Below are 250794 nucleotides of genomic sequence, written 5' to 3' on the forward strand. Positions count from 1 at the left end.
AACTCCACACCCATCCCCACCATAGGCCATTCACCATACCCTCCCCCTCCCTATGCCATTCACCATCTCTGAAAGAATCACCATACACCCCCCCAACACTTCCTCCTGTCCACCCCTCCCATTCTCATCCACTGTCTCTAAGAGTTTTGGCACTGATCCAGTGGCGTGGGATAGGGGATGCCAGACAGGCAGAGGTCTAGGGGTGGAAGATGTTCAACAGTTCAGAGACTGCTGCTTTTCTGGGTATAAAAGGTTTTCAACACAAGTCGTAAGTAACCCAATGGGAGCTCTGCACTCAATAAAAGGGCCTCCGATGAGCTCCATGTGCTCCAATGGGCTACGTTGGTCAAGGTTTGATATTGATGGTGTAAGCATCACGGAATTGACCACGGCACATCACTTACTTGAGATGCACAAGTCACACTTCACAGCCTAGGCTGTAACCCAGCTGTTACTCTTTGTAGATCTATGCAGGCCTAGGCTGTAGCCCAGCTGTTACTCTGTGTAGATCTTTGCAGGCCTAGACTGTAACCCAGCTGTTACTCTGTGTAGATCTATGCAGGCCTAGGCTGTAACCCAGCTGTTACTCTGTGTAGATCTATGCAGTTCTAGGCTGTAGCCCAGCTGTTACTCTGTGTAGATCTATGCAGGCATAGGCTGTAGCCCAGCTGTTACTCTGTGTAGATCTATGCAGGCCTAGGCTGTAGCCCAGCTGTTACTCTGTGTAGATCTATGCAGGCCTAGGCTGTAGCCCAGCTGTTACTCTGTGTAGCCCAGCTGTTACTCTGTGTAGATCTATGCAGGCCTAGGCTGTAACCCAGCTGTTACTCTGTGTAGATCTATGCAGTTCTAGGCTGTAGCCCAGCTGTTACTCTGTGTAGATCTATGCAGGCCTAGGCTGTAGCCCAGCTGTTACTCTGTGTAGATCTATGCAGTTCTAGGCTGTAGCCCAGCTGTTACTCTGTGTAGATCTATGCAGGCCTAGGCTGTAACCCAGCTGTTACTCTGTGTAGATCTATGCAGGCCTAGGCTGTAGCCCAGCTGTTACTCTGTGTAGATCTATGCAGGCCTAGGCTGTAGCCCAGCTGTTACTCTGTGTAGATCTATGCAGTTCTAGGCTGTAACCCAGCTGTTACTCTGTGTAGATCTATGCAGGCCTAGGCTGTAGCCCAGCTGTTACTCTGTGTAGATCTATGCAGGCCTAGGCTCCATATAATAGAGGGCCCAGCCCTGGTCTGTGTGAGGCCGGAGGGGAAGTAGAGAAACAAACCCACTTCAATGGCTCTTTGTGCGCCTGATAGGAAACACCCAGTGTCCCCCTGCTCACGTATAACATTACTAGGACAGAGAAGATCAATCAATCAAATGTATTTATAAAGCCCGTTTTTACATCAGCAGATGTCACACAGTGCTATACAGAAACCCAGCCTAAAACCCCAAACAGCAAGCAATGCAGATGTAGAAGCATGGTGGCTAGGAAAAACTCCCTAGAAAGGCAGGAACCTAGGAAGACACCCAGAGAGGAACCAGGCTCTGAGGGGTGGCCAGTCCTCTTCTGGCTGTGTGGAGTGGAGATTATAAGAGTACATGACCATTAAGGCCAGATTGTTCATCAAGATGTTCAAACGTTAGATGACCAGCAGGGTTGTAGAGGGTGCAACAGGTCAGTACCCCAGGAGTAAATGTCAACTGGCTTTTCATAGTCGAGGTAGAGAAGGAGAGGTAGAGAGAGAGAGGTAGAGAGAGAGAGGTAGAGAGAGAGAAGAGAGAGAAAGAGAGAGAGAACAGCAGGTCTGGGACAGGTAGCACGTCTGGTGAACAGGTCAGAGTTTCATAGCCGCAGGCAGAACAGTTGCAACTGGAGCAACAGCACGACCAGGTGGACTGGGGACAGCCAGGAGTCATCAGGCCAGGTAATCTTGAGGCATGTCCTAGGGCTCAGGTCCTCTGGGAGGGGAGGGAGAGATAATTAGAGGGAGCATACTTAAATTCACACAACAACAGATAAGACAGGAGAATTACACCAGATATAACAGACTGACCCAAGGCCCCCCAGCACATAGACTATTGCTGCATAGACGCTGTTTTCCCCCACACTTGGCTTCTCCATTGTCTCTGACACCCTGCGCTCTGTGATGACCTCACACCACAACCACTTCACCAGTCAGCAGCTGCACTGGCCTGAATGTGTTTCATAGGGGCTTATCATAGCTGTAAAAAATAGTATTTTCTTCCCTGCGGGTGCCTAAATGGAAGTGTGTAGTTCTCCCTTCTCATTCCTTGAATTCCCTTGCTTCCTTTTTCTACAAATGAGTCCCAAACAGAATTGCACAATTAGCCGAGCACAATGATGGTGTCTGTTTGTGGACATATGAAGACATCAACTCATAGAGATAGCGTGGGTTGTGTTTTGTGTGAGAGGAAGAAAATGAGAAAGTGTGTAATGATGTGAATCTCTTGGAAAATTGAAAAGGCACCAAAGTTCATTAGAATGGTAATAATGATAATACTAATATCACCTATATCTCAGTAAAACATGGATTGATATGATGATGGCTGTCTACCTGCAGAAGATACATTTTTCAATATCTAAGCAGCCACTTGACTCTACAGTGGGTAACATACAGAGGACCATCGATAGTAATAAAAAATTAAAAAATAAGAATAGGCATGGACTGCCATCTTACTGGACATGGACTGCCATCTACTGGACATGGACTGCCATCTACTGGACATGGACTGCCATCTACTGGACTGCCATCTACTGGAGTGCCATCTACTGGACATGGACAGCCATCTACTGGACCTGGACAGCCATCTACTGGACATGGACTGCCATCTACTGGACATGGACTGCCATCTACTGGACATGGACTGCCATCTACTGGACATGTACTGCCATCTACTGGACATGGACGGCCATCTACTGGACATGGACTGCCATCTACTGGACATGGACTGCCATCTACTGGACATGGACAGCCATCTACTGGACATGGACAGCCATCTACTGGACATGGACAGCCATCTACTGGACATGGACTGCCATCTACTGGACATGGACAGCCATCTACTGGACATGGACAGCCATCTACTGGACATGGGCCATCTACTGGACATGGACTGCCATCTACTGGACATGGACTGCCATCTACTGGACATGGACTGCCATCTACTGGACATGGACTGCCATCTACTGGACATGGACTGCCATCTACTGGACATGGACTGCCATCTACTGGACATGGACTGCCATCTACTGGACATGGACTGCCATCTACTGGACATGGACTGCCATCTACTGGACATGGACAGCCATCTACTGGACATGGACTGCCATCTACTGGACATGGACTGCCATCTACTGGACATGGACTGCCATCTACTGGACATGGACTGCCATCTACTGGACATGGACTGCCATCTACTGGACATGGACTGCCATCTACTGGACATGGACTGCCATCTACTGGACATGGACTGCCATCTACTGGACATGGACAGCCATCTACTGGACATGGACAGCCATCTACTGGACATGGACTGCCATCTACTGGACATGGACAGCCATCTACTGGACATGGACAGCCATCATGGACTGGACATGGACATGGACTGCCATCTACTGGACATGGACTGCCATCTACTGGACATGGACTGCCATCTACTGGACATGGACTGCCATCTACTGGACATGGACTGCCATCTACTGGACATGGACTGCCATCTACTGGACATGGACTGCCATCTACTGGACATGGACAGCCATCTACTGGACATGGACTGCCATCTACTGGACATGGACATGGCCATCTACTGGACATGGACTGCCATCTACTGGACATGGACTGCCATCTACTGGACATGGACTGCCATCTACTGGACATGGACTGCCATCTACTGGACATGGACTGCCATCTACTGGACATGGACTGCCATCTACTGGACATGGACAGCCATCTACTGGACATGGACAGCCATCTACTGGACATGGACTGCCATCTACTGGACATGGACTGCCATCTACTGGACATGGACTGCCATCTACTGGACATGGACAGCCATCTACTGGACATGGACTGCCATCTACTGGACATGGACTGCCATCTACTGGACATGGACTGCCATCTACTGGACATGGACAGCCATCTACTGGACATGGACAGCCATCTACTGGACATGGACAGCCATCTACTGGACATGGACTGCCATCTACTGGACATGGACTGCCATCTACTGGACATGGACAGCCATCTACTGAACATGGACTGCCATCTACTGGACTGCCATCTACTGGACATGGACTGCCATCTACTGGACATGGACTGCCATCTACTGGACATGGACTGCCATCTACTGGACATGGACTGCCATCTACTGGACATGGACAGCCATCTACTGGACATGGACTGCCATCTACTGGACATGGACAGCCATCTACTGGACATGGACTGCCATCTACTGGACATGGACTGCCATCTACTGGACATGGACTGCCATCTACTGGACATGGACTGCCATCTACTGGACATGGACTGCCATCTACTGGACATGGACTGCCATCTACTGGACATGGACTGCCATCTACTGGACATGGACTGCCATCTACTGGACATGGACAGCCATCTACTGGACATGGACAGCCATCTACTGGACATGGACTGCCATCTACTGGACATGGACTGCCATCTACTGGACATGGACTGCCATCTACTGGACATGGACTGCCATCTACTGGACATGGACTGCCATCTACTGGACATGGACTGCCATCTACTGGACATGGACAGCCATCTACTGGACATGGACAGCCATCTACTGGACATGGACAGCCATCTACTGGACATGGACTGCCATCTACTGGACATGGACAGCCATCTACTGGACATGGACTGCCATCTACTGGACTGCCATCTACTGGACATGGACTGCCATCTACTGGACATGGACTGCCATCTACTGGACATGGACAGCCATCTACTGGACATGGACAGCCATCTACTGGACATGGACAGCCATAGATTACTTCACCAAATGGGTATAGGAATGTGAGAAACATTCAAATTATAACATGAAAGCCTTTGTTGACATAGGCTTTTTAAAACAATCTAAACATCCACAACCTTCTGTGCAAATACAAATGTCTCACTTGTAAGTAGGGGACCTTTAACAACAGTGCAACAAGCAATGACGTGAATACGGTACCATGTGACTTACAGACAGTGGTGCAAAGTGAGGAAGCAACTTCAAACATGACTTAGAAGGTAGGCCTATTCAGGTTCAGAAAACGTATAATAAATTCAGAAAACATATCTATGATGTATAGAATGTATCATAGTCTGACACGAAATATACACCACAAAAAGAGACATTTAAGATCATGCCTAATCATTGCCTGACAAACAGACTGTGATAGCTCTGGTTCACCGTCTGAGATTAATGCTATACATTTATTTTGAAAAATTCCTCACAACCTCTAGAAGCCAAAATGTTTGATAAAATTACATTTGAACTTACTTTATTGTTTGTCCACGTGGTTAGTCCTTTTTCAGGTAGGAATGTGAGACAATATATCCACAGGAAAGTGTAATTACATAAACTTAGTGCTTTCAGATTTCTACCACTTGAAGCATGCACAGACAGCTACCTGGTGGATATTTGTACACCGCATGATTAGTCCTCTGTTGTTCTCAATCATGATCCATGATGTTTACTCTCAGGTACGGACGGATATTGGGAGGTTGTTATTTGCAGATGATGGGGTGTTAGGTTCTAATTATTAGAGTAAGAACTCGACGGACACTGTGAAAGCTTAAACCAAGTTTATTCTTCCCTAAGAGTTGAACAGCTGAATCGATAAAAACATATTCACATGAGCACTAGTATTTAACCCTTTCTCCTATGCTGAGTCTCCTACACATCTGAACAGCCAATGCATCTCTGTTGCTAGACAGAACCTTTAGTGATATCTGGACTGTGTCTCTTCTCCTCCCAGAGGATCCCTGATGGTTAACAATAACATATCCTGACATAATGTAAACGTTATACATTACCCTCTCTCCTTCAGTGACATGAATAAGTACCTTTCCTATTCTCAGAACCCAACAAGGGGAAGAAATGTGCCCTACATACATAGTCAGGAAGGTACAGGAAGCAACTGAGGTAGAGTGGTGGGGATTCAGCAGCCCGGACCTCATTGGAAAGGCTAGATGTCATACAGGGTCAAGGACTCAGAACATGTAATGGGGCTTTTCGGACCTCCCCAGTAGCTGCACTACAGGTGGAGATGGGGGATATGCCATTGCAGATTACGAGACAGCAGCTGGCAAATCATTATTGGATCAACCTACATGGACATGGGGTGTCTCATCCTGCGAAAGGGATTTTACAAGCATGCTGGGAACATGAGCAAGGACACAACACATGTTTTGGGCGGATGAGTAATACTCAGACGAGGGAGATGGGACTGTATGGAAGGGAGTGTAGTTCAACAGTAGCTATTCCTGTAAACCCACCATGGCTAGTCCTGCCTCCAATAGTTGATCTGGAAGTGTTGGAGAGACTACGGAAAGATAGGGAGGGTGTTGATCCATTTACACAGATGGCTCAATAGACCCACGGACAGGACGTACTGGGTCAGCATTTGTAGTGCAGGAATGTGGGGTGGCAGTCAGGAAACGTATTCCAAATAATCTGGCTGTATATACGGTGGAGCTGATTTCCACACTGTTGGCCTTCCAGTGGGCGGAGAAAGTCAAGCCAGACAGAGTACTTATTTGCTCTGATTCATGTGCAGTGTTGATGTGTCTGCAGTCCTTTAGCTCATGATGTACTACAAACCCATGGCAGGATTAGACAAATGGGTATACAGAGAAGAGTTACTTGGGTCCCAGCCCATGTGGGAGTGGAGGGGAACGAGGCAGTTGAAATACTGTACTGGCTAAACAAGCACTTAGTCATGCGGATGTTGTCGTTTCAATGAGCAAGGCAGAGGCAAAAGACCTGATATGGATAGTGATGACGCAGAGATGGCAGGAGCAGTGGAATAGAGATACTAAGCATTTATTACAAGTACAGAGGAAAGTCAGGGAGGGGAGGACGGCAGGAAGGGACAGAAGAGAGGAGGCTATTTTTGCCAGATTGAATAAGACTTTAAATGTGATAGGAAAGCATCCAACAGGAAAATGTGATTATTGCCAGGAAACAGAGATAGTGGGGCATGTATTGATACAGTGTGTGCAGCATCAGAAGGAAAGAGGCTGAGATCTAGTATGAAGGAGAAGGGGATACAGGACAGTAGTTTAAAGAGTATATTGAGTAGAACGTCGTTAGATACAGTCTCAAATATTTTTTGTTATCTTTTTTAAGAGAAACGGAGCGTGTATACTCCAGTCCAGTAGGTGGCGGTAATGCACCATAACATCGCATGCCAACCGCCAATAAACACCACCGAAGAAGAAGTTTGCTGAAGTGGTTCTCCCGACTTATGTAGAATTTGGGTATGTGAGATATGCGGTTAGACCGTATGTACAGAAGCCGCTGTAGTGTTACAATTGTAAAAACTTTGACACGTGGCAAGTGTTTGACGAAAGAATAAATATGTATTAGTTGAAGAGTCAGATGAAACAGACCGCTGCACTCCTCGGGCTCCCGAGTGGTGCAGCGGTCTATGGCACTGCATCTCAGTGCTAGAGGGGTCACTAGAGACACCATGGTTCAAATCCAGACTGTATCACAACTGTCCATAATTGGGAGTCCCATAGGGTGGCGCACAATTGTCCCAGCGTCGTCAGGGTTTGGCCGGTGTAGGCCAACAATGTAAATAAATAAACATCTCTTAACTGGCTTGCCTAGTTAAATAAAGGTTAAGAAAACTAACAAAAAACATGCTGCAGTAATTGTGATGGGAATCCCATTCCAAAGTTCCCGGAGTCCTGTAAGGGCTGCAGTAGCTAGGATCAGGTTTATCCAGCAGGTCACCTATGTGGAGGCAGTGAAAATATCTGAAGGTGTGATTAGAGATGAGATGGTAGTATATGTCCCACAGTCTGCAGTGAATGACATACACAAACAGTGAAGGTGGCATTCGTTGTGATCAATTGCGCTAATAAAACAATCAAAAGAAGCTAAATGTCATTGTGAAGGTGGCAAATATATTCCTGGATCTCCAGGACTTTACAGCCAAAATGTTACAGGGAGTACTGAATGAAGAGGTTCCTGAGCATGTGTAGGGACCTGAATAGACATTTAAATACAACTGAAGGAATACCGTTTTATTTATGGTAGTAGAGTGAATTTTGGTTAGTGTTTTTTGTTTTTGGCAGTTAGTATAAATTTGTTAATCCAAAACAGTTTTTGTTTTGGGGGATTTTTTTCCTACCTCGTATAGTAGCTGGTGGCAATACTCCTTATGACTGTCTGCCAATAAACCTCAAAGTAGTACACCGGATGCTGCACTGCAGCACTAAACAAATCAGTGGAAGCTGCAAAAATGGTGTATTCATCTAACCGTTAATCTTTTACAACTGTATGTGTTTGTATTTGTTTATTGTTTTATTCGAGTCGCTAATTGCCATACAAATCGTAGCATTCATCGCTGCGGTCTCCCAATGTCTTCACCTTTTGACAGAAATGCGAAATGATGCTAGCTAGTTACCATAGACAGCAATAACTATTATTAAATATTACGGTGTTTGAACGTTTTGGCCCTCTGTGTGCTGTAGAGTGGATAATTCAATTGAGCCTGGCAACATAGCTAGCTGTGTTTCTTGTGTGTGTTTGTCTCTCCATTTGATATTTGGGAGGTAACTATGTAATGCAAGTGAAACACAGCCTCTTTGTTCCTCAATGCAGGGCTTGAAATTAGCACCTGTCAAATGCTGGTTGGGAGGTGGGAGGGTTCATACACCAGTCAGTCAAACTGGCTGATGGACCAAGATGTTAGTTCCAGGCTTTGTAGTTTGGTTAAAACCATCACTAACACGTGTTCCCACTCTTTAAGTCAGGTTCTGGGCAACAGGACATAGTCTCCATGGCGATTGTCATTCCTCACTCATCTCTTCCGGAGTGCCGTGGAGTTCTTGGCTTGAAGTCAGCATTCAGAGGCCTCGGTGCATTCTGCTTTGGCATGGCACTAGCATTGCTTGTTGCTGCCAGGCTTATCATTAGAAAGTCAATTTTAAGCCTTGTATAGAAATCTACTCTTAATTTTTTTCAGGTTCCAAACACCGTTCCAGCCATCTGTAGTACAGATGAAGACTGCACTCTTTTGTTTTGCTGACATTGAGTGAGAGGTTATTTTCCTGACACCACACTCCGAGGGTCCTCACCTCCTCATTGTAGACCGTCTCGTTGTTGTTGTTAATCAAGCCTACCACTGTTGTGTTGTCTGCAAACTTGATGATTGAGTTGGAGGCGTGCATGGGTGAACAGGGAGCACAGGAGAGTCCTGAGAACAAAACCCTTGTGGTGTGTGGTGGTTAATTTCTTTACTGTCAAATGAGAGAAACTAATCACACAAATCATAGACTTACACTAAATCTTTATTCACTTTTTAATAAGGGAACAGGTCAATACAACACACACATATAAAGTGAATTGATCGAATGCTCTACAATAATGATGGCTGGTCGACAAATCACCCACAGATGATTCGTTGAGAGCCCCAAGACAAAAGTACAAAGGTATTTCATAGCCAAGATACATCCCCTTCAGTCTACATGACGAACAACAGATGTATGGAATGGATCACAAGGTTTAGATTTGTATGTAAGATACTGTCTGCTGTGAATTATAAGTATCTGCTGTGAAAACTGTTCTCTTCGTGTAGAGACCAAGGACTGGCCCTGGGGGTCATCTCTCCCTGGTAACTCATAGAACAGAAACATTAACTCATGCTCTGGAATGCCGTCTCTTTAGGTTTGATCACCCAAAAGACATTGTAAATCTCCTGTCAGTGTTATCTCCCAGAGGCCCACATTCAGTTCACACAATAGAGTTATAAGAACCCTATATTCTGTTGCATAAAACAACAATTTGATGCAATAAAAGTATTATAACATAATCTTGCAATTTTGCTCTCACAGGGGCCCCAGTATTGAGGACCAGCGGAGTGGAGATGTTGTTTTCCAAGACCCAGTTGCACAGGGCGGGTCGAGACCCAGGGTCTCAAGCTTAATGATGAGTTTGGAAGGTACTATGGTGTTGAATGCTGAGCTGTAGTCAATGAACAGCATTCATACATAGGTATTCCTCTTGTCCAGATGGGATAGCGCAGTGTGATGGCGATTACATCGTCTGTGGACCTATTGGGGCGGTAAGCAAATTGAAGTGGGTCTAGGGTGTCAGGTAGGGGGGAGGTGATATGATCCTTGACTAGTCTCTCAAAGCACTTCATGATGACAGAAGTGAGTGCCATGGGGTGATAGTCATTTAGTTCAGTTACCTTAGCTTTCTTTGGAACAGGAACAATGGTGGCCATCTTGAAGCATGTGGGGACAGCAGACTGGGATAGGGATTGATTGAAAATGTCCGGAAACACACCAGCCAGCTGGCCCGTGCATGCCCTGAGGACGCAGCTAGGTCCTAGGGTTAGGGTTAACTTGTTGAGTGTAGGGGGCTGTATTTTGATTTTTTTGGATGAAAAACGCACCCATTTGAAACTGCCCATTTCTCAGCCCCAGAAAACAGAATACGCATATAATTGTCAGATTAGGATAGAAAACACTCTAAAGTTCCCAAAAATGTCAAAATATTTTCTGTGAGTATAACAGAACTGATATTGCAGGCGAAAACCTGAGGAAAATCAAGCCAGGAAGTGGCTTCTATTTTGAAACCTTTGTGTTCCTATGCATCCCTATTGGCCATTGAAAGGGATATCAACCAGATTCCTTTTTTCTACGTATTCTCTAAGGTGCCTACAGCCTTTAGACGTAGTTTCACGCCTTTATGTTGAAAAATGAGCATAAACAACTACATTGCGTAAGTGGCCAGCTGAGGGCTCTCAGTGATTCTTGCGTAAAAGACAGAGGTAGTCATTTTTCCTCTCGCTCCTACTGAAAAGCCAATAGTCCCGGTTGATATATTATCGAATAGATATTTGAAAAACACCTTGAGGATGTTTCTGTCGATATTATGGATATAATTCAGATTTTTTTCCCGCCGTGGTCGTGACCGCTATTTTTCCAAAAATAAAAATAGTGCCCCCTAGTTTCAAGAGGTTAACTCGCTCACCGAGGCAGCGCATACGTCAATGTTATTATCTGAGGCTACCCGGAACATATCCCAGTCCACATGATCAAAGCGATCATGAAGCGTGGAATCCGATTGGTCAGACCCGTGTTGGACAGACCGAAGCACGGGCAGTTTTAGTTTCTGCCTATAGGACAGGAGCATCAAGATAGAGTCATTGTTATATTTGCCAAAGGGAGAGTGGGGCAGGGCCTTGAACGCATCGCAGAAGTTAGAGTAGCAATAGTCAAGCGTGTTACACCCCTTACACACCCCTTAGACAAATACATTTAACTCAGTTTTCACAATTCCTGACATTAAGTCCTAGTAAAAAAAACCTGTTTTAGGTAAGTTAGGATCACCACTTTATTTTAATAATGTGAAATGTCAGAATAAATAATAGTAGAGAATTATTTATTTCAGCTTTTATTTCTTTCATCACATCCCCAGTGGGTCAGAAGTTTACATGCACTCAATTAGTATTTGGTAGCATTGCCTTTAAAAAAAATTCAACTTGGGTCAAACGTTTTGGGTAGCCTTCCACAAGCTTCCCAACAATAAGTTGGGTGAATTTTGGCCCATTCCTCCTGACAGAGCTGGTGTAACTGAGTCAGCTTTGTAGGCCTCCTTGCTCACACACACTTTTTCAATTCTGCCCACAGATTTTCTATAGGATTGAGGTCAGGGCTTTGTGATGGCCACTCCAATACCTTGACTTTGTTGTCCTTAAGCCATTTTGCCACAACTTTGGAAGTATGCTTGGTGTCATTGTCCATTTGGAAGACCCATTTGCGACCAAGCTTTAACTTCCTGACTGATGTCTTGAGAGGTTGCTTCAATATATCCACATGATTTTCCTACCTCGTGATGCCATCTATTTTGTGAAGTGCACCAGTCCCTCCTGCAGCAAAGAACCTCCACAACATGATGCTGTCACCCCCGTGCATCATGGTTGGGATGGTGTTCAAGCCTCCCCCTTTTTCCTCCAAACATAATGATGATCATTATGGCCAAACAGTTACATTTTTGTTTCATCGGACCAGACGACATTTCTCCAAAAATAACAATATTTGTCCCCATGTGAAATTGCAAACCGTAGCCTGGCTCTTTTATGGCGGTTTTGGAGCAGTGGTTTCTTCCTTGCTGAGCGGCCTTTCAGGTTATGTTGATATAGGACTCGTTTTACTGTGGATATAGATACTTTGTACCTGTTTCCTCCAGCATCTTCACAAGGTCCTTTACTGTTGTTCTGGGATTGATTTGCACTTTTCGCACCAAAGGACGTTCATCTCTAGGAGACAGAACACATCTCCTTCCTGAGCGGTATGACGGCTGCGTGGTCCCATGGAGTTTACACTTGCGTACTATTGTTTGTACAGATGAACGTGGTACCTTCAGGAATTTGGAAATTGCTCCCAAGGATGAGCTGATTGGCTGATTTCTTTTGATATTCCCATGATGTCAAGCAAAGAGGCACTGAAGGTGCCTTGAAATACATCCACAGGTACACCTACAATTGACTCAAATTATGTCAATTAGCCTATCAGAAGCTTCTAAAGCCATAACATCATTTTATGGAATTTTCCAAGCTGTTTAAAGGCACAGTCAACTTAGTGTATGTAAACTTTTGACCCACTGGAATTGTGATACAGTGAATTATAAGTGAAATAATCTGTCTGTAAACAATTTTTGGAAATAATTGGCAACCAACTTGCCAAAAATACAGTTTGTTAACGAGAAATTTGTGGTTGAAAAACAAGTTTTAATGACTCCTACCCAAGTCTATGTAAACGTCCGACATCAACTGTATATGGTTTCCAGTTTGCGTAAAGTTCATTGATGGTTGTCTTGGTATCCACTTGCGTGGGGATATACACGGCTGTGACGATAACCGAGACGAGTTCTCTTGGGAGGTAATACGGTCGGCATTTGATTGTGAGGAAGGTGAACAAAAGGACTTGAATTCCTGTATGTTGTTACAATTACACCATGAGTCGTTAATCATGAAACATACACCCCCACCCTTCTTCATACAAGAGATGTTTATTCCTGTTGGCGCAATGCACTGAAAATCCCGTTGCCTGTATGGACTCCGACAGCATGTTCCCAGCTAGCCATGTTTCCTTGAGACATAGTATGTTACAATCCCGGATATCTCTTTGGAAAGCAACTCTTGCCCTGATCTCCGGCGGCGTTGTTTGGGTTGGACTCTGGAATCAGTTCAAATGCCCTGGGAGGTGCAGACAAAGGATCAGCTTTGGGAAAGTCGTAATCCTGGTCGTAGTGCTGGTTGTGCTGGTAAGTTGACGTCTCTCTGCTAGCCAATATTTCTTCCCGGTTGTATGTAATAACACTTAAGGTCTTAGGTAATTGTGAAGTAGAATAGGTACACGTTCATTTTTTTGTTTTGTTATTTTACCCCCTTTATCTCCCCGATTTCGTGGTATCCAATTGTTAGTAGTTACTGTCTTGTCTCATCGCTACAACTCCCGTACGGGCTCGGGAGAGACAAAGGTTGAAAGTTATGCGTCCTCCGATACACAACCCAACCAAGCCGCAATGCTTCTTAACACAGCGCGCATCCAACCCGGAAGCCAGCCGCACCAATGTGTCGGAGGAAACACCGTACACCTAGCGACCTGGTCAGCGTGCACTGCGCCTGGCCCGCCACAGGAGTCACTAGTGCGCGATGAGACAAGGATATCCCTACCGGCCAAACCCTCCCTAACCCGGACGACGCTAGGCCAAATGTGCGTCACCCCACGGACAGCCCGGAAGCAGCCGGCTGCGACAGAACCTGGGCTCGAACCCAGAGTCTCTGGTGGCACAGCTAGCACCCGGGAGGCCACGTTCATAATATGCCTCAAATCAAATTTCTTCCAACCTACATAAGGTCTATAAGAAATGTAAAACAGTAAGTCCTTCAAGAAATAAGTATGTTTTTAATCAAATTTAACATCCACAATGCCAGAAGAAACTGTGAACAAAACAGTTATTTAAACAATCTACCACACAGGCACCAGTTAAACTGTCAGAAAGACATGCAGTACACGTTACACTACACAATATAAGGTACTAAGAGAGAGATGTTTGAAGCCTACGAGGGACAGTGCCCAGGTTAAGTATTTGCCTTATATTGTGTGTCTGACAGTCTTTCTCTGTGAGTAGTACCTGTGCCAGTGTTTTACTGTCTAAATTAATGGGCTTCTCCCTCTGTGCTCCCTTGTTCCAGTGGGATGTAGTCTGGGGTGGTTCACCAGACAAACGCAGCCCTCTCCCTCAGCATGCGCACACCAAAGCGCTGCCACTCCCTCTGGTGGATCCACATCTCCTGGGTGGTGTCCAGGCAGGCCAGCACCGCTCCCCCCTTCCACGAGATCAGGCGAGGGTCCATGTCCTGGAAAACACAGCCATTAAAACACCTCTGCTTGGAGCGACACACAAACTCCTGCAAGATTGCATTTTATACCCACTGTGTTAGACTAGATATAAACACCTGGTCTTCTGCATGCCTCAAGACCATATTAGTCCACTGTAAAGCCAGTGTACGTAGAAGCCAGTGTACCTTGGGTCGTGTGATGACCTCCACGCTCTCCACCACCCTGCGGAAGGAGGGGGGCATCTTGTTGAGGATGCGGTGCTGCAGGAACTCCTGGGCCCTGTGAAACAGCAGGCCTCCCCCCACCACCAGGATGGAGCTGTACATCTTCCTCTTGGTCTCATCAGATGCTGGGCACAAACAAAATACACACAAAACCTAACATTCCCCTATCAAAACATCCAACATTGGAAACCACTGCTTAGAATTCACAATTTACCCTCACTTCATAACAGAATAATGAATATCATGTCCAATAATGTGTTATCTAGATCTTATGTTTATTATTTACTGTATGTTACCTCGTGTTTATGGTAGAATAAAACAAGATACTGTATTATAGGACAGAGTTTTGAAGCAGGGTATTTTGCTTACCACAGCAATCGATGCTGTGTAGGATGGCTTTGTCCAAGCCTAGCGCTTTGCCCTCAAACTGGGTCATGGCAGTCTTCCTGGAGAGGAGTGCTGAGGGAGGCTCCTCCATCTCTGCTCCTCCCATCAGGCAGTCGTTCTGGGAGTGTCCCAGCTCCACATCCTGGCCATGGGCACCACCTCCACGTTCTGAGGGGTCCCCACCCTGGCTGCTCAACTCCCCCTCGAACCCAGGCGGCTTGGGAAGGGATTTACGCTCCGCTGAGGCTTTAGAGGACTGAGCATAATAATGGGAGAGGGAGGATGAGATGGAGAGAGGAGGAAGGGAGAGGTGGAAACAGAGAGAGGAAGTATCAGCCAATCAGATAGTTCTAATAGGATCGAGTCAGGTGTTCCTAGACTACCTGGTCCTGCTTGCTCTGGGTTCCCAGTAGGTAGTGTTCATCATGTGGGTCCTCTGGGTCACCCTGAGATCTGTGCTGCAAGGAGGTCATCTTCTGGCCCACTATTCCAAACGTGGTGGGGTAGAACAGGGCCATAGGAGCCTGAGGTACACAAACGATACATTGTGACAGCATTTATTATGTCATATTTATTATAGTCATCTTCAATATCAAAATTGGGCTTCAAAACCACAATCATCCCCTTTACCACTGACAGCCCTTCCCTGACTGGGTGTGTATACATACCTGCAGTTTCTCATCCCCAAGTCGAACCTGGTAAAGAAGTGCAGGGGACTCTGGGAAACGGGTGCGGAACTCGTGGTCTTGAAGCCCAGAGATGTCCTGGAGAAAAAGGGGAAAGAGCTGAGCATGTAGAAAAGGGGTATCACCTTTTATTCCTACGCCCAGTTCTTCAGTAACGCACCTTATTTCAGCTACGGCCTTATAGCCCAGACGGAAGACCATGATTCATTAGTTGGCCATTTGAAACTGCCATGTTGTGATGTAATGAAATAAAAGCCATAACCATACAGTTCGCACTTCAAGACCAGGGTTGGAGAGTCCTTACATTGATAAGTGCACCAGGGACTTAGTTATTAGAGCACAACATAGAAGAAACTAAATCAAATTTGAATGTCACATGCACCGAATACAACAGGTGTAGACCTTACAGTGAAATGCTTAAGTACAAGCCCTTAACCAAAGATGCAGTTAAAAAAAATACCTAAAAAATAAGCGATAAGAAAAACAATTAAAGAGCAGCAGTAAATAACAATAACGTGGCTATATACAGGGTGCACTGGTACAGAGTCAATGTGTCATTGTGCAGGGGCACCGATGTCAAGGTAATTGAGATAATATGTACATGCAGGTAGGTTTGTTTAAATTTTAGAAAATAAACAGAGAGTAGTAGCAGGGGGGGCAAATAGTCCGGGTAGCCATTTGATTAGCTGTTCGGGAGTCTTATGGCTTGGGGGTAGAAGCTGTTTAGAAGCCTTTTGGACCTAAACTTGGCGCTCTGGAACCCCTTGCCGTGCGGTAGCAGAGAGAACAGTCTTTGACTAGGGTGGCTGGAGTCCGATGATATTTAGGGCCTTTCCTCTGACACCTCCTGGTATAGAGGTCCTGGATGGCAGGAAGCTTGGCCCCAGTGATGTACTGGGCCGTACGCACTACCCTTTGTAGTGCCTTGCGGTCGGAGGCCGAGCAGTTGCCATACCAGGCAGTGATGCAACCAGTCAGGATGCTCTCAATGGTGCAGCTGTAGAACCTTTTGGGGATCTGAGGACCCATGCCAAATATTTTCAGTCTAATGAGGGGGAATAGGTTTTGTTGTTCCCTCTTCACGACTGTCTTGGTGTGCTTGGATCATGTTAGTTTGTTCGTGATATGGACACCAAGGAACTTGAAACGCTCAACCTGCTCCACTACTAAGGGCCTCCCAGGTGGCGCAGTGGTTAAAAGGCGCTGTACTGCAGCGCCAGCTGCGCCACCAGAGACTCTGGGTTCACGCCCAGGCTCTGTCGTAACCGGCCGCAACCGGGTGGTCCGTGGGGCGACGCACAATTGGCTAACCGAGGTGTTTCCTCCGACACAATGGTGCGGTTGACTTCCGGGTTGGATGGCGCTGTGTTAAGAAGCCGTGCGGCTTGGTTGGGAGGAGGACGCATGACTTTCAACCTTCGTCTCTCCCGAGCCCGTACGGGAGTTGTAACGATGAGACAAGATAGTAGCTACTAAACAATTGGATACCACGAAATTGGGGAGAAAAACGGGTAAAATTCACACACAAAAAAATATTTAGAAAACCTGCTCCACTACAGCTCCGTCGATGAGAATGGGGGCGTGCTCGGTCGTCTTTTTCCTGTAGTCCACAATCAACTCCTTTGTCTTGCACCACATGATCAGGTCTCTGGCCTCCTGTAGGCGGTCTCATCGTTGTTGGTGATCAGGCCAACCACCGTTGTGTCATCAGCAAACTTAATGATGGTGTTGGAGTTGTGCCTGGCCGTGCAGTCATGAGTCAACAGGGAGTACTGCAGGGGAATGAGCACGCACCCCAGAGCACGCACCCCTGTGTTGAGGGTCAGCATGGCGGATGTGTTGTTATCTACCCTTACTACCTGGGGGGGGGGGGGTCAGGAAGTCTAGGATCCAGTTGCAGAGGGAGCTGTTTAGTCCCAGGGTCCTTAGCTTAGTGATGAGCTTTGAGGGCACTATGGTGTTGAACGCTGAGCTTTAGTCAATGAATAGCATTCTCACATAGGTGTTCCTTTTGTCCAGGTGGGAAAAGGCAGTGTGGAGTGCAATAGAGATTGCATCATCTGTGGATCTGTTGGTGCGGTATGCGGTATGCAAACTGGAGTGGGTCTAGGGTTTCTGGGATAATGGTGTTGATGTGAGCCATGACCAGCCTTTCAAAGCATTTCTTGGCTACAGACGTGAGTACTACGGGTCGGCAGTCATTTAGGCAGGTTACCTTACTGTTCTTGGACAATGGTGGTATGCTTGAAACATTTTGGTATTACAGACTCAGAAAGGGACAGGTTGAAAATGTCAGTGAAGATACTTGCCAGTTGGTCAGTGCTCGGAGTAGACGTCCTGGTAATCTGTTTAATCTGTTTAAGACCTGTTTAAAGGTCTTACTCACATCGGCTGCAGAGAGCGTGATCACACAGTTGTCCGGAACAGCTGATGGTCTCATGCATGTTTCAGTGCTACTTGCCTCAAAGCGAACTTAGAAGTTATTTAGCTTGTCTGGTAGGCTTGTGTCACTGGGCAGCTCTCGGCTGTGCTTCCCTTTGTAGTCTGTAATAGTTTGCAAGCACTGCCACATCCGACGAGCATCAGAGCCAGTGTAGTACGACTCGATCTTAGTCCTGTATTGACACTTTGCCTGTTTGATAGTTCGTCGGAGGGCATAAACTTAAACGCTTCCGGGTTAGAGTCCCACTCCTTGAAAGTGGCAGCTCAGTGCGAATGTTGCCTGTAATCCATGGCTTCTGGTTGGGGTATGTAAGTACAGTCACTGTGGGGACGATGTCCCCGATGCACTTATTGATAAAGCCAGGGACTGATATGGTGTATTCCTCAATGCCATTGGAAGAATCCCGGAACATGTTCCAGTCTGTGATAGCAAAACAGTCCTGTAGTTTAGCATCTGCTTCATCTGACCACTTTTTTATAGACAGGAGGATAGAGTTATGGTCAGATTTGCCAAATGGAGGGCGAGGGAGAGCTTTGTACACGTCTCTGTGTGTGGAGGTGGTATTTTTTTAACCTCTGGTTGCACATTTAACATGTTGATAGAAATTTGGTAAAAATAACCGTTTCTTAAAATGGACAAGTTAAAGAAGCTCCTCCCTATTTCAGGCTGTTTTCTTCCGATTGATGCCTTGTGAATTTGATGTTTAAGTACCTGGTCAAGGTGGCAGAAGGTCTCTTTGAGCTGCTGCAGCAGGATGCAGTCCACCCTGTTGGAGAGCTGACACTCCCTGTAGGGGAAGCCTGCCCTCTGCAGGAGCCAGAAGAAACAGCGGGTGACATCAGCGCCCCCGTATGCCAGACACAGCCTGCAGGAGGACAGACACATGTACAGTCGTGGCCAAAAGTTTTGAGAATGACACAAATATACATTTTCACAAAGTCTGCTGCCTCAGTGTCTTTAGATATTTTTGTCAGATGTTACTATGGAATACTGAAGTAATAATTACAAGCATTTCATAAGTGACAAAAGGCTTTATAGACAATAACATGAAGTTGATGCAAAGAGTCAATATTTGCAGTGTTGACCCCTTTTTCAAGACCTCTGCAATCCGCCCTGGCATGCTGTCAATTAACTTCTGGGCCACATCCTGACTGATGGCAGCCCATTCTTGAATAATCAATGCTTGGAGTTTGTCAGAATTTGTGGGGTTTTTGTCCGTCTCTTGAGGATTGACCACAAGTTCTCAATGGGATTAAGGTCTGGGGAGTTTCCTGGCCATGGACCCAAAATATCAATGTTTTGTTCCCAGAGCCACTTAGTTATCACTTTTGCCAAGGTGCTCCATCATGCTGGAAAAGGCATTGTTCGTCACCAAACTGTTCCTGGATGGATGGTTGGGAGAAGTTGCTCTCGGAGGATGTGTTGGTACCATTCTTTATTCATGGCTGTGTTCTTAGGCAAAATTGTGAGTGAGCCCACTCCCTTGGCTGAAAAGCAACCCCATACATGAATGGTCTCAGGATGCTTTTTCCTGTTGGCATGACACAGGACTGATGGTAGCGCTCACCTTGTCTTCTCCGGACAAGCTTTTTTCCAGATGCCTCAAACAATCAGAAAGGGGATTCATCAGAAAAAATGACTTTACCCCAGTCCTCAGCAGTCCAATCCCTGTACCTTTTGCAGAATATCAGTCTGTCCCTGATGTTTTGCCTGGAGAGAAGTGGCTTCTTTACTGCCCTTCTTGACACCAGGCCATCCTCCAAAAGTCTTTACCTCACTGTGTGTGCAGATGCACTCACACCTGCCTGCTGCCATTCCTGAGCAAGCTCTGTACTGGTGGTGCCCCGATCCCCGCAGCTGAATCAACTTTAGGAGACAGTCCTGGACCTTGCTGGACTTTCTTGGGTGCCCTGAAGCCTTCTTCACAACAATTTGAACCGCTCTCCTTGAAGTTCTTGATGATCCGATAAAATGGTTGATTTAGGTGCAATCTTACTGGCAGCAATATCCTTGCCTGTGAAGCCCTTTTTGTGCAAAGCAATGATGACGGCACGTGTTTCCTTGCAGGTAACCATGGTTGACAGAGGAAGAACAATGATTCCGAGCACCACCCTCCTTTTGAAGCTTCTAGTCTGTTATTCGAACTCAATCAGCATGACAGAGAGATCTCCAGCCTTGTCCTCCTCAACACTCACACCTGTGCTAATGAGAGAATCACTGACATGATGTCAGCTGGTCCTTTTGTGGCAGGGCTGAAATGCGGTGGAAATGTTTTTTGGGGGATTCAGTTCATTTGCATGGCAAAGAGGGACTTTGCAATTAATTCAATTTTATTGGTCACATACACGTGTTTAGCAGATGTTATTGCGGGTGTAGCGAAATGCTTGTGCTTCCAGCTCCGACAGTGCAGTAATATCTAACAGTTTCACAACATATAAGCAAAATACACGTAAATCAAAGTAAGGAATGTATTAAGAATATATATACATATGTGTCAGAGCGGCATTGGACTAAGATACAGTGGCATAGTATAGAATACAGTATATACATATGAGATGCATGATGCAATATACCCACCTGGAGTTGCGGTGAGACACCCCGTCCTCCACACAACACAGACTGGTCTTCTGGTCGCCCACGTCCACCACACAGGCACTGCTCAGGCCACTGCCGAAGGTAGCACACACAGACTCCTGGTGGACTACGATCGCTGCAGACCAAGGAGCGACAATCAAGTTTCAAAGTCACATACACAAGTACAGCTAAATGCATTTCTGGCCAGCTCTAAACCCAACAACGCAGTAATCAATAACAATGTTATACTTAACATAACAATGTAGAACACAAACACAAGAAATAACAATTACAAAAAAAGCAAGCAAACAAGCTATATATATACAGGATCAGTTCCAGTACCATATTTACTAGGGGTGTGCCGAGTAGCCAGACAAAACGAGTATCCTAACAGATATGGGCAAATTTCTGGATAAAATTACGGTCCAAGTATTTTTTGTAATGATACGTGATGGGGAAAAATATATATTTTCTGGTGACAGCACGCATCTTTCTCATGTCAGTCAGTAATGTGAGAGGTTCCACATGGTCTAAAGAACTCCACTGGCTGTCTTTAAAGAGAAGGGCGGCCTGTACTTTGATCCTGCTGCTCTGGTTGGATAAGAGTGAAGAGCTGTATTTCTCCATCCACCCGGTTCATCATTTCACCAGATCAATTTTCCTTGCATGTTTTTGGTCTGATCATTCAGATTGCTGCTGCCTGGCTACTACTATGATAAATCACATTGCAAGGACATTTGCTATAAAGCTATCAATATGCACAAAATATCTAACAAGCAGGCAAAGGTATGGAGAGAAAAAATGAAACACTGATGCGCATTCTGACTGAGTAACAGCAAACGTGGCTGTCTGTTGCAAGTTGGGTACAAAGACACACCTCTCTGCCCGCTGCTCCTAATCTACAGCTTCTTTTGCAGTGAGAACGTGCAGGGAGGTAATTGCCAACATCTACTTAACACTTCATTTTTTTCAGATCACGAGTATCATCCGATCCGACTATTAAATGTCAACTTACGGATATGAGTATGTGGGTAAAACAAAGTGCAAAAGTAAATATGTATAAGGGAAAGGTGACTAGGCATCAGGATATGATAAACAGCAGTGTATATGATGATTGTATGAGTGGGTGTGTGTAAAGTCAGTATAAATGTGCATATTATGTGTGTGAGCAAATGATGAAGTGAGTGTATGTGTGAAGGGCCCTGTAAGTGTGCATAGACAGTGCAACAACAAAAAACCATGAATAATACAAGGGTCAACTCGGGTAGTCCGTGTAGCCATTTAGTGTGTATTGTACCTGAAAAGCCCATGTTGAGCAGCAGCATGTTGACCAGTTCCTTGATGTGATGCCTGTTATAGATGTCAGGGACTAAAAGGATACATCTGTAATACTGCCAACCCAACAAACAAAAGATTAGATCAGAGTACAAAATAAAACTGACAACTGACCACAACATTGTCTCTGCTACATGTTATTATGTGTTAGGTTTAGTCAGGTAAAAAAATATATATATACAGTACCAGTCAAAATTTTGGACACACCTACTCATTCAAGGGTTTTTCTTAATTTTTACTATTTTCTACATTGTAGAATAATAGTGAAGACATCAAATCTATGAAATAACACATATGGAATCATGTAGTAACCAAATCAAAATATATTTATATTTGAGATTCTTCAAAGTAGCAACCCTTTGCCTTGATGACAGCTTTGCACACTATTGGCTTTCTCTCAACCAGCTTAATGAGGTAGTCACCTGGAATGATTTTAATTAACAGGTGTGCCTTGTTAAAAGTTCATTTGTGGAATTTCTTTCATTCTTAATGCATTTTAGCCAATCAGTTTTGTTGTGACAAGGTCGGGGTGGTATACAGAAGATAGACCTATTTATGGCAAGAACAGCTCAAATAAGCAAAGAGAAACAACATTCCATCATTACTTTAAGACATGAAGGTCAGTCAATCCAGAAAATGTCAATAACTTTGAAAGTTTCTTCCTGCGCAGCCGCAAAAACCATCAAGCGCTATGATGAAACTGGCTCTCATGATAAGGATATTTGTAGAAATGGTTACAATGTGTATCGCACCGATCAAGTTAAGAAAGGTGGGGGTGTGGCTATACGTGAAGACTAAAATCCTTGTAACTGTGGCAAAGTCTGAAAATGTGTAAACAGTTGGAATTTCTTGCTTTGAATCTTGAGGTTTCAAAGGGTCTCTCTATAACTGTGATTGGCTGTTATAGACCCCCCTCTGCTCTCTGTGATGCATTTTCTTCTCTGATGCACATTATGTCTAAACTTCTTTACAGTGAAATGATCTTGATTGGTGATCTCAACTGGTGTTGGTTAAAGCCGGTGTCTGATGATTTTAAAATGTATTGTAATTCTATAAATCTTACCCAGTTGATTAACTCACCCACCCACCCAAATCTTCAGAGAAATCTACCCTGATTGATTTGATATTGACAAATGTTCCACATAAATATTCTGTGGTTGGTGTTTTTTGTAATGATTTAAGTGACCATTTCGCTGTTGTTGCTTTTAGAAATACTAAAGTTCCTAAGACAACCCCACGCTTTATTTGTAAGAGACATTTATTTTAAGAGTTTAATAAGCAGGCTTTCTTTTATGATTTGTTTTATTTTGACTGGAGCAAGATTGAGCTTATTCCTGTGGAAACTGCCTGGAAATTCTTTCATCAAATCAAATCAAATTTATTTATATAGCCCTTCGTACATCAGCTGATATCTCAAAGTGCTGTACAGAAACCCAGCCTAAAACCCCAAACAGCAAGCAATGCAGGTGTAGAAGCACAATGTTTTTTGATGTTTTTTTCCAAATAGGAACCAAACAAGAAAATCATGTTCTGATGCTGATTGGCCTATTTTTAGGCAGCTATAAAACAAGTGTTATTTACTTCTCAGGAAGACCAAGTCTGAATATTTTATGTCTCTTACCACTGATAACCTGTATGACCCTAGAACGTTTTAGAAGGCTATTAAGTTTATGTCTGGTAACAGTAATGTTAATGAATTACCGTCATGTGTATTGAAGGACTCTGTTGCTGTATTTGACAAAACTGAAATGCTGAATTGTTTCAATGCGCACTTTGTATCATCTGGTAGGCTGTTTGATTCAGTATCCTCGGTCTTTGTACAACCCCGTGTGGATGAACCAGTGAGAGTTGGTAAAACTTTTAGCTTTTTGCCATTTTCAGTGCAGGTGGTACATAAAAGCCCTGAAATCCATAGATCAGAGAAAGCTTGCAGGTCCTGATCTTCTTGATCACTGATTTTTTTAAAACTGGCAGGTGATTTCATAGCTGAACCACTTACATATCTGTTCAATTTAACTCTGGAATGTAATGAAATTCCAAAGATCTAGAAATCAGCATTTGTCCTACCACTTTTAAAAGGAGAAGATCAACTCTTAAATAAGTATAGGTCAATCTCAAAGCGGTCACCCCTGGTGAAAATACATGAAACTCTTGTTAGTGAACAGCTAAAAGAGTTTTTATATACTAACTATTTCTTCAATGTACCAATCGGGCTTCAGGGAGAAGCATAACACAATTAAAGCAGCCATGAAGGTTTTAAATGATATCACTGAAGCCTTTGACAAAAAACAGCACTGTCTTTCACTTTTTATTGCTCTCTCTAAGGCTTTTGATACAGTTGATCATGCTATACTGAGGCAGAGATTGTCAGGCGTCGGTCTTTCGGCACATGCAGTTGCATGTTTTGCCATCTATCTGTATGATAGAACTCAGTGCACTCAATTTGATGGGCTCATGTCTGTTAAACTGTCTGTCTGTAATGGTGTGCCCCAGGGCTCTGTACTTGATCCCCTCTTATTCACTATTAATATAAATAATTTAGACAAAAATTTGCAAAATGCGCAACTTCTCCATTATGCTGATGATACTGTAATTTGTTGTGCTTTGTCTTTCACAAAAGATTTCCAGTAGTTGCAAACTGCTTTTTATACTGTTCAATTGAAGTTTATCCTCAATACTAACAAAACTAATGGAGTTTTCTAAAGCAAGAAATAGACCTCTGAACCTTTCACCTACTACTACCTGCTCATGCAATGAGATTAGAATTTTATCATCTTGGAATTTTAATTGATGAAGGCTTCTTTTAAATTGCATATTCAACAACTTACAAAAAAAATTAACTGAAGCTGGGATTTTATTTGAGGAATAAGGCATTTTTCTTTTGAAGCCAGAAGGAGGCTAGTATCAGCTACATTTATGCCTATACTAAACTATGGCCATATGTTATATATGAATGCTTCCGCTCAGAGTTTGAGATCAATTGACAGCCTTTACCATGGAGCGTTGAGATTTATTTTTAACGCACCACTGCACTACGCACCACTGCACTTTATATACCAGGGTTGGCTGGCATTCTCTAGTCAATCGTAGGCTCACTCTGGTACACTTTTATTTACAAAGCCATTTTGGGGTTACTACCATTATATTTGGACATTTTTATTGTTCAGAAATGTGGTGGGTACTCTCTTCATTCGCAGGACTTTATCCTGCTAACTGTTCCAAATGTCCGAACTGAATTTGGTAAAAGGGCTTTTATGTACTCCGCGCCAACGGCTTGGAATACCTTACAAAATACTGGCGCGTGTCTTTGTGAGACGCAGAGTAGGTGAACGGATGATCTCTGCATTTGTGGTTCCCAACGTGAAGCATGGAGGAGGTGTGATGGTGCTTTGCTGGTGACACTGTCAGTGATTTATTTAGAATTCATGGCACACTTAACCAGCATGGCTACCACAGCATTCTGCAGCGATACGCCATCCAATCTGGTTTGCGCTTCGTGGCACAATCATTTATTTTACAACAGGAAAATGACCCAACACACCTCCGGGCTGTGTAAGGGCTATTTGATCATGAAGGAGAGTGATGGGGTAAGCCAGATGACCTGGCCTCCACAATCACCCGACCTCAACCCAATTGAGATGGTTTGGGATGAGTTGGACCACAGAGTGAAGGAAAAGTAGCCAACAAGTGCTCAGCATATATGGGAACTCCTTTAAGACTGTTGGAATATCATTCCAGGTGAAGCTGGTTGAGAGAATGCCAAGAGTGTGCAATACTGTCATCAAGGCAAAGGGTGGCTACTTTGAAGAATCTCAAATATAAAACATATATTTTGATTTGTGTAACACGTTTATGGTGTTACTACATGATTCCATATGAGTTATTTCATAGTTTTGATGTCGTCACTATTATTCTACAATGCCCTTCAATGAGTAGGTGTGTCCAAACCTTTGACTGGTAATATTCAGGCACTGTAGTGTGAAGTGAGCCAATTGTCTGTCCTGTACCTTGAGGTCTTTTAGGGGGATTTCCAGTTGTTTCTGGATGACGTGGCTCCAGATGGCCTCCAGATCAGCCAGGACAGCAGTCAGAGAACCCCCTGCACCGCCGTGCACATTGAGCTGCCCCCTGCTGATGGGCCAGTGCACGTTGTAACAGTCAGTGGGGTTTACATACAATGCCTGCCATTAGGACAGAGGGGAGAGAAAACAAAGCGAGAGAGGAGGGAGAAATCAATGATTGACAAAAATCGACAAAGGACTTATATACTAAAAACAATTTCTGAAAGTAACCTGCTCTTTAACATGCATGTATTGTGTCCAGATGTGCTGTACTCCCTCACCTCCTCTCCCACCAGGTGCTCTGGATGGTGTGCTGTGGTGGTCCACTTCATCCTGGAGCTAGTGTCCAGACCTGCTGGTCGAATCAGTCTGTTATAAGACCTGGCCTGCAAGACAACACACCCAAACAGACTATCAAACCGTCGTTCACGAGCTGCGAGACAACAGGATGATTTTGGCAGGACAGTATAGCCTACATGAATACAAAATGTCATAAATACTCAGTTTGTACCGACATATGTTACTTATTGAATATCATTACAGAATATACATCCTCCAATTGCAATTTTTGCCCACACATATTGTCTCAAAAAAATGTTATATTTTTAATACCCAGTTAGGCATACATACTTTCAAAATAGGCCATCACTACAGTCAATCGTGAATGATGATAATTCTTCAGGTTTTACCTGTGAAACATTCAACCTGCATCTGCATGCCAAACATTTGATCTCAGTCAGTTTATTGGGAATATGCATTGAGCTTCTACCATTACTTTTTTTGTTGTAAATTAGAGCATATAGTGTTAAACTACTCCACCTTCCTGTATTTTCTTTCAATCCAAGCAATTTCAGCCTAGTGCCGCGCACTGTTGAGTTTTTGCCGCATAAGAAAAACAATGTGAATATTCTGCTAACCATCCTAAAAATAAATGACTACGGTGGTGTTTTGGTGTAACAATGTTACACTATGCTATTTTTTGGGGTTATGTAGAACACTAATTAATCTGTATGTGAAATTCCAAGGCAATTGATTTAGCTTTGGTCTAACTTTACTAAACGAGAACCATTGTGAAAAGTGTCGGAGCAACGTTCTGGAAGCACTACACCGAACAAGCTAATTGAAGCACACTTATCCTACTTTTTTGCCATGAGCCAAATTTGGTGACGGAGAAACAGCGCAGTGACTATAAGAGACAGGTTGTAATGTCAGACTAAAATACGGAACAAATCTACATATTTTTTGTAAATTAGTGGTGTTTGAATTTGTTGATAAAATGCAGGAAATGATTGTTTGTAGAACAAAATCTGGGACTGTCCCGCACAATCAGAGACATGTGGTCACCTGATTGTGCTGCAGAGCAGACATACACACCGGCTACATAGGTAAAGATACGTAGAGCCCTGCACATACAACTACACACACCTGTTCAGCAGACACTGGCGTCCTCCGCACGCCATTGGACATCTTCTTTGACCAGATCGCCTGGTCAACCATTTTGAGACCATTCTGCCTCTGTTCATTACTCTCTGGTTTCTTTGTTGAGAGAGAGTACACATTGGAGGATTATAAGGGTGACAGTGTGTATATGTGTGTGTTGGTAGGGGGGTCAATTTCACACCATATGTATTGAATTCAAAATCAAATAAATTGTGAACATGAAAAATAAAGTTGAGAATGTAAACATATTTTTGAGGACGGGTGAGATAATGATGTTGAAATCAAAAACCAAACATTTGAAAGCAAAATGTATAGAATTGTAAACAAAAAATAAGACATCAAAAGCAAAACCTTAAAACTTGTAAGCAAATCATTCTAAAGCGAGAGCAAAACTATGACAAATAGATTTTTTTTTAATATTTGAAAACGATTGTAAAAAATAGTTTTCGGTTCAACTTTCCCAGCAACCAATCCTATTGAATACATTTTGCCTACGCTCTTGCCTGCATGTACTACCTTTTCGTTACGCTACTTGTATCTTTGCTTTCGATGTCTGTTGCTTTGCTGTCACTGCCAGTCTTTTCGATTGCGAGTTTTGGCATTATTTTTCCGTGAAGGGTGGGGTATAGAGGGAGGAGTAGACAATGAGTTTCCATTGGTCCGCTAGATTTGGAGTGACGGTTTGTCTTAATCCAATCAATGAATATGATAAGTACGGTAGGCAATAGAAAAAAATATTTTAAAAATAATAATAATAATTTTATTAACAACAAATCAATACATAAAGCACATGAGGGAACACAAGCATACATAGATTACAAACAATAGACAATCGAGCTGGGGGGGGCTGGGGGCGGGGGGGGTACAATATCACATTACAATTACACAAGGACCTTAAGGGACATGCATATACTTACAATTCTAACAGCTTTTTTGTTAGTAGAGCATTTAACTGTCTTAAAATACAGTTCAATTTCTTTTTGTAGGGTACGGAAATGTGGTTTTCTGTTCGTAAATTTACATTTGTGTATATAAAATTTGTCCAAAAGAATAATGAAATTACATAAAAATGTTTCAGCTTATTTCTATTGTATATAAAGAATCCAAACAGTACATCTCTCCACATTAGTGTGAAATCTTCATAAATGTGTTCAATTATAAACCTACTGATGTCTTGCCACAGTTTTCTTACATGCATACAATGCCAAAAAAGATGCAACACTGTTTCTGGGTGGTCATTACAAAAAGAGCAATCTGAGTTGATGTTTTCCTTAAACTTCTTCATATAGTGGTTGGCAGGATAATATTTATGAATCATTTTAAAGGAAACTTCCTTAATTTTGTTAACAAGTAGGTATGTGTGTGGCAACATCCAAACTTTTTTCCAACAGATATTATCAATAAGTCCATTCAAATAAGGCATGACATAAGGTAGATACAACATCCTGCTGAAACAAGGATCGTATCGCTCTGTTGTTGAATGGACCAAAAGATAAACAAATCTTTCCTACTGATGAGTCAACAGGGTCAATAGAAGGTAGGCTCTGACGGTCAGGTCTTGACACGTTCCTGAATAACAGAGCAACACCTGAGGGAATGGCATCTAAAACAATTGCAAAATCTTTAGGTGTTACAGGGACCTTGTAAAGTGATAAGAATTCTTTATAACTGAGTAAAAGACCCTCTGCATTTACCAGTTGGCTCACCAATAGGATATTATTTCAGAACCAATATTCTAAAAACAGAGAGGTATTTTTATACAATATATCCCGATTATTCCATATATAATATCTGTGTGGAGAAAAATTGTGTTTATAAATTAAGAACCATGACAAGAAAACCTGCCGATGAAAAGCAAGAAAGTTTCACTGGAACTTCGTCAATATTATAATTGCAAAACAACATGAAGTTAAGGCCACCAAAAGTAGAGAAGACATGATGAGGAATACAATTCCAGATAGAAGTGGGTCTTCTTATGAATTATTTTATCCAATTGATCTTAAAAGTATTATTTAAAGTAGTAAAGTCCAGAAAATTCAGTCCACCATTCTCATAAGTGTTCATTACAACAGTTTTCCTAATGTAATGGGTACGGTTTCTCCAAAGAAAGTTGAAAAGCATCTGGTCTATCTTCTTGCTTATTTTACTGTCAAGATATAAAGATAGAGCACCATATGTTAGTCTATAGATACCTTCAGCCTTGGTTATTAGGACTCTACCTTTTAAAGATAAGTCCCTCTGTAGCCATTGATTTAGTTTCTTCTGGGTTTTTTTAATAAGAGGGTTAACATTTAGTAAGCCTCTAGACTTCTGGTCCTTTGTAATGGTTATGCCTAAATATGTAAGTTCTTCTTTTACTGGAATACCATAATATGAAGGTGTCACACAATCTTTGACAGCTATGAGTTCACATGTATTAATGTTAAGATATAGACCAGACGCTTTGGAAAAGGATTGTATCACATTGATCGATATGGGAATTTGGTTAGCGTCTTTCAGAAAAAGTGTAGTATCGTCTGCCAGCTGGCTTATAATAATTTCTTTACCAGCTATGGAAAAACCTTGTACAGGACTATTATTTAAAGAATTTGCAAGAAGTTGGGTGATTAATAAAAACAGGTACGGAGAGATAGAGAGGAATTAGGCAAGGTTGTCCTAATTCAAATCTAGGCGAGGTGCCATATTTCAATTTGATAGAGCTGTTACCATTTGCATATAGAGTCTTAATAGCCTTACAGAAAAAATCCCCAAAGCCAAGTCTCTCAAGGGAGTGGAAGAGAAACTGATGCTCTACTGTGTCAAATGCTTTATAAAAATCTAAAAATAATATGAAGCTATCCTCAGTTATTAGGTCTGAGTAGTCAAGTATGTCTAATACTAGTCTGACATTGTTAGAAATATGTCTGTTCCTCATGAAGCCAGACTGTGTTTCATCAATGATTGCATCCAGGACTTCTTTAATTATTTTTGCAAGTAGTAAGGCTAATATCTTATAGTCATTATTTAAGAAGACAAATTGGACGCCAGTTATCGATGAGCAGCACTTATTTTTTAGGCTTAGGTATCAGTGTTATTAACCCCTGACTCATTGTAGGAGGGAGAACATTGTTTTTAATACTCTCTAAAAAGATTTCAAAAAGGAAGGGAGCTACTTTAAATAATTTGTCAAATTCTGATGTAATTCCATCAACACCTGGTGATTTATTGTTCTTTAGATGTTTGATAGACTCGATAATCTCTTCAACTTTGATGGGTTCATCACACTGTTTAGATTCTATATCACTGATAGAATGAACATTATTCACTGAGTTAAAAAACATATCTGTGGATTCCTGACAGTACGTAGAGCTATGCAATATTCTGTAAAAATTGCTACAGTATTTTAGCGATTACTTTTTGGTCATCTGTAATAACACCATCAATGTTTAACTTATGGATAGTGTTATTTTTAGAGTGAAATTTCTCAAGTCTAAAGAAATAGGATGAATTCTGTTCTCCCTCCTCAATCCATTTTTTCCTAGATCTAATAAAGGCTCCTTCTGCTTTTAATTTATATACACTGCTCAAAAAAATAAAGGGAACACTTAAACAACGCAATGTAACTCCAAGTTAATCACACTTCTGTGAAATCAAACTGTCCACTTAGGAAGCAACACTGATTGACAATACATTTCACATGCTGTTGTGCAAATGGAATAGACAACAGGTGGAAATTATAGGCAATTAGCAAGACACCCCCAATACAGGAGTGGTTCTGCAGGTGGTGACCACAGACAACTTCTCAATTCCTATGCTTCCTGGCTGATGTTTTGGTCACTTTTGAATGCTGGTGGTGCTTTCACTCTAGTGGTAGCATGAGACGGAGTCTACAACCCACACAAGTGGCTCAGGTAGTGCAGCTCATCCAGGATGGAACATCAATGCGAGCTGTGGCAAGAAGGTTTGCTGTGTCTGTCAGCGTAGTGTCCAGAGCATGGAGGCGCTACCAGGAAACAGGCCAGTACATCAGAAGACGTGGAGGAGGCCGTAGAAGGGCAACAACCCAGCAGCAGGACCGCTACCTCCGCCTTTGTGCAAGGAGGAGCAGGAGGAGCACTGCCAGAGCCCTGCAAAATTACCTCCAGCAGGCCACAAATTTCTCAGAGAACACCAAGATTGGCAAATTCGCCACTGGAGCCCTGTGCTCTTCACAGATGAAAGCAGGTTCACACTGAGCACGTGACAGACGTGACAGAGTCTGGAGACGCCGTGGAGAACGTTCTGCTGCCTGCAACATCCTCCAGCATGACCGGTTTGGCGGTGGGTCAGTCATGGTGTGGGGTGGCATTTCTTTGGGGGGCCGCACAGTCCTCCATGTGCAATTGGGAAATTTAGATAACCAATTAAGTATATGTTTCTCTAAAGATTCAAGCAACTCATCATTCTCATGTTTGGTGTTGTACACGTAGAAGTTTACAGTAATGAGCGTAATATCATTGTAACTGATCACAAGACAAATAAAGTGACCAAAGGGGTCACATTCCGAGTGTAGAATATTACCACCAAAGGTATTTTTCGGCGGAGTGTTCAGATCCATGGGAAAGCCAAAATATCGTTGCCCCTTTGTGACCTCCAGAAGTTGGCATCAGCCAAAATTGAGTGAGACTCTTGAAAAAAGCAAAAATCTGTTCGAAATTGTTTAGCAAATAAAAATAAGGCCTTGCGCTTCACATTGTTTCGTAACCCCCTAGCATTAAGAGATACTATAGACAAAGACAAAACAACAAAGATTATATAAAAGTATAAACTGTAGTAGGATGAGTCAAAGACGTAGGAGCAGTGAACGTAAACGATAAGGAACCGAGATCTGCACCATTTAAGTTAAAAGTGAAAATAGCTTATTCGATAACCTTTGAGCTAGATGTTATCTGGCGTTGAATTTCAACGCCAGAAACTATGTTCAAGAACAAACCAAGGGTTCTTGTAGTAAGAGACTAAAAACCCTCTTTAGTGTAATCAGGAACTATTCTGAGAAAACAACAAATAATAATTTAAATAAAAGGGTACCTACTATTTTAAGTACATATGAAAACAGATCATAAAATAATTGAATAAAAAATGTTTGACATATAAATGTTCTTAAGACCTTTTTTTGGAAATAAGTATTAATAACTAAATAGAACAATAACCGTGTAAAGTCAGAGCAGACCTGTATGCCCTTTAAAACAGTATCTTAGTTACTGTATACATAAAAAATAAATACAACTTTCAATCTTCTTCGTAAGTTTGTAAACGAAATAAGTCTTCTGGTCATACAAGAACAAACTAATACATTGAAATACCTGAGTATTCCTGAAAAATAGTCACCTGATGCTTGTTAGGTAAACAACATAAGGAAAATGAGAATACCATGGCTGAAACCATCAACCTGTTCCTTCTGGTGAGATTTTAGGGAGGAATATGGATTTCTGAACCGTTGATGAAGCCTCGTCCTCCGACGAAGTAGGCAGCCTTCCCCTCATTACGTGCAATCTTGATCGTTGGCCACAACTTGTTCCTTCTTTCTATGTCTTCCGGGCTGAGATGCTTGACGAAACACATACCATGGCTCTGAAGGAAGGCGTTCTTCCTAGCAGCTTTCCAGACAGCATCCCTGTAGAATCTGGTAGTGAATAGGATGATGATACCCCTAGGTCTTGAATCGTTTTGCTGTTGCTTCTTGCCGAGGCGATGCACAACGTCGATGGTATCACCAACTTTGTTTTTCTCTGCAGGCAAAACTTCTTGGCAGATACGGATAGCCTCTCCTCGCACATCTTCATTCTCCACCTCTGGCAAGCCGTAGAGTCTCAGGTTCCATTTTCTTGTGTATTGTTCCAGATCAGTGAGACGTCTATGGTAGACATTGTTATTCTTTTCCACCCTTTCCACATTTTTTTCAACTTTTGCCACTCTCGTTTTCACATCCTTGATTTCACCACATGCAAACTCCACAGTCTTTGTCAAGCCTTCGATAACCATGGTGTTCGCGCCTACCATTTTCTCAATGGCGTCACACCTGGAGTTGATGAGTAAGGAGAGGGTAGACACGATGTCAGAGTTCATGTCGGGTTTTTTGGAGGGTGGAGGTTTGCACGGAGTTAGGCTGGGTTTCTGTACAGCACTTTGAGATATCAGCTGATGTACGAAGGGCTATATAAATAAATTTGATTTGATTTAAAGAGGGGAATTCGTCATCTTCAACAGCATGATATTTTCCTTGGGCCAAGCGTAGTTATGGCAGTTGTCTATAAGCACGTTTCTCTCTTGTTGATTAGCAATAGAACGGCTAACTTCTTCCTTTCTTTTTTTTGTCAGGACTTTGCATGGACATGCCGAAATAAATTATCCAATTATCATTCCAGTAACAGGAAAGGTCTTATATCTTGAACAAATAAAAATAGTAATGACTGTAAAGTTGTTGTTTTTTCACAATCTTTCTGAAGTTTGGTACGGAGCTCGGTAAAAAAAGCGTCTGTTCAAGCCGCCATCTTGGCACCTAAGATTGGCAATAGAAAGAAGAAAAAATAAATAATAATAAAAAAACCTGTTTAAAACCTCTTAAGCCTACCCCCTACTTTTTCGAACATTCTGTTAAAAATCGCGCAACATTTTGGCGTCCTGCTACTCATGCCAGGAATATAGTATATGCATATGATTAGTATGTGTGTATAGAAAACACTCTAACGTTTCTAAAACTGGTTAAATCACGGCTGTGACTAGTACAGAACTGGAAATGGAAAAAAATATCCATGCGCCACTTCAACCCATTGTTAAAGGTGAACCGTATTAAATGAGGCCGAGGTTGCAGTACCTACAGCTTCCACAGGATGTATAGAGTCTTCTCATTTGATTCGGATTTGATTCTTGGTAGAACCGACCAAAGGGAACCGATTCCCTCCGACCACCAACTTGATGTATTGGGCCGGTGTTTTTCCGGACATTTTTTCCAGACGACCAGCTATCGAATTTACATCGCCTCCTGATGATTTTTATCGCTTATTAACGTGTACTAATACCTAAAGTTGCATTAGAAAAGTATTTCTTAGTGTTTTGTGAAAGTTTATCGTCGACTTTTTAACTTTTAAAAAATGACGTTACGTTATGAAACGCTATTTTTTTCCGTTTATCACACAGTCTTCATAGATCGATATCTAGGCTATATATGGACCGATTTAATCGAAAAAAAAGACCCAGTATTGATTATGGGACATCAAGGAGTGCCAACAAAGAAGATGGTCAAAGGTAATGAATGTTTTACATTTTATTGTGCGGTTTGTGTAGCGCCGACTATGCTAATTCTTTTGTTTACATCCCCTACGGGTCTTTTGGGGTGTTACATGCTAGCAGATAATAGCTTCTCATGCTTTCGCCGAAAAGCATTTTAAAAATCTGACTTGGTGCCTGGATTCACAACGAGTGTAGCTTTAATTCAATACCAAGCATGTGTATTTTAATGAACGTTTGCGTTTTAACTAATACTATTAGCGTTTAGCGTAGCGCATTTGCATTTCCAGAGCTCTAGTTGGGACGTCTGCGTCTCAAGTAGGATCAAGAGGCTAAGTAGATGGTCTGACGTCAACACTACGCGCCAGATCTTCCCCCGTGCCCGCAGCATCTCTTTTTCCCAACGCTGTTAAGCCAAAAACACGCCCCGTTATTCAGAGGGGCGTTCTACTATGCTCCCATTGGATAGCTAGCGTTGTCTCACTCACAGGAGATCAGCGCAGAGATGGAAAGTGTAATTTAACAATTAGCTTCATACAGTAAAGCAGGCCTATTATTATCATCATGTTTGGTAACATTTGCCAATTCATATATTTTCAGAGTTACAATGACTTGTAAAAGTGTCTCAGAACTCTGCTGAATTACCTCAATTGAAGGTCAACTAAGTTTACCTAGGCGACTTAACGTTACTAGGTCGGTATATGAAGTTGTTATATTAACATTAGTAGTCTATTATCAGGTAAAAGCAGATGCTTATTATTCATCATTTCGCTATTTATTAGCTAATCATTCAGTCGAATACGCTATGCTACAGCCATTGAATTTGTCTTTGAGCTTTAGGGACATTATGTTATTATATTTTTCAATGTTGAAATACAAGGGCAAACGTTATTAATCAGTGACTGAAATTTCTGATATTCACTTCCGGACTTGGAGAGCGCTCAAAGCCTTGAAGAATGCCTCTCTGAATAACGGGTTGTGATTTTGGCTGAACTGCGTTGGGGAAAAGAAAGACGCGTGCCCGCATGTTCTGAACATGGCGAACCAGTTATCAACACCTGTGCTGAACGTTGTGCAACAGTTAATCCATACGTTTACCTAAGTAGTTAGAAGGGTCAGAGCCAGTGACACATCAAATTACTGATTGGGTTAAGATGAACCGTCACTCCAAATCTAGCGGACCAATTTAAACTCATTGTCTACTCCTCCCTCTATACCCCGCCCTTCACGGAAAAATAATGCCAAAACTCGCAATCGAAAAGACTGGCAGTGACAGCAAAGCAGCAGACATCAAAAGCAAAGATACGAGTAGCGTAACTAAAAGGTAGTACATGCAGGCAAGAGCGTAGGCAAAATGTATTCAATAGGATTGGTTGCTGGGAAAGTTGAACCGAAAACGATTTTTGCATTCGTTTTCAAATATTTTCCTTTAATAATTGTCAGTTTTCCTCTCGCTTTAAAATTATGAAGTTTTTAGGTTTTGATGTATTTTGTTTACAATTCTAATACATTTTGCTTTCGATTGTTTGATTTTGATTTCAACATCCATTTCACCTGTCCTTGAAAATATTGTAATGACCAGACTAGATCATAAAGGAACAATTGTCCAGACAGAGGATTGAGTTAACGAATTGACGGTTTATTGAAGGTTTATTGACCCAACTTTACACAGGCTACTGTTTGGCTGTAGCCCACGACAAATAAATGAAAGATGCCCTACAAACCAACCGTGACCTTCTCTTGTGAAGAACAGACGTAAGAGGAAGAACAATAGCTAAACCTGGTCTTAACTTCCAATGCTCCATCCCCCTGCCCGACCCCCCTCCACGTAACTCTGCCAACCACCAGGAAGCCCAGCATCAGAACATTCGAGGCATTCCCGTGATTGACAGATAGCAGGTTTATTGGCATGTCGGACCCTGAGAACACTGGGTACTGGTAAGTACAACACAACCAACTAATAGCCTAACACAAAACACACAGCTGTCTGTGCGGGTCGCTACAATATGTTAACATTCTCCACATTATTTTTCATATTCACTATTTATTCTATTTTAAATTCAATACATATGGCGTGAAATTGACCCCATATATGTTGGTCATTTTTGACTCACATTTAGGCCTTCTCTCACCAGCCATCCATCCTCATATCGGGGCTGGCACGTTTGTTTATGTCTGCGGGCTATGACGTGCGGGACAGTCGCAGGAAGCGTGTCGGTTGCTCTACCAATTCTCAATGTTTTCGATCCAGGGTGTAACACAACGATAAAGTTGCTCTGAATTTGCTGTGAAGGGAGATGTAAAGGTCACAATATGTATTCATAAACAAGGAAGCAAACAGTACGGGGACTACAAGACAGAGTAACCTTGACATTGTAGTGTGTAATTGTGGGCTTTGGGTTCTGAGTTCTGTTTTTTATTTTAAAAAATGTGACGTCGGAGTTCCAGTCCGCCAGCTAGTAGCGCCTTCGTAAATCGTTGAGTCGGCAAGCTGCTAGCTAGCTAACATTAGCCCATGTGTAGCTGCCATAGATAGCAGTCTTTGTGCAAACTAAACATTATTCCCATATAATTATTTAATATGTTCGTATTTGAATCTCGTATCAATCCTTGGCCCTTTTAACGCTGCTTTGCAACTTACTTCTTGAAGAGGCTCTGGGATAACCGGTGGTGCGATTGGTCTTTTGATACCACGCTGTTCCTTTTCTTTCTCTTTCTCCTTCTCTCGCTCCTTTTCCTTTTCTTTCTCTTTGCCGTTTTCTTGCTCTCTCTCCGCTTGTGTCATTGTGGAGTGTCGTGGGCAATAAAGCTAAAACCAAATCTGTATCACAGTTTCTACATTAGTAGCTACTAACGTAACATCAGTTTGCTGGACAACCATGACTATTCCCATGAATTTAATTGGGTGGCCGACCATAAAACGTAACAGGAAAAAGATCGTCCAATATCTACACTTAGCACACCAAAGGGAGCAATGTATTGTTTGTAATCTATGTATGCTTGTGTTCCCTCGTGTGCTTTATGTATTGATTTGATATTAATAAAAAAAAATTAAAAAAGAAAGAAGCAATGTAGTGTAATGACCCTGGGTTTATAAGCGCAGAGCCAATAGCAGGCTGGACTTCGGGCTAGAATGTCGAGGGTTCGAGACCTGCTCCCTGCCTGTTTCATTACACTGGTGTCAGAAGTGGGATTTTATATATATATACTGTATACTATATACTATATATATATATATATATAAAATTATAAATGGTTTACAAGTGTGGATATTTGCCTATTAGTTCCAGGCCGCCCGTGTCAGGTCTGGAGTATGAAGTCACGAGTTCTGCTAGTGCGCAGCAGCCTACCAGTGCCAAAAGCACTGCGGTCTGCCCTAGAAAGCTATGTAAATTAACACAATTAGTTTATTATGATCAAGTTCAATCCCCACAGTGAATTATTTTAAAGTTCGCTACAAATCGAAATATTTAGGGTGCGTTTGTCTATCTATTCTGATTTCAGAGCATTCTTCTCTGAGAGTGTCATAAAACTGATGAATTTACAAATGCACAACACCAGTTGAATATGACCGTGTCAGTAAACATCGGCAAAAAAATGTAATTAAATTGTTAAATAAATAGATAGAATTTTTAAAAATTTTGTAAGTAATTTTTTTTATATTTAGTAACTTCTTATAGCCCCTTTAATGTTACAAAATCTATTTTCATCTTGTGCTAATGATGAGTTCACACAGCAGCTCTTCCTTCTCAGTATTAAAGTCCAGACTATCAAACCTAGAATAAACTGTAAATAGTTCAGACTCTGCAAATACAATTCAATGCTTTTTCATTGAACATTGGGCTCAATGTCGTTGGTTGGTCGTCCAGAGAGGGATTTGTTCCCTACAATTTACGATCCTCTACATTCCCACTTTGGGTCCACTATTTTACAGTTATGCTCAGTTCTGACACTCTCCCTACACATTAATCACTATATTTGCCACAACTTTATAATTCATGTACTTTTTATATTATGTATATCCTAATATGCACTTTTATCTCCCTTCCAGGAAACACAAACCTTCCTACCTACCAAAGATATCCTACAGGACTTGAAACAACAACTTCTAAGCCTCCACTCCAACCCCTCCATTCAAACCCCTCATGTGCCTCTGTATTTCTGTTTTCTCTGTGTAATAAATATCTAATACTGGAACCCTTTTGATTTCATTGCATTCTCACTGATGCAGTACTACCCTGAACCAATTAAATGAAACTAAGTGTACTGAAGCTGTTGCTATACTGCTAAAACTGTTCAGTCATAATCACCAGTGCTACTTTGTTTGCAGCCACTAGTCAAAGGTGAATAATGTATTCTGTAAAAATAATTACAATACAGTAATGCACTTGCTCTTCAGTAAAGTTCTGGCAATCTTATGTTGGAAACCATATTCAAGGAAACCTAGAAACCTAATTATAACCTGTTTCTTAAACACCAGTAATATTGTAGGACAAGAATGAATGTGTAAGCTTTAGACAATGTCTCTGTCACAGGTTCCCAGGATACAATATCACATGTGATGGTTAAATGTTCAGAGTAATTGGTATGCCACAGTCATGAAACATCAATGAACCCATATGAAGTAAGGTGTATCTTTAAATGTATTGAGTCAAGCAAATATGGTGTACATAGTGTACCAGTACTGGAGGGGTAGAGCAAGCAAGTGGGCTTCATCCATCTCTGGAGATCACACAGTGGAGATATTCTGATTGGTGTAAAATGTGTGGACGAGATGATGACTAGTTGTAAGCAAGCAGCTTTTAGTGGACTAACTATACACTCAAGTCCTCTTAAAATTTGAAAAAGACAAAACTTGTTGATCAAGCTAAATTATACAGTAAAATTGGTTGCTAGCGGGTTCACCATACTAGCTACCATCATATTTCAAGCTTTCGATTAAGCACTGTGCTTGCCAGATCTGTCTCCCTTTTCCCAGGCACGAAGGTTACGTACACTACCAGACAAAAATTTGGACACATCTACTCATTCAAGGGATTTTATTAATTTTTTATATTTTCTACATTGTAGAATAATAGTGAAAACATCAAAACTATGAAATAACTAGGAATCAAAAAAGTATTAAACAAATAAAAAATATGTTAGATTCTTCAAAGTAGCCATCCTTTGCCTTGATGACAGCTCTGCAGATGCTTGGCATTCGCTCAACCAGCTTCACATGGAATGCTTTACCAACAGTCTTGAAGGAGTTCCCACATATGCTGAGCACGTGTGGAGGCCAGGTCATCTGATGCAGCACTCCATCACTCTCCTTCTTGGTGAAATAGCCCTTACACAGCCTGGAGGTGTGTTATGTCATTGAAAAACAAATGATAGCCCCACTAAGCGCAAACCAGATTTGATGGCGTATTGCTGCAGAATGCAGTGGTAGCCATGCTGATTAAGTGTGCCTTGAATTCTAAATAAGTCACGGACAGTGTCACCAGCAAAGCACCATCACACCTCCTCCATGCTTCACGATGGGAACAACACATGCAGAGATCATCCGTTTGTTCACCTTCTCTGTGTCTCACAAAGACAAGGCAGTTTGTACCAAAAATCTAAAATTTGAACTCATCAGACCAAATGACAGATTTCCACTGGTCAAAGGACTCGTGTTTCTTGGCCCAAGCAAGTCTCTTCTTCTGATTGGTGTCCTTTACTAGTGGTTTCTTTGCAGAAATTCGATCACGAAGGCCTGGTTCATGCAGTCTCCTCTGAACAGTTGCTGTTGTGATGTGAATGTTACCTGAACTCTGTGAAGCATTTATTTGGGCTGCAACTTCTGAGGCTGGTAACTCTAGTGAACTTATCCTCTGCAGCAGAGGTAACTCTGGGTCTTCCTTTTCTGTGGCCGTCCTCATAAGAGTCAGTTTCATCATAGCGCTTGATAGTTTTTGGGACTGCACTTGAAGAAACTTTCAAAGTTCTTGAGATTTTCCATATTGACTGACCTTCATGTCTTAAAGTAATGATGGACTGTCGTTTCTCTTTGCTTATTTGAGCTGTTCTTGGAATAATATGGACTTGGTCTTTACCAAATAGGACTATCTTCTGTATAACACCCCTTCCTTGTCACAACAGAATTGATTGTCTCAAACGCATTAAGAAGGAAAGAAATTCCTTTGTTAAAACACCTTTGGCAGCGATTACAGCATCTTGTCTTCTTGGGTATGACGCTACAAGCTCGGCATACCTGTATTTGGGGAGTTTCTCCCATTCTTCTCTGCAGATCTTCTCAAGCTCTGTCAGATTGGATGGAGAGCGTCGCTGCACAGCTATTTTCAGGCCTCTCCAGAAATGTTCAAGTCCGGGCTCTGGCTGGGCCACTCAAGGACATTCAGAGTCTTGTCTGGAAGCCACTCCTGCGTTGTCTTGGCTGCGTGCTTAGGGTCGTTGTCCTGTTGGAAGGTGAACCTTCACCCCTGTCTGAGGTCCTGAGTGCTCTGGAGCAGGTTTTCATCAAGGATCTCTCTGTATTTTGCTCGATCCTGACTTGTCTACCAGTCCCTGCCGCTGAAAAACATTCCCACAGCATGATACTGCCGCCACCGTGCCTCGCTGTAGGGAGGATGCCAGGTCCGGCCAACTGGCCAGATAGATAGGTCCGACTAGGTAGGTAGGTCAGTCCAGCCAGCTGGCCAGGTAGCTTGGTCCGGCCGGCGCACCAGATAGGTAGGTCCGGCAAACTGTCCAGATAGCTCGGTCCAACCAGGTAGGTAGATAGGTCTGATGAACCACTTTGGACCATTGAGATGCAGCCTTAGCTTGGTAACAACAGATGTATTCTGGAAACTGTAATCCTCTTATTTCACAAAAGCACAAATGTATTTTAATTTTCAATTATTTTGTTGTTGAAGACTGATTACACCAAATAAAAAAGACAGTGGTTCATCAGACTTTGGTGTAGGCTACAGTAAATTCTGACTCAGGTCCCCTTCCCAGTGGCTCATGTTTCTTTCTAGGCCATAATATGTTCCCTAAAACTGAAAAGAAAACATGTAGAAAACATATAGTGCAAATCAAATCAAATCAAATGTATTTCTCTAGCCCTTCTTACATCAGCTGATATCTCAAAGTGCTGTACAGAAACCCAGCCTAAAACCCCAAACAGCAAGCAATGCAGGTGTTGAAGCACAGTGACTAGGAAAAACTCCCTAGAAAGGCCAAAGCCTAGGAAGAAACCTAGAGAGGAACCAGGCTATGAGGGGTGGCCAGTCCTCTTCTGGCTGTACCGGGTGGAGATTATAACAGAACATGGCCAAGATGTTGAAATGTTCATAAATGACCAGCATAGTCAAATAATAATAAGGCAGAACAGTTGAAACTGGAGCAGCAGCAGGGTCAGATGGACTGGGGACAGCAAGGAGTCATCATGTCAGGTAGTCCTGGGGCATGGTCCTAGGGCTCAGGTCCTCCGAGAGAGAAAGAAAGAATTAGAGAGAGCATATGTGGGGTGGCCAGTCCTCTTCTGGCTGTGCCGGGTAGAGATTATAACAGAACATGGCCAAGATGTTCAAATGTTCATAAATGACCAGCATGGTTGAATAATAATAAGGCAGAACAGTTGAAACTGGAGCAGCAGCACGGCCAGGTGGACTGGGGACAGCAAGGAGTCATCATGTCAGGTAGTCCTGGGGCATGGTCCTAGGGCTCAGGTCCTCCGAGAGAGAGAAAGAAAGAGAGAAGGAGAGAATTGAGTGACTTGGGTGGGCAAATCTATGTTTCTATTTGTTGGCCTAGTATGGTTCCCAATCAGAGGCAGCTGTTTATTGTTGTCTCTGTTTGGGGAACATACTTAGGCAGCCCTTTTTCCCACCTTAGATTGTGGGGTCTTGTTTGTGTGTAGTTGCTTTCTGCACTGCATGTAGCTTTACGCTCGTTTTTGTATTTGGTTGTTTTTCCGGTGTCATTTAAATAAAAGAAAAATGTACGCCTACCACGCAGCACCTTGGTCCAATCAATCTCTAAACGATCTTGACAATATTTAATGAATAAACAGACAGGAAACATAACACGAACAGTCTGTACAAGGGACACATAACGACATTAATGCTGGCTTGGGAAAGAAACTGAGGCAGTGACGGATATAGGGGAGGTTATTAATAACGCAATGGAGTTCAGGTGAGTCCGATGAAGTGCTGTAGCGCGTAAGGATGGTGACAGGTGTGCGTAATAATCAGCAGCCTGGCGACCTCGAGTGCCAGAGAGGAGAAGCAGGAGCAGATGTGACAGTACCCCTCTCCCCCAGGGGCACCACCTGGCGTCCCACCTGGGAGAGCCTGACGAGCCGGCTGAGGCACGGGAGCATGACGAGCCGGCTGAGCCGCGGGAGCATGACGAGCCGGCTGAGCCTCGGGAGCATGATGAGCCGGCTGAGCCGCGGGAGCCTGACGAGCCGGCTGAGGCATGGCGTGGGAGCCTGCCGAGCCAACCCAGGCTTGTGAACCTCTCGAGCCAGCTGAGGCATGGGAGCCTCTTGAGCCAGCTGAGGCATGGGAGCCTCTCGAGCCAGCTGAGGCATCCCCGGTTGCTTCGGCAGCAGCATCCGGACCCGGCGTCACCAACAAAAACAAAAAAACTCCCTCATGCTTCAAATTGTGGAGTCAGCATTCTGTAAGGACAGACGCTGGGAGACAAGGGACACAAAACGACATTAATGCTGACTCTGGAAAGAAACTGAGGCAGTGACAGATATAGGGGAGGTAATTAATAACGTGATGGAGTCCAGGTGAGTCCGATGAAGCGCTGATGGGCGTAACAATGGTGACAGGTGTGATAAACAGCCTGGCGACCTCGAGAGCCAGAGAGGGGGAGCGGGAGCAGACGTGACAAAAACATTTATTTCAATTGACTGATTTCCTCATATGACCTGTAACTTAGTAAAATCTTTGAAATTGTTGCATGTTGCATTTATATTTTTGTTCAGTAGAAATCAGGGGAAAAGTAATTCCGTAGTAAACAATTATAGACAAAAATGTATAAGCATCTGAAATCCATATGTTGTTTTTGAGTAAGATTTTCCATTTCATTCAGTGTGTGAAAATGCACATCTTATACAAAATGTGGTTCTACAGAGCTTTATAAAGGAAAATACAGTGTAATATTGTATACTCATTGAAGTTAGTCAATAATTAGATTCAAGTATTTATTTACATAAACAAAACATTCAATAAGTATATAAAAATGTCAACACCATAGAATATTTGTTTCATTTCCAAAACAGAAACATTTGATGAAAAATAACATATTAAACTATTTAAAAAGCAATCTTAAAGCTAAGTGAGAAAAGTTAGCATGCCCTCATTTTTGCAGCTGTTCTACAAGTGGTCAAAAGAGAGTTTTTACTTAGATTATTTTCATATTACTATTTAAGCTCTGGATTTGTCATCACACCAGCATCATCAGGTTCTTACAGTCTAGCCATCAATTTGGTCAAAGGAGCTGCCTCCCCTGCACCTCCTGGCTGAGAGCATTGCCATGCCTCTAACTGCTGCACAGCCTCTTTCAGCTTCCCTGTCGCCTTCTCCCCATAGGCCAACCCTGATCTGAACATTAACCCTGGTCTTTTGGAGCCCTGCTGATGCAAGTGTCTACACAGTTTCTCCAAGTCCCTGTTCAGACTAAATTCCCTACAGGATGTCAATTCCACAGGTAGGCCGCTCCTCTCCGGGGCCTTGCCTAGGTGCACCAACCAGAACTTGGCCAGCTCATTGGGGCACTGAGCGTAGCTTGCCACCATGTTGAGCACCAGAGGAAACAGGTCATGAGCCGCGGCTGGTACTGTGTGTTCCCCTGGGCCAGTGTGGCAGTGGTTGGGCTGCGGGCTTACAACCATCACCCTGGCTACGGATTTGGCTTGATCTGCTAGCCAGCGCATCGGGCCCTGCTCTGCCAGCCTGCCACGCTGCCACATGTCGATAGCCACCTGGCAGTCACCATGCCACTGGAGGAACTCAGCAAAAGCTAGCACTGCTCTCTGGAAGACAGGGTTTTCTGCAGGGTACACCACCAGCACCGACACAGTGACCTCAGTTGCCTTCGGCAGTGAAGTGAAGTGGGAATTTGAGTGCCTTCCATACATTTGATCTGGAAAATAAATGAGAGAGGAGATAGTTACTTCAAAACAAAGAGTTTGTTCAATGTTGATTCCTGAATTTAAAGAGATCCTGTTTAGCTTACACAGAGTGAGAGAGCAAGCCACCAGTGCCACGAGCCCAGCTAAGCATCCAAGATAGACTATTAGAAGGCTTGCTGGTTTCCCCTCATCATCATTACGGGCGGTAACTGTAATGCAAAAAACTCCAGAAGATTACATTTTACCCCAGGAGACCCATTACGGGTGGTTACTGTAATAACACTGCATTTTACCCCAGGAGACTCATTACGGGTGGTTACTGTAATAAGACTACATTTTATCCCAGGAGACCCATTATGGGTGGTAACTGTAATAACCCTACATTTTACTCCAGGACACCCATTACGGGTGGTAACTGTAATAACCCTACATTTTACCCCAGGAGACTCATTACGGGTGGAAACTGTAATAAGACTACATTTTACCCCAGGAGACCCATTATGGGTGGTAACTGTAATAACCCCACATTTTACCCCAGGAGACCCATTACGGGTGGAAACTGTAATAAGACTAAATTTTACCCCAGGAGACCCATTGCGGGTGGTAACTGTAATAAGACTACATTTTACCCCAGGAGACCCATTACGGGTGGTAACTGTAATAAGACTACATTTTACCCCCGGAGACCCATTACGGGTGGTACCTGTAAATGACAAGCTTTATTCATGTCAGGGGAATTTAGCGAGAGCAAAGGATTTTCAGTGGGGCTCTATATGCCGTATGATATGTAGCTACTGTATGTTCACGTCAGGGGAGCTGAGCCTGGAGGGAGCTTCAATAACTCTACATGATTCATGAGACACTGCTATGTTCACGTCAGGGGAGCTGAGCCTGGAGGGAGCTTCAATAACTCTACATGATTCATGAGACACTGCTATGTTCACGTCAGGGGAGCTGAGCCAGGAGGGAGCTTCAATAACTCTACATGATTCATGAGACACTGCTATGTTCACGTCAGGGGAGCTGAGCCAGGAGGGAGCTTCAATAACTCTACATGATTCATGAGACACTGCCATGTTCACGTCAGGGAGCTGAGCCAGGAGGGAGCTTCAATAACTCTACATGATTCATGAGACACTGCTATGTTCACGTCAGGGGAGCTGAGCCAGGAGGGAGCTTCAATAACTCTACATGATTCATGAGACACTGCTATGTTCACATCAGAGAATTTTACATGTACTTTTTTCTGTCCTTGAGCTGTTCTTGACTATTAATGTTCTGTATTATGTCATGTTTTAAGTTTTGTGTGGACCCCAGAAAGAGTGGCTACTGCTTTAACAGCAGCTAATGTGTATCCTAATAAAACACAAAATGCTAATCAATCTCATGGACAGAATCTCCCTATTTATCTACTTGGAGAGGTATATTAAAAGGGAACACAGTTCATGTCAAAGACATTATGATAAATCATAGAAATTGTGTTTGTATAGACATAGCCATTTTGCTAATAACCTTTGTCACAAAGTGTTACAGAAACCTAACAAGGAAAAGCTTCCAAGGCAGGCCTGGGAGGAACCTGACTGTCTGGCAGGGAGGACATTCAGAATGACAATCTAAGCAAGGTAGTTGGTCCAGGGCACACATTCAAAGCTTGTCCAACCAAGAATATTGTTGCCATCACAGAGTGGTGGGAGGCACCAGCATGTCAAATAGATCACAGATGTTCAGACACTCAAAAGACTTAAAGATCTTACCAGATATGGGCATCACAGTGGGGTTTGAAGTAGGCCAAGCCAACTCAGCTTAAAAGAAAAATAAACAAATACCACCTATTAAATACATAGGAATCCCTGCACTTCAAATCATATGTGTCAAATGAATCAGATTGCTCACCTGTGTCGTCATTTGATGTTGCTGGCATAAAATAGAATGGAAATGGTTAAACAAAGCCCAGCCACTTTAATAAACAAATATAGAAATGATTGAACATGCGGTGCTAGCTATAAAGAAAAACATCTCAGCACCATGATCTCAGGTATACACTGTCGTGGCACACACAGCCGCAGCCCCTGCAATGGGGACACCCAACCTCCCCCCATTTTTTTTAGGGGGGGGGATGATTGGGGTTCCCCCTGAGGTTGACCTGTAGATCTCCACCCGGCACAGCCAGAAGAGGACTGGCCACCCCACATATGCTCTCTCTAATTCTTTCTTTCTTTCTCTCTCTCAGAGGACCTGAGCCCTAGGACTATGCCCCAGGACTACCTGACATGATGACTCCTTGCTGTCCCCAGTCCATCTGACCCTGCTGCTGCTCCAGTTTCAACTGTTCTGCCTTATTATTATACGACCATGCTGGTCATTTATGAACATTTGAACATCTTGGCCATGTTCTGTTATAATCTCCACCTGGCACAGCCAGAAGAGGACTGGCCACCCCACATAGCCTGGTTTCTCTCTAGGTTTCATCCTGTTTTCACAATCTACAGGAACTTAGATGTTCGGAAACAGGCAGGAAGGAACAGACAATGGTCAAAACCATAAACTGTCAACTTCACCAGCCTGATAAATTAAGATAGAATATGCTATATTAGATTTTAGAGTCATAAAGCAAATGAATAAAAACACAATTGCTACCATGTATACCACTTGAATGAAGAAGAAAAATGCCAATTTTGTCAACTCCGTTAAACATTAACTCCATCAGCTAACGTCAACTCCGTAAGAGTGCTGACAGATCTGATAGAATGTTATGTTTTTATTGGGGATTTTCAAATGAATAATTTTCCAAATATTTGTATTGAACTTTTATTTTTAGAGGCTAAAATATGTGTTTTGAGTATCTGTTGTCAACTCCGTCAGTGGTTTGTAATATCTGTCACTGATGTTAGCCGCCTTATGATCGATTTGTTTTGTCAATATTCTGAACAAATATTTGCATCACTGTTTTGCAAAATATGCTGAAACAATTGAAGTAGTTGCTGGACCTAAGGGGTAATGTTTGCTTTATAAATGTTATTTTATATGCTAAATATTGATAAAAACTAGCATTGAATAGGGCTATAAAACAAAACAAAAAAAGTTGTTCCTTTACATGGTAAAGTTGATACTTTGGTCTATCAAAAAATATATATTATTTTTTATATTAAGACAAATGTTTGTGAAAAATAAGTTACGACTGTTCTCTAAAACAGCAACATTTTCTCTCAGCCTAATGTCAAAATGTGTAAAATAGCATGAGTTTAGCTATACAACTCTCTCTGCCCCAAGGGTTGGGGGGCCTTGCTCTGACCTTGCGGGGCCCAACAAATCTGTGCTACGCCACTGTAGGTATAGTCTTATATACTAGAGTATAAATTTCAGTAAGATATGCTAATTATTAGTATTCTTCTTCTTTTTTATTTAACTAATATCCCTATAAAAACATATCAATTCGTTTAAAAAAACGTACTTACCATACGGTACATTACATGTCGTAAACTTGGAAAATTCGCCCTCTGCCGGAATCGGAAGATTGTAAGCAGTGATGATCATATGGATCCCTGGTTTTGCAGGTGCAAGGTAATAGAACCACAGCTGTATGAAAAAGACATTATCTCAATGAGCCTTACCTGAATAATACAAAAAGAGTTAGACATTAGCAAATATACCTTTTTTAACTATGGCAATTATCAGCAATATAGCCACTGATTGGGATTTGAAGTTTGTTGTAAAGGAATAGGCTACAGTAGGCCCACCTGTTCGAGACCCCTGAGGTCAACTTCTTCGAAAGGTGGTTCATACTGACAGCGGTATGTATCACCACCTATATCGATCCAAGTTCCTGTGAGATAGTAAATGCTTTCTGCAAAATATATGAAGTGTTGGTATTATATGCATCACTGTTATTTTTCCAAATCTATTTCTATTAACATGCAATTAATTCCGATAAGGCTTCCCCTACTGTCGATGTTGATGGCCCAACTTATGTTCAGCCGAATAGCCCCAAAGTCTTCAGGCAGAACAGCAACTTTGAGTGCGAGCAGAAGAGAAGGACAGGCCTGAGGAATCTCTATCCATTCCGGTGGTATCTCTTGGGGAAAAAATACCCCATCAATAAATGACAGCATCCCACTCCTGACACCAATGTAGCGAACAGCAGCATGTCTACAAAACACAGACTTGCTATCCACTGCTTTAATAGGAATAAGGTAACCCTCTTAAGGAAGATTGCAATGAGCATACCTTTGCACAGGTCATTAAAATATTATTTCCTCACCCTGAAAGCAGTCTATGGATTAGTAGACTGATTTGACAGCTTGTGGATTACAGTCTATCCTTGTCACCATAATTCAAGGTAAGAAAACAAATAAATAATATTGTAATCTGAGTGAACCATCCCTGGGCTAACTCACCATCTTCTGATTCCTCACATGTAACACTCTGTGGATAACATAATGAACAATTAAAAGGATTCATCTCCCAACTAAACAATTTTTATAGGATAAATAAAAACTTACAATTATGGGTGACGGCTGAGCAGTAAGTAATTTAGAGAATATAATCAACAGCAAGGTCCTCATGACTGAAAACAGTGATCACATATTCATCTGTAGTTGCAAAATGGCTAAATATCCCGTGAAAGGGTTATATAATAAACTATTGAGAACACCAAATCCGTCCGCCTACTGACGATCACTCTGTGAACCCCTTGGTTATATAGGTTGGATAGGCTACGTGCGCGTGGCACCCCGCGCGCTGGATTGTAGGGTGTCATGGTGGGACAGATCATTGTAGGACTCCTCCCACTCTGCTGCTCCCGGCGCGCACTGCAAACTAAATCCAGCGCCCGGTGGCACGCCATCCTCGTCTCTGCAGTGTGTGACAGAATTCAAAGATCGGTCAATCAAGAATAGCGATAAGCAAACCCGTTTTTTAAGATGTCATTTCTATTTAAAACCACATAATCGGATCGAAGTTGATTGTTTCGAAATTTGAACCACAGTTCGAAGACCTATGCCATTTTCTGCATTGCCTGCTGTGACCCCACTCCAGTTTTACATCGTGTTAATGCCTGCATTTTTAAAAATCATAACAGACACATTATCTGTGTTTTCATAGACAGGTGAATTTAAAAGTAAACAATTACATATCACAGAAAATATAGATGATGTCGCAAACATTTCTCGCTTTTAAAAAAAGTTGAAATTGTTTGATATGTTGAAACTGAAACTCGAGAATGAAAGCGTTGACGGTTGACTCTCCTTATAGCCGCCTCCCAGTATAGTCCATATAGGCTACATGATTCTCCTTGACTAGAAATGTATGATAGGCTACTATATTTATTTACCTTAATTTCAACAGAGAAGTCATATTGAGACTAGTCTCTTGCAAATGAGTCCTGCACAATACGAAAACAAACACATCAATAGACAAGTATAAACTTGCCTAGGTAAATAAAGGTTAAATAAACTAAATACAAAAATAAATATACACAACATATACACATGAAATACACATTAAGATACAAAACACTGTCAATTAAAACAAACACATTCTTCATTATAAAAATCCTATCCTCTGTCTGAATTGCCCTAGGGATACCAAAGCATCTTTTGGAGATTATTTCAAACATTGGGTGCAAGTAATTCTGGTTTCCAGAGTTAACCAACCCTCGTCATTTTAACAGTGGAGTTAACAAAATAGTGTAATGATGTGATCTACATGCTAATTAGAAAGAGGCAATCTGTTTTATGTAAAAAAAAGGCTGCTTTAAATCTTAGCTAATTAACAAGCTCATTTGTATGTTTTTTAAATGTTAAATCATTGTCAATCCAAATACCAAGGCATTTGTATGCAGGGATTCGTTCGATTATAGGACCATGCGATGAGTGAAGATGTAATCCACGTGAGACAATCTTACGAGAACTTGAAAATAACATGTATTTTGTTTTGCCCGTATTACGCACGAGTTATAAATCACTAAGAGCTTCCTGCACAGCTGCAAAATCGGACTGTAGCCTTGTCACATCCATATCAGCTGTCGGGGAAATTGTGTACATACTGTTAAAAATGTTAACAGATTAACCAATAACATTTATATGAATAGTGAAAAGAGCAGGTCCTAGTATCAACCCCTGCGGAACACCTTTATGTACTTCAAGAAATTCATACTTAACCCCTTCAATCACAATGGCCTGAGTTCTGTCACTAAAATAACCATGAAACCATGAGCTGGCGTCAGAACCTAGGTCAATTGAGGACAACTTGTTCAATAAAATAGCATGATCAACAGTATCAAACACTTTTGACAGATGCACAAACAAAGAAGCACAATTCATTTTAGCATCTAAATCATTGACAACATAATTAACAACTAATGTTGTTGCTGTGATAATGTTGTGCCCTGGCCTAAATCCAGATTGATTTATGTCAAAATACCATGCACAGATAAAAAAAGAGCAAAGTTGCTTATTACTGTCACACCCTGATCTGTTTTACCTGTCTTTGTGCTTGTCTCCACCCCCTCCAGGTGTTGCCCATATTCCCTATTATCCCCAGTGTATTTATACCTGTGTTCTCTGTTTGTTTATTACCAGTTCGTTTTGTTCGTCAAGACTACCAGCGTTTTTCCCCTTGCTCCTGTCTCTTTCTAGTTCCTGTTTACTAGTTTTCCCGGTTATAACCATTCTGTCTGCCCTGAGCCTGCCTGCCATTATGTACCTTATCACACCACCCTGGATTATTGACTTCTGCCTGCCCTGAACCGAGACTGCCTGCCGTTCTGTACCTTATGGGCTCCCGTGCTTCTACATCTGCATTGCTTGGTGTTTTAGGCTGGGTTTCTGTACAGCACTTTGTGACATCAGCGGATGTAAAAAGGGCTTTATAAATACATTTGATTAATTGATTGACTCTGATATGGATTTTCGGATCTCTGCCTGCCCTTGAACTGTCGTTTTGCCTGCCCTCTGTTCTAGTAATAAAAGTTTGTTACTTCGACCCTATCTGCATCTGTGTCTTCTCCTGACTGACCCAGCAGACTCGGACCAGTTCCGCAACGCCATCTCCTCCCAAGGAGCCACCATTGGAAGGCACAAGGTCTTCCTTCGTGGTCTTATGGAAGGGTTCCAGACCTTGGCCGAATGCCATGACAGAGCGTTGAACACATTGCTGGAGCAATTCCACAGGTTGTCTGTTTGGCAGCCTACCACGACGATAACTTCCCAGCCCCTCAGTAACCCGGCTGTTAGGAACGCCGCCTCCCTGGCCACCCCAATTTCCTGGGAACCCCGCTTACCTCCTGGCGGAGGTGAAGAAAGTTTGATGCTCCATTGTCCGGGAGAGAGGCTGCCCAGAAGTTACTCCAGCTTCGGCAAGACTCCCGCAGTGTGACAGATTATGCGGTGGATTTCTGCACGTTGGCAGCTAAGAGTTCCTGGAACCCGGAAGCGCTGTTCGACATGTTCCTGCACGGAGTATCGGGGGAAGAAAAGGATGAGCCAAATAACCAGATGTTTGTTCCTGACGCTATCCGCTCCTCGGTGCTGGAGTGGGCCCACTCCTCTAAGCTGGCCTGCCACCTGGGCTCCCGTCGGACCCAGGCCTTTGTGCAACAACGCTTTTGGTGGCCTACCATCGTTCCCGATGTCTCTGCGTTCGTCGCCGCATGCACGATATGTGCGCAGAACAAGACTCCCCAGCAAGCTCCGGCTAGTCTCCTTCAACCTCTGCCTGTTCCTCACTGTCCTTGGTCTCACATATCCCTGGACTTTGTCATGGGTCTCCCCCCGTCTGATGGCAACACCGCCATCCTGACAGAAGTGGACCGGTTTTCCAAAGCCACCCACTTCATTCCTCTCCTCATGCTACCCTCTGCCAAAGAGACAGCCCAGCTCATGGTGCAGCATGTCTTCTGGATCCATGGACTCCCAGTGGACATTGTCTCCAACCGGGGTCCTCAATTCTCGTCCCGATTGTGAAAGGTGTTCTGCACACATATTGGGTCGTCGGCCAGCCACCCCCAGTCCAATGGCCAGTCGGAGCAAGCCAACCAAGACCTGGACATGACTCTTCAATGCCTGGTCTCCGCCAACCCCACCACCTGGAGCCAGCAACTAGCGTGGGTCGAATATGCCCGCAACACCCTTCCTTGCTCTGCCACGGGTCTTCCCTGGGTTATCAGCCCCCGCTCTTCCCAGAGCAAGAGGAAGAGGTCAGCATACCCTCGGCCCAGATGTTTGTCCGTTGCTATCATTGTACCTGGAAGAGAGCCCGGACGGCTCTTCACAAGACCACCTCCAGGTATCGAAGACAAGCGTACCCGGTTACAATTGGTCAGCCCCTGTAGATATCTTGGTATCTATAGCAAGTAAGACATCAAGGACATATTTTTTGGTGAATTGCCGAAATGCAAAAACTTGACTAACATTTTCAGAGTCAATCTCCAAAATTCCAGAACCAGTGTTTAGCCCACTCTTAAAGATAGTAAGGTTATGCCTCATGTCTACCAGATGCATCAAACTCTTTGCGTTCCGGCAAAAGTCATTTATTGTCAATGGAGATGTCTGCAATGCTACGTTGGGGGTGCCACACTAGGCTGCAGTGTGTTCTGTCTACTGCATGTGTTCAATATTTCCAACTTGTGAGTTGCTTTAACATGCTGTGGTACAAAGGGAAGTACACACAGACTCCAATAGCTAGCTTTTAGCTAGTTGAAAAGCTAAGCACATGTGTGTCAAGTACAGAAAATGTGGACTAGACAACCGGCAAAACAAAACACATATGCATCTGGTGGACATCGGTCATTAGACGCTCTTTCAAAAAGATAACCCGCTGAAATAAAATTATGATTAAATACATCAATAGCTAGGTTTCCATCCAATTGGGGACAGATTTTCATGTGAATATTCAAAAATCTGCATAAAAAAATTCCCACAGTTGATAGTGGATGTCAGAGCAAAAACCAAGCCACGAGGTCGAAGGAATTGTCCCTAGAGCTCCGAGACAGGATTGTGTCGAGGCACAGATTTGGGGAAGGGTACCAAAACATTTCTGTAGCATTGAAGGTTGCCAAGAACACAGTGGCCTCCATCATTAATATATTGAAGAAGTTTGGAACCACCAAGGCTCTTCCTACAGCTGGCCACCCGTCCAAAATGATCAATCGGAGGAGAATGGCCTTGGTCAGGGAGGTGACCAAGAACCCAATGGTCACTCTGACAGAGCTCCAGAGTTCCTCTGTGGAGATGGGAGAAACTTCAAGAAGAACAATCATCTCTGCAGCACTCCACCAATCAGGCCTTTATGGTAGAGTGGCCAGATGGAAGCCACTCCTCAGTAAAAGGCACATAATAGTTTGCCAAAAGGCACCTAAAGGACTTTCAGACCATGAGAAACAAGATTCTCTGGTCTGATGAAACCAAACTTGAATTCTTTGGCCTGAATGCCAAGTGTCATGTCTGGAAGGAACCTGGGCTCCCAAGTGGCGCAGAGGTCTAAGGCACTGCATCTCAGTGCTAGATGCATCACTGCAGACCCTGGTTTGATTCCAGGCTGTATCACAACTGGCCATGATTGGGAGTCCCATAGGGTGGTGCACAATTGGCCCAGCGTGCTCCAAAACCTGCTCCAAAACCTGCTCCAGAGCACTCAGGACCTCAGACTGGGGCGAAGGTTCACCTTCCAACAAGACAACGACCAGTGGTGTAAAGTACTTAAGTAAAAAATACTTTCAAGTAGTTGTTTGGGAATTTTTTACTTTACTTTACTATTTATATTTTTTCGCTACATTCCTAAAGAAAATAAGGTACTTTTTACTCCATACATTTTCCCTGACACCCAAAAGTACTCGTTCAATTTTGAATACTGAGCAGGACTGGAAAATGGTCCAATTCACACAACAGAACATCCCTGGTCAACCCTACTCCCTCGGATCCATGAAACACACATGCTTTGTTTGTAAATGATGTCTGAGTGTTGGAGTGTGCCCCTGGCTATCCATAAATTTTAAAAAACCATGAAAATTATGCCACCTGGTTTGCTTAATATGAGCAATTTGAAATGATTTACACTTTTAATTTGACTTTTGATACTTAAGTATATTTTTGCAATTACATTTACTTTTGATACTTAAGTATATTTAAAACCAAATACTTTTATTAGACTTTTACTCAAGTAGTATTTTCCTGTGTGAAAAAAAGCAGCAAAAAAAAGCAAACTTGCACTTGAATGATGTGATGACATGCATAACCATGGTAACAATTGAAAGGGAACAGTTTGGAGATTATCAGGAAATTATTAGACCAAAGGTGAGGACACAACAGTTCACCTAACACAAGACTGAACCCAAACATTGATTTTATGTGCATTTGATATTTTCTGTACTTTTCACAGCATGTGTTGACAACGATATCTGAAAATACTCTGGATACATTCAGTGTCATAATAAGAATATTAATGGAACATTTGGTGTAGGTGCACAGACCAAACAATGACAAGTGTTTGACTGAGAGGTCTAACTGGTGTCTCCAAGTGACCACACACCTCTCCAAATTGTGCACAGTTCGTATGTCATTTTAATGCACTTTGAGGACTTAAGGAAAGAGCCTTCAACTATTAGGTGCTTGTTTGAGCTTGTAGCTGTGCTGCTGAGGAAATGAAGCACCCGCACTTGTAGTTGTTTTGCTTGGACACAGCCCTCCGCCCCCACCATCACACAATTACTGTTGCTGTTTACAAAACCCCCAAACGGTCCATTACAAATCGCAATCTGGGTCAGACAGGCATCATTTGAAAGCATATTCTATTGCCAACATGACTAGCTAAGTTTGAAATACAATCTTACAGTGTTAGAGTTTCACAAGGCACTTCAGAAAAACAGATTGTACTGCACTTTTGGAGCGCAGAGAACATAGTCATTAGTGCATTCAGGTGCATGTTCTGCAGCACATTTTCTTCACAATACGACAAACATGAGGCTTCCTTTGGCGGTTGGTCCTCACATTTAGAACTACTGTCAGTTGAATGCCATCCCATACAGCGCTGTAAAGAGGAGACCCTACGCTCTGATGTCATGTATAGCATTTTACTGTACAGCCACTGCGTTCAAATTTAGGTGCTTATCAGTGTCCAAATCTGCTATTCGCAACCGTATACGGGCTGGAGTGTAAAGGGCTACGGGTTTAACCCAAACACTAGTTTACTATTCAGTAGAAAAGTAATATAAAGGGCAAGCTATAAAAAAGCTCACAAATAAAACCTGCCGACAAAGGTGAGCCAGTGAAATACATTAAAGCAGCTGTAGCAAAGCTCAACGACACACAAAACTAATAATTGAATATAGTGTTCAAGTTGAGTTAAGAACACATTTTTATTTACAATGACGGCCTACACCGGCCAAAACCGGACGACGGTGGGCCAATTGTGCGCCACACTATGGGACTTCCAACGGCCGGTTGTGATACAGCCTGGATTTGAACCAGGGTGGCTGTAGTGATGCTTCAAGAGAGATTTTTTATTTCACCTTTATTTAACCAGGGAGGCTAGCTGAGAACAAGTTATCATTTACAACAGTGACCTGGCCAAGATAAAGCATAGCATTTCGACACATACAACAACACAGAGTTACACATGGAATAAACACAACATACAGTCAATAATACAGTAGAAAAAAAGAAAACAAAAAGTCTAGGCAATAAATAGGCCATGGTGGCGAAGTAAATTACAATATAGCAATTAAACATTGAAATGGTAGATGTGCAGAAGATGAATGTGCAAGTAGAGACTGGGGTGCAAAGGAGCAAGATAAATAAATACAGTATGGGGATGAGGTAGTTGGATAGGCTGTTTACAGATGGGCTATGTACAGGTGCAGTGATCTGTGAGCTGCTCAGACAGCTGGTGCTTAAAGCTAGTGAGGGAGATATGAGTCTCCAGCTTCAGTGATTTTTGCAGTTCGTTCCAGTCATTGGCAGGAAAGGAAAGGCGGCCAAAGGAGGAATTGGCTTTGGGGGTAACCAGTGAAATATACCTGCTGGAGCACGTGCTACGAGTGGGTGCTGCTATGGTGACCAGTGAGCTGAGATAAGGTGGGGCTTTACCTAGCAGAGACTTGTAGATGACCTGGAGCTAGTGGGTTTGGCGACGAGTATGAAGCGAGGGCCAGCCAACAAGAGCATACAGGTCACAGCGGTGGGTAGTATATGGGGCTTTGGTGACAAAACGGATGGCACTGTGATAGACTGCATCCAATTTGTTGAGTAGAGTGTTGGAGGCTATTTTATAAATGACATTGCAGAAGTCGAGGATCGGTAGGATGGTCAGTTTTACGAGGGTATGTTTGGCAGCATGAGGGAAGGATGCTTTGTTGCGAAATAGGAAGCCGACTCTAGATTTAATTTTGGATTGGAGATGCTTATGTGAGTCTGGAAGGAGAGTTTACAGTCTAACCAGACACCTAGGTATTTGTAGTTGTCCACGTATTCTAAGTCAGAACCGTCCAGAGTAGTGATGCTGGACAGGTGGGCAGGTGCGGGCAGTGATCGGTTGAAGAGCATGCATTTAGTTTCACTTGCATTTAAGAGCAGTTGGAGGCCACGGAAGGAGAGTTGTATGGCATAGAAACTCACCTGGAGGTTAGTTAACACGGTGTCCAAAGAAGGGTCAGAAGTATACAGAATGGTGTCGTCTGCATAGAGGTGGATCAGAGACTCACCAGCAGCAAGAGCGACATCCTTGGTGTATACAGAGAAGAGTCGGCCCGAGAATTGAACCCTGTGGCACCCCCATAGAGACTGCCAGAGGTCCGGACAACAGGCCCTCCGATTTAACACACTGAACTCTATCAGAGAAGTAGTTGGATAACCAGGCGAGGCAATCATTTGAGAAACCAAGGCCGTTGAGGCTGCCAATAAGAATGTGGTGATTGACAGAGTCAAAAGCCTTGGCCAGGTCGATGAATACGGCTGCACAGTAATGTCTCTTATCGATGGCGGTTATGATATCATTTAGGACCTTGAGAGTGGCTGAGGTGCATGACCAGCTCGGAAACCAGATTGCATATCGGAGAAGGTACGGTGGGATTGTAAATGGTCAGTAATCTGTTTGTTAACTTGGCTTTCGAAGACCTTAGAGAGGCAGGGTAGGATAGATAGGTCTGTAGCAGTTTGGGTCTAGAGTGTCTCCCCCTTGAAGAGGGGGATGATTGCGGCAGCTTTCCAATCTTTGGGAATCTCAGACAATACGAAACAAAGGTTGAACAGGTGAGTGATAGGGGTTGCAACAATTTCGGCAGATCATTTTAGAAAGAGAGGGTCTAGATTGTCTAGCCCGGCTGATTTGTAGGGGTCCACATTTTGCAGCTCTTTCAGAACATCAGCTATCTGGATTTGGGTGAAGGAGAAATGGGGGAGGGTTGGGCGAGTTGTTGTGGGGAGTGCAGGGCTGTTGACCGGGGTAGGGGTAGCTAGGTGGAAAGCATGGCCAGCCGCAGAAAAATGATTATTGAAATTCTCAATTATAGTGGATTTGTCGGTGGTGACAGTGTTTCCTATCCTCAGTGCAGTGAGCAGCTGGGAAGAGGTGTTCTTATTCTCCATGGAGTTTAGTGTCCTAGAACTTTTTTGAGTTAGTACTACAGGATGCAAATTTCTGTTTGAAAAAGCTAACCTTAGCTTTCCTTACTGCCTGTGCCTGTGTATATTGTTTCCTAACTTCCCTGAAAAGCTGCATATCATGGGGGCTATTCGATGCTAATGCAGAACGCCACAGGATGTTTTTGTGCTGGTCAAGGGCAGTTAGGTCTGGAGAGAACCAAGGGCTATATCTATTCCTGGTTCTACATTTTTTGAAAGGGGCATGCTTATTTAAGATGGTGTGGAAGGCACTTTTAAAGAAAGACCAGGCATCCTCTCCTGACGTGATGAGGTCAATATCCTTCCAGGATACCTGGGCCAGGTCGATTAGAAAGGCCTGCTCGCAGAAGTGTTTTAGGGTAAAAATAAAGAAAAACCCTTGAATGAGTAGGTGTGTCCAAACTTTTGACTGGTACTGCATATCACCAGCACTTACATTTTACTGAACCTTTTCTATCTGTCTTTGTTCCTAATCCAATCCATTGTTTTGAAATGGGGTAACACATTGTTTGCCTATCTCAATTCCTCGGGATATATAGCTCCTTGATTTCTATGGAAATGTTGGCACTTAATCAACAGCTGCCAGCTAGCCAACCGTCGCAATGGGCAATGTTCCAGTCACATTTATGACATTTCTAAAGAAATTCCCTGTAGCTGTACAGCTGAGCCTAGATAAGACATAATGATCCCACACAAACGTACCCTCTAGTTTCTACACGTTCACAGTCACGTGTACAGCATTATTAACCACCATGTTAGTGCTTCTGACTACGTTTTAAATTAAGAATATTACATCATCACTTTGCACCCTGCGTTTTACACACTCACCAACAGCTGTGATGGTAACTGTTTTAATCATATGTAGAGTCCATATGTTTTGTTTGGCAAATTCCTGCCGCCGAGTACATATAACACAGATACTGTCATCTGGAGCCATTGAGTGACTTGGAGAGAGTTTATTCAGTTGTGATCGTTACAAAATCATCAGCATTCCAGGCAAATGTTCAAAAGAATAAAGGAACTGTACAAAAAAAGGTGTTTCAACAGTATAAAATCTGAAGGTAAAACTAATCTGCTACAAAGTGGAATCATCTGTAACGTTAGCGGGTAGAAAGCAGGATTCTTCAAGTACAGTGAATCACTTTAACCTTCACATTCTGCACAGTTTCTTACACAACAGAAGCAGTACACACAATTAAGCTGTGAATTGCACAAGCTGCATATCAAACCTTTTGTTTCTCAAAGTAGTTTTTGTTTTTATCACTTGCAAACAGTATAAATAAAGATGATTCAATTAGTGGGAGTTACCTTCACATATCACTTGGCAGATCTCTGACTCAAAGGTCTCTGTAATCACATACAGTTGAAGTCGGAAGTTTACATACACCTTAGCCAAATATATTTAAACTCAGTTTTTCACAATTCCTGACATTTAATCAGAGTAAAATTTCGCTGTCTTAGGTCAGTTAGGATCGGCATTTTATTTTAAGAATGTGAAATGTCATTATAATAGTAGATAGATTGATTAATTTAAGTTTTTATTTCTTTCATCACATTCCCAGTGGGTCAGAAGTTTACATACACTCAATTAGTATTTGGTAGCATTGCCTTTAAATTGTTTAACTTGGTTCAAATGTTTTGGGTAGCCTTCTACAAGCTCCCCACAATAAATTGGGTGAATTTTGGCCCATTCCTCCTGACAGAGCTGGTGTAACTGAGTCAGGTTTGTAGACCTCCTTGCTCACACACACTTATTCAGTTCTGCCCACACGTTTTCAATAGGATTGAGGTCAGGGCTTTGTGATGGCCACTCCAATACCTTGACTTTGTTGTCCTTAAGCCATTTTGCCACAACTTTGGAAGTATGCTTGGTGTCATTGTCCATTTGCAAGACCCATTTGCGAACAAGCTTTAACTTCCTGACTGATGTCTTGAGATGTTGCTTCAATATATTCACATCATTTTACTTCTTCATCATTTGATCTATATTGTGAAGTGCACCAGTCCCTCCTGTAGCAAAGCACCCCCACAACATGATGCTGCCACCCCTGTGCTCCCCCTTTTCCCTCCAAACATAACGATGGTCATTATGGCCAAACAGTTCTATTTTTGTTTCATCAGACCAGAGGACATTTCTCAAACAATTACGATCTTTGTCCCCATGTGCAGTTGCAAACCGTAGTCTGGCTTTTTTATGGCGGTTTTGGAGCAGTGGCTTCTTCCTTGCTGAGCGTCCTTTCAGGTTATGTCGATATAGGCCTTGTTTTACTGTGGATAGAGGTACTTTTGTACCTGCATCTTCACAAAGTCCTTTGCTGTTGTTCTGGGATTGATTTGCACTTTTCGCACCAAAGTATGTTAATCTCTAGGAGACAGAACGTGTCTCCTTCCTGAGCGGTATGACAGCTGCTTGGTCCCATGGTGTTTATACTTGTGTACTATTGTTTGTACAGATGAACGTGGTACCTTCAGGCATTTGGAAATTGCTCCCAAGGATGAACCAGAATTGTGGAGGTCTACAATTATTTTTCTGAGGTCTTGGCTGATTTCTTTTGATTTTCCCACGATGTCAAGCAAAGAGGCACTGAGTTTGAAGGTAGGCCTTGAAATACATCCACAAGTACACCTCCAATTGACTCAAATGATGTCAATTAGCCTATCAGAAGCTTCTAAAGCCATGACATAATTTTCTGGAATTTTTCAAGCTGTTTAAAGGCACAGTCAACTTAGTGTATGTAAACTTCCGACCCACTGCAATTGTGATACAGTGAATTAAGTGAAATAATCTGTTTGTAAACAATTGTTGGAAAAATTACTTGTGTCATGCATAACCGACTTGCCAAAACTATAGTTTGTTAACAAGACATTTGTGGAGTGGTTGAAAAATGAGTTTTAATGACTCCAACCTAAGTGTATGTAAACTTCCGAGTTCAACTGTACATAGCCCCAGGAAAAGTATAGTCTCACCATCTCAAAGACAATTTGAGCCAGTGATATAACCTCTGGTGCAGTAGTTATCATTACCAGTCCTGGAAGGCATGCATGCATACCATTATGTCAGGATTTGAACCCCACTCTCGAAACACTCACTGAGTGGTCATTTCTAGATGGGATACAACTTTTTTTAAATTATTTTTAGCTAACCTTAACGCTTTTCCTAACCTTAACCTATTTCTCCTAACCTGCTATATGAAAAGTACATTTGGACCAAAGCTGTATTATCCCTTCTAGATAAAACCCCACTAAGTGGCCATCACTATGCCATCACTATGCCATCATTCATGTGTTGAACTGAGAGCATTGTTTGGTGTTGAGAGAAAGATGGTAGTTATGCTGAGGAAAACCTAGTAGTTGTAAACACTATATTCCATTGTTAAGGAATTTACATTTTGTGACGCCATTTCACAAAGATCCCTGACATGACATGCGTTTATATTGAACTTGACTTTACGCGTTTGGAAAATGCATATTAGTCATACAGCCTTATTGGCCACAGCTATGTGTCTTCAAAGCATAGATTTTCCCTTTTGTTTTTGTTTTTTTAAGGAGCCCTTTCATTGCACATATTGTAAAGGTTAACAGGAAATGAACCCATTTCTATGACAGTAACCAGTTGAAGAAGAAGCACAGTAACACAGTAAACAGTTAAACTGCTCCAGTGCTGTACAATACACAATTAAAAACAGTTGTCCTCAATGTAACCTGAAACTATTTATTTCTGTTGGCAGTGAGCTAAGCTGGTAAATGGTAAACCCTCCTTCTGTACAGCCATACTGTACGTACACTTCAGTGAAAGCAGCTCTTTTTGACATCATAGTCATTCTACATCAATATTATCCTCCTTAAACTGCTATGCTTAAACATAATGCATTCTAGCGGAAAAAAAGGCGACAAGATTATAAAATATAATTTCATATTAATTCACAAATAAAACATAGGCATGGGGACGATATTGCTATACCTGTAACGATTCATAATTAACCAAATATAAAGCATCTCTTTTCTACAGTTTATTTTTCTTACAGGGTTTAAAAAATATCTACAACTTAATAGCTTTTTCCTTTCACTAAAACAACAGGGCTTCTAGTGTCTGTACCTGTACATGTGTCTATCGATCGGAACCCTGTCATCCCTGAAGATTGATTGGTTGGGCAGGAATGAGTGTGTGATATTTGAGTACACTGTTTTCTTGTGTGTTGGTTGTTCACAGTTTCAAAAAGTGGTCTGTAAAATGGCCACCACTACACCTATGACTCACTATTCTCAGTATCTCTGTGCAGAGGGTAAGGCAAATGGGAGGCAGGGGGGATATGCCTGAGGATTGGAACGTGATGTCACTGATATGTGATTTCTGTATGAAGTCATTGAGGCGGTGACACTAATCCTACTCATCCTGAGTGGACTGCAAACCTAGCATTACTGCATCCCCTAAGGGACAACCCCTACCTATATCTCTCGGTTCACTGGGTGTTGCCAGACAGAGAGAAAGAAAGTTGGGTGAAACTCCTCTGTAGTTGGATTCTTAGCGTGTCCCTCCATCCCTCCACTCCACTGTAGTTGGAGCCTTAGCGTGTCCCTCCATCCCTACACTCCACTGTAGTTGGAACCTTAGCGTGTCCCTCCACTCCACTGTAGTTGGAGCCTTAGCGTGTCCCTCCACTCCACTGTAGTTGGAGCCTTAGCGTGTCCCTCCATCCCTCCACTCCTCTGTAGTTGGATCCTTAGCGTGTCCCTCCACTCCACTGTAGTTGGAGCCTTAGCATGTCCCTTCATCCCTCCACTCCACTGTAGTTGGAGCCTTAGCGTGTCCCTCCATCCCTCCACTCCACTGTAGTTGGATCCCTTAGCGTGTCTCTCCATCCCTCCACTCCTCTGTAGTTGGATCCTTAGCGTGTCCCTCCATCCCTCCACTCCACTGTAGTTGGAGCCTTAGCGTGTCCCTCCATCCCTCCACTCCTCTGTAGTTGGATCCTTAGCGTGTCCCTCCATCCCTCCACTCCACTGTAGTTGGAGCCTTAGCGTGTCCCTCCACTCCACTGTAGTTGGATCCTTAGCGTGTCCCTCCACTCCACTGTAGTTGGATCCTTAGCGTGTCCCTCCACTCCACTGTAGTTGGAGCCTTAGCGTGTCCCTCCATCCCTCCACTCCACTGTAGTTGGATCCTTAGCGTGTCCCTCCACTCCACTGTAGTTGGAGCCTTAGCGTGTCCCTCCACTCCACTGTAGTTGGTTCCTTAGCGTGTCCCTCCACTCCACTGTAGTTGGAGCCTTAGCGTGTCTCTCCATCCCTCCACTCCTCTGTAGTTGGATCCTTAGCATGTCCATCCATCCCTCCACTCCACTGTAGTTGGAGCCTTAGCGTGTCCCTCCATCCCTCCACTCCTCTGTAGTTGGATCCTTAGCGTGTCCCTCCATCCCTCCACTCCACTGTAGTTGGAGCCTTAGCATGTCCCTCCACTCCACTGTAGTTGGATCCTTAGCGTGTCCCTCCACTCCACTGTAGTTGGATCCTTAGCGTGTCCCTCCACTCCACTGTAGTTGGAGCCTTAGCGTGTCCCTCCATCCCTCCAGTTCTCTCCAGCTGGCAGTGTTTCCATCCACCTATTCATTCCACAGAAAGAAAGGCACTCCAAAAGGCACATCTCTCCCTATATAGTGCACTTCATATGGTATAGGGTGCCATGTCAGCCTATGTGACTGACTGCTATAGGGTGCCATGTCAGCCTATGTAACTGAAAGCTATAGGGTGCCATGTCAAATGCAGCCTATGTGACTGAATGCTATAGGGTGCCATGTCAGCCTATGTGACTGAATGCTATAGGGTGCCATGTCAGCCTATGTGACTGAATGCTATAGGGTGCCATGTCAGCCTATGTGACTGAATGCTATAGGGTGCCATGTCAGCCTATGTGACTGACTGCTATAGGGTGCTGATGCATATCATCTCATCAGTCAGATCTTCTTCACATTTCACACTCGTGTCCGGCTCCTCATCACTGTAGTCATGGAGATTACGGTCCCTGAGGTTCGTGGCCGTCACTTTGTCCGTGGCCCCAGTTGCCCCCGCTCCATTACCCATACTGCCATTCAGCAGGTTGCTGGCGGCACTCTCCATCTCATCGATGGTCATCTCGCAGGCGTCCGCGATCTCATGCTTCGTCGCCGCCACAAATTTGGGGTCCTTGGCGTATTTCCCCAGTCCTTCTGAAATCAACACCTGAAACAGGAAAAAGGGAGAAATCATTAAATCAATCAAAGTGTGTGTGTGTGTTGTGTGTGTGTGTGTCAGGGCTACTCACGGCCTCTACTAGGCTGTTGGCACTGCCTATCTTCTGGTGGTACTGCCTGCGGTACTCTGGGGGGATCTGGAGCTGTGAGGGGGAGTAGGTGAGGCTCAAAGGGGCTTCCGGGGCGTCAGTGTACCAGGAGCTTCTTCTCACAGAGCCAGGGGTGCTGCTCACACTGCCGGGACCACGCCAGTCCACCTGGATACACACAAACACACACACACAAAATGTATCAACACATTTACATTCAGAAATGCACACACACACACGTACCTGGATGAGGGGGGTGTAGTATGGGGAGTGATCCCTGCTAATGGGGGAGGTGGGGGGCGTGGCCCAGGAACGTAGAGAGCGTGATGGAGAGAGACGCTGGACTCTGCTGGAGTCCAGGCCAGCCACTGCCATCACCTAGGGAACAGGAGAAGAGGAGGGGTCATGGAGGTCAAACCACATAGACATACCTTTAATTCATTGCCTAAATTAAGACTCACACATGTTTGTGTGTATGTGCAGTGAGTTGTGTCAATATTTTGTAAGCTAATTGTGTGAGAGTAAGTCTTTCAGTGCATATGGGTAGCCATCAGTTTGGTTCAGTGGTACCCACCTGTTGCTGCATCAGATGCAGGGGTAGAGCTGTTCCATGGGGAACGGAAGGGGTCAAGGGGATGTCATCATCCTGACTGCTATGTCTCCGCAGACACTCAAAGTTGAAGGAGGGTCTGTGGGGTGCTGGAGGTTTAAACACAGGAGAGACAGTTGAAGGAGGGTCTGTGGGGTGCTGGAGGTTTAAACACAGGAGAGACAGTTGAAGGAGGGTCTGTGGGGTGCTGGAGGTTTAAACACAGGAGAGACAGTTGAAGGAGGGTCTGTGGGGTGCTGGAGGTTTAAACACAGGAGAGACAGTTGAAGGAGGGTCTGTGGGGTGCTGGAGGTTTAAACACAGGAGAGACACCTATCTTTTACATTTATGGATCTCATTACAATGTAAAGCCCTTTGAATGTTCCATCATCATCTTTATCAGCCAATCAGCGACACCCCTGATTGAATCACTATGGTAACCAAGGGACCTCACCCTGGGGTGTAGAGGGGAACAACCGTCGCTTTGGCGACCGCCCACCATCTTGGTAGATGGGTTGTTGGTCGTCGTCATAGAGACTATCCGGTTGATGGTAACCCCTCGATGCATTTGTGTCCAAGTCAGTTTGAAGGTCTTGAAACTCCCTATGGGGCATCCTGAGCAACAACCAGACAACAACATCAGTAAACAACCACCTTGTCAACAGCAACAAAATCTGGACAGGTACTGATAGAGTAGAGTACAATAGAGTAGAATAGAGAGGAGAGCACAGGATAATAGAGAGGAGAGCACAGGATAATAGAGGAGAGGAGAGTAGAGGAGAATAGAAGAGAAGAGAATAAAGGAGAGTTACAGTAGAAAAGAGGAGAGTACAGTAGAGGAGAATAGAGGAGAGCACAGTAGAGGAGAATAGAGGAGAGCACAGTAGAGGAGAATAGAGGAGAGCACAGTAGAGGAGAATAGAGGAGAGCACAGTAGAGGAGAATAGAGGAGAGCACAGTAGAGGAGAATAGAGGAGAGCACAGTAGAGGAGAATAGAGGAGAGCACAGTAGAGGAGAATAGAGGAGAGGAGAACAGAGGAGAGCACATTAGAGGAGAACAGAGGAGAGCACAGGAGAGGAGAATAGAGGAGAATATGGATAGTACAGTAGAGTAGAGGAGAGTACAAGATAGGAGAATAGAGGAGAGGAAAGGTGAATAGAGGAGAGTACAGTAGAAATGAGGAGAGAACAGGAGAGGAGAATAGAAGAGAGAAGAGAACAGTAGATGAGAGTACAGTAGAGTAGAGGAGAGAACAGGAGAGGAGAATAGAGGAGAGGCGAGAACAGTAGAATAGAGGAGAGAACAGGAGAGGACAGTAGAGGACAGTAGAGGAGAGGAGAGGACACTACAGTAGAGGACAGTAGAGTAGAGGACAGTAGAGGAGAGTAGAGTAGAGGTCAGTAGAGTAGAGGACATTGGAGTAGAGGAGAGCAGAATAGAGGACAGTGCAGTAGAGGAGAGTAGAGGAGAGGAGAGTAGAGTAGAGGAGAGTAGAGGAGAGCAGAGTAGAGGACAGTGCAGTAGAGTAGAGGAGAGTAGAGGAGAGCAGAGAACAGTGGAGTAGAGGAGAGGACAGTAGAGGAGAGGAGAAGAGAGTAGAGGGCAGTGCAGTAGAGGAGAGTAGAGGACAGTAGAATAGAGTAGAGGACAGTAGAGTAAAGGACAGTAGAGGAGAGTAGAGGAGAGTAGAGGACAGTAGAGGAGAGTAGAGTAGAGGAGAGTAGAGGACAGTGTAATAGAGTAGAGGACATTAGAGTAGAGGAGAGCAGAATAGAGGACAGTGCAGTAGAGTAGAGTAGAGTAGAGGAGAGTAGAGGAGAGGAGAGGAGAGGAGAGGAGAGGAGAGGAGAGGAGAGGAGAGGAGAGGAGAGGAGAGGAGAGGAGAGGAGAGGAGAGGAGAGGAGAGGAGAGGAGAGGAGAGGAGAGGAGAGTGCAGTGCAGTAGATGAGAGTAGAGGACAGTGGAGTAGAGGAGAGTAGAGGACAGTGTAGTAGAGGACAATAGAGGAGAGGAGATGAGAGTAGAGGACAGTGCAGTAGAATAGAGGAGAGGAGAGCAGAGTAGAGGAGAGTAGAGGACAGTAGAGTAGAGGACAGTATAGGAGAGTAGAGGAGAGTAGAGTAGAGGACAGTGTAGGAGAGGAGAGTAGAGTAGAGGACAGTAGAGTAGAGGACATTAGAGTAGAGGAGAGCAGAATAGAGGACAGTTCAGTAGAGGAGAGTAGAGTAGAGTAGAGTACAGGAGAGGAGAGGACGGTAGAGTAGAGTAGAGTAGAGTAGAGTAGAGTAGAGGAGAGGAGAGGAGAGGAGAGGAGAGGAGAGGAGAGGAGAGGAGAGGAGAGGAGAGGAGAGGAGAGCAGAGGAGAGGAGAGGAGAGCAGAGTAGAGGACAGTGCTGTGCAGTAGAGGAGAGTGGAGTAGAGTAGAGGACAGTGGAGTAGAGGACAGTAGAGGACACTACAGTAGAGGACAGTAGAGTAGAGGACAGTAGAGGACAGTGGAGGACAGTAGAGGACAGTAGAGTAGAGGACAGTAGAGGACAGTACAGTAGAGGACAGTAGAGTAGAGGACAGTAGAGGACAGTACAGTAGAGGACAGTACAGTAGAGGACAGTAGAGGACACTACAGTAGAGGACAGTAGAGTAGAGGACAGTAGAGGACAGTGGAGGACAGTAGAGTAGAGGACAGTAGAGGACAGTACAGTAGAGGACAGTAGAGGACAGTACAGTAGAGGACAGTACAGTAGAGGACAGTACAGTAGAGTAGAGGACACTACAGTAGAGGACAGTAGAGTAGAGGACAGTAGAGGACAGTGGAGGACTGTAGAGGACAGTAGAGTAGAGGACAGTAGAGGACAGTAGAGGACAGTACAGTAGAGGACAGTAGAGGACAGTGGAGGACAGTAGAGGACAGTAGAGTAGAGGACAGTAGAGGACAGTAGAGGACAGTACAGTAGAGGACAGTGGAGGACAGTAGAGTAGAGGACAATAGAGGACAGTAGAGGACAGTACAGTAGAGGACAGTAGAGGACAGTGTAGTAGAGGAGAGCAGAAGTGGTTTCCAGGTGATACCTGTCCTTGTGCAACATGAGGTCGTCCTCCTGGTACTCCTCTCCACTGAAGTATTCCCCTGAGCCCTTGTCATCATCACTGTCCGCTCCCCCTGGCTTCTCTCTACGGATGGTTGGGTACAGAACACCCCCTGATTCTGACCTGGGGTCAAAGGGTCAAAGTTCAACCAGACACCTTTTTAAGGGGTGATTGAGGTATAGTATCTCAGTAAAGCAGATCATATAAACCAATGCGAGATCGGGGTCATTAAAGGGTGAAACAGTAGTTTCACACACATACCTAATGTAGGTCTCATAGTAGAGCCTCCTGTCCAAGCAAGCACGTTGTGGCGAAGGAAATGTGTATTTGGGACAGGGGAGGGGAAGGGCATGCAATGACAAAGACAATGTGAGACAAACAGAAATAATAATCCTGGACATAAAATGAATGGGTCTGGAGTGTGTGTGTTACTGATAGATACACACAATTCCAGGATTTCAACATAAAGAGCTCTTAGTGGTGCAAGAATGAACGGTGCTGAAAAGATCCATTCTATGAAAGGCCAGGATATGTGAAAGACATAGCTGTGGTAAGGATGTGATGGGGGAAACAACTTCAAAACCCAAACGCCCTATTCAAATCCACATCTGTTGTCATGGGGTCACATTGAGCTCCACAGCTCCTAGACCTTACGCAAGCAAAAAACCACTGTTCTCATCACACATGAATTCAAACCTACAATAATCCCCTAGTTCATTAGCACAGTGTAAAAAAAAAAGATGTTGATTCAACGTACAATTGTAAGACAACCAGCTGCAATAGGATTGGCAACTTATTGGCAACTTACTCCAAAAATATTGGTTGAGAAAACACTTTTTTGTGTGAAAATGTTGTTGAGTGAACTCACTATCTTCTTGCACCTTGTTGCCTTACAATTGTACATTGAATCAACATCTTTTTTTTACAGTGCATACATTCATTGACTACTGCATTCAAAATGAAGTGGACCATAATATTATGTAACCTTTAACCAGGAAGTCCCTTTGAGTTTAAGAGAGCTCATTTACTAGGGAGACCTAGCCAAGAAAGCAGCACCCTAAGTTACCTTGCAGACTGGACCGTGGTGAGGGTGTCGAAGTCAACACTCTTGCGTTGCGAGCTGGAGGAGGGTGCCCCATTAGCGGACGAGTGCTCGCGGCGGAGACAGCACCGCTGCCCCCCTTTGGTCAGGGAGGGCAGGGTGGGGATGTTGGCGTTGTTGAGGTTGGCGTTGGAGGACATGGGGGATTTGGGGTAGTAGTGGTTGTAGGGGTGGGGGTCACCAGCCCTTTCCTCAGAGCCAACCTGAGAGGGCTCCACGAATGCGTGGCAGGAAGGAGGCGGGACCTGGAGGGGCCGCTGGGTGACAGAACCCCGGTGGTCCCCGTTAACGTGATTGGTGTGGTTGGCGAACAGCACGCCGTTCCTCTGTAGAGACAACACTCGGGTCAGTACAGGCGACCATAAAAACACAGTGACCAAACTTAACCACTGGCTTTGGGTCTGTCCTGGTGGTAAGGAACAGCCATTGAGGTTTTAATTACGATCTTCACTAAATGATGTTCAACAGGTAATGAGGGTATTAAATGAACAGTGCATTTAGTGAAGGTTTGTGTGCAAAACATTTTATGTAACTTTAAAACCACTGGGTTGAATAAGTATCATCTACTGTGTGTTCTGGGTTATCAGGCAATATAAGTATTATCATCTTTAAACTAGTCTCAAAGAGACTTGATTCCTCTCTGTCAATCATACAATGGAAATTACACGTGAACTGAGTTTGGGACCATTCCATTGGCTGTAAAAGACAAATTCTAAGTGTCGGGTGAGTTAAATCAAGCGCATCTATTGAATGAACTGGGACAGTGATTTACCCTAGACACCTCGTCATCTTCTTCTGCATTCATGTCTACAAGGCCCTCGTCTTGCAGGTCACATGATATGACTCGGCGAATTTCGGGCCCAATATCATGCAGTGTGCGGAGGCCAGCCTGCAACGACGACAAGAGAGCAGCTGAGAGCTGGCAGGAACACATGAACTGAAGCATAAGGTCAGACACATACAGTACACACAGACAAATCAGACTGAGGAGGTGCTTTGTTAATCAGGGTGAGTGTGCACAGCACTGCTAATCTAGAGTTGATACAAGACTAAATCATTTCTGAGGAACAACATTCTCTTTATCTCTGATTGTTTCCAGAAGCAGGTAAGAAAGGATATAGTCTGCAGATGTAAGCGTGGCTAGAGGTGACATAGCACAGTGCAGGCCAGGGAAGCAACATTGTGTTCAGGTGCAGTGGCCTGCTGCTTTGCAGATGTAAGCGTGGCTAGAGGTGACATAGCACAGTGCAGGCCAGGGAAGCAACATTGTGTTCAGGTGCAGTGGCCTGCTGCTTTGCAGATGTAAGCGTGGCTAGAGGTGACATAGCACAGTGCAGGCCAGGGAAGCAACAATGTGTTCAGGTGCAGTGGCCTGCTGCTTTGCAGATGTAAGCGTGGCTAGAGGTGACATAGCACAGTGCAGGCCAGGGAAGCAACATTGTGTTCAGGTGTAGAGGCCTGCTGCTTTGCAGATGTCCAGTGGTGATTGGACAAAGCAGCACTAGTGTGATTCAACCAATCGCTAACTAGCAGTTACATATTGTTTACCCATATTAATGTATTATTATCTTACTAAATTAGCCACATATTTTGGTTTGTAAGTCCTATCAGTTAGTTTCAAAGGTTAATATCTTTTAAATTGTACAGGTATCTGCAGTTGAAATAAACTGTCTTGTTGTGTAGAGTGTACACAGATTGGCCATAATAGTATGAGTTTGGTAACTATTAAAATAAAACAATTGTGCGTCGCCCCATGGACCTCCCAGTCGCGGCCGGCTGCGACAGAGCCTGGGCTCTAACCCAGAATCTCTGGTGGCACAGCTGCCTTAGACCACTGCACCACCCGGGAGGCCCAGTTTGGTAACTATTGACAACTCTAGAGGAGGTGGAATGGTACAGTCCAATACAGAACAGTACAGCAGTTGAGACTCACCTGGAGGGCGATGGTGGAGTTCAGGCTGGAGAATGAGTGTCTTCCCACCAGGCCTTGCTCTTTGCGTTTCTTGAATTTCCTGAAGTAGTCCTGTATCAGGAAGGTAGCATAGAACTTCCCCACGGTTACCTCGTCATCTAGGTGAACAGACCACACAAACGCCTCCACTGTCAGCACCTCACCACGCCGCACAGCATCCTGGGAAATAACACTAGGCCCGAAGACACAATGGTCCTCTACCTCTCCTATAGGAACTCTTCAGAGCACTCCAACAATTGGCTGAATATCATATACATGTATGCTGTCTTTATCATGAGTCAGTTTTGAATAACTGATATTCCGCAGAAACCCAACATTTTTTTTATATACAGTATACAGGACTAGTCAGAAGTTTGTACACACCTATTCATTCAAGGGTTTTTCTTAATTTTTTACTATTTTCTACATTGTAAAATAATAGTGAAGACATCAAAACTATGAAATAACACATATGGAATCATGTAGTAACCAAAAAAGTGTTAAAAAAAGTCTAAATATATTTTATATTTGAGATTCTTCAAAGTAGCCACCCTTTGCCTTCATGACAGCTTTGCACACTCTTGGCATTCTCTCAACCAGCTTCATGAGGTAGTCACCTGGAATGCATTTCAATTAACAGGTGTGCCTTGTTCAAAGTTAATTTATGGATTGTCTGTCCTTCTTAACGCATTTGAGCTAATCAGTTGTGTTGGTAGGAGTGGTATACAGAAGATAGCCCTATTTGGTAAAAGACCAAGTCCATATTATGGCAAGACCAGCTCAAATAAGCAAAGAGAAACGACAGTCCATCATTATTTTATGACATGAAGGCCAGTCAAAAACGTTGAAAGTTTCTTCATGGTCAAACTGCTGGAAAGAAACCACTACCAAAGGACACCAATAAGAAGAAGAGACTTGTTTGGGCTAAGAAACATGAGCAATGGACATTAGACCGGTAGAAATCTGTCCTTTGGTCTGATGAGTCCAAGTTGGAGATTTTTGGTTCTAACCGCCGTGTCTTTGTGAAATGCAGAGTAGGTGAACGGATGATCTCTGCATGTGTGGTTCCCAACGTGAAACATGGAGGAGGGGGTGTGATGGTGTGGGGGTGCTTTGCTGGTGACACTGTCTGTTCAAGGCAGTAACCAGTATGGCTACCACAGCATTCTGCAGCGATACGCCATCCCATCTGGTTTGCTCTTAGTGGGACTATCATTTGTTTTTCAACAGGACAATGACCCAACACACCTCCAGGCTGTGTAAGGGCTATTTGACCAAGTAGGAGCATGATGGAGTGCTGCATCAGATGACCTGGCCTCCACAACCACTGGACCTCAACACAATTGAGATGGTTTGGGATGAGTTGGACCGCAGAGTGAAGAAAAAGCAGCCAACAAGTGCTCAGCATATGTGGGAACTCCTTCAAGACTGTTGGAAAAGCATTTCAGGTGAAGCTGTTTGAGATAATGCCAAGAGTGTGCAAAGCTGTCAGCAAGGCAAAGGGTGGCTACTTTGAAGAATCTCAAATATACAAATATTTTTGGTTACTACATGATGTGTTATTTCATAGTTGTGATGTCTTCACTATTATGCTACAATGTAGAAAACAGTAAAAAATTCAGAAAAACCCTTGAATGAGTTGGTGTGTCCAAACGTTTGATTGGTACTGTATACAGTATATGTATGTATGTATGTATGTATGTATGTATGTATGTATGTATGTATGTATGTATGTATGTATGTATGTATGTATGTATGTATGTATGTATGTATGTATGTATGTATGTATGTATGTACGTAAGCTGACCAGCGAGCCACTCCGGCTCCTCATGATGAGTTCAGATTTTTGTGGACCCCATCCGATCAAAGTTGCCCATCCTTGCACTAGAGTATCTGGTAGTATCAAAATATGAACAGTTCTGAAACATAGAACTGTAAACAGCCAAACAGACACTAACCTCAACTCAATACTGTCATCATACCACAAAATCATGATATGATGCGGAGCAAAGCTCGTTTTCTTTCAAACCAACACAACCACATCTTACTAAACATACGAGTCTATCAAACAGCTACACATCCGCCTACAGTATCTAAGGCTTAGCTACAGTACAGGGATACTGCCACAGTTAGAAGCACCTAGCAAGAAGACTACAGCAGAAAGAGAAGAATATCTAAACTGTTAAGAGACGTGCAGGCCAGGGAAGCAGTGCAGAACAGGGAAGCAGCGATCTGTGTCACTCAGCTAGTTAGTAAGCAGACTGGGGACAACTAGGGCACAGGAGAGAGGCAACTCTAGTTCCATGCCACCGGCCAAAAACAGAACTGCTGCAGGAAATTCCGGACGGCAGAGAGAGGGAGAGAGCAGAAGAGACTATGGAAGAGGGGAAAGAGGAGGAGGGAAAGCTGTGGAGGAGAGAAGCTTGGCCAGAAAGAGAGAGAGCGAGAGAGATCAAGAGGAGTTAGTCAACAATAGCAGGGCATGCAATGCTAGAACAAGCCAAGCATCGGAGTTAAATCAGAAAATATTGTGCAGCAAAGGATAACAATGAAAATAAAATAGCACAAATAATGGTTTCAGCAAACTATGGCACAGTGAAGAACAACACAGGTTGGTCATCATCAGCATAGTACAACACAGCACAGCACCACAGACTGTATAGGTCAGCATGGCTCAGGTCAACCAAGCAGTATACAGAACAACAGTTCAGCATGGCATCTGACAGAAACACATGGGTGCTGTGATATCCCCTTCCTATAGAGTACACTGCTTGGTGCACAATGAAGTGAATAAGGAGCCATATAAGATTGAGCCTGGCCTGAGTATTACTAGGATGCCCCAGAGTCGGGCTGTAATGAGCATGTGACCACACTGTGGAGGGAAAAAGAGAGTGAGATAAGGTGAGTTTCGCCGAACTTAAGTGACAGTCTGTACTTTCTGTCTCATCCCCTATCTGATCCTGCTCTTATCTGTGATCTAACAACTGGGACTTTTACAGCTATTCACACACAAAACAGGAAGTGAAGACTCAACTGTCTGTCAATAACTTGTCGAAGCAATCTGTTTCACAAGGTTACTAAAGGCCATGGATCACTAATGTCAATGAATTTGTTTATTTTCAAGGTGTGACTGCTGAGTATATGCTTTTAGTTCCATGTATATATCCTGTGTAATACCACTGCTGAGGGAAAACTTTGTTGAAGGTCAGCCTGGAGCGTAGGATCGCCAACGTGATTACACACGCAGTACATAAGTAATAACACTGCTTAGCTATGTAGTTTTGCACAGCGCATTTCTATGTTTAAAGTGTACGTAACAATTGAGCATGTGCGGGTATAGAGGGCAGTCTGACATGAGGAAGTCTCTCTTTAGCCGCGCTAGCCATGAGGTAGAATTTACTGTACAGTTACTGTTGACAGATACCACAGACACATGGAGGCGGGAGCCATTCTACTGACCGCCTGCAGGGGGCACCACTTGGTCCAGCAGCTTCATGCTGGTCCTCTTCCAGATCTTCTTGATGACCGCTCGCAACTCCTCATTGGCCTGTTCCAAGTTGCCTAGGAAACCAACACTTGGTAAATGATTTGGACCAATCAAGACAGCTATCGAGCGGGCCACTGTATAAGAGTATTTTGAGTACATTCATTGGGTGTTTCCATTACAGCACCAGTGTGTCGACAGTGATTATGGTAATGTGGGCTCTAATGTTATTCTTTGGGAACTGTGTTTCCACATAGCTAAGTCTGACACTGAGGACTTGTGAAGCTTGGCTTTAAGTCAGAGCAGGTCTACTGAGGACATGGGCCAGTGAGAAACTGGAGCCGGGCCGTGGCGGTGGAAACACAAAAATCTGAGCGGTTTGGGTAAAACACTGGGGTAAGTCCTTAGTGGAAATACGCCATAAGAAATACTGTGGGATGATTCTGTCCGATGGACTTCATAGTATGTCCTCATTCAGACATCACTGTGTTTTCTCCCAGTGCTCACCTTCAGTTTTGATCTTCAGAGCGGTCCTCACCAAGGCAAACAGAGTGGCATTGAACATGACCGTGCCATCACTGTTCAGGGGCATGTTCATTGCAACCAGTCTCTAAAAGGAGTTACGGTCATGCAACATATGAGTTAACCAGGGCAAGATTGAGCTCACAATATGAACACGTTATGTAATATGTGTGATGTGTGTTTGTGCTGTTTGGGTGTTCAGACACACCTTGCAGGCCACTCTGTGTGGACACAGCTTGCCGAAGCCTAGAGGGGGCTGGATGCGTCTCAGCAAGGTCACCACATCCAGATGCTTTATCCTGCCCCTGAAAGAGTCACAGTCACACAGACACTGAAACCAACACACTACTGAAAGAGACACAGTCACACAGACACTGAAACCAACACACTACTGAAAGAGACACAGTCACACAGACACTGAAACCAACACACTACTGAAAGAGACACAGTCACACAGACACTGAAACCAACACACTACTGAAAGAGACAGAGTCACACAGACACTGAAACCAACACACTACTGAAAGAGACACAGTCACACAGACACTGAAACCAACACACTACTGAAAGAGACACAGTCACACAGACACTGAAACCAACACACTACTGAAAGAGACACAGTCACACAGACACTGAAACCAACACACTACTGAAAGAGACACAGTCACACAGACACTGAAACCAACACACTACTGAAAGAGACACAGTCACACAGACACTGAAACCAACACACTATACTGAAAGAGACACAGTCACACAGACACTGAAACCAACACACTACTGAAAGAGACACAGTCACACAGACACTGAAACCAACACACTACTGAAAGAGACACAGTCACACAGACACTGAAACCAACACACTACTGAAAGAGACACAGTCACACAGACACTGAAACCAACACACTACTGAAAGAGACACAGTCACACAGACACTGAAACCAACACACTATACTGAAAGAGACACAGTCACACAGACACTGAAACCAACACACTACTGAAAGAGACACAGTCACACAAACACTGAAACCAACACACTACTGAAAGAGACACAGTCACACAGACACTGAAACCTGAAAACACACTACTGAAAGAGACACAGTCACACAGACACTGAAACCAACACACTACTGAAAGAGACACAGTCACACAGACACTGAAACCAACACACTATACTGAAAGAGACACAGTCACACAGACACTGAAACCAACACACTACTGAAAGAGACACAGTCACACAGACACTGAAACCAACACACTATACTGAAAGAGACACAGTCACACAGACACTGAAACCAACACACTACTGAAAGAGACACAGTCACACAGACACTGAAACCAACACACTATACTGAAAGAGACACAGTCACACAGACAACTGAAAGAGACACAGTCACACAGACACTGAAACCAACACACTACTGAAAGAGACACAGTCACACAGACACTGAAACCAACACACTATACTGAAAGAGACACAGTCACACAGACACTGAAACCAACACACTACTGAAAGAGACACAGTCACACAGACACTGAAACCAACACACTATACTGAAAGAGACACAGTCACACAGACACTGAAACCAACACACTACTGAAAGAGACACAGTCACACAGACACTGAAACCAACACACTATACTGAAAGAGACACAGTCACACAGACACTGAAACCAACACACTACTGAAAGCAACACCAAATACAAAAACAACACACAGTGAGAACCAATGTAAATGAATGACTGCAGGGGTGTGTGTGTGTATGTGTACTCTATGTCCATATGGTAATGCAGACTCACTTGGCCTCAGGGTCGTACTCAGACCAGATCCTTTTAAACTCATCCAGGTGGTGAGGGCCCAGAATGGACCAATCACGCGTCAGATAGTCAAAGTTATCCATGATGACAGCAACAAACAAGTTGATGATCTAAAACAGAGGTATACAGTGTGTCAGTAAGGGATTACCTTTCTGTTTTCTCAATGACATTCCATTCAGCATTGAAAAACGTTTAAGTTTGTTCCACCTGAGCAAGTCTGACCACACAGAGACTACTTTGAGGCATCCTTTTTTGTCTTCTTCTAATGCCTCTTAAGAGGAAAGTAATCCAAAAGTAACTCATCAGATTACATTACTGAGTTTGGGAAATCCAAAAATGTATGTTACTGAGTACAATTTTGAAAAGGTAACTAGTTACTATAATGGATTACACTTAGAAAGTGACCTACCCAACCCTGTGTGTATGTGGGTGTGTGTACATGCTGCGATTATGTGTGTGTGTGTATACCAGGAAGGCGCAGAGCATGTAGAAGCTGATGAAGTAGATGATGGCGAATCCGCTGCCACAGGTTTTCTCCTCTCCAGGGTTGTAGTCTGACTCCGAGTCACACAGCTTCCCTGGCAGACATGCCAGCATGATCTCCTGCCACGCCTCACCTGTAGCACACCTGAGAAGCATCAACAACAGTAATATTAGGACTACAATGACCACAACCTTTCACCATCCATAATAATAAATCAATAGGTCTCACGCACGCACGCACGCACGCACGCACGCACGCACACGCACCACACACACACACACACACACACACACACACACACACACACACACACACACACACACACACACACACACACACATACATACATACATACATACATACATACATACCTGAAGAGCATCAGGACAGCTTGAGGAAAGGTCTGGAAGTTGTTGTTTCGGTTAATCTGTGTGTGGTCTACCAAGGCAATCTTTCCAAACACCTGAAACACAGCACAGTGTGTTATTGATGAAATAAATGCTAATCATATTGTAACTTCAACATTTCCAAAATAAATGTCTGTCAGTTACCTGCATTCCAATAACAGCATAGATGAAGAATAACATGGCTATCAGAAGGGCAACATAGGGAAGAGCCTAGGAAGGTCAGAGAGAAAAAGATAGTTTTAGTAGATTGACTCAGCAAGGGAAGCACCTTCACCTGTATGTTACACTCTGACCTGTATGGCTCCACTGTTACCCCAGTAGGGTTGCAGAGGGAGGGTATTACTGGAAACTTTCAAAGTTGACCAGTAAACTGACAGAATTCTGGTAACATTCAAGTTTCTTTTGGAACTGATGTCTGTGCCCAGGGGGATGGAATAAAACGTTGAGGGAGTTTCTCCCTTCTACACTGCTCTGTGGTATTGTGCTACACATACCGTTTGTTAAGAAGGGGCTCTAATTTGTGCAACAATAAAAAAGAATCCATAGACTTCATGGATGTGTTCAAACTCGCACACTTTTGATAGACTTAAGCAGCTGCAAATTATCGAGATATCAAAGTGTCACCACCAAAAAAAACGTAAACAATAGGCCTTTAGCAAATGCAACATATGGCATTCATTTTTCTAATGCAAATAGCACTTTTCAGTCGTACTCAAAGCATGGCATTCTATGAGAACAGCATTTAACAACAGAGTAGACGAATAAGTCCTTGCTCAGGTAAAACTATTTGGCTAATCTATATTTCTACATTTCCAAGTCCTATTCTTGAAGATCAAGTGGTGCTAAAATAATTGGAATGACTGGAAATCTGACAGACTTTGGTTTTTAATGTAAAAATCTAGCCCTATCATATTACAATCTGTATTGAAGTAGAAAGAACTGGGTTACAAGAAGCCTACGGTTAGAGCGTAGGCCAGTAATCAAAAGGTCGCTGGTTCGAATCCCCAAGCCAACTAGGTGAAGAATCTGCTGATGTGCCCTTAAGCAAGGCACTTACCCCGAATTGCTCCTGTAAATCGTTCTGGATAAGAACGTCTGCTATATGACTAAAGTTTTAAATGTAAATGTAACTGGTGGCACAGCTCTGGTGGCACAGCTGGTGCTGCAGTACAGCGCCCTTAACCACTGCGCCACCCGGGAGGCCTATTTTTGTCTTCTTCTAATGTCTCTTAAGAGGAAAGTAATCTAAAAGTAACTGAAAGTAATGGGTGTCACAACAGGCCTTTGGATTTCATCACGGTATTTATGTGCATTCAAATGACCATTGATAAAATGCAATTGTGTTCGTTGTCTGTAGCTTATGCCTGCCCATACAATAACCCCACCTCCACCATGGGGCACTCTGTTCACAACGTTGACATGAGCAAACCACTCGCCCACATGATGCCATACAAGCGGTACAGCATGCCAGTGGCCATTGAAGGTGAGCATTTGCCCACTGAAGTCGGTTAAGACGCCAAACTGCAGTCAGGTCAAGACACTGGAGAGGACGACGAGCAGATGAGCTTTTCTGAGACGGTTTCTGTCAGTTTGTGCAGAAATGTTCTGGTTGTGCAAACCCAGTTTCATCAGCTGTCCTGGTGGCTGGTGTCAGACGATCCCACAGTTTCATCAGCTGTCCTGGTGGCTGGTGTCAGACGATCCCACAGTTTCATCAGCTGTCTGGGTGGCTGGTGTCAGACGATCCCACAGTTTCATCAGCTGTCTGGGTGGCTGGTGTCAGACGATCCCACAGTTTCATCAGCTGTCTGGGTGGCTGGTGTCAGACGATCCCACAGTTTCATCAGCTGTCCTGGTGGCTGGTGTCAGACGATCCCACAGTTCATCAGCTGTCTGGGTGGCTGGTGTCAGACGATCCCACAGTTTTCATCAGCTGTCCTGTTGGCTGGTGTCAGCCGATCCCACAGTTTCATCAGCTGTCCGGGTGGCTGGTGTCAGACGATCCCACAGTTTCATCAGCTGTCCTGGTGGCTGGTGTCAGACGATCCCACAGTTTCATCAGCTGTCCTGGTGGCTGGTGTCAGACGATCCCACAGTTTCATCAGCTGTCCAGGTGGCTGGTGTCAGACAAACCCACAGTTTCATCAGCTGTCCGGGTGGCTGGTGTCAGACGATCACGCAAGTGCAGAAGCCGGATGTGGAGGTCCTGGGTTGGCGTGGTTACACGTGTTCTGTAGTTGTGAGGCCGGTTGGACGTGCTGACAAATTCTCTAAAACGACGTTTGAGGTGACTTATGGTAGAGAAATTAACATTCAATTCTCTGGCAAAAGCTCTGGTGGACATTTCTGCAGTCAACATGCCAATTCCACACTCCCTCAAAACAAACTTGAGACATCTGTGGTATTGTGTTATGTGACAAAACGGCACATTTTAGAGTGGCCCTTTATTGTCCCCAGCACAAGGTGCACATGTGTAATGATCATGCTGTTTAATCAGCTTCTTGATTTTGTGCCAATAATGGTAGTACGAACTTGACCCCAGGTGCAGAGAAACACAGCAAGCAGAGGTAAGGATTGATTATATTGGCAAAGGAGAAATGCTCACTAACAGGGATGTAAACAAATTCATTTTGTGCACATTATTTGAGAGAAATAAGCTTTTTGTGGGTTTGGAACATTTCTGGGATCTTTTATTTCAGCTCATGAATCAAAACACTATCCTAAATATAAACCATCAACTTAGTGAATACCATTGGTGTTTAATATGAGGGTTTCAGCATGAAATTACCTTTATATATATATTTTACACACTTAAATGTATTTTATTGTGTCAATATGTCTTGGTTGTAAATGTTTTGGCGTCACACTGGTGGCAGTTGTGAAAAAAGTTAATAGTTGGCAGAGTTGATTGAAAATAATAAGGTTGATTAGATGCTCATTAATTAGGCAATTCTGTCTTGAACCATATGGTCTATCTACTAGAAATGCAAGGACAAAATGACACAGATCTAAAAAATAATACTGTATGAATATATATATATATATATATATTAAAAGTTATTCAAGTATAAATGACCAAAGTTATCATAAATGACCTGTTAATAACCAAAATTACCGAAGATTTTGAAAACTTTGGTAAATTACCGGTAGCTTGGCAACCCTATACGTGAGCATTTCTTCTCTCACCTGGAAGGACTTAATGAAGGTCCACAGGAGCGTTCGGATGCCCTCCCCTCTGCTGAGCAGCTTGACCAATCGCATGACTCGAAACAGACGGAAGAATGTGATGGAGATGCGAGCGCTGTCCTCTGTGTTCTGAGAGAGGGAGAGAGAGACAGAGAGAGGTGGAACACAGTGCTACTTTAACACACAGTTAGGAGCAGGTCAGAGATCAACACGCAGTGTGTGCATGTGTACGTACGTGCACGTGTGTTCAACCACCTCTGTGCATGTGTGTACACATTCAGGTAGAGGAACATGCAACAGTCCTTAACTTGTGTGAATGCGATGCAGACACGTCCCACACACATACAGTAGCTACACAAGACACAAGTGTCCCCACTCCTAGGAGTCATACAGAGGCACTCTCCCATCTCCAGAATGTCCAGACACAAGCAAACCTGGACAAACCCACAACATCTACAGTATGATCCAGGTCAAACATGAACAAAACAACACAAAAAAGACTGATAATGAGATGATGCTCAACACGCGCAAGATCCCAAACCAGAACTGATCTTGTCCTTGGAACCTGCCCACAAAACAGGCAAGACAAAACCTCAACACAGTATATGGTTTCAGAACAGGATATTTCATGCGAACAGACGTGACGACTGACAACATAAACAGCTCTGTGCGGAGATGACGATGACGATGAGGAAGAGTGGGGTACTGGAAGGGGCTTCTTACCCCTGGGTCCACAATCACCTTCACCACTGGGATGGCCTTGAAACCAAAGGTCTGGGTTAACCACTAACAACTTCACTTCTTCGTCCCTCATATCATTGAAGTCAGCAATTAGTCATTGACATAATTACTTATCTAACAACTAGTTCAGAACGTCATTACATTTCTTTATTGTTGATTCAATCAACCATCCACAGGATTATAGAAACGTCTTCAACAAAAGGAATCAGAGAACAACCATTCAGACATGTTACATACGCAACCATATTGACACTGAAGACATGCTATCCTCTGCCTTTTATGCAAAGCACGACCTCAGTAGCTTAGTACTGATTACCACACACAGTAGTACATTCAGTACATCAAACATGTGAAGAAAGAAAAGAAAAAAACAGAATGCAGTACAACTTTGATCAGCACCAGAAAATAAGGAGATCACAGAAAGACAAACTTGGTTTCATTCATATCAAATAACTACGTATATTGTTTCATGTAGTAAAATTTGAAATATACCACGTAGTGAGACAATCTCTGCATGTGTATGTGTGTATGTCCATATGTGTGCTTACATTTGTCATTCCAAAAAAGGGAAAAAACAGAGGCACACAAACGTCATGATGGCACAAAGTCACAGAACAGCACCAAGCATGGGCTCCCTAATCTAGACAACATATTGGAGGAAGGCCTTGCAATAACCCTGGGAGTGTTTTGAAACTGCCCTATCATTAGAAAATCGTACAAATCTGGGAAAGATCTGACTCAGTTGTCATCATATTTCTATAGATGTCACATGCCATTTGATCTCCAAGGCTCACCGGGTTGCATTCAGGATTACAACATGACTCCAACACAGTGGACGCTACTTAACAGCTAGATAGCTCCTCGGAAAGCTATTGCTCTAGCTAGCATAGTTAATGAACATGTTTGGGACATGAAAACATGTTGGGATCGTGAATGTAACCCTGATGTTATTGTAATGCATTCCCTCTGATTGTGCTACATGAACAAGGAGCATGAAGATGGCTACTTACATTGATCTCTGTGATTGCAATGTCAACGACGCTACCAACAACAATTAAGGCATCAAATGTGTTCCATGCATCAGCGAAATAGTGCTGCAAGCGCCCCTCCAAGGACACAAAGAGATGGGAGAGAACAGAGAGAGAACAGAGAGAACAGAGAGAACAGAGAGAGAACAGAGAGAGAACAGAGAGAACAGAGAGAGAACAGAGAGAACAGAGAGAGAACAGAGAGAGAACAGAGAGAGAACAGAGAGAACAGAGAGAACAGAGAGAGAACAGAGAGAGAACAGAGAGAGAACAGAGAGAACAGAGAGAGAACAGAGAGAGAACAGAGAGAGAACAGAGAGAACAGAGAGAGAACAGAGAGAACAGAGAGAACAGAGACAACAGATGGCTTTAGGACCAGAGAGGGTTTAGTGGTGAAAAAGGTGAGGGAAGAACAGAGAGAGAACAGAGAGAGAACAGAGAGAGAACAGAGAGACAGACAGAACAGAGAGAGAACAGAGAGAGAACAGAGAGAGAACAGCGAGAACAGAGAGAACAGAGAGAGAACAGAGAGAGAACAGCGAGAACAGAGAGAACAGAGAGAGAACAGAGGCAGAAAAAGAGAAAGAGAAGGATAGAGAGAGAACAGAGAGAGAACAGAGAGAGAACAGAGAGAGAACAGAGAGAACAGAGAGAGAACAGCGAGAACAGAGAGAGAACAGAGAGAGAACAGAGAGAGAACAGCGAGAACAGAGAGAACAGAGAGAGAACAGAGAGAGAACAGAGGCAGAAAAAGAGAAAGAGAAGGATAGAGAGGTGAAAATACAGACAAAAAACATGAAAATATACAGCAGGAAATAGAAAAAAAGATTCTGAGTGGCACTGTGTCTGGGAGAATACAACATGTATACATGCCTCTAAGTAGCCCAACTTTACATATGAAACAATGAAGTTCTGACTATGATCTGTTATGAACCCTCTACTGTATAATGTGTTATAAATCTCACACTGATACAGTGCCTACACAGTGCTGAGTAACTCGCCACCATAGACCTAGACCCAATACCAGTCCTGCATAGGTAATACATCATACCTATGGTGGTCAGCCCTGACAGAGGTCCCACAGTAGGACAAGGAGCCAACAGACTGGCTTTAGGACCAGAGAGGGGTTTGAGTGAGTAGAAAAAGGTGAGGGAAGTAAATAAGGAAGGAAGGGAGGAAGAGAGGAGGCAGGGATGAGGGCAGGTCTACTATAATACTCTACCTGAGTGAGAATGATGTCTACTACGCTGCCGATCACCACCAGGGCATCGAAGACGTTCCAGGCATCCCCAAAATACCCCTACAGGCCCGGTACAGAGCCCAGCATGGGTGGGTAGGGGGGGAGTAGGAGAGTAAGAAGTAGGGGAGGTAGGGAGGGAAAGGGTGAGGAGGGAGTGTTAAGGTAATATTGCAGGGGAAGGTACTTGGTGGAGGGAGTGGAGTGAGGGGGTGAGATAACTGGTCTATGGTGCGATTTGAGAGACAGGCAAACAGACTGACTCACCCTGGGTTTGAAGGCGATGAGTTTAAAGATCATCTCCACAGTAAAGACGCCAGTGAAGACCATGTTGAGGATGTCCATGGCATAGTTGAACAGGTGAGACTGGCCATAGTGCTGAGGAAATGGAGAGAGTGGGAGAGAGATGGAGAGAGATGGAGAGAGAAGAGGGAGAGAGAGGGTCAGAGAAAGAGAAAGGGGGAAGATAAGGGGCATAAGAAGAACAGAAAGAAGGATGAGCAAAAAAATAAATATACAGTTTATGAAATACAGAACAGAGAGACAGAAAGGCATAGCGGGACAGAGAGATAGACTCAGATATAGAGACACAAAGAGAGACAGAGATAGACTCAGATATAGAGACACAAAGAGAGACAGAGATAGACTCAGATATAGAGACACAAAGAGAGACAGAGATAGACTCAGATATAGAGACACAAAGAGAGACAGAGATAGACTCAGATATAGAGACACAAAGAGAGACAGAGATAGACCCAGATATAGAGACACAAAGAAAGACAGAGATAGACCAGGATATAGAGACACAGAGAGAGACAGAGATAGACCAGGATATAGAGACACAGAGAGAGACAGAGATAGACCAGGATATAGAGACATAGAGAGAGACAGAGATAGACCCGGATATAGAGACATAGAGAGAGACAGAGATAGAGACATAGAGACAGAGATAGACCAGGATATAGAGACACAAAGAGAGACAGAGATAGACCAGGATATAGAGACACAAAGAGAGACAGAGATAGACCCAGATATAGAGACACAAAGAAAGACAGAGATAGACCAGGATATAGAGACACAGAGAGAGACAGAGATAGACTCGGATATAGAGACACAGAGAGAGACAGAGATAGACCAGGATATAGAGACATAGAGAGAGACAGAGATAGACTCGGATATAGAGACACAGAGAGAGACAGAGATAGACCAGGATATAGAGACATAGAGAGAGACAGATAGACCAGGATATAGAGACATATAGAGAGACAGAGATAGACCAGGATATAGAGACATAGAGAGAGACAGAGATAGACCAGGATATAGAGACATAGAGAGAGACAGAGATAGACCAGGATATAGAGACCTAGAGAGAGACAGAGATAGACTCGGATATAGAGACACAGAGAGAGACAGAGATAGACCAGGACATAGAGACACAGAGAGAGACAGAGATAGACCAGGATACAGAGACATAGAGAGAGACAGAGATACACCCAGATATAGAGACAGAGACAGAGACATAGAGAGAGACAGAGATAGACCCGGATATAGAGACAGAGACAGAGACATAGAGAGAGACAGAGATAGACCAGGATATAGAGACAGAGATAGACCTGGATACAGAGACATAGAGAGAGACAGAGATAGACCTGGATACAGAGACATAGAGAGAGACAGAGATAGACCCGGATATAGAGACAGCGATAGACCCGGATATAGAGACATAGAGACAGAGATAGATCCGGATATAGACACAGAGAGAGACAGAGATAGACCCAGATATAGAGACATAGAGACAGAGATAGACCCAGATATAGAGACACAGAGAGAGACAGAGATAGACCAGGATATAGAGACAGAGATAGACCCAGATATAGAGACATAGAGACAGAGATAGACCCAGATATAGAGACACAGAGATAGACCCAGATATAGAGACATAGAGACAGAGATAGACCCAGATATAGAGACACAGAGAGAGACAGAGATAGACCCAGATATAGAGACACAGAGAGAGACAGAGATAGACCCAGATATAGAGACATAGAGACAGAGATAGACCCGGATATAGAGACAGAGATAGACCCAGATATAGAGACATAGAGACAGAGATAGACAGACCCGGATATAGAGACACAGAGATAGAGACCCAGATATAGAGACATAGAGACAGAGATAGACCCAGATATAGAGACACAGAGAGACAGAGATAGATATAGACCCAGATATAGAGACATAGAGAGAGACAGAGATAGACCCGGATATAGAGACAGAGAGAGACAGAGATAGAGACATAGAGACAGAGATAGACCAGGATATAGAGACACAGAGATAGACCAGATATAGACCAGATATAGAGACATAGAGACAGAGATAGACCAGGATATAGAGACACAGAGAGAGACAGAGATAGACCAGGATATAGAGACACAGAGAGAGACAGAGATAGACCAGGATATAGAGACACAGAGAGAGACAGAGATAGACCAGGATATAGAGACATAGAGAGAGACAGAGATAGACCAGGATATAGAGACAGAGAGAGACAGAGATAGACCAGGATATAGAGACATAGAGAGAGACAGAGATAGACCAGGATATAGAGACACAGAGAGAGACAGAGATAGACCAGGATATAGAGACATAGAGAGAGACAGAGATAGACCAGGATATAGAGACACAGAGAGAGAGACAGAGATAGACCAGGATATAGAGACATAGAGAGAGACAGAGATAGACCAGGATATAGAGACATAGAGAGAGACAGAGATAGACCAGGATATAGAGACATAGAGAGAGACAGAGATAGACCAGGATATAGAGACATAGAGACAGAGATAGACAGACCCGGATATAGAGACACAGAGACAGACAGAGATAGACCAGGATATAGAGACACAGAGAGAGACAGAGATAGACCAGGATACAGAGACATAGAGAGAGACAGAGATAGACCCGGATATAGAGACAGAGACAGAGACATAGAGAGAGACAGAGATAGACCAGGATATAGAGACAGAGATAGACCTGGATACAGAGACATAGAGAGAGACAGAGATAGACCTGGATACAGAGACAGAGATAGACCTGGATACAGAGACATAGAAAGAGACAGAGATAGACCTGGATACAGAGACACAGAGAGAGACAGAGATAGACCAGGATATAGAGACAGAGATAGACCCAGATATAGAGACATAGAGACAGAGATAGACCCAGATATAGAGACACAGAGATAGACCCAGATATAGAGACATAGAGACAGAGATAGACCCAGATATAGAGACACAGAGATAGACCCAGATATATAGACATAGAGACAGAGATAGATCCGGATATAGAGACACAGAGAGAGACAGAGATAGACCCAGATATAGAGACATAGAGACAGAGATAGACCCAGATATAGAGACACAGAGATAGACCAGGATATAGAGACAGAGATAGACCCAGATATAGAGACATAGAGACAGAGATAGACCCAGATATAGAGACACAGAGATAGACCCAGATATAGAGACATAGAGACAGAGATAGACCCAGATATAGAGACACAGAGAGAGACAGAGATAGACCCAGATATAGAGACATAGAGAGAGACAGAGATAGAGACATAGAGACAGAGATAGACCAGGATATAGAGACATAGAGAGAGACAGAGATAGACCAGGATATAGAGACACAGAGAGACAGAGATAGACCAGGATATAGAGACATAGAGAGACAGAGATAGACCAGGATATAGAGACATAGAGAGAGACAGAGATAGACCAGGATATAGAGACATAGAGAGAGACAGAGATAGACCAGGATATAGAGACATAGAGAGAGACAGAGATAGAGACATAGAGACAGAGATAGACCAGGATATAGAGACACAGAGAGAGACAGAGATAGAGACATAGAGACAGAGACATAGAGAGAGACAGAGATAGACCCGGATATAGAGACATAGAGAGAGACAGAGATAGACCAGGATATAGAGACATAGAGAGAGACATAGAGAGAGACAGAGATAGAGACATAGAGAGAGACAGAGATAGAGACATAGAGACAGCGATAGACCAGGATATAGAGACATAGAGAGAGACAGAGATAGACCAGGATATAGAGACATAGAGAGAGACAGAGATAGACCAGGATATAGAGACACAGAGAGAGACAGAGATAGACCAGGATATAGAGACATAGAGAGAGACAGAGATAGAGACATAGAGACAGAGATAGACCAGGATATAGAGACATAGAGAGAGACAGAGATAGACCAGGATATAGAGACATAGAGAGAGACAGCGATAGACCAGGATATAGAGACACAGAGAGAGACAGAGATAGAGATATAGAGACAGAGACATAGAGACAGAGATAGACCAGGATATAGAGACATAGAGAGAGACAGCGATAGACCAGGATATAGAGACATAGAGAGAGACAGCGATAGACCAGGATATAGAGACACAGAGACAGACAGAGATAGAGACATAGAGATAGAGACATAGAGACAGAGATAGACCAGGATATAGAGACACAGAGAGAGACAGAGATAGACCAGGATATAGAGACATGGAGAGAGACATAGAGAGAGACAGAGATAGAGACATAGAGAGAGACAGAGATAGACCAGGATATAGAGACACAGAGAGAGACAGAGATAGACCAGGATATAGAGACACAGAGAGAGACAGAGATAGACCAGGATATAGAGACATAGAGAGAGACAGAGATAGACCAGGATATAGAGACATAGAGAGAGACAGAGATAGACCAGGATATAGAGACATAGAGAGAGACAGAGATAGAGACATAGAGACAGAGATAGACCAGGATATAGAGACACAGAGAGAGACAGAGATAGAGACAGAGATAGAGACATAGAGACAGAGATAGACCAGGATATAGAGACATAGAGAGAGACAGAGATAGACCAGGATATAGAGACATAGAGAGAGACAGAGATAGAGACATAGAGACAGCGATAGACCAGGATATAGAGACATAGAGAGAGACAGAGATAGACCAGGATATAGAGACATAGAGAGAGACAGAGATAGAGACATAGAGACAGCGATAGACCAGGATATAGAGACATAGAGAGAGACAGAGATAGACCAGGATATAGAGACATAGAGAGAGACAGAGATAGAGACATAGAGACAGCGATAGACCAGGATATAGAGACATAGAGAGAGACAGAGACAGAGATAGAGACATAGAGACAGAGACATAGAGACAGAGAGAGACCAGGATATAGAGACATAGAGACAGAGACATAGAGAGACACAGAGATAGAGACATAGAGACAGCGATAGACCAGGATATAGAGACATAGAGAGAGACAGAGATAGAGACATAGAGACAGCGATAGACCAGGATATAGAGACATAGAGAGAGACAGAGATAGAGACATAGAGAGAGACAGAGATAGAGACATAGAGACAGCGATAGACCAGGATATAGAGACATAGAGAGAGACCGAGATCGGACTATACATGTATGGCAGGAAAGGGACTCACCTGGATGGCCAGACACAGTGTGTTGAGGATGATGAGGACGAACATGACGTACTCAAAGCCTGTGGAGTTGACCACATACCAGAACTTATACTGGTAGGGGTTCTTAGGGATGTACCTTCTCAGTGGACGAGCCTTCAGAGCATACTCCACACACTGACGCTAGAGAGAGGAGAGGGGAGATAAAACACACAGTAATACACAGAAATACACACACATACAGTGCTGTGCAAAAGTTTCATGCAGGTGTGAAAAAAATGCTGTAAAGTAAGAATGCTTTCAAAAAGAGACATGTTAAATAGTTTATTTATCAATTAACTAAATGCAAAGTGAGTGAAATGAAGAAAAATCTACATCAAATCAATATTTGGTGTGGCCACCCTTTGCCTTCAACACAGCATCAATTCTTCTAGGTACACTTGCACACAGTTTTTGAAGGAACTTGGCAGGTAGGTTGGTCCAAACATCTTGGAGAACTAACCACAGTTCTTCTGTGGATTTAGGCAGCCTCATGTGCTTCTCTCTCTTCATGTAATCCCAGACAGACTCGATGATGTTGAGATCAGGGCTCTGTGGGGGCCGAACCATCATTTCCAGGACTCCTTGTTCTTCTTTACACTGAATATAGTTCTTAATGGGGGCCTGTGTAGCTGTGCCACCAGAGACTCTAGGTTCGCGCCCAGGCTCTGTCGCGACCGGGAGGTCCATGGGGTGACGCACAATGGCCTAGCGTCGTCCGGGTTAGGGAGGGTTTGGCCGGTAGGGATATCCTTAAAAATGATAGTTCTTAATGACTTTTGCTGTATGTTTGGGGTTGTTGTCATGCTGCAGAATACATTTGGGGCCAATCAGATGCCTCCCTGATGGTATTGCATGATGGATAAGTATCTGTCTGTACTTCTCAGCATTGAGGATACCATTAATTCCGTCCAAATCACCAACTCCATTTGCAGAAATGTAGCCCCAAACATGCAAGAAACCTCCACAATGCTCCACTGTTGCCTGCAGACACTCATTTGTGTTCCGCTCTCCAGCCCTTCGGCGAACAAACTGCCTTCTGCTACAGACAAATATTTCAGTCCAGAGCACCTGCTGCCATTTTTCTGCACCCCAGTTCCTGTGTTTCCGTGCATAGTTGAGTCGCTCGGCCTTGTTCCCACGGCAGAGTTAATGATTGTGTTTCAACCTAGATATTGAATTGATGATCATGAGCACCTGTTTGGTATAATTGTTTAATCATACACCTGACTATATGTCTGCAAAATCCCTGACTTTGTACAAGTGTCCCTGGAAGAATTGATGCCGTTTTGAAGACAAATATTGATTTGATGTAGAGTTTTCTTCAGTTCACTCACTTTGCATTTATTTAATTTATAAATATAATCTATTAATTAACATGTCTATATTTGAAAGCATTCTTACTTAAAGCTTTTTTTCACACCTGCCTAAAACCTTTGCACAGTACTGTACATATTTATGTTCACATACACACAACACACATACAAGCATTCACACACACACACACACACACACACACACACACTAACACTAACTAGGTTGTTACCTGGTTCTTGTCCAGCTCACAGTTCTTGTACTCTTTCTCTCCCTGCTCCTGGAAGGTGACGATGACGAAACCGACAAAGATGTTCATCATGAAGAAGGCGATGATGATGATGTAGATGATGAAGAAGATGGAGATCTCCACGCGGTAGTTGTAGATGGGACCCATATTCTCTCGGTTGGAGTCGATGGCCTTGTACAGCAGACTGAGACACAGAAACAAACGCACACTAATCAGTGAGATGGTTCGTCAAAATGTATGTCTGTCTGGATGTGCATACGTGGAAGTGTGCATATTCACATGTGCATTTGCTGTGTGTGTGTGTGTGTGTGTGTGTGTGCACGTGCATGAGTGTGTGTGTGCGCATGCGTGCATCTGTGAGAGGCTCTTACGCAGGCCAGCCTTCAAATGTAGAGACGGTGAACAGAGCCATCATGGCCATGAGGACGTTGTCAAAGTTGAAGTCACTGTTGTACCAGATCCTCTCCCTAACTGCAGGCAACGCTGTATCTCCATCCTTATACAGGATGTATGTGCCTCTACAAGAGAGAGAGAGGAGTTATACATCTAAATCCATGTATCTACATAATCATCGGTATTTCCAAACAGACACAAACACATATCTGGGTCTCAGAACTCCAGTCCTTATGATTGAACAAATAGCAATCAAACTCACTTGCATTCCTCTGGGCTGGACTTGGCCTCGTCTGTGCAGCGATAGAACTTGCCCTGAGAGAACAGAACGTTTAACAGCTGCCCATCTGTCACACATATTACACACACATAACCACACATATAACTACTGCATCATGCATAGACTACAGACCATACTTTATGAGTGTTAACACTGTAGTGGCGGTAGGCACCTTGAATAGCTGCACTCCTATGCAGGCGAACATGAACTGTAGCAGCGTGGTGACGATCATGATGTTGCCAATGGTCCTGATGGCCACAAATACACACTGGACCACATGCTGCAGGGTCAAGGGTCAAAAACAGAGGAGACAAGAGAGAAAAGGTCAGGGATGAATGACCTTATTGGACCCTGTACCCTTAGCCTGATGATTTACAAACAGGCGACTTCAGTAGTCAGTTATCTTGAGGGTGTGTTGTTAAACAGTTGTTACACTGTGGCCCACTGGCCCCCGTCTCACCTTGAGGCCCTTGGCTCTGTTGATGGCCCTCAGGGGCCGCAACACCCTCAACACACGCAAGATCTTCACCACAGAGATGGCAGATGACCTGAACACCAAACACAGACAGTTATGGCCACATCGCTGACTCATTGAATGATTGATTTATTTCTTGCTTGATGGATCGATCAATCGATTGATCGACCAATTGATTCACCAATCGACCAATTGATTCATTTTTACGTACTGAATGCCAAAGGACACCAGAGAGACTCCAACCACCAGTAGGTCCAGCAGGTTGAAGTAGTTCCTGCAGAAGGCTCCTTTATGGAGGAAAGCCCCAAAAGCTGTCATCTAGAGAGCACAGGGAGACCGGCATCAGGTATACTGACCTATACACTAGGACCATCTCATACCAGACACACAACAGGTTCAGCTAGAACTGTAGATGAGCTAGACATGTAGGATCTTCATTTGAGCCAGTTTGCTACAGCAGGAAAATAATAACAGGAAATGTGAATTATTATGTGGATTCTAATTAACGGACATTTTTGTGGGGTTTGATTAATTTTAAACCTCCAATACACGACACGTTTTAAATGTCCTGCATTTCAGGAAAGTTCTCCTGCAACAGGATGATCAAGCTAAGATTCTACATCTGTTGACACACGCTCTTTCTCAGAGTGTGCAGACAAACACACCTACACACACTGATACAGATCTAGTTCCTTCTAATCTTACTCAGACTCCTACACATTCTGCTCAATAAGACATGAACTGGTTTTAACAGCAACCAACAGCAACCAACAAACACAACAAAAAATAAAACATTATTTCAGAGATATGCTATTCATTTCCTTTATAGATTAGAACAAAGCTCAACACATGTTCCTTGAATCTACAGGTAATCTATTGGTTCTGTCATTTGCATATTTAAGCCCAGGCTTAAAACACAAAACATGGGACTTGCATCAGTAGAGCGGTACAGAAGTGTATGAAAGCCTCCCAAACCAGAGAGGGGGGAGGTTGCATTCAAAAGAGTCTAATTGCGTCAGAGTCATTCATGTGTGTCATGGTTTCATGCATACTCTGTGGAAGTACTCAAAACAATCATACCAAAACAAGCGTCTGACCGATAGAAATTGATGCAGATGTGAGCCTTCACATTAAGCGATCACACAGGTGGGAGCTGAACAGCAGAGGAGAATTGGGTCTGGGAAGCATGTCAAGGATCTCCTAACCTGGTTGCTTTAGCATAAGCCAAACTGACAATGACAAAGGAGTTGTTGGCTAAAGTACAAACAGACCAGGGTAAGGTTCACAAAGAGGTGACCTACAATGAACCCTCATCTTTACAGGGTGCAGTTAAAACTGGACACAATAACAAGGCAGTGATTCATGCTACTGGAGTGATCCATGCTACACTCAAAAACATACAAAAATACATATTTCCCCCTCTTTTGGCTCCAAACTGGTTTGTGGTTAAAAGAGGTGCCGTGATGGTTGCTGACAGACAAGCAGAAAAAGACAGGCGCCATTTAAAAACAGGCGACATACAGTAGACGGGGGAGTGTAGCAAGACTATGGTTGTCATAGAAACCTGGTTACCTTCAACAGGATCTCAAAGGTAAATATACTAGTGAAGACATAATCTGCATAGCCTAGGATCTGGAAAGCAACGAGAAGGTCTGAGCGTTACTACACAAGCACTAGAGCACAGAACACACACACAGGGGGAGAGCATTTACCTTCAATAGGATCTCAACAGTAAAGATTGCCGTGAAAGCATAGTCAAAATAACCAAGTATCTGCAAAAAGCAATGTGAAAGTTTAACAGGAGTTCAAGGCATCAACACATTGACATGATATCAACAACTTCAGAAAGCATCAACAGTCCTAAATTGATTACTACTGCAATGAAGTATAGGTTTGAGGTTTTTAGTTCTTTTTAACACAGATGTTTCATACCACTATTAGACATTATCGTGACAGTGTCATTACTGTAAAATTACAGTCAAATTACTTTCATGGAAGTAAAGATTATCTTAATGCTATCAAATGTTATTTTTCTGTAAGAGAAACGTCTGCTGCAGTAAACATACGATGTTGCGTGCAGAGAAGTTCCGTATGGGGTCCTCAGCAGCCAGAGACACAGAGCTCAGCATGATGAAGACCAGGATGAGGTTGGTGAAGATGTGGTGGTTGATCAGCTTGTGGCAGGCCACCCGGACCCTGAGGAAAAAAAGCCATGAAATCACACATTGTTTTTGAGTGCGTGGGTGTGCGTGCATTATAACATATGTTTAGTACTGAGACCTACAGTGACTTGCAAAAGTATTCATCCCCCTCCCTTGGCGTTTCTCCTATTTTGTTGCATTACAACCTGTAATTTAAAGTTATTTTTATGTGGATTTCATGTAATGGACATACAGAAAATAGTCCAAATTGGTGAAGTGAAATGAAAAAAATGACTTGTTTCAAAAAATGTAAAGAAACGTAGAATTGAAAAATGTGGGGTTTATATGTATGCTTCCCTTTGCTGTGAAGCCCCTAAATAAGATCTGGTGCAACCAATTACCTTCAGAAGTCACAGAATTACTTAAATAAAGTCAACCTGTGTGCATTCTAAGAGTCACATGATCTGTCACATGATGTCAGTATACAGTTGAAGTCGGAAGTCTACATACACCTTAACCAAATACATTTAAACTCAGTTTTTCAATTTTCCTGACATTTAATCAGAGTAAAAATTCCAAGTCTTAGGTCAGTTAGGATCACCAGTTTATTTTAACTTCTTGGATATAGGGGGTGCTCTTTTAATTTATGGATTAAAAAACGTGCCCGTTTTAAGCGCAATATTTTTGTCACGAAAAGATGCACGACTATGCATATAATTGGCGGCTTTGGAAAGAAAACACTCTAAGGTTTCCAAAACTGCAAAGATATTATCTGTGAGTGCCACAGAACTCATGCTACAGGCGAAACCAAGATGAAACTTCAACCAGGAAATAGGCAGAATTTTTGAAGCTCTGTTTTCCATTGTCTCCTTATATGGCTGTGAATGCGCCGGGAATGAGCCTGCCCTTTCTATCGTTTCTCCAAGGTGTCTGCAGCATTGTGACGTATTTGTAGGCATATCATTGGAAGATTGGCCATAAGAGACTACATTTACCAAGGGTCCGCCCGGTGTCCTTTGTCTAAATTGGTGCGTAATCTACAAGCTGCACGCAGTCATCCAATGATTGAGAGGTGAGAGGAGGCTTTCAACGAACGATATATCATGAAGAGATATGTGAAAAACACCTTGAGGATTGATTCTAAACAACTTTACCATGTTTCAGTTGATATTATGGAGTTAATTTGGAAAAAGTTTGGCGTTTTGAAGACTGAATTTTCGGGTTTTTTGGTAGCAAAATGTGACGCACCAAACGGAGCAATTTCTCCTAAACAAATAATCTTTCAGGAAAAACTGAGCATTTGCTATCTAACTGAGAGTCTCCTCATTGAAAACATCTGAAGTTCTTCAAAGGTAATGATTTTATTTGAATGATTTTCTGGTTTTTGTGAAAATGTTGCCTGCTGATGCTAACGCTAAATGCTACGCTAGCTGCGCTAGCTGTTACACAAATGCTTGTTTTGCTATGGTTGAGAAGCATATTTTGAAAATCTAAGATGACAGTGTTGTTAACAAAAGGCTAAGCTTGAGAGCTAGCATATTAATTTCATTTCATTTGCGATTTTCATGAATAGTTAACGTTGTGTTATGCTAATGAGCTGCGGGGATAATTACACTCCTGGATACAGGTTTTTTTCGTAGCTAAACGTGACGCACCAAACGGAGCGATTTCTCCTAAACAAATAATCTTTCAGGAAAAACTGAGCATTTGCTATCTAACTGAGAGTCTCCTCATTGAAAACATCTGAAGTTCTTCAAAGGTAAATGATTTTATTTGAATGATTTTCTGTTTTTTGTGAAAATGTTGCCTGCTGATGCTAACGCTAAATGCTATGCTAGCTGCGCTAGCTGTTACACAAATGCTTGTTTTGCTATGGTTGAGAAGCATATTTTGAAAATCTGAGATGACAGTGTTGTTAACAAAAGGCTAAGCTTGAGAGCTAGCATATTAATTTCATTTAATTTGCGATTTTCATGAATAGTTAACGTTGCGTTATGGTAATGAGCTTGAGGCTGTATTCACGATCCCGGATCCGGGATGGCTCGACGCAAGAAGTTATGAATGTGAAATGTCAGAATAATAGTAGAGAGAATGATTTATTTCAGCTTTTATTTTTTTCATCACATTCCCAGTGGGTCAGAAGTTTACACACACTCAATTAGTATTTGGTAACATTGCCTTTAAATTGTTTAACTTGGGTCAAACGTTTTGGGTAGCCTTCCACAAGCTTCCGACAATAAGTTGGGTGAATTTTGGCCCATTCCTACTGACAGAGCTGGTTTAACTGAGTCAGGTTTGTAGGCCCCCTTGCTTGCACACGCTTTTTCAGATCTGCCCACAAATTTTCTATAGGATTGAGGTCAGGGCTTTGTGATGGCCACTCCAATACCTTGACTTTGTTGTCCTTAAGCCATTTTGCCAAAACTTTGGAGGTATGCTTGGGGTCATTGTCCATTTGGAAGACCCATTTGCGACCAAGCTTTAACTTCCTGACTGATGTCTTGAGATGTTGCTTCAATATATCCACATAATATTCCTTCTTATAATGCAATCTATTTTGTGAAGCGCACCAGTCCCTCCCGCAGCAAAGCACCCCCACAACATGATGCTGCCACCCTGTGCTTCACGGTTGGGATGGTGAACTTTGGCTTGCAAGCCTCCCCTTTTTTCCTCCAAGCATAACGATGGTCATTATGGCCAAACAGTTCTATTTTTGTTTCATCAGACCAGAGGACATTTCTCCAAAAAGTATGATCTATGTCCCCATGTGCAGTTGCAAACCGTAGTCTGGCTTTTTTATGGCGATTTTGGAGCAGCGGCTTCTTCCCTGCTGAGCGGCCTTTCAGGTAATGTCGATATATAACTTGTTTTACTGTGGATATAGATACTTTTGTACCTGTTTCCTCCAGCATCTTCACAAAGTCCTTTGCTGTTGTTCTTCGATTGTTTTGCACTTTTCGCACCAAAGTACGTTCATCTCTAGGAGACAGAACACGTCTCCTTCCTGAGCGGTATGACGGCTGCGTGGGCCCATGGTGTTTATACTTGCGTAGTATTGTTTGTACAGATGAACGTTGTACCTTCAGGCACCAACCCAACAACTCTCATCACCCCGAGAACCCTATCCCCACAGTGAAGTATGGTGGTGGCAGCATCATGCTGTGGGGATGTTTTCATCGGCAGGGACCGGGAGACTAGTCAGAATTGAAGGAAAGATGGATGCCGCTAAATACAGGGAAATTCTTGAGGGAAACCTGTTTCAGTCTTCCAGAGATTTGAGACTGGGATGGATGTTCAATGAGCATACTCTAAGCATACTGCCAAAGCAACACTCAAGTGGTTTAAGGGGAAACATTTAAATGTATTGGAAAGGCCTAGTCAAAGGCAAGACCTCAATCCAATTGAGAATCTGTAGCAGTTTTGCCTTGAAGAATAGGCAAAAATCCCAGTGGACAGATGTGCCAAGGTCATAGAGACATACCTCAAGAGATTTGCACCTTTAATTACTGCAAAAGGTGGCTCTACAAAGTACTGACTTTGGGGGGGTGAATAGCTATGCACGCTCAAGTTTTCAGTTTTTTTGTTGCATTTCCTGTTTGTTTCACCATAAAAAATACTTTGCATCTTCAAAGTGGTAGGCATGTTGTGTAAATCAAATGATACAAACACCCCAAAAATCCATTTTAATTCCAGGTTGTAAGGCAACAAAATAGGAAAAATGCCAAGAAAGGGTGAATACTTTCGCAAGCCACTATACTTACGGGTTAGTGTGGCTGAAGATGAAGAAAGCACTGCCCTCAGGGATGGGCGGAGTCTTCTCCTTGATGCTGAGGTCTGACAGCCTTTGAGGGCGTGGCCCAACCGGAACCTCTGGCAGATTATCATCATCATTGTCATCATCACCAACTGGGGAAAACCAGGATCAAAGATAAGGCAGTTCCAGGCCATGGAAGCTATGGCAACAAAGCTAGGACACTGATCTCAGAACAGATTAGGTTACCTGGAGTGTCTGGAGTGGGATACGGCTCCTTCTCCTCTTCCTCCTCCAGTGGAACCTACATTCATCAAGACACAAATAACATATCAGCAGTGTATCTGTACTGTTATGAATGCCATATGGTTTTAACTCACTGTATCATTTTATTTTATTGTTTTATTTAACCTTTATTTAACCAGGAAGGGCTCATTGAGATTTAAAATCTCTTTTTCAAGAGCGTCCTGGCCAAGATAGGCAGCACCAAGTCATTACAAAAATTACAGACAAACAACATGAAAAACTACAAGTAATCTAGTAAAAACCATAGAATTCACAAGAGTATAACAAAATCAAAAACAGCAAATTAAAAACATTGACAGGTCAGGGAATCAGTCTCAAGATCATTCATCAGTGATTTAAAAATACCAATCGGGACAAGTTCTTCCAGTTTAAAAGTATTTTGTAAAAGGCATTCCAAGACGATGGCGCAGAGTACATAAAAGCCCTTTTACCAAATTCAGTTCGGACATTTGGAACAGTTAGCAGGATAAAGTCCTGCGAACGAAGAGAGTACCCACCACATTTCTGAACAATAAAAATGGCCAAATAAAAAGGTAGTAAACCCAAAAAGGCTTTGTAAATAAAAGTATACCAGTGACTGAGCCTAGAGAAGGCCAGCCAACCCTGGTACACAAAGTGCAGTGGTGCGTAAGGGTTTTGTAGTTTAAAATAAATCTCAAAGTGCCATGGTAAAGGGCGTCAATTGATCTCAAACACTGAGCGGAAGCATTCATATATAAAATATCTCCAGTCTATAGTAAGGGCATAAATGTAGCTGATACTAGCCACCTTGTGGCTTCAAAAGAAAAACAGGCCTTATTCCTAAAATAAAATCCCAATTTCAGCTTCAATTTTATTGTAAGTTGTTGAATATGTAATTTAAAAGAGAGGCCGTCATCAATTAAAATTCCAAGATATTTATATGAGGTTACAGCCTCAATCTCCTTGCCCTGACAGGTAGTAATAGGTGAAAGGTTCAGAGGTCTATTTCTTGCTTTAGAAAACACTATTAGTTTAGTTTTGTCAGTATTGAGGATAAGCTTCAATTGACACAAGGTACAGTATGTTGAACAGTATAAAAAGCAGTTTGCAAGTTCTGGAAAGCTTTTGTAAGAGACGAGGCACAACAGTAAATAACAGTATCATCAGCATAAAAATGAAGTTGTGCATTTTGGACATTTTTGTCTTTATTTATATAAATAGTGAATAAGAGAGGACCAAGTACAGAGCCTTGGGGCACGCCATTAAAGACAGACAATTTAACAGACATAAGCCCATCAAATTGAGAACACTGAGTTCTATCAGACAGATAGTTAGCAAACCATGCAACTGCATGCTCTGAAAGACCTACACTCGACAATCTCTGCCTCGGTATAGCATGATCAACTGTATCAAAAGCCTTAGAGAGAGCAATAAAAAGTGAGACACAATGCTGTTTTTTGTCAATGGCTTCAGTGATATCATTTAAAACCTTCATGGCTGCTGTAATTGTGCTATGCTTCTCCCTGAAGCCCGATTGGTACATTGATAAAATAGAGTTAGTAAATAAAAACTCCTTTAGCCTCTGTGTGGTTATGGATTGCTCTTCTCTGACTTTCTAAAACCCCAATCTAAAAGCTACTCTGATTACCTTGAGATCCCCCTCCTGGTCCTCAGGTTTCAGCTCCTCCATCTTATCAGTATCATCTCTGGAAAAAGAAGAGCCCAAACACAAGACAACATCCCGACGGGTCAGGAGGAACAACAGAAAAACACAGACCATCCTCTCTTTCAGTAAGACAGTGCTGACATTACCTGGCACTCTTCTTCCTCTCCTTCTCCTCCTCTTCCTCCTTTTGGGCTGTGTTCAGGCTCTCTGCATCTGCCAGGTTGTCAACGGCGATGGCCAAGAAGACGTTCAGCAGGATGTCTGATTGCAAACTGGACTTAAGGGCAACGGAGATACAACATTGACCTAACGTTTGAGTGTAATGCACTGTTCTTCACTCCTGATCCTGTGGGCTAGCAATGTGTGCTGGCTATTGTTCCAGCTCCGAACTAACATATTTGATTCAACAAACAAAGAAAAGCTACTCATGACTAGCTGAGTCAAATGGGTTAGTGCTGGGGTGGAACAAAAGCCGGCAACTATTGCGTCTCCCTTGAACCAGTGGATAATACTGATCTAAATGCTATATGACTAGGGGCAGCTGAAGCCATGTGTTCTACATGTTTTAAAAACAGGATACAGTTTCCACAGACAAAGAGGATGATGAAGTAGATGCAGACGACCATGCCTGAGGAGAAGGGTCCACCGTACGCCATGATGCCATCATACATCACAGCATTCCAATCCTCGCCTGTCAGGATCTGAGTCACACAACACAGTGTAACACAACGTCATCCCAACTTTAGTACAACGCCATCACGACATTATTACAATATTACTATTACATTATTACAAGTCATCACAATGTTATCACAACGTCATATCACAATGTTACCACAACGTCATATCACAATGTTACCACAACGTCATATCACAATGTTATCACAACGTCATATCACAACATTATTACAACGCCATTATAACGTCATCACATTTTCATGATGTCAATAATCATTGTGAGAGAAGCCAGGAACAGGTAGAGTCGTCCTACCTGAAACACTGTGAGTAGTGCCTGGGGGAAGTTGTCGAAGGTGCTCCTCTTGGTTATCGTCTCGTCGAAGTTGAACTTGCCGCCGAAGAGCTGCATGCCCAACAGAGAGAAGATGATGATGAAGAGGAAGAGCAGGAGCAGGAGGGAGGCGATGGACTTCATGGAGTTGAGCAGCGACGCCACCAGGTTACTGAGAGATGCCCAGTGGCTACAGGGCAGAGAGAGAGAAAGAGAAGGTCAAGATGAATGCACAAACAATCCATACGCAAGCATGCAAGCACACATACCGAGAGACTGATAAACATTCTTCCAACAGTAGATGATACATCAAAACCAGTGAGCAAAGAAAGAGATGTGACGTGAATGTATCACAGAGGTAAACATTTTGCCAAAATTACACCTCCACCACGTCAGTCTATGTCCAGCCCCTCCTGAAGTCTCCCAGTCTCACCGTGTGACCTTGAAGATGCGTAGCAGGCGGACACAGCGGAACACAGAGATGCCCAGGGGAGACATGATGGCCAGCTCCACCAGGATGGTCTCCACGATGCCGCCACACACCACGAAGCAGTCGAAGCGGTTGAACAGAGACACGAAGTAGGCCTGCAGGCCCAGACTATACATCTTCACCAGCATCTCACACGTAAACAGAGCCAGCAGAACCTTGTTGGCCACATCTGGAGAGCAGCGGACATCAGCATGTAGACATTACAGTACAACATTTTCCAGTTATAAAGATCACTGCTATGGGGATCTGGTAGGAAGGGTTACTGTATGCAGCAGATACAGTAGCTGGGTAAGTCATAGGTATTGTCTGATTATCAAGGGCACTACTGTAGTACAATGGCATTGTAGATTATAAGATTCAAGGATAACATAGTAAGTATCCTGTGGGTTTCTGAGAAGGACACTGTAAAGTACACATTATGCTAAAACTATGAGATTGGGAAATAACATTTTGACCCTCTACCCACCCTGTACTTCAGTGAGCCAGTCAGGCTGGTTGTAGTGCTCTGACGAGATGGTGAGCGTGTTGAGAAACACCAGGATGATCACCAGCCAATAGAAAGACACTGACTTCACGGCAACACGACACTTCCTGCGGCAGAACCGGTTCCAGCGACGCCATCGCCGACTTCAAGAGAGAGGAAATGATGTCACAATCTGACTCGAATCAGGAAGTTGTGTTACATACTGGTTGATCATCACAGGATTTAATGAACGGGTTAATTGTGAACTGGAATGAAATCATGCATGTTAGACAGAAGATCTCAAACAATGTCAGGGTCACAGACTGAACAAAATGCAGACGTGGTGAGGATGATGAAGATGTGGATGATGATGAAGAGGACATCAGCAGGAGTGCAGTGACTGATCAGGATGGACAGAGTGTGTGTGTGGGAAAAACACAAGCGAGTGACGATGAATTTCCACAATGTGCATCAGGGCCATGCAAAACAACTAATGACACATAGTACTGACAGAGGACTGACCTGTACTTTGATTTTATAATTTTCTGACTGAAGAAAGGAAGAATCATATTGTTAATTCCATTTGCATGAATGACGTATTACAGAAGCTTTTTAAGTCTATTCAGGTAGAAAGAAACCTTGCACCTTGACAGACACACAGAGACAGACAGACTCACCAGAGTGGTCCACAGCAGTTAGCCTTATCGTCCTCTCCATTGGGGTTGTCAGTGTTCACAGACTCTGTCTCGCTGGCGGGCTTGCTTGCTGTGACATCACACAAACACAGGAAGTAAGGTGAGATCCAGTCGAACTATGGCTCCGACTTTCCAACCTAAAGAACCCTTATGATCAGGTTTGGGGAGTAACTGATTACATGTAATCTGATTTTAAAAAGGCTATAACTGTAATCCGTTACGTTGCCAGCAAAAATATTGTAATCAGATTACGGATACTTTTGAAAAAGTAGATGATTACTTCTTGGATTGCATTTAAATTCAGAAAGGATGTTTGTGAAAAAAATACATTAAGACACCTTTCTGTTTTGTTCAATTCAGCATTGAAAAAAGTTTGACCACAAGTCAGAGAACACCAGGATGACACGTCAAATGCGTTTGATGGATCCTTTTTGTCTCTCTCTAATGCCTTTTAAGGGGAAAGTAATCCAAAAGTAACCAAAAATTATCAGATTACGTTACTGAGTTTGGGTAATCCAAAAATTACATTACTGATTACAATTTTGGACAGGTAACTGTAACAGATTACATTTAAAAAGTAGCCAACCCTATCCTACTTATGGTTGAGTGTTTTAGGGTAGTTTAAATCTAGTAAAGATGGCATGATTTCATATCCTCATCATTCAGTATAGGGCTCTTTGGGGACCATCATTGGCAGTCAGAATACAGAGGGCTGATTGCAGCAGCTGCAGAGATCATCCGTGCTGTTTACTATGTGAAGGGGATAACAATAATGTGGTTTCTGATAGGGTTAGAAACGTTATGCTAGTAGTGGATCTGTGCAGATGCTGTACAAACCTTATGAATAAGTAAGTACAAGGTCAAAAATACTCCACAAAATATCTCAAGGAACAAGGCTTATAAAAATGAACTAAATAAAATAAATGGCAATGAATGACTCAAAATGACCCCACAATGCATGTCTACAAGGCAATCTATCTATTTTGATTGTTTACAAATATGCACACCCTTTCCATAGTCAACATATCAATGTGTTGACATTTGCAGACAATATTTCCCTTATTCACTTATGGTCCAGTTCCGGAGAATTCTAGGTTACAGTACAACATGCACATGACCTCTCGTAACCTCTAGAAGCCTTAAACCTGCTGGTTGTGTCTCAAAATACTGATGTTTGATTCACAAATCTTGTCCTACTTTACCAAAGAGTCAGGACATGAGGACACAGATCTAATGAAGAGGCTGATTGAGTGAAATGAAGAGTAGTTGTAGAGAGGATTGAACACAACAATTGGACAAGAACACATCAAACTAGTAGCAAAGCACAAGCAAGCAAAGGAGGGAGGGCAAAACACACACACACACACACACAACCCAATTTACCCTGTGTCTCTGTGGACTGGCTGAACCAGCCAAACTTCCCTTTCTTCTTCTCCGTTAGGTCAGCCAGTGTCACGCCTTGGTGTTTTAAAGGCATGCAGTACATGCATTTAGACAGCAGAGGGAGCAGTGAGTCAGTAGAGAACAAGCGAGAACAGATATCTACTACTATATAAGCAGTTAGGAAGAGGCTAGAGAAGCACTAAACAAAACATAAGAGACAAAAGAGAAGAGAAGCCAATAACTGGAAGGCATGAAAGAAGGAAAGAAGAAGAAGCAGTTGTAGAGCAGAGGAGAGAAGAAGAAGAAGGACATCTATTAGTAGCAGCTAGTGGGCCACACAGAGTTGAACTCTACGCAGATTAAAACATGTACATTAAGGAAAGAGGGTTGGTAAAGTATGGTACCTAGACACCACACATAGACAACTGACATAGAGGGGTCTAATAGTCTAACAACAGTGACAGATTATACACTACACAGATATGCACTAATAAAGCTTTCTGTGGTGACCTAAAACCAGTGGGTAGATGGCTGGAGCTAGGGCTGCAGCAGTGCCAGGCAGAGCAGTGGGAGAGGGGGGGGTTGTCTCATCGCTGCAACTCTCGTACGGACTCAGGAGAGGCGAAGGTAGAGAGCCGTGCGTCCTCCGAAAGACAACACAACCAAGCCGCACTGCTTCTTAACACAATGCCCACTTAACACAGAAGCCAGCCGCACCAATGTGTCAGAGGAAACACACTGTACACCTGGCTACCGTGTCAGCATGCACTGCGCCTGGCCCACCATAGGAGTCGCTAGTGAGTGATGGGATAAGTACATCCCTGCAAACCCTCCCCTAACCCGGACGACGCTGGGCCAATTGTGCGCCGCCCCATGGGACTCCCGGTCGCGGCCGGCTGCAACAGAGCCTGTACTGAAAACCAGAATCTCTACTGGCACGGCTAGCTCTGCGATGCAGTGTCTTAGACCACTGCGCCACTCGGGAGGCACAATCATCTCTTTTTAAACAGACTCACACAGACACCTCAAGGCCTCAAGGGATTCTACCACTGAGTCATGTTTACCAAGAACCCCCATTCACATTACTTTCACTGGCTGTAAGCCAAAGCATTTGCAACACTGCTACTGAACATGTATAAATACACTATCTGAAATGAAACCTTCCATTATTGAGGATGGACTTTGTTTGGGTTATCCTGATCATGATAAGACACTGCCATAGTATTTACTGTGTTTGTTTACAGTAGCAACCAGCTCAACTAATGTCCCATACAAACTCAATGAGAAACAGCACATGAATACATATTTTGTATTGTAGAGCCCAATAGTGAGAGTACTGCTGATACCGTAGATGAGGCACTCAAACCTACCGGCATGCATTAGTCTAACTCTCTAGATCTCCCAGGCTTTACAGTTAATGACGGGGGAGACAAAAATAGAACAATAGCATCACTGATGTGCCTATTATGTCTACTAAAAATTGCCCAGATGAGATGGATACTACAGCCAAGATCTCTCTCTGTCTCTGCACACTAAAACATGCATCCATGCATGCACACACAGTCTGTCAGTCAGTCAGTCAGTCAACATACACTATGATGGGCATTAATATGGAGTTGGTCCCACCTTTAATGCTGTAACAGCCTCAACTCTTCTGCGAAGGCTTTCCACTAGATGCTGGAACATTGCTGCGGGGACTTGCTTCCGTTCAGCCACAAGAGCGTTAGTGAGGTTGGGCAATTAGGACTGGCTTTCAGTCGGCATTCCAATTCCTCCCAAAGGTGTTCAATGGAGTTTAGGTCAGGGCTCTGTGCAGGCCAGTCAAGTTCTTCCACACCAATCTCGACAAACCATTTCTGATTGGATCTCGCTTTGTGCACGGGGGCATTGACATGCTGAAACAGGAAAGGGCCTTTCCCAAACTGTTCCCATAAAGTAGAGGGGCACAGAATCATCTAGAATGTCATTGTAAGATAGCGGTAGCGTTAAGATTTCCCTTCACTGGAACTAAGGGGCTTAGCCCGAAACATGAAAAACAGCCCAGGACCATTATTCCTCATCCACCAAACTTTAAAGTTGGCACTATGCATTGGGGCAGGTAGTGTTGTCCTGGTATCCGCCAAACCCAGATTTGTCCATCGGACTGCCAGATGGTGAAGCGTGATTCATCACTCCAGAGAACGTGTTTCCACTGCTCCAGAGTCCAATGGAGGCGAGCTTTACACCACTTTAGCATTGTTATTGCGCATGGTGATCTTAGGCTTGTGTGTGGCTGCTCGGCCATGGAAACCCATTTCATGAAGCTCCCGACAAACAGTTATTGTGCTGACGTTGCTTCCAGAGGCAGTTTGGAACTCGGTATTGAGTGTTGCAACCGAGGACAGATGATTTATACACTCTACGAGCTTCAGCACTCGGCGGTCCCGTTCTGTGAGCTTGTGTGGCCTACCACTTTGCAGCCGAGCTGTAGTTGCTCCTTGATAATTTCCACTTCACAATAATAGCACTTACAGTTGACCTGGGCAGCTCTAGCAGGGCAGAAATTTGACGAACTGACTTGTTGGAAAGTTGGCATCCTATGAAGGTGCCATGTTGAAAGTCACTGAGCTCTTCAGTAAGGTCATTCTACTGCCAATGTTTGTCGATGGAGATTGAATGGCTGTGTGCTCAATGTTATACACCTGTCAGCAACACGTGTGGATGAAATAGCCAGATCCACAAATTTGAAGGGTTGTCCACATACTTCTGTATAAACAGAGTACCTACAATAGCAAATGTCTCATCCCAACAGGAAGCGCTGTGTCGTCATGCATCATGCTGCACACGCTTACATAAAGAGGATTTGGATTACTATCTCTTTCTTCCATTGAAGTCATATCATCATCATTCCTGTGTGTGTGTGTCTGTGTGTGTGTGTGAGGTCATGTGTGTGTGTGTGTTACGGCTGAAGCAGCAGACATGACATTCACTTTCATTTGGTTTACCCAGAATGATAACAATTTCTCAGGAAGTCCTGGGATCAATAGCAATATGATCCAGTGACATAACATCACAGGAACAGGTGGTAGAACCAACAGGGAACAAACACCCATTATTGCATTCCAAAAACAGATTTATTTCAAACCTGTTTAAAACCTAGACCTCTGTCTCTGTCTCTGAACCACACTGCTGGCCAGGTGCTGGTAACAGGGTAGAGTAGACTTTCAGCATGACTTTCAGTATGCTTATAGAGAAGAGCACTCAACATGCACTACACTGACACACATGATGATTGGTTGAACAGATAAGAAGGTTGTTGGAGCTGGACTGTTAGATTTCAGTGCAGCCTTTGATGTTATGGACCATAACCTGTTGTTGAATTCTTTTATGTGATATGGCTTTTCAACCTCTGCCAAATTCTGGATTTAGAGATATTTATTTAATAGGCTCTGTCGCAGCCGGCCGCGACCGGGAGGTTCCGTGGGGCGACGCACAATTGGCCTAGCGTCGTCCGGGTTAGGGAGGGGTTGGCCAGTAGGGATATCCTTGTCTCATCGCACACCAGCGACTGCTGTGGCGGGCCGGGCGCAGTGCACGCTAACTAGGTCGCCAGGTGCACGGTGTTTCCTCCGACACATTGGTGCGGCTGGCTTCCGGGTTGGATGCGTGCTGTGTTAAGAAGCTTGGTTGGGTTGTGTTTTGGAGGACGCATGGCTTTCGACCTTCGTCTCTCCCGAGCCCGTACGGGAGTTGTAGCGATGAGACAAGATAGTAACTACTAATAATTGGATACCACGAAATTGGGGAGAAAAGGGGGTAAATTAAAAATAAAATAAAACAACTAAAATGCTTGATTGCATTTCAAAGAATGAATGTATAGGAGCGAGAGCTGCGTGCATATTATCTGTGACAAACAGGTGCTGTTAGATTACATCATGTTTCTGCCTGTTTGGAACAGTGTAAACAACACTAAATACATTCAAAGTAATACCAGTCTGTTGTAACAATTTTTTAAGGCTTTATTACAACATAGCAAATATTAAAAGCAGCTGAATCTGTGAAATTGCTTTATCCAACATTTTTCCGTTGCATGAGGCTTGGCGCTCACAGAATCAGTAGGCTATTAAACAAACACTCAAACAGTAGCAGGATCTGTCTTATTTCTGTAGATATGGATGATTTATAAAGCCAGGTACATTTAACAGTTAGACTGTTGATTATAGACCTAATTAAGATGGGGTTTCCTCTAGGCTAAGGCCAGGGCTGTTTCTTCGTCTCTGCTGCTGCTGCCTCCGCCACATTGTTCGCCAATCCCAATATGCTGCTTAACATTGCTATTATGCATAGGGAAAGGCGACAATTCTACGGCGCACTGAACATGAAGTTTCAGAACTCTGGACAGCGACTGTATCCAACGCAGGAGAAATTGCATTTGTTCTAAAATAATATTCAAAATATTAAATTTGCACCATTATTTTGACATAATATAGTCATATACAGTTTCAGTATCACATCTTAGTGTGAAGTACCATCCTCGTGGCCTCCGCAATGGATTAGACCACTGAGAATTAGACAGGTGTCTTGTGCACCATGAAAAAATAAGAACATTTTGACTGCTCGACTAAAGAAATCTGGGTCGACCAACAGCCTATCAACCAAACAATCGACCAGTCGACTAAATGGGGTCAGCCCTGGTGGCCAGTAAAGAACTGGTCCTGAACGTCTCTAAAACTAAGAGCATTGTATTTGGTACAAATCATTTCCTAAGTTCTAGACCTCAGCTGTATCTGGTTATGAATGGTGTGGCTGTTGAGCAAGTTGAAGAGACTGAATTACTTGGTTTGACCATATATTGTAAACTGTCAGGATCAAAACATATAGATTCAATGGTTGTAAAGATGGGGAGAGGTCTGTCCGGTGAGAAAGAGATGCTCTGCTTTTTTGACACCACACTCCATAAAGCAAGTCCTGCATCACTTGTTGTTTTTAGAAGAAACACGAATGTGTTGGAAATTACAAATTGTTGTAGTGAACTTACACACAGCACTGACACACACACTTATCCTACCAGATATGCCACCAGGGGTCTTTTCACAGTCACCAGGTCCAGAACAAATTAAAGGAAACATACAGTATTATACAGAGCCATGATTGAATGGAACTCCCTTCCATCTTATATTGTGCAAGTGAACAGAAAACCTGGTTTCAAAAAACAAAGCAACACCTCACGCCTCTCCCCCATGTGACCTACGTGTTGTGTGTATGTACTGACATGTATGTGGAAGTGATAGACAAACACACACAATACATGTTCATCTTTTAAATGTATGTCAGTTGTAATGTATTTTATTTGGTATGTCTTCTCCTTTATGTGTCGGACCCCAGTAAGACTAGCTGTCGCCATTGGCGTCGGCTAACAGGGATCCTAATAACATCTAAACCTAAGTAGAACAGAGGGGAATGAGATGTGAAGGGGGTGGTGAGGTAGGAGAACAGAGGGAATGAGATGTGAAGGGGGTGGTGAGGTAGGAAAACAGATAGGAATGAGATGTGAAGGAGGTGGTGAGGTAGGCGAACAGAGGGGAATGAGATGTGAAGGGGTGGTGAGGTAGGAGAACAGAGGGGAATGAGATGTGAAGGGGGTGGTGAGGTAGGAGAACAGAGGGGAATGAGATGTGAAGGGGGTGGTGAGGTAGGAAAACAGAGGGGAATGAGATGTGAAGGAGGTGGTGAGGTAGGCGAACAGAGGGGAATGAGATGTGAAGGGGTGGTGAGGTAGGAGAACAGAGGGGAATGAGATGTGAAGGGGTGGTGAGGTAGGAGAACAGAGGGGAATGAGATGTGAAGGGGGTGAGGTAGGAGAACAGAGGGGAATGAGATGTGAAGGGGTGGTGAGGTAGGAGAATTAGATGTGAAGGGGGTGGTGAGGTAGTAGAATGAGATGTGAAGGGGGTGGTGAGGTGGAGAATGAGATGTGAAGGGGGTGGTGAGGTAGGAGAATGAGATGTGAAGGGGGTGGTGAGGTAGGGGTACAGAGGGGAATGAGATGTGAAGGGGTGGTGAGGTAGGGGAACAGAGGGGAATGAGATGTGAAGGGGGTGGTGAGGTAGGAGAACAGAGGGGAATGAGATGTGAAGGAGGTGGTGAGGTAATAGAACAGAGGGGAATGAGATGTGAAGGAGGTGGTGAGGTAGGAGAACAGAGGGGAATGAGATGTGAAGGGGTGGTGAGGTAGGGGAACAGAGGGGAATGAGATGTGAAGGGGGTGGTAAGGTAGGAGAACAGAAGGGAATGAGATGTGAAGGGGGTGGTGAGGTAGGAGAACAGAGGGGAATGAGATGTGAAGGGGGGGTGAGGTAGGAGAACAGAGGGGAATGAGATGTGAAGGGGTGGTGAGGTAGGAGAATTAGATGTGAAGGGGGTGGTGAGGTAGTAGAATGAGATGTGAAGGGGGTGGTGAGGTGGAGAATGAGATGTGAAGGGGGTGGTGAGGTAGGAGAATGAGATGTGAAGGGGGTGGTGAGGAGAACAGAGGGGAATGAGATGTGAAGGGGGTGGTGAGGTAGGGGAACAGAGGGGAATGAGATGTGAAGGGGGTGGTGAGGTAGGAGAACAGAGGGAATGAGATGTGAAGGAGGTGGTGAGGTAGGAGAACAGAGGGGAATGAGATGTGAAGGGGTGGTGAGGTAGGAGAATGAGATGTGAAGGGGGTGAGGTAGTAGAATGAGATGTGAAGGGGTGGTGAGGTAGGAGAAGAGAGAACAGAGGAGAATGAGATGTGAAGGGGGTGGTGAGGTAGGAGAACAGAGGGGAATGAGATGTGAAGGAGGTGGTGAGGTAATAGAACAGAGGGGAATGAGATGTGAAGGAGGTGGTGAGGTAGGAGAACAGAGGGAATGAGATGTGAAGGGGTGGTGAGGTAGGAGAACAGAGGGAATGAGATGTGAATGAGGTGGTGAGGTAGTAGAACAGGGGGAATGAGATGTGAAGGAGGTGGTGAGGTAGGGGAATGAGATGTGAAGGGGGTGGTGAGGTAGGAGAACAGAGGGGAATGAGATGTGAAGGGGTGGTGAGGTAGGAGAACAGAGGGGAATGAGATGTGAAGGGGTGGTGAGGTAGGAGAACAGAGGGGAATGAGATGTGAAGGAGGTGGTGAGGTAGGAGAACAGAGGGGAATGAGATGTGAAGGGGGTGGTGAGGTAGGAGAACAGAGGGGAATGAGATGTGAAGGAGGTGGTGAGGTAGGAGAACAGAGGGGAATGAGATGTGAAGGGGTGGTGAGGTAGGAGAACAGAGGGGAATGAGATGTGAAGGAGGTGGTGAGGTAGGGGAATGAGATGTGAAGGGGGTGGTGAGGTAGGAGAACAGAGGGGAATGAGATGTGAAGGGGTGGTGAGGTAGGAGAACAGAGGGGAATGAGATGTGAAGGAGGTGGTGAGGTAGGAGAACAGAGGGGAATGAGATGTGAAGGGGTGGTGAGGTAGGAGAACAGAGGGGAATGAGATGTGAAGGAGGTGGTGAGGTAGGAGAACAGAGGGGAATGAGATGTGAAGGAGGTGGTGAGGTAGGAGAACAGAGGGGAATGAGATGTGAAGGGGGTTTTGAGGTAGGAGAACAGAGGGAATGAGATGTGAAGGGGGTGGTGATGTAGGGGAACAGAGGGGAATGAGATGTGAAGGGGTGGTAAGATAGGAGAACAGAAGGGAATGAGATGTGAAGGAGGTGGTGAGGTAGTAGAACAGGGGGAATGAGATGTGAAGGAGGTGGTGAGGTAGGGGAATGAGATGTGAAGGGGTGGTGAGGTAGGAGAACAGAGGGGAATGAGATGTGAAGGGGGTGGTGAGGTAGGAGAACAGAGGGGAATGAGATGTGAAGGGGGTGGTGAGGTAGGAGAACAGAGGGGAATGAGATGTGAAGGAGGTGGTGAGGTAGGAGAACAGAGGGGAATGAGATGTGAAGGGGTGGTGAGGTAGGAGAACAGAGGGGAATGAGATGTGAAGGAGGTGGTGAGGTAGGAGAACAGAGGGAATGAGATGTGAAGGGGTGGTGAGGTAGGAGAATGAGATGTGAAGGGGGTGAGGTAGTAGAATGAGATGTGAAGGGGGTGGTGAGGTAGGAGAATGAGATGTGAAGGGGGTGGTGAGGTAGGAGAATGAGATGTGAAGGGGGTGGTGAGGTAGGAGAACAGAGGGAATGAGATGTGAAGGGGTGGTGAGGTAGGAGAACAGAGGGAATGAGATATGAAGGGGGTGGTGAGGTAGGAGAACAGAGGGAATGAGATGTGAAGGGGGTGGTGAGGTAGGAGAACAGAGGGGAATGAGATGTGAAGGGGGTGGTGAGGTAGGAGAACAGAGGGGAATGAGATGTGAAGGAGGTGGTGAGGTAGGAGAACAGAGGGGAATGAGATGTGAAGGAGGTGGTGAGGTAGGAGAACAGAGGGGAATGAGATGTGAAGGAGGTGGTGAGGTAGGGGAATGAGATGTGAAGGGGGTGGTGAGGTAGGAGAACAGAGGGGAATGAGATGTGAAGGGGGTGGTGAGGTAGGAGAACAGAGGGGAATGAGATGTGAAGGAGGTGGTGAGGTAGGAGAACAGAGGGAATGAGATGTGAAGGGGGTGGTGAGGTAGGAGAACAGAGGGGAATGAGATGTGAAGGAGGTGGTGAGGTAGGAGAACAGAGGGGAATGAGATGTGAAGGGGGTGGTGAGGTAGGAGAACAGAGGGGAATGAGATGTGAGGTGGTGAGGTAGGGGAATGAGTGAAGGGGTGGTGAGGTAGGAGAACAGAGGGAATGAGATGTGAAGGGGTGGTGAGGTAGGAGAACAGAGGGAATGAGATGTGAAGGATGTAGGGGAATGAGATGTGAAGGGGTGGTGAGGTAGGAGAACAGAGGGGAATGAGATGTGAAGGGGTGGTGAGGTAGGAGAACAGAGGGGAATGAGATGTGAAGGAGGTGGTGAGGTAGGAGAACAGAGGGAATGAGATGTGAAGGGGTGGTGAGGTAGGAGAACAGAGGGGAATGAGATGTGAAGGAGGTGGTGAGGTAGGAGAACAGAGGGAATGAGATGTGAAGGGGTGGTGAGGTAGGAGAACAGAGGGAATGAGATGTGAAGGGGTTTTGAGGTAGGAGAACAGAGGGGAATGAGATGTGAAGGAGGTGGTGAGGTAGGAGAACAGAGAGGGAATGAGATGTGAAGGAGGTGGTGAGGTAGGGGAATGAGATGTCAGAGGAGAACAGAGGGAATGAGATGTGAAGGGGGTGGTGAGGTAGGAGAACAGAGGGGAATGAGATGTGAAGGGGTGGTGAGGTAGGAGAACAGAGGGGAATGAGATGTGAAGGAGGTGGTGAGGTAGGAGAACAGAGGGGAATGAGATGTGAAGGAGGTGGTGAGGTAGTAGAACAGAGGGGAATGAGATGTGAAGGGGGTGGTGAGGTAGGAGAACAGAGGGGAATGAGATGTGAAGGGGGTGGTGAGGTAGGAGAATGAGATGTGAAGGGGTGGTGAGGTAGGAGAACAGAGGGGAATGAGATGTGAAGGGGTGGTGAGGTAGGAGAACAGAGGGGAATGAGATGTGAAGGGGGTGGTGAGGTAGGAGAATGAGATGTGAAGGGGTGGTGAGGTAGGGGAACAGAGGGGAATGAGATGTGAAGGGGTGGTGAGGTAGGGAATTAGAGGGGAATGAGATGTGAAGGGGGTGGTGAGGTAGGGGAATGAGATGTGAAGGGGTGGTGAGGTAGGAGAACAGAGGGGAATGAGATGTGAAGGGGGTGGTGAGGTAGGAGAACAGAGGGGAATGAGATGTGAAGGTGGTGTTGAGGTAGGAGAACAGAGGGGAATGAGATGTGAAGGAGGTGGTGAGGTAGGGGAATGAGATGTGAAGGGGGTGGTGAGGTAGGAGAACAGAGGGGCATGAGATGTGAAGGGGGTGGTGAGGTAGGAGAACAGAGGGGAATGAGATGTGAAGGGGGTGGTGAGGTAGGAGAACAGAGGGGAATGAGATGTGAAGGGGTGGTGAGGTAGGAGAACAGAGGGGAATGAGATGTGAAGGGGGTGGTGAGGTAGGAGAACAGAGGGGAATGAGATGTGAAGGAGGTGGTGAGGTAGGGGAATGAGATGTGAAGGGGTGGTGAGGTAGGAGAACAGAGGGGCATGAGATGTGAAGGGGGTGGTGAGGTAGGAGAACAGAGGGGAATGAGATGTGAAGGGGGTGGTGAGGTAGGAGAACAGAGGGGAATGAGATGTGAAGGGGTGGGGAGGTAGGAGAACAGAGGGGAATGAGATGTGAAGGGGTGGTGAGGTAGGAGAACAGAGGGGAATGAGATGTGAAGGGGTGGGGAGGTAGGAGAACAGAGGGGAATGAGATGTGAAGGGGGTGGTGAGGTAGGAGAACAGAGGGGAATGAGATGTGAAGAGGGTGGTGGGGTAGGAGGACTCACGGTTGCGTTTTCCCCCGTCCTCGTCCCCCTCCTCGTCATTCTCAGGGTCGATGTCCTCGGCCTGAGTGATCCAGTCCAGGTAGCCCTTCAGATCCTCCTCCAGCTGCTGCTTCTCTCTCAGCTTCTGGAAGTCTCCACGAGCCTTGGCCTTCTCTCTCTCCTTAGAAAACTCTCTGTGGACGGACACACACAAACAAAGAAAAAAGCTCAGAAACCTGTTCCTTCTATGTGTGTATTTCTGTGTGTGCACCCTCGTGCGTGTGTATGTGTGCATTTGTGCGTGTGTATGTGCATATGTTCAGTATATAGGACAATGATGATTCTAATGTCTTACCCGCTTAAAACTCCCAGAACCAGGTTGAGAACGAAGAAGGAGCCGAAGATGACTAGACTGACGAAGTAAACCCAGGGCAGCTCAAAGCCCATGGCATCATTCATCTGAAACAACAAAAACAGTCACAGTTAGCTTTAGAAGACAATCGAGAAGTTCCTGGGAAAACTAGATCAGCCACCTACAGTTGAAGTGGGAAGTTTACATACACTTAGGTTGGAGTCATTAAAACAAGGTTTTCAACCACTCCGCAAATGTCTTGTTAACAAACTATAGTTTTGGCAAGTTGGTGAGGACATCTATTTTGTGCAAGTAATTTTTCCAACAATTGTTTACAAACAGATTATTTCACTTATGATTCACTGTATCACAATTGCAGTGGGTCAGAAGTTTACACACACTAAGTTGTGTTATTTCGTCTTTTCAGTGACTCTCTTTAAGACAAGTGTGTGTGCAGGCTTTTACTTCACCCAAAACAGTAACACAGCTCATTTGTTGATGAAGACTATGAATCAGGTTGTGTTACAGTTGGCTGGAGCAAAATCCTGCGCCCACAGCGCAGAAAAGATTTCCCACCACTGCTATAAAGAATCTGTCTCTCAGGACACTACACACAGGAGGGTGTAGATGTGTGAGCAGACCATAGATAGAGGGGAGGGGAGGTCAAATATCTGCCAATCATCTCTCCATTCCTCCTCTGTGTTCAGCTCCCACTCCATCCCTTTCATGCCTGTTGAGTGGCTGCATCTTTCCTCCACTCGCATTGTCACCTTCACCCCATCCATGGCTTCATTAGCATCGCATCGCCATGGTAACTGGTACATGAACGAAAAGAAGAGAGGGCAGTACTGATAGAGCGGGAGGGAGAGTCAGTCAGAAGAGAAGAGAAAGCAAGAGAGGAAGAGGAAAGAAGAGATGGAGCAGGAATAGGGTTCAGGGACAGGAATAGGGTTCAGGGGTATGGTTCAGGGGTAGGGTTCAGGGGTATGGTTCAGGGGTAGGGTTCAGGGGTAGGGTTCAGGGGTAGGGTTCAGGGGTAGGGTTCAGGGGTAGGGTTCAGGGGTAGGGCTCAGGGGTAGGGTTCAGGGTAGGGTTCAGGGGTAGGGTTCAGGGGTAGGGTTCAGGGTAGGGTTCAGGGGTATGGTTCAGGGTATGGTTCAGGGGTATGGTTCAGGGGTAGGGTTCAGGGGTAGGGTTCAGGGGTAGGGTTCAGGGTATGGTTCAGGGGTATGGTTCAGGGGTAGGGTTCAGGGGTAGGGTTCAGGGTAGGGTTCAGGGGTATGGTTCAGGGTAGGGTTCAGGGGTAGGGTTCAGGGGTATGGTTCAGGGGTAGGGTTCAGGGGTATGGTTCAGGGTAGGGTTCAGGGTATGGTTCAGGGGTATGGTTCAGGGGTATGGTTCAGGGGTAGGGTTCAGGGGTAGGGTTCAGGGGTAGGGTTCAGGGGTATGGTTCAGGGGTATGGTTCAGGGGTAGGGTTCAGGGGTAGGGTTCAGGGGTAGGGTTCAGGGGGTAGGGTTCAGGGGTATGGTTCAGGGTATGGTTCAGGGGTAGGGTTCAGGGTATGGTTCAGGGGTAGGGTTCAGGGGTAGGGTTCAGGGGTATGGTTCAGGGTAGGGTTCAGGGGTAGGGTTCAGGGGTATGGTTCAGGGTAGGGTTCAGGGGTAGGGTTCAGGGTATGGTTCAGGGGTAGGGTTCAGGGGTAGGGTTCAGGGGTAGGGTTCAGGGTATGGTTCAGGGGTAGGGTTCAGGGGTAGGGTTCAGGGGTAGGGTTCAGGGGTATGGTTCAGGGGTAGGGTTCAGGGGTATGGTTCAGGGGTAGGGTTCAGGGGTAGGGTTCAGGGTATGGTTCAGGGACAGGAATAAGGTTCAGGGACAGGAATAGGGTTCAGGGGTAGGGTTCAGGGGTATGGTTCAGGGTAGGGTTCAGGGGTATGGTTCAGGGGTAGGGTTCAGGGGTAGGGTTCAGGGTATGGTTCAGGGTAGGGTTCAGGGTATGGTTCAGGGGTAGGGTTCAGGGGTAGGGTTCAGGGGTAGGGTTCAGGGGTATGGTTCAGGGGTAGGGTTCAGGGGTATGGTTCAGGGTAGGGTTCAGGGGTAGGGTTCAGGGTATGGTTCAGGGGTAGGGTTCAGGGTAGGGTTCAGGGGTATGGTTCAGGGACAGGAATAAGGTTCAGGGACAGGAATAGGGTTCAGGGGTAGGGTTCAGGGGTATGGTTCAGGGGTAGGGTTCAGGGTATGGTTCAGGGGTAGGGTTCAGGGTAGGGTTCAGGGTATGGTTCAGGGGTAGGGTTCAGGGGTATGGTTCAGGGGTAGGGTTCAGGGGTAGGGTTCAGGGGTAGGGTTCAGGGGTATGGTTCAGGGGTAGGGTTCAGGGGTATGGTTCAGGGGTAGGGTTCAGGGGTAGGGTTCAGGGTATGGTTCAGGGACAGGAATAGGGTTCAGGGACAGGAATAGGGTTCAGGGGTAGGGTTCAGGGGTATGGTTCAGGGACAGGAATAGGGTTCAGGGACAGGAATAGGGTTCAGGGACAGGAATAGGGTTCAGGGACAGGAATAGGGTTCAGGGGTAGGGTTCAGGGACAGAGGTAGGGTTCAGGGACAGGAATAGGGTTCAGGGACAGGAATAGGGTTCAGGGACAGGAATAGGGTTCAGGGGTATGGTTCAGGGACAATAATAGGGTTCAGGGACAGGAATAGGGTTCAGGGACAGGAATAGGGTTCAGGGACAGGAATAGGGTTCAGGGACAGGAATAGGGTTCAGGGACAGGAATAGGGTTCAGGGGTATGGTTCAGGGACAATAATAGGGTTCAGGGACAGGAATAGGGTTCAGGGGTATGGTTCAGGGACAATAATAGGGTTCAGGGACAGGGGTATGGTTCAGGGACAGAGGTAGGGTTCAGGGACAGGAATAGGGTTCAGGGGTATGGTTCAGGGACAATAATAGGGTTCAGGGACAGGGGTATGGTTCAGGGACAGAGGTAGGGTTCAGGGACAGGAATAGGGTTCAGGGGTATGGTTCAGGGACAAGAATAGGGTTCAGGGACAGGGGTATGGTTCAGGGACAGAGGTAGGGTTCAGGGACAGGAATAGGGTTCAGGGGTATGGTTCAGGGACAAGGGTAGGGTTCAGGGACAGGGTTATGGTTCAGGGGTAGGTTTCAGGGACAGGAAAAGGGTTCAGGGTTCAGGGTAGGGTTCAGGGACAGGGGTAGGGTTCAGGGGTAGGGTTCAGGGACAGGAATAGGGTTCAGGGTTCAGGGGTAGGGTTCAGGGACAGGGGTATGGTTCAGGGACAGGAATATGGTTCAGGGTTCAGGGACAGGGTTAGAGTTCAGGGACAGGAATAGGGTTCAGAGACAGGGGTAGGTTTCAGGGACAGGAAAAGGGTTCAGGGTTCAGGGGTAGGGTTCAGGGACAGGGGTAGGGTTCAGGGGTAGGGTTCAGGGACAGGAATAGGGTTCAGGGTTCAGGGGTAGGGTTCAGGGACAGGGGTATGGTTCAGGGACAGGAATATGGTTCAGGGTTCAGGGACAGGGTTAGAGTTCAGGGACAGGAATAGGGTTCAGAGACAGGGGTATGGTTCAGGGACAGGGGTATGGTTCATGGTTCAGAGACAGTGGTAGGGTTAGGGGATAGGGTTCAGGGACAGGGGTATGGTTCAGGGGCAGCGGTAGGGTTAGGGGACAGAGAGAGAGAGAGAGAGAGAGAGAGAGAGAGAGAGAGAGAGAGAGAGAGAGAGAGAGAGAGAGAGAGAGAGAGAGAGAAAGTGAGAGAGAGAAAGTGAGAGAGAGAAAGTGAGAGAGAGAAAGTGAGAGAGAGAGAAAGTGAGAGAGAGAGAAAGTGTGAGAGAGAGGAAGTGAGAGAGAGAGAAAGTGAGAGAGAGAGAAAGTGAGAGATAGAGAAAGTGAGAGAGAGAGAAAGTGAGAGATAGAGAAAGTGAGAGAGAGAGAAAGTGAGAGATAGAGAAAGTGAGAGATAGAGAAAGTGAGAGAAAAAAGGATAGGCTACGACAACCGAGAACAGGTAGGCTGCTACTTTATATTCTGAATGGAGCTGATGTTTGTTTAAGTGTGTAGGACGAGTGCAGCATCAATTAGCCTAGCTACCTAGCTAGCTAGCGTAACTAGCTTCTCCCAACTTGATACAGTCAAGACAGTTACTACGTAATCATATTGAATGATAAATAACCTAGATATGGCAGCTATTAGTATACTATAGCACAAGCCGGTTTGGTTGATTGCTCTGTCGTCTCTCCCTCCCTCCTCCCTGTGTCACTCGCTCACATTCACAGTAGCCTACATACAGCACAGCCCCTGCTAGAGCGTCACCTCTCTCTACCTCGCACTTTATCAACTCTGGTTAATAAAGTAGCTTAAACACTTTTCTGCTGCTTCCCTCACTCAGATTTGACCCGGGTCTGGATCCGACTAGGTCTATACAAGTCTAGTTGTCCTCGGGTCCGTTCGGAACGTGTTTCTATATTTTAAAATGTATTCATGCATATCGGTTCCGAATGGGAAAGCCCCAGGTTCATCTTGGTACGGGTCCAAGAAGTTGGAGACCTCTAGTCTGACATTTTATAGGTTCTATAGGTTGGATTTGACTGGAGCACATCCAGTATTAGCGATGATGCTAAGCTAACCCTGTTGAAACCTCTGTGTTACTGTGAGTAGAGATGGCTAACTAGTTGCCAGCTGGGTGTGGTTCATGAAGCAGCAGCCTCACCCAGTAGAGGACATCAGTCCAGCCCTCCATGGTGATACACTGGAAAACAGTAAGCATGGCAAACAGGAAGTTGTCAAAGTTGGTGATGCCACCGTTGGGGCCATGCCATCCCTCTCTACACACAGTCCCATTCATCATGCACTGGCGCCCATGGCCTGACATTGCACACGGAACAGGCTCCTCCTCTGCCAGAATGCCTACAGGGATATAGAGAGAGAGAGAGGGGAAGGGAGAGATATGGGAGAAAGAGGGAAGGAGAATAGTTAGAAGTTACTAAACATGGACAACAATAACGCACCGCATGGAATGCCTGACAACAGCTTAGTAAACAATGACACAAAACATCAGAGGGCAACAAGAATATCAAATACAGTCAGAGGTGTGAAAAAACACTTGGACACAGAGAAGTGTGGCTTTTTATTCCCTTATAAAGCAAACCATTTCGTCTAGTTTAGCTTACATACTCTTGTTTACAGATACACATTTCATATGTATACTTGTATAGTGTACAGTACAGTGTTTAACACATTATTCTTATGGCACACTAGCACATCAGAGGCATTTTGTCTCTCTCTCACACACACACACACACACACACACACACACACACACACACACACACACACACACACACACACACACACACACACACACACACACACACACACACACACACATACATTCATAATCACACACACATTACATTCATAATCACACACATTACATTCATAATCACACACATTACATTCATAATCACACACATTACATTCATAATCACACACACATTACATTCATAATCACACACATTACATTCATAATCACACACATTACATTCATAATCACACACATTACATTCATAATCACACACATTACATTCATAATCACACACATTACATTCATAATCACACACACATTACATTCATAATCACACACACATTACATTCATAATCACACACACATTACATTCATAATCACACACATTACATTCATAATCACACACACATTACATTCATAATCACACACATTACATTCATAATCACACACATTACATTCATAATCACACACATTACATTCATAATCACACACATTACATTCATAATCACACACATTACATTCATAATCACACACATTACATTCATAATCACACACATTACATTCATAATCACACACATTACATTCATAATCACACACATTACATTCATAATCACACACACATTACATTCATAATCACACACACATTACATTCATAATCACACACACATTACATTCATAAATTCACCCCCTGCAGTTCCACTTCATCTGCTCAACTGACATGGCTTACATCTCCTTTCATCCATAATCGCTTCTAATAGCATGATGATGAGAAGGAGTCTGAGTCCCAGGTAAGTGCCTTTCTCAAGGGCAAACATCAGCATAGAGCCCCGGATTACAGCTAGCAGAGATCTGGGTCTACCAGCCCTGAACTGCCCTGTATTGCTGCTTCTAAACTACCACAGGGATGTAAACAAGCAAGTAACACAGAGAAAGAGCAATACATACACACATGTTGTCCATCAACTCCCCACTATAAAACCAGATTATTGTAGCTGAGAAACGAAACAATGTCATCTAGCTTTCATATACATGTTTCATATAGATCCCCCTGATTGACTGGAAGTAATATTCATTGTATATTCATTCATATTCAGGGACTGAGTGCTAGAATAAGGGTCATGATTGTCAGCAGATTAAATATTGAATCAAAGCCGATTCCAACTAGTGAGTGACTGAAGTCTTAGGGTTTGTACAGACAGATGATTCATATCAGTCACAAAAGGATTGAGCCTAGTGTTTTTCTATTGGTTATCAGTAATGCTGCGTTTAGAGTCACGAGGTAGACGGCAAACAGGATGCCATTGGTTTCAATGAGAGAACGACGTAAATGCCGCTGAGGGCTGGCGGTGAAGGCCTTCAGCCACCACGGTAGACAGGATGCCATTGGTTTCAATGAGAGAATGACCTAGATGCCGCTGAGGGCTGGCGGTGAAGGCCTTCAGCCACCACGGTAGACAGGATGCCATTGGTTTCAATGAGAGAACGACGTAAATGCCACTGAGGGCTGGCGGTGAAGGCCTTCAGCCACCACGGTAGACAGGATGCCATTGGTTTCAATGAGAGAATGACCTAGATGCCGCTGAGGGCTGGCGGTGAAGGCCTTCAGCCACCACGGTAGACAGGATGCCATTGGTTTCAATGAGAGAACGACGTAAATGCCACTGAGGGCTGGCGGTGAAGGCCTTCAGCCACCACGGTAGACAGGATGCCATTGGTTTCAATGAGAGAACGACCTAGATGCCACTGAGGGCTGGCGGTGAAGGCCTTCAGCCACCACGGTAGACAGGATGCCATTGGTTTCAATGAGAGAACGACCTAGATGCCGCTGAGGGCTGGCGGTAAAGGCCTTCAGCCACCACGGTAGACAGGATACCATTGGTTTCAATGAGAGAACGACCTAGATGCCGCTGAGGGCTGGCGGTGAAGGCCTTCAGCCACCACGGTAGACGGGACTTGCCGCCAGAGTTAAAATATTGAAACTTTTGCCGTCTGCCAGAGCATTGTTTTCTACCGGATGTTGATTTGCACTGATTGTTTACTGAAATCACTATAGCAACACACACCATTGTGCAGGCTTGCTTTTTCCGGCACCATCTTCCTTGCTTACTTGTCCCGCTTTTCTGACTGGTACAACTTTTTTTTGCATGCATCATCTAAATGCAGCATAACTCGTCTGTCTTTTTATGTAGAGCTGACATGCATCAAAATATGGAAAGAGTTTAACTTGTGACAGACAGAGGAGGACTGAGATGGACAGATTACGGACGCAGGTCCTTACCGGTGCCCACCAGGTAGCAAGTGGCGTGCATCTTGCCGATGAAGAGTTCCAGGCCGATGATGGCATAGATGATGATGACGAAGAGGACTAGCAGAGCGATGTGGAGCAGAGGAACCATGGCTTTAATGATGGCGTTCAACACTACCTGTAAACCTGACAGAGATAGAGAGAGAGGGCTCAGATACACACACACACACACACACAAACACGCACTCACACACAGTATAATGCTATGCGGACATAACAAACCTAATTCTAAACTATTTATTGATGTTTATGCCTATGAATTTCAGACTGTACACAGGTATCAATGAAAACGTCATATTGAACTAGAGACATATGAAGATTTTAATTCCAAAATGCTCTATATTTATTTTCAGAAATGCAGGTAAATGAGCTTTTATTGCTGAAAGAAATGATGAGAGAGAGAGAGAAAAAACACAACCATTCTAATTATGTAACGGGGTTATTCAATGACATGTATTTGTTTTAAGTCTATCACTTGATGGTTTCATTTCAGAGAGACAAATAATCATATTTTTCCCAAAATGCTATATATCCACCTCACTCACAGTGACATAAGTAGTACTGCTAGGTTTTACACAGTCAAATATAACAAATAACCACATTTTAATAAAGCAATGTACAAATGATACAATTGTGACATCAATATATATTTTATTTTTGTAATTATAATTCAATACATTAATATGAGATCTGTATGTAAAACATTTGACCTGTTAGTCATTTAGCAGAAGCTCTTATCCAGAGTGACTTTGAGTAAGTGCATTCATCTTAAGATAGCTAACAATTATTACAATCAAATATTCCATTCTAGCTAAACAATGGATATATAGCATTTTGTCCGCCCAAAAAACATTTTCATACACTTCTAAAATCTATGAATGAATTATCTGAGAATAGTAATATTTTACACACACATGAAGGTACAAATGTGAAAAATTGGTGTTTGGCATTTTGGAAATAAACTCTTCATATGGTATAAACATGGTAACGTATCTCCATAGTGAAGACATGTTCTGGCACAAAGGCGACTCACTGGGTACTCCTGAGACAAGACGAAGGGGGCGGAGCACACGGAATGCTCGGAGGGCCTTGACGTCAAAGCCTCCTGGTTTACCCCCCTGAGCCCCCGCATCACCCTCTTTGGTTATCACCTCCAGAACTACACTGAACAACCTGTGAGGGAGAAGAGAGGGGAAGGAGAGATAAAGAGAGACAGAGAGAGAGAGAGAGAGAGAGAGAGAGAGAGAGAGAGACAGAGAGACAGAGAGACAGAGAGAGACAGACAGAGACAGAGAGAGAGAGAGAGAGAGAGAGAGAGAGAGAGAAAGAGAAAGAAAGAGAGAGAGAGAGAGATAAAGAGAGAGATAAAGAGAGAGAGAGAGAGATAAAGAGAGAGAGAGAAAGAAAGAGAAAGAGTGAGAGAGATAAAGAGAGAGAGAGAGAGAGATAAAAGAGAGAGAGAGAAAGAAAGAGAGAGAGAGGTAAAGAGAGAGAGATAAAGAGAGAGAGAGAGAAAGAGAGAGAGAGAGAGAGATAAAGAGAGACAGAGAGAGAGACAGAGAGAGATAAAGAGAGAGAGAGAGAGAGAGAGAGATAGAGAGAGAGAGAGAGAGAGAAAGAGAGAGAGGGAGAGAGAAATATCACAAAGGTCAGACACACAGAGAAATTGATGACATCATTGTAACATACAGCTCTGAGTCATAGGGCTTTCTGAGAATCAGGTGACAGAGCTTTGATTTATCTTAATGGTATTTTCTGGGCCATCTACTGTAGTGTGTTTTATTGTCACCAAACAGGTGCAGTGAAACGTGTTGTTTAATCCCCCTTTATCTCTCTATGTTTACATTCAGTGTTTCACACCTCGTCCTCAGTTTACACTGGAGCTACACAGGGAAGCTGTGCAGGATATAAACGTCACCCTGACCATCACACAAGGTCTCTGTGTGTGTGTGTGTGTTTCCCCTAATTAACACACCCAGTCTGTCTGCCAACACACCCCTCAATATAATTATATATTTCTGTCAATAATGAGTGTAGGAAAAGATAATTCAAATGATATCAACTACCGTTACAGAAAGCCACTGAAACGAGAGAAAATAACGAGAAGAATACCCTTCAAGGAAGGTTCAGCTCTTCCCAGATGTACAGTACCAGTCCAAAAATTGGACAACCTACTCATTCAAGGGTTTTTCTTTATTTTTACTATTTTCTACATTGTGGAATAATAGTGAAGACATCAAAACTATGAAATAACACACACGGAATCATGTAGTAACCAAAAAAGTGTTAACCAAATCAAAATATATTTTATATTTGAGATTCTTTAAAGTAGCCACCCTTTGCCTTGATGACAGCTTTGTACACTCTTGGCATTCTCTCAACCAGCTTCATGAGGTAGTCACCTGGAATGCATTTCAATTAATAGCTGTGCCTTGTAAAAAGTACATTTATTTCCTTCTTAATGCGTTTGAGTCAATCAGTTGTGTTGTGACAAAGTAGGGGTGGTATTCAGAAGATAGACCTATTTGGTAAAAGACCAAGACCATATTATGGCAAAAACAGCTCAAATAAGCAAAGAGAAATGACAGTCCATCATTACTTTAAGAAATGAAGGTCAGTCAATGCAGAAAATGTAAAGAAATATGAAAGTTTCTTTAAGTGCAGTCGCAAAAACCATCAAGCGCTATGATGAAACTGGCTCTCATGAGGACCGCCACAGGAAAGGAAGACCCAGAGTTACCTCTGCTGCAGAGGATACGTTCATTATAGTTAACTGTCTCTCATGAGGACCGTCACAGGAAAGGAAGACCCAGAGTCATCTCTGCTGTAGAGGATAAGTTCATTAGAGTTACCAGCCTCAGAAAATGCTTCACAGAATACAAATAACAGACACATCTCAACATCAACTGTTCAGAGGAGACTGTGAATCAGTCCTTCATGGTCGAATGCTTCAAAGAAACCACTGCTAAAGGACACCAATAAGAAGAAGAGACTTGCTTGGGCCAAGAAACACGAGCAATGGACATTAGACCGGTGGAAATCTGTCCTTTGGTCTGATCCAAATTTGAGATTTTTGGTTCCAACAGCAGTGTGTCTTTGTGAGACGCAGAGTAGGCGAACAAATGATCTCTGCATGTGTGGTTCCCACCATGAAGCATGGAGGAGGAGGTGTGATGATGTGGGGATGCTTTGATTTGTTCAAACATTTTTTGGTTAGTACATGATTCCATGTGTGTTATTACATAGTTTTGATGTCTTCACTTATATTCTACAGTGTAGAAAATAGTAAAAATAAAGAAAAACCCTTGAATGAATAGGTGTGCCCAAACTTTTGACTGGTACTGTATCATGGGATCCAGCATTATGTAGTAGGCTACACTAAGTCTTTTTTCCCCATTTCCTTTTTAAAAATCAGAAGCGAGTGTGTGACTTCCTCCTGACCCGAACCCAAATCCTAAAACCATGTGAAAGACAACAGGATCTCAGGTAATTCACAGAGGTACTACCGTGTGTGTGTGTGTGTGTGTGTGTGTGTGTGTGTGTGTGTGTGTGTGTGTGTGTGTGTGTGTGTGTGTGTGTGTGTGTGTGTGTGTGTGTGTGTGTGTGTGTGTGTGTGTGTGTGATTGCCAGAGCCTCTTGTTGTTACTGGATGTGGTGAAGAGACTTAAGCCGATGATCCTTCTTGATCAAATAGTGACTGATACACAGGCAGGGTGAATTGTTGCATGTGTGTTTTCCCTCTGAATATGTTGCTGTGTGTTTGTGTGTTCTACACTGTTTTTCATGACATAACATCTTACAACATACTTGTGTTTATGTTAACATTTTTGTAACCTTTCAGTGCTCATTCAGTCCACCAGACTGGGCTTTATTTTGGGCCTTGGGCATCAGCAGCATCTGACATAGTCATGTGTGTACATGCATGCGTGTGTGTGTGTGTGTGTACGCACCTGAGTGTGTGTGTGTGAGTACACGCATGTGTGTATGACTCTGCCTAGGAGGAACGTGCTACTTACCCAACAATGACAATGACAAAATCTAACATGTTCCAGCCATTCCTTACGTAGGAGTTCTGATGCATGACTAAACCATAGGCTATGATCTTCAGAAAGGTCTCTATCGTAAAGATGATCAGGAAGGCATATTCTACTGTTTCCTGTGGGGAGGGAGGGAAAGAGAGGGTGAGAGAAAAAAGACAGACGGGGCCATTAGACATCACAGATGTGAATAATAACAGTGCTTCCCTCAGATTTTCTTTCAGCAGCGGTGGCAGAATTAGCGAAGGTGGGGGTGTGGTGAGCGATTCGGGTCTTCCTGGGGTATTCCTGGGGCATACACCTATACATCTACATTATCATTATCACAGTGCAATCCGTTTTGTCACCAAAGCCCCATATGCTACCCACCATTGCGACCTGTACGCTCTCGTTGGCTGGCCCTCGCTTCATACTTGTCGCCAAACCCACTGGCTCCATGTCATCTACAAGACCCTGCTAGGTAAAGTCCCCCCTTATCTCAGCTCGCTGGTCACCATAGCATCTCCCACCTGTAGCACCCGCTCCAGCAGGTATATCTCTCTCGTCACCCCCAAAACCAATTCTTTCTTTGGCCGCCTCTCCTTCTAGTTCTCTGCTGCCAATGACTGGAACAATCTACAAAAATCTCTGAAACTGGAAACACTTATCTCCCTCACTAGCTTTAAGCACTAACTGTCAGAGCAGCTCACAGATTACTGCACCTGTACATAGCCCACCTATAATTTAGCCCAAACAACTACCTCTTTCCCGACTGTATTTTATTTATTTATTTATTTATTTTGCTCCTTTGCACCCCATTATTTTTATTTCTACTTTGCACATTCTTCCACTGCAAATCTACCATTCCAGTGTTTTACTTGCTATTTTGTATTTACTTTGCCACCATGGCCTTTTTTTGCCTTTACCTCCTTTATCTCACCTCATTTGCTCACATCATATATAGACTTGTTTCTACTGTATTATTGACTGTGTTTGTTTTACTCCATGTGTGATTCTGTGTCGTTGTACGTGTCGAACTGCTTTGCTTTATCTTGGCCAGGTTGCAATTGTAAATGAGAACTTCTCAACTTGCCTACCTGGTTAAATAAATGTGAAATAAATCAAATAAAATAAAAATCATTAAACAACATATATATATATATATATTTGCAATGGTGGCCATAGTTTACAATATAGGGGACACAGTGCATAAATAAAAACAACAAATACTCTTGAAAAGAAAGAAGTCTGATTGGTTCATTGTGCAGTAAGCAGGAAGTAATGGTTGAGCCAACAGGTTTAAACTGTACTGGGGAAGAGAGAGAGAGAGAGAACAGGTTTAAACTGTACTGGGGAAGAGAGAGAGAGAACAGGTTTAAACTGTACTGGGGAAGAGAGAGAGAACAGGTTTAAACTGTACTGGGGAAGAGAGAGAGAACAGGTTTAAACTGTACTGAGAGAAGAGAGAGAGAGAGAACAGGTTTAAACTGTGCTGGGGAAGAGAGAGAGAGAGAGAACAGGTTTAAACTGTGCTGGGAAAGAGAGAGAGAGAGAGAACAGGTTTAAACTGTGCTGGGGAAGAGAGAGAGGGAGAGAGAGAGAGAGAGAGAGAGAGGTTAACAGGTTGTTAATCCAGATAGACAGATAAAAGGTCTGTGAAAACAACATTAATGTAATTTATACAATGATTGATGATGATGGTGCAGAGCCACACAGACAGATGATTGTCAGTTGACAGGACATGAGGTCTGGATTAGTGCTGCGGTAACAATATACTCAACCAAGCAGAATGGCTTGCACAAGACACCGGACAGAAATGACTGTCACACAACGTGGTGCACAAAATCTCAGGTTCTGTGACTTTTCAACACTATCGTCATAGCAACGCATTTCTCCACCACCAAACCACAACTCAGTGAAATCATCTCAGAGCACAAAGTCAACATCAGGAAAATGCAATCTCCCGTTTGTTGCATAATTCAAATGTTACCGGGGTAACAGCATGAGTTTTACACTTATACAGTAATACTGGTCAGAGAGCATGTCCCTTTATTCAAACCGTATGCTCTTATAATTCAACAGCCGATTTTAAAGAGACATAAAGCCAGCCAGGCAGCCTCTGCTTCTCTGCCTCAATGTTGATTCAGTACAGAACTGGACGTAATGCTACTGATATTCACAGAGCAATAAAAGACAGGCAGCCAGACAGCAGACATTTTCACACAGGGATTAGCTAATGCAGAGGAATATAGAGACAGAGCAAATGAACCTGTGAGGCTGATAGGATGACAACAATGTGGGTAAATAATCTATTCATACGATGAATGGCTAAATGGTTCTGCCCCTGAACAAGGCAGTTAACCCACTGTTCCTAGGCCGTCATTGAAAATAAGAATTTGTTCTTAACTGACTGGCCTAGTTAAATAAAGGTTAAATAAATCAAATAAATGAATAATTGGATGGATGGCTAGAGGAAGCTGCTTTATAACAAAACCAGCATGCTTCACAGAGGAAAGAGGAATGACAAAGGACATGGAGAAGATGGACAACCAGCTACATAAGTGATATCCTCGTTCCCAAGAGAGAGCCGGCTGATGGGTGAGATTACAGAAGTCTGGAGGAGACTAAACCTCAGCCACCACACATCCAGGACATAGGTTTTCAACAGACACACACAGTCGTCTCCAGTAGTCTTTGAAGTGGGCAGCTGATGCATCTCCAAGTGAAGACCTTGTGGGGTCAGAGATTGAGTCAGCGCTAGCTGCTTCACACTCATAGGAGCTCTGTCATTTTGCAGTCATTTGGAGTGTAAACATCTCTCACCACACAACCATTGATCCAAATTATAGGTTTATTGTCAAATGTAATGAGAACATTGGTTTAATCACTTTTCAATTTAGTTGTTTTAACTACCAGTTAATCGAATAGCAAACAATGCAAGATACGTGTTTCAAATCACCCTTAGAAGTGCTGAAAGTAATATGCTACAGTCCTGTAGATTACAGTAGATTACAGTTTTCACATTGGGCAATACACTTACATTACCCAACAAAATATACAGAAAATCTATCCAATGTGAAATCAAAAGTGTGATCAATCATTCATGCAAAAAACTATTTCATTTTTCAGATATAATTGCAACATAGGTGTACTGTCTGTAATCAAATGTAAGAAATGTAATTAAACAAATTCAATTAATAACTTTCAGCACGCATTCATTTGCATCAAGCCTGTCTTGAGCATTTATTTGGCCATAAATTCTCACCCACATCACAGTGAATGTCCTTATTGTTCATGCAGCGCAGGAAAAACCTTTTGGCATGGAGAATCCAAGCTTGACATTGGTCTGCATTGATGTTGTCAAATGCCTCATCCATGGCCAGAAGGAGGGTGGTACGCTCAAGTGGATGGTGATCGTACACCTTCCACCTCCATGCGGAAATAAATCCTCAATAGGGTTGAGGAAAGGAGTGTATGGGGGCAGGTATCGGGTCACGAATCGAGAATGGGCCCAAAGCCATGTCTGAACCACCTCTGCATGGTGAAACCTGGCATTGTCCCACACAATGACATAGGTGACCCCTTCACCTTGACAAGCCTGCTCAATTTCATTGAGAAACACAATAAGGTGTGCAGTGTTGTAGGATCCAAGTAATGGCTTTACGTCCCACCACACCATCTTTAGAGAGAGCTGCAGACATGAAAATGCCCATGTCCACCTCTTTGACCTCTCTGAAGGGCCCCTTGCCCACCTCTCTGAAGGGCCCCTTGCCCACCTCTCTGAAGGGCCCCTTGCCCACCTTTCTAAAATCCATATATAGCAGACAAACCAGTTTAAAATCCATATATAGTAGACAAGCCAGTTTAAAATCCATATATAGTAGACAAGCCAGTTTAAAATCCATATATAGTAGACAAACCAGTTTAAAATCCATATATAGTAGACAAACCAGATTCAAATCTATAGGTTTTCCAAACGGTTAAGTGATTAACCATTAAGCGCAGTTGGATTAAGTGATGGTCAAATAGATTTAAACAGATGAGAAGAGAATCATATGAAAAGTATTGTGAGCATTGCATTGTGAAAGGCATTTACTTTATATGAAAGGTATTTCTAGATAAAACACTGATTAGGTTTGGTGGAAAATGTACTGTGTGATTTTGTGTGGTGTACTTAGTCAATTGAAAATGTACTGTGTGATTTTGTGTGGTGTACTTAGTCAATTGAAAATGTACTGTGTGATTTTGTGTGGTGTACTTAGTCAATTGAAAATGTACTGTGTGATTTTGTGTGGTGTACTTAGTCAATTGAAAATGTACTGTGTGATTTTGTGTGGTGTACTTAGTCAATTGAAAATGTACTGTGTGATTTTGTGTGGTGTACTTAGTCAATTGAAAATGTACTGTGTGATTTTGTGTGGTGTACTTAGTCAATTGAAAATGTGCTTAAAGTTTGAAAAAAGAAAAGCCTTTTTGATGATCTGTTTTGAGTTTTGTACTAAGAGGTGTGAAATGTACTACATACTGGTGAAAATAGTACCAGAGCGATTCAAAAAATATGTACCTGCTTGAATGTGTGTCCCCTCCCTCACCCCTGTCCCCTGTGTTTATTTTGGTCTGAAATGGCCCCTTTTGTGCTCTGTCAACAGCTGACAAAGCAGACCTGCCGACTACCTCTTTAATAATCACGTCTGAATGAAGGCACTTAGTAGAGCTCTGACAGTGTGGCAGCCACGTAGGCCAAATCCACCCTGCTGCTGCCTTTGTGGCCTTAAGTCACTGTGTGTGTGTGTGTGTGTGTGTGTGTGTGTGTGTGTGTGTGTGTGTGTGTGTGTGTGTGTGTGTGTGTGTGTGTGTACGTGTGTGTGTACGTGTGTGTACGTGTGTGCGCGTGCACCTGCGTGCCTCCCACCTACAACCACCTGCCTTGTAACAGAACAGACATGGAAGTGGAAGGGCCTGAAGAGGAGATATTACAGGTGACAAAAGAGACAGAAGGTGTAATCAGGAGTGGGAGGAGGGGAGCAGCATCTCTCACTAGAAAGCCATTGTGAACAGCCAGCCAACAGATGGAACATCAGTTAATAGTACCGCTGAGATCTATGAAACATCAGTTAATAGTACCGCTGAGATCTATGAAACATCAGTTAATAGTACCGCTGAGATCTATGAAACATCAGTTAATAGTACCGCTGAGATCTATAGAACATCAGTTAATAGTACCGCTGAGATCTATGAAACATCAGTTAATAGTACCGCTGAGATCTATAGAACATCAGTTAATAGTACCGCTGAGATCTATAGAACATCAGTTAATAGTACCGCTGAGATCTATAGAACATCAGTTAATAGGACTGCTGAGATCTATAGAACATCAGTTAATAGTACCGCTGAGATCTTTGAAACATCAGTTAATAGTACCGCTGAGATCTATGAAACATCAGTTAATAGTACCGCTGAGATTTATAGAACATCAGTTAATAGTACCGCTGAGATTTATAGAACATCAGTTTTATAGTACCGCTGAGATCTATGAAACATCAGTTAATAGTACCGCTGAGATCTATGAAACATCAGTTAATAGTACCGCTGAGATCTATGAAACATCAGTTAATAGTACCGCTGAGATCCATGAAACATCAGTTAATAGTACCGCTGAGATCTATGAAACATCAGTTAATAGTACCGCTGAGATCCATGAAACATCAGTTAATAGTACCGCTGAGATCTATAGAACATCAGTTGATAGTACTGAGAAGAGAAGAGTGTGAAAACAGCTCCAGTGTGAGAACAGCTCCAGGGTGAGAACAGCTCTAGGGTGAGAACAGCTCCAGGGTGAGAACAGCTCTAGGGTGAGAACAGCTCTAGGGTGAGAACAGCTCCAGTGTGAGAACAGCTCCAGGGTGAGAACAGCTCTAGGGTGAGAACAGCTCCAGGGTGAGAACAGCTCTAGGGTGAGAACAGCTCCAGTGTGAAAACAGCTCCAGTGTGAGAACAGCTCCAGGGTGAGAACAGCTCTAGGGTGAGAACAGCTCCAGGGTGAGAACAGCTCTAGGGTGAGAACAGCTCCAGTGTGAGAACAGCTCCAGGGTGAGAACAGCTCCAGTGTGAGAACAGCTCCAGGGTGAGAACAGTTCCAGTGTGAGAACAGCTTCAGGGTGAGAACAGCTCCAGTGTGAGAACAGCTTCAGGGTGAGAACAGCTCCAGTGTGAGAACAGCTTCAGGGTGAGAACAGCTCTAGGGTGAGAACAGCTCTAGGGTGAGAACAGCTCTAGGGTGAGAACAGCTCTAGGGTGAGAACAGCTCTAGGGTGAGAACAGCTCCAGTGTGAGAACAGCTTCAGGGTGAGAACAGCTCCAGTGTGAGAACAGCTTCAGGGTGAGAACAGCTCCAGTGTGAGAACAGCTTCAGGGTGAGAACAGCTCCAGGGTGAGAACAGCTCCAGTGTGAGAACAGCTTCAGGGTGAGAACAGCTCCAGTGTGAGAATAGCTCCAGGGTGAGAACAGCTTCAGGGTGAGAACAGCTCCAGTGTGAAAACAGCTCTAGGGTGAGAACAGCTCCAGTGTGAGAATAGCTCCAGGGTGAGAAGAGCTCCAGGGTGAGAACAGCTCCAGTGTGAGAATAGCTCCAGTGTGAGAACAGCTCCAGGGTGAGAACAGCTCCAGTGTGAGAACAGCTCCAGGGTGAGAACAGCTCCAGTGTGAGAACAGCTCCAGGGTGAGAACAGCTCCAGGGTGAGAACAGCTCCAGTGTGAGAACAGCTCCAGGGTGAGAACAGCTCCAGTGTGAGAACAGCTCCAGGGTGAGAACAGCTCCAGTGTGAGAACAGCTCCAGGGTGAGAACAGCTCCAGTGTGAGAATAGCTCCAGGGTGAGAACAGCTCCAGGGTGAGAACAGCTTCAGGGTGAGAACAGCTCCAGGGTGAGAACAGCTCCAGGGTGAGAACAGCTCCAGGGTGAGAACAGCTCCAGGGTGAGAACAGCTTCAGGGTGAGAACAGCTCCAGTGTGAAAACAGCTCTAGGGTGAGAACAGCTCCAGTGTGAGAACAGCTCCAGGGTGAGAACAGCTCCAGTGTGAAAACAGTTTCAGGGTGAGAACAGCTCCAGTGTGAGAACAGCTCCAGTGTGAGAACAGCTCCAGTGTGAAAACAGCTCTAGGGTGAGAACAGATCTGACAGAGTAGAGTCCTGAGGGTTGTTCTCATGGGACATGGAAGAGGAACATAGAGCATGACTCTCTCAGTGAACTCTTTCTGAACCCAAACCCTACTTTTCTGAGGCATCTAAATTAACCAATCTAAATTGAATTGAGGACTCAAATAAAACATCTAGTCCTTGCTATAACAAATTAATGATTGATGCTGTAACCAATTTATTTACACCGCCAGGACAGTGTTCTTTATCTCTTTAGTCTTGTTTGTTATCAGTGTAGAGTGTTTGTCTTTTCACAGGGAAGGAGAGGGAGCTCTCCTAATGTACAGTCCATAGCCCAGTGACCAGTACAGGAGAACGTCACTCTCCTAATGTACAGCCAATACCCAGTGACCAATACAGGAGAAGGTATCTCTCCATCAATAAATGGCTGTCACAAGTGTCATTTTTAAAGAGCAAGTGAGAGACCGAGGGAGAATGTGCGAAATAAATATTTGTGTGAGAAAGAGAGATAAAGAGAGAAGAGATAGAAAAAAACGAAAGTGAATAAGAGATGGAGGAGAAAGACTGGAGGAGAGACACTGGAGGAGAGACTGGAGGAGAGAGAGCAGCTGTGTGAGACAGAGTGTGTGCTCCTCTCTTCACTGTAATCCTGTCACCCACTTCCCCTGGCCCCCAAGGCCTGAGCTGCTCAGATCACTCATCATAATCTAGCCATGTACACAGAACAATCTATCATCCCACCAAATAAACCAATAACTCAACATGGCAACATGGAGTTGACAGATTGATGCTTGTTAATAATAATAATAATAATAATGTGGTGGGTGCGTATATTTGTCCAATTTCACGCATGTACACGAGTGAATTAAAAATGTGTTTTTTGCATATCCCAAATCCAACCTCGGAGAGTTGGGTCATGGCCAGGGTCTCCCATTATCAACTTTGACCCTGGAGAAATTAGGTCTAAGCGTCAAATTGCTCCTAAGGGCACAGACAGATGTTTCACCTTGTCGGCTCAGGAATTCGAACTAACAAACCTTCGGGTTACTTGCCCAATGCTCTAACTGCTAGGCTACCTGTTACACTGTCTGTCTACTCAGGTGGACAGAGGTGGAGCCCCCTTCGATCCCAGGAATCAATCCAGAAAGTGAACTGAAATTCAACCTAAGAATGGATTGAATTGAAAACTGAATTGACCCAAATCCTGAGGTATCCTCTGTTAAACTGTGGGTGTATGGGCTAGAGGCAGGCAAATGTCTGTGCAATCTTTTATTCATTTCTTTGTTGTTTCAGCCATATCTAGCCTGAAGTGATGAAGTAACTCCCATTAGTCTATGTTCATTTTAAGAAGCTGTGATGGCTGTGAATAGAGGCAAATCTGTTTATCAAGGCATTCACATGGGATGAAGCCAATCAATTAGACAGTCTTTATTTCAGACGTCTGCTGTCTCCCGCCACTGGCCTTCTTCTCTCCTCGGTGTTTGGGCTGAGACGCTAGCTAGCTACGCTCGTGTTAGCATTAGCCTGAGGTATAGACCATGAGTCAGCAAGGCTTAGCCACGGCTTCACAGGCTTAGAAGGACCACATACGCATGCCCACAAATGCATACACACACACTTACATGTAAGACACATCCACACACACACACACACGAGTGTGCATGCTCTGTAGGGGCATGGTGCTTAGTGAGATAGCATGAAAAAGGAGTGAGGACATTACTGCTGGATTAGGCCTGACTCCATACAGCACACCGCTGCTGCTGCTCACTGGCCCAAACAACCACTGCACATGTACAGATCTAACCCAGTTCTGTCATTCATGTTGTATTCTCACTGTACAGAGCGATAGGGGCCATAGAGAAAGCGGTAGAAGAGAGAAAGAGGAATAGAGAGGACGGAGCAGACAGAGCGAGAGAGAGCATGGGGGAGATCACACTGTGTACACCAACTACACAGGGGTGTGCCAGTCAAATTGATTCATGTTAATCGGACATAGAGAGATACTGTGTACAGTATAATCAGTTGTATGTGCTGTGCTGCTACGTCTGCTGTGCAGCCTACATGGCACCTATCGCTGGGGGGGACAGGTCACTGTGCTTTCTACTCAGTCGGTCTCTCTCTTTCCCTCCCTCTCTCGCTACTTTTCTGTGTGTTTCGGATCGATCGGTTGGCAGGGTTGGGTGGGCAGCCTCACGCAGGTCCTGCTAGATGGATCAGCTGGGAACAGCAGTGGAGTGGTTGGTGTACCGGAGAGGGTTCATGACAAGCCACCCGAGCAGCTGACGCTGATCAGAGTGGACAGACTCAATGCCGTTTGGATGAACACAAACCACAACCCCCACCTTGGGTCACATGGTCCCTACCTCCCGAGTTCCTATCTTCCCAGCATGCACTCTGTGTGACCAGGGCTAGGTGTTGTCACAATGGCAGAGAGACGGTGTCACATGATGACAACATGACGTTAGTAGCAGACCCAGCAAAATGGGATAATGTTCATCCAACATTTACTAAAATGTTCCCAGCAAACCAAAATTGTTTCTGTGAAAGTTCCCAGAACGTTCGTTAAGTTGCGGCAAATTGTCTCATAACACAAAAACTGTCCAGTCATGCTGATAATTACACAATGTTTGTATAAAACATTTGCCTGATGTTGCAAAAACATTCACAAAATACTTTTAGTCTGTTCTTTAAAGGTTATCCGAATGCTTCACTGGGTTGTGGGAACAGTCTGGTGGTGAACTGTCCAGTTGTGCAGATTATTATACAATGTTTATTTTAGGGTGGGAAAAACACTCACCTGATGTTACAAGAACGTTCGCAGAACACATTTTTCTGTTCTTTAAATGTTCCTAAAATATTTCTTTAGGTTTTGAGAACATTGTGGAGATATGACAAGAGATAGGTTCCCAAAACACAAAAACAGTCCAGTTGTGTTGACATTCAGATGTTTGTATCAGGGTGCACAAAACACCCTGAGTTATTTAAAAATCCCCAGATCATGTAATTAGGTTGTGGGAACAGAGATAGGTTGTCAAAGTACAACATATGCTCAGTTGTGATGACATTCATACAATGTTTAAGTTAGGTTGCACAGGACATTCCCTTAATGTTGTAAGAATGTTGTAACGGTTTTCTAGTGGTGATGAAAGAGAGTCGGACCAAACTGCAGCGTGTCGATTTCGATCCATGTTTAATATAACAAAGAAACACGAACTTACAAAAAAACAATAAACGAAACCGAAACAGCCTATCTGGTGCAAACTAACAACGAGTACACATAGGACACTAAGGACAATCACCCACGACAAACTCAAAGAATATGGCTGCCTAAATATGGTTCCCAATCAGAGACAACGATAAGCACCTGCCTCTGATTGAGAACCACTCCAGACAGCCATAGACCTTGCTAGACAACCCACTAAGCTACAATCCCAATACCACCACCAAAACCCCAAGACAAACACACCACAATTACAAAAACCCCATGCCACACCCTGGCCTGACCAAATACATAAAGATAAACACAAAATACTTTGACCAGGGCGTGACAGAACCCCCTAAGGTGCGGACTCCCGAACGCACCTCAAAACAATAGGGAGGGTCCGGGTGGGCGTCTGTCCATGGTGGCGGCTCCGGCGCGGGACGTGGACCCCACTCCTTTAATGTCTTAGTCCCCTCTCCCTTCGTCCCTGGATAGTCCACCCTCGCCGCCGACCATGGCCTAGTAGTCCTCACCCAGAACCCCACTGGACTGAGGAACAGATCGGGACTGAAGGACAGCTCGGGACCGAGGCAGCTCGGGACTGAGGGGAAGCTCGGGAGTGAGAGAAAGCTCAGGAGTGAGAGAAAGCTCAGGAGTGAGAGAAAGCTCAGGAGTGAGAGAAAGCTCAGGAGTGAGAGGAAGCTCAGGAGTGAGAGGAAGCTCAGGAGTGAGAGGAAGCTCAGGAGTGAGAGGAAGCTCAGGAGTGAGAGGAAGCTCAGGAGTGAGAGGAAGCTCAGGCAGGTAGATAGATCTACCAGCTCCTGGCTGGCTGGTGGTTTCAGCAGATCCTGGCTGACTGGCAGATCCTGGCTGACTGGCAGATCTGGAAGAGTCTGGTTGACTGGCAGATCTGGAAGAGTCTGGTTGACTGGCAGATCTGGAAGAGTCTGGTTGACTGGCAGATCTGGAAGAGTCTGGTTGACTGGCAGATCTGGAAGAGTCTGGTTGACTGGCAGATCTGGAAGAGTCTGGTTGACTGGCAGATCTGGAAGAGTCTGGCTGACTGGCAGATCTGGAAGAGTCTGGCAGACTGGCGATGCTGGGCAGACTGGCGGCGCTGGGCAGACTGACGACGCTGGGCAGACTGACGACGCTGGGCAGACTGGCGACGCTGGGCAGACTGGCGGTGCTGGGCAGACTGACGACGCTGGGCAGACTGACGACGCTGGGCAGACTGGCGACGCTGGGCAGACTGGCGGTGCTGGGCAGACTGACGACGCTGGGCAGACTGACGACGCTGGGCAGACTGGCGACGCTGGGCAGACTGGCGGTGCTGGGCAGACTGGCGATGCTGGGCAGACTGGCGATGCTGGGCAGACTGGCGATGCTGGGCAGACTGGCGATGCTGGGCAGACTGATGGCGCTGGGCAGACTGGCGATGCTGGGCAGACGGGGGCACTGGCGGCGCTGGGCAGACTGGCGGCACTAGCTGCTCCATATAGGCTGACAGCTCTGGCGGCTTCTTACAGACTGACCGCTCTGGCGGCTCCGTGCTGACTGGCAGCTCCTTGCAGACTGGCAGCTCCTTGCAGACTGGCAGCTCCTTACAGACTGACAGCTCCGTGCAGACTGACAGCTCCGTGCAGACTGACAGCTCCGTGCAGACTGGCTGCTTCATGCAGACTGGCAGCTCGGGCTGCTTCATGTAGACTGACAGCTCTGGCTGCTCCATGCGGACTGACAGCTCTGGCTGCTCCATGTAGACTGACTGCTTCATGCAGACTGGCAGCTCTGGCTGCTCTATGTAGACTGGCTGCTTCATGCAGACTGGCAGCTCGGGCTGCTTCATGCGGACTGACAGCTCTGGCTGCTCCATGCAGACTGACAGCTCTGGCTGCTCCATGCGGACTGACAGCTCTGGCTGCTCCATGCGGACTGACAGCTCTGGCTGCTCCATGTAGACTGGCTGCTTCATGCAGACTGGCAGCTCGGGCTGCTTCATGTAGACTGACAGCTCTGGCTGCTCCATGTAGACTGGCTGCTTCATGCAGACTGGCAGCTCGGGCTGCTCTATGTAGACTGGCTGCTTCATGCAGACTGGCAGCTCGGGCTGCTTCATGTAGACTGACAGCTCTGGCTGCTCCATGCGGACTGACAGCTCTGGCTGCTCCATGCAGACTGACAGCTCTGGCTGCTCCATGCGGACTGACAGCTCTGACTGCTTCATGCAGACTGACAGCTCTGGCTGCTTCATGCAGACTGGCAGCTCTGGCTGCGCTGAACAGGCGGGAGACTCCTGCAGCGCTGTGTCGGAGGAAGGCTCTGGCTGCGCTAAACAGGCGGAAGACTCCGGCAGCGCTGTAGAGGAGGAAGGCTCTGGCTGCGCTGAACAGGCGGGAGGCTCCGGCAGCGCTGTAGAGGAGAAAGGCTCTGGCTGCGCTGAACAGGCGGGAGGCTCCGGCAGCGCTGTAGAGGAGGAAGGCTCTGGCTGCGTTAAACAGGCGGGAGACTCCAGCAGCGCAGGAGAGGAGAAAAGCGCTGGCTGCGCTGAACAGGCGAGGCACACTGAAGGCCTGGTGCGTGGTGCTGGAACTGGTGGTACTGGATCGAGGACACGCACAGGAAGCCTGGTGCGGGGAGCTGCTACCGGAGGGCTGGGGTGTGGAGGTGGTACTGGATAGACCGGACCGTGCAGGCGCACTGGAGCTCTTGAGCACCGAGCCTGCCCAACCTTACCTGGCTCGATGCCCACTCTAGCCCGGCCGATACGAGGAGCTGGAATATACCGAACCGGGCTGTGCACCCGCACTGGAGACACCGTGCGCTCCACAGCATAACACGGTGCCTGCCCGGTCTCTCCAGCCCCCGGTAAGCACAGGGAGTTTGCACAGGTCTCCTACCTGGCATAGCCATACTCCCTGTAAGCCCCCCAAGAAATTTTGGGGCTGACTCTCGGGCTTCCATCCGCTCTGCCGTGCTAGCTCCTCATAATGCCGCCTCTCTGCTTTTGCTGCCTCCAGCTCGGCTTTGGGGCGACAATAATCTCCAGGCTCATTCCAGGGTCCTTTTCCGTCCAATTCCTCCTCCCATGTCCATAACTCCAGGTGGTGCAACCTCTCCCACTGTAGCTGCTGCTGCTCCTGCTGCTGCTGCCTCTGTTGCCTCTTCTCCTGTTGCTCCTTTGGGCGGCTACACTCCCCTGGTTTAGCCCAGGGTCCTCTCCCGTCGAAGATCTCCTCCCATGACCAGAAATCCTTGGTGAGCATCTCCTTTTTCGGCTGCTCCTGCCTGTTGACACGCCGCTTGGTCCGTTGGTGGTGGGTGATTCTGTAACGGTTTTCTAGTGGTGATGAAAGAGAGTCGGACCAAACTGCAGCGTGTCGATTTCGATCCATGTTTAATATAACAAAGAAACACGAACTTACAAAAAAACAATAAACGAAACCGAAACAGCCTATCTGGTGCAAACTAACAACGAGTACACATAGGACACTAAGGACAATCACCCACGACAAACTCAAAGAATATGGCTGCCTAAATATGGTTCCCAATCAGAGACAACGATAAGCACCTGCCTCTGATTGAGAACCACTCCAGACAGCCATAGACCTTGCTAGACAACCCACTAAGCTACAATCCCAATACCACCACCAAAACCCCAAGACAAACACACCACAATTACAAAAACCCCATGCCACACCCTGGCCTGACCAAATACATAAAGATAAACACAAAATACTTTGACCAGGGCGTGACAAATGTTGGCAGAACACCTAGTCTATGTTCTTTAAAAGGTTCACAGAATATTGAATTAAGTTATGGGAGTTGTCTGGGATGTTGCAAGTGTACTCTTGTGATATTCACATATTGTACTTAAGAGGTTGCAGAGAACATTCCCACAATGTTGTACAATGTTCCACAATTTCCAAATAAGTCAGTTTATATGAACATTATTCCAGATGTACGATCTTAATTTGATCACTATTTTGTTGCTGAGAACTTTCCTGCACAGTAGGAAATGCAAACTTGTCGTGTAATCGAGGTTTAAAAAGGCAAACTGACTCAAATTAAGATCCTACATCTGTCACATATTTATTTTAGGTGTAACATCATTTTCCATTGATATTCACACAATATACATTTGACCTTGTCTTGGAGGTCCTCAGAAGACTTCAAGAACTTTCTCAGCATGCAAATGTCTAGTTCCTTAAAGCATAAGAGTTCATTAAAGGTTGTCAGAACATTTCATTCGGTTGTGGAAACAGTGTGGGTGGGTACATTACAAGAGATGCAGTGCCTTCAGAAAGAATTCACACTCCTTATTCCACATACACAAAATTCGCTGTAATGTTAAAGTGGAAAGATAATGTAACTTTTTTTTAATGGAAAATAAATCACTAATATATTTTGATTAGATATTTATTCAACCCTATGAGTCAATACATGTTAGAATCACCTTTGGCAGCGATAACAGCTGAGAGTCATTCTTGGTAAATCTCTAAGAGCTTTGCAAACCTGGATAGTACAATATTTTCCTATTATTCTTTAAAAAAATATTCAAGCTCTGTCAAGTTGGATGTTGATCAGCAATTTTCAAGTCTTGCTATCGATGTTTAAGCCAATTTAAGTCAAAACTGTATCTAGGCCACTCAGGAACATTCAATGTCTTGATAAGTACACTACATGATCAAAAGTATGTGGACACCTGTGGCCTCAACTCTTCTGAGAAGGCTTTCCACTAGATGTTGCAACATTCCTGCGGGGACTTGCTCTAATTCATCCACAAGAGCATTAGTGAGTTTGGGCACTGATATTGGGCAATTAGGCCTGGCTCGCAGTTAGGCCTGGCTCGCAGCGTTCCAATTAATCATTGCCATACTGAAACAGGAAAGGGACCTCCCCAAACCGTTGCCGCAAAGTTTGAAGCACAGAATCATCACCTAGAATGTCATTGTATACTTCAGCATTAAGATTTCCCTTTACTGGAACTAAGGGGCCTAGCTCGAACCATGAAAAACAGCCCAGACCATTATTCATCCTCCACCAAACTTTACAGTTGGCACTATGCATTGGGATAGGTAGTGTTTTCCTGGCATCCGCCAAACCCAGATTTGTCCGTCGGACAGAGAACACGTTTCCACTGCTCCAGAGTCCAATGGCGGCGAGCTTTACACCACTCAAGCCGACACTTGGCATTGCGCATGGTGATCTTAGGCTTGTGTGTGGCTGCTCGGCCATGGAAACCCCTTTCATGAAGCTCCCGACGAACAGTTATTATGCTGAAGTCGGTTTCAGAGGCAGTTTGGAACTCGGTAGTGAGTGTTGCAACTGAGGACAGACGATTTTTACACGCTACGCGCTTCAGCACTTGATGGTCCCATTCTGGGAGCTTTTGTGACCTACCACTTTGTGGCTGAGCTGATGTGGCTCTTAGACGTTTCCACTTCACAATAATAGCACTTACAGTTAACCAGGGCAGCTCTAGCAGGGCAGAAATTGGATGAACTGACTTGTAGGAAAGGTAGCATCCTATGACGGTGCCACATTGAAAGTCCCTGAGCTCTTCAGTAAGGTCATTCTACTGCCAATGTTTGTCTATGGAGATTGCATAGCTGTGTGCTCGATTTTATACACTTCAGCAACTGGTGTGGCTGAAATAGCCTACTTGTCTAATTTGAAGGAGTGTCCACATGCTTCTGTGTATATAGTGTAACTCCAGTGTATATTTGGCCCTTCATTCTAAGCTGTGCATAGCTCTATTCTTTTCCTTTTATTAAAAAAAACTCCCTAGACCTTGCCGATGACAAGCATACGCAAAAACATGATGCAACCACCATGCTTGAAAATATGAAGAGTGGCACGGTGATGTGTTCAGTGGCGACCCATCATTCAGGGCTCGTGGGGCAGAGCCCCACCTCTTTCAAGCCCCACATTTTTAGCAAAAAAAAAAAATATATATATATATATAAATGTTTTTGGGCTTGCCTGTTTTGCATGTTATTTTGGCATTAATACGTGTCACATATCAGTTTGCAAACAATGTAAAGAAATATATATATCATTGAGTTAATAAAGGCGCAACAAACATGGTCCCTTTTTCCTTGAGTGAGGCAGCTCTAAAATGCAGGTGTTTCAGCCTAGCTCAGTGCTTTCTGTGGTGGTGGGGCGAGCCAGCAGAAAATAGGAGCATGGCGCCGTGATTGGCTCAGTGCTCTGTCACTCATGGGGACACTGTGTCATTGCCAAGTTTAAGTCCTTAGTAAGGGTAGACATCTAAAATTTCAGCCTTTGAGTCCTGCCATAGAGTTATATTACAAGTGCCCTTCCAAGAAGGCTCAATGTCATTGGCCACAGATAAAATGAAGTCAAATGACATTATATGTTCAGTAGCTTTGATTGGACTGATCATGTCAACATCTTACTTTCAAAGTCTTAGCTAGCAGTCATCATCATGAATCAAGCCAATAATGTTTAATTCTTGTCATATGAAGAGAAATAATGAAGAGAAATTATAGATAAAAATGTATCGGTGCTCATCGGCCATGAAGATTACACAACAAGTTGGAAATCGCAAATTCAACAATGAGTGGTTTGTAAGGAATCCGTAGCTAACTGCAAGCATTGCAAAGAAACCACTAACATTAGCCTGCTACTCAATGAAGTGACAAATCCAGAGAATGCCAGACTTGATGACATGCTAAAATCGCCAGTGGATGTGTTGTGTTGGATTTGCCCTAAACATAATGCTTTGTATTGCAGTATTACTTGTCACGTCCTGACCTTAGTTCCTTTTTTATGTCTCTGTTTTAGTGTGGTCAGGGTGTGACTAGGGTGGGCATTCTAGGTCTCTGATTTTTTGTTATCAACCTATGAATTAAGCATATGGCCATTAACTGACAAAGGACACCAAGGAAGGTCTTGTTTTCTCCTTGGCATTATCTAGAAAAACCTGGAAGAAACTAAGTTGAGTCTTCAGTTCCACATTACGCCAATAGAGATAATTCATCAGATCAATTTAACAGATTAGTTTGGTGAAATTGTACTCCCATGGCAATCACAGTAGCGTTGATACATAGCAAGCTATATACCTCAGTGGTTGATAGTTGATTACTTTGCTTCACCACAAATTAATATCTCATTTATTTGCGTTTACTTTCCACTCCAGGATTGGTCTGTCGGAGAGGCTACTGTTGACTCTGAGAGATGGTGGGTTGTGGTCACAAGCTCTTGACTGCAGAAGGAACGTTGGGGCTAGATGTGTTCACGTAGCTAGCGTATCAGGTGATGCACGGAATGGCAGCTAGCTCAATACATGTGTTTATCAAAATAAAATATTTGAACAATGTCAAATGAACTGTAGTGGAGATGTGGGTGAGAGGAGAGAGATCCGCACGAGCGCAGTGGAGCAGCCACAAGCTCATCCATCTACACAGTGTTCACACACAACTAGCTACCTAAAAGGCTGGCGGGTAAATCGTTACGCTAACTCATAAAGATTGAATTCTACAACACCAGAGCATGCATGGACCAACTGGCAAGTGTCTTCATTGACATTTTCAACCTCTCTCTGACCGAGTCTGAAATACCTACATGTTTCAAGCAGACCACCATAATCCCTGTGCCCAAGGAAGAGAAGGTAACCTGCCTAAATGACTACCGACCCGTAGCACTCACGTCGGTAGCCAGGAAGTGCTTTGAAAGGCTGGTCCTGGCCCACATCAACAGCATCATCCCGGATACCCTAGACCCACTCCAATTCGCATACCGCCCCAAAAGATCCACAGTTGACGCAACCTCAATCGCACTCCACACTGCCCTTTTCCACCTGAACAAAAGGAACACCTATGTGAGAATGCTGTTCATTGACTACAGCTCAACGTTCAACACCATAGTTCCCACAAAATTCTTGATTTTCTTTTTACATTTAGCTGGACATTAAATTACTTCACCAATCAGTGCGGGTAGAGCAGCTTGCCAAGGAATGTGCAAGCTGTAGTTGGTTACATGCATTTGACAGACAAATGTAGGGCACGAGATGCGACTGAAATTTTACAGGTGGGGAGAGAGGTTGGAGGAGGAGGCTTGGCTTGAAGCGCTGGACATTTGAATTAGGCCAACAGAATTATACAGCACCTACAGAGGAGCAGGCAGGTCGCCTACACAGGCACATCGCACACACACTGGCAAAGATTTTCAGCTGCTGGGAACCTTTAAAGAACAGACAACATGTGTTCTGGGAATATTCTTGCAACATCAGTTGAATGTTTTATACAAACATTGTATAATCATCCACATGACAGGACAGTTTTTGTGTTATGAGAACATTTGCCGCAACCTAACGAACCAATGTTGTTTTGCTGGGGAGACACTCACTGCTAGATCAAGTAGTCAATAGGCTTATGGTGATAGCATCTCGTTTATGGGTCATTGTGGACATTTGGTCTGAGGATGATAAATAATAGAGACAGAGAGGGAGAGAGGGAAAGAGGGAAAGAGAGAGAGAGAGAGAGAGAGAGAGAGAGAGAGAGAGGTCTGAAAGAGAGAGAGAGAGCGAGAGAGAGAGAGAGAAAGTGAGAGACCAAGAAAGAGAGAGAGGGAAAGTGAGAGACCAAGAAAGAGAGAGAGTGAAAGTGAGAGACCAAGAATGAGAGAGAGTGAAAGTGAGAGGCCAAGAGAGAGAGAGAGAGAAAGAGAGAGAGAAAGATAGAGAGAGAGAGAGAAAGATCATGCTGTGGGACTAAATAGGGTCTTATCTATAAAATCTATCATAAGAGGCAGGGTTGATGGGATGTTGGGTTCCTCTGTTGGGAGTACAGTAGAGTACAGTAGGGAATAGTACAGCTCGCACTGAGGAGAGCAAAGCTGAGGTCAATGCTGTTGATCAATGGGCACATCTTCAACTAGCAGGACCAGCACTGAAAACAGACTTCATCAAGTCCAACCTAAAGGCAGACAGACATCTTCACAACTGTCAGGTGTGAATAAGCTCACTTACCCAGACAAATTGTTATACCCAACCCTCAAAGCAAAGAAAACAAAATGAGTACAAAGTCAGCATCCAATGTCTAAATGAGCTCGCCCTTTGAGCACGTGCGCATGCACACACACACACACACACACACACACACACACACACACACACACACACACACACACACACACACACACACACACACACACACACACACACACACACACTCTGTACCCACAAAATACATTTTGACAGGCAATCGGTCAGTCACGCACACACACACACACGCGCATGCATACAGTCAAACACATTACCACCCCATAGAAAACACACCCGACACTCCTACATGTAAGTAGTCCTTCTGTGAGACCAGATGTTTTCCACAGCATCAGTCATTGACTGCCCTGCCCAACTGGAGAAATACGCCCTAAGACTCCATCCTGCCAGCCGTTCCATCCCCTACAACCAGAGATAAACCAAACAGGATTTACTATCTACTTGTGGCAAAGAAACAAAACAGATTTAACTTCTTTAGGCAAACAGCCCTGATGTTGGAAACAAACATCATCATGTTGTCATCCAAGGTCACATGTATTTATTTTCCAAGCTATAGCACACAATATTTTACATACAGCATGTAACGGTTTATATTGTTTTGATTTTTGCCACGAAAAAAATATTACGGTACTTTTATCGGCCCGGCCCTACTATCGATCGTATAAGATCAACAAAATATGAATTTGACCTTAGGTTCCACACAGACCTGCCAGAGTCACCATCATGATAAGTTCCCCAGGCCTATCCTGACTCATAGGCTCACACAGCAGCTGTTTAAAGAGACTACCATCACGATCAACAACAACAACTCAGAACAACACAACAGAAAGCAGGGTGGGATCATCTCAGCATCTTACTATGTCTTTAACCACAAAGTGAAACTGGGACTGTTACACCCAGAAGTGATGAAAGGATATAGTTTGGTTTGAGTCTCTTTTCTGTGGTTCAGCTACAATGAGCCACACCAGGGTTCAAATAATATTTGAAATCTTTCCAATACTTTGAGTGTTCGCTCTAGCCTCCCTGGAGTGCAAGATTTGGGACTATTGATCGATTAAACCAGCCAAGCTCAATCAAGCACAAAGTATTACAAATTATTTCAAATAGTATTTGAACCCAGGTGTGCAGTGAGCTGACTAGTGATATCAGCTGAGAGGGGTTCTAGCAGAGCCCTGAGATGAGGAGAAGAACCACTATTATGACTGAACATCATCCAGCTCAGATCTGTGGGATTGTATTAATGAACTGGGCTATTTGATCCATTCATCCAAATGGATCAAGACTAATAATGCAATAATGTGTTAACTTGGATTAATCTGAATTATTAAGCACAGTGACAAAAGATAAATGAGATATTAAAATGAAATATTAAAACAAACCCTTGCCAGTGAATAACAGGCTTGGTTATATTATGATTACTAATAACAGATAGTTTGATTATATCATATAATGAAAGCGAACAGGCAGAGAGAGATGAGTGGGTCAGAGTTATGGTGATGTGCTGTGAGGTACAGTCACTGAGGGTTAACCAATCCTGAGGCAGAACTGAAGATACATCTATTGTGTGTGTGTGTGTGTGTGTGTGTGTGTGTGTGTGTGTGTGTGTGTGTGTGTGTGTGTGTGTGTGTGTGTGTGTGTGTGTGTGTGTGTGTGTGTGTGTGTGTGTGTGTGTGTGTGTGTGTGTGTGTGTGTGAAAAATGGGAAGAGGGAGGGAGGGAGGTTGACCCAATTCAAATGACCCCAAAAAATAAACTTTAAATTAAAAAAATAACAGAAACGGTATAGCTGAATCTCCTCAATCAATCCATAAGAATTGTTTAGGGCGTCATAACCGACTTCAATGGACAAATGCTCCCCTTCGATGACCACTGGCACCACTGACCACTGGGCTAATACATATATTTAAATTGACTGATTTCCAGTAACTCAATAAAATCTTTGAATTTGTTGCATGTTGTGTTTATATTTTTCTCTGTGTATTTTTAGTGCTGGATTCATAATCCGCACAATGTCAACAGAGTACATGAATAAATTAACTAAAAACATATTTGATCTTGGTCAAGTACCATAAGCCAAGCCATTAATAACGGCATGAATAGTCACAGACAAACATCATATATAGAGCCATTTTATGTTCACAAGCAAATGTCACGTTCAAGTGACGTACACGCATCCTGGCATCAAAAAGTTCTGTAGCAGAATAGCTAACGCTGATGTCGGGACATTGACAAACTTAACAGTGAGTGAGTGATTATCATGAAAACATGCATGACTGATGGCTATAGCTATGTCCAACAGCTATATTATTCTTCTGGCTTTATCTAGCTCTATTTGTGGTATTTCACCTTGCCTCGTCGGCTTTCTAGCTTCTAGGGAATCAATCATCCGGTGACATCTGAACGTGTTTGTTAACTTGCATGAGCTGCATCTGAAGTTGGATGTTGTCATACTCACTAAATGTAAACTAGTGTGAGTGTGTGTGGATTTCTTTAGATATTGTTTTTATATACAGTACCAGTCAAACATTTGGACACACCTGCTCATTCAAGGGTTTTTCTTTATTTTTGACTATTTTCTACATTGTAGAATAATAGTGAAGACATCAAAACGATTAAATAACACATATGGAATCCTGTAATAACCAAAAAGTGCTAAACATATCAGAATATATATTTGAGATTTGAGATTTTTCAGTCACAGCTTTGCGCACTCTTGGCATTCTCTCAACCAACTTCATGCGGAATGCTTTTCCAACAGTCTTGAAGGAGTTCCCACATATGCTGAGCACTTGTTGGCTGCTTTTCCTTCACTCTGCGGTCCAACTCATCCCAAACCATCTCAATTGGGTTGAGGTTGGGTGATTGTGATGGCCAGGTCATCTGATGCAGCATTCCATCACTCTTCTTCTTGGTCAAGTAGTCCTTAAACAGCCTGGAGGTGTGTTGGGTCATTGTCCTGTTGAAAAACAAATGATAGTCCCACTAAGAGCAAACCAGATGGGATGGCGTATTGCTGCAGAATGCTGTGGTAGCCATACCGGTTGAGTGTGCCTTAAATTCTAAATAAATCACAGACAGTGTCACCAGCAAATCACCACCACACCATCACACCTCCTCCTCCATGCTTCACGGTGGGAACCATACATGTGGAGATCATCCGTTCACCTACTCTGCGTCTCACAAAGACGCGGTTGGAACCAAAAATCTCAAATTTGGACTCATAAGACCAAAGGACAGATTTCCACCAGTCGAATGTCCATTGCTCATGTTTCTTGACCCAAGCAAGTCTCTTCTTCTTATTGGTGTCCTTTAGTAGTGATTTCTTTTCAACAATTTGGCCATGAAGGCCTGATTCACGCAGTCTCTGAACTGTTAATGTTGAGATGCGTCTGTTACTTGAACTCTGTGAAGCATTTATTTGAGGTGCAATCTGAGGTGAGGTTAACTCTAATGAACGCATCCTCTGCAGCAGAGGTAACTCTGGGTCTTCCTTTCCTGTGGTGGTCCTCATGAGAGCCAGTTTCATCATAGCGCTTGATGGTTTTTGCAACTGCACTTGAAGAAACTTTCAAAGTTATTGAAATGTTCTGTATTGACTGATGTTTTAAAGTAATGATGGACTGTTGTTTCTCTTTGCTTATTTCAGCTGTTCTTGACATAATATGGACTTGGTCTTTACCAAATAGGGATATCTTCTGTATACACCCCTAGTGTGTCACAACACAACTGATTGGCTAAATTAAGAAGGAAAGAAATTCCACAAATGAACTTTTAACAAGGCACACCTGTTCATTGAAATGCATTCCAAATGACTACCTCGTGAAGCTGGTTGAGAGAATGCCAAGAGTGTGCAAAGGTGTCATCAAGGCAAAGGGTGGCTACTTTGAATAAAATAAAAAATATATTTTGATTTGCTTAGCACATTTTTGGTTACTACATGATTCCATTTGTGTTATTTCATAGTTTTGATGTCTTCACTATTATTTTACAATGTAGAAAATAGTAAAAATTAAGAAAAACCCTGTAATGAGTAAGTGTGTCCAAACCTTTGGCTGGTACTGTATATTGGTCCAAACAATTATTAAGAATCGAACATGTTGTTTTTAAACAATTTAATTATGTAATATATTTCAAAATTCATATGATGATGTAAATTTCAAGATTTTTTCAAATATTCTCAAAATCCCAATTTTGATTGGTACTGAAAGTATGATAGATAATAACAATGTTAAAATGGCAATGTGGCCTGTCCTCTGACACCAAATTTCATGCATTTACACGAAACATAATTTGTTCAGTGGCGCATTTTGATATTGTACTAAATACAGTACAAGGACGTGAATGGGTTTTTAATCTCTATCCGATATAGTCAGAAGAGCAGAAGAGGACCGGCCACCCCTCGGAGCCTGGTTCCTCTCTAGTTTTTTCCTAGGTTCCTTCCTTCTAGGGAATTTTTCCTAGCCACTGTGCTTCTGCATCTGCATTGCTTGCTCTTTGGGGGTTTAAGCTGAGTTTCTGTAAAGCACTTGGTGACATTTGATTGATTGATATATTTATGCACCGGCACAGCCAGGTTATGTTGTGGAGAAGACAGAGTGGAGGGAGTGTACAGGCAGGCAAGCAGCAGATAGAGCAGTTTCACTTCATCGCTCTTCCTGGTTAAAGAGAGTCTCAGAGGCAAGCACTTCCTTCCAGACACCCTCAAGTCTCCATGGACACAGTTGTCATGGTAGCAGGACACTTTATGTAAAATGAGAAGGAGCAACAGATGAATAAACACACAGTACACACACTTACATAAACACAGATGCGCATACACACAAACACACACCACACAGACACAGACACACACAGAAGCTCAAAACCAACACATGTACATTGAGGAATAAGCACTGTGTCTGTGTGGTGTGTTTGTGTGTATGCGCGTCTGTGTTTATGTAAGTGTGTGTACTCTGTGTTTATTCATCTGTAGCTCCTTCTCATTTTACAGTATGATCCTATGACATTGAGCCCTTCATCACAGAGATAAAATACTACAAACAAGGGCAGATATCAACCAATACAAGCACCCGCTACAAAACTCCATTCTGATCCTTAACCACAGTAACTAAACCACTGCATTTACTTAAATCACATTGCCATAAATACAGACGTTAATGTTAATGTTATTAGTGTTAATGTTAATTTGGAAGACTGATATGTTTTATTTATAAACAATTTATTTTAAAAATATTTCCTTTTAATGTTATTAGTGTTCATATTTATTTGGAAGATTGATATTCTGTTTTATTTTGACCCAACTGATATGGACCATGATTTAATTGTTAATTTTTTTTTTCTCTGAAAAGAATTGATTCATAACCCTCTTTAAATTGTTTAACAAAGACCTGAAACGATTGAAATGATCAGTAAATGTAAAAACTTTTTGACAAATGTAAATGGTCTTTTGACATGTAATTCCCTCGTCTAAATAACATTTATGTACTATTTTCAATTGTTGACGTTACGGGAAAATACAGGTTAAATAAAATGTGCCAGCCTGTTCCCAAAGAATGGGAAATGTGCCAGACAGGTCCCAAAGAATGCCCACCGACTTGCTGTTGCAGTTTAACCCTAAACCTCTGTTGCTCGGGCGTGACAACAGGGACAGGCTGGACAACCTGGTCGTGGCATCTGCTTCCTAGCCGGCCTGCGAGGACAGGGGTTAAGCCCTGCTCTTATTAAAGTCACATTCTGGTGTTTTAGTCCCAGACCCAAGGCCACCTAATGTCACAACATTACAGTTTGGCTGGTCACTGGGTACATTTGGTGATGGGATCAGTAACACAGGGAATTGGGGAGCTGGTTTAAGACTGAAGGAGAGGAGCATGTGACTGTGACTGACCCTGTGTGGATGGCCTTATGTGGTTTTAACGACCAGAGAGGAGGAAAAACAAAAGCTATCTTCAGAAAGACAAATTCAACTCCATCTTTCATTGAATCAGACGGCTTATTCATCACAAAACCATTTGATGTTGCCAATTATCTTAATGATTACTTCATTGGCAAAGTGGGCAAACTTAAGCAGGAAATGCCATCAATGAAGAGTGAGCCATCGTCACTCATGTATAAAAAAACTAATAATGAAAAAAAGCAATGCAAGTTTGAATTTTGTAAAGTTAGTGTAGGAGAGCTGGAAAAATAATTGTTATCGATCAATAATGACACACCTTCTTGCATTGACAACTTAGATGGAAATCTACTGAGGATGGTAGCTGACTCTATAGCCACTCCTATCTGTCATATCTTTAATCTGAGCCTAGAGGAAAGTCTTTGTCCTCAGGCCTCAGGCCTCAGGAACCCAAGAGTGGTAAAGCGGCCTTTACTGGTTCTAACTGCAGACCTATCAGCTTGCTGCAAGCTCTTAGCAAACTTGTAAAAAAAAATGTGTTTGACCAAATACAATGCTATTTCTCTGTAAACAAAATAACAGACTTTTGGCATGCTTATAGAGAAGGGCACTCAACATGTACTGCACTGACACAAATGACTGATGATTGGTTGAAAGAAATTCATAATAATAATATTGTGGGAGCTGTACTGTTAGATTTCAGTGCAGCCTTTGATATTATTGACTATAACCTGTTGTTGAGAAAATGTATGTGTTATGGCTTTTCAACCTCTGCCATATTGTGGATTCAGAGCTATCTATCTAATACAACTCAGAGAGTGTTCTTTAATGGAAGCTTCTCTAATGTCAAACATGTAAAGTGTGGTATACCGCAGGGCAGCTCTCTAGGCCCTCTGCTCTTTTCTAGTTTTACCAATTACCTGCCACTGGCATTAAACAAAGCATGTGTGTCCATGTATGCTGATGATTCAACCATATATGCATCAGCAACCACAGCTAATGATGTCACGGAAACCCTTAACAAAGAGTTGCAGTCTGTTTTGCAATGGGGCGCCAGTAAAAAACTGGTCCTGAACATCTCTAAAACTAAGAGCATTGTATTTGGTACAAATCATTCCTTAAGTTCTAAACCTCAGCTGTATTTGGTAATGAACAAGTTGAGGAGATTAAATTACTTGCCATTGCCTTAGATTGTAAACTGTCATGGTCAAAACATATAGATTCAATGGTTGGGGAGATGGGGAGAGGTCTGTCCATAATGAAGAGATATCATCTTTTTTGACACCAAACTCCACAAAGCAAGTCCTGCAGGCTCTAGTTTTATCTTATCTTGATTATTGTCATCACATGGTCAAGTACTGCAAAGAAAGACCTAGTTAAGCAGCAGCTGGTCCAGAACATCTTGCTCTACATTATAATCAGATGGCTAATATTAATACTATGCATGTCAGTCTCTCTTGGCTAAGAGTTGAGGTAAGACTGACTACGTTACTTCCAAATGGTTTGCATAGTCAACTTACACACACCACTGACACACACACTTACCCCACCAGATATGCCACCAGGGGTCTTTTCACAATCCCCAGGTCCAGAACAAATTAAAGGAAACATACAGTATTATACAGAGCCATGATTGAATGGAACTCCCTTCCATCTTATATAGCGCAAGTGAACAGAAAACCTGGTTTCAAAAAACAAATAAAGCAACACCTCACGCCTCTCCCCCATGTGACCTACGTGTTGTGTGTATGTACTGACATGTATGTGGAACTAATAGTTGCACACACTACATGTTCATGTTTTTAAATGTACGTAAATTGTAAAGTATTTTGTCTGTAATGTATTTTTCATTATATATCGGACCCCAGTAAGACTAGCTGTCGCCATTGGTGTCGGCTAATGGGGATCCTAATCAATGAAATCAATCCCTGAAGTCAAACCCATTCCAACCTAATCACGGCTCCCTCCATCCCTCATCTCTCTATCCCCATAACCCATCATCATGGTTCCAGAAAAGTGAGTGAATGAGTGAGTGAGTGAGTGAGTGAAGAAACAGCTGAGAAAGGAAATGAGAGGATGACTCTCTGACAACAGAGAGAGATTGATGACAGGGGACATTTGATGACAAAATGGTGTAACAGACATCAGGCTGCAGGCAGCCAGGCACGTTCCAGCTGCACAGGCATGGCTGCAGTAATCCGCTTTCACTGGGCTTTAGAAGGCATGATTAAAACAAACGAGCTCTCTCACAGCTAGCACACTGTTTACAATCCTTCCATTCCATCATAATCATGATCATCATCGTCACCATTAGCAGCAGCAGCAGAATTCTCATCCACATCATAATCATCACCCAACATCTCTGTCTTCATCATCATCCCTATCATTATCCCCCATCCCCATCTCACAAAGAGATAAAATGACCGAACCAGGGCCACTACATCCCATCTCACAAAGAGATAAAATGACCGAACCAGGGCCACTACATCCACCAGAGAGATAAAATGACCAAACCAGGGCCACTACATCCCCATCCACCAGAGAGATAAAATGACCAAACCAGGGCCACTACATCCCCATCCACCAGAGAGATAAAATGACCGAACCAGGGCCACTACATCTCCATCCACCAGAGAGATAAAATGACCGAACCAGGGCCACTACATCCCCATCTCACAAAGAGATAAAATGACCGAACCAGGCCACTTCATCCATTTCACAAGACCTAAAAGCACCAGTGACGAAAAATTGTTGACACCTCACCCAGACCCAAGAACCACTCTGCGGGACAAAATTCTGTTGACATTCCACACACACACACACACACACACACACACACACACACACACACACACACACACACACAGCATGCGTGATCACAGTGTGAGGGTAATACTGTAGAAAACAGGAGGGAATGGAACAGTAAGTGCTGGTCCTCCTCTCTCCTCTAGATTTCATCCAGATACACACAAGGATATGTGTTGACCTTGTAATTATTTAGAGCGTCAAAAGCCACACTGGAAAAAGGAGAACATTCTCACACCATTAAGTTGAAATGAGTGATAATGTAGACAAGTTCTGCATGCAAACATTTGTTTCTGTTCTCCACAGTCCCGGGAAAGAGAGAGGCTGTCTTTGTGTTGTGTTGTACAGTGTGTTGTTTTCATTTTGTTGTTGCCATTCATGTCTCTGACTGCTGACTGCTGGCTCTGAGCCCTGACCAGTCGGCTGTAAGACGTTTGCCCACACACTCTGCTGTGGTAACATTTAGGTTATCTAGTGAGGGGACTGAGAACAGTGTTTTCCTCTGGCGTGAGGGTGAATTAATAGCATTCCCTAAACTATTAATACAGTGTCAAAGCCTAAGATTTAGGATTTGTGTATGTGTGTGTGTCATCATGGTGCACGTGTACTACGTGTGTGTGTCATCATGGTGCACGTGTACTACGTGTGTGTGTGTCATCATGGTGCACGTGTACTACGTGTGTGTGTCATCATGGTGCACGTGTACTACGTGTGTGTGTCATCATGGTGCACGTGTACTACGTGTGTGTGTCATCATGGTGCACGTGTACTTCATGTGTGTGTGTCCGCATGGTGCACGTGTACTACGTGTGTGTGTGTCATCATGGTGCACGTGTACTACGTATGTGTGTGTGTCATCATGGTGCACGTGTACTACGTGTGTGTGTCATCATGGTGCACGTGTACTACATGTGTGTGTGTGTCCGCATGGTGCACGTGTACTACGTATGTGTGTGTGTCCACATGGTGCACGTGTACTACGTGTGTGTGTCATCATGGTGCACGTGTACTACATGTGTGTGTGTCCGCATGGTGCACGTGTACTACGTGTGTGTGTGTCCACATGGTGCACGTGTACTACATGTGTGTGTGTCCGCATGGTGCACGTGTACTACGTATGTGTGTGTGTCCACATGGTGCACGTGTACTACGTGTGTGTGTCCACATGGTGCACATGTACTACGTGTGTGTCCACATGGTGCACGTGTACTACGTATGTGTGTGTGTCCGCATGGTGCACATGTACTACACGTGTGTGTCATCATGATGCACGTGTACTACGTGTGTGTGTGTCTAATTTTAAAGCCCAGCATCCAGGCTCAGTGTGTTGGTCTCGAAGCGGCCGGCTCCCCCTGAGGACAGCACAGCACTTCCTGTTTGTAATGAGGTGCAAGCTGAAATGAGGCTGTAATAATGCTGCCTGGGGTGCAGCGCCTCGCCCAGCCTCATACTCTGTCACGTACCACACAGCTCTGGGAGCATGACACGATCAATGGATATCTGCTCTCAGCACTGCCACCCTCCCAAGCCCCAGTTTAAACTGTACTGTGCTATTATAGTGAACAATAATGAACATCAAGCTTCCTAATATTGAGTTGCACCCCTTTTTGCTCTCAGAAGAGCCTCACTTCGTTAGGACATGGACTCTACAAGGTGTCCAAATCATTCCACAGGGATGCTGGCCCATGTTGACTCCAATACTTCCCTCAGTTGTGTCAAGTTGGCTGGATGTCCTTTGGGTGGTGGACCATTCTTGATACACACGGGAAACTGTTGAGTGTGAAAAGCCCAGCAGCGTTGCAGTTCTTGACACACTCAAACCAGTGCGCCTAGCGCCTACTACCATACCCCGTTCAAAGGCACTTCAATCTTTTGTCTTGCCCATTCACCCTCTGAATGGCACACATACACAATCCATGTTTCAATTATCTCGTGCACCATGTGAACACACACACACGTAGTACACTAGTAACTGAAAGGTTGCAAGTTCGAATCCCCGAGCTGACAAGGTACAAATCTGTCGTTCTGCCCCTGAACAGGCAGTTAACCCACTGTTCCTAGGCCGTCATTGAAAATAAGAATTTGTTCTTAACTGACTTGCCTAGTTAAATAAAGGTAAAAAAATAAAAAATAAATGTAAAGGCTTAAACATCCTTTTCTAACCCGTCTCCTCCCCTTCATCTACACTGATTGAAGTGGATTTAACAAGTGACATCAATAAGGGATCATATCTTTCACCTGGATACACCAGGTCAGTCTATGACATGGAGAGAGCAGGTGTTCATAATGTTTTGTACACTCCATGTACGTGGTCTCAAATGGGGATAAGACCTTTCATACGAACACCTGTGTTCTTAGAGAAGCATTATAACCATGCACTCAACTATACTGTACTTCTTTTGTAACTGTTGCTCTAATGAGAGGAGAGCTGACAAGTAAGCATTTCATTGTACTGAGTAAACTATTCTGTGACCTGTGAGTTTGACAAATAAACTTTGATTTGATTTGAGTAACACAACCCAAACAGTGGAAAGTGGGAACCCCACCAAAATAATAGAACTCACCATCCTGGGGAAGTAGTGTTCGTACACAAGCTGGCCACTGTATCTCAGTCAACATTTCCATTTTTCAAATTAGATCGATTTTACAACCCATTACTAAAGTTTTTAGTAGGTAGTCAATCTATCAGACTTCAAGAGAAATAAATAAACAGTGAGACAGGGAGACAGAGAGTCTTACAGCGGAATAAAGAAATCCTCTTAACACATTCACCAAAAGTCTGCCTCTATCTTTCTATCTCGCTCTCGCTCTCACACACACACACGCACGCACACACGCACACACACACACACACACACGCACATGGTCTCATTTCCTCTCCTTTCTGGCAAAACCTTTAATCCCTAACAGAGAGTAAGACGCAACCTGACATTTTCTTCGGGAATAAGACACACACACACGATACATTTTGTCTGCACAGAATGCTGTTTGTTGAATATGTCATGGATAACACACACATATTATATGGAAACACACACACACATATACACACACACACACATACATACACAATTGGTTCTAAATGCAGTGAGGGCAAATTCACCCACTAAGACAGGAAGACCTTTTAAAACACTAACATGGCTTTATGCCTTTTTCTCCAAACAATGTCTGTTAGGCTCAGAATGGGAATGCAGCCCAAAACCCCTTACTTTTGATTTATTTACCTCGGGTAAGAACAAATTCAGATAAGAACAAATTCTTATTTACGGCCTACCCCGGACGACACTGGGCCAATTGTGCGCCACCCTATGGGACTCCCAATCACGGCCGGATGTGATATAGCCTGGATTCGAACCAGGGACTGTAGTGAAGCCGTGCCTTAGACTGCTGCGCCACTCTCCCTTACAACTCATTGAGTAACAGTAACATTAAAACATTAAAACATCTCAGATCCCAACTAACATACGGTCTAAATATTTGGTGATTGGATGGATTCAGCCATCCTATTCCATCTAAACTGAGACCTTGACAACACATAATCAAATAAACCACCCATAAACAATTGTTCTCTACATAAAAGTATCTCTGGGGAATAAAATTCCCAAACAGAGTAACACAAAGGACAGTAAACATCAGTCCGTGGTGTTTTTATTTGGATTGGCTTTCCAGTGTTATTGAACTGTTGAATTAAATGTTTATTTAAAAATGAATTAATTACATTTTATTTTTGTGTCAAATCGCCAGTTGGCAAAACATCCCTTACGGGATTAATTGACAAATAACCAAACATTACAATTATTCACTGCGATAATTCAGTGATAATTCTTCTTCCGGTGTTCTCTGCAGTGCGCATCGCATAAAAAGTTTTTTTTTTAATTGATCAAAATCAATACATAATAATAAATAAGGTTATCCAAACAATAATTATATCCCTAGAGCAGTAAAAAATATACATACATATACACATACATACAGTACATACATATACACATACATATACTGTTTGTTTATGCTGTAACTGTTGGGTCCTGGCTCGCTCATTGGATTATGAATTATATGAATTGGTCATGCAGTATGCTAGTGGTCAAAGGAGATGTCATAAGTATAAGTACCCACCAAATCATAGCCAAGCTCAATATGATCCTAATCATCATTCAGCCACAGCCAGAGCCACAGCAGGGGCCAGACCCAAACAGAGACGGTCACATTATCCACTGTTAAACCCTCCTTCATTCCACACACCCACCTCCCACGCGCGGCCTACACCGAGCCCCGGGCTACACCCTGCCCCCTCTCCTGGCCTACACCCTGCCCCCCCCTCCTGGCCTACACCCTGCCCCCTTTCATGGCCTACACTCTGCCCCCACACCCTCTCCTGGTCTACACCCTGCCCCCGCTCCCTCTCCTGGCCTACACCCTGCACCCCTCCTGGCCTACACCCTGCACCCTCTCCCTCTCCTGGCCTACACCCTGCCCCGGCCTACACCCTGCCCCCTCTCCCTCACCTGGCCTGGCCTGGCCTGGCCTGGCCTACACCCTGCTCCCTCTCCCTGGCCTACACCCTGCCCCCTCTCCCTCTCCTGGCCTACACCCTGCCCCGGCCTACACCCTGCCCCCTCTCCCTCACCGGGCCTGGCCTGGCCTACACCCTGCTCCCTCTCCTGGCCTACACCCTCTGCCGCTCCTGGCCTACACCCTGCCCCCTCTCCCTCTCCTGGCCTACACCCTGCCCCGGCCTCTACCCTGCCCCCTCTCCTGGCCTACACCCTGCTCCCTCTCTCTCTCCTGGCCTACACCCTGCCCCCTCTCCCTCTCCTGGCCTACACCCTGCCCCGGCCTACACCCTGCCCCCTCTGCCTCTCCTGGCCTACACCCTGCCCCCCCTCTCCCGGCCTACACCCTGCCCACCCTCCATCTCCCGGCCTACACCCTGCCCCTCCCTCCCCTCCCCTCCCCTCCCCTCTCCCTCTCTCTCCTTCTCTCCCCCTCCCCTCTCCCTCTGCACAACCTCATCTACTACCCACTAATCCACAGCACAGCTTAATCCTCCAAACCTGGCCACACACACAATCACAGAGACACACGTGTGAGCATGCATGCACACACACACACACATATACACACACACACACACACACACACACACACACACACACACTAGGATATTCCTAGCACATATTCCCACAGATCAAGAGCCACACTGGCGTGAGTAGTCATGCTCAATGATACACACTGAGAGGGAGAATGTCTCAAGCCCCTAAGAGACCGTCACACAGCAGGACACTCAATCCTCCTCCAGACACACTCATTCATGCTCCCGATCGGAACTTCTACTGATTCATTACAGTGTTTGAATGTCTATTACCCCCTAAGAGAGAGTGGATTCAAGGTTTTGACAGATTAGGACCTTTCACAGACACACACACCACACACCTGTTAGTTTAGGTTTAATTCATGCTAGCATATTAATCACACAGACACACCCCTCCCTGTTCAGTAATGTTATTGTGAGAGCAGACAAGGAAAGGCCATATGATGCAGGCTCCTCTGTCTTGATGCAACTGTCTGTCTGTCTGTCTGTCTGTCTGTCTGTCTGTCTGTCTGTCTGTCTGTCTGTCTGTCTGTCTGTCTGTCTGTCTGTCTGTCTGTCTGTCTGTCTGTCTGTCTGTCTGTCTGTCTGTCTGTCTGTCTGTCTGTCTGTCTGTCTGTCTGTCTGTCTGTCTGTTGTGCAAAGACACTGGAAAGTAGCTAACTCATGCCAACTCACACAACAGGTTCAAAGAAATCTAAAACCACATTTCCCAGAAAGACTTTAGATACCATAAACTATCTGCTTTAACGAAGACAGGAAGATAACATGTCCCAATCACCTGAATCTCTACGGTTTCACAGTAGAAATCCTCAGATGTTGATAGTATAATTTAAAAAATATTTGACCTAACTACTGTCCTAAGGGAAAACCAATCAGTGACTCAGTTCACTCTAGCTTTCACTTCAATAATAACCATGATGGCGGAATCAGCGTCTTCCCCTGTCGACGCAATACTGCCTACTGCTTCTATACAAGTCATACACAAGAAACAAGAGGCGGTGACGCTGTACATTTCTCTCTCAAAATGTGTTCAAAACAGACTTATACCACAAGAAATTTCCAACATCAATAAATTATATGATTTCCTTTCCGCTATTGTTTATTCTGACGAGAACTCAGAATAGTGAAAACCATCAAATAAAGGTTGGACATGAGATGCTGCTGACTAGAGACTTGGGGAGCGTTAATACTCTGTTTCCTCCATCTGTTTAGGGATCATGGGCATGTGTCTGGGCATGTGTCTTCCAGTATAAATCATCTAAAGGGGACAGCCATCTTTTCACATTCTAACAGTTAGAGGCCTGACGATCAAATTGATGTGTAGTTTATTTCTAGAGACTGGCAAGCCATTGGATATACAGTGCATGCTGGGAGATGGAATAGAACTGACATAGATGGTCAATCTATCACACAAGTCTACAGCTGGGTGTCAAAGTGGAATTGAATTAGACATTTGACAGGCACCTGTTACATCTAGTTAATTATCATCTGTTTTCTGATCACTGTTAAAGACATATAACTGGTCATAGAACTATCATTTTAACTCTAATTATAACTGCTCATTGTAAATGATTCTATTTCATCATTTTAAATTGCTCGTTGCTGTTATGCTGCACTGCACACACAGTCTGCGTGCGTGTATGATTATATCAGCACCATAAACAAACTAACAGGGTTTCTCTCCAAGCCCTCACTACTGTATGTGGAAGAGACTGGGTGTGACACACAGGACTGATGACCTCCAGAACAGACTAGTGTAGCATACCGTTTATGTCAACAAAAGAAGCATGATACATTACCACATGGTGTCAGGAAACCCCTGACGCCATACAGGGTACAGAAGTAGAGAAGAGATTCAGAAACTCTTGGAGGACAATGGAATTAAATGAAAAGCTTCTTTATTATTAAAAAGTAGAACCAACGCGTTTCAGCCATAAAACAGTGCAATTCCTGAATGTACCCTGATTCAGCAGACATACTCTGATGAAGGTGTAACATGGTCCATCCGTGCCATGGTCAATTCAGTATTCAATAGAAGAAGAAAAGAATCACAGAAATACAATAGACCATTTTCACTTCCTGAAGACCAGCTATACTGTAGGGTTGAATAGACTACTCACCAGGTCGTGGTTGGTGGAGTTGGAGTCGTCCTCAGGGAAGGGGATGTAAACAGCTAAGGCCACACAGTTGGCAAAAATAGAGAGCAGTATAAAGATATCAAAGGGTCTGAGGCACACGGTCAAGGAACAATGTTCAAAGTACACGGTCAATACGTGAGCAGAAATAGATAGAGCACATTGCAGTCATGTAAAGGCAGGGGGGAAATCTTAGGAAGTAAAAAAAACAATGATCAAAGCAAACATGTTTAAATACAGCAACATCATCATTTTGATATATGGTAGAGAAATTACTCCTTATCATGGGATTGTCTTAATGCATCATCTTTAAAAAACACACTGGATGAAGAACTAGAACTAAACTTTAATGAACTCTTTAGACTGTTTCCACCTGGGGTCTGGTCTGAATGAGTGTTTCCACCTGGGGTCTGTTCTGATAGTGTTTCCACCTGGGGTCTGGTCTGAATGAGTGTTTCCACCTGGGCTCTGGTCTGATAGTGTTTTCACCTGGGGTCTGGTCTGATAGAGTGTTTCCACCTGGGCTCTGGTCTGAATGAGTGTTTCCACCTGGGGTCTGGTCTGATAGAGTGTTTCCACCTGGGGTCTGGTCTGAATGAGTGTTTCCACCTAGGGTCTGGTCTGAATGAGTGTTTCCACCTGGGGTCTGTTCTGATAGTGTTTTCACCTGGGGTCTGGTCTGAATGAGTGTTTCCACCTGGGCTCTGGTCTGAATGAGTGTTTCCACCTGGGGTCTGGTCTGATAGAGTGTTTCCACCTGGGGTCTGGTCTGAATGAGTGTTTCCACCTGGGGTCTGGTCTGAATGAGTGTTTTCACCTGGGGTCTGGTCTGATAGAGTGTTTCCACCTGGGGTCTGGTCTGATAGAGTGTTTTCACCTGGGGTCTGGTAGAGTGTTTTCACCTGGGGTCTGGTCTGGTAGAGTGTTTTCACCTGGGGTCTGGTCTGAATAGAGTGTTTTCACCTGGGGTCTGGTCTGAATGAGTGTTTTCACCTGGGGTCTGGTCTGAATGAGTGTTTCCACCTGGGGTCTGTTCTGATAGTGTTTTCACCTGGGGTCTGGTCTGAATGAGTGTTTTCACCTGGGGTCTGGTCTGATAGAGTGTTTTCACCTGGGGTCTGGTCTGGTAGAGTGTTTTCACCTGGGGTCTGGTCTGAATGAGTGTTTTCACCTGGGGTCTGGTCTGAATGAGTGTTTTCACCTGGGGTCTGGTCTGAATGAGTGTTTCCACCTGGGGTCTGTTCTGATAGTGTTTTCACCTGGGGTCTGGTCTGAATGAGTGTTTTCACCTGGGGTCTGGTCTGATAGAGTGTTTCCACCTGGGGTCTGTTCTGAATGAGTGTTTTCACCTGGGGTCTGGTCTGATAGAGTGTTTCCACCTGGGGTCTGTTCTGATAGTGTTTTCACCTGGGGTCTGGTCTGAATGAGTGTTTTCACCTGGGTGGGGTCTGGTCTGAATGAGTGTTTTCACCTGGGGTCTGGTCTGAATGAGTGTTTTCACCTGGGGTCTGGTAGAGTGTTTCCACCTGGGGTCTGGTCTGGTAGAGTGTTTCCACCTGGGGTCTGGTCTGATAGAGTGTTTTCACCTGGTGTCTGGTCTGATAGTGTTTTCAGTTGGGGTCTGGTCTGGTAGAGTGTTTTCACCTGGGGTCTGGTCTGGTAGAGTGTTTTCACCTGGGGTCTGGTCTGGTAGAGTGTTTTCACCTGGGGTCTGGTCTGGTAGAGTGTTTTCACCTGGGGTCTGGTCTGGTAGAGTGTTTTCACCTGGGGTCTGGTCTGATAGAGTCTTTTCTCTTCTTCAGCTGAAAACATTTACTATGGAGACTGCAACATAAATGTGTTTGTGTTTGTTGCTTGGAAGGGGGCCTGATGCTAACTATTGGAAGATGAAACTTGCCATAATTACTATTATGAACTGCTTTTGCCTGTAAACTAATAGACCAACATCAATAGGTGTTTTCCATGTGTGGACACAGAGAGTCCCTGTATATCTCAATTGAGACCCCCAGAAAGGATACTTCCACTCCACGAGGCTGATGCAGGCTCTGCGGATGGGATTGTTGAGGGTGAGGCAGAACAGGGCCCTGGGCGGCCTGCTGTTGGTGGAGCCGCCCTGCTTCTTGCTCTTGGCGTACTGTTGCCTCTTCCTCTGTGACAACGAGCCGACCGGTGCAGGCGTGGCCCCAGGGACAGAGTTGCGGGCGCTCATGCTCTGGGAGACGTCGCCCTGGGAGTTACGAGCAGCATGGATCTCGGCCTGCCAGGAGATAGTGCCGGTCTGGTGGCAGGACTCGGGCTGGGAGGGGTTTTCTGACCAGAGGGCCGGCGTATCACCAGGGGGAGGGGCTCTGGTGCTGCTGGCATATTGTGCCCCTGAGGAGAGAATGATAAGGGGGTTGAGTGTGAGAGGGGGGGGGGAGCAGAGAAAGGTGTCAGCCAGAGAGTAAGGGGAAGGTGAAGGTGAAGGTGAGAGAATGGTGAGAGAACCAGGGGAAAGAGAGAGGAAGGGAGAGAGGCATCAATACAAACTGTGTGAGATTCAGTGACAGTGACCTCACCAGTCGATCTGTCTATACAGTGAATTTCAGAGCTCCAAACCTGCAGAACCCTCCTCTAGCCATGCTTTTAACAAACAAGTCGCCATGTGACAAATATCCAAATGAACCATTTAACGCCATTTATTTTCATGCAGATCACAGGGAGACATTACAATGCCCACAAGTGTAGCGATTGTGCTTAATTTAGTATGTACGCCTAGTTATCTAATTCTTCATTAAAAAAACATGTAAATCTCAGAAAACCACTAAATGTTATTTATATCGGCAAACATGAATTTTGAGGTGAGCTAATCAGCATGACAAGCTGTAATCAAAGCAATGAAATCATTGAACAGGATAGTGATGTTGTTATTGTTTGATTGGGGGCTGAACAGGGAGCATTCCCTTGACAACTAAGGAAAACACAAAGGGTACAAGGGAAGGCTGGTCAGTGCTCAGTACACCATATGGATGCTACATAAAAGAGAAAATTATAGAAAAAAATGAAAATAATGTGGGGGAAAAACAATTATTTCTGTTGTCACATACTGCGAAATGTTTTACATAATCCTAACAACAAATGAATTGATCCAACATCTGTCGCTGATGCATGTGCACAAACTGTTGATGCAAAACTGAGTCAGTCTAGATTATTTTAAATAAAATTCAATTGTAGACAACTGCTGTAGACTAACAGTAAAATTCTTAAATACGGGTCCCTTTCCAGCAATGCAGAGTAAAGATAAAGATTAAAATAACAAAATATCAAATGTACTGACAAATACAACTGAATTACTTATATCTACAGAATTCCACCGCTTCCTCTCAACTAGACCAAAATTCATAGTCCAAATTTCCATCAAATTAATCCACAAATAAACCTACCTTTTCTTACGACTAAGTTTAAGATACAGCTGATTTTTCAAATATATTACCGAGACATCAGTGAAGTATACTGCTGATAAAAAACAAGAAGATTTGAGACGTTCTCAGCACAAAACAAATGGAAAGCATTGGACTCCAGGTCCCACGAGACACATGCGATAACACCCACACAAGACTATAGAAGAGCGCACGAGTTTCTTCCCAACAGCGCAGTACACAGAACCTCAGAGATTTAGCCTACCACAAACATCCTTGAAATGCAACATCCGGGTGTTTCACATGATGGACCGTAGCTGGCTAAAATACAGACGCATACATTCTTTCCTGGATCAGTGGTCCATACAAGTCCATTTCATTGTTCAAGTTTTTTGTTTAGCCTGCCGAAGCAACATGGCAACAGCTGTGACCATCCTCTCAAGAACGAAGCGAATATGTGATTTTGGACACTGTGTCCAAGGTGTGCAAAGTGGCACTGTTCACTCTCTCATGGGCACGATTGGCATCCCATGCTAATCCGTTTAAAGACAGCATTTATACTATAGAATAGCCTTCTACTGTACTCTGCCAGGGATGTGTGCTGTAAATAAATCGGATTCGGAGTTGGGCCAATGCCAATGAATTAAAATGACATAGTCACCATTGACCGAACTGACTTTCCTTTCCAACTAGGGCGACTGTCTCGAGACGAACAATCCAATATAGGCCATCCATAGCCTAATAACATATACAATTAACCCTAATAAATCTAACTAATAAATTATGGCACTAATATTACTGTGACAACGATGTAATAACGTTATTAAACAGGTGTAGGTTTAAGGTTAATCCATTTGTTGCTCAATAACTTCTCAGGGCAATCACAGAGGCAAATGTGCCTGTGGTAACGTAAATGACGCACACACACACAGGTCGTCGCACCACACACACAGACACGTACACTCACACGCACGATTATGAAACATGCATGATTTAGGATTAATAAGAGTCACTAACTGACAATAAATGTGTTATGAGCTTAATACAAATGTATTTCTATAACCCAAAAACGAATCACATTTTGCTCGTGTTTAGGCTATAGCTTAATGCAACTCTATGACGCTCTAAAATGTCATTATTATTTCTCCCTCTCACATAATTCAATTCCCTGCAGGGATGTCAGACATGAAGACCTGCATACACACCTTTCAAAGTTCACATGTAACAGGTTACATTTCACCATTCTGTCACTCTCGTTCTATCACTTGGTTTTCAAGAGTTGTCTTTCAAGAGGCTATATATAGCATTGTAAAACTTAAAAGTAATATAAACTCAATATTTTTCAGTCTAAAAAAACAAAAAAGTATTATTATACACAGCTGGCGCTTAAAATAATAGTCCCCCTCCAAATAGGCCTGGGGCGACATAAATCTGTCACATCTATTCCATTCTCAAATAACGTTAATATAGTAACGCACGCTCGCGGGGAGGACATCAGCTTTATGCACATACCCAGTAGCCCTATATGACTATAAACTAGCTCGTAGGTTATACGTACACTTTACTCATGCATTGTTGGCTGTTTTCTCTAACGGTGCCGGACGTCAGCATGAGGTCGTTAGGCAACATACATTGCGTAAACATTATCCACATGAGGGACACACTCTTTTCACGCCACTTCGATACGAAGTCATTTTCGCTAACCCTAAACCCTTTCCTAACCTTAACCTCCTAACCTGATACGCGAATTATCCTAACCTGCTGCGTAAATTCTCCTAACCTGCTACTAAAAAGTCACTTCGTTATCGAAGTGGCGTGAAAAGATTGTTTCCCTTTCCCATGACTTACCCCGGTGTCTTCGAACCCCGACAGTGAACGCCATATCATCTCCCTCTTCTTTGAGGCCACTCGACGCCGTTTAGTGTCCACATTCTACAACGAATCAACAGGAAATGTATGTGTATTGAAAGTACGACAGTAAGAAAGTAAGTAGTAAGTAAATTGCCTTGCACGAGCCTTGGTTTGTGTGAGCCGGAATTGCTCATAGGAGCAAGAGCCTATCTCCCGTTTCAATGTATGTTGCGTGAGGCAGTTTGATGAACAGGTACACCCCCTGGACAGGACGCTAGCCTTTCGCAGGGCCTTTGTTAGAATGTGTTGGAAGGTTACCGGTTATTGGATTAGCCTACATCTACCTGCAGCCGGATAACTGTTTCACAGCAGCTATAATCCCTCAATTATAATCCCTATGTTCCTCACTGAAGCAAATTATGTTGTTGGCCTAACTGACATTATAGACTACTTCAGCAAACTAATGAAATAGTTTCAATATCAATTTCATATGCTGGCCTAGCCTGTGGCCTATGGTTTTGGACGCCCATGTCACTCATTTATCACAAATAACGGTATACCTATTTACAGATCAGGTAGGCCTATCTATTTTACTGAGAGTAGCCTAGGCCTTTGCCCAACCTCGCATTGAGGTGTTTAGTTTGTTTTTTAAACTGTCTTCCCCTATGCTAAAAGAGGCGTTAGATTTCACATGGTTGAGTGTTACATGTAGCTCCAAATTACAAAAATGTCGCCACACGGATTATGGGAGTCGTTGAAATACATTGCAGCAATGCCACCATGTGGTGATTAGTAAATAATACAGTCTTCATAGGACTTGGTCCTGAGGAAAAATAACATTTATACTTTTAATTTTAAGAACAAATTCTTATTTGGAACAGTGGCAGTGACAGATTTTTACCTTGTCAGCTGGGGAATTCGATCCAGCAACCTTTTGGTTACTGGCCCAACGCTCTAAGCACTAGGCTACCTGCCGCCACTGTCCGAAATAAACACTTTTCCTAGATCTGAAAGAAATGTATGAATTTGGTTGGTGTAGTCATTATTTTAATCTGACAGCAGGATAGGTGGTGTTTTTTAATCATTGTTTGTGAAAAATGATTGCAGTATGATGCATCAACACTCACTATCCGTCAATGTTTCTTTGTTTTGTTATTTTGGTTATTTATTTTATTATTTTGAATTATGTTTATTTAATTTGATCCCTTAGGTCCTCGGGTGGGGTGGGATTGGGGAGGGGGGTGTAACTTCATTTTGTATGTATGTATGTTTTTTATTTTACCTTTATTTAACTAGGCTAGTCAGTTAAGAACAAATTCTTATTTTCAATGACAGCCTAGGAACAGTGGGTTAACTGCCTGTTCAGGGGCAGAACGACAGATGTTGTACCTTGTCAGCTCGGGGATTTGAACTTGCAACCTTCCGGTTACTAGCCACTAGGCTACCCTGCTGACAATTATTATTTCTAATTAAAACCAGTGGTGTTAAAAGTACCTAATGTTTATATTTGAGTAAAAGTAAAGATATCTTATTAGAAAATGACTCAAGTAAAATTGAAAGTCACCCAGTAAAATACTACTACTAGTCTAAAAGTATGTGGTTTTAAATATACAGAAGTATCAAAAGTAAATGTAATTGCTAAAAGTGCAAATAGTCTGGGTAGCCATTTGATTAGATGTTCAGGAGTCTTATGTTTTGGGGATAGAAGCTGTTTAGAAGCCTCTTGGACCTAGACTTGGAGCTCAGGTACCACTTGCCGTGCGGTAGCAGAGAGAACAGTCTATGACTAGGGTGGCTGGAGTCTGACAATTTTTAGGGCCTTCCTCTGACACCGCCTGGTATAGAGGTCCTGGATGGCAGGAAGCTTGGCCCCAGTGATGTACTGGGCCATACGCACTACCCTCTGTAGTGCCTTGTTGTCGGAGGCCGAGCAGTTTCCATACCAGGCAGTTATGTAACCCGTCAGGATGCTCTCGATGGTGCAGCTGTAGAACCTTTTGAGGATCTGAGGACCCATGCCAAATCCCTTCAGTCTCCTTAGGGGGAATAGGTTTTATCATGCCCTCTTCACGACTGTCTTGGTGTGCTTGGACCATGTTAGTTTGTTGGTGATGTGGACGCTAAGGAACTTGAAGCTCTCAACCTGCTCTACTACAACCCCGTCGATGAGAATTGGGGCGTGCTCTGTCCTCCTTTTCCTGGAGCCCACAATAATCTCCTTTGTCTTGATCACGTTGAGGGAGAGGTTGTTGTCCTTGCATCACACGGTCAGGTATCTGACCTCCCTGTAGGCTGTCTCATCGTTGTCGGTGATCAGGCCTACCACTGTTGTGTCATCTACAAACTTAATGATGATGCAGTCATGAGTGAACAGCGAGTACAGGAGGGGACTGAGAACGCACCCCTGAGGGGCCCCCGTATTGAGGATCAGTGTGGCAGATGTGTTGTTACCTACCCTTACCACCTGGGGGCGGCCCATCAGGAAGTCCAGGATCCAGTTGCAGAGGGAGGTGTTTAGTCCCAGGGTTTGTAGGTTAGTGATGAGCTTTGAGGGAATTATGGTGTTGAAAACTGAGCTGTAGTCGATAACTAGTATTCACATGTAGGTGTTCCTTTTGTCTAGGTGTGAAAGGGGAGTGTGGAGTGCAATAGAGATTGCATAATCTTTGGATCTGTTGGGGCAGTATGAAAATTGGAGTGGGTCTAGGGTTTCTGGGATAATGGTGTTGATGTGAGCCTTGACCAGCCTTTCAAAGCTACAGACGTGAGCTACATGGCTACAGATGTGAGTGCCATGGGTCTGTAGTCATTTAGGCAGGTTACCTTAGTGTTCTTGGGCACAGAGACTATGGTGGTATTATTATAAAATGTTGGTATTACAGACTCAGAACGGGACAGGTTGAAAATGTCAGTGAAGACACTTGCCAGTTGGTCAGCGCATGCTCAGATTACACATCCTGGCCTTGTGAAAGTTATTCACATCGGCTGCAGAGAGCGTGATCACACAGTCGTCCGGAACAGCTGATGCTCTCATGCATGTTTCAGTGTTACTTGCCTCGAAGCGAGCATAGAAGTAATTTAGTTCCTCTGGTAGGCTCGTGTCACTGGGCAGCTCTCGGCTGTGCTTCTCTTTATAGTCTGGTGTCTGGTAACATGACTGAATACAAACAGTGCAGCTATTCCCTCCGCAAGGCTATCAAACAAGATAAGCGCCAGTACAGAGACAAAGTAGAATCTCAATTCAACGGCTCAGACACAAGAGGCATGTGGCAGGGTCTACAGTCAATCACGGACTACAGGAAGAAACCCAGCCCAGTCACGGACCAGGATGTCTTGCTCCCAGGCAGACTAAATAACTTTTTGCCCGCTTTGAGGACAATACAGTGCCACTGACACGGCCTGCAACGAAAACATGCGGTCTCTCCTTCACTGCAGCCGAAGTGAGTAAGACATTTAAACGTGTTAACCCTCGCAAGGCTGCAGGCCCAGACGGCATCCCCAGCCGCGCCCTCAGAGCATGCGCAGACCAGCTGGCCGGTGTGTTTACGGACATATTCAACCAATCCCTATACCAGTCTGCTGTTCCCACATGCTTCAAGAGGGCCACCATTGTTCCTGTTCCCAAGAAAGCTAAGGTAACTGAGCTAAACGACTACCGCCCCGTAGCACTCACATCCGTCATCATGAAGTGCTTTGAGAGACTAGTCAAGGACCATATCACCTCCACCCTACCTGACACCCTAGACCCACTCCAATTTGCTTACCGCCCAAATAGGTCCACAGGCGATGCAATCTCAACCACACTGCACACTGCCCTAACCCATCTGGACAAGAGGAATACCTATGTGAGAATGCTGTTCATCGACTACAGCTCGGCATTCAACACCATAGTACCCTCCAAGCTCGTCATCAAGCTCGAGACCCTGGGTCTCGACCCCGCCCTGTGCAACTGGGTACTGGACTTCCTGACGGGCCGCCCCCAGGTGGTGAGGGTAGGCAACAACATCTCCTCCCCGCTGATCCTCAACACTGGGGCCCCACAAGGGTGCGTTCTGAGCCCTCTCCTGTACTCCCTGTTCACCCACGACTGCGTGGCCACGCACGCCTCCAACTCAATCATCAAGTTTGCGGACGACACAACAGTGGTAGGCTTGATTACCAACAACGACGAGACGGCCTACAGGGAGGAGGTGAGGGCCCTCGGAGTGTGGTGTCAGGAAAATAACCTCACACTCAACGTCAACAAAACTAAGCAGATGATTGTGGACTTCAGGAAACAGCAGAGGGAACACCCCCCCATCCACATCGATGGAACAGTAGTGGAGAGGTTAGCAAGTTTTAAGTTCCTCGGCATACACATCACAGACAAACTGAATTGGTCCACTCACACAGACAGCATCGTGAGGAAGGCGCAGCAGCGCCTCTTCAACCTCAGGAGGCTGAAGAAATTCGGCTTGTCACCAAAAGCACTCACAAACTTCTACAGATGCACAATCGAGAGCATCCTGGCGGGCTGTATCACCGCCTGGTATGGCAACTGCACCGCCCTCAACCGCAAGGTTCTCCAGAGGGTAGTGAGGTCTGCACAACGCATCACCGGGGGCAAACTACCTGCCCTCCAGGACACCTACACCACCCGATGCTACAGGAAGGCCATAAAGATCATCAAGGACATCAACCACCCGAGCCACTGCCTGTTCACCCCGCTGTCATCCAGAAGGCGAGGTCAGTACAGGTGCATCAAAGCTGGGACCGAGAGACTGAAAAACAGCTTCTATCTCAAGGCCATCAGACTGTTAAACAGCCACCACTAACATTGAGTGGCTACTGCCAACACACTGTCAATGACACTGACTCTACTCCAGCCACTTTAATCATGGGAATTGATGGGAAATGATGTAAATATATCACTAGCCACTTTAAACAATGCTACCTTATATAATGTTACTTACCCTACATTATTCATCTCATATGCATACGTAGATACTGTACTCTATATCATCGACTGCATCCTTATGTAATACATGTATCACTAGCCACTTTAACTATGCCACTTGGTTTACATACTCATCTCATATGTATATACTGTACTCAATATCATCTACTGTATCTTGCCTATGCTGCTCTGTACCATCACTCATTCATATATCCTTATGTACATATTCTTTATCCCCTTACACTGTGTATAAGACAGTAGTTTTTTGGAATTGTTAGTTAGATTACTTGTTCGTTATTACTGCATTGTCGGAACTAGAAGCACAAGCATTTCGCTACACTCGCATTAACATCTGCTAACCCTGTGTATGTGACAAATAAAATTTGATTTGATTTGGTTTAATAGTTTGCAAGCCCTGCCACGTCCGATGAGCATCGGAGCCAGTCATTAATGCACTTATTGATTAAGCCAATGACTGATGTGGTGTATTCCTCAAAGCCATCGGAAGAATCCTGGAACATATTCCAGTCTGTGCTAGCAAAACAGCATCTGCATCATCTGACCACTTTATTGACCAAGTCACTGGTGCTTCCTGCTTTACGTTTTGCTTGTTAGCAGGAATGAGGAGGATAGAATTATGATCAGATTTGTCAAATGGAGGGCGAGGGAGAGCTTTGTACGCTTCTCTGTGTGTGGAGTAAAAATGGTCTAGAGTTTTTTCCTTCTGGTTGCACATTTAACATGCAGGTAGAAATCAGGTAAAAATGGATTTAAGCTTCCCTGCTTTAAAGTCCCTGGCCACTAGGTGTGCCGCCTCTGGATGAGAGTTTTCCTGTTTGATTATGGCAGTATACAGCTCATTGAGTGCGGTCTTAGTGCCAGCATCGGTCTGTGGTGGTATGTAGAAAGCTACGAAAAATACAGATGAAAACTCTCTAGGTAGATAGTGTGGTCTACAGCTTATCATGAGATACTCTACCTCAGGCGAGCAAAACCTTGAGACTTCCTTAAATATCATGCACCAGCTGTTGTTTACAAATATACATAGACCCTCACCCCTTATCTTACCAGAGGCTGCTGTTCTATCCTGGCGATACAGTGTACAACCCGCCAGCTGTGTGTTATTCATGTCGTCGTTCAGCCACTACTCGGTGAAACATAAGATATTACAATTTTTAATGTCCCGTTGGTAGGACATACATGCTTTTAGTTCTTCCAATTTATTATCCAGAGATTGTACGTTGGCCAATAGGACCAATGGCAAAGGCAGATTAGCCACTAGTCGTCAGATCCTCACAAGGTACCCCGATCTCCTTCCGCGATACCTCTTCCGTCTCTTTCTCTTGCATATGGGTGTCTGGAATAAATTCCTCTCGTTCGAATCATTAAAGAAAAATTATTCATCCACTTCAAAGTGAGTAATTGCTGTTCTGATGTCCAGAAGCTTTTTTTGGTCACACGAGACAGTAGCAGCACCTTTATGTACAAAATAAGTTACAAACAATGCAAAAAATAGCACGTTTTGCATTAAAAATGCAACAAGTACTTTTGGGTGTCAGGGAAAATGTATGGAGTAAAAACTACATCATTTTCTTTTGGAATGTAGTGAAGTAAAAGTTGTCAAAAATATAAACAGTAAAGCAAAGATACCCCCCAAAAACTACTTTAGTAGTACTTTCAAGTAATTTTTTGTACTTTACACCACTGATTAAAACACTTTTGATCACAAAAATATATATAAATTGTGTTTATAGAACTAGGCTCAGCCTGAATATCCGCCAGATGGGGCTATATATTATTCATTACGTTGTTTGCCATGGGGCTGAGTGAATATATTTTGTAATTGTATAACACATATTTCCATATGGTGGAGGCAAATGTTGGCAGTTTTTAATATAACTAATGATCAATGGACCCCACCCTGGTTGGTAATTCGACCATGCTTACTACAAGTTTAGATAGCTGACTGCTAGACTCATTTTGCAATCCCCCAAAAATGTAGCTGACATGGGCTGATGCACAAACAAATTTCTAAATTACACCCTCTGTATTCATTACATTATTCCAACTCAACAGTAAATTGAGACCCCGACTGAAGGGGGGCCACGGGCCGCCAGATTCCCATCCCTGGCCTACATGGATAGACAGGCCATAGCAAAATAGCAACCTCTAAAATTCATTGTAACCTTCTCGTGAACAAGCAATAATTATTCACTCCAAATAATTATGAAACAAAAAGTGAGGCGGAACTATGAGGCATTCGGACCATGACTACCGACGTGCACCACCCGCGGACACTGGAAATGGAGTGTTCATAGAAATTGGTCCGTGTGGTAAGCATTGTATTCAAGATGGAGACCGCCAGTAAAATGAGCCTAGCAGCTCTACAACAACAAGATCCGTATATCAACAAACTTCTCGATGTTACCGGACAGGTAGCACTGTACACCTTTAATTCCAAAGCAAATGAATGGGTAAGCTCGCCAAAGGAGTCGCTGGTTTCTTCTGTTTATTGAACGTTAACTAGAGAGCTAACTTTACCATATCGGATTTAGTTTATCATTAGCAATCTAGTAAAGTAGCATACTAGTTAGCGAGCTATATCAAGCGTGTCCCTGTGGGATTGTGTAACAATCGTTTGCGAGTCATAAAATATAAATTAGTATGCGAGTCTTTTGTTGTAACGTTAGTTGGGTTACTAACTTCGCTACTTAACTAGCTAACACTTAGCAACTTAACTAGCTATCTGGGCTAGTTCGTTACGTCGTAGCATGCCACTTCAGCTAGTCATGTTGTACTAGCAACACTGACCAATAATATTAACGCAACAGGTAAAGAGTTGGTTTCATGAGCTGAGATAAAAGATAACCGAAAAGTTCCATACGCACAACAAGCTTATTTATCTCAATGTGGGCGTGCACAAATTTGTTTGCATCCCTGTTAGTGAGCATTTCTCTTTTGCCAAGATAATCAATCCACCTGACAGGGGTGAGATATCAACGAGCTGATTAAACAGCTTGATCATTCCACATGGAGCTCCTACCAGAAGATAACTGACGTCATGATTTGACCTCATACTTTTCCGAGTTACCAGTTGTCTTGAAAGCACCATGTGATCATTGATCTCCTGAAGAAGCTATTCCTTTTCCTTTCTTTCTGTGCCCCCCAGATGTTTGGATATACTGGTAAAGTTGCCAGGTTGTTAGGTAATGTGACTGAGTAGTTTTAGAACCGCCCCAGACAGAGCGGCGCACAATTGACCCAGCGTCGTCCGGGTTGCCCGTCATTGTAAATAATCATTTCTTATTAACCTTTTATTTTTATGTATTTAACCTTTTTTAACTAGGCAAGTCTAGTTTAAAAAAAAGGTTAAATACATTTAAATAGTGTTACAAACGTTGGTGGCAACGATTTAAAAGGAGCTATTTTTATTTATTAATCTCGACTGGTAAATTAAGGCTCGCCTCCCATTCGGCTGCATAGGGTTGCACCCTTAGCCTGCCTACCGTTAACTATCAGCACGTCACCCACCACTTGACCACTTTGCAATGTGAGTTTGAGGCAGTAGAATAGTTTGAAACCTGAACGTTTTACTTTACTTCAAATAATGAGGCAAGTCTTACCTTGCTTCAAATTAACCTTGTGAAAATCCAACCACAGAAACTTGGAGGCAATTATTTTATAAAGACTTCCTCATGCAATTAACCAGCATTTCTCTCCTGTTCTATTGGTTTTCATATCAACTTACTCTTGTTGTCCAGAATCCAAAGGCACAATTCTAGTCATATTAGCAACCCAACATAGTTGTTGCTATTAGATTCACCCTCTTTCTGAGTTTCTAACAGAGTGTTCATCTCTGTCACATATGGAACTGCTTGTATTAGGTGTGCTGTTTAGAACAGTTTTCCACAAATTGCATTTTGGCAAATGTTTGAACATGTGTTTTTTTAGCTGCTTTGTTACAGGAGTTGCATGTTCAATAATAGGCGATAGCCTTTTGACTGTAAGATGATAGGACTGCTATTGTTGCATGTTTCCATTAAGGACTTAATGAAAAATGTCTGGTCCATGTATGCATGCATGCATAGTATCAGAGATACTGGCTGCACTTGACATCTGCGTATCTGCAGGCTGATGCTCCATCCTAGGAGTGGTCAAAGAATCAACTGCTGCCTTGGACAGTCGGGGATCCCCATTGGGAGGACAGGGCGACCCCGCCACCAGAACGGGCCCCATGGCAGCGGCTGGCTGTGACTCCACGATTGGAGTGGGGGTCTCCTTAACAATGGCTAGTCAACGCTCTTGCTGAGGGGGGTGCAGACCTTGGTGTGCTGGTCTGTGCTCTCTGGAGTTGTCTTCATCTGATGGGGAGCTGGGCCTCTCTGGAGTTGTCTTCATCTGATGGGGAGCTGGGCCTCTCTGGAGTTGTCTTCATTTGATGGGGAGCTGGGCCTCTCTGGAGAGCAGAAGCGGACCTGGCGCTCCTGTGACTATTGCCGGGAGGGCCTAGAGTACGCCCTCCTGATCTCTTCCCTTTCATAGAGCAGCTCCTCGTAGTCCCTCTGCAGCTCCCAACTGGAGAAGGTGTGGTCACTCCATGGCCACTGAGGAAGCCTGGAGCAGGGCTTGAAATATCTTGGACGAGAGAGGGGTGTAAGCTCATTTTCGGGTGCGTGGCGGCTTTGTGTGTAGTTGTGGGCTGAGGTGGGGTACCTCAACATCTCAGCTATAGCAGGCCAGAATCCGGGAGATATGAAGGACCATGTAAAAATGTCTATTCGGAACTCGTCTGAGTTGTCAGCTTTGAATGCCCTCACCCGCTAGTACCGAATGCTGATTCACTAAGATCTGCCCACTATAGTGTTGTCCTATCAGAACTTCATGTTGAGGCCCATTACTATACACTTTGTCACCAACTTGTCAGCTCAGGGATTTGATCTAGCAACCTTTCGGTTACTGGCCCAACGCTCTAACCACTAGGCTGCCTGTCGCCAATCATTAAGATTCAGTTAGAGTACACTAAATAAATATACATGCAATACAACAATAAGCAGATAAGAAAACGGTCATAATATAAACATATCAATGAATACAATAGTATAGCATCTACATGAAGAATATACAGCCAGAGAAGGAGAACTCTAACTTCTTACTTGGTTGGGGTAGATTTAAATAAACAGTAGAATTAACATTAGCCGAGCACTAGCAAACAATACTAACTTCTTACTTGCCAACGTATCTACACAGTTACGCTGCACAATAAGGTAACCATAACTCACTACTATTGTACCCCCTATTAGCACAATAACATTCCCAACACTCAATTGCCAATGGACGAACAGCACTTCAGTAGAAAGGCAGCATGTGAATTCTGTCAGCATCAAACAGGTCTTCTTTCTAAAGACGGCAAAACACGCTTTAACATAAGGTGTGCAGGGTTGGAGCGTGTCCAAGTGCCCTGATTGGTTGGAATGAATGAGCGATTGATAGGTCTGAAAGCCAGTCCAATTGAAAGGAACAGAGTTTTTTACAAGCTGGTTGGGCAACAATCAAGCTGTTTTCACTGTAGTAATGGTGCAACCATGACACTATGGAATCTGCACTCGCTCTTTTTCTCTAGGGCACTCTGAAACAACGGTACAGCGAAGCCTTATCAACATGACAACAATTATTATCTCAGAGGTTGTTATCCTAGTTGCACAGTGCCCCCAAAATCAAACTCCTGGGTGCATAGCAACATCTTTTAGAGCCCTGGGTACCACTAGTACTAACGCTGTAAACTAGCCAGCTAGACATCAGGGCCATGTTCAGAAGGCCACAACGGTGTGCAAAGTTTGATTCCACGGAAACTGTGCTGTTCTGAACAAGCAGTTTGTGTGGTCTCAAATACAAACGGTCACAACCCAAGAGCAGGGGCGCGTTTTCTTGTTACTGTTCCTCTGCCCAGGCGTTGCTGACACCTGCCGGATCTTACAACGCCTGGATAGGTATTTAACGCATCAGCTAACCACATATGTTATAGTAATCTGTCAGTCAATGACGTGGCACGCAACCATTGGTTGATGCATGTAACATCTGAGCAGGGGGGCACGACCAATGATAGTGCCCAAAAGCCTGTTTTAGCATGGGCAGCGCCAATGAGGACTTTCACCTTTTTGAAGTAATCAACTGGGTGGGACTTCTTATTGGTTAAGGAAGGATCACATAATTCCATCCAGGTCATCTGGAGGGATCAGCCAAAGCAATATACTCCTGAGCAAACATTCCATAATTGCATGTGGCAGTAAATCGGCAACCTTTTCTTTCTACCTGTTCAAACATCACCTTCCTGGTGGCAGTTTGCATCCTTTCAGCTCATAGAACGTTTAATGAACTGAAAGCACCCAGACCAAATATCAACTAACTTTTGCATGTTGTGATTATTCTTCTTTTACCTGATGATCGATTCGTGTTCAGCAAGTTCAAGTTGTAATTTTTCTGCATTATTTCCATTTCAGGAAAAGACCGAAATTGAAGGCACCTTATTTGTTTATGCCAGGTAATTTATTTTTATGGTGAGCTTTTTTGAAGGGGACACTGTTGCAACGATACTTAGCTAGCTAGCTAGAGCCTAACCCCCTTCTTAACCTGTGGTGGTTGTCTCACCACCTGTCCTCATGTCTACGCTTCCCTAATTGAGCTCTTCCTCTCTCACCTCCAACCTCCCTGTTGCTCTTTTCAACATCACCACTCTTTGCTTTTATTTATTTATTTTTTGTGACAAACACATTTAGCCTAATAGTCTTTCTCCATTGCTCTGCAATAACCTGTCCACAGGTGTGCATCCCCTCATCATGGCTTCACCATCATGAATCGCCTGAGCACAGAGAATCTGGTGGAGCCCATCAACAAAGACCTTGAGTTTCAGCTCCAAGACCCCTTCCTGCTGTACAGGAATGCTAACTGTGAGTAGGCTATACCATAATAGTCCACTAGTCAGTCTGAGATTTCCACCCCATTGGCTGCTTTGCAATAACTTAAAGATGGAGCAACATTTTTTTTCTTGTTACTGTTCATACCATGTAGCCTGCACTAGTGATGCGCAGGTTGACTCATAATCCGCAGTCCACGTGGTTATATAGTGTGGCTGGAGGGCGGGTGGGTGACAGGCGGGCTGAATAAAGAGAAACAATACCTTAAATCCGTACATTTATAATTATTGTGCAATTTATATAGGCTACATTGCGTTTATTTATTGTAATTTTTTTAGGCTATCTGGTATTACTGTAAAAACCTAAACTTTAGGGTTTAATTGTACATGTGCCAAATAGCCTGCAAAGCCAATCGCCAAATAATGCTTTTGGGAAGGGCAGAAAAAATGTACGCAAAAAGGATATTGTCGAACTTGAATTCATTCAGACAAAATCTGCGAATGGAGAGTTGAAAATAAAGACAAGGGAGGGCCAGAAAAGTCATGTTTGGGAAAGATTTGGTGAAGTAGTAAAAGAGGATGTTAGCAGGCTATGTTATGTGTGATGATTGTGAGGCGCTATACAAATACAACAGTGACAAGACGGGACTTCAAATAGGCCTATGGCATGTCAAGGGAACTGTAGCCTACTGTTTAGATGAGTTAAAGGGAAATTGAAGTCTGGACATTGACTAACCAGAATAACCTACTGTTTTTGGCAGTCCTCTGTTAATACTAGTCCCGTGCGAATCGACATCCCTGTGTTTTGAGAGAAATGTCTGAGTTTCACAGGTGTTGCTCGCAGCTTGAGCAATAAAAAAAAAAAACTGATTCGATAAATTGAACGAAGTTCTGCGCATAGTTTACAGTGCATTCGGAAAGTATTCAGACCCCTTGACTTTTTCCACACTTTGTTACAATACAGACTTATTCTACAATTGATTAAATTGTTTCCCCCCCTCATTAATCTACACACAATACCCCATAATGACAAAGCTAAACCAGGATTTTAGAATTTTGGCACACCTGTATTTGGGAATTTTCTCCCATTCTTCTCTGCAGATCCTCTCAAGCTCTGTCAGGTTGGTTGGGTAGCGTTAATGCACAGCTATTTTCAGATCTCGCCAGAGATGTTCGATCGGATTCAAGTCTGTGCTCTGGCTGGGCCACTCAAGGACATTCCAGAGACTTGTCTCGAAGCCAGTCCAGTGTTGTCTTGGCTGTGTGCTTAGGGTTGTTTTCCTGTTGGAAGGTGAACCTTCGCCCCAGCCTGAGGACCTGAGTGCTCTGGAGCAGGTTTTCATCAAGGATCTCTCTGTACTTTTCTCCGTTCATATTTCCCTCGATCCTGACTAGTCTCCCAGTCCCTGCCGCTGAAAAACATCCCCAAAGCATGTTGCTGCCACCACCATGTCTTGGTTTCATCAGACCAGAGAATCTTGTTTCTCATGGTTTGAGAGTCTTTAGGTGCCTTTTGGCAAACTCCAAGCGGGCTGTCATGTGCCTTTTACTGAGGAGTGGCTTCCCTCTGGCCACTCTACCATAAAGGTCTGATTGGTGGAGTGCTGCGGAGATTGTTGTCCTTCTGGAAGGTTCTCCCATCTCCACTGAGGAACTCTGGAGTTCTGTCAGAGTGACCATCGGGTTCTTGGTCACCTCCATGACCAAGGCCCTTCTCCCTCGATTGCTCAGTTTGGCTATTTACTACATTGTAGAGTAATGGTGAAGACATCAAAACTATGAAATAACACATATGGAATCATGAAGTAACCAAAAAAGTGTTAAACAAAACAAAATATTTTTATTATTTGATATTCTTCAAATAGCCATCCTTTGCCTTAATGACAGCTTTGCATACTCTTGGCATTTTCTCAACCAGCTTCATGAGGTGGACACCTGGAATGCATTTCAATGAACAGGTGTGCCTTCTTAAAAGTTATGATGAAACTGGCACTCATGAGGACCGCCATAGGAAAGGAAGACCCAGAGTTACCTCTGCTGCAGAGGATAAGTTCGTTAGAGTTACCAGCCTCAGAAATTGCATCCCAAATAAATGCTTCACAGAGTTCAAGTAACAGACACATCTCAACATCAACTGTTCAGAGGAGACTGTGTGAATCAGGCCTTCAGGGTCGAAATGCCGGCAAGAAACCACTACTAAAGGACACCAATAATAAGAAGAGACATGCTTGGGCCAAGAAACACGAGCAATGGACTGGTGGAAATTTGACCTTTGGTCTGGAGTCCAAATTGGACATTTTGGTTCCAACCGCTGTGTCTTTGTGAGACACGTTATGGGTGAATGGATGATCTCCACATGTGTATTTCCAACTGTAAATCATGGAGGAGGAGGTGTTATGGTGTGGGGGTGCTTTGCTGGTGACACTGTGATTTATTTAGAATTCAAGGAATTCCGCAGCGATATCCCATCTGGTTTGGGCTTAGTGGGACTATCATTTGTTTTTCAATAGGACAATGACCCAACACACCTCCAGGCTGTGTAAGGGCTATTTTACCAAGGAGAGTGATGGAGTCCTGCATCAGATAACCTGGCCTCCACAATCACCCGACCTCAACCAAATTGAGATGGTTTGGGATGAGTCAGACCGCAAGTGAAGGAAAAGCAGCCAGTGCTCAGCATATGTGGGAACTCCTTCAAGACTGTTGGAAAATAATTCCAGGTGAAGCTGATTGAGAGAATGCTAGAGTGTCCAAAGCTGTCATCAAGGCAAAGGGTGGCTACTTTGAAGAATCTCAAATGTAAAATATATTTTGATATGTTTAACCCTCTTTGGGGTACTACATGATTCCATATGTGTTATTTCATACTTTTGAGGTCTTCACTATTATTCTACAATGTAGAAAATAGTAAAAATAAAGAAAGACCTTTGAATGAGTAGGTGTTCTAAAACTTTTGACCAGGTAGTGTATGTGATAAAGTGAACATCTGAGGCCTGTGCCCAATTTTTGGACAGGTGGTCATGGATTTTTTGTTGCCCGATTTAGATATATTTCGTCTTATAATTTCTGACATTTTGGTAATCCATTTGTTAGTCAACTTGTCTATAATTAGATACATGTAGCTTCTCTTTTGTCATTATATGTTACCCAAGAAGACTAAATAAACCCTTACTGTAATAGAGCGATAGAATGAATGATTCAATACAGTTGACATCGGACTGGGGAAAAAATACAATAAAGCAACAACAACAACAACAACAAACAAACAAAAATTGTTCAAAATGTCCAAAAGAAAGCTGTGAAAACGACCAAACGTGTTTCTGATAAGATTTCAGTTCGGCTTCAGTGCATATTTGATCTAGCTGATCATTGCATTCTCTCAAGATGCAGAAAGAAATAATTCATATTTCTCCACTCCTGTTCCCAAATCCATATTTGGCCTACATTTAGTAAATAAATTGACTGCAAGAAATGCTATGTTATTCCAGATGCGCAATATTCAGAGATTCTGTTTTTGTGGAACTGCCCCTAACTATATTTCCATTAAAAGAGCTGCGGGTGTACATCTTATGTATTACTAGGCTAAATTTAGCATTGAATGTGCTATCTATGTAACTTTCCCCCAGATAAATAAGGAAGGTTGTCAAAGTTTTCTAAACATATTTTTGGAATTAAGTTGCAAAGCACAGCTTGCACACAAGCATTAAAGATCTGTCAGGCCTCCCGAGTGGCACATCTCCTCTGATAGGTCTCCTCCGCCCATGGCCTCACGCTAATGCGGTTCTACCCAGCACAGGAGCTCTGCATCGCAGTGCTAGAGGCGTCAATACAGATCCGGGTTCGAGACCCATGAGGCGGTACAGTGTCATCCGGGTTAGGGGAGGGTTTGCCCGGCCGGGATGTCCTTGTCCCGTCACGCTCTATCGACTCCAGTGGCGGGCACGCTGACATGGTCGCCAGTTGTACGGTGTTTCCTCTGAAACATTCGTGCAGCTGCCATCCGGGTTAAGTGAGCAGTGTGTCAAGAAGTAGTGCAGCTTGGCAGGGTCGTGTTTCGGAGGACGCATGGCTCTCAACCTTCGCCTCTCCTGAGTCCGTACGGGAGTTGCAGCGATGGGAAAAGACTGTAACCACCAATTGGCTATCACGAAATTGGGAATAAAGGGGGTAAAAAGAACCCTCCCCCACAAAAACGTATAAAAATCTGTCAAGCTGTGTGGAATTCAAAAGAGTACTTGAAAGCTTCCAGACCCTTTGACCATTGGGTTATGTATTTTACTGCAATCCCACCATACTATCTACTATTTTAATTTTTCTGTTTAGTCCCATGGAAAAGAACACTACCCTGTCTGTGCAGCAGACACACACACATTAAACGCATGCAGACATACAGGAAAATAACATACATTTACACATGCCCCCTATAACATAATTCCACCACTTCAATCCCCTTCCAGGCTGACCCCTGCAAAGATATACATGCATACAAATTTACCAGACCGACATTGACACACACTACCCCTCCAGTCAGACTTGCCTCTGAATGCACTCAGCAGACAACATCCCAGGGTTCTCTGGAAGATGGCCTTCCCCTTGTGCCGGAGGTCATTCTGAGACTGATGGTGCGCAGTGAGCAGGAACATCTCCTCTGTTAGGTCTCCTCCGCCCATGGCCTCACGCTAACACGGTTCTACCCAGCATAGGAGCTCAGTCTGAGGGAAAATTTCTCTCTCAGGCCCAAGGGCCTCTATGGCCTGGAGCTGCCTGGAAACCACTTCATGGATGGGATGGATACAGCACGACTGCTCTCCGTGGTAGTTCTGTAGGCGTCTGATCCAGTCATCCAGAGGAGCAACGTTATCTGGAACCCTGTGACTCCTCCTCAGTCGTCTAGTGCCTGCAGGCCCCTGGGGGGGAATGCAAGACTATCCTGGAAAGTGGCGTTCTTGGCTATCTTTGAGACTCGTGAAGGGATGATGACTTATTCTGTTTACCATGATTCCAAGGTTTGTGTCCTGCCTTCCCTTAGTGGAGGGTTGTATCAGTAGTTCAACAGGTTAGAGAATGTGAATGTGGCCTGTTTAGAGAGAGATACCTGTTTTATACGTCCCAGGGATCCCCAGGTAGAGCACAAAACAATACTGTTGCTAGGTTACCAGCCTCTGAGGGAAACACTCCTGTCACAAACTGTTTCTTCAGAAAGTCCTGTCTGGCTCAGTTGGTAGAGCATTGCAACACCAGGGTGGTGGGTTCAATTCCCACAGCGGACCAGTTAGGAAAAAAAGTATGAAAATGTCTGCATTCACGACTGTAAGTCGCTCTGGATAAGAGTGTCTGCTAAATGATAACATAATAAATAAAAAATAGTTGCTGAACTCTTCAACTAAAATATCCCTCTTCCTAAGGGATGCGGCTCCAGTGATCCCTTCTATCTCCCATTATCTCTTCTAGTCAGTCATATTTCCCTCTCGTCTTGGTGTCCCTCCTACAGTGGGCATATACAGCATCTGGTTTTACGATAAGAAGGACTGCCAGCGCATTGCTCAGCTCATGGTGAAGTGAGTATGTCCCGGTGAAACACACAACCACTAACCCAGATAAGAAAACCATTATCACCCACACCACTGGGGGAGCCATTTATCACTTTACAGACATGAGATTGTGTTTTCTCACTGATTTGCTAGTGTGTTTATCTTCACTATGTGTTTATTTTGGTGTGTCTCTGTCCTCCAGGATTGTGAAGCAGGAAGCCTTGCAGGGCCACCGGGGCTCCCCAGAGAGGACTGACGTCCCAGGGAGGACCAATGGCTGCTCCAATGACATCCTGGAGCTCCTCAGCAAGGCCAAGGATGAGTTCCACAGGGTGAGAGACGGGAGCAGTCTTCGCCCAGGAAATCTGGCCACACACGGACACGTGACCACAGTCCAGAAAAAATACACACACACACACACACACACACACACAAGGGACAAGAGTGTTTTTCTTACTCAGTTAACCTCTGTCTTAGTTACTCTCTATTGATGTCACTCTCTTTCCTTAGATCTTAGTTCTGCTGCACAGTGTTTTTACTTTGTTTTAATTGCTGAGATTGCACACACCCCTCCCAGTTTCCATTCGTCTGAACACACTAGTAGGAATGTCAAAGTAATAAATATGTCTGTGTGTTAACTAGACTCAGGCGGGGGAAACAGAGATGTCCGTTACTGCTGAGCAGAGGGTGAACACCGAGACGCTGAAATCAGCCGGTGACACTACAGCGCACGCTCACAGCGCCTCGCAGCCAGAACAGGTATGTACCACTCTAGTTGAAATGACTGCACTATCTGATAACACGCTGCCTGTAACAAGTGTTCTCTCACATGACTGAAATGACTGTTACATGTCATTGAATGTTTACTGTATAAGTATGTTTCATATTGACTGTGGTAACTGTATTTGCAGAGCTCTCACTCTGGCCAGAGGCAGATCACTGTGGAGGAGCTGTTTGGCAGTTCTCTACCGAAGGAGGCCAGCCTGCTGCCAGCCATGCCCACCCAGAGTTCCACAGACCCTGCTGCCACGGCCCCCGTCAGCTTCCTCCAGGCCCAGAGCTATGCTCCACCCATCCCTTTCCAGCCCTTACTGACACCCCGCCTCACAGCAGACCCAGGGGGAAACAACCGGCACCTCACCCCTGGTCTGATCTCCCTGATGGAGGCCAGAGGGAGCCCTGGCCCAGGCTACGCCCTCTACCCTGTGTTCCCCAGTGGACCTTCAGGGGACCCCCAGCACTCTGTGTCCCCACTGTTGGTGACGCCATCTGGGGTTGAGGCTTGCGGTCCTCCACCTGGCCCTCTGTCGGCCTACCTGGGGAAGGAACCGGCCTACCTGAAACCCAGCCCCTCTGATCTCCACAAACCTGCCCTCACACCTAGCGTCTTGCCCAGCCGGCTGGCCACACCCCAGAGCTTCAGAGAGCCAATCACCAAGCCCGCTGCCCTCAGCAGCATGCCCACAGGCCGTGTGCAGGTAACCAGCTGTTCTTTTTTTGTGTTATTTTTTTGTTGTTGTGGGATGTGTAATCTGTCATGTCTGAAGGACTCCCTTCTTTCTCAGCTGCAGAGTAAAGAAATTAATGTGTTCGCTCAATCTCAGAAACTGTCAAAAACCCAGCCAGTTAGTATGATTTTGTTATCACGATATAGATGGCTTTGATAGTTCAAATGAAATCTTACTATGTCATCTTCCTGCCCTCTCTCTTTCTCTCGACCATCCAAGGCTATCCCTATGAAGGCGGGTCTTGTGGTACCGGGGGCGGGCACTTCACTTACGGGGGCAAAGCACTCCATTCTGCTCTCACCAAGCGCCTTTCAGCATTCTGTTGCCAAGACAACGGAACTGCAGAGGAAAGCTCCCCCTCCCTCGCCTCCGCCCGCAGCCACAGGGGTGGTGGAGCTCCCCCAACCCTCCTACAACAGGATCCAGTTACAAGACACACTCATCCACCTCATCAAGGTAGCGAGAGAGCTGAAGCCTTTTCACCCCAGACTCTAGCCTTGTGTTTGAAGTTTTCGTCAAGTTCAGGGTTTTATACTGCAGACTTCAACTTGCTGTTGTTGCCATTTATAAAATGCTCATGAACTGGTTATGAAGTCCTTCTGTATGTGCCCTTCAAATTAAATGTTACCCAAACGTATTACTTAAGAGATCTGCAATGAACTGAAGAAGTTGTGTGAAATCTGGAAACTTGTTTGCTACCGTTATGCAAGATTACTGGAAGATAACTCCTCTCTCTCCTGTGTCTGTGCAGAATGACCCAGTGTTTCTCAGTGCCATCCACGAGGCCTACCTCCACAGTCTCTCCAAGGACCTGAGCCGCGTCAAGCTATAGCCTCATTCCAAACCTGAGGCTGGGCCTGGACACGCCTGGACAGGGGCACCAGCCAACCTAACCTACAGGTACTGGACCACTGGGGGCTACTGCTGGCCATGTGCAGAGGCACAAACACTCCTAACTTGAGGCACAAACTGGCTCTGTACCTCTGGAGCAGCTATGTGACTGCAGGAGGAGGACGGGACTCGAATGTAGGAGGCTCATATCATTGTTCTCCTACCCTGTGTGGAGGAGAAGGTGAATGGGGACATGTCACAGTAGTGTCAAATCAAGTACGCACTCTAGTAAGACATATTGTTGATGAGAAATAAACCCCTGGGGAAGGAGGATGATAATAAGGGTAAACCGTAAACCCTCATATGTCTTGGGAAAGAGCCTCCGGCTCTCTATGGTGAGGTCAGTGCTTAGGGACTTGCTGTGCAAGCCAAAATTCATTCAACTCCAGGTCCACTTCCTTGTTCTTCCTCAGTACAGCTGGGATTCTACACACATGCTCTCTCTCGTACCCCCTCTCTCTCTTTCTCAATCTCTCGTGATCCTTCTTTCTGTCATTCCCTCACCCCATTCATGACCACCAGCCTCCGTTGCTATGCCTGTTAAGGGATGTGTGTAATAGATTGCAATGCCTTTTGGGAGATTATAGTTTTTTTTATATAACCAGGCTTAAGTGTGTTTTTTTCCAAGGGTTTAGACAGAGAATTGTTGTATTCATTTAGGCCCTATTACGTGGGGTGAGGCAGTAAAAGCTACTGCAAGACTGTACCTGAGCTAACTGCTATCATCAAAAGGATAATCTTGTTTAATAAGGTTGATGTCCGCGCCCCTGTGGAAATCCAATTGGCATAATGAATTTTTTTTAAACATACAAATCAGTCAGTTTAAGCTAGAGATCCACTGCATCGGCCTATATCACGCTTCCACATCTGGTGAATGGTGACAGAGCTAGAGCGGTGTTTGTCAGATCATGAACATCCCGAAAATCGGTCTTCTCACAACATGGTCTGCAGTGTCTGAACAGTGACCCCTCTATGGAAGGATGGATACTCTCACCAACACCATAGTGTTCTCCGTTTTGCCCTACACCTGCCACACGTCAGGAGACTTGTCTGAAGTCGGTACAGACGATCTGCCAACTTCTGTCTGTAACGTCCCAACCGTTTGGCCTACACACTAATATGACCCCTCTGTGGAAAGGTGAGACTGTCACGAACATGTACAGTACCAGTCAAAAATTGACACACCTACTCATTCAAGGGTTTTTCTTTATTTTGACTATTTTCTACATTGTAGAATAATAGTGAAGACATCAAAACTATGAAATAACACATATGGAATCATGTAGTAACCAAAAGTGTTAAACAAATCAAAATATATTTTATATTTGAGGTTCTTCAGCGTAGCCACCCTTTGCCTTGATGACAGCTTTGCACATTCTTGGCATTCTCTCAACCAGCTTCACCTGGTCATATTAGTGTGAATGGAAGTATATATGGAGACTGTTTAACCAAATATATGGGGTTAAATAAGATATTTCTTATATCTCTCAGATATAAACAAACTTCCTTTTGATATTTTTGGGGCCTATCTTTTCCGTGTCGTGAATCTGTTATTCAATGTGTTTGTATGGGCTAATAGCAGTAGGACCCCCAAAAATGTTTATCAAATATATATATATATTTTTTTTTATACTTCAAGGGGTCTTAAAATTCTAAATAAAATAGCTAAATTATTATTGGTATGACCTTCTTAAAACAATTCCATATAACTTAGTAGATCCCCTTCCCCCAGCTTAGCGACCTGTATATTAGACACAGTATATTCTCTCACTTTCTCTGTTCTCCACTCTGCAACCAACAGCTGAAAGGGACTAGTATGTCATGACAGGTTGAGTCAATGTGTATATCTTTGATCTTGTAGGTCAGTCAGCCCCCCCCTTTTGCCCTCAGAACAGCATCAATTAGTCGGGCATGGAAAGCGTTCCACAGGGATGCTAGCCCATGTTGACTCCAGTACTTCCTACAGTTGTGTCAAGTTGGCTGGATTCTCTTTGGGTGGTGGACCATTCTGGATACAGATGGGAAATTGTTGTGTGTGAAAAACACAGCAGCATTGCAGTTCTTGACACAAACCGGTGTGACTGGCACCTACTACCATACCTGGCTCAAAGGCACTTAAATCTTTTGTCTTGCCCATTCAGGTAAAGTGTATGGAGTAAAAAGTACATTATTATCTTTAGGAATGTAGTAAAGTAAAAGTAGAAATTGTCAAAAATATATATGGTAAGGTACAGATACCAAAAGAAGTACTTTAAAGTATTTTTACTTAAGTACTTTACACCACTGATGGAAGAGCAGGTGTCAATATTTTGTGCACTCAGTGCATGTTCACATGATTTGATCACGCACAGTATGTATTTCAGTTTGGCTGCACTCAATCACACATTTCATTTCGATTGACAGACGTAAAGAATGGTGGTGTTTAGCTATAGACAACGGAGGAAATTGAGAACCTCATCTAAACAAATAACTGATCAACATATTGTTGCCAAAGGAATTTTAGTTTTTGACCTCGTCTCTTGATTTCTTTCAGCCAGAAAGTATATGTAAGTTTCTTTGTAGTGTAAGAAGAGAACCTCTTACTTCATGCACATTGTTTTCACGTAACACCCCAGTCAGTAACACCCCAGTCAGTAACACCCCAGTCAGTAACACCCCAGTCAGTAACACCCCAGTCCCCAGTCAGTAACACCCAGTCAGTAAAACCCAGTCAGTAAAACCCAGTCAGTAAAACCCAGTCAGTAAAACCCAGTCAGTAACACCCAGTCAGTAACACCCAGTCAGTAACACCCCAGTCAGTAACACCCCAGTCAGTAACACCCCAGTCAGTAACACCCCAGTCAGTAACACCCCAGTCAGTAACACCCCAGTCAGTAACACCCCAGTCAGTAACACCCCAGTCAGTAACACCCCAGTCAGTAACACCCCAGTCAGTAACACCCCAGTCAGTAACACCCCAGTCAGTAACACCCCAGTCAGTAACACCCAGTCAGTAACACCCCAGTCCCAGTCAGTAACACCCCAGTCAGTAACACCCCAGTCAGTAACACCCCAGTCAGTAACACCCCAGTCAGTAACACCCCAGTCAGTAACACCCCAGTCAGTAACACCCCAGTCAGTAACACCCCAGTCAGTAACACCCCAGTCAGTAACACCCCAGTCAGTAACACCCAGTCAGTAACACCCCAGTCAGTAAACCCAGTCAGTAACCCAGTCAGTAACACCCCAGTCAGTAACACCCCAGTCAGTAACACCCCAGTCAGTAACACCCAGTCAGTAACCCAGTCAGTAACACCCAGTCAGTAACACCCCAGTCAGTAACACCCAGTCAGTAACACCCCAGTCAGTAACACCCCAGTCAGTAACACCCAGTCAGTCAGTAACACCCCAGTCAGTAACACCCCAGTCAGTAACAGTCCCAGTCAGTAACACCCAGTCAGTAACACCCAGTCAGTAACACCCAGTCAGTAACCCAGTCAGTAACACCCCAGTCAGTAACACCCCAGTCAGTAAACCCAGTCAGTAACACCCAGTCAGTAACACCCAGTCAGTAACACCCAGTCAGTAACACCCAGTCAGTAACACCCAGTCAGTAACACCCCAGTCAGTAACACCCCAGTCAGTAACACCCCAGTCAGTAACACCCCAGTCAGTAACACCCAGTCAGTAACACCCAGTCAGTAACACCCCAGTCAGTAACACCCCAGTCAGTAACCCAGTCAGTAACACCCAGTCAGTAACACCCAGTCAGTAACACCCAGTCAGTAACACCCAGTCAGTCAGTAACACCCAGTCAGTAACACCCCAGTCAGTAACACCCCAGTCAGTAAACCCCAGTCAGTAACACCCCAGTCAGTAACACCCCAGTCAGTAACACCCCAGTCAGTAACACCCCAGTCAGTAACACCCCAGTCAGTAAAAAGCAGTTCATGAGTAGTTTGTGACTCAATTTGGTTCCTCAATAATATATTTTTCTTCTTCTATAACACCGTTTTATTGGCTCAATGATGCATGTTGTTTGATAGGTGTGTTTTCAGACACGATATCAAAGTTTACTCCCCTGTGTACATATTATTTAGTCACAGGCTCAATACTGGAGGAGAGAATAGATGAGGCCCAGAGATAAAAATAAATAAAAAATGTCTAAGATTATTTTACACTGTGTTAAAGTATGCCTCTTATTTGTCAGTGTCAGTTTAATGAGTTAACTTGTCTAATGAACCATGTCATTTTTTTATGTTTTTTTCTGTCACTCTGTGCTTTTGTTTATAAATATTTTGTGATATTAAAGATTAAGTGAAGTTTTCTCTCAAACGATTTCAATTTCTTGCTGAAATTAGTTACTTTTCTTAAATTATTTTCTGTTTTGGCTATTGCAGTCATTACACCCAGCAATGTCAAACTGAAAGGCAAACGCTATTACACCAGGGGTGCATTTCAGTATTCCAAGGCGGTTTCTTCTCCTCGTTCCCTCTCCAGCCGCTGTAATCTAACCAGTTTTTCATGTCAGTGAGAATGAAGGAAAGGAAATGAGAAGAAACCACCTTGGACTATTGAGATGCACCCCTGGTGTCATAGCATTTGGAGAGGTGGAGACAAGGAGAGGTGGCCATTTTGGATGATTGAGATGCAGTTCAAGGCATATCTTGAATAAGCCAATAGAGGGCAGCAAGGTTACTTTATTTAGTTTTTCTTCAGAAAATTACATTTCTACCTCAATGTCTGTCCCAGTCGCCAGATGCCAGTGTTCTTTACCACACTATTCCCAGTACGCCCCATTCTTCCAGCCTTTGTTTTATACTGTATAGTGGTGGCCACATTTTCAAACAGCACATGGTGCCACTTTTGTTCACAGGTTCTTCCCCATTTCGCATAGCAAAAAGACTGAAGAGAGTGAGCATGGACATCCAGGGTGCCAGTTGGCAGATTTTGGTTATGGCTGGTGCAGTTGTGTAGTGCATTTGAATGAGTCAGGTTAATGCTGTGGGAGTATAGATTATAATTATTTTTGATTAGTACAGTGTAATTTGTGAACCTTCCCCTATCCATCCTTAACAACCCTAGCACTGGAGTTATTTAATTATTTAACTGCAATCCCATGATAGAATAGACCTAATTAACGTTATATACCACACAGCCCTAAAACAATTACTAAAATATGCCATTTTTAAAAAAACACCCCCTTCTCCCCAGATAGTATTGAACATGTCATAAAAATAGAATGACAAGAATGGCAACGTGTAGAATAGCAGGAAATTAGCATTAAAACTGCTAGAATGGCACGAGGTTAGCATTAAAACTGCTAGAATAGCACGAGGTTAGCTATAAAATTGCACCATTTTCTCTCTGCCTCATAACAATATGTTTACAATTGCAGGAAATTTGCTTTAAATCTGGAACATTTTCTCTCAGCCTCATGGCAAAATGTTTAGAATAGCATGAGATTATAAAATGTTTCTCTTTGCCCCTTGTCAAAATGTGTAGAGTTGTAGAAGTTTGCTGTTTCCCCAACAACAACTACTGTACCAATGGAGAACATATTGTAGGTAATGACCTACAGTAGACCTGTATGCAATCATCCACTTCCCCCTGGTCTTTGACAGCACTAGCAGAGAGTAGCCTTCTACATCTCAACATGGCCGGCCCCCTGCTGTCCCCTGGCCCTTCCGTAGGAGCGACAGTGTGGGGAGGCCTGTGACGCGTAGTGGCGACGGGGGCGTGGCAGTTAAAGTCCAATCCACTTGGCCTTGGCAACTCCGCCTCCCCCATTTCGTCCACGCGTAACTGTTTGGGATGTAGCATACTTTGCGCTGCTACATACGCACCCTACCTCTCTGTGTTCGTTGAGCCCGTGTGCTGTCAATCTCCTTTTTGCTCTAGATTAGCCATATTCAATCATAGGTTTACTAACACGCCCCTCTCTCTGTCATTCTCTCTGCCTCTATCCCCCGCACATATTTCACAGTCTTGACCCTGATATTGTTCGTACAGTATTTTATTTTTTAAGTGTATTTTTGACAGAATTGCGCACAGATGGAGGACTATCACAAACCCGACCAACAGACTCTGCAGGCACTTCGGAACGTAGCCAACCGGCTCAGGATCAACTCTATAAAGGCTACAACTGCTGCATGCAGCGGGTAAGCGCCATGCTTCAATGCTTTCAATTCAAAAGAAAAATACATTTGTAATATGAGGTGTCCATCCGTGCAGGCTATGTGATGGGTTTACATGCGTAATAGCCATGGCTCGGACATTGTATGCCCATTTTATGCGCATATTACGCATTGTTCCAGAACAGGCTACTACTATTCTTAATCCATCCATTTGGCATTAATCATCGACATGTCTTAAATGTGGGATGTAAACCATGCAGATACCTTATAGATAAAATATGCAGAGATAACATTGTGAACTTTTGTTAATAATGTCGTAGCCTCGTACGTTCTAATAGACTAGGCTACTCGAAGCAGGTGCATTATTTTCGATTGTACAGTATCTTAATGCCCATTTATTTTTGAGTGCATTTTTTGAGAGCAAACCCATTCATTATGATTCCGTAAAGAATGGGTCTTTACGCGTGGTGACGACGTGGGCTTTTGAGTATGTGGAATGGACCCGCTTTCGCCGCAACTAAAGAGACCGCGCTCGTTCCTGGTGCTCCTGAGTAAATTCAGCCTCCAGTGGCCATCATCTTCGCAGAGCGGAACGATTTGCGACTGGCCGATGATACGTCAGGCCACCGCGACCAGGACAATCACTCCCCTTTCTATTCATATTTTTCAGGCTTGTCCTTGGTATAGGGTAGAATAAATATTCTTTATATTTTGAGAGATTAATTAATTCCTTTTTCTTATTTCCTTTTTTACTACAGTATAGTTAACAGCTCAAATAAAATATGCTATTGACGCATAATAATCACAATGTCTGAGGATACAACCTTTTAATAAATGTGTATACTTCCACCTCAACAAATAAGTCCAAGGCACAATTGAACTATACCTTTTTATGTGTTCATTCTTTCACCTGTTCATTGTTTATTTCATCCAATCAACATTTAATTTAATTTAGTCTTTTTTGACCACCTTTCCGTTTCAGGTTGATTTAAAACGTTTCCGTTTCTGGTGGGTACCAGGCACCTGTGTTATTGTGACATATTACAACGGGCATGCTCTGTTTGGAATCTCATATGTTATAGATTATTTAAAAAACTGTTTAAATATTGATATCTTTTGCATTTAACCTTAAGCATGGAGTTTTGGCAATGAAGGAGAAAGGAGTGTATTTGTGGTCTGCTATAATACAACTTTAAAGTGCAATGGAATGATCACAATGCTGTCCTCCAGCTCATTGCTTGAGGAACTTTCTAACCCTGACTGAATGTATGGAAGAGGGTCTGCCTTATCTAACAGACAGCAGATTGATTGTTGTGAATTAATTCACTAATGTGAAGTCAAAGGCAAAAGAGCGAAAATAACACGTTTCACATGCATTGAGTGTTAAAGCTTTATCACAACATGACGTTTACAGTTGGCAGACAGACTAATATAGGCCAGCCCCTGCACTAAATGAAGAATGAATATCAGCGTTCAGGTCTGAATGATCAAGTTCCATTGAAGATGGATTTGTTTCCTATAATGACATCACAGGACAGTGTCTGTTCAGTACTTTGTGTGTGTGTCTACTGAATATATGGGAGTGCAATGAAATAGTCTATAGTAAACTGATTGTAGATCATTTATGGTGAGTGTATGTGTTTATACTTTCTTGCTCTACACTGCAGTGTCCTGAGCGCATGGAGGTGTGTGTATGTGTCAGTCAGAGCCCTGGTCTGACTCCCTGTCCTGTCCTCTGCCCTCCAGACACCCCACATCATGCTGCAGTGTGGCAGAGATCATGTCTGTGCTCTTCTTCCACACCATGAAGTACCGCCCTGAGGACCCCCGCAACATCAACAATGACCGCTTCGTCCTCTCCAAGGTACCACTCTAACCCTGTCTAGAAATATCATTATTATTGACTTGAATGGGGATTATATTTCTATGGTCTAGAGACCAGAGGTATTCAACTCTTACTCTACAGGATCCGGAGCCTGCTGTTTTTCTGTTCTACCTGATAATGAATTGTACACACCTGATGTCCCACGTCTTAAATCAGTCCCTGATTTAGAGGGGAACAATTAAAAAATGCCGTACCAGTCTCATTCCCCTGCCTTAATCAGTCCTGTCAGCCAAATCCATGTTCACCTCTAAGGTCAGACCTACTGTAGCAGCCCTGCATCTTCCCTAATGGCCTCATCGGCCTCAGATACAGTTTAATCAAGTTTGTCTGTCAATCAATCAAAAGCCCTTTTTACGTCAGCAGTTGTCACAAAGTGATTATACAGAAACCCAACCTAATACCCAGAGAGCAAGAGACGCAGAAGCAGTGGCTAGGAAAAACTCCCTAGAAAGGCTGGAACTTAGGAAGAAACCTAGAGGAATCAGGCTTTGAGGGGTGGCCTGTACTCTTCTGGCTGTGTCGGCTGGAGATTATAAGAGTACATGGCCATTAAGGCCAGATTGTTCAGTATATTGAGAGAGTGGTTAGGGCCCTTAGCAAGCACTAGGGCATTGTATCAAACTAATACCATTTTCAAAAAACAACCTGATGAATGGGATGGACAGTTGTATATTCATAGGATTTTAACTAGTCAGATTGCTTTGGCCAGTCTGTGCTGGGAAGAACCAGCCATATGATTAGAGTTCTTAAAGGCCCAATGTAGAGTAAACCTGTAATCTGGGACCTGGGATTCTTTAGGGCCACGGTTCCCAAACCTTTTCACTCATGCCCCCCTTTCATCATTGGGGAATATCCCGCATCAATGTTAGCTGACATGAGCTAGATGGTCAAACTGGACATTTCTGACAAGTTATAAATAGCTCTCTATGATTGACATGACGAGGAATATTGCTGTTGCACGAACCACTTTTGAAATGGCACCTTGTGCATTCTATTATTACAACTTTCAAGAGTAAATTCAAAGCCTGACTGAGTTCCACAGTTTGGGAACCACTGCTTTAGGAGACAGACCGGGAGGTGTGGACGTAATCCTATTGAGACTACTGGAGCTTAATTCATTTGGAGGGAAGGAAGAAGGTTTGGGATAATGTTCCCAATCCCAGAACTGAAATTAGTCCAGGCACAAAGTGTGATACTGTATGTGAGAGTGTAACATAGGGAATAACAGCTCTGCTATGAAAGGTGGTTGTCGTAAATTATTGAAGTGTGCTTGCATTAGCTAAGGCCCCGTTGTGTATGTTCTGTCTGAATGTGGTCATGTCTGTGTGTGATGGTAACAAAGTCTCTTTCTACTACTCAATGAAGTCTAAGAGTGACTTGTATCTGTGAGACCGTTCTCTCTCTCTGTGTCCCTCTCGCTCTTTCTCTCTCCTCCAGGGTCATGCGGCACCGGTGCTGTATGCAGTGTGGGCTGAGGCAGGCTACCTGAAGGACAGTGAGCTGCTCAACCTCCGTAAGGTCGACTCCATCCTGGAGGGACATCCTGTGCCGGTAAGAACAGGAATAGGAAGTGACCCATCAATCCACAAAACACAACCCTGTTTGGTCCACAAATAACCTCTTAACTCCATTAACCCAGAGTGTCACTCTTCCACAAGCCTGGTTTATATTTAGCCCTTTGTTCCTCACAAACCCGTTCATCCACTACCGCTTGTTACCTGTGGTCTCTTATGAAATACAACTAACAGGGTCAAATTTGTCCTCATTTCCAAAGCCAGACATGTCCTTTTTCAGGGCACTGGTATTCCCTTGTTGGAGAGAGGAAGTCTGAGCACACAAGACCCACTATGTACTGTGGTGTAGACTGTATGTCACAAAGATGTGTTTGTGTGACAGAGACAGGTGGCCCCAGGCCCTGCGTCTGAATACACAGTAATGCCATGGTCTGTTCACACACACGTGAGTAACCCACTGATTCCCTCAACTAAGATTCAGTGCCTATTCACCTCATTTTACTTACACATTGATTTGCCCTGTTGATCAGTTACCATGAGCACTGAATGAATGTGTATGTTTAGGAAGTGTGTTTGAGAGGAAGTGTGTGTGTGTTTTGTGAAAAGTATCTACCTCAAATACCTTATACTTCTACACATTGGTCTGGTACTGGTACTCCCTGTATATAGCTCCACATTGATCAGGTACTGGTACTCCCTGTATATAGCTCCACATTGGTCTGGTACTGGTACTCCCTGTATATAGCTCCACATTGATCAGGTACTGGTACTCCCTGTATATAGCTCCACATTGATCTGGTACTGGTACTCCCTGTATGTAGCTCCACATTGATCTGGTACTGGTACTCCCTGTATATAGCCTCACATTGATCTGGTACTGGTGCTCCCTGTATATAGCTCCACATTGATCAGGTACTGGTACTCCCTGTATATAGCTCCACATTGGTCTGGTACTGGTACTCCCTGTATATAGCTCCACATTGATCAGGTACTGGTAGCTCCACATTGGTCCTGGTATGTAGCTCCACATTGATCAGGTACTGGTACTCCCTGTATATAGCTCCACATTGATCTGGTACTGGTACTCCCTGTATGTAGCTCCACATTGATCAGGTACTGGTACTCCTGTATATAGCTCCACATTGGTCTGGTACTGGTACTCCCTGTATGTAGCTCCACATTGATCTGGTACTGGTACTCCCTGTATATAGCTCCACATTGATCTGGTACTGGTACTCCCTGTATATAGCTCCACATTGATCTGGTACTGGTACCCCTGTATATAGCTCCACATTGATCAGTTACTGGTACTCCCTGTATATAGCTCCACATTGATCAGTTACTGGTACTCCCTGTATGTAGCTCCACATTGATCAGGTACTGGTACTCCCTGTATATAGCTCCACATTGATCAGGTACTGGTACTCCCTGTATGTAGCTCCACATTGATCAGGTACTGGTACTCCCTGTATATAGCTCCACATTGATCAGGTACTGGTACTCCCTGTATATAGCTCCACATTGATCTGGTACTGGTACTCCCTGTATGTAGCTCCACATTGATCTGGTACTGGTACTCCCTGTATATAGCCTCACATTGATCTGGTACTGGTGCTCCCTGTATATAGCCTCACATTGATCTGGTACTGGTGCTCCCTGTATATAGCTCCACATTGATCAGGTACTGGTACTCCCTGTATATAGCTCCACATTGATCAAGTACTGGTGCTCCCTGTATATAGCTCCACATTGATCAGGTACTGGTACTCCCTGTATATAGCTCCACATTGATCAGGTACTGGTACTCCCTGTATATAGCTCCACATTGATCAGGTACTGGTACTCCCTGTATATAGCTCCACATTGATCAGGTACTGGTACTCCCTGTATGTAGCTCCACATTGATCTGGTACTGGTACTCCCTGTATATAGCTCCACATTGATCAGGTACTGGTACTCCCTGTATATAGCTCCACATTGATCAGGTACTGGTACTCCCTGTATGTAGCTCCACATTGATCAGGTACTGGTACTCCCTGTATATAGCTCCACATTGATCAGGTACTGGTACTCCCTGTATATAGCTCCACATTGATCAGGTACTGGTACTCCCTGTATATAGCTCCACATTGATCAGGTACTGGTACTCCCTGTATATAGCTCCACATTGATCAGGTACTGGTACTCCCTGTATATAGCTCCACATTGATCAGGTACTGGTACTCCCTGTATATAGCTCCACATTGATCAGGTACTGGTACTCCCTGTATATAGCTCCACATTGATCACCTTGTAGCTCCATTCTTGTGGATTTAATTGTATTGTATTAAGCATTTCACAGTAAAGTCTACACAAGCTGTATTCGGTGCATGTGACAAATAACATTTGATTTGTATATGATTGTGATGGTCATGTGCATGCCAGAGACTGAATGTGGGTGTGTTATGACTGAGTAGTTCGTCTTTGTTCGCAAATAGATGTCTGTGCAATGTTTAACTGCATAATTTGCATAATGTTTGATGAGTTTGTGTAATGTGTGTTTGATGGTGTAATGCATGTTTATGCATGTTGTGTGTGCTGCGACGTGTTTGTGTAGTGTCTTAACATTTGTGTATGTTTACGTGTGTTAACAGAAGCAGCAGTTTGTGGATGTGGCCACCGGCTCTCTTGGACAGGGTCTGGGTGCTGCCTGTGGGATGGCCTACACTGGGAAATACTTTGACAAGGCCAGGTGAAATACCATTCACACACGCACGCACACACACGCAAGCACATAATATCGAGTTTAGCACATGACTCCATTAGATGCTTAACACCCATCTAAGTTCAGGCTTTAGTTGTGTGATCGTACGCTGTCTGGCTAAACCAGAACACAGACAGATCGACCAACACACAAACACAAATAATGACATGCATTGGGAATATACAAAGGGGAGTATGCACAAGGAAATATGTGCAATTAGATAAATCAGACACACCTACTATGAACATACACAGTGATACTTTCCAACACATAGGCATAAAGAGACCCATTCATAGACAAAGCTTGCATGTACACAATACACACATCTATACTCATGGTGCACACTGCAAACAGTAAGAAGATCTGATGTTTCACCTCCTGTCAGGAGAGTAGACGCAGGCTGACAGCCATAGCTGATCTTGTATGTGGTGTCGTGGAGACAGGCTGGCTGGCTGTTTCATCATTGAATATGGTATGGAAGCCAGCGTCTTTGTTGTGAGAAACGAGGTCTGTTCAAGAATGGCCACGTGGCAACACTGGCAAACAATGGAGCCTGGAATACTGTCTATGGCAATCTGCATATGACAAGCAGATTCACCTTCATATCTGAATCCATATACAAATATATAACAGTAGGATAGCTGGGCTGTACTTTGGGGTTAGGGAAGTACTTTAAAATGGTTTATTAGAGATACTGTGATTTTGTTGTTGCTATTCTCAGGTTTCATTTTTGGTCTGTACAACAGAGCAGTCTGACGTATAATGTATACGCGTGATGGGTTGGTTGGCCTTCTCTGCATTTTGTGTTCAGTCAATTCTTCTGCTCTAATAATCAGGGCTGCTAGAGAGCCGCCATCTTCTCCCTCTCTTGCTCTTAACCTCACCTCTCTTCTTTTCTTTCACTACTTCCCCTTGCGCTCTCCTCTCTCTTTTGCTCTCTCTCTCTTCTTTGCACTCTCTCACTCGCACGCTCTCGCCTACTCTCGCCTGCTCATGCCCACTTGCTGTCTCTCCGCTCGCTCGCCCTCTCTCCCGCTCACTCTCTCCCTCGTGCTCACTCTCTCCCACTCTCTCTCTCCCGCTCGCTCGCCCTCTCTCCCGCTCACTCTCTCCCTCGTGCTCACTCTCTCCCACTCTCTCTCTCCCTCTTGCTCACTCTCTCCCGCGCTCACTCTCTCCCGCTCTCTCTCTTGCTCTCTCTCGCGCTCGCCTTTTCTCTCGCGCTCGCTCACTCTCTTACCATATCCCGCTCACTCTCGCTCTCTCGCTCAATTAAATATCAATTCAATTTAAGGGGCTTTATTGGCATGGGAAATACGTATATATTGTTTATTTCACTTGCGTTGGCAATCAAAATTAACAGTAAACCTTACACTCACAGAAGTTTCAAAATAATAAAGACATTTCAAATGTCCTATTAGTTTTAAATACAGTGTTGTAACGATGTGCAAATAGTTAAAGTACAAAAGGGAAAATAAATAAACATATCGGTTGTATATACAATGGTGTTTGCTATATCAAATCATTTGTCATTGTTGTTAATTTTCTTAGGTTGTCTGCTTGCAATTTTTTTATTTGATAAGGAAGCTGAGAGGTCAAATGTACTGTTTAGTAGAGTGTGCTTTTGCTGTGATCTGATAGGGGTGTCAGTGGACTGACTGAACTCTCTGAGAGCGTAATACTCAGTCAGTTAGGAAAGCTAAGGCTAGCTTTTTCAAACAGAAATTTGCTTCCTGTAGCACTAATTCCAAAAAGTTTGGGTCACTGTTAAAGTCCATGGAGAATAAGAGCACCTCTTCCCAGCTGCCCACTGCACTGAGGATAGGAAACATTGTCACCACCGATAAATCCACGCTAATCAATAATTTCAATTAGCATTTTTCCACGGCTGGCCATGCTCTCCTCCTGGCTACCCCTACCCTCCCCCCCTGCTTCTCCTTCACCCAAATCCAGAGAGCTGATGTTCTGAAAGAACTGCAAAATCTGGATCCCTGCAAATCAGCTGGGCTAAACAATCTGGACCCTCTCTTTCTAAAATTATCCACCTAAATTGTTGCAACCCCTATTACTAGCCTATTCAACCTCTCTTTCGTACCGTCTGAGATCCCAAAAGATTGGAAAGCTGCCGCGGTCATCCCCCTCTTCAAAGTGGGTGACACTCTAGACCCGATCACAGACCATTTTGAATCCCACCGTACCTTCTCCACTATGCAATCTGGTTTCCGAGCTGGTCATGGGTGCTCCTCAGTCACGCTTAAGGTTCTAAACGATATCATAACCGCCATCGATAAAAGATAGTACTGTGCAGCCGTCTTCATCGACCTGGCCAAGGCTTTCGACTGTCAATCACCGCACTCTTATCAGCAGACTCAATAGCCTTGGCTTCTCAAATGACTGCCTCGCCTGGTTCACCAACTACTTCTCAGATAGAGTTCAGTGTGTCAAATCGGAGGGCCTGTTGTCCGGTCCTCTGGCAGGCTCTATGGGGATGCCACAGGGTTCAATTCTCGGGCTGACTCTTTTCTCTGTATATATCAGTGATGTCGCTCTTGCTGCTCGTGATTCTCTGATCAACCTCTACTCAGACGACACCATTCTGAATACATCTGGCCCTTATTTGGACACTGTGCTAACAAACCTCCAAATGAGCTTCAATGCCATACAACACCGCTTCCGTGGCCTCCAACTTCTTTTAAATGCTAGTAAAACTAAGTGCATGCTCTTCAACCGATTGCTGCCCACACCCTCCCGCCCGACTAGCATCACTAGTCTGGACGGTTCTGACCTAGAATATGTGGACAACTACAAATACCTAGGTGTCTGGTTAGACTGTAAACTCTCCTTCCAGACTCACATTAAGCATCTCCAATCCAAAATTAAATCTATAATCGGCTTCCTATTTCACAACAAAGCCTCCTTCCGTCATGCCGCCAAACACCCTCGTAAAACGGACTATCCTACCGATCCTTGACTTCGGCGATGTAATTTACAAAATAGCCCCCAACACTCTACTCAGCAAACTGGATGTAGTCTATCACAGTGCCATCCGTTTTATCACCAAAGTCCCATATACTACCCACCACTGCGACCTGTATGCTCTCGTTGGCTGGCCCTCACCACATATCCGTCGCCAAACCCACTGGCTCCAGGTCATCTATAAGTCTTTGCTAGATAAAGCCCCGCCTTATCTCAGCTCTCACTGGTCACCATAGCAACACCCACCCGTAGCACGCACTCCAGCAGGTATATTGCACTGGTCATCTCCCAAAGCCAACACTTCCTTTGGCTGCCTTTCCTTCCTGTTCTCTGCTGCCAATGACTGGAACGAATTGCAAAAATCTTGGAATATCTCCCTCTCTAACTTTAAGCATCAGCTGTCTGAGCAGCTTACTGATCACTGTACCTGGTACACAGCCAATCTGTAAATAGCACACCGAACTACCTCATCCCCATATTATTACTTGCCCTTTTGCTGTCTCCTCCAGGTACAGTGCCTTGCGAAAGTATTCACCCCCCTTGGCATTTTTCCTATTTTGTTGCCTTACAAACTGAAATAAAAATAGATTTTGGGGGGGTTTGTATCATTTGATTTACACAACATGCCTACCACTTTGAAGATGCAAAGTATTTTTTATTGTGAAACAAACAAGAAATAAGACAAAAACGGAAAACTTGAGCGTGCATAACTATTCACCTCCCCAAAGTCAATACTTTGTAGAGCCACTGGGTTTTTTCCCCATTCTTCAAGGCAAAACTGCTCCATTTCCTTCAAGTTAGATGGGTTCCTGCTGGTGTACAGTAATCTTTAATTCATACAACAGATCCTCAATTAGATTGTGGTCTGGCTTTGACTAGGCCATTCCAAGGCATTTAAATGTTTCCCCTTAAACCACTCAAGTGTTTCTTTAGCAGTATGCTTAGGGTCATTGTCCTGCTGGAAGGTGAATATCCATCCCAGTCTCAAATCTCTAGAAGACTGAAACAGGTTTCCCTCAAGAATTTCCCTGTATTTAAAGCCATCCATCATTCCTTCAATTCTGACCAGTTTCCCGGTCCCTGCCGATGAAAAACATCACCACAGCATGATGCTGCCACCACCATGCTTCACTGTGGGGATGGTGTTCTTGGAGTAATGAGGGGTATTGGGTTTGCGCCAGACATAGCGTTTTCCTTGATGGACAAAAAGCTCAATTTTAGTCTGACCAGAGTACCTTCTTCCGTATGTTTGGGAAGTCTCCCACATGCCTTTTGGCGAACACAAAATGTGTTTGCTTATTTTTTTCTTTAAGAAATTGCTTTTTTCTGGCCACTCTTCCGTAAAGCCCAGTTCTGTGGAGTGTACGGCTTAAAGTGGTCCTATGAACAGATACTCCAATCTACACTGTGGAGCTTTGCAGCTCCTTCAGGGTTATCTTTGGTCTCTTTGTTGCCTCTCTGATTAACGACCTCCTTGCCTGGTCTTTGAGTTTTGGTTGGCGGCCCTCTCTTGGCAGGTTTTGTTGTGGTACCATATTCTTTCCATTTTTTATAATGGATTTAATGGTGTTCCATGGGATGTTCAAAGTTTCTGATATTTTTTTGTGACCCAACCCTCATCTGTACTTCTCCACGACTTTGTCCCTGACCTGGAGCTCATTGGTCTTCATGGTGCCATTTGCTTGGTGGTTCCCATTGCTTAGTGGTGTTGCAGACTCTGGGGCCTTTCAGAACAGGTGTATATACATTTGAAGTCGGAAGTTTACATACACTTAGGTTGGAGTCATTAAAACTAGTTTTTTCAACTACTCCACAAATTTCTTGTTGACAAACTATAGTTTTGGCAAGTTGGTTAGGACATCTACTTTGTGCATGACACAAGTAATTTTTCCAACAATTGTTTACAGACAGATTATTTCACTTATAATTCACTGTATCACAATTCCAGTGGGTCAGAAGTTTACATACACTATGTTGACTGTGCCTTTAAACAGCTTGGATAATTCAAGAAAATTATGTCATGCCTTAAGAAGCTTCTGATAGGCTAATTGACATCATTTGAGTCAATTGGGGGTGTACCTGTGGATGTATTTCCAGGCCTACCTTCAAACTCAGTGCCTCAAAGAACACCATCCCAACCGTGAAGCACAGGGTGGCAGCATCATGTTGTGGGGGTGCTTTGCTGCAGGAGGGACTGGTGCACTTCACAAAATAGATGGCATCATGAGGATGGAAAATTATGTGGAGATATTGAAGCAACATCTCAAGACATCAGTCACAAAGTTAAAGCTTGGTCGCAATTGGTCTTCAATGACCCCAAGCATTCTTCCAAAGTTGTGGCAAAATGGCTCAAGGACAACAAAGTGAAGGTATTGGAGTGGCCATCACAAAGCCCTGACCTCAATCCTATAGAAATGTTGTGGGCAGAACTGAAAAAATGTGTGCGAGCACAAACCTGACTCCGTTACATCCGCTCAATTCACCCACATGTGGGAAGCTTGTGGAAGGCTACCCAAAATGTTTGACCCAAGTTAAACCATTTAAAGGCAATGCTACCAAATACACTCAATTAGTATGTAAACTTCCTACCCACTGGGAATGTGATGAAAGAAATAAAAGCTGAAATAAATCATTCTCTCTACTATTATTCTGACATTTCACATTTTTAAAGATGGTGGGGATCCTAACTGACCTAAGACAGGGAATTTTTACTAGGATTAAATGTCAAGAATTGGGAAAAACAGTTTAAATGCATTGGGTTAAGGTGTATGTAAACTTCCTACTTCAACTGTATACTGAGATCATGTGACAGATCATGCACACAGGTGGACTTTATTTAATTAATTATGTGACTTCTGAAGGTAATTGGTTGCACCAGATCTGATTTAGGGGCTTCATAGCAAAGTGGGTGAATACATTTCCGTTTATAATTTATTACATTTTTTAAAACAAGTTTTAAAAAAATCTAATTTAACTTCACCAATTTGGACTATTTTGTGTATGTCCATTACATGAAATCCAAATAAAAACACCAAGCAGGGTGAATACTTTTGCAAGGCACTGTAGGTGTTTATCCCTCTGTGTGCTGAGGGTGTCAGGTTCTTGTCCAGTTATGGCATTTAGGTCACCACAGACAAGTACATGTCCCTGGGCCTGGAAATTGTTGATCTCCCCCTCTAGGATGGAGAAGCTGTCATCGTTAAAGTATGGGGATTCTATTGGGGGGATATAGGTAGCACACACATGAGGACAATTTTCTGTTGTTCATTTCCTTATTAATTTCTAACCAGATGTAAAATGTTCCTGTTTTGACTAATTTAATAGAATGGGTTAGGTCTTTTCTATACCAAATTAGCATACCCCCTGTTTCACACCTGGTAGTTTTGTGGATGGGACTACCACCTCTCTGTAACCTAGAGGGCAACCAGTGGGTCCATCTCCTTTACACCATGTTTCTTGTAAGATAACAATGTCTGTATTTCCAATTTCTTTGATGAAGTCTAGTTTCCTGCTATTTAGGCGAAAGGCAGATGACCTCAGACCTTGTATTTTCCAGGATGAAATAGTAAAATCTTTGTGTTCCATAGTGTCTAGTGTTGTTTTTGTGTGGTTTAGGCCCTGACCATCACAGTAGGTAGTAGCATGTTGAGCATCTGATACATACCTCTTAGGTTGCAGGATGGGACTTGGGCGGGTGTAATACTGGAGGTTGGGCCTGTTGCTCTGCTCACTGCCAGGGTGTATTCCTCCTGTTTTGTTGAGTTCCTTGCCGCAGGTGCGGGGGGCATGGGGTGTGCAGAAGGGGCATAGGTCTGATATGAAGGCGCCTATATAAGGTGTGGCCAGGGTTTGCTTGGGGTGGTCTTAGCTGGTTGGTGTCTGTCTGGTGATGTTGTGGTCTGGGTGTAGGTCCTCTTGGCGTGGGTTCTCTCAGCACTGGTCCTTCAGGAGGGGGTCTTGCACGTCTCAAAATCCAGAAAAGAGACATTACCATTTTACAACCCGCTAAAAGGAAGTGATTCCCAAACATTCCATAACAAAGCCATCACCTACAGAGAGATAAACCTGGAGAAGAGTCTCCTAAGCAAGCTGGTCCTGGGGCTCTGTTCACAAACAGACCCCACAGAGCCCCAGGACAGCAACACAATTATACCAAACCAAATCATGAGAAAACAAAAATATAATTACTTGACACATTGGAAAGAATTAACAAAAAAAACAGAGCAAACTAGAATGCTATTTGGCCCTAAACAGAGAGTACACAGGGGCAGAATACCTGACAACTGTGACTGACCCACACTTAAGGACAGCTTTGACTATGTACAGACTCAGTGGGTATAGCCTTGCTATTGAGAAAGGCCACCGTGGGCAGACCTGGCTCTCAATAGAAGACAGGCTATGTGCATACTGCCCACAAAATGAGGTGGAAACTGAGCTGCACTTCCTAACCTCCTGCCAAATGTATGATCATATTAGAGATTACACAGATCCACAACGAATTTGAAAACAAACCCGATTTTGTGACCTGTTGCCACAAGAAAAGGGCAACCAGTGAATAACAAACACCATTGTAAATACAACTCATATTTATGTTTTTTTATTTTCACTTTTGTACTTTAACCATTTGCACATCATTACAACACTGTATATATACATAATATGACATTTGTAATGTCTTTATTCTTTTGGAACTTCTGTGAATGTATTACTGGTCATTGTTATTGTTTATTTCACTGTTGTATGTTATCTACTCCACTTGCTTTGGCAATGTTAACATATGTTTCCCATGCCAATAAAGCTCCTTGAATTGAATTGAGTGTGTCTCTCTGGGAATGAGTAATTAGTGAGTGAGTGTTCTCCAGTGCTCAGAACAGCTTGTCAAAGTGAGCTACTGTAGCATCCAGCCCCAACCGTGACTTGTCTGTATGTATGACTGTTTTAATTAAAGCAATCTTCCTATTACAGTCGGTGACCCCAACATCCACAGCCCTACATGCATAGGCCAGGGTCCCAGATAAATAGTGTTCTATGAATCAAATGAGTGAATGTGTCAGATACACTTAGCAGGAGGATTAGCCAGTGAAAATGCCACATTACAGCTTTAATAAAGCCTCACGCTTACAGTACCCTGTTTAATTCACTGTGTTTATTTGATTTAGTAAATGGAGAGTTTGAATATGATTATCCATGCTTTAGCTAAACCAAATCGAAGCAGAACGTAAAACAATTTGGCGCAGGTTCAGGAGGGTGGTTTTAAGACATTTCCCGTTCATTGGTTCTATGTAAGCCAGATGAGCCTGAGGGCTCCATGTGAGGTGTCAGTATGATGTGTTCTCTTCTCACCTCTATAATATTCTCACCTGGCGAGAGGAGAGAGTGAATGAATGAATATTGGTTAATCTCAATTATGTACCTGTTTTAAATAGAAGCTTAAATTATAGGTTAAACTGCATGGTTATCCTGGCACATGTTACGAGCGGCACCCAAACCCCGGCCAGTGCTTTGGACCTGCAGCAGCCCAGTAATCCCTCAGAATGTGTAGGATACGTTCCCCAGTGTCTGTTGTTTTAAGCCACACACACTCACCGGTATGCACATTTGAAGGGTTACCTCAGATCCCCTACTCCATCACAGCTTTTGACTTAATAGCTCTTTAAACAGTGTCATTCCTCCACAGCAATAGAACAGTCATTTATCCATTCATATTTAGATTTCTACTTTTGCCCTTCATTACCATCTAATTAATGAGTTATATAATCACCATTATCATCAACTCATGTTATAGCAAGCAGTGAGTCAACACACTGATATTGTATCATATAACATCATGGAGCCTATTAGATTGTGTTAATTTGATTCAAATTGAATTGCAGCTCAGAGGTTTAAACAGTGTGTTGGTGCAGGGAAGTCTGTCTTTGTGTAGTGAGAGGTGCTGTGGCGAGATAACCGGGAGAGGGGATGTTAAGCGGGATCTGGACCAGGTGTTTTGTGGATCCCTCTCTGGGCTCTGGAATGTTTTTCCCCCAGGCGGTCTGGCCCGGAATGCGTGCCATGTCTCAGTCTATCTTCTCGCTTTAATGACAATGTCTATTTGAGTGGAAAGCTGTCAGACCCTGTTACCATGCAGGATGATTGGAGCTCCGAGCCAAGGGTGGGGTCAACTGTTCCTGTTCACTCTGTGCAGGGAGGGAGGCTCATTTTGAAGATGAAGGGAGGGGGTTGTGTGGAAAATGTTATTCTGCGAGGGGAGGCAATTGTGAGGAAGAGATTATTATTATTATTATTATTACTGTTCTGCTCTGTTGTGTTGCGTTTCATCCCATTAGCCATTAGGTGGCAATCAAGTGGCAATGAATTGAAAGTTGTGGATTAGTCATTTATATTAGTCATAACTTTACTTTGTTTATTACTTTTTATGAAAGCTTGGCTGCTGTGATGTTGCAAGCCTCTAATTGCCCCTGTCTATCTGTCTGTGTCTGTCTGTCTGTTTTTCCCTCTGTAGCTACAATGTGTACTGCCTGCTGGGTGATGGGGAGATGTCTGAGGGCTCTGTGTGGGAGGCCATGTCCTTCGCCTCTTACTACCAGCTGGACAACCTAGTGGCCATCCTGGACATCAACCGTCTGGGTCAGAGTGACCCGGCTCCCCTGCAGCACCATGTGGAGAAGTACCAGAAACGCTGCGAGGCCTTTGGGTGGGTACTGGAAGAAAGCCTAGAGACCATGATTATGGGCCTGAGCATGTAAATTACTCCCACCAGGTATTGACACCAGTAAATTAAGTGTGTGTGTGTGTGTGTGTGTGTAGGTGGAATGCCATCATTGTGGACGGGCACAGTGTGGAGGAGCTGACCAAGGTTCTGAGCCAACCCCGTCACCAGCCCACCGCCATCATTGCCAAAACCATCAAGGGCAAGGGAATCTCAGGTACCTACAGAAACACACACACATTTCTACAGGTACCCAATCCCATGCTCCTCTATAGGTACATGTACTGATACACTAGTACAGACAGGTACAACCAGAGACTAACCAAGCCCTAATACTATGCCAGCAGCAGCGCCTTTCATGCATACACAAATGTACCAGCACAGCTTCATTGTGATACTGACAGACTCCCCTCTACCCTTCACGTTCAAACATATCTGTGGTGCTCGGGAGCTGCTTTGTCATGAATACCTACTACCAGACCACACTAATCCTGAAATCACAACGGTTTAGTCTGTGCCTGTCCCTTAAAATGGGTCAAGTCGAATAGACCCAACTCAGCCCTCCTGTCTATTCTATGAAGGGCACCTAAACCTGTGGTAATCTAGGCAGTGCTTTAGAGCTTCTGCTGCAGCAGCCTAGTAATCCCTCAGGATGTGTAGTATATACTCAGATCACTGGCCTTTGTCTGCCTATTGTCATAAGCATATGGCTTTTGAAGTGGAACCTTGACCTATAGAATGGTCTTTGATGGCCACACGTGTAAGGCTTTGTGATGAGGGAGAGGAGTGTTGAGCAATATGTAACTTATGACATTTTGATACTGATATCATGTCATCTAGATATAAAACAAAAGCAGATTTCCTCAAATTTTGTCATTGCTGATATACTAAAGGTGTATTTGCTATGCGTGAGGTAGTGTGCCATCTCTGATAAATGTCTATCTGTGTGTGTCTCTGTCTGTATTTCATCATGTTCTTTGTGTGTGTTGTAGCTGCAGAGGACAAGATGGGCTGGCATGGGAAGCCCCTGCCCAAGGAGATGGCTGAGGGGGTGATGAAGGACATCCAGGCGCGCATCATGAACACCACCAAGCGCCTGTACCCCGCTACGCCCACCGAGGACTCACTGCCAGTCAGCCTGCGCAACGTCCGCATGCCCAATGCACCCAACTACAAACTCGGAGAGAAGGTGTGTGTGTGTGTACACGTGCATGTGTGTACTTGACAGAAAGAGCAAGAGCGTTTGAGAACGATGCTTTAAGTCCTGGAACAAGACATGGAAAATGTATATTGACTTGCTCATGACCCAGACAGATAGCATGAATGGTGGTGGGCTGCTATATTGAACTGTGTTTTTAAATGAACTAACCCATTGGTTGTGTTTGGCTGCAGATTGCCACGCGGAAGGCCTATGGCATGGCTCTTGCTAAGCTGGGCCGCTACAACGAGCATGTTGTGGCTCTGGATGGAGACACCAAGAACTCAACCTTCTCTGAGCTCTTTAAGAATGAGCACCCCGAACGCTACGTTGAGTGCTACATCGCTGAGCAGAACATGGTAAGCTCAGCTGACACCCAGTGCCACATATCTGACCTGAGTCTAGGTCTAGTAGGGTGAACTAAAGTGTACTGATCACAAAATAACAATGATAAGCTGTTGTTGATAGCACTATGTGACGTCAACCCATTCATACTGTAGGCCTACGTCTTTGTATTTGGACGACTGTAGAATGACAACACGCAATTCCACTTTATCCATCACTAATAGTCTAAAGTGGCTTCTTCTGCTTCTTTCCACCCTCATATCTAAATTATTCACCTCTGACACACACAGTGTTACCCCCTCACTTCTAGGGCATGAATCCTTCTACTCCTCCTGCCTGGTTGCTTAAGAGACCAAGTCCCGTATCCACAAAGTGTCTCAGAGTAGAAGTGCTGATTTAGGATCATTTTGGCCTTTTAGATCATAATGAATAAGATTGGACAGATCATCTACTCTGAGACGCTTTGTGGATATGGGCCCTGACCTCCTCATCATTAGTAATGTCTCTGCAGGATTCCAGTAGATGTTCTTTGAGGCATCATTAGCAGGTTTAATGAAGCCGTATTGTGGCCTGTGTCTCATTCTGACTCCCACACAGACAATAGAGGAGTCAAATATAGTTCTGATGTTATTTAGATTAATTAATTACCCAAGTCATGCTGTCACATATATGAATATTGTTAAGGGATTGGGGCATTGAATGCTCTGTTGGCTTTCAAGTATCTTGTTGGTCAGTGACAACAATGATGCTCTATGCTAGCAAACGACACACTGTGCTTTGCTATACTTAATGTAGATGGTATTGTTTAAACATAGTGTATTGTATTGAGTAAAAACTCTCACTGACAATGATCGTTTTTAACTGCTCACACAGGCCCCATCCCCTTAGCAGGGCCTCATGGGGAACAGGGGAAAGGGCTTTCTCAGGGCTAACAGGAAATTAAATTGCTCAAACATCACATTTCTCCCATATTAATTTTTAAGATGATGGCTCCCTCCTTTTATTTCTAAGGAATGTGAGACACTTTGGCCAGAATTTGAGAACACAAGTTACTCAGGCTTTTACTCTCCTTTACCTATCCTCTCTCTCCTCTTCTGTCAGGTGAGCATTGCGGTGGGCTGCGCCACGCGGGACCGTAACGTGGTGTTCGCCAGCACCTTCGCCACCTTCTTCACACGTGCCTACGACCAGCTCCGCATGGCTGCCATCTCTGAGAGCAACATCAATCTGTGTGGCTCCCACTGCGGCGTGTCCATCGGTCAGTCCGCCCACTGACCTTTGACCACCCCCCCACCCCCGGTGACCTGTCTTGTAGTGACCCGTGACTTCCTCACTGTGATCCTAACCTGACGTAGCTCTCAGCGCTGGTTCCTCTTGGACCGATTCAGTCCACTGCAGAAGACCTATCTCTCTGTCACACAGTGTTAACACAGTGCTTCCCCTAACACTGTTTAGTCGAGGAAGGTCTTTGTCTTCAGTTGGTTTCGATTGAAAATGTTTGTAACACTCTTGCAGTGGGTTGAATCGTTTCCTTGTAGTTGGCCTCACGCCTTGTGATCCTGTATTATTTCCTGAATCCTGAATTTTGATTTTCCGTCTCTTCCGTCCATCTACTACTGTATCAGTGTGGCTCCGGCCAGCACTCGTTTCCTCCCTCCCCCTCTCTCTCTCTGTCATGGAAGTGGTGGTGGCGGGGCGGCCAGGTTTCCTTTTGGTTCCTCAGGTACATTGCATGCCCACGCCGACTCGCCCCACTGAACACATGCCTGCCCTGTAGCTTTCACTTTAAGCCGCCCCATACACCCCAAATGCTATTGTGTGTGACTTGCATGCGTGTTTGTGTGTGTATGTGTGCATGTGTGTGTGTTCTAGGAGAGGATGGACCTTCTCAGATGGGCCTTGAAGACATTGCCATGTTCAGAGCCATTCCCACGGCAACTGTTTTCTACCCTAGCGACGGTGTCTCCACTGAGAAAGCTGTGGAGCTGGCTGCTAACACAAAGGTACCCAGCACACAGGTTGACATGTATTGTCATCAGTTTTGACCTGGAGGCAGAACTAAGTGATTTCCCCTTAGATAGGCCGGCAGCAAAACCTAAACCATATTGTAGTTATATTGTAAATTACTATATTGTAAAAATGTATGAAAACAAATATGTGCTTTTTGGTCTTAATTTAAGGTTAGGGTTAGACATTAGAGTTAGCAGTGTGGTTATGGTTTGATTTAAAATCTGATTTGATCAATTACAATTTTATTTGTCACGTGTTGAATACAAATACTTCATTATGAGCCCTAAACCAACAATGCAGAGTTTTTAAAAAGTAAGAAAAATTAGCAGAAAAAACTCAAGGAAATATAGTAACACATTAAAATAACAATAACGGGGCTATATACCAGGAGTACCGGTACCGAGTCAATGTGCAGGGGTACGGATTAGTCGAGGTAATTGAGGTAATATGTACATGTAGATAGGGGCAAAGTGCCTATGCATAGATAATAAGCAGAGATTAGCAGCAGCGAGAGTGTGTGTGAAAATTGTTAGGGCCTGGTATAGAGGTCCTGGGTGGCAGGAAGCTTGGCCCCAGTGATGTACTGGGCCGTACGCACTACCCTCTATAGCATCTTGCAGTCGGATGCCAAGCAGTTGCCATACCAAGCGGTGACGCAACCATGCTCTCGATGATGCAGCTATATAACTTTTTGAGGGGGAATAGGTGTTGTCATGCCCTCTTCATAACTGTGTTGGTGTGTTTGGACCATGATAGTTCTTTAATGATGTGGACACCAAGGAACTTGAAGCTCTCTACCCGCTCCACTACAGCCCTGTGAATGTGGGTGTGCTCAGCCCTCCTTTTCCTATAGTTCACAATCAGCTCATTTGTCTTGCTCATGTTGAAAGAGAGGTTGTTGTTGTTGTCCTGGCACCACACTGCCAAGTCTCTGACCTCCTCCCTATAGGCTGTCTCATCGTCGTCAGTGATCAGGCCTACCACCGTTTTGTCATTGTTAAGCTTAATGATGGTGTCGGAGACGTGCGTGGCCACTCAGTCATGGGTGAACAGGGAGTGCAGAAGGGGACTAAGAACACAGCTGGTCAGCGCATGCGCTGAGTACACATCCTAGTAATCTGTCTGGCCCTCCGAACCTGCTTAATGGTCTTACTCACATCCGCTACATGCAGTTATGATCACACAGTCTTCCAGAACAGCTTGTGCTCTCATGCATCTCATGCAGGTTTTGTGTTGCTTGCACGGAAGCTAGCAGAGAAGGCATTTAGCTTGCCTGGGTTTCCATTTATAATTTGTGAATTTTGCAAGCCCTTCCCCATCCTACGAGCATCAGAGCTGGTGTAGTAGGATTCAATCTTAGTCCTGTATTGATGCTTTGCCTGTTTGATGATTTGTCGGAGGGTTTATCACAATTTCTTATAAGCGTCCGGATTAGTGTCCCGCTCCTTGAAAGCGGCAACTCTAGCTTTTAGCTCAGTGCAATGTTTCCTGTAATCCATGGCTTCTGGTTGGGATTTGTACTGTACGTAGGTCACTGTGGGGACGACGTCGTCGATGCGCTTATTAATGAAGCCGGTGACTAATGTTGTATACTCCTCAACACTATCGCATGAATCCCGGAACATATTCCAGTCTGTACCAGCAAAACAGTCCTGTAGCTGTGACTTTGTGGCTGTGCCAGCTAGTAACCACTCTGCAGAGCTGCCTCCAGAACAATATTTATGACAAAAAATACTAACCTGCACCTAGAACCCTCTCTATCACATCTGCCTCATGCTATGTGCTCACTTTCCAATATCTTTGGTTTACACAGCTGCTGAGTATGGCTGAGTCGCTGTTTAATAAACCTGTCTGATAAATGACAAGGTAATGAAAGTCCAGAGGCTGATTGACATGTTTCATCTCTGTTTCAGGGTGTGTGTTTCATCAGAACCAGTCGCCCAGAGAACAGTGTTCTTTACAACAGCAACGAAGACTTCCATGTGGGACAGGCAAAGGTATGGAGACAATGATATTTGAGATGTACTATACACAATGACTAATGAAAGTCTTAACAGTAGATCACTTTCTTATAGTACTAACATGCTTGCTAAATGATTTTAAATAGAAATATGCCTAGATAATAGAAACCTCCATCCCGTGTCCGTCAGGTTGTGTACAAGACCAACGATGATCACGTGACAGTGATCGGAGCAGGCGTAACCCTACACGAGGCACTGGCAGCTGCTGAAATGCTGAAGAAAGGTACAGAACAGTCCTTTCGGGAAAGTTACATAGATCCTTCACTGGAACTCAATATTCTACATTGGCTGTCAGGAAATGTGCTCGTCACCCAGGGACTGATGGACATCAACGTCATCCGAGTAATGCACACACACACACACGCATACTGAGACTTTGTTGTGAGACTTGTCCCACTAAGGCATTGGACCATTCATTATGATCTGGGGTTAAATGCCAACAGTGGTGGCTGATGGTGGTACTCTATCAATAAGCATGTGCACCCCAACAACAGAGTCAGAGTACTTCTTGCATCTGTCTCTAGCACTGTAGAAGTCTGTCGATTCATCTCTACTGTTTATCTGGTGTTGCGTGAATAGATGAAACACCATAGTTTGAACTGAAGAAATTTGTACTGCGAGTATTGTGTAACATGCTCTGTTTCTCTCTCAGAGAGGATCAACATTCGAGTGATTGATCCTTTCACCATCAAGCCTCTGGACTCCAAGACCATCATCGAGCACGCCAAGGCCACCAGGGGCCGCATAGTCACAGTAGAGGACCACTACTACGAGGGTGGGTACTCTGCACACACAGGCTGCTTTCTGGACTCAGGTTATCTTATTCCAGTGGAATACAATATATAGCACTGGGCACTGAGGTATGCAGTTTTAGATAGTTATGCAGTTGCGAGACATTCATGTGATTTGTATCAGTTCTTAAATCTCTAAGCCTGAGCATGTGCAGGACGAGGAGGAGAGACTATCAGACCTCAATGTTTTTTTACATTTCAGCTCTGCTCTGGCCATTGGGCTTTCACTGACCTAGATAAAAGCAAGTCCAAAAATGTGTGGGTGTTTATTTTGGCACAGTTGCCTTATTTGTCCCTTGGTATTTATACTGTCTGTTGAAGGAACTAAACAAAGAAAAGAATAAGCACAGCCGTGCCACAGTCCACATCTTAACATTAACTAACCCCCAACCAGCAGAAGCCATGCCCTGACAACCTCCAACCCCCACCCCCATTCCCTGTCTACACATAAGCATGAATAGTGCATTATGACAGGTGTGCATGCACGGGTGACGTGGGGGGCTGGGCGTCCACTCAAAGCCATGGGGGGTGGGAAGATGGTGTGTGAGGGAGAGGAAGGGGGGAGGCTGTGATAGGGGGCTTAGAGTGGGCTATATGGAGAGGCCCAGGCTTCAAGGACCCCCATTGTGCAGATGGCTACTAAAGTAGAGTGGAGGAACACCCTCTCTCGCACCCGGCCCCCCTTCGCCACCGCCGGCCTGATGGTCAGTCAATGAGAAGGTGGTGGGAGGCCTGTCAGGGAGGATCAAGAAAGACTCAGGGGCTGTGGAGGTGACAGTGTTACAGTGTCAGTGAGGTGGAAGACAAAGATGATGTATAGATCAGACTGACTAAACTGCACAAACAAAGACAGCTCAGCAAGACAGGTTCAAAGGAATTAGAGGAGGAGAGCGGATGTGACATATGGAGTCTTAGGACAAACCTCTGCACAAATACTAAGACCCAGAAAATAGAACTCTGCACTCTTGCATTTGAGGTTTTATTTAGTTGTAAAAAGGCTATATAAATGTGATTGACTTGACATGTGGTTGTAATTATTTAGGTGGCCTGGGGGAGGCGGTGTGTTCTGCTGTGGTGAATGAGACCGGCTTCAACGTGCACCGTATGGCCGTGGCCCACGTCCCCCGCAGCGGCAAACCCACTGAGCTCCTCAAGATCTTCGGCATCGACCGTGACGCCATTGCGCAGGCTGTCCGCAAGATGCTCAGCAGCTCCGCCAACGCCAAGTAGACCACTACCAGCGCCACTGCAACATGCCATTGTCATGGAAACGTCAACCCGAAAACACTTCTGGCAACCCCCGCTCTCCGAGAATACGGAGTATGAATCAAAGGATTCGAAAAAAGCAAATATGCTATTTCTGATAACTGTCATTGATGTGGTTTTGACCCTTGATCCATTGAGTTGGCCCCTTGTAAGTTCAGTACTCCACTCCCCCACAATCGACCCCATCCTAGAGAAAGTCATGAGTACTGCTGTAGTCTGAGTGAGGTGAACGTTAAAATAAAATAAAAATTGGTCTGATTCTCTCACATTTTGATGCGACACACCCTGTACCGCACGTGAGCGAGTGTGTGAGTGGACATGGGTCTGGTGTAGAGCACTGTTTTTAGCCCCTCATCCTGACTGGGACTTCACACCAATAAAGGAATGGTTTCTTCACACCCCTCCAGTCTGATAGTTGTTTCATACGTATTGACTTATTTCATTGACTTATTTCATGATTTCATGTCCATAATGAAATAACATCATAAACACACCTACACAGCATAGCCTACATGGCAACACACAGACACAGAAAGGAGACAGAATGCGATCGGACCATCATCTATAGTAGGGCAAAAAAAGTACTTAGTCAGCCACCAATTGTGCAAGTTCTCCCACTTAAAAAGATGAGAGAGGCCAGACAAAATGAGAAAGAAAATCCAGAAAATCACATTGTAGAATTTTTTATGAATTTATTTGCAAATTATGGTGGAAAATATAAGTATCTGTTACAGTGAAATAATACCATGCACAATTATGAACTTGAAAATGTATTGATAAACCATTTAGGAACATTTGGGCAGTCTTGACACAACATTTCAAACAGATATGGTTCATTGGATCAGTCTAAAACTTTGAAATACACTGCTGCCATCTAGTGGCCAAAATGTAAATTGCGCCTGGGCTGAAATAATGCATTATGGCCTTTCTCTTGTGTTTCAAAATGATGGTACAAAAAACGTTTTTTTCTTTGTATTATCTTTTATCAGATCTAATGTGTTATATTCTCCTATATTAATTTCGCATTTCCATAAACTTAAGTGTTTCCATTCAAATGTTATCAAGAATATGCATATCCTTGCTTCAGGTACTGAGCTATGGGCAGTTAAATTTGAGTATGTCATTTTAGGTGAAAATTGAAAAAAAGGGTTGAATCCTAAAGTGGTATTAAAATCAGATCAAATAACAACATTGGAGGATTAGAAATCTAAGGCATAAAAACAAAGGAATCCATGTATCTAGTCCGCAAGCGAGATCCCTGCAATGTCTCATTGAAGATCTAGTTAACTTTTCTGGCCTCTCTCAATTTTAACCTAATTATTTGTGCCACATTATGTATTGGATCTTTATAAAATACAACGTTTACATTACCCTGCAGTTTACCTATCAAATGGGCTGATGGTGAAGTAGACATAATTAGTATTCATATAGCAAAATATATAAATGAGCTCTCCACAATGAATTTCAATAGAATACTTGTAAACATAGACAAGATCCTGCAACCATGGAGAGGTAAATACCTGTCTATTTATGTAAACATTGCCCTGGTTAACTACTTAGTCATATCTCAGTTTACTCACTTGTGGCGCTGACTACTCCTGATGATTTGTTTTTCAAATCATATGAGCAAAAAATATTTAGCTTTATCTGGAATGCTAAGCCAGAAAACATAAAGCGTGCCTATCTATATAGTGAATATGAACTGGATGGTTTGATATTAAATATAAAAGCACTAAACCTCTCTTTAAAAGTTTTACTTGAACCTAAAATGGTTCTCAAGTAGATTACTAAGTAAAGCTCATCCATTGTTTAAAAATGGCCTTTTTGCCTTTGTGTAGCTTGCCATTGTCTCATTTTCTATTAATTAGAACAAATATTACAACAAATATGATGGTTGAACTCAGATGTGGTGGTTGATAAAAGACCTGTATTTATGGAAAATATGTTTGAAAAGGGTATTTTGTTTTTAAATGATATTGTAAATTGGAGTGGTAGAGTTACAGTAGCAGTCTAAAGTTTGGACACCTACTCATTCAAGGGTTTTTCTTTATTTTTAATATTTTTTACATTGTAGAATAATAGTGAAGACATCGTAACTTTTGACTGGTACTGTATGTCTTTCATGAAGTTATTGGATTTGTATGGGAAGGCCTGCTCAATCCAAGATTACAACCAATTGATTACAATATTACCCTGAAAATGGAGGAGGCAGCGGGAAGAGGTAGGGAACTGGTCTGTCTGCCCAATATAAAGGATTAAAACTGATCGAGAAATAAAAATAGCATAAATAGGAAAGTATACCAGTTTAATTTGAGGACCAGGATGTTGACAGCTGTGCCATACAGACTGCAAAATAGCTGAGAATAGGTGTTTGATGTACCGATTCCATGGCACAGGGTGTATGAGTTGATATATAAAATGATTCAAGATTCAAGACTGCTTTTCAGCAAAAATGATTGTACAGAATTCTTTTGGGGGTGGGGAATGGAGGGAGTTTTTTTCTTGGGGGGTCTTGGATGGTCAAGGGGAAGCTCTTGGGGAACTGTGGGGGGATCTTGGATGGTTGGTGGCCTGGCGGTTGGGAGATGGGCCGGTGGCCGATAGGTCACTGATTCGGGACCCCGATTTGACTTGGTGGGAGATCTGTCGACGTGCTCTTGGGTAGGGCACTTGACTCTGGTTGCCCCTGTGGATCGCTCTGCATGGGAGTCTGCTTGATGACTGAATGTAAATGTTGATTGGCTTCACTGCAGGTATATTGAATGTTTTAATATTCAATAAAAAATACCAAATAAAACACAAGACACACATTGACTTGAGCCATACCTGATCAAATCTGGTGCAGTGTGTCTGCTGATAGTCTGGACTACGGGCCCTGTATGCATGCTGCATTGAGAGCTGAACATATAAGGACATATCCACCACCCACCTCGTGCTGTGCATATTTCATTTGTTTTAATAATTAAAAAGCCTATTGAAAGATTCAAGGGCACATCAGCATGTATGTGTGCATGAAACTGCAGATAGAGATACTCTTTAAACATAGAGTCATCCAACAAGATGAGAGAGAGGACAGCTGATTAGATACACAGGAGCCCACCACAGAAATATAATACCAACCACACATGGCTGCTGTCGCACTTACCTGAAGACCACTGTGCTGGGGTAAACAATGTGTTTAGGGCCTAGATTCAATCAGATCAAGTGTTAACTGACAATAGCGATGCAGATGTTTTGGCGGTTTAAGAGGTGGAACTGCGTTGAAGATGTCAAATCATTGTCACTAAGCCGCACCCGCCCCACTCACGTTAGAAGTTCAGAACGAGATAATTACACTCAAATTGAAAAATCATTCAACTAAATAATGAGGATTTCTATCAGCCTAATGGATATGTAGATTACATCTCACATTCCACTGTTTGAACTTGTAAACAAGGCTGCATGGGATTCTGTTAATGCGACTTTATGCAGGCAATGTCTGCTTTACTGTAGGTGTAATTCCAGGGGTCACTTGTGGATTTGACAGCTCTAATGCAGTTCCACCTCCGACATGCCAAAACAACTACTATGCGGATATTGGTTAAAGAGGATCTGATTGAATTGAGCCCTTAGTCTGAGGCACACTGAAGCAGGCGAAACTCAGTCCCTTGGTGAGAGACTGAGGCACACTGAAGCAGGTGAAACTCAGTCCCTTGGTGAGAGACTGAGGCACACTGAAGCAGGCGAAACTCAGTCCCTTGGTGAGAGACTGAGGCACACTGAAGCAGGCGAAACTCAGTCCCTTGGTGAGAGACTGAGGCACACTGAAGCAGGCGAAACTCAGTCCCTTGGTGAGAGACTGAGGCACACTGAAGCAGGTGAAACTCAGTCCCTTGGTGAGACTGTAGTTTTACTGGATGTCATAGTACTCACTGTACTCTACCCTAATGTGGGTTTCCCCATAGGAGAGTACATGTGATCTTGTATCTGACCTTTAACCCCAGGCTGTGGGTACCCTCCCTGTGAGTTGCAGCAGCTGCGATAGTGGCAGTCTGGGGGAATCCTCATGGTCATTAGAGCATCTGTCTCTTGTACAGTATCACTGCCTCGTTACCACAGTTACAAGAGATGGAGAAACCCCCCAAATACCCCTGCCCCCAGCTGGCACCCACCCCCAATCTTCTAGACTGTCATCTGATTGCCCCTCAGTGCTACCCCCTCCCCAAATCTGCCTCTGACCCCTCCTGTTTGCGTATATCCACCCTTGAGTGAACAGCCGGTCAGCTAGCTCTGTTAAGGAACATCAGAGGACTCCACCATGATCTACTTCCCTAGTGAAACTGTTCCCCAGACAGGCCTGCCCACATCTTCCACCCTAGTAATCCTCAAACAAACACAACACCAGCATACTGCAAACAAAGGTCCACCACAGACCACCTCAAACACAGAGACCACCACAGACCACCTCAAACACAGAGACATTTCCATCTTTTGAGTAAATGCAACAGAAATAACTATTTTCTCCTTGTCTGAAGAGATGTCATGAAAGAGTACAGGAAGAGGATTTTTACAAAAATATCTAACTATTGTGCGTATTGTAAATTAAACAAGCTGCTTTAGGTCAAGATCTTATTTTACTTAAAAGCCCTTTCCATACACAGAGACATAATGACGCTATATACATTACATTCTTAATTATATGGGTACAGGGTAACATTTATTACACATTGACACTATTTTAAAAAATAAAAGTAAAATGCTGTATATCTGTGTGCCCTGTCATAGTTCATGCTGTCATTCCCCCTCATGCCCCTCCCATCTGTCATTTTCAGTTTCAGCCCCCCATGCCTTCTCTTCCCACCACATTTCCTTCTACTCCTGCCATCCTCTAACTTCCCACCATCATCTATACACACATTTACATGTTCTTCCTCCAGTACCCCATCTCTACTTCCCTCCAACCCAGATGCTCTGGTCCATCTTCTCTATTCTCCTCTAGTTCCTGTACTCGTCTCCACAATCTCCGATGAGGCTCATGAGGTCACACGAGCGCTGCAGCACGCCGTCGATGGTGCGCAGGTCTTGCGCTGTGAGCTCCAACTCTGGGCTGCAGCTGTGCAGGCTGTCCTTGATGTGTTCCGCCCCAGCAACACCGAGACGACAGCCCACGATGACTCCAGCCACTGCTGGCCGGTCCAGAATGTAACGGGTAGCCACGTTGGCAATGGAGCAGCTGTGGCCCTGGGCAACACTGTCCAAGACAACCAGCAGCTCCTGGAACAGCCCCCATCCTCCCCAGCCATCAATCACCTTCTTGTATTTACTGAGGGAGGCAGTGTTGAGCTCCACCCTGCTTGTAGGCTCCGCCTTCCCCAGATAGCGCTCTGAGAGTAGACCACCGGCTGAGAAATAGAGGGGGGACCGAGCGATGGAGGTTTAAAAAGATAGAGGGAGGGGTTGGATAAAGAAAGAGAGACAGAGACAGGGTAAAGATGAGGAAGAGAGGAGATAGGGTGAAGAGGGAAGCAGAGAAACAGCACAGACGTATCGTCAGTTTGGACTCCATCTTAGATTGCCACCATTTTATATCACTACACCCCACATTGCAAGAGTCAATACGCTATATTAAACAACTTGCTAATTTCAGTAATACTAATAACCATAAATGCATCAAAGCAGAGCATGCAGTATCTCAGATTTCTTCCCCAATATATCTGGCGAGAGTACGTTATGTTTTTCATTACGGACTTATGCGAGAGAGTCAGTCATTCCAGGCATTATCAGATCAGAATATCAAGTGGTCCATGACTAGAAGGAGCGCTTATGTGTCTGTCTAAAGTTATGTGATTTACGATGTGATTTACGATATAATATCGTAAATCACATAACTTGGAAAAAAACAGACCATAACCGGTCACTAAGGTTGCAACAGTAACTGTGAGCTAGCCTGGTCTAGATCTATGGGTCAGATGGGTAGGCTAAACCCCATACAGACCTGGGCCAGGCTAACTGGGACCTAATCCAACCCTTCACCACTGACTCTCTCAGTGCAGTGACATGAATGCTTGTGCTTCTTCATCCTCTTAAATGACAAACTCCTGATGATCTAGAGCAGCCAAAAAGCAGCAGTAGGAGTAGAGCCGTGGCCGTGATGACTTCATCCCATATGACCTCAGACCGGTCCTCACCCAGAGTTCCATAGGTGAGGAGCTGGATGCCGTGAGACAGGCAGACCGCCTCCATCTTAGCAGCGGGCCGCTGGTCAATCAGAGAGTACTGCACCTGGGAGGAAACATCCCTGGACATTAATACTGGACATACTGAACGCTGACGCAGACTAATGTACTGAACATGCACAGATTTCACAATACTCTATAAGGCACAAGGAAATTGCCTCCCATTAAGCTTGTGAGAAAGCGAGAGAAAGACGGAGCAAACAAATGAGGGAATGAGGGAGCAGGCACTGTACCTGGTTACTGGAGATTCTGATCCCTTTGTTTGTGATCTCCTCAAGCCTCTGAGTGTCAAAGTTGGTAAGGGCCAGCTCTCCTGAAGAGTAAGAAAATAAGGAGTACATCTAAACTTGACAAACAGGCACAGCTCATCAACAAGTACACAAGGTACATGGCTGAACTGTGAATCTTAACAAAGAGCTTGTGTGCATGGGATTAGTAAATGGTTATATAAGATGACCTACGTATAAGTCCATCCTGCTGCAGGTCAGACAGATGCCCCAGGGCATGCAAGTATCTATTATCGCTGTAGTCCCACCAGTGGAACTGCACACAGTCCAGAGAATCCACCTGCATACGGGCCATGGAACGCTGCAACGCCTTCTCCACAACCTAGTGACGAGACATATTAAAGATGTCTTCACCAGGCGTGAGTTATCTTACCCTGTTATGGATGGTGAGGGTGCAGGCTTTTGTTGCAGCCAAGTGACATAGGTGAACCAGAACAGACACCTCAAAATAGAATCAGATAAGGGAGTCTCTCACAGAGCTGAACCAGAACAGACACCTCAGAATAGAATCAGATAAGGGAGTCTCTCACAGAGCTGAACCAGAACAGACACCTCAGAATAGAATCAGATAAGGGAGTCTCTCACAGAGCTGAACCAGAACAGACACCTCAAAATAGAATCAGATAAGGGAGTCTCTCACAGAGCTGAACCAGAACAGACACCTCAAAATAGAATCAGATAAGGGAGTCTCTCACAGAGCTGAACCAGAACAGACACCTCAGAATAGAATCAGATAAGGGAGTCTCTCACAGAGCTGAACCAGAACAGACACCTCAGAATAGAATCAGATAAGGAGTCTCTCACAGAGCTGAACCAGAACAGACACCTCAAAATAGAATCAGATAAGGGAGTCTCTCACAGAGCTGAACCAGAACAGACACCTCAAAATAGAATCAGATAAGGGAGTCTCTCACAGAGCTGAACCAGAACAGACACCTCAGAATAGAATCAGATAAGGGAGTCTCTCACAGAGCTGAACCAGAACAGACACCTCAGAATAGAATCAGATAAGGGAGTCTCTCACAGAGCTGAAAGTTGTCCTGAGACACTGCCCTCAAGCAGTTCTAATTGTTAATTGGTGGGTGTGATACACAGTATTTAGATTTCAGATTTTAATGGATGGTGGACAACTTGCAGGATGATTTTTCACACACTAGTCTGTATTAAAAGACTCACCTTGCGGTCCATTGGTCCAGGTCGTGGCACCCATTTGGTCAAACCTTGCAGGGGTGCTGCAGCATCACAGCTGGGTTTCCATTTCAGCTAGAAAACAAAATGCTACAATTACATTCCGTGCCATCGGTGAAAAGACACTGAAATGTATTCATAAAATGTACTCAGTTGTGTACCACACTTCATATAATAACACACTCAGTCCACATAATCTCCTCAAATATCTCAGACACTTTTCAGTCAGATGTGAGAGACCATATAAATCTCTCCGTTTCACACGTGAGAGCAGATGTATCTAGTTACAGACAGGTGATTCAATCCTCAGAGAGGTTGGTGTTGGGAAGCATTCTCAGAGGACATTATTCCAGGTGTCAAAACACATCCAAGTCATAATCGTGTGAGATGCAGCGTGCCTGGGCACCAACAAGGTCTGAAACCCATAGGAATCAATAAATGAAGATGCAAATAAAATCTTCATATTAAAACCAGTGTTAATGGTGAAGAAAAAAAAAGAGTGTGGGTGTAAGAGTGCATCTGACAATGTGTGTATGACTATGGCTTGATGTGTAAGGGCTTTTTCATGTGTGTGTATAAGTGAGAGTTTACTGATTTACTAATCTTCATATGCAATCTCTCCCCTGATTCTTGAGCATGAGACTGAGCAGTCCAACCGCCGAATAGCAACTGTGCTACATTAGCTCCCTCCTGTGCCAATTCAGGGGTACTGCACCACTTGCACACACAGATCTTTTTCTCTTTTTTTTAACCTTTATTTAACTAGGCTAGTCAGTTAAGAACACATTCTTATTTTCAATGACGGCCTGGGAACAGTGGGTTAACTGCCTGTTCAGGGGCAGAACAGATTTGTACCTTGTCAGCTCGGGGGTTTGAGCTCGCAACCTTCCGGTTACTAGTCCAACGCTCTAACCACTAGGCTACACTGCCGCCCTCATTGATCTGAGATCAATGTTCATACAATCTACAATATGTACATACACTTTCAATCCAACAAGTTCATAATCTGGAGTTTGTGTGGTGTAGGCTACAACAACAATTCATACCTGGCTGTTGAAGCGTCCAAAAATCTCCTCCGCTGGTCCATAGATATCTGCCATGTCAAAAGTTGTTAGGCCAGCATCAATATAGGCTTGCATCGCCTGCACTGGAATAGGAAAAGGGGGTTTGATAATAACTGTTAGGGAAATAAAAATTGTGGGTAAAAAAATGCTATAATAGGCAGCATCATCTAAAAAAATGTAATTACATAGTACCCATTTTTCCATTGAAACTGTATGGAACTGATATACTATAGCCAGCAGCATACTACCCTGCATCTCACTGCTGGCTTACTTCAGAAGCTAAGCAGGGTTGGTCCTGGTCAAACCCTGGATGTGAGACCAGATGCTGCTGGAAGTGGAGGGCCAGTAGGAGGCACCCTTTCCTCTGGTCTAAAAAACAACAACATCCCAATGCCTCAGGGCAGTGATTGGGGACCCTGAGTAGGGTGCTGTCTTTTGGATGGGACATTAAACAGGTGTCCTGACTCTCTGTGGTCATTAAAGAGCCCATGGCACTTATTGTTAACCCTAGTGTCCTGGCTAAATTCCCAATCTGGCCCTCATACAGTCACCTAATCATCCCCAGTTTACAATTGGCTCATTCATCCTGTGACTGTTCCCAAGGTTGTTGCTGTAAATTAGAATTTGTTCTCAGTTAAATAAACTGGACAAAATATTGTGTGGAGCACTCACTCATGTAAGACATTAGCTAGACACTTAAGGTCTAAAAACGTGTGAATAAATTTGATTTTGAAGACATTTTTACCCTACTTTAATTTTACCTGCTTTGGGATGATCCACCGGACCATGAGCACCTGATACCTGCCACATGCCGTTCAGGATGCGGCAGATCTCCAAGCCGCCTGCCAGCCTAACTTTGGGCACTTGAGCCATCCTAAAAAAAAATGCAGGATAGTAAAGACTGCATTCCATTCTAAATTAAACCACTATCCAGATCAAATGCTTTCAACATTTCGGGTTGTGTACTTATCTGTTGAACTGACATCATAACTAATACAGAAAGTAGGTGGTTCATTTAAACTCGACATTCATCGTACGGTTGTTGATACTTCCAGCAGCTTAGCTGTTATCAAAGTTAACTCCTTCGACGAAATACATAACTGGGGTATGCAAAATGATTTACGAAAATATTATTTACCTCTTTGCGATGTAGTTACTGTGTAGATGGTTTACACAAGACAGCCTCGGAGTGTGTTGAGCTAACTACGGCTAACTGTAATAAATAAAAAACATTACAAAACATGTTATGCAGTTTATGCATGTCGTTCTTCTTCTGCTTCTTCTGCTTCTTCTTCGATGAGGTTTAACCGCGGTTGGCATCCAATAAATGTTGCATTACCGCCATCTACTAGACTGGAGTATAACTCCCTTATTAACCTTTGCTTAAAAAAATAATTATATATATATATATATATACACTGCTCAAAAAAATAAAGGGAACACTTAAACAACATAATGTAACTCCAAGTCAATCACACTTCTGTGAAATCAAACTGTCCACTTAGGAAGCAACACTGATTGACAATACATTTCACATGTGCAAATGGAATAGACAACAGGTGGAAATTATAGGCAATTAGCAAGACACCCCCAATAAAGGAGTGGTTCTGCAGGTGGTGACCACAGACCACTTCTCAGTTCCTATGCTTCCTGGCTTCACTCTAGTGGTATAATGAGATGGAGTCTACAACCCACACAAGTGGCTCAGGTAGTGCAGCTCATCCAGGATGGCACATCAATGCGAGCTGTGGCAAGAAGGTTTGCTGTGTCTGTCAGCGTAGTGTCCAGAGCATGGAGGCGCTACCAGGAGACAGGCCAGTACATCAGGAGACATGGAGGAGGCCGTAGGAGGGCAACAACCCAGCAGCAGGACCACTACCTCCGCCTTTGTGCAAGGAGGAACAGGAGGAGCACTGCCAGAGCCCTGCAAAATGACCTCCAGCAGGCCACAAATGTGCATGTATCTGCTCAAACGGTCAGAAACAGACTCCATGAGGGTGGTATGAGGGCCCGACGTCCATAGGTCGGGGTTGTGCTTACAGCCCAACACCGTGCAGGACGTTTGGCATTTGCCAGAGAACACCAAGATTGGCAAATTCGCCACTGGCGCCCTGTGCTCTTCACAGATGAAAGCAGTTCACACTGAGCACATGTGACAGACGTGACAGAGTCTGGAGACGCCGTGGAGAACGTTCTGCTGCCTGCAACATCCTCCAGCATGACCGGTTTGGCGGTGGGTCAGTCATGGTGTGGGGTGGCATTTCTTTGGGGGGCCGCACAGCCCTCCATGTGCTCGCCAGAGGTAGCCTGACTGCCATTAGGTACCGAGATGAGATCCTCAGACCCCTTGTGAGACCATATGCTGGTGCGGTTGGCCCTGGGTTCCTCCTAATGCACCAACGCCACGTTGCACCACAGACTGTCCAGGAGTTGGCGGATGCTTTAGTCCAGGTCTGGGAAAAGATCCCTCAGGAGATCATCCGCCACCTCATCAGGAGCATGCCCAGGTGTTGTAGGGAGGTCATACAGGCATGTGGAGGCCACACACACTACTGAGCCTCATTTTGACTTGTTTTAAGGACATTACATCAAAGTTGGATCAGCCTGTAGTGTGGTTTTCCACTTTAATTTTGAGTGTGACTCCAAATCCAGACCTCCATGGGAGGATACATTTGATTTCCTTTGATAATTTTTGTGTGATTTTGTTGTCAGCACATTCAACTATGTAAAGAAAAAAGTATTAAATAAGATTATTTCATTCATTCAGATCTAGGATGTGTTATTTTAGTGTTCCCTTTATTTTTTTTGAGCAGTGTATATACTACAAATACCCTACCATCTAACACTACACTCATAAAAAATTATAATAATTACCATTCTCCACTATTTAAATCTATTTAGTCCTACTTCAGGCCAACAACCAGAATGGATGGGACACCGTCACTTAACACACCCTGTAACTCTTCCGATGTCAAGTTTCAAACACCTAAAAATCACTCTGCAGCTGCCACCACAACCTCTATTTTCTGTGACTTACATTCCATCCCTGCAGTATAGTTGATAACCATTGCTATAAATGCCAAAAATTCAATCTTACTGAAACATACAGTACCAGTCCAAAGTTTGGACACCTAATCATTGAAGGGCTTTTCTTTATTATAACCATTTTCTACATTGTAGAATAATAGTGAAGACATCAAATCTATGAAATAACACACATGGAATCATGTAGTAACCAAAAAAAGTGTTGAACAAAAATATATTTTATATTTGAGAGTCTTCAAAGTAGCCACCCTTTGCCTTGATGACAGCTTTGCACACGCCTGGCATTCTCTCAACCAGCTTCATGAGGAATGCTTTTCAGTCTTGAAGGAGTTCCCACATCTTCTGAGCACTTGTTTGCTGCTTTTCCTTCACTCTGCGGTCCAACTCATCCCAAACCATCTCAATTGGGTTGAGGTCGGGTGGTTGTGGAGGCCAGGTCATCTGATGCAGCACTCCATTACTCTTCTTCTTGGTCAAATAGCCCTTACACAGCCTGGAGGTGTGTTTTGGGTCATTGTCCTGTTGAAAAACAGGTATAATGTCAGGGAAAGAACATACCAGATATAGGCCAGGGCAACAAAAACACTAACTGCTCGACCCAGTTGAATACAGTATAGGTATCTTACCGTTTCATTGTTCATCACTAGTTAACATTAACTCTCCCCATAGGTTATCTGTACATCAAATTCAATTCCTAGGCTATTTATTTCAGTACACTTACAACTGACAGAAATTCTCTCTCATTCCAAGGTGATCCAAATTAACCTATTTGTGCAACTTCCATAGAAAAGCAGTTTATCTACTACTCCGACACTACTTGCTATGAGATTGGTCCCCAAGTAAGAGTTCACAGCGACAAGCAACTGAAACCTTACAGTATTAGAGATATAAAAGAGGTATAGAAAAGTGCATATTTCCATCAGTGAAATGTCAACCTGCATAAGACCCATTTACAGTAATATGCAAACAATGTCCATTTTGATCAAAAGTTGTTTGACCAAACAAACCAGAAAATTATTCTTAAAACACCATTCAATATGAACTTATTTATCACTTTATAACACAGGTTCCCTGCTCTCTAGTTGATCCTTGAAGAAAAATTGCAAATACACAGTAGTAACTACAGTAGATAATGGCAAAAAAAATGCTTCAAACCCCAAACAGAAAACATTTAAGAATAGTTGCCATAATACACTCAAAAGATATTTGCCCATCTTGCCATATTGTCCATTACAAGGTGTACCAAACATGTTCTTTCCAAAATGTTCCATGATAACCAATATTAATGAACTTCTTAATTATAAAAATAACATATTATTCAAGAATTAGAGGTATTATTTCTGTTGTATTACATTTCATGACATGACTCAGCCCTGAAAGCTCAACCCTTGGTGTGCAGGTTTCTGTTCCCGCTCATTGTTCAATCATGTCAACTTGGATGACAATCGCCTAACGGGGCAGCAGGTAGCCTAGTGGTTAGAGCGTTGGCCCTGTAACCGAAAGGTTGCTAGATTGAATCCCCGAGCTGACAAGGTAAAATAAATCTGTCGTTCTGCCCCTGAACAAGGCAGTTAACCTACTTTTCCTAGGCTGTCATTGTAAATAAGAATGTGTTCTTAACTGACTTGCCAAGTTAAATAAAAAGGTTAAAAAAACAAGTAGGCCATGTTTGTAAAATAAATAAATGTACCTGACTTGCAGAGTTAAGTAAAGGTTACATATAAAAACATTACGGTAAGAGACCCTGCACAAACAGGACTGATAATGAGAAGTAAAAGGCACTGTTGTTTACCTAATACCTTTTTTGCACTATTGGTTAGAGCCTGTAAGTAAGCATTTCACTGTAAGGTCGACACCTGTTGTATTCAGCGCACGTGACAAATAAACTTTGATTTGTTCAGCATGTCTATGACTGTTAAGTGAAGCCATTGGAATTGGATGTCTTCCCGTCTTTACCCTTCAGTGACTCCCTGTAGAGCAGCAGCCTCTCGGTGGTGTGAGGGGGCAGCCGGCTCCTCTTGGCCCTGACAATGCAGGACGCCATGGGGAAAAGCCGGTCAAAGCCCCCTGATGTGGCTGGCACAGCCAGCAGCCTCCTGGCTGTCCTCTGGAGCTGGGGAAACCGTGAGGCATCTCTCCAGAAAACCTGGGTGGAGCAGTTCCCATGCAGCACAGGCTCTGATAAGTACTGGTCCAGCTCAGACAGCTTCATGGTCTTGGCCGCAGGCTGGAGGAAACCGAAGATGGACTTGCGCTTGAGTTTGACGCTGCAACTGTTAGAGCTGGAGGCCTCATGGCTGTCTTCACTCTCTTTCTGCTTCAGCAATGGGTTCCAGGAATCCATGTCGGTGACCGACACCTCAACCAGCGTTCGGACCTGGAACTTGGAGGGGGCGGCCAGTGTGGAGGTGTCCCCCTCCTGCTTGGCGTTGTCGAAGGGCTGGAGCTTAATGCGGGGTCCAGCACCGTGACACGGGTCAGGTCCCTCTGCAGGATGAGGGGCTGGAAGTGTGTGTGCAGGCCAGATCGGAGCCCCTTGGAGAAGTGGCTGTAGTTGGTGGGGAGGGTCTCCAAGGTCCTGTCCAGGCCGATCAGGGAGAAGGTGACAGCGTCGCTCTGCAGCACCTGGATGGCCTCCTCGAAGGGCTCCAGCAGGCCGATGATGTCCACCACCTGCTCTCGCTTGGCCCTCACCATGGGCGGGGAGCTGGACAAGTCCTTGGCTTCAATGCAGGCCTGAGAAAGCAGGGTCATGACCGAGCCCCACACCGCCTCCAGCACCATCAGCCGCATCGACACAAAGGTGGAATTCCAGTGACCACTGTCGGGTGAGGGGGTCAATGACATGCCACACTCCTTCAGCAATACCTCGTTCCAGTAGGCGCTGCGGTGGAAGAAGGCCACCACGTTGTGTACCTGTGACAGCAGGTTCTCCACAACACGAGAGTTCTTCAGAGCCTCCTTGATCACCAGCTGCAGCTGGTGTTGGCAATGCAGCCCACACGGGTGCCAAACTAGATCTCTGAGAAGTCCTCTGTGGGCATCTGGTCGCCCAGGAAGGCCAGCATCTCCTCCTTGTTTGGGTCGCCTCGCTGAGATGAGCACAAGATCCTATAGTCGCAGAAGAGGTCATAGGCAGCGATGGTGTGCTTGGCCTCGTTGGTGATGATGTAACCCAGGTTGTTGGGGAACAGGCCGTAACTCAGCAGAATGGCCTCCAGCTCCCGAGCCACGGCCACGTTCAAGTTCTTGTGGCCGATGTGGCGGAAGGCCACGGTGGGCCGGTGGATGTGCCAGTCGTCATCCAAGAAGTGCAGCTGCACGGCGACAATGGGGTCGGCATAGGGGTTGGCCCAGAGGTCCAGGGTGGCGTGGATCACAGCATTGCCTGAGCTGGCCGCCAGGCAGGTCTTTAGGTTGTGGATCAGATGGGGCTTGATGGCCTTCTCCACATCATCGTACAGCCGGAGGCCGACGGCACGCTGGGACAGCCTCTGATACTGGGGGCCGATCACAGACATGAACCTCCTGAAGCCTGAGCCCTCGACGAAGCTGAGGGGAAGCATGTCCTCCGATATCATCCGCAGTACGGCTTCTGTGATGCTCTTCTGACGCGACTGGTGGGTTGTGGGGACACCGCTAGAGCAGGGGCTGTTGGAGTCCCTCTTGGCTGAGACAGGTGGAGACACCACCATCTTTGGCCTGGCTGGGTGAGAGACCTTTTTTGGCCTAATTTTTTGAGTGAGGGCCATAGCCTCTCTATATTGCCTCATCTACAGAGAACAAAGAAAATGAGCGAAGCGGTTTGAATGTTTCAAGATTATACTGTGAAGAAATTCTCAAGTGGGGAAGCATGTGAGCCAGCAGCATACCACCCTGCATACCACTGCTGGCTTGCTTCTGAAGCTAAGCAGGGTTGGTCCTGGTCAGTCCCTGGATGGGAGACCAGATGCTGCTGGAAGTGGTGTTGGAGGGCCAGTAGGAGGCACTCTTTCCTCTGGTCTAAAAAATATCTCAATGCCCCAGGGCAGTGATTGGGGACACTATCCTGTGTAGGGTGCGGTCTTTTGGTCATTAAAGATCCCATGGCACTTATCGTAGGGGTGTTAACCCCGGTGTACTGGCTAAATTCTCAAACCATCACGGTCACCTAATAATCCCCACCTAATAATTACAATTGGCTCATTCACCCCCCTCCTCTCCCCTGTATCTATTCCCCAGGTCATTGCTGTAAATGAGAACTTGTTCTCAGTCAACTTACCTGGTAAAATTGCAAAGAAAAAATAAAGTGTCTTCACTAGGTTATAATACAGAGTGTTGGGAAGGTATTCAGACCCATTTCTTTACATTAGTCTTATTCTAAAATGGATGAAATAGTTGCTTACCTCATCTACACACAATACCCCATAATGACAAAGCAAAAACAGGGTTTTAGAAATATTTTAAAAATTGTATAAAAAAACAAACAGATATCATATTTACTTAAGGATTCAGACCCTTTACTCAGTACTTTGTTGAAGCACCTTTGGCAGCAATTACAGCCTCAGAAGACTTCTTGGGTATGACGCTACAAGCTCGGCACACCTGTATTTGTGGAGTTTCTCCCATTCTTCACTGCATATCCTTTCACGCTCTGTCAGGTTTGATGGAGAGTGTTGCTGCACAGCAATTTTCAGGTCTCTCCAGAGATGTTTGATCGGGTTCAAATCCGGGCTATCACTGGGCCACTCAAGGACATTGAGACTTGTCCCGAAGCCACTCCTGCGTTGTCTTGGCTGTGTGCGTAGATGTCGTTGTCCTGTTGGAAGGAGAATCTTTGCCCCCGTCTGAAATCCTGAGCTCTCTGGAGCAAGTTGTCATCAAGGATCTCTGTACTTTGCTCCATTCATATTTCCCTCGATCCTGACTAGTCTCCCAGTCCCTGCCGCTGAAAAACATCCCCACAGCATGATGCTGCCACCACCATGCTTCACCGTAGGGATGGTGCCAGGTTTCCTCCAGACGTAACACTTGGCATTCAGGCCAAAGAGTTCAATCTTGGTTTCATCAGACCAGAGAATCTCGTTTCTCATGGTCAGAGTCCTTTAGGTGCATTTTGGCAAACTCCATACGGGCTGTCATGTGTATTTTACTGAGTAGCGGCTTCCGTCTGGCCACTTTACTATAAAGGTCTAATTGGCGGAGGGCTGCAGAGATGGTTGTCGTTCTGGAAGGTTCTCCCATCTCCACAGAAGAACTCTGGAGCTCTGTCAGTGACCATTGGGTTCTTGGTCACCTCCCTGACCAAGGCCATTCTTTCTCGATTGCTCAGTTTGGCTGGGCGGCCAGCTCTAGGAAGAGTCTTGGTGGTTCCAAACTTTTTATGATGGAGGCCACTGTGTTCTTGGGGACCTTCAATGCTGCAGACATGTTTTGTACCCTTCCCCAGATCTGTGCCTCGACACAATCCTGTCTCGGAGATCTACGGACAATTCCTTCGACCTCATGGCTTGGTTTTTGCTCTGACATGCACGGTCAACTGTGGGACCTTATTTAGACAGGTGTGTGCCTTTCCAAAATCATGTCCAATCAATTGAATTTACCACAGGTGGACTCCAATCAAGTCATAGAAACATCAAGGGTGATTAATGGAAACAGGATGGACCTGAGCTTAATTTCAAGTCTCATAGCAAAGGGTCTGAATATTTATGTAAATGAGGTATGTTGTTATTTTTAATACATTTGCCAAAATTTCTAACCTGTTTTTGCTTTGACATTGAGGGGAATTGTGTGTAGAATGACGAGGGGAAAAAATAATTGAATCAATTTTAGAACAAGGCTGTAACGTAACAAAATGTGGAAAAAGGGAAGGGGTCTGAATACTTTCCGAACGCACCGTAAATTATACCTGATAGGAGGATAACAGAACACGTGACATATCACTTCTGTTTGTCTCCCACAGACATACACTGAGTGTACCAAACATTAAGGACACCTGCTCTTCCCATGACAGACTGATGTGAAAGCTGTGATCCAATACTGATGTCACTTGTTAAATCCACTTCAAAATCAGTGTAGATGGAGGGGACACGGATTGTGTAGGTGTGCCATTCAGAGGGTGAATGGGCAAGAAAAAAAACATTTAAGTGCCTTTGAACCATGTATGGCAATAGGTGCTAGGCACAGTGGTTTGTTTCAAGAACCGCAACGCTGCTGGGTTTCCCCATATGCATCTACAAATGGTCCACCAACCAAACGACATCCAGCCAACTTCACACAACTGTGGGAAGCAATGGAGTCAACATGGGCCAGCCTCCCTGTGGAACGCTTTCGACACCTTATAGAGAGTCCTTGCACTGATGAATTGAGGCGGTTCAGAGGGCAAATAGGGGGTGTTGCAAACAAAGTAACAGTCAAGGACATCGCATTCTTACCACCTCTGGAGGTTCAGGCTTCGAGTCTAAAACAACATCACAACGGAAATCCACCTGCAAGCAAAAATAACCTAGTTTAACAAACATCCACTATATTCAAAACGCGACACTTTACCTTGTGTACACTAAAAGCATATACAGGCACCTGTTTTTTGTATTTTTTATGTGAGAAACACAAATGGCTAACCTCTCCCTGCTCCAAAGTAATGGGTGATGGGTTAGTTGAACCATGGTGCTTGTTAGTATGTGAAGAATTCACAGGGCTGACCACGCCCTGCTCCAGAGTAGTGGGTAGTAGTGGGCTCCCGTCATTGTCCATAACATATGCTCCCATCTCTACATTACGTTTGATGGTTGAGTTCCAGTGGTTTTTCACGGCATTGTCAGTCCTGTCAAAGGTAGAAATGTACAAATTCTGCTAGGTCAACATAGGGTGTGAATGTGACCCATTTCATTGCATGTGGCAGGGTTTGATATTATGATGATTAACCATGACCCACATGCCAGTAAAAACGTCTGGACCAGTTCTGGACCAGTTGATCACGACAGCCACTTGCTCCATCAACATTTTCAGCGCATTTTGGCTGTTCAGTTTGAGATTTCTGTGCACTGCTGCGATCTTCCATTGGAAACTACTGGGGCAGCATCGGATTCAGCACCACATTGTCGAAAGCACATGCATAAAAGTCTGTCTATTTCAGCAATATGATTGGCTGTTCATTTAAGCACCACCAAGAGTCACAACAACTTCTTGAAAATCAAAGCACAGCATAACTAGTTAAATATTAGACTTAGCTAAAATTATTAACTGTTATTCATTTATATTACGCAGCTTTTAATACATACCATATTAAAACTGTTGCCTATTCGTAGTTTAATAATAGACACGCTAACCTAATAGACATGCTAACCTAATAGACACGCTACGCTAACCTATGGGCCCCGCATGGCCCAAATGCAACTTAAACTACCCCAGGTCCAGGACAGTAGAAATTTTGGGTCAACTGACGGGCCAGTGAGAATAAAAGTTCACGCTGGACCCTGCTGTGGCAAATGACCTTCCAGATAGCAGTTTGGCAATCTCAGCCCAGCGGTTCCCCAGGACGCAGTGGGCTTTGTAGATGATCAGGTCCTCCTCTGGGGTCCATGAGGACTTCTTCATGTCCGGGTTGAGGTGGTTGTGCCAGCGCTCCCTGCACTGCTTCCCCAGGCGGCCCTTCAGGTGCTTGGCCACCATCGCCCACTGCTTGGTCCCATATTTACTCACCAGCTCAATGACCTACAGAGAGACAATGATGTAAGTAGGGGAAGGATAAATAATGGGCTGTGGAAATCATTTTCCTCTTTAAGGACAGCAAACTATCTGTATAATGACATTGGCTTGTTGATGCTCACCTTGTCATCCTCCTCCTTTGTCCAAGTACCCTTGATTATATCTGGATACAGAGCCTTCATATAGCGGTGCATACATTGGTACTCTGTGCGTCCCTAGAGGAAAGCAACTTTTGTAAGGTTTTACACAGATATGCTCTTATTCATAGTATCAATCCTAACAGGAAAAAAATAGGACTAAAATTATATTCTACAATTAAGCCTGTGCTATATCTGTCCCAAATACTCACTGGAAGCTGACAATAGTTTTCCAGTCACTTTTTCCAAAGTTGTGCACCAGGATCTTTAGATTATCATCCTACAGGTACAAGAGAAAGAACATACTACTGCACCTGCTAACTACAGAGCAGCTGCAACTATTCTCCTCGTTCTTTATAGCACTTTTACATTAGTCAGGGCTGAGAGCCTCTGATTAGTGTTTAGGTTACAGAGGACTATATAAACAAGTATAGGAGGCCATTTTAGAGTTATGGGACAAGGCCTCAAGTTAAGTCTAGATCAGTCGCTCACCTCCTCATGAGTCCACTTCACTTTAACTTTACAACTCTCCCGCTGTTCTGCCACATCAGAGTCTGTGTCAACACACAGCATCCTGTCTCCATCGTCACTCTGCATGCTGCAAATAAACAAGTATAAAAAGATGAGACCAGATGAAGGCATAAAACCTTAGCACACCTGGATTCAATCTAATTTGATGTTTAAGTGAGACATGGGCTGCATTCCAAACACTTAAAAGACACCTTATCACCTCAGCCCTCAAATTAAGTGGACACTTTTGATGACATCTGACGAGTATACACTTGCAGGGGCAAGGAAGGACTGATTTTTAAATGGCCTGCCCTTGCCTTGAAATTCATCACTCGTTCATCCAGCGATGACTGTTTTCAGCCACCGGTAGCTTTGGGGAGTTTTATATGCGCTACAGTCAATTATGATTGCATGTCTACTTATATGAACTATATAATTATTAATATACACCTACTGTATGATAGCTAGCAAATGATTTAGCTAACTAACATTAGCCTGCCTAGCTGGAACTTCTGAAGGAAAATGTTTCACTTCTACAATTTCCAAAAGCTAACCAAACAAAAACATCACTTTTACGAGATATGTTTGTGCCGTCATGTGCATTAATAGCACAAATTATAAACTTTGACAATAGTTTTTACTTACACTTGTATGTCGACTTATCTTAGCGGATTAACAATCATCGCGAATTGTATTATGATGTGTTTCAGGCCCCGAAGTGAACAGAATTGTACACTCGCAAAACGAGGGCTGAGGAGGAGTTTGAAACACAGCCATTGATGCGCCCCTCAAATACAAAGTTCCTTCACAGCTACTATCACCTACCAGTCATACCAGCTGCTTTATTGAGCTGAACCTATTTCATGTGAGCTACCTTGTTCACACTGTAGGCCTTAATGCTCAAATCAGTTTTGCTTTTTAAATCCGTTTTGGGATACTGACTGTCCGAACAGCAAGTTACAAGTGACCAAATTGGATTTGTGTGTGTTCAGACTGCAGTCATTTGCTGACATGGCAAAGGTGTTTTGTCATTTAACGACGGGTGAGTGTGCAGAGTGTAGGCTGATTGGTGGTGGTGCTCCGGCTTCCTTTCACTGAGAACTCAAGGTGACAATTCCTGCCACGGACGTTGCTTTGAATGTTCAAAATCATAGTGTAAGAACACTTTCAAAAGCCTCAAGATAAGATGATCCAACTTTCAAAACGAGTCCATTTTGGCTAACCACAGCAGCCAACTAGCTAGCTGTTTAGGTTTCTAGCACATTCACTAAATTTGTTCATAAACTAACAACCGAGTTAGCTACCACTTCATGTTATTGTCAAAACTGTCACCAAAGTAGCTAGAAAGCAACAAGATATGCCAAATAAGTTTAAAAACCACTTGAGGGAAAATCAATTAGATTTGATCAATTAGATTTGACAAGAAGTTGCATGGCCAGAAATCAGATTTGTATCCTTCATAGGTGGCTTGAAATATCAAATTCCATGTGGCTTTTGGCTGTTCAGACTGCAGGAAAACGAACAGATTCTAATCAGATATGCAAAAAAAATGGATTTGAATCACTTCAAACTGCCAATGTGAACAAGGCTTTATTAAGAGATGTCTCGACTTAATATGGCAGTATATCCTCTCTACCACAAGGTTGATACGCCCGTTTGGACATGTAGAACGCGTGGCAATTTATAACGCTAGGCCTACTACCTGTCTCTCACTGATGGTATGATGTCCCCAATGACGGTCAGTACTGTACAGCGCCGACATTCAGCCTGGGCTGGTCCACAAAACCAGCCGACTGGTATCCCTCAGTCGTTCGGGACAAAGCGATCACTACACATGGTTGTTGTAACGCTTCACCTGATTCTGACAAAGTTATCTCACTTCTGACAAAGTTCCAGGTCCATCGGCCAAAAGTAACCATCGCCTTAAAAAGTGCACCCTTTAACAATAGAATGGCTAGGCATGTTATTAACCTTTTAAAAAGCTATTTGGACTAAATAAGAATAAAATACTGCAGCTGCCCTACCTCGTGCATCAAGCTTCGTATTGTAATTTTGTAACACACATGTCCTTCAAACTGTGTAATAAGTTTCGTTAGTGTTCACAGACAATGTCCATTTCTTGAAACGCATTGTTGGTTAAGGGCTTGTAAAGTAAGCATTTAACGGTAAGGTCTACTACACCTGTTGTATTCGGCGCATGTGACTAAGTCAAATTTGCTTTGATTTGAAGCCCACCTACTGTATCAGTCTTGCAAACAATGTAGTTAACTATTGCCACTAACGATAAAGCCAATCTTCAATTTAGGCGTATCAGTTAAAAGTAATGTCTTCACCAATCAATGACACATGCACAATGCTAACTAAGTGGAACTGTTGTTAGTAAATTGTTGCAAACATGACAGAAAATGTCCAATTGACTGCAACTGGTGGTGAAGAAGAAGCCGGTAACGTTAGCTGATTTGGCCATCTAGCAAACAACTACTAGGCTGCTGCTACTCTACTCTTTATTTGACTCTTATTCTTATCTAGCAATGTGGACGCCTAGTCACTTTACCCTACCTTCACTTAACGTAAACTCGTATATCGCCTTGGTCCATACAATTGACCTTATTTTAGCTCCCCAAAAATGGAATACTTCCAGATCAACTGTAATGTCAATACCATTGTAGAGCACAATTTCTCCCCTTTCCAACAAAATCAATTACATGACCCCCACGCTGCCCGTTTCTGCATGATTCAAGCAGGCAATGAGCCCCATTGGGTCTTTTTAAAAATGGCGAGTGGGGAAGCTAAACTAATGCGTGATAGTGAGAAGGACAGATGTCGTGTGGGAAATTTGCTTTATTTCCACTCGATCTGTCCAACTTATCACCTTATCGCCACTAAAATGTAAATAAAACGCTATAAAGTGTTTATATAACGTGTCATTACATATCTATTTGAAGGTTTGTGTCGAATTTGAATCGGGGTTTTAGGGTGGTGCTAAAGTGATCTTAGAAGTAAACAGCAGCTTTGAGAATGATGATTGCATGCAATGAAGATGAAAAAATGACTAGGTCTCCCCCTTACCCCCGTCACTGTCCATTTCTTGTTTTTAAACAATAAGAGAAGTGCTACACCTGGTGGAGAGAGATTAAGAGACATAAATAGTAGCTTTATGCATGCTGTACGTTACGACATGACACGTCAAGATGGAGGGTCAGTTTTTTCAACTTGTCTCCAACACTATAGAGCCATTACTATGTCGATCAACGCTTGAATAGAAACCTAATTCACACCCCCGATTTTGACGTCAACACAGTCCAATTAGTTTTCTTTGTAGCCTCGTTTGAATGTCGTAGTTACGCACATTTGTACGGAATGGGGCGAGTTTACGTTACATATCTACCTCAAGTACAGCTGCACATTGATCTGGTAATCCCTGTATATAGTATAGCTCCATTATTTTGTATTGTATTGCTAGTTTAGTTTAACTCTACGTCGTTGGAAAAGGTTCGTAAGCAAGCATTTCACTGTCTACACCAGTTGTATTCGGTGCATGTGATAAATACAATTTGATTTGCTGGCCACAATAACAACGGCTTCTAAACGACCAGTTCACTGTTACTGAACAGTTAGCTGGCTAACGTTACCGAGCTAGCTCCCAGCTCACAACCATAATGCACACGAAGTCCCCTGAAAATAACACGAGTGTACAAAAGCCTTAATGTTTTCTGGAATGCAGTGCCAGGTTCCTTGAATAAATTGAAGTGCGTGGCTCCATTTCACAACTGTATGCAATAATATGGCCGATTGGCTTACCCGCACGACCACCAGGACATTTCCCCTCGCTTCTCCGTGGGTCCAGCAATCCTCCAAAACCCAACTGTTGCGGCCTTGCCTCACATAACTGTCTGTTCTGTCTGTTCAATCAACACTGAACTCTAACCGCAACAAACTACTTTAAATTACAAGAATGTGCAAGTAAAGTAGCTAGACTATAGAAAACGACTCCACAACTCATGCGTTTCAATATCTGTCTCGAGCCCAGCGCCTTTTTTTTGTGTGCAGATTTTCCCGGGCAAGAGGGGGTTTGCAGAAGGGTACGTTCCAGACAATCAACCCTTCGCATTAGTCTTCTATGATATCATGGCGGTCCACAAACAAACGTTTAAAGTGCATGCGGCCACCTACTGTTTATTTCATTTTATTTCAACTTTATCTAACCAGGTAGGCCAATTGAGAACAAGTTCTCATTTACAACTGCGGCCTGGCCAAGATAAAACAAAGCAGTGTGACAAAAACAACAACAGAGTTACACATGGGATAGACAAACATACAGTCAATAACACAATAGAAATATATATATACAGTGTGTGCAAATGTAGTAAGATTAGGGAGGTAAAGGCAATAAATAGGCCATAGTGGCGAAATAATGACTATTTAGCATTAACACTGGAGTGATAAATGTGCAGATGATGATGTGCAAGTAGAGATACTGGGGTGCAAAAGTGCAACAACAACAAAAATAACAATATGGGAATGAGTTAGATGAGTGGGGTATTTACAGATGGACTGTGCACTGGTGCTGTGATGGGTAAGCTGCTCAGACAGCTAATGCTTATAATTAGTGAGGGAGATATAAGTCTCCAGCTTTAGTGAGTTTTGCAATTCGTTCCAGTCATTGGCAGCAGAGAACTGGAAGGAAAGGCGGCCAAAGGGGGTATTGGCTTTGGTGATGACCAGTGAAATATACCTGCTGGAGCACGTGCTATGGGTGGGTGTTAAGTGAGCTGAGATAAGGCAGGGCTTTACCTAGCAAAGACTTACATATGACCTGGAGCCAGTGGGTTTGACAACGAATATGTAGTGTGGGCCAGTCAACGAGAGCATAGAGATCGCAGTGGTGGGTAGTATACAGGGCTTTAGTGACAAATCGGATGGCACTGTGATCGGATGGCACTACATCCAATTTGCTGAGTAGAGTGTTGGAGGCTATTTTGTAAATGACATCGCCAAGGTCAAAGATCGGTAGGATAGTCAGTTTTACGAGGGTATGTTTGGCAGCACGAGTGAAGCAGGCTTTGTTGTGAAGCCAATTCTAGATTTAATTTTGGATTGGAGATGCTTAATGTGAGACTGGAAGGAGAGTTTACAGTCTAACCAGACACCTAGGTATTTGTAGTTGTCCACATATTCTAAATCAGAACCGTCCAGAATAGTGATGCTAGTCGGGCAGGTGGGTGTGGGCAGCAATTGGTTGAAGAGCATGCATTTAGTTTTATTGCATTTAAAAGCAGTTGGAGGCCACAGAAGAAGTGTTGTATGGCATTGAAAATCATTTGGAGGTTTGTTAACAGTGTCCAAAGAAGGGCCAGATGTATATTATGAATGGTGTCATCTGTGTAGAGGTGGATCAGAGAATCAACCGCAGCAAGAGCGACATTGTTGATAAATACAGAGAAAAGAGTCAGACCCGAGAATTTAACCCTGTGGTATCTCCATAGAGACCAACAGAAGTCCGGACAACAGGCCCTCGGATTTGACACACTGAACTCTATCAGAGAAGTAGTTGGTGAACAAGGCGAGGCAGCCATTTGAGAAACCAAGGCTACTGAGTCTGCCGATAAGAATGAGGTGATTGACAAAGTCGAAAGCCTTGGCCAGGTCGATGAAGACAGTTGCACAGTACTGTCTTTTATCGACGGAGGTTATGATATAGTTTAGGACCTTGAGCGTGGATGAGGTGCACCCATGACCAGCTCTGAAACCAGATTGCATAGAGGAGAAGGTACGGTGGGATTCGAAATGTTCGTTGATCTGTTTGTTAACTTGGCTTTCGAAGAATTTAGAAAAGGCAGGGCAGGATGGATATAGGTCTGTAACAGTTTGGGTTTAGAGTGTCTCCCCCTTGAATAGGGGGATGACCGCGGCAGCTTTCCAATCTTCAGGGATCTCAGACGATACGAAAGAGAGGTTGAACAGGGTAGTAATAGGGGTTGCAACAATTGCGGTGGATAATTTTAGAAAGAGAGGGTCCAGATTGTCTAGCTCAGATGATTTATAGGGGTCCAGATTTTGCAGCTCTTTCAGAACATCAGCTATCTGGATTTGGGTGAAGGAGAAGGGGCGGGGCTTGGGCAGGTTGCTGCTGCTGGTCGGGGTAGCCAGGTGGAAGGCATGGCCAGCTGTAATAACATAATAACGACACAATTCCCAGGAAATAGCCTTAATTAAAGGTCCAAGCGTTTCTCTGGCGAGATTCTCACATGCCAAAGGAATAGAGTAGCAGCCAAAGAGTTAAATCGACATTCATTGACTACTATACATATCGTGCGCTTTTTAATAAAAGTAGATAATGTTTTCTCATGTAACGTATTCCAATTACTTTACTACATCACATTAATCACACAATGATAATTAGTTTGATGGATACCCTAGGCTTTGTACGAGATTATAAATTACGTAGAGATTCCATCTTAATTCGCTGCAACTTTATGGAAAAAAGTATATTCAATAAATACAGCAACCCCTCTCATACTGGGAAGAAAAAAAATAACACACATTTTCAGGCCTTAAGGGAAATTTTATTTCAAATGTAGTAGTACCCAGACGGAGAAAATCCAATACGTGTTATTTAGTTACATCGTTAGGGTAAGTTTGTTTTTTCACGTGTTATTTCTTACACTAGTACCCCAGGTCATCTTAGGTTTCATTACATACAGCCGAGAAGAACTACTGAATATAAGATCAGCGTCAACTCACCATCAGTACGACCAAGAATATGTTTTTCGCGATGCGGATCCTGTGTTCTGCCTTACAACCAGTGCCACGGAGTGGATTACATGCAGCGACCCAAAAAAACGACTCAGAAAAAGAGGGAAACAAAGCGGTCTTCTGGTCAGACTCCGGAGACGGGCACATCGTGCACCACTCCCTAGCATTCTTCTTGCCAATGTCCAGTCTCTTGACAACAAGGTTGATGAAATCCGAGCAAGGGTAGCATTCCAGAGGGACATCAGAGACTGTAACGTTCTCTGCTTCACGGAAACATGGCTCACTGGAGAGACGCAATCCGAAGCGGTGCAGCCAGCGGGTTTCTCCACGCATCGCGCCGACAGAAACAAACATCTTTCTGGTAAGAAGAGGGGCGGGGGCGTATGCCTTATGGCCAACGTGACATGGTGTGATGAAAGAAACATACAGGAACTCAAATCCTTCTGTTCACCTGATTTAGAATTCCTCACAATCAAATGTAGACCGCATTATCTACCAAGAGAATTCTCTTCGATTATAATCACAGCCGTATATATCCCCCCAAGCAGACACATCGATGGCTCTGAACGAACTTTATTTAACTCTTTGCAAACTGGAAACGATTTATCCGGAGGCTGCATTCATTGTAGCTGGGGATTTTAACAAGGCTAATCTGAAAACAAGACTCCCTAAATTTTATCAGCATATCGATTGCGCAACCAGGGGTGGAAAGACCCTGGATCATTGTTACTCTAACTTCCGCGACGCATATAAGGCCCTGCCCCGCCCCCCTTTCGGAAAAGCTGACCACGACTCCATTTTGTTGATCCCTGCCTACAGGCAGAAACTAAAACAAGAAGCTCCCACGCTGAGGTCTGTGCAACGCTGGTCCGACCAAGCTGACTCCACACTCAAAGACTGCTTCCATCACGTGGACTGGGAGATGTTTCGTATTGCGTCAGACAACAACATTGACGAATACGCTGATTCGGTGTGCGAGTTCATTAGAACGTGCGTTGAAGATGTCGTTCCCATAGCAACGATTAAAACATTCCCTAACCAGAAACCGTGGATTGATGGCAGCATTCGTGTGGAACTGAAGGCGCGAACCACTGCTTTTAATCAGGGCAAGGTGTCTGGTAACATGACTGAATACAAACAGTGCAGCTATTCCCTCCGCAAGGCTATCAAACAAGCTAAGCGCCAGTACAGAGACAAAGTAGAATCTCAATTCAACGGCTCAGACACAAGAGGCATGTGGCAGGGTCTACAGTCAATCACGGACTACAGGAAGAAACCCAGCCCAGTCACGGACCAGGATGTCTTGCTCCCAGGCAGACTAAATAACTTTTTGCCCGCTTTGAGGACAATACAGTGCCACTGACACGGCCTGCAACGAAAACATGCGGTCTCTCCTTCACTGCAGCCGAAGTGAGTAAGACATTTAAACGTGTTAACCCTCGCAAGGCTGCAGGCCCAGACGGCATCCCCAGCCGCGCCCTCAGAGCATGCGCAGACCAGCTGGCCGGTGTGTTTACGGACATATTCAACCAATCCCTATACCAGTCTGCTGTTCCCACATGCTTCAAGAGGGCCACCATTGTTCCTGTTCCCAAGAAAGCTAAGGTAACTGAGCTAAACGACTACCGCCCCGTAGCACTCACATCCGTCATCATGAAGTGCTTTGAGAGACTAGTCAAGGACCATATCACCTCCACCCTACCTGACACCCTTGACCCACTCCAATTTGCTTACCGCCCAAATAGGTCCACAGACGATGCAATCTCAACCACACTGCACACTGCCCTAACCCATCTGGACAAGAGGAATACCTATGTGAGAATGCTGTTAATCGACTACAGCTCGGCATTCAACACCATAGTACCCTCCAAGCTCGTCATCAAGCTCGAGACCCTGGGTCTCGACCCCGCCCTGTGCAACTGGGTACTGGACTTCCTGACGGGCCGACCCCAGGTGGTGAGGGTAGGCAACAACATCTCCTCCCCGCTGATCCTCAACACTGGGGCCCCACAAGGGTGCGTTCTGAGCCCTCTCCTGTACTCCCTGTTCACCCACGACTGCGTGGCCACGCACGCCTCCAACTCAATCATCAAGTTTGCGGACGACACAACAGTGGTAGGCTTGATTACCAACAACGACGAGACGGCCTACAGGGAGGAGGTGAGGGCCCTCGGAGTGTGGTGTCAGGAAAATAACCTCACACTCAACGTCAACAAAACTAAGGAGATGATTGTGGACTTCAGGAAACAGCAGAGGGAACACCCCCATCCACATCGATGGAACAGTAGTGGAGAGGGTAGCAAGTTTTAAGTTCCTCGGCATACACATCACTGACAAACTGAATTGGTCCACTCACACAGACAGCATCGTGAAGAAGGCGCAGCAGCGCCTCTTCAACCTCAGGAGGCTGAAGAAATTCGGCTTGTCACCAAAAGCACTCACAAACTTCTACAGATGCACAATCGAGAGCATCCTGGCGGGCTGTATCACCGCCTGGTATGGCAACTGCACCGCCCTCAACCGTAAGGCTCTCCAGAGGGTAGTGAGGTCTGCACAACGCATCACCGGGGGCAAACTACCTGCCCTCCAGGACACCTACACCACCCGATGCTACAGGAAGGCCATAAAGATCATCAAGGACATTAACCACCCGAGCCACTGCCTGTTCACCCCGCTGTCATCCAGAAGGCGAGGTCAGTACAGGTGCATCAAAGCTGGGACCGAGAGACTGAAAAACAGCTTCTATCTCAAGGCCATCAGACTGTTAAACAGCCACCACTAACATTGAGTGGCTACTGCCAACACACTGTCAATGACACTGACTCTACTCCAGCCACTTTAATCATGGGAATTGATGGGAAATGATGTAAATATATCACTAGCCACTTTAAACAATGCTACCTTATATAATGTTACTTACCCTACATTATTCATCTCATATGCATACGTAGATACTGTACTCTATATCATCGACTGCATCCTTATGTAATACATGTATCACTAGCCACTTTAACTATGCCACTTTCTTTACATACTCATCTCATATGTATATACTGTACTCAATATCATCTACTGCATCTTGCCTATGCTGCTCTGTACCATCACTCATTCATATATCCTTATGTACATATTCTTTATCCCCTTACACTGTGTATAAGACAGTAGTTTTTTTTTTTGGAATTGTTAGTTAGATTACTTGTTCGTTATTACTGCATTGTCGGAACTAGAAGCACAAGCATTTCGCTACACTCGCATTAACATCTGCTAACCATGTGTATGTGACAAATAAAATTTGATTTGATTTGATTTAACCAAAAGTGGACACACTCCAATCGGTTTCTAAGAAAATTGCCCAGACTTTGTTAGACAGTTTAATAATGCTTAAACCTAATCTTTATCAAATTATCCATTAAAGATACCATCTCAAAACCTACATACATCTACGTATGGGTGGTTTAAATTGTATCTAATTATATTCCCAATATTACTTTATCAAATCTCTAATTGATTATACACACATACAATTTATCTTATTTTAATATATTTACAGAATCCATATAAAACATAAGAAATTCTTAGGTACTCACGAGAACCATTCCATTTGCCTCTTCAAGGACTCCATAGCTACGCAGCAGCTCTCCAAACATACTCCCAGCAGAACCAAAAAAAATTACTTTTGTTTCCCGGACAATGACCATGGGATCCTCAGCGGTTCTCTAACCTCCCAGAAACCACGGCAAAATCAAACCTCTCAGGAACTATAGACCTTCAGCTGCTTTCTAAAATATCATCCTGCTCGCAATACCACCCCGTGATATTCTATGATGGTCGGTGAAGGAACGGAACCCCAAGATAACGTTATTTCAAAGCTTATTATCCAAATTTCAATAATCTGATTAAGCATATTTCTATATGTTACTATCCAAACTTCTGATTAAGACTCATTTCCATATTCACACAACTCTCATATCACAGTCACACAATGCTATATTGGCAAACATACCTAATCAATTAGTTGTTTTTCAACAATATTTTAACCTGCAGGAATATTTTCTCATTTCTATCTCAAGTTTAGTTCTTAGGATAATACAACTCACACATTTGCATCTTTCAATACTTCTAAAATGGGGAACAGGTTTAAAACAATTACAGGTTTAAAACAAGTACAGTTGCACCTTACTATCTTATACTTGTATAAATGGTCTTAACTATTTCACACAGATTCCAGATGTTTTAACATTAAATGGCCAAAACCAGTTCACACAGATGCTAGATATTTAACGCTAAATTACCAAACCCAGGGCATACCTGGCTAGCACATTTCAAATATTTGGAATTCACCACTTCTGAAGATCAATTAGACAGTCTCACAGACACTTTTTAGAATGAGGTCCATCTTCCAATAGGGTTTCACCAGGTACCGTGCTTCACACAGAACCCACAGTCACCTTGGCCCCACACCCATACAGACCGCACCAATCCCTACTGTGATCAATTCAGTGTCAGGAGGTCGCCCGCAACCGACCAATGATAGGTGTCTTTGAGTCGACGAACTCGCAGATCTTCCATCACTGACTCCGCCCTGTTTACGCCTCCACACACAGGAATACACACTCGACTAAAAACTCGACTTCGCGTGTCGCTCACCTCTTTATTAAAATTTTTTTTTAACTAAGTTCGAGATGTGGTATCCCACTCGGCTCACTGCCTCTCAGATCAAAGGTGGGTCCATCTGCATCTACTTTCCCATTGTTCCTCAACTGTAGTGTATGATATACGATTTTGTAGCTCTGAGTCTCTACTTTTATCCAATGTAAAAAACACAATTTCGCCTCCGAGTGGCACAGCAGTCTAAGGCACTGCATCACAGTGCTAGCTGTGTTACTACAGATCCTGGTTCGATTCCAGGCTGTGCCGCAGCCGGCCGTGACCGGGAGACCCATAAGGCAGCGCACAATTGGCCCAGCGTTGTCGGGGTTAGGGGAGGGTTTGGCCAGCCGGGATGTCCTCGTTCCATCGTGCTCTAGCGACTCCAGCGTGCATGCGCCAGGCGCATGCACGCTGACACGGTTGCCAAGGTGTACAGTGTTTCCTCCAACACATTGGTGCGGCTGGCTTCCGGGTTAAGCGAGCATTGTGTCAAGAAGCAGTGCGGCTTGGCGGGGGTCATGTTTCGGAGGACGCACGACTCTCAACCTTCACCTCTCCTGAGTCCGTATGGGAGTTGCAGCGATTAGTAACTACCAAATGGATATCACAAAAAATAATAATAATAATAATTTTGCTACATAAGATCGATATGAGCCACCGGTAGGTCACAATGTTCCGTTTTTTCACACAACGCCACAACGCCACATATATCTCATGTTTTGAGGGAGCATACAGTTGGCATGCTGACTGTAGGAGCTGTTGCCAGATAATGTAATCTAATGTTAATTTCTCTACCATAAGCCGCCTCCAACGTCGTTTTAGAGAATTTGGAAGTACGTCCAACTGGTCTCACAACCGCAGACCACGTGTAACCACGCCAGCCCAGGACCTCCACATCCGTCTTCTTCACCTGCGCGATTGTCTGGGACCAGCCACCCGGACAGCTGATGAAACTGAGGAGTATTTTTATCTGTAATAAAGCCCTTTTGTGGGGAAAAAAATTATTCTGGTTGGCAGGGCCTGGCTCTACACTGGGTGGCCCTGGCTCCTAAGTGGGTGGGCGTATGCCCTCCCAGGCCCACCCATGGCTGCGCCCTGCCTAGTCATGTGAAATCAAATCAAATCAAATTTTATTTGTCACATACACATGGTTAGCAGATGTTAATGCGAGTGTAGCGAAATGCTTGTGCTTCTAGTTCCGACAATGCAGTAATAACCAACAAGTAATCTAACTAACAATTCCAAAACTACTGTCTTATACACAGTGTAAGGGGATAAAGAATATGTACATAAGGATATATGAATGAGTGATGGTACAGAGGAGCATAGGCAAGATACAGTAGATGGTATCAAGTACAGTATATACATATGAGATGAGTATGTAAACAAAGTGGCATAGTTAAAGTGGCTAGTGATACATGTATTACATAAGGATGCAGTCGATGATATAGAGTACAGTATATACGTACGCATATGAGATGAATAATGTAGGGTAAGTAACATTATATAAGGTAGCATTGTTTAAAGTGGCTAGTGATATATTTACATTTCCCATCAATTCCCATTATTAAAGTGGCTGGAGTTGAGTCAGTGTCAGTGTCAGTGTGTTGGCAGCAGCCACTCAATGTTAGTGGTGGCTGTTTAACAGTCCGATGGCCTTGAGATAGAAGCTGTTTTTCAGTCTCTCGGTCCCAGCTTTGATGCACCTGTACTGACCTCGCCTTCTGGATGATAGCGGGGTGAACAGGCAGTGGCTCGGGTGGTTGATGTCCTTGATGATCTTTATGGCCTTCCTGTAACATCGGGTGGTGTAGGTGTCCTGGAGGGCAGGTAGTTTGCCCCGGTGATGCGTTGTGCAGACCTCACTACCCTCTGGAGAGCCTTACGGTTGTGGGCGGAGCAGTTGCCGTACCAGGCGGTGATACAGCCCGCCAGGATGCTCTCGATTGTGCATCTGTAGAAGTTTGTGAGTGCTTTTGGTGACAAGCCAAATTTCTTCAGCCTCCTGAGGTTGAAGAGGCGCTGCTGCGCCTTCTTCACGATGCTGTCTGTGTGAGTGGACCAATTCAGTTTGTCTGTGATGTGTATGCCGAGGAACTTAAAACTTGCTACCCTCTCCACTACTGTTCCATCGATGTGGATAGGGGGTGTTCCCTCTGCTGTTTCCTGA

At 44.1% G+C, this 250794-nt stretch overlaps 6 protein-coding genes and 1 pseudogene across 14 annotated transcripts; 2 read left to right on the plus strand and 5 right to left on the minus strand.

Annotated features, from left to right (window-relative positions):
- Nucleotides 1–14151: 14151 nt before the first annotated feature.
- On the minus strand, nt 14152–37896 carry actr8 (actin related protein 8). The gene is made up of 13 exons (XM_024384737.2): nt 37646–37896; nt 37119–37289; nt 27745–27855; nt 26601–26705; nt 26266–26439; nt 22221–22314; nt 20927–21059; nt 19061–19214; nt 15889–15984; nt 15604–15744; nt 15203–15476; nt 14795–14958; nt 14152–14626 (listed from the first exon to the last, which is right to left on the minus strand). The coding sequence occupies exons 1-13, from the start codon at nt 37787–37789 to the stop codon at nt 14483–14485; spliced, it is 1905 nt and encodes a 634-aa protein (XP_024240505.1). The 5' UTR covers nt 37790–37896; the 3' UTR covers nt 14152–14482.
- A 6281-nt stretch (nt 37897–44177) lies between these two features.
- Nucleotides 44178–49804, minus strand: LOC112222118. 4 transcript variants are annotated; one of them, XM_024384739.2, is made up of 9 exons: nt 49621–49804; nt 49516–49543; nt 49065–49193; nt 48859–48944; nt 48577–48697; nt 47015–47035; nt 46876–46923; nt 45226–45330; nt 44178–45132 (listed from the first exon to the last, which is right to left on the minus strand). In XM_024384739.2, the coding sequence occupies exons 1-9, from the start codon at nt 49681–49683 to the stop codon at nt 44456–44458; spliced, it is 1278 nt and encodes a 425-aa protein (XP_024240507.1). In that variant the 5' UTR covers nt 49684–49804; the 3' UTR covers nt 44178–44455. The 4 variants fall into 4 exon arrangements, with proteins under 4 accessions (XP_024240507.1, XP_024240506.1, XP_024240508.1 ...); XM_024384738.2 differs by having other exon boundaries at nt 48859–48965; XM_024384740.2 differs by lacking the exon at nt 49516–49543 and having other exon boundaries at nt 48859–48965; nt 49065–49191.
- Nucleotides 49805–61564: 11760 nt separating this feature from the next.
- On the minus strand, nt 61565–168003 carry LOC112222121 (voltage-dependent L-type calcium channel subunit alpha-1D-like). The gene is made up of 48 exons (XM_042303956.1): nt 167734–168003; nt 164506–164860; nt 162473–162578; nt 127181–127320; nt 124198–124337; nt 123138–123290; nt 120266–120462; nt 115544–115647; nt 115210–115382; nt 103393–103480; nt 103238–103264; nt 102719–102879; nt 102196–102421; nt 101745–101952; nt 101334–101454; nt 100900–101014; nt 100736–100793; nt 99070–99124; nt 98831–98975; nt 94995–95124; nt 94641–94700; nt 93140–93246; nt 92914–93001; nt 92626–92733; nt 92436–92488; nt 92152–92298; nt 91763–91964; nt 90202–90360; nt 84956–85066; nt 83434–83517; nt 81683–81811; nt 78641–78706; nt 78461–78552; nt 78074–78233; nt 77588–77715; nt 75996–76092; nt 75773–75875; nt 75241–75342; nt 71764–71900; nt 70603–70719; nt 69795–70156; nt 68990–69016; nt 68711–68851; nt 66094–66254; nt 65625–65749; nt 65294–65428; nt 65033–65218; nt 61565–64950 (listed from the first exon to the last, which is right to left on the minus strand). Exons 1-48 carry the CDS (start codon nt 167765–167767, stop codon nt 64654–64656), a joined length of 6420 nt encoding a protein of 2139 aa, XP_042159890.1. The 5' UTR covers nt 167768–168003; the 3' UTR covers nt 61565–64653.
- Nucleotides 168004–174959: 6956 nt separating this feature from the next.
- On the plus strand, nt 174960–188666 carry LOC112222122 (mRNA-decapping enzyme 1A). Of its 4 annotated transcripts, XM_024384746.2 has the most exons (10): nt 175022–175146; nt 176803–177341; nt 179170–179210; nt 179489–179616; nt 185074–185140; nt 185316–185445; nt 185756–185872; nt 186025–186591; nt 186841–187077; nt 187373–188666. In XM_024384746.2, exons 4-10 carry the CDS (start codon nt 179520–179522, stop codon nt 187451–187453), a joined length of 1296 nt encoding a protein of 431 aa, XP_024240514.1. In that variant the 5' UTR covers nt 175022–175146; nt 176803–177341; nt 179170–179210; nt 179489–179519; the 3' UTR covers nt 187454–188666. The 4 variants fall into 4 exon arrangements, with proteins under 4 accessions (XP_024240512.1, XP_024240513.1, XP_024240514.1 ...); XM_024384744.2 differs by lacking the exon at nt 176803–177341 and having other exon boundaries at nt 174960–175146; XM_024384745.2 differs by lacking the exons at nt 176803–177341; nt 179170–179210 and having other exon boundaries at nt 175011–175146.
- Nucleotides 188667–193290: 4624 nt separating this feature from the next.
- Nucleotides 193291–217484, plus strand: LOC112222123 (transketolase). Of its 2 annotated transcripts, XM_024384748.2 has the most exons (14): nt 193291–193652; nt 195375–195492; nt 196951–197064; nt 199661–199758; nt 209249–209440; nt 209554–209672; nt 210448–210644; nt 210848–211012; nt 212100–212256; nt 212871–213001; nt 214922–215005; nt 215159–215252; nt 215682–215804; nt 216863–217484. In XM_024384748.2, exons 1-14 carry the CDS (start codon nt 193546–193548, stop codon nt 217048–217050), a joined length of 1887 nt encoding a protein of 628 aa, XP_024240516.1. In that variant the 5' UTR covers nt 193291–193545; the 3' UTR covers nt 217051–217484. The 2 variants fall into 2 exon arrangements, with proteins under 2 accessions (XP_024240516.1, XP_024240517.1); XM_024384749.2 differs by lacking the exons at nt 193291–193652; nt 195375–195492; nt 196951–197064 and adding an exon at nt 197071–197472.
- A 4196-nt stretch (nt 217485–221680) lies between these two features.
- LOC112222124 (uncharacterized oxidoreductase YccK) lies at nt 221681–227143 on the minus strand. Of its 2 annotated transcripts, none has more exons than XM_024384751.2 (8): nt 226980–227143; nt 226602–226717; nt 225823–225923; nt 224765–224851; nt 223763–223910; nt 223535–223614; nt 223254–223347; nt 221681–222467 (listed from the first exon to the last, which is right to left on the minus strand). In XM_024384751.2, the coding sequence occupies exons 2-8, from the start codon at nt 226711–226713 to the stop codon at nt 222061–222063; spliced, it is 1029 nt and encodes a 342-aa protein (XP_024240519.1). In that variant the 5' UTR covers nt 226714–226717; nt 226980–227143; the 3' UTR covers nt 221681–222060. The 2 variants fall into 2 exon arrangements, with proteins under 2 accessions (XP_024240519.1, XP_024240518.1); XM_024384750.2 differs by having other exon boundaries at nt 226602–226714; nt 226979–227142.
- Nucleotides 227144–230504: 3361 nt separating this feature from the next.
- On the minus strand, nt 230505–241291 carry LOC112221554 (annotated as a pseudogene).
- Between the last annotated feature and the right edge of the window lie 9503 nt (nt 241292–250794).

This window comes from Oncorhynchus tshawytscha, linkage group LG22, assembly GCF_018296145.1.
Source record: "Oncorhynchus tshawytscha isolate Ot180627B linkage group LG22, Otsh_v2.0, whole genome shotgun sequence".
NCBI lineage: Eukaryota > Metazoa > Chordata > Actinopteri > Salmoniformes > Salmonidae > Oncorhynchus > Oncorhynchus tshawytscha.

What these genes read in the sequence shown, in the direction of transcription:
- actr8 (XM_024384737.2), bottom strand. Translation starts at nt 37,789, where the DNA reads ATGACACAAGCGGAGAGAGAGCAAGAAAACGGCAAAGAGAAAGAAAAG. An exon ending in GCTCAACATGGGCTTTTCAG is followed by an intron (nt 21,060 to 22,220) that starts GTACAATACACA and finishes CTTGGTCTGCAG; the next exon opens with CGATCGTAGTCCACCAGGAG. An exon ending in AGGTCATCACACGACCCAAG is followed by an intron (nt 14,627 to 14,794) that starts GTACACTGGCTT and finishes TGTGTTTTCCAG; the next exon opens with GACATGGACCCTCGCCTGAT.
- LOC112222118 (XM_024384738.2), bottom strand. Translation starts at nt 49,683, where the DNA reads ATGAGGACCTTGCTGTTGATTATATTCTCTAAATTACTTACTGCTCAG. An exon ending in ACCTCAGGGGTCTCGAACAG is followed by an intron (nt 48,698 to 48,858) that starts GTGGGCCTACTG and finishes TTTTTCATACAG; the next exon opens with CTGTGGTTCTATTACCTTGC. An exon ending in GGCTTGCTCTCTCACTCTGT is followed by an intron (nt 45,133 to 45,225) that starts GTAAGCTAAACA and finishes TTTATTTTCCAG; the next exon opens with ATCAAATGTATGGAAGGCAC.
- LOC112222121 (XM_042303956.1), bottom strand. Translation starts at nt 167,767, where the DNA reads ATGGCGTTCACTGTCGGGGTTCGAAGACACCGGG. An exon ending in TCTTGTCTCAGGAGTACCCA is followed by an intron (nt 123,291 to 124,197) that starts GTGAGTCGCCTT and finishes TATCTCTGTCAG; the next exon opens with GTTTACAGGTAGTGTTGAAC. An exon ending in AACTGCTGTGGACCACTCTG is followed by an intron (nt 103,265 to 103,392) that starts GTGAGTCTGTCT and finishes TCCTTTCTTCAG; the next exon opens with TCAGAAAATTATAAAATCAA.
- LOC112222122 (XM_024384744.2), top strand. Translation starts at nt 175,024, where the DNA reads ATGGAGACCGCCAGTAAAATGAGCCTAGCAGCTCTACAACAACAAGAT. An exon ending in GCTGTACAGGAATGCTAACT is followed by an intron (nt 179,617 to 185,073) that starts GTGAGTAGGCTA and finishes TCCCTCCTACAG; the next exon opens with TGGGCATATACAGCATCTGG. An exon ending in GCGCCTCGCAGCCAGAACAG is followed by an intron (nt 185,873 to 186,024) that starts GTATGTACCACT and finishes CTGTATTTGCAG; the next exon opens with AGCTCTCACTCTGGCCAGAG.
- LOC112222123 (XM_024384748.2), top strand. Translation starts at nt 193,546, where the DNA reads ATGGAGGACTATCACAAACCCGACCAACAGACTCTGCAGGCACTTCGG. An exon ending in ACAACTGCTGCATGCAGCGG is followed by an intron (nt 193,653 to 195,374) that starts GTAAGCGCCATG and finishes TCTGCCCTCCAG; the next exon opens with ACACCCCACATCATGCTGCA. An exon ending in TGCTGAAATGCTGAAGAAAG is followed by an intron (nt 215,253 to 215,681) that starts GTACAGAACAGT and finishes TTTCTCTCTCAG; the next exon opens with AGAGGATCAACATTCGAGTG.
- LOC112222124 (XM_024384751.2), bottom strand. Translation starts at nt 226,713, where the DNA reads ATGGCTCAAGTGCCCAAAGTTAGGCTGGCAGGCGGCTTGGAGATCTGC. An exon ending in CTGGACCAATGGACCGCAAG is followed by an intron (nt 223,911 to 224,764) that starts GTGAGTCTTTTA and finishes TCTCGTCACTAG; the next exon opens with GTTGTGGAGAAGGCGTTGCA. An exon ending in CCTCACCTATGGAACTCTGG is followed by an intron (nt 222,468 to 223,253) that starts GTGAGGACCGGT and finishes TCTATTTCTCAG; the next exon opens with CCGGTGGTCTACTCTCAGAG.